Below are 288,358 nucleotides of genomic sequence, written 5' to 3' on the forward strand. Positions count from 1 at the left end.
CCAAAATCTCCTTAAGCTGATAAGCAACTTCAGCAAAGTCTCAGGATACAAAATCAATGTGCAAAAATCACAAGCATTCTTATACACCAGTAACAGACAAACAGAGAACCAAATCATGAGTGAACTCCCATTCACAATTGCTTCAAAGAGAATAAAATACCTAGGAATCCAACTTACAAGGGATGTGAAGGACCTCTTCAAGGAGAAGTATAAACCACTGCTCAACGAAATAAAAGAGGACACAAACAAATGGAAGAACATTCCATGCTCATGGATAGGAAGAATCAATATCTTGAAGATGGCCATACTGCCCAAGGCAATTTATAGATTCAATGCCATCGCCATCAAGCTACCAATGACTTTCTTCACAGAATTGGAGAAAACTACTTTAAAGTTCATATGGAACCAAAAGAGAGCCCGCATTGCCAAGACAATCCTAAGCAAAAAGAACAAAGTTGCAGGCATCACACTATCTGACTTCAAACTGTACTACGAGGCTACAGTAACCAAAACAGCATGGTATTCATACCAAAACAGCTATATAAACCAATGGAACAGAACAGAGCCCTCAGAAATAATGCCACATATCTACAACCATCTGATCTTTGACAAACCTGACAAAAACAAGAAATGGGGAAAGGATTCCCTATTTAATAAATGGTGCTGGGAAAACTGACTAGCCATGTGTAGAAAGCTGAAACTGCATCCCTTCCTTACACATTATACAAAAATTAATTCAAGATGGATTAAAGACTTAAATGTTAGACCTAAAACCATAAAAACCCTAGAAGAAAACCTAGGCAATACCATTCAGGACATAGGCATGGGGAAGGACTTCATGTCTAAAACACCAAAAGCAACAGCAACAAAAGCCAAAACTGACAAATGGGATCTAATTAAACTAAAGAGCTTCTGCACAGCAAAAGAAACTACCATCAGAGTGAACAGGCATCCTACAAAATGGGAGAAATTTTTTGCAATTTACTCATCTGACAAAGGGCTAATATCCAGAATCTACAAAGAACTCAAACAAATTTACAAGAAAAAAGAAAACAACCACATCAAAAAGTAGGTGAAGGATATGAACAGACACTGCTCAAAATAAGACATTCATGCAGCCAACAGACACATGAAAAAATGCTCATCATCACTGGCTATCAGAGAAATGCAAATCAAAACCACAATCTCACAAGAAATGGGGAAAGGATTACACGAGTTAGAATGTCGATCATTAAAATGTCAGGAAACAACAGGTGCTGGAGAGGACGTAGAGAAATAGGAACACTTTTACACTGTTGGTGGGACTGTAAACTAGTTCAACCATGGTGGAAGACAGTGTGGCGATTCCTCAAGGATCTAGAACTAGAAATACCATTTAACCCAGCCTTCCTGTTCCTGGGTATATACCCAAAGGATTATAAATAATGCTGCTATAAAGACAGATGCACACATATATTTATTGTGACACTATTCACAATAGCAAACACTTGGAACCAACCCAAATGTCCATCAATTATAGACTGGATTAAGAAAATTTGGCACATATACACCATGAAATACTATGCAGCCATAAAAACAGATGAGTTCATGTCCTTTGTAGAGACATGGATGAAGCTGGAAACCACAGTTTTTAATTTTCTTTTCCCTAACTCTTGAACTCCTTCTGACATTTTCCCATACCATTCTACTGAGATTGGTCTTCAGGGTCACCAATGGCCTCCACATTGCTAACTTCAATGGTTAATTTTCAACATTCATCTCACATCCCCCTCTTCAGTGTTTGACACTGTTCAAACTCTTTTCATCTGCCTTCCAAGATTTCACATTCTCTCAGTTATTCTCCACCTCAATATCCACTTCTCCTTTGGCTCCTTTGCAAATTTCTCCTTACCTCCTCAACCTTTACACAATGAAGTGACCCAAAGCTCAGTCCTCAGACAGAGGTCTTCTCTTTTCTCCATACACATACTACCTCTAGGATTCATCCAGTTTTTTTACTTTAAGTACCATCTCCATGATGATGATTCCCCAAGCTTACAATTCATTCCAGGAACTCTTCTGAACTCCAGACACATATACTTAGACTATTGCCTAATTTATATTTTCATTTTGATGTCTAACAGGTATCTCAAACTTATTTTATCCCCAAACCTACCAATTGTCAAAGCCTTCTCAGTCTCAGTTAATAGCAACTTGTTCCTTCTCAATCCTCAATTAAAACTTTGAAGTTATCCTTCACTCCTCTCTCTGTCAGTTGCCTCACATCTTGCCTGCTAGCAAATCCTATTGGTTCTACCTGCTAAATATATCTAGATTCTTACCCCATCTTCTTCCATCTATTGCTTCCACCCTTTACAAAGCCACTATTATCTCTTGACTGAATTATTGCAAGAATAATTAGGAAGAACTTTGTCTATACTTTTGTCTGTACTTTCACAAGTCCACATACCTTCCAGTCTAGTCCCAACACATCAACCAGATCATGTCAGTCCTTCTTGCAAAATTTTCCATTGACTTCCTGTCTCATCAGAGTCTAAGCCATCATCCTTAGAAAGGCCTACAAGACTTTCTATATCCTGGCACCATTTTCTCTCTCACCTCATTTCCCACTCTTCTGTCTCTCTGGCTAACTCTCTTACAGAAGGAGCACTGGCTTCCTTTGGTTTCATGAACATCCCAGACATACTTCTGCATCAGAGCTTTTGTACTGTTTCCATGCCTAGAAGGCTCTTTCCCTCAGAGAGGCTTACTCTCTGTCTCCCTTCAGGTCTTTGTTGCAATATTACATTCCCAATTAGGTCTTTACTAATCACATTTTTGAAAATTGCACCCACCCCCTCTCCACACTAGTGCTCTTCTTCCTCTTCCTTGTCTTACTTTCCTCCATAGCACTTGGCATTAGCTAACTTTTCTGTCTCACCCTACTCCGTGCAGGCACAGATATTACTGTGTAGTCCTATCAGGTTACAACTGCACACCACTGGTTCCTGCCACCATGACTAGAGTAAAAATGTGACTTAAGAATATGTGAGGTAGGCCACACCCTAGAACAGATTACAATGGACACAACAGAATTTTTCATACCAAAAGCCAGCCTACTGCACACCACTGGTTCCTGCCACCATGACTGGAGTAAAAATGTGACTTAAGAATATGTGAGGTAGGCCACACCCTAGAACAGATTACAATGGACACAACAGAATTTTTCATACCAAAAGCCAGCCTAGGTCTTACAAACTATTGAAAACACTAACTCTATGCACTTCTTAAAGTGATTGTGTGGAAACAGTTTTGAAACAGATTTCCCTTTGACCTAGCCCATTGGTTAAAAAATATATATATAAGTTCAATTTGCTATACTTTCAGTATACAAGTGAAAAAAGTATTTGACATTATTGATGTTTCTCTATATCCCAACCTGCCAGTTTGTTATGCCTCTGCAAAGGTGACCCTTCTTGTGAAGAAGCAAGAACATAAATAATTTTGGTAGCATGTTCAGTTATGCCGTGGTTGGGATGTCATAACAAATGAATGTTAAAACTCTATTTTAACAATTTGGTATAACCAACTAAATATTTTAAAAAATCTGTCTCAATATGTGCATTGTATATTTACATGTTTTCAAAAATAAAGAGAAAATACATAATATTTAGGAATATGATATGAAAATCATTTTTACAAGTTGCAGCTGCCTGATAACTCATAAGTAATGGAACTATAAAAGGTCATCTCTAATGAGTAAAAACATTTGTGATTTCACACTTCCCACATCGTTTATAAGAATTGCTTAAGATGTTTTAACATTTAAAAAATAATAATGGTACTTTATTTGACTATCAAAACTAAACAGATATTTCTGTACAGCTTGGCAATGCTAAGCTTATCTAACAAAAAGATCCTTTGGAATCTTTTAAATTTGTAGCTGAAAAAATTTTGTGTAACTCAGATCATGCGTCATAAATTCTGTGTTTTCTTTTCTAATCATCATGAATGAGTCTGCCATGAATCTTTCCATATAACAAAATATTTTTGTGGGTATAATGATATAATTGATCTCTGAATTTAGATATATATGTATTCATAAATATATTCAACTTTTAGGTCATTTTAGGGACAGAAATCAAAAGTAGAAGCATCATAAGTTCAAAAATATATTTTTCCAACTTAAAAATTCCAAAAATCACTGGGAAAGTTCAAATTTTAAGCTCACAGCATTCACATTAATTATGTGCACATTTAATCAGACAATTTCACTTTCCATGTCAATATATTTACCTTCCTTAAAACTTTTTCCTAATATAAGGAAAAGTGAGAACTTATATTCGTTCAACAATTTACTATGAAACTGTACTTACAGGTATTGTTATCTCACTTTATAGTTGTTGAACTAAGTTTCAGAAAAGTTAAGACACAATTACTCATTTTGGTAAGAATCGTACTACAAGAAAAAAGATACAGAAAAGTAAACTGCTGAAATGAGCAGGAAGCCAAGGCAGCATTTATGGCATTTATATGGGGGCAGAAGAGGACAAAAGGGATGGAGAGACCAGAGAAGAAGCCAGTTACTGGGACTGGGTGCAATCTGGGCGTGTGATTCTGACTTCATCAATCATGGCATCACATCCTATGGCCATAGTATATATATGTGTAATTTTTTATGCAAGGGCTTACAGGAACTCTTCCATTCTCATAGGGTCACTGAAATGGGATGACATTAACTCAAGGAGGCTGCTTATGACCATATCATTTGCAACATGAAGAAAGCTTATCTGGAGTGAAAGTAAATGAGACCATCAGAGATAAGAGACCCAGAGAAATCTTGGTTACACTGCTTGAATTCTGTCAGTCTTGTACTGGAGTCCTGTTAATACAAAATAATAGTAATAATCCCTTTATTTCTTATGTTTATGTCAACCTCAACAAAAAGAAACTTGACTAAGAGACAATATAAGCATTTAATGTATGATTAAGAAAGAACTCTCCACCATGGGGAATGTGAAAGGTATATGAGTCCCTTTTTACAATGCGATGCCATGTCTTTTAAGTAAGCCATACTGTATGTTCAATAAAAAGAGAATAAGCAGGATTCACAGGAGAACACAATCCCTTTTTAACTGCTGGGAAGATACTTTTAGTCATTAATGACTGAACAACAATTTGGGACACATATATGGACATTGGCCCGTTTGTGATAATGTGGTTAGGCCTCTAAGTGACAAATTGTTCCCTGTATAGAGTGAGTGGCAAGTTCATTTATAAAATTGGCCATCATGGCTGTTAAATTTGTGAGTCTAGAGGTGTGCCTCTCAAACAAGTATTTGAGGGGTTATTATGAATAAAAACAAAATTAAAATTATTCTGCTGAGCTCTCAAAGGCAGAACTATTGAATGAAAGTTATAGGAAGGAAGGCTCAAACTCAACAATAAGAATGCTTCTCTTGCATTCCTCATCACTAGAAGTTTCCAATAAGATTTTTAGCAAAATTTAGAGAGTATTCTTGAATTGAGCAGGAGGATAACACAGAGATAATTCAAATGTGGTTTGATGAACTTCTAAAATGGTTCCAACTATAAACTTCAATTATTCTAGCCTCCAAGACCTACACATAACTGTGCAATGTGCAAATTATTCAATAGTAACATAGAATTCTGAATAATTAGCATTTTCCCACTGTTTGATATTTGTATAAAGCAATCTTAGCAGTACGAATAAGTAGAATACTTCAAAGCAATATGTTTTATTGCTTTATATTTAAAGAAACCATATCAGACATTTAAAATGAATAGCTGCTATCAGGAAAATGGATCTTGAGACACAAGAAATAAATCACAATGACTTCCTTATTTGTGGAAAGTCTCCTTGTACTAGAAAGGAAAAGTAGGAGTATGGGAAAATGTCTTCCAGAAAATTACATTTTCCCAAGGGTTATTTTAAATTTTAATAATTTAATCAACTATCTGATTCTGATTTCAAGTCAAGTGTCACAGAGGTTCATTTTATTATAAACAACAAAAAAGCTTTGTAGTCATGTAAACACTGGTGACAGAGAGTAACACCACTAACTGTGCTGAGCAGAAAACAGGAGTCAAGTAAGGGAAAAAGATTCTTTATGTCACTCATCAATTTAAAAGTGTTTTTCACCCCAGGACCATCCTAAAGCCAAAACTGGGGAAACATTTACTACTTTTACAAACAAAAATATATATTCCATCCCTTGCATGACGTGTGTGTCTCTGACATTTGGTTTCTGTCTAAGTGTCTAAAGAAAGGCCTTATTTAGAGCAAAATACATTTTTGTGGGCATTGATATGAACTTCAGGTCTGGGTTATCAATGACCTAAATTGAGAAAATAGAGGTGCTGTGTGGACAAAGGAGAGAGAAGAGAGCATACAGCTGTCCTGTGCCGTTGCTCTGTTCACAGTGAGGACTGAGCCATTCTAATCCCTTTGGATTTTTTATCTACCAAAACAGCTTGGGCCCATCAGCAAATTGCAGTGGCATATGGTCCAGGTTTACGAGTAATCTGGCACATGATTAAGGCAAGGGGGATGTCATCTTTCAGCAAATCCTAAAAATATTGTGGAAGAATTTGGTAGGGTTTTTAAATTTAAACTGATAAAATTGTAATTATTAAATACTTCCCCAAATCAACAATTTGGATTTTGTCAAATTAAAACTTTCTTTATTTGTAAGAAGTTACCATGTGGAAAAATAATATCCAAGATATTAAGAAATACGAGTTCTGTTTCTCAACTTTAGAATCAATAGCTGATATGCTGCTGATTCAGGATCTGATGTAGCTACACACCATGCTTGTGTTTCAGGGTGGACCAAGTTTACATTTCTCTGCAGTCAGATTACCATTGTACCAACAACTATTCTACGGTCCCAGTGAAATAATTCGGACATTTCAAAAAGAGATAAGATGTGAAGACAAGTACAATAATAGCTGATGCCTAATATAACCTCATCTATGTTTCTCAAACTAAAGTAAGTATGCAGCTATAGCAATGGTTTTCATTCCCGGATGCACTCTAGAATCATCTGGGAAGATTATAAAAAGTATCAATGCCACCCACAGAGATTCAGATTAATTTGTCTTCAGTGAGGCCTGAGCATTAGCATTTTTAAAAGGTACCCTAGTATTTCCACTGTTCACCCAGAGTTACAACTCACTGAATTAGAGCAACACTCTAGTGTGCCAGGTGGTACACAAAACCACAGGATAAAAACTAAACACATCTTTCCGGAAAATCCATCTGTCTCAAAAATTTGGGGAAGAAAATATTTCGTTATTTTTTGTACCACTTAGATTATTATACATGTAAGACATAAGATATGCCTTATGTCTTATACATATAAGTCTAAGATGGATGTAATGAGTAGTAAAATATAAAATTCACAGGAAGTTCTCAGACAAAACCATGTCCCAGCACTCTAAGAAGAATAAGGACATTCATTCATCATTTCCTTCCTTCATTAGACATTTTTGAAAAGCTAATATATAGGATACCATGCTTTCACTGAGACTACTTTAGTGTTTTAAATTTCTCCCATATGTTTACTCATACACAGAAAGCTAGTAACTACCTACTGAAATATGTATCTACTCATCAATTTTGGCATATGTATGAGTGTTCATTTATTTGAGCTTATCTTTTAACCATTGGGAAAACATTTTTTTAAAGGATCTTTAATGCTAGGCTGCATTTATGCCTAAGTAAGTAGAGCAGTAACAGGTATGATCACACAGGCCTGGCATGGATTCTGACTTTTTCACAGATTATTTAATATTTATAACTATGAGGACCCTGAATAAACAATTCAAGTGGCAGAAAGAAAATAGGTAAAATTGTACCTCTCATTTTGCTTAATATCACAGTGGTCTTTAGAACAACAACATAGCACCAACAATTTTTCAAGTTTTCAGGGCATTATAGTCTTACTCTATCAAGCACTTTCTTATTTGATTAAAGCTGGTTAGTACCAAACAAAGCCATGACCATGTAATTCAATATGCATATGAGAGAATTAAATTTCCCTGAGCCGGTACTCTCAGCATCTATCATATGAGACAGGCCAAGTTTAACTTCGTTGTCTTCTAGTCTTTTGTCTTTGCAAGTGATGTAAGTACTCCCTTCAGAAGGATTCCAGCAATGACTTCTGCCAATAACCTTCCTCACTTTTCTCCCATTTTCTCTTCGGAGTTAATTAACCTAAAAGTACTTATTAATCCATCTAAATTACAGCTTGCAGAGGAGAAAAAAAATAGGAGTTTGATTTCACTCTCACCAAAAAAATTTTTGCAAAAACTCCTACTGGGTAAAATCAACCAGTGACTATTTGGCCAGCTGCAAATTCACCATAGCAACCTTGTCACCTCATCATATCAAGACCTGTGCACTGCCTGGACTTTTAGGAGGGCTACTGTATGCAGTGCTACAAAGTGACACAGAGGAACAGACATGAGAGGTTCATGGCTATGCTCAGTTAGGGAAAATGTCTCATGCCTTAATTTAAAATATTCATGTTGAATATTTATATTATTTGGAAATCCCCACAATCATAAATCCTATGCATTGGAGCAAAGCTTTGAGAAGGCTAAAAAGTTCACTGATGGATGGGGGGGAAATGAGAGAACTAGTGGCATCAAGGCAGTTTCCCACAGTGAAAGGATCCAAGTTTCTTCCTCCATTTGGCAAAATGAAAGTGAATTTTAATGACTTGCATGGAAAGTTATTTAGGTGAGCAAGAACGGTTTGTGGTCTGGATTTTTAAAGTGAGAAAGCAAAAAGATCACAGCAGGAGGAAATTGCAGGCCGGGCCAGAATTAGTGGTAAAAGGTTTGGAAGTGATTTTCCTAGCTTCCCCATGAGTCATGCACATTCTAAAGGTATTAGAGCAAGTCTTGGAGAAGTGAGCTACTTGTCTCCAACAAAGATGTTTCCAGGGCTAATAGAGAAAGAATTAGAGTCAAACCATAAAGTCAAGAAAGCCAAGAGGACAATAAGACACAGGATCCTGCAGCAAGCCCATGGAAGGAATAAAATATCAGATGGAGGTAAGATAAAGGGGTTTGCTGATAGAGATCACACCCAGAGCTATCAAAGTTCTGAAATCTTAAAGTCTTATCCACTGTTTTGAATACAGATTCCTGTACTTCTAGCTATCTCATTTCTACTGTTTATTTATTTATTTATTTATTTATTATTATTATATTTTTTTGAGACGGAGTCTCACTCCGTTGCCCAGGCTGGAGTACAGTGGCTGGATCTCAGCTCACTGCAAGCTCCGCCTCCCAGGTTCACGCCATTCTCCTGCCTCAGCCTCCTGAGTAGCTGGGACTACAGGCGCCCGCCACCTCGCCCGGCTAGATTTTTGGATTTTTTAGTAGAGACGGGGTTTCACCGTGTTAGCCAAGATGGTCTCGATCTCCTGACCTCGTGATCCGCCCGTCTTGGCCTCCCGAGTGCTGGGATTACAGGCTTGAGCCACCGCGCCCGGCCTCATTTCTACTGTTAACATCCTTCTTTCCTAACTTCAGTGAGACTTAGAATTTACTCACCTTTCTATTCTTATCCATTCATCAGTTTCCTCTTGTTCCCATTTCTCATGTGGACAATAACCCAGCATTGAATCGCCCCTTTAACTAGTCCTCAATTCTTTTGTCTCCTCCTGCTGCATCTGCCTACCATAACCTCAATCTGGCCAATACTACAATTACTACCATCTAAAATGACAGAGGTGGGAATAAAATGTAAAGCTGAGCAGATCTGTGTCACTGCAAGTTAATGATGTCAAACTAACCCTTAATACCAGCTAAAAAATCTTGTTGTGTGTTCCTACTCAGCTTGTCTCTTACTATCCAGACTAACCATTCCTATTTTTCCCACTTTTCTCAAATTTCCTATCCATTAATCTCATTCTTTACTCTCAGCAAAAGTTTTACTCTCATATTTTACAGAGAAAACAGAGACAATAAGTTGAAAACTTGCCCAATTTCACACCCACCCACCCACATATTTGCTATATTTGCTTTCTGCTTATTTTTTCTCCTGTCTCTTTAAAAAAATTGATTTTATTCCCCTTTCTGGAACTAGTCCTGCTATCCCCTCACCCTCCCATCCAGAAGTTGTTCGTTTATTCTTTCTTATTGTAAATTTCTGGACTTCGCCCTCTCCATTGACATCTCTCACCTACAAGACTGTTCAAGTCTCTGTCAGGCAAAACATTCTCTCTTAACCCTCTCCCCTCTATCCATCTTTAACTACCACTCAGTTTCTTCCCTTCAAAAATTACCTAATTCAAAAAATTGTCTATACCCAAGGACTTTAATTTCTTATCATTGACTTTCCTCCTTAACTATTGCTATCTACAGCCACTGCCTCTACCGCTTCACTGAAATAATTCTTCTAAATATAGAATGACCATCTATTCTGGTTTGCCTGGAGGACTCCTCGTTTTTACTTGTTGTCCTATCACAATTATTAATAACAATCATTTGCATTCTCAAATCTTTTCTATTTTAAATGATAATTTATATTATCACCCTTTCCACTTTCCAACGTTTAACTTGCTTTGCTGTGCTGTAGCGATTGCCTCTATAACTTAGGTTCTTTCTTTAAATTCCCTTGACTTCCGGAAACCAGACCCACACTTCACCAGCTATTTCTTCAGTGTCATTTATTATCCACTCTTTTTCTACCTGCTTCTTGAGAGATAATCGTGCTACAAGTTTATCCTTTGGCCAATCCTTCTGGATAATCTATTCATGCTAATGGTGTCAATTACTACCAAGTATGCAATAATTCCCAAATATACATATGTTGCCAAGGTCTCCCTCCCCATCTCTAGAGTTTTATACATAACTACCTTTATATAAAACTACCTGTGAGAATTTCCACTTGAATGCCTAAAAAGACACTGTAAATGGAATGCAACTCAAACTGAACCCATCAGTTTTCCTACCAATCTTTGTCTCTTCCCAGACTACTCTATTTAGGTGAATGGCAGCACCCATAGGCATCATTGAAAACATATACCTAAATGTCATCTTTGACGTCTCACCTTCCTTTACTCTCTCATCTCTTATCAAATTTGTCATCAATCTCAATTAATTCTATTGCTAAAATGTTTCTCACATTTGTGACACTTATCTATGTCAACTCTGACTACCTTTGGAAACTTATTAGTTCTTACTTTGTTTACTATAAAAACTTTTTAACTGGTCTTCCTATATGTACTTGTAATCACCTTTAACCTACCTGCCACACTGCTACCACTTTGATTTTCTAAACCCTACAATGGCTTCACTCACAGTGACTTCAGGTAAGGCTCTTCATAATAATTATCTTTTTTTTTTTTTTTTTTGAGACGGAGTCTCTCTCTGTCACCCAGACTGGAGTGCAGTGGCACGATCTCAGCTCACTGCAAGCTCCACCTCCCAGGTTCACACCATTCTCCTGCCTCAGGCTCCCAAGTAGCTGGAACTACAGGTGCCCGCCATCACGCGTGGCTATTTTTTTTTTTGTATTTTTTTCAGTAGAGACAGGGTTTCACCGTGTGAGACAGGATGGTCTCGATCTCCTGACCTCGTGATCCACCCACCTCAGCCTCCCAAAGTGCTAGGATTACAGGTGTGAGCCACCATGCCCGGCCCATAATATTATCTATCTGCCTAGTTCTTGCACTTGCTATGTACCAGTTATACTCAACTAAAAAGTACTGGTTGAGCCAAGCACTTTTGCATGTGCTTCTTCCTTTCCCTAGAAGGACTCTTCTACCCACTCCATTTTCCAAATTAGTCTCATGTGGCCTCAATATTAGCTCCCTCTGAAAGTCTTCCAGGTGGGTTTAGGTGGCCCTTCTTACAAAGCATCTCTTCTTCCTGCTAACACAGAGCTTCTCATCCTGTACAGTAATTGCAAAGTTACCGTCCATCTCTACTACTAGACTATGAACTGTGAGACATCTTTGCATACATGGTGCCTAGCATGGGGCTTTACACAGAGTAGGCACTCGGTGAAGGTTTGTTCAAAATAATTTAATGGGCCAGGTGCGGGGGGTCACGCCTGTAATCCCAGCACTTTGGGAGGCCGAGGTGGGCGGATCACGAGGTCAGGAGATCGAGACCTTCCTGGCTAACACGGTGAAACCCCGTCTCTACTAAAAATACAAAAAATTAGTCGAGTACGGTGGCGGGCGCCTGTATTCCCAGCTACTTGGGAGGCTGAGGCAGGAGAATGGCGTGAACCTGGGAGGCGGAGCTTGCAGTGAACAGAAATCGTGCCACTGCACTCCAGCCTGGGAGACAGCAAGACTCCATCTCAATAAATAAATAAATAAATAAATAAATAAATAAATAATAATTTAATGGATGATTATCAGCCAACTAGAAATAATTTCTAATATTACAGGTAAAATACATCTGAATAATGCAGTTTTTAAAAATAACATTTCTTTTTCATAGAAAGATTTGAATTCAACTGAGAGATTTAAAAATCCTGCAGAACTGCTAAAATTACTTGGCTGAACTCTGCTCCACGGTTCAGGGCTTCACCATGTAACACCTGTAGCTTCATTTTTTTTCTTTGTTATTTAATATTTGATCATTAAGTCATTCCCTGCTGTTTGATACGGCCATATTCAGGGTGTGTTTACGCAGTAATTCAAGTGTTCAGAAAAGCCATTAGAAAGCTTCTTTTCTTGTACAGCCACCTGCCTGCTTATTGGGACCTTTTTTCTCTCCTAACTTTCGTGTTTCTGAAATACTTTAAAACTAGATACTATTATGCAGACTCTCAGTATTATGTTATTTCCGTTCTTTCATACTGAAAGGATAGGCACTAGTTTCTCTCTTTCTTAGTCCATTTGTAAAATACAGTATTTTAAGTTTTGTTTAAAAGAAAAACAGTAAAAAAGAAATTCGATAGGAATCTATGATTGAGGCGAAGAAAATAAAAGCTTCCTGCTTTAGCCATGTCATCCCGATTGGAAAGGATAAAATGGCCTGTTGCTAAGAAAAAGTCTAAATAAGCATCAAAGAGAAGATCTGATATAACATTGAACAAATGTATGTCTCGTGATTATTCTCTTCCAATAACAAGAAAAAAACACTGAAATATGACACATTCATATTTAAAATGAGAGAAACTCTCATTTATTATTATGGACTGAACATATATGTCCCCTAAAATTCATGTGTCAAAGTCCTAAACCCAAATGTGACAGTATTTGGAGGGGGACATTTTGGGAGGTAATTAGATTTAGATGAGGCCATAAGGGTAGGGACTCATGATGGAATTAGTGTCCTTATAAGAAGAGAAAGCTAGACCAGAGCTCGCTCTCTCTCACCATGTGAGGATGCAACGAGAAGGTGGCCATCTAAAAGCCAGGAAGAGAGGTCTCACCAGAACCCAAGCATGCAAGTCACCTAATCTCAGATGTCCAGCCTCAAACTATGAGAAATAAATTTTTGTTGTTTAAGCCACCAAGTCTAGAATATTTTGTTATGCCAACCGAAGCTGACTAATACATTTATACAAAACTAACTCAATTTACCCCTATGAAAAGTTTAGGATGGGAGGAAAATGAAAGAATTATTTATCTTTTTACTCAGTTTCTGTTAATAAATTGCAGAAAGCTTTTTCTTGCTGCCAAGAGACTAAGAATCTCCAAAACTGTATTCACCAAGAATTCTGCTGATAATCCATACCTCAAAGCCTTACATAATGGTATAATTTGGGAGAAAACCTTATATACTATAAAGTCAAATTTAAGACAGTGTGAAATGAGATAAAATATTTTAAAGGTATATCCAAAGATGCCTTAAAAATCTCACAACAAAGATTGCTTAAAGAACATTTTTAAATAAATTATAATCATATGAGCAGCTTTTAAAAATCTCATTGAGAACAGGAAAAAACATCTTCCCAAGTGTGACCCCAAATGTAACTCAAACAATGAGTCTTATGCCCCAAATCCATTAAGTTATCCCATTAGTCTTTGCAGAGTCAATATCTTAGCCATACAGCACATAAGCCATACAGCATTTTCCTCTCTAATTACAAACATCAGCTATTTCATCATGGAGATGTGGTTTATGTCAGTCAACACAGGATCCACTTAAGAGGTGAAAGTCACCACTTATATTCTGACGTCTGGTACCATCTGGTGAATTCCCAGGAATTTGAGAGCATTTTGTCTCCACTAAAAGAGGCTAGCCTGCAGTAACCATTCATACAAGCTCAAAAAAGAAAGCATATCTATGCCTAAGCAAGGACAACGCCAGAATGCAAATAGCCTACTCCTCCCAAAGCAAGCTATTCTTGTGCCTAAGGAGAAGTTCCAAGCTCATTATCAATTTAAAAGATTCAAACAATTTAACTTGATATAAAAGTGAATTATTACCCAATTAACTGACACAGGGGGTTGCTTTCCTTGTCAAACAAGCCCTCAGCGCTGCTGATATAAATGACATTGTAACTAGATCATGGCTAAGAAAACACTTAGGCATGTTGAGAGATTGTTCGTCTGACCAATTAAAAAGTGGTTACAAGGGAGAAAGGATGAAGACAGGAAAATAACTAGAAAATCTCCCAACTTGATCTATAGCTTCAATGCAATCCCAATCAAAATTCTAGCAAGTTTTTACGGATATCAACAAATTGATTCCAAATTTTATATGGAGAGGCAAAAGATTCAGAATAGCTAATGCAACATTGAAGGAGAAAAACAAAGTTGGAGGACTGACACTACCAGACTTTAAGAATTACTGTAATAGTGTGATATTGGTGAAAAAATAGACAAATAGATCAAAGAAATGGAATACAGAGTCTAGAAATAGACTTACATAAATACAATTAACTGATCTTTGACAAAGGAACAAAGTTAATATAATAAAGCAAAGATAGTGTTTTGAACAAACGGTGCTGGAACAACTGGACATCCACAAAAAGTGAATATAAACACAGACCTTGTATCCTTCACAAAAATTAACTCAAAATGGACATAGACCTAAATGTAAAATGCAAAATTATGAAACTCCTAGAAGACAACATAGGAGAAAATACAGATCACCTTGAGCATGACAATGACTTTTTAGATAACACACCATGACAAGACCTATGAAAGAAATAATTGATAAGTTGAACTTCCTTAAAAATCTTTTTTAAAAAACTACTTTGTAAAAGACAATGTAAAAGAATGAGAATATAAGCCACAGACTGGAAGAACATATTTGTAAAAGACATATGTAACAAAAAACTGTTGTCCAAAATATACAAAGAACTTTTAAAACTCAACAATAGTAAGACAAATTGATTCAAAATGGGCCTAAGATCTTAACAGACACCTCATCAAAGAAGATGACAAATGACCATATGTAAAGATGATCCACATTATATGTTACCAGAGAAATGCAAAAGAGAACTGTCAACATTTCATCTGTAGGAGGTTGGATTTTAGGTAAAAATAGCAGATAGCAATCTTAACAATGAGATAGCACTACATACCTATCAGAATGGACAAAATCCAGAATGACAACACCAAATGCTGGTGAGGATGTGGAGCAACAAGAACTCTCATTCATTGCTGGTGGGAATGCAAAATAGTTCAGCCACTTTGGAAGATAGTTTAGCTGTTTCTTACAAAACTAAACATATTCTCACCAAATAATCCAGCTACTGTGCTCCTTTGTATTTACCCCCAGAAAGTTGAAAACTTATGTCCACACAGAAACCTGCAGAAGAATGTCTACACCAGCTTTATTCATAATGGCCAAAACTTAGAAGCAACCAAGATACCCTTCAGAAGGTGAATGGAAAAATAAACTTCGGTATATTCAGACAATAGGATATTATTGAGTGATAAGATAAAATGAGTTATCAAGTCATGAAAAGCCATGAAGAAAACTTAAATGCATATTACTAATGAAAAAAAGTCAATCTGAAGGCTACATATTCTATAATTCCAACTATATGACATTCTGAAAAAGGCAAAACTGTGGAAACACTAGCAATATCAGTTGTTACCAGGGTGTTGTGGGAGTAAATAGGCAGAGCATAGCAGATTTTCAGAGCAGGGCAAAAAACTCCATGATACTATAATGATGGATACTTATCATAATACATTTGTCAAAACCCACAGAATGTACAACAGCAAAAGTGAACCCTAGTGTAATTTATAGACCTTGTGTGGCAATGATGTGTTAATGTAGGTTCATCAGTTGTAACATACGTACGACTTTAGTGGGGTTGTTGACAAAGGGGAAGGCCATGCTTGCACTGGGACAGGGAATATATGAGAAATCTTTGTACTTTCCTCTTCATTTTGCTGTGAACTTAAAATGCTCTAAAAATATAAATTCTTTTAAAAATATTTTCGAAGAGTGAGAGTCCAAATCGATGATGTTTTTAAAGAGAGATTTTCATATGAATTCGTGACCAGACGAAAATTCCCTAACTGACTATTAACTTTCCATGATTCATGGCAAAATAAATTGGAAGCACCACTAGGTTGGAAGCTAAAATTTTTCCCATAATATTGCAAGAAAAACATGACTGATTACTTGATTTTTAATCACATTTTTGTATTGATTTATACTTTTTTGAGTAAAGAGATAGAAAGGTAAGTTGCTCAAAATAAGTGAATTATTCTTAGAAAAATATCCCAAAGATAATAATAAAACAATCCACATTTAATGTTTGAAGCCCCAACATAACAATGACAATAAGAAATATTAAGTCTCTAATGAATCTTAAGATTCATTAGAATGAATATTAAGTCTCTTACGATGATGCTGAGCTCACAAGCTTCTCTGGTGATTTCTAAACCCTTAACTTAGCATGTAGCACATGTTTACTGAATGAATGAATGAATAAATAAATCTATGGAGGTGTTTGCCTATACTTTAGTCATGAGTAACAACGTTAGGACTCTTACTGCTAACATTTCAACCTCAGGAGGTTGGATTTTAGGTAAAGATAGCAGAAAACAATCTTAATAATGCTAAACCAGAGGGCAATTCTGAGCACATTTTCACCTTATTCACCTCTGAAGAAAAGTGTACCCAAGGTCAAAGAGAACTCTGAGAGATGACCAGTTTTCAAAAACTAGTTAGAGATTCCTCATTCTCCTTTATACATTCACTGGCACCTATGACTAACAATTTGCTCCAAAGCGAAATTCAGCATAAGGCAGGTCCATCTTGAACTCTATCCAAAGGGGTTTAATTACTGAATCGCCAAAAAAAAAGAATCTTGTTATAAAATGGATTTACCCAAAAGGCAGCCAGATGGCTTAGTTCCAATGTATTAGTAAGGATAAAAAGAACAAGAAACATGTCGTCTACCCCCCTGCCCCCACCCCACCCAAGATGTTTGTTGTGTTGCTTACAGTCAAAATCCAGGTAATAGGGGAAGTTGATGCCTGGGAAAGGAGATAAAACTGGCTTTATGACATTCCCTCAGCAACGAAACAGAATCTCTGAGGTCTCAACAGGTGTTAGGGACAGAAAGGTTCCTCTAGACCAAGATCATTGTTTCCAAAAAATGTGGGTGCAACTTGCCTCCATAAGCAACTGTATCTTAGGAACAGAAATTTTAATTGACTGAAACCCACTGTGTGAAACTTAGAATGGAAATTGGGTTCTCCACCTCCGCAGCACCTTTATTTTGGGCTATGAAGCTTTGGAAGGACAGCAGGGAATACAAACTGGCTATGGGTTGTCTTCTATATTATTCTTTTATGTACCAAAAAAAAAAAAAAAAAAAAAAAAAAAGAAAAAAAAGGCAGAAGAAGAAAAAAAGAAAAACAAAAACCTTTCCAGTTCCAAGGGAGTCACACAAAAGGTAAGAGCACTGCTAGAGGAGACTTGTGTTTGTTGGCTTGCGAAGTAAAGAGACCTTTTGTATATTTTGTAATAAAAGCAAGAGCAATTGTGATCTGTCATCTCCAGGAAGTTTGTCACCTGTGAGATTTTTATTAGCCATCTTTACAGTGTTATTCAATTCTATGTATAGATCTCTCTGAGGGCAGGGACTTTGTCCTCTTCATTCCCCAAACCAGCACAGTGCCTGTCATTTAGTAGGTTCTCAATAAAGATTTGTGAAATGAATATCAGATGAATGAATGAAATGATGAAACCACAGTTCTATATATTTCAAAACCTCAAAATATGTAGGCACAGTATATTATAGTATAGAAAGGATAAAAATGTTTTGCAGGAAAAGAACTAAGACATCAACAGGCTCATTGTCTTGATTTTTAAAAATAAGAAAAATGAGGCCTCCAGAAAGTTAAAATGTTATATTGACTAGAAAAGGAGTAATGAAATCTCAAGATTTTGAAAAACATATACACAGTATGTGTTAATTCCACACTATTTCAATGATATCTGCACTACCTGGCTCTTTCTTGACTTCCAACTCACTTCTGGGTTCTCCTCATGTACATTTATTTTCTCAAAAAATGCAAACTATTTTAAAATTAGCTTCAGTCAAACCAAATTAGGTAAATCATATACCAGAATGGATTCCAAAGATACATTTAAAAACTCCTTTCATACAGCAGTTTCTGAAGACTGATAGTACTGTAGTCAATGAGCCACCTTGTTTGAACTGTCTAGGTCAGATTAAAGAAGAACCACATTTCGAGGATCTCCAAATGAATTTAGTGGTGATGTGATGTTATAAATTAGCCAGGCAATCAGATGTAAAATGCTAAGTTTAGATAACCATCACCATATGTCAAGCAGGCAGTGATTACCGGGCAATGTGCATAGGAGAAAGTAGAAGGAGTGGTAGGTCCAATTCTTCATTGCATAGACTCTGTGTGCACAGCAGTAGCCTCACAAGAAGAGGAATAGTGGCCACTTTGTAGTGTCACCTGAGGGGTCTTCAGCATAAACCATCTTCCCAAATAATTTCCTCAGATGCCTGAAATTTTATTTCAACACAAATAGCCCTGGAATACATTCTATGCTGATAGTCTTTTAGGTTGAAAGACTCACAGCCGTGGTGGTAGATAAGGGTTCTAATGTAGGCGTCATTACCACTTTCTAGCCGCAAAATCTAGGGCAAGTTAACAAACACTTTCAACCTTAGTGCTTTGGAAGTTTCTAAATCCATAAAATAGAGATTTGAAGTCCTACCTCTCAAAGTAATTGCAAGGCTTACACTAGACACCATATGCAAAGGGTTACAAAGTTGGTGCTTAAGGAAAAGAAAGGGGCATGAGTGGGGAGATGACAATTAGCTTAGCTTGATGGTTAAGCCTCCCATCATGAGCAGGGAGATGACAATTAGCTTAGTTTGATGGTCAAGCCTCCCATGATTAGATTATCAAATTCAAATCTTGTCTGTTGTGTAATTTTGAACAAGCAACCTACCTTCTCTGTGCCTTTGCTTCTTCATCTGTAAATAAGAAATAATAATGGTACATATACCGTAACTTATTATATAAGTTCAGTAATATTATAGCGGTAATGTGCTAATATTTGGGCTCAGTAAATTGAGCTCTTAACAGCAGAAATGCAGCAGGTATGAGTATTTCAGGAGACAAAGAGGAAGCATGCCCAAAGCACAGGGAGATATAAAGCGGCCTTAAAAAGAAATGTAAATGTATATCAAGAAGATAGTGCTTATTCTAATATTTATCCAGGTCTGTGTAGGCCTCATCTTTCTTTATTTTCCTGCACCTCTCTCAAAAAACTGTTAACTACTCAATCTGTTGTCTTGGACTTATTCATTGTAATTTGTTACATTTGATTTTGAATTTATAACTAGTATTGAACCACTGGCCTGTATTTACAATCAACAAGTAAAGCATAAAAGAATTGCATCTCCACCCTTCCCAGAGAGACTATAAAGCCGAACCGCCCTTCCCTTAATAATGAGGCTAAACAGATGAGGCTTGCCCTGTGGCCTAAAGTTTAGCATTCCCAGGCTGCAACAGAAAAACAACAGAAATGAGCTCCAGAATTGAAGATTCCCCACCCTTCTAGCAGATTTCAAACTTTAGGCCTAATGAAGGCAATGTGTTCTACCAATGGGGGGAATCATGCCTCATCACAGATTTCAGTCTTAAGGTCAGAATTTTCTGACAGTTATTGGGCAATTTTTTGGACTGAAAAAGTAAGAAGTATCCAGTCATTGAGCTAGGTCCATGCTCTTGGTAGAGTGAAATACTGTTGTCATTCGAGTCCAGTCCTCTGTGTCTGGGCCCAACATGGGCTCCCAAGTGAGTCAGATTAAATTACAGACTTCAATTCTGATCCCTTTAACATTTCAGTCAGACTATAAGGCATAATTACTCCTTATTTTTGCATTTCCCCCTTTATGCTCCTCATCACATTTTACTAGTAAATATATTTTTTATTTATATATCTTATGAATAGTAAAATGTACAGAGCTTACATATAAGAGTTGTAAGAATTCTAACAATAGAACATCTGTGTAACCTACACTAAATCAAGATAGAGATTTTCTTTACCAGTTGAAAGATCTTTTTCCAATCAATACTTCCTAACCCTTATCACTCCCTAAAACTTTTTTTAAGTTTTTATCCCTATAGATTAGTTTTTATTATACTTGAATGTCTTATAAATACAATGATACCATCTGTACTTTTATGCCTATTTTCATCGGTTCAGCATATTTTTGTTATTCATCTATGATGTTGAATATATCAGGAGTTTTATTACTGAGTATTTTTCCATCAAGTGAATATAATACAACTTGGTGTCTATGCTTCTGTTGATGGACATTTGATTGCTTCCCATTATTGGCCATTGTGAAAAAAACTACTGTGGGAATGTGTGCACAAATTTTTAGTGGACTCTTCTTTTCAATGTTGGGTAAATACCTAGGAGTGAAATTGATGGACTATAGAATAAGTATATGTTTAACTTTATTAGGATCTACTAAAATGCTTTTCAAAGCTATTTTAGATACCTCATATAGGCCAGTCATTTTTATTTTAACAGTTCTAGTGGGTATATGGTGGTACCTCTTTCTGGTTTTAAATAATATTTCCCTGATGACTAATGATGTTGAGCATCTTCTCATGTGCTTATTGACCATTCATATATCTTTTTTGTGAAGAATTCATTTATGTGCTTTTGTGGACCATATTGTATTGTTTTGTATCATAATTGTAATGCACATTATACTATATTGTATTAGGTTGATGCAAAATTAATTGCTGTTTTTGTCATTACTTTCAATGGCAAAACCCACAATTAATTTTGTACTAATCTAATGTATTGAATTGTATTGTATATTTAAATAACAAGTAATACATTATATTATACATGTTTGTCCTGTCTAAAAACTCTGTGCCCACCCCCAGGTCATGATGATATTCCCCTGTGGTTACTTCTATAAGCTTTGTAATTTTAGATTTTATAGTTAGGTCTATGATTATCTCTGATTCACTTTTTGTATATGCTGTGAGGCAGGAGTCAAAGTTGCTTCAACACCCTCCATCAAAAACATTGTCTTCCCTCATGAGTTTATTTTTCAATTCCATGCTTCCTCAGTTGTGAGCCCCTCTATGGTAAAATCTATGATGGATTTATCCTTATAATCTTAGAGTAGAGCATAGTGTCTGTCTTACATGGGAGCTTCATAAATGGACCCTGAATGAATACATTTTCTACGAGCTGAAAGAAAGCTAGGTTAACACTTGAGATTTTCCTATTTTTGTATGTTTTTTTCTTTTCTCTCTAAATAAAATCCAAATTCCTTACCAGGTGCTGCATGATACAGCCCACTCTTTTTTCTAACCTTATCTTTTCATATACCTCTGCTATAAATTCATATATTGAAATCTTCATCCTCGAGGTGGCTATATTTGGAGAGAGGGCTTTTAGGAGGTAATTAAGGCTAAATGAGGTTCATAAGGGTGGGACCCTAATCCCATAAAATTGGTGGCTTTATATAAAGCAGAAGAGAAGGAGATCTCTCCTTTTCTCTCTCCACAGACACATACCAACAAAAGGCCACGTGAGGACACAGTGAGAAGCTGGAAGTCTACAACCCAGAAGAGAGACCTCAACAGAACCTAACCATGCTGGTACCCTGATCTCAGACACCCAGCCTCCAGAAGAGTGAAAAAATACAATTCTTATTTCTAAGCAACCTGGTGTATGGTATTTCATTATGGCAGCCCAAGCTAATACAGCTCCCTATCCTATTCACCGTGCTGCAGCCACATGAGCCTCCCTTTTGTTCCTTAAGTTCATCAAATCCCTCCTAGCCTTAGAACTTGCTATTCCCTCTGCCCAGAATTCTCTTCCAGGTCTTTCCATCCTGTAAGTCTTGTCCTTTAGATCTAAATTCACATGTGACCTTCTCTGAGAACTGTCCTCTGAAAACCTATCTCAAAGAGTCTTCCCAGTTACTCTCTACCTTACCCCCAGTTTATTATCTTCACACCATTTTTCCACATTTGTAACCATTTACTTTTCTATATGTGTGATATGGTTAGGCTTAGTGTCCCTATCCAAATCTCATGTTAAATTGTAATCCCCAGGGAGATTACAATTTAGGGAGAGAACTGGTGGGAAGCGATTAGATTATCGGGGTGTGTTCCCCCATGCTGTTCTCGTGATAGTGAATGAATTCTCATACGATCTAATGGTTTTATAAATGGTAGTTTTTCCTGTGCTGACTCATTCTCTCTCCTGCTGCCTTGTGAAAAGGAGCCTTCTGCCATGATTATAAGTTTCCTGAGGCCTCCCCAACCATGGGGAACTGTGAGTCAATTAAACCTCTTTTCTCTATAAGTTACTCAGTCTCAGGTATTTCTTCATAGCAGTGTGAGAATGGACTAATACAACGAGTATTTATTTATTTAACATTTGTTACCACCCCCCAATCACATTCACATAATTAGCCCCTTCAGATCAGAGATTCATACATTTACCATTTTATTGCTAGCATCTAGCATGCTTGGCTCATTATTAGGGCTCAATAACTATTTGCTGAGTAAATAAATAAATTATTAATGAATGAAAATTATGTGATATAAATAAGTTTCTTACTTTAAGAATTCAGTTTATTGATAGACTGTATTGAGTGTCAAAATGACATTAAAAAGGAAAGGATAATAATGTAAGAATTAGGATAACAGAAGATGGAAAGAGGGGCAGATAAAAATCTGCCAGTGGTTTCCATATGATCTTAAATAAGTTACTACCATTCTGGTTACCATTTCAAAAATAGGTATAAAAATATTTGCCCAGCCTATATCAAAGCGATTTCAAAACTTGAGTGGGGCTGTGTATTCAATAATATTTCATATATTACTTATAAAATACCTTATGATTATAAGGCATTGTTTTCTGTTAGGTACTGGACACATTAAGGAAGAGAAGTAATTTAAAACATGCTGTCTCCAGGATTGAGAAATGCATTGTTCAATACAGTAATGACTGGCCACATGTAGCTATTTATATTTAACTTGATACAAATTCTTAAAATTGCGTTTTTTATTTCTCAGTTCCGCTAGCCACTTTTCCAGTGCTCAATAACTACATGTGTCTAGTCAGTATTCTGCTGGATAGCACAGATATAGATTATTTCTATCGTAGCCCAGAGTTCTATTAAACAGCAACTCTAGAGTTTACGAGACACTTTAAGAGATGAAGTAAATCTCCTTGAAATTACCCAAAAACAATCAAAATTACACACTGTCAATCACAAAGTAATATCAAAAAGAAATAAAATAAAATACTAAGGAAACATACAGGAAAAGAAGGATGGGAGAAGAATCAGAATCTGACAGATGAGTTTAAGAAGACTCCCTGGAAGATTTGAGGTTTGAAATGTCTCTTTCAGGAGGAAAATCTGGAAAACAATAGATGGATTTCAGAGCAAAGAGAGAGAAGACTTATGTTAGGAAGAGAGATACCAAGGCAAGGGTTAGTACATCTGGCATGTGAATTTCTAAGTCTGGAGACTAATGGATACTTATTTTCAGGTACTGGTGCTAACTAGTGGAATGTAAGGTAACAGAAATATACTATATGGTTTCTATCTGTGTACCATAAGGAAGAGAAGCAGACAGGCAAAAAGGCATTTAACATACAAGGCCAGTGTGTGCCACACAATTGTAACAGAGGCTCTGAGGAGCTCTGCACTTTGAAACCAGGGAAGTGTTCATGAATGTGGGACAAATGAACTGGACTTTGAAGAGCAAGTAAGATTTAGGTAAATGTGAGTGATTTCAAGGGAAAGTAATAGAGAGAGGAAAGACAGTAGGGCAAGTTTCATGAAACCGTGGACAGTCCAGCTGGATGGAGACAAAGTGCATAGATGGTAGAACTGGGAGAAATCTGGAAAATATAGGTGTGAGGCACAGTGGCTAGAAAGACACAATTCTGACCCTTACGCCAAACAAGCAGCCAGAAATCCCAATGCAAGTTCTCTGATGAAGCAGTTGTTTTGGAAGCACATAGAAAGGAGTGTCTGGCCAAGACTTGGGGTCCACTGAAGGCTATATTCAGGAGGAAATTTGAGGGATGATATTAAAAGATGAGTAGAAATTAGCCAGGCAAAAAGTGGAACATAATATTCAAGCAAGGGCAAACACATGTGCAGAGATGAAAAAAGAGAGAAGTGTGTTGCATTGAAGCATAGTATTGCAGTTAGTTTGGGGCTTTCAGTTTAAGGCTAAAAGTTTTGAGAGATGGTGCTGAGGAGGAAAGCAGGAACTAGTTCATGAGAGCGACTGCAATCCACTTTCAGTTATTTAGACTCAGAAAATGCTTAAAGATGTTTATCAAGGATGAGTCTAAATCCGTTTCATTTAGTTTCACTCCCTCCCTCTGCCTTACTGCAAAGTGGATTGGAGAGGAAGAAGAAAACCAGGGGGTCAGCCAGGAGACTACTATAGCATATTTGGGTGAGAGATGACAGTGGTTTGAAAGCAGGGAGCCACTATGGAAATGAGAGAAGCAAAATCAGTGAAGAGATGTTTAAATAGTACAGTGACACAATTTAGTTATTGATTGAATTTAGAGTTTGAAGAGAAATTTCCCTTGTTTTCTGGCTTGAGCAAAGTTTTCTAGGTTCAGTTTTGGATATGCTGAACAGAGGGTAACTGTGAGCCACCCAAATGATTGGTTCAGGGGCAAATGGATGCACTATCCTGGAGTGAGAAGAGAGACCACACTGGAGGTAAAGATTTAAAACTCTTTAGCACCTGGGTGATATTGTAAGAAGATTCAGGAAGAGTGTGGCTCAAGTACTTAAATAAACTTTTTCTTCACTTTCTAATTGGATTACCTTTTGAAGATGGATTAACTCAAGTGTTTGATATTATGGTAATTGCCATGCCATTACTTGAGGTAGTTGCTTTTATTTTTTGTTTTCCAAGTTCCACCTATAGAAGAGAGTCTAAAATCTTCTGCATGAAAATTTCAAAATGCCTATTGCAACTTCAATCCTTCCACTTAACTGTTTAATTTCTCTCTGAATGTTCCAGAGACCAGCTGATATTTCCATATTGAAGGACCTTGATCTTAGCCTTGTGAAATAACCAGGCTTACAATCGAGGAGGAGAAAAATTGTCAAAGACCTGCTCTCTGAAATAACCTTCTCAAATATTTTGCGTGATTTAAATTATTTTTATGTGTGCAAGAGGAGTTAGTTCATAATGCTTCAACATAGATTAGGATTCCACAAACAGCCATGTTGAAAACTTGTATTCATTACAAAGTAGTGTCTGAACAAGAAAAGATGGGAGTAAGCATTCCAAAATAATAACATTAAGTAAGGTCTTTAAGATTATGAGGGACTTTTTTCTTCTTCACATTTTCTGTACTTTTATGACTTGTGAGTATTCTTTTACAATATAAATAAAGACATATTATTGATACAGTGGTTTTACTATCATATTGCATTACATTTGTACAAAATAATATTAGCATTGGTATTGTTTTTAGTGCTTTGAATTGTATTATCCAACATTTCTTTAAATGTCTTTATTACTCAATAATTCGTTTTAATTTTATTGTAAGCAAAATGTAGTTCAGGTACAGATGCTTTAAAGATGACTTAATAAGCAGTGAACAAATCTTTCAGCAATCTGGTTCTATATCCATCATGAAACTGTAGCATTAAAAATGGCCTTTATCATACAGATAAAGCTAAGAGAATTCATGGCTTTACAAGCTTCCAGTTAGTGGCAGAAATAAGACTAAAGCTTTAGTCCTTTGTACAAAGGGCTGGAAAATCATTTAATATATTTTAATAAGTCAATTTAATTGACCATCCTATTTTCAGACTCAGTATAGCTGGCAAGTCAATATTATCAACAATAATCAAAACTGCCAGCTATATGAAAGAAATCAGTCTGATAAATTGTATACAATTAAACTCTTGTTTAAATGATTTTCTAAAATTATGAAAAATGATAGAAAAAAGGATGGGAACATTTACTGAAAGTGTAAGACATGCTCTTCACTGGTAAGACTAAATATAAATTCTGAGAACTCTTCTCTTTGTTCCTTCCCAATCAAATGCCATCATGTTTGCCCTTAATGAAGAATTAAAACTGGCTGGGCATGGTAGCTCACAAATGTAATCCGAGCAATCTCAGAGCCCCTACTTTGTACTTCATGGCAGTTTAAGAAAATGATCGAAAGAATAGAAAGAAATGTTCTGTGGGCTAGCCAACAGTGTTTGAGAGAACAGTGATCAACAAAATCTGTCTTATTTTTTAAAATAGTCAAGAACTTGTTTACAAATTTTTTTGTACATAAACCAAATTAAACATCCCCTAAGAGTTACCTAGTAACTGTTATAGGAGGGCAAATGAAAAATCAGATTTGAAAAGGGCATAAAATCATTTAAGTAATTTTTTAGTAAAAATTATTTATGCTTCTGTTTATCCTTCAAAACCGTGGGAAGAAATGGTATAACTGTAGTATGTGATACCTAAAACAATCTCATTTATTTCATTTCATTCTTACTAGCCTAATTTTTTGTTTTGTTTTAATCTATAATGTAATATAGTGTTAAATAACATAATTTCCTGTATTATTTCCTGCATTAGTCATAGTCCTCCAGTTTTCTACATCAAATGTTGGTGGTCAGATGCATAACCTACCCAACTCATTAATATCTTTGCCTTGGAACACTTCAGAGACAGATGTGTTGGCTGGTTTCCATTTAACTTTAGTACTTCCTTATGGAGAAAATTATTCATTTAAAAATGAGTTATAAATAGTCTATCACAATGAAAAACAAAAAAAGTCATTTTATCTCAATCACATCTGTAACTTTAAGTGAATCTATATATGGAAAAATAAATTTTTCATGTGCAAATGCATCTAACGTCCTTTTAATTTTATCTCCATCTTTAGAACTTGTGGCTTATATAGTATATTTCTCATGAAACATCCAATTATTTGCATTTTCATTATCCATTTTAACATTGTCTAATAAGGTGTAAACGATCGTTTAGAGTTTGAAAACCTATTGAGAAGGCTCAGTATAGAAACCTCTAATGGAAAAGGGAAACACTTAAGCACTCCATTTAAGATGTCCTTTCTGACAGGAGCATGAGATAGAACACTCTTGAACTGCTACTTCCTCTTGAGCAAGTGATTAATGTTGTTAGTAGAAAGACATCATCACAACATACAGCTCAGCAACTCAGTCTACTGTACCAGATTTATGAAGCCTAGGTCAATATAAATTGTTGTAGGAGACTCACAACCTTGTAATTCACTAGGGAACAATGATCGAAATGAAAACATGGCCTTGATGTTGTCTTTGCTCACTATTTTCATTGGCAGATGTATAATTGAGTAAAAAACTATCTTGGCATTTAATGAGCAGGTAAAGTATGAGAAATAGCCCTCCTTGAATGCTGTCTTTAATCTTCAGTGATGGCTCAGGCACTGGAAACAAAGGTGAGTTTTACAGGGGCAGAGTTGACTAGTTATTCCCTAAGAGGACTCCTCAGCCAGTTCTCCTGGATGAGTTAAGGTATTTATTTTCATGTTTTTACATTTTGAGTAAGAAAAAGTTGTAACATGTTAGAAAAACATTGTGCATATGAAAACAATGTCTTTCAAAAGTACATAATTCAACAATTCAACATAATAGAAAAAGTTCTTTGACTTTGAAGTTTATTTTAAAGTCAAATGGAAACAACCATCTACTCTATTATTCTCCTATAATTTATATCCACCCAGGTGATTTAAAGGACCTTCCAGGCCATTAGGCTAAAATAACAAAATAACTCATAAGCATGGCATCAAGTGCTTATTATCACCCCGTTGTCATCTAAAGGGCTCATTCCTTTTATTACATCTATTTCTTACATTATCCTATTTTTAAAAAGCTTTTATGCTTTAGCAAAATTGTTCTCATCAATAAAAGCATTGTCTGAATTACATGGATGTTCTTTTAATGTGGTGTTCACTCTTTTCAGTCGCTCTATGAAATCAACTCCAGAATTTCAGGCATTCAGTAGGTGTTTTGACAGGCACATACTAAATCCTGAATAAAATAAATAATATTTAGTTTCAGCTGCAAGTATGGAGAAGAAAGAAGAAGTAAGTTCAGAGTCTCAGATAAGACTTCCAAATGAAAAACAAACTGGAAATTTAGCAGATCATTGTGGTCATATCAACTTGGATTGATTTACAACATTTCATGTGATTTTTAATGTCCTCTGTTTACCATATTAACTTCTGAAAGTTAGTTTAATTTTCTTTCGTTTTTGTTTGTTTGGTGTTGGGTTTTTCATTTGTTTTTTGAGACAGAATCTTTCTCTGTTGTCCAGGCTGGAGTGCAGTGGCACAATCTTGGCTCACTATAACCCACCTCCCAGGTTTAAGCCATTCTCCTGCCACAGCCTCCTGAGTAGCTGTGATTATGGGTGCCTGCCACCACACCTGGCTAATTTTTGTATTTTTAGTGGATACAGGATTTCACCATGTTGGCCAGGCTAGTCTAGAACTCCTGACCTCAAGTGATCCACCCACCTGGGCCTCCCAAAGTGCTGGGATTACAGGCACGAGCCACCATGCCCAGCCTGAAAGTTGGTTTAATTTTCTAATAACTGTGTTTGTACAACCTAAAAGTAAACAGTGCAAAATAAATATATGCGTTGTCTTATCCATTAAAGGAAAAAGCTAGATATTTGGAAACAAATGACTGGATGAATTTATTTTTCACTTGCCATCTGAAATGAGTAGCAAGAGTATGTAAATATATTATAATTTGAGTAGCACCAAAAGGATCCCTGTTTAACTGTATTTCCAACACAGGTATTTCAAACTGCAAAGAACGTTTTCGGAGAAAGTATCAAAGATCCTGATTAAAGTAAGAAAGTAATTCATTGAGCTATTAACATCTCATTACAAATCAGCATATGAGATTAGCTAAATAGTAATCTGATAGTAATGATATTAGCTAACACATAGAGTATATACTTTATGTCAGTCATGTGCCTAAGAGCTGTATGTATGTAAATTTAAATGATCTTCCCAATACACCTCTGAGGTAGACACCCAGAGGGTAATCATTATTATTATCCCCAGTTTACAGATGAGGAAACTGAAAGATAGTATTAAACAATTTGTCCAAAGTGGTACAATTAGGAAATAGTAGAACTGGGATTTAAATCCAGGGAACATAAATCCAGAGTCTGTGTCTTAATCACTATGGCACAAACAAAGCACCACAGTGTGGATGGTGGTACAAAGTAGAGGGGATTCCTCCCTTGCCACACACACAAACGTGAATAGTAAACATAGTGTCTCACTGACTTGCCTAGGGTCAGTGATATATAGAGGTGGATGGAAAAATATGTTTATGCATATACAAATATGTGTATATATAGACATATATATGTATACACACATATATATACATATATACACACATATATACATCCATATACAGGTGTATAGCTATATATACATGTATGTACCCATATGTGTGTAATGAAATTTTATATAAATATATGTGAATATGACTGAGACACTGGTGAAAATATGAGCTAAAAGAATAAGTGTCCTAAAATGTAAGGCATTAAATACCATATCAAGTTCATAGAGCTCAAGTTCTAAGTATATCTTCCACAAAATTGCATTTAATTAGGTACAAACAGATATATCACATTTGTAACTTTTTTCAAGTTTTGCCACTCTTTTCAGAAATTTTATTATCATTAATTATTATTCATTGAGTAAATGGATGACTATTTATTAAGGGACTGGATTAATTATTATTTATTGAGTGCTCACAATGTGCCAGGGACGGCTGGCAGAGCATAAAGGGACACTGTCCTCGCCCTTGAAGAATTCACCAGATAAAGAGAAAAGACAGATGCACTCAGCCTTAGCCTTTAAAGGTGGTTATTGGTGTTTATGTTACACAGAGAGGATGCTTTTGTGTGTGCATACGTGTGTGCGTGTGGTCAGCCAAATAATATGTGACTTACTTGACTATTTCACTTGGTCGTCAATTCATAGGATTTGGTCTTAGAAAGCTGAAATTAAAGCCATGTATCAGGCCTCATTTTCCCCCACCATACAAAAAGAAATCGAAAGGTCCATGCCCCATGGCAGGGCATCAGGACATCTATCTGCTCTCTGCATCTTGTCCTGCCCCTCTGGGGGTCTTATTCTAGCACTGCATGCCTTCCCTCTCTACTAGATTTTCTCCCCCTGCATCTATAAATATTAATAATTTAAGTCACCTTGTTTTGAAAGGAAGTAATAACAAAAGCATAAGTTATTTTTATCCAACAAAGTCCCATTGCTGACCTTTTTAGCCAGCCTTCCATTTAACTTCTTAGCCTACTGCAATCCAGCTTCTATCAATCTAGCTTCAGTTCACTGAAACTATTTCTGTTAGGTCCCTAGAGACCACTTTATTACTAAATCACATGGACATTTTTCAGCATTTACCCTACTTGACCTTCTGCAGAATTTCGCAAAGTTGGTAAGTTCCTCTGAATTGTATTAATAAGTATTTCAAATAAATACAAATATACAAGTGCTTTAAAAGACACTCTTTACCTACTATTCAGGTAAAACAAATATTGACATTTTGCTATGTTTGCTTGAACTTTAGCTTATTTAAAAAATAATAAATACCTTAAAAAATCCCCATTATTTCCCCATTATTTTCCTCTCTAGAAGTAGCTTATAACCTGACATCAATATTACTGATGCCTTTTTCAAAATATTCTGATCCTTTGGCTTGTGTGCATCATTCTCTCTTGGTTCTTCTCACACATTTTTGACATATAATTTTTAAAATATTTCGCTAATATCCTGTTAACATAGATAGCTCTCTAGGTTCTGTTCTTGGTGCTCTTTGTCCACCCTCCAAATTTTCTTTGAGTGATTTCATTCATTCTTATGGCTTCAAGCAACATCTCTCCTGAGGTATAAAACTATGCCTATAACAGCCTACTGAAAATTGCCACTTATATATTTCACAGGCAAACTAGTGGGACCAGAACTAAGCACATTTTTTTTTTCTGTGTTAGAGCAAAGTTTACTGCTGTAGTAGACAGGCTCACATTTCTCCTATATTAAGATAGTAGTTCCAAAATATGTCCACAAATTCTTTGACACACTCTCCTTCAAAAGGTGGAGGCTAATTCCGTCTCCTTGAGTGTAAGCTAGAGTTAGTGACTCCCCTCTAACAAATATGGTGTGGTGAAAGTGATGACGCATAACTTCCAAGCTGAAGGTTATAAAAAGTGTTCTCTCTCCTTTCTCTCTCTCTCTCTCTCTCTCTCTCTCTCTCTCACTTGCTTTGGGGAAAGAAACCTCTTATGTCATGAAGACACTAAGAGAACTCTATCAAAAGATTCACGTGTCAAGAAACTGAGGCCTTCTGCCAATAGCCATGTGAGCGAATCATCTCAAAAGTGATTTCATAGGCCCCGTAAAGCCTTCACATGACGGCAACCTTATGAGATATCCTAAGCCAGTACCACCAAGCCAAGCCACTTCCAAATGTCTGACTCCATAGATGCTATGAGATAATAAGTGTTTATTGTATTAAGCCAATAACTTTTCAGGTAATTTGGTATTATATGGGGTAATTGTTACTATAAAAATAGAACATTAACAAGTAAGTTAGAACAAAATTAGCTGCTCTAATAGATAAGCCTGCAATTTTTAGTCACTTAACACAATAGAAGTTGAAGTGTAACACTTTCTGTTTCCTACCCACAACTTCATACTATGGAAGTGGGAACATGAATTTTCTAGAAGTTAGTTTTCTCAGACATACTTTCATTTTCCACATTAATGAATGGCATTCCCAGTCTTTTGCAAGCTAAATTTGCCAAAGTCAGAAATCTATGAAATGTCTTGATTTTCTGATTCTCTTCATCTTATACAGGTAATCCATCACCAAATATTGTTGATTCTAACTTTACAATATACATTTTTACAATCCATTTTACTTTCGATCTCTGCTGCCATTTTAGGATAAGATGATTGCAATAATTGACTTTCCTACAAATTTTGCACCCTTCAACGTATTCTCCACACTGCATGTTATAATCTTTCTTACCTTAATATCCAGTTACATCACTTTCACATAAAAAATAAACAAATACAAAACAATACAATCTTATTAGCCAATGATCTAATAAATATGTTCTGTATACCTTAGATTGGGGGAAAAATGTTAACCATGACATTAAGATCTTTGACTGACTTTCTAAGTTCATCTTATGACATTTTCCTTACTTCAAATTTCAGTTAATTTTTGTATAAGATTTCAGCTACTCTGTACCTCCATGATTTCCTCCTAAATGAACAATGCTCTCTTTTGCCTCATTAACCTTACATACGCCTCTTCATCTACTCTTTTCTTTCTTTATTCTTTACTCATGAAGCCTCATTTCAAGTACTATCTTTCTCAAGAAGTCTTTTCTCAGCACCTACTTGGTATTTGTTCATTCTCCTGTAACATCCTGTGCACACCTCTCACTTTCTTTTCTTTACCATCAGACTCTTTGGAAGTTTGAATCTCCAGAATCTATGCCTGGGAACACTACAGGTTTCCCCTAAGTTAGAGTTTATTTTTATTATACTTTAAGTTCTGGGGTACATGTGCAGAACGTGCAGGTTTGTTACATGGATATACATGTGCCATGGTGGTTTGCTGCACCCATCAACCTGTTATCTACATTAGGTATTTCTCCTAATGCTATCTCTCCCCTAGCCCTCAACCCCTCAACAGGCCCTGGTGGGTGATGTTCCCTTCCCTGTGTCCATGTGTTCTCATTGTTCAACTCCCACTTATGAGTGAGAACATGTGGTGCTTGGTTTTCTGTTCTTGTGATAGTTTGCTGAGAATGATGGTTTCCAGCTTCATCCATGTCCCTGCAAAGGACATGAACTCAGCCTTTTTCATGGCTGCATAGTATTCCATGGTGTATATGTGCCACATTTTCTTTATCCAATCTATCACTGATGGGCAATTGGGTTGGTTTCAAGTCTTTGCTATTACGAATAGTGCTGCAATAAACATACATGTGCATGTGTCTTTATAGCAGAATGATTTATAATCCTTTGGGTATATACCCAGTAATGGGATTGCTGGGTCAAATGGTATTTCTAATTCTAGATCCTTGAGGAATTGCCAAACTGTCTTCCATAATGGTTGCACTAACTTACACTCCTACCAACAGAGTAAAAGCGTTCCTATTTCTCCACATCCTCTCCACATCTGTTGCTTCCTGACTTTTTAATGATCACCATTCTAACTGGTGTGAGATGGTATCTCATTGTGGTTTTGATTTGCATTTCTCTAATGACCAATGATGTTGAGGGTTTTTTTTGCTATGTTTGTTGACTGTATAAATGTCCTCTTTTGAGAAGTGTCTGTTCATGTCCTTCACTCACTTTTTGACGGGGTTGTTTGTTTGTTTTTTCTTGTAAATTTGTTTAAGTTCTTTGTAGATTCTGGATATTAGCCCTTGGTCAGATGGATAGATTGCAAAAATTTTCTCCCATTCTGTAGGTTGCCTGTTCACTCTGATGGTAGTTCCTTTTGCTGTGCAGAAGCTCTTTAGTTTAATTAGATCTCATTTGTCAATTTTGACTTTTGTTGCCATTGCTTTTGGTGTTTTAGTCATGAAGTCTTTGCCCATGTCTATGTCCTGAATGGTATTTCCTACGTTTTCATCGAGGGTTTTTATGGTTTCAGGTATTACACTTAAGTCTTTAATCCATCTTCAGTTAATTTTTGTATAAGGTGTATGGAAGGGATCCAGTTTCAGCTTCCTACATATGACTAGCCAGTTTTTCCAATACCATTTATTAAATAGGGAATCCTTTCCCCATTTCTTGTTTTTATCAGGCTTTTCAAAGATCAGATGGTTGTATATATGTGGTGTTATTTCTGAGGCCTCTGTTCCATTGGTCTATATATGTGTTTTGGTATGAATACCATGTTGTTTTGGTTACTGTAGCCTTGTAGTGTGGTTTGAAATCAGATAGTGTGATGCCTCCAGTTTTGTTCTTTTTACTTAGGATTGTCTTGGCTATGTGGGCTCTTTTTTGGTTCCATATGAAATTTAAAGTAGTTTTTTTTCCAATACTTTGAAGAAAGTCAATGGTAGCTTGATGGGGATAGCATTGAATCTATAAATTACCTTGGGCACTATGGCCATTTTCACAATATTGATTCTTCCTATCCATGAGCATGGAATGTTTTTACATTTGTTTGTGTCCTCTCTTATTTCCTTGAGTGGTGGTTTGTAGTTCTCCTTGAAGGGGTCCTTCACATCCATTGTGAGTTGTATTCCTAGGTATTTTATTCTGTTTGAAGCAATTGTGAATGGGAGTTCACTCATGATTTGGCTCTCTGTTATTGGTGTATAGGAATGCTTGTGATCTTTGCACATTGATTTTGCACCCTGAGACTTTGCTGAAGTTGCTTATCAGCCTAAGGAGATTTTGGGCTGAGATGATGAGGTTTTCTAAATATCCAATCATATCATCTGCAAACAGAGACAATTTGACTTCCTCTTTTCCTAACTGAATACCCTTTATTTCTTTCTCTTTCCTGATTGCCCTGGCCAGAACTTCCAATAAAATGTTGAATAGGAGTGGTGAGAGAGGGCATCCTTGTCTTGTGCCGGTTATCAAAGGGAATGTTTCCAATGTTTGCCCATTCAGTATGATATTGGCTATGGGTTTGTCACAAATACAAATTATAGTTTTAGTGACTAAGCGTATGTATGAATGAAGTGACTTTATGGACCTTTATATCTGTGCTGTCCAATACAGTAGACACTAGTCACAGGATATGGCTATTTAAATTAAAATTAATTAAAATTAAATAAAATTGAAAATTTAGTTTATCAGCCCCTCTGGCTATATCTCAAGGGCTCAGTAGATATTAATAGAGGAATAGAATACACTGATTAAATTCAGCCTTCTAACTAGCTTACAAACGCAAACAAATCCCTGGGAAAGGAGTAATTTCTTATGTGATTAGCTAAATGTAACTTTGTATGAATGGGGAGGTTGGACCATTCCAGTGTAATGCTTGATCTCATTTTATTTGATTAGGCAAATTACAGAACAACGGCATGAAATGTATTACTATACCAGTGTAAACTCCAAAATGTGAATCTCATTATAGCTGTGTGGCCTTGAGGCCTTTTAATGTTGAATCAAACTAACAAGTTCAGGTAGTTCAAAATAATGTTCACACATACACATACTCACACTCACACATGCACACACACACAGGTGTTAATTAACTCTTTTGCAAAGGAAAGCTTAACCCCTTGTGCTATAATTCATGGAAAAAAAGAGAAACAGCGACATCAGTCAAGTTGTGAAAATAATAAAAGTAATCAAGCCACTTGAATGTTGCAGCAATTTCAAACATACTTAATTGTGTGATTTGGATGTAGATCATAAGTGACAAGGTTGACAGAGAGCTAGACTCTAGACTACAAAAAACATTATATGTTCCGGCAAATATTTCATCACAGTTTTGGTTGTATAACATTTGCGTTCCAATCATATAATTCAGGAATTGCATCTCCTTATAAATCTAGGTGGAAGTCACAGCCTATGTGTTTGCTTGTGGCAACAGCAGTGTCTGTATCAGACTGGTCTACTTAAAAATTTTTTGGTTAGAGATCTGACTTCAAATATTTCCTACATATGTTTGCTTCCTCAACCTGGTATTTTATTCCCCACCCTCTGATCTTTCCTCTGTATCTGTGCCCTTCATATCCTTTCATATGATTTCGCTAGGCTCAGTCACCCAGGTCAAAAAAGCAGGCTCAGGAAGTGCTGGCTTGTGGGCTATTTATATAATTCATTTGTACCGAATGCCACAAAGAACTTGACTGACACACCTGTCACGGTAAAGTCTTTGAATTTCTTAACCTATGGACAAACTGGAGTCACTGAAGGGCTACAAGTCAGAAACAAACAAAAATGTTTGAAATATAAAATGCTACAATCCCTTTGGGGGACAGTGTGGCAGTTGTTAAAAAGTTAAAATGCATCTATCATTGTCCCATTCCTATTTACTCAAGCAAGATGCATATGTTCACACAACTTAAACATACAAAGGCTTGTATACAAATGTTCATAGCAGCTCTATTCATAACTGCTAAAAACTGTAAACAACACATATGTACATTAACAGGTGAATAGATAAATTGTGGCATATCCCTACAGTGGAATACTATTCAGTAATAAATAACATCGACTATTTATATATGTTGCAACTTGGATGAGTGAAAGAAATCAGTCTCAAAAGTTTCCATACTATTAATACATAATTCCATTTATTTTTCATTCTCACAATGGCAAAGCTATAATAATGGAGAGCCTGTCAGGTTTGGAAAGGGGTTTGTGACTAAAAGGGGTCTTTTGTGGGGGTGGTACTATTCAGTATTCTGACTGTAGTAGTGTTTATACAAATCTATAAATATATTATGATTCATAGAACTTCACACATACATGCTCACCAAAAATGTCAAAATTACTCTATAATACATTTTAAAACAATATTTTAAAGTGAAAAATAGTATAAAATTGAAAATAAAAATAATTCTATGAAATTTAGTCTTCTATGCAATATACCATTAAAACTTATTAGTAGAATGTTTATTTAACATTAGAAATATCATTTTTTGAGTTTCTTTTACCTTTTCATTTTGAGATAATTATATATTCATATATAAATAATAGAGGGAGTCTGTATATCCTATATCAGGCATCTAATGGTAACATCTTCTAAAGCCACAGTTTTTGAATAGTACAATATTACAACTAGGATGTCAGCACTAGGACAGTCACAATAGAGAGAAAATATTATTGTTTCAAGGATCTCTCCTTTTGACATTTTATAGCCTCACCTGTCTTCCTCTCTTTACTTGGTCCCTTAACCTTGGCAACAACTTTTTCATTTCTATCATTTTGTTGTGCAGTATGTAACATTTTGGGATTGACATTTTTCACTCAATATAATTCACTGGAGAGTCATCCAAGTTACTGTGTGTACCAATAGTTCATTCCTTTATTGTTATTGCGATGTATTCCAAATGACTATACTACAGATTGTTTAAAAATTCACCAGCTGAAGGATATCTAAGTTGTTTTCAGATTTTGGCAACTACAAGTCAAGCTGCTATGAACATTTATTTTGATTTATCTGGGATAAATGCTCAATTGTGCAATTTTCAGGCCTTATAGTAATTACCTGCTTTGTTTTATAATACTGCCAAAATGTTTCCCAGAGGAGCCTTACCATTTTACATTAAACCACACAATGTATGAGTAATCTAGTTTTTCTACATCCTCATCAGCATTTGATGTTATTACTACTTTTTAGTTTAACCATTCTGATAGGTGTGTAATAACATCTCATTGTAGTTCTAATTTGCATTTCCATAATGAATAATGAGGTTGAATGTCTTTTCACATGCTTATTTGCCCTCTCTGTATCCTCTTTGCCAAAATGTCTGTGTTTTTTGTCCATTTTATAGTTGGATAGTTTCTTTGTTGTGGGGATTTTGTTGTTGTTTTACTGGTAACTTTTAAGAGTTACTTATATATTCTAGATAATAGTTCTTTGTCAGATGTGAATTTTGTAAATATTTTCTGCCAGTGTGTAGCTTGTTTTTTCATCTTCTTAAAAGGGTCTTTCACAAAGCAAAAAGGTCAGTTGTTCTATTACCACTTATTGAAAATAATCTCCTTCCTATATTTCATTGCTTTTGTACCTTTGTCAAAAATGAGCCAGGCATACTTGTAGGCCTATTTCTGAGTTCTGTATTCTGTTTCATTCATTTGTGTATCTATCTTTCTTCCAATACCACATTATCTTGATTACTGAAGCTAACAGGGCTTAATATTGGATAGAATAACTCCTCTCACTTTATCCTTCTTTTTCAGAATTGTTTTAGTTATTCTAGGGCCTGTGTTTTTGCATATAATTTTAGGTAAGGTTTTGTATGCACACAAAAAAGCCTTTCTAGAATTTTGATAGGAATAGTATTAAGCCCATAGATTAGTGTGGGGACAATTGACATCTTTACTATATTGAGTGACATCTTTACTATATTGAGTCTTCCAATTCAATAACATGTCTTTCCATTTTTTAGGACTTTAATTTCTTTCATTAGTATTATGTAAATTTTAATACACGAAGCCTGTGCATATTTTGTTAATTTTATACCTAAGTATATCATTTTATTGAAGTAATTGTAAATCACATAGTGTTTCAAATTCCTGTTTCCGTATTTTTATTGTTAATATATACAAATACAATTGATTTTTGTATAATCATCTTGTATGCTGTGAAGCTACTTATTCTGTGAATTTACTCATCAGCTTTAGGAGTATTTTTATAGGATCTTTAAGATTTTCTACATTGACAATTGTGTCTTCTTAAGTATGGACAGTTTTATTTCTGCCTTCCCAATGTGTATGTCTTTTGTTTATTTTTCTTGCTGAGACTATGCTGAATAAGAAGAATGTCTGACAGTAGACATTCTTATCTTGTCTCTGATTTTAAGTAGTCATTCAGTCTTTCACCATTAAGTATGATATTAGCTATAGTTTTTTTGTGATTCTCTTTTGTGAAGTTCAGAAAGTTACCCTTTGATCCTAATTTGCTGAGAGTTTTCATCAGTAATAAATATTGGATTTGGCTAAATGCTTTATTTGCATCAATTGACATGAGCATATAGTTTTTCTTCTTTTGCCCGTTGATATGGTGGATTACATTAATTTTTTAATGTTGATAGGCCCTTGCACATCTGAAACAACTACTACTTTGTATGGAATATAGTTTTTTTATACATAGATGGGTCCAACATGTATTATTTTGTTGACAATTTATTACCTAAGTTTATGAGCGATAATGGCATAGTTTACTTTTTGTGTGTCTTTTTTAAGTACATTTTTGGTCTGGTTCTGTAGCCTCATAAAATGAGTTGGAAAGTACTTCCTTTCTTTTCTAATGGAACAGATTGTGAAAATTGGTGTCAATTCCTTATTAAATATTTGATAGTATTCACCAGTGAAAGGGTGTAGAACTGGATTTTGGGGGTTGGTGTAATTAAAATTCAATTTATTTAATGGTTATTGATTATTCAGATTCTCTGTTTCATCTTAGTTGAGTTTTCGTAGTTTCTGGTTTTTGAAGAATTGGTCCATTGCTTGTCATTAAGAAATTTACAAGTAAAGCAGTTCATTATGTTCTCTGATTATCCTTTCAATGGCTGAAGAATCTCCAGTGACATCATCTATCTTGTTTCCAACATTGATGATTGTTGTCTTTTTAAAAAATCTTTGTCAGTCTTGCAAGAGGTTTATCAATTTTGTTGATTCTTTTGAAGAGTCAGCTGTTTGCTTCATTTATTTTTCTCTATTGTTTTTCTGTTTTCAATTCCATTGCTTTCTGTTATTATTTTTACCACTTTCTCTCTTCTACTTGTTTTTAGTTTATTTTACTCTTTTTGTCCTAGTTTCCAGAGGTAGGAATTTATTGATTTGAGACTATTCCTTTTATCTAATGTAAGAATTTAGTGCTACATATTTCCCTCCCTGCATATCAAACTATGTGGGATAATGCAGCCTCTTAGGAAAGGATCTGCTTCAATGAATGTTCTATGGGCATGTGAAAAAAATGTATATTCTGTTGCTATTTGGTAGTTAATGCTATATATATGTCAATTAAATACTGTTGGTTGATTGTGTTGTTCAATTTTATATTCTTATGATTTTTCTATCTAGCAGTTCTATCAATTGGTGGAATTTGTATATTTGAGTGTTGAGCTGTAATTGTGGATTTATTTATTTCTCCTCTATCCAGCTCTGTCAGTTTTTGCTTCATGTATTTTGAGGCTCTACTTTTTTTTTTGTTTTTGGCAAGTGTATGTTTAGGATGTTATGTCTTTTTGGAAGATTGACTCTTTTATCATTATATAATATCTCTTTTTATCTCTAGTAATATTCTTTGTCCTGAAGATGATTTTATCTGATTATTAGTATCATCACTTTTGTTTTTTTAAAAATTTATATTTGCATAGTATATCTTTTTTCATCTTTTATTTGAAATCTATGTTATTCTATTTGTAGTGAGTTTCTTGTGGATAGCATATTGTTAGGGAATCTTTTTTTAATCCACTCTGCCAAACTCTGTTGTTTAATTCATGTTTCAAGGTGGACAGCAGGTGACAAGATACACCTACTTAAGCTTTGTACCCATCAAGATAGGTTCTGTCTCGAGGGAAATGCTAGTATCTGTGCCTGTTGACATTCCCTGTTGGAGGTCTCTGCAGTACCCTGTCTGAAATATGTGGAACAATAAAGAAACTCAGGATTCACCTTCATATTGTTCCTCATGTCTGAGGACCTTAAGCAGTCTTGAAACATTTCAGAGGCTTCTTTTGTTGTTGTTGTTGGGTTATGTCCAACAACAACATTTTATCCTTGTAAGAGGGAGGACCTAGTAAGAATGGGACTACTTTCTCTTGCAGAAACCGTAAGTCTGAAAAATAATTTTCCAGCTCATCAATATATTTATTAAGAGCCTATTATTTGCCAGGCATTCTGCCAGGTGTGTTGCTAAGTAAGTAGGAAAGGAAGGAAAGAAGGAAGGAAGGAAGGAAGGAAGGAAGGAAGGAAGGAAGGAAGGAAGGAAGGGAGGGAGGGAGGGAGGGAGGGAGGGAGGGAGGGAGGGAGGAAAAGGAAGAAAGGAAGGAAGGAAAAGGAAGGAAGGAAAAGGAAGGAAGGAAGGAAAGAAAGAAAACATGTATTCATTTTCCCTTTTGCTGAAAACTTTCAGCAAACATTTCATTGCCTTCTCTAAAGACTCTAGCCAGGCTAGCCCCTTTCTATTACATGTTCTCATCACACTTCTAAATTTCCACTTTACAGAACTAATGACACTTGCATCTTATCAGTGTCTGTCTTCACTTGCAGACAAGATTGTTGAGAATAGTTATCTTTCTTAGTTTCCCATTGTCTACTGCAGAGACTGGCACAAGATAGGCATCTGCCAATATTCATTAATTAAGCTGATAAATTCTCAAATTCAAGGCAGTTTCCTTTCTCTCTGCTTTGTTCTTACTGTTGGTCTTTATCCCTGGTATAATTGCTGCATGACTGCTGACCTTCTTGGTCAGGTTTTGGCTCCTTTCTATCAGCAATAAAACCAGACTCCCTGACCTATCATCTTTTGCTTATTTGGAAGGGTTTTTCACTTCTGGTTATTGAGCACAGCTAACTTCCAGGACTCCACCCCAGACACATCATTCATGCTATTGTCCAGGGGCTACCAGAAAATTAGAGAGCTGTGGAGGGCTGTAAAGTTGAAGTGCCTGGTATCATCCAAAACAACATTTTTCTTTACCTGCTTTGTGTGGATCAATTGGTAAAATGAGGAGCACATGTTGATGTTAAAATGGAATAAATACCTGGGACAGTTGATTATCACAAGGTAAAACAGCAAAATATAAATCTATCTGTTCAATTTTCCATTGTGAAATAATCACTTCACCATATAATCCTTGGAAATTAAAACTAAGACTCTTAATTATCCTTTCACTGTCTTGGGTTTTCTTCCCTTTCTTGTCCAATGTTAACTGCTTCTACAGTTGTGATAAAGCAATGATCTCTATTAAAAGTTCCTTCAGCTAGCCCTGAAAATAATTTCCTGGGAACCCCCTCTTTTGGCTAGGAATCATGTAAACCTTCTTAACCTCATCATTTTTATGGTATTTTGTTTTGTTTTGTTTACCCTTAGGGGATATTAAATTTTTATGTGGCTTAACTTCTCTGTACATAGACCAAAGTAATGTTTTGCAACAAATAGAATGATTTAAAAGCACTTTGATTTCACGGGAAGGCTGTTAATGTACACTGAAAATTGTGTGGCAGCAAAATGAGAAACTCTCAGCCGCACAGAGTTTATCTAGGGGCGCCTGTGTAAAACAGGCCTCATTTAGCATTAAATCTCATTTTATGTGATCAGGGTTTGTTTTTAAATGGGCAACTCAGGATTCATGCTACAAGACTTTTTTACTGAGTATCAAGAGAAGGTCCTTTCACCCCCCCACCCATGCCCTTAAAATGCAATTTATCACAAAATTTGCCTAGAGTTTGGCCAAATTAGCACTGTATACATCATGTGCATCTGGTATATATTTGTTAAATAAAAACAACAAAAAATATGTAAAAACACTTTGGAAAATTATAAAATAATATGTTATTAATGTTATCAAGCGATTTGCCTGGTTTTCTCTAAACATGTTAGGAACTCATTATTTACAGGTGTCAAATTTCTTCACATGAATAATCAGGAATAGCCTTAGGATCACAAAGTGCATGAAAGTTTATATTATGGGTCATTCATAGCATTTTCAAAGGTAATTGTACTTAGAAAGGAGTGTCTGTGTGTGCGTGTGTAGCTATGTAACGTACCAAAATATGAGAGATGTGGAAACTATTCCTATTGCCTGTATACAATAATTTCTTTCTAAGAACTCAAGGTGCATGGCACATAATGTTATGTTTTAGGGAAAATCTACTGGGAGAATCTGATCCCTTTTACTTCTTTCATTTTAGAGTTTCTCAATTTTATTGATGTCTTCTTTGAGATTACTACTTGAAAAATATTTAAAATGGGTGCTTTTTTATTGAATTTATTTATTTTTTATTGTATTTGTTTTATGAGACAGAGTCTCACTCTTGTCGCCCAGGCTGGAATGCAGTGGCGTATCTCATCTCACTGCAGCCTCCCCCTCCCGGGTTCAAGTGATTCTCCTGCCTCCGTCTCCCAGGTAGCTGGGATAAGACATGTCCACCACCACGCCTGGGTAATTTTTGTATTTTTAGTAGAGATGGGGTTTCACCATGTTGGGCAGGCTGGTTTCGAACTCCTGACCTCAGGCAATCCACCAGCTTTAGCATCCCAAAGGGCTGGGATTACAGGCATGAGGCACCACACTCGGCCTAGTTTTAATGACTTTAAAATCATTCTCCTTTCTTTCACTTTTTTTTTTTTTTTTTTTTTTTTATTCTGGAAAAAACCATTAGCAGGTGGGGAAAGCTTTTTAAGACTCATATGTCTCTTACTGATGTTAACATTAGAATATCAACTTATTTTTGTTCTTTGTCGCTGGTGATGTTTCAATACCTTCTAAGTAGATTTTCAGTATGACAGAAGAAAATCCTACAGGGACTGACTCTAGGTTAACTTCTGGGCATGTGCAGATAGGCCAAGTAAATGCTCCAGAGGCAACAATAACCCGACATGTGTTTCTCAGTTTTGGACGAAGTTTTTCATCTGGCAAAAATCTTCCAAGTATTTATTCCCTGGCATTTTTCCTTTTCTGAGAAAAATCACAAGTAAAATATAAAGCAGTAGAAAGGAGACAAATGGAGTTACTAAAAAAAAAAAAAAAAAAAAAAAAATCAGTGTAACAAGAAATTTGGATAGGTAAGGTTCTAAAGTAGAAAGCTGAATTCATCTTGTATATCTTCTTATGGTATCAGATAGAAGGAAACATTCAATAAAATGAAAATTATTATAAGCTTTGTTGTGGGCTGAACAATGGACCCTCAAGATGTCCACATCCTAATCCCCAGAAGCTGTTGACTGTTACCTTCTACAGCAAAAAGGACTCTGCAGGCATGATTATGCTACAGGTTTTGACACGGAAAGATTATCTAGGATAATCCAATTTGGTCTAATGTGGTCACAGTAGTCCTTATAAGAGGAAGGCAGAAGAGCAGCCACAACAGGGGATGTAATGTCTGAAGCAGAGCTTGGAGTGCTAGACTTCGAGGATGAAGGAAGGGGCCACAGGCTAAGGAATACTGGCAGCCGCTAGAAGCTACTTCAGGCAAAGAAACAAGTTCTCTGTAAACCTCTAGAAAGAGCTAGTCCTCCTGAAACCTTAACTTTACCTAATTGAAACAGATTTTGGACTTCTGATCTCCAGAACTGTAAGAGAATACATTTGTGTTGTGTTAAGCAACTGTTTGTGGTAATTTGTTACAGCAGCAAGAGGAAACTAATACAAGCCCTCTCATCTCAATTTAATTGATGTTCAAAGTGTTCTTGAAAAGTTAGAAATCATAAACATATGCAGTAATGACCCTGGGTTGAGATTTATCAGACTGATTTTTGAAGTTAAGGAAAATATTTTAAGGCAAAGTGATACCTTCTGTTTTATTTACAATTTTAAAGGAATAATTTGAGGAGTATGCTATTTTTACTCTGCCGGCTCAATAAATGTTATAGTTTTTAAATAAATTGTAGATTGACTTTTCTCTATCGTTTTGAATTAGAATTTAAAAAAATCATTGATTTACCTATAAATTCACCACCTCAGAGCTTTTTCAATGTTGACAGTAATACAGAGATGCTGAGCAACCAATAATGTCATTGTAATTTTCTTTTTTATTTAGTATTGTGTTATTGTAATCATGTCACTACCTCTCAAAATGACAAAAAGTACACTGAATATTCCAGGTCATAATTTAGTCTTTGATATTCTTTGAAACAATTATTTAAAATCCTTTCAAACTTTCTGAGATACCTAGCTTATTATGAAGAATTCCAAGATGTTAAAACTACTACAATTTTTCCCCATTTTTTAAAACATTAAGAATTTGTTGAAGAATTTTTACACTTGAACATATTGTTTAAAATATAATCTTTCTTTCCATGTGACAGCCTCACACAAACAAAGTATTTACAGAAGCTGCAGGTCTGTCATTGCTGTTTAATTAAGGGAGACTTTCAGAACTAGAGGATATTAAAAAAAGAACTAAAAAGAACACTTTATTGTGATAATAATAATGGCTTCATTTCACATCAGAATTTCAACTAGTAAAAATTCTATTTACAGGTGTCATCTGCTAGAACTAGTCAATCTTGTTTTATATTGTGAGTTTTTCTTTCCCCAATTACTTATACAAATCAGATGGTGGAGTACATAAGCATGCTAAGAAGTTTAGATTTGCTTCTAATTTGGCACATGATGTAACAATTTCCTTTCTCTATCATTTATGACTTTGGAAGCTTTCAGTTTCTTTGTTTGGCATCTAAATTGTTTAAAATCACCTTGTCTTTTAGTTCATGGAGACAATGCATATCTTTTTCATAGTCTACACCCTAGAACAACCATACCCAATATTTTTGGTACCAGAGGCCAGTTTAATGGAAGATAATTTTTTCATGGACAGGGGTGGGGGGGGGGTGGGTATGGTTTCAGGATAATTCAAGTGGATTATATTTATTGTGCACTTTATTTGTATTATTATTACATCGTAATAGATAATGAAATAATTATACAACTCACTATAATGTAGAATCAGTGGGAGCCTGAGCTTGTTTTCCTCCAACTAGATGGTCCCATCTGGGGGTGGTGGGAGACAACAACAGATCATCAGGCATTAGATTCTCATAAGAAATGGGCAACCTAGATCCCTCACACACACAGTTCCAATAGGGTTTGTGCTCCTTGAGAATCTAATGTTGCTGCTGATCTCACAGGGAACACAGCTCAGGTGGTAATGTGAGCCATGGGGAGTGGCTGTAAATACACATGAAGTTTCACTTGCTTCCCACTCATCTCCTGCTGTGTGGCCTGGTTCCTAACAGGCCATGGACCAGTACCAGTCCATGACCTGGGGGATGGAACCACTGCTCTAGAAGATTAGTTCTTGCCTTCTTGCCAATTATTTCTAGTCAAACTGAAACCTACTTAAATGTACATTTTAATAACTTTAACAATTTATTTTGGACCACCCACTGACATTTACAATGTTGTAAATATAATTCATCTAAGATACAAATAACTTCATGGCAGTTGGGAAACCCTATTTAGGGTCCACTCTTTAAATTTTTGAATTCTTAGATCACAGTATCTTTCTACATTAAGACAACGCAAACTTTGTGAAAGGCGAGCAATTGTAACATACAATGGATTCTAAGCTGTGTTCAAATTACTCAGTATTTTCCACTGAATACTTGCTATGGGCAGCACAGGCATAGTAACTGTCAATTAAGACTTTTTTTTTTTTTTTCCAATTTTGACTAAAAAGAGAGGAGTTTAGTAATTTTTCTTTCTGCAGTATAGAAAGTAACCCAATTATTAAAACTGGTAGCATAAATATCTCATAACAATTTCTGTGCTTCTCTTGCTAAACTTATGAACCAGAGTGAAGTACATGGATACATTTCCCAATGTTTTACCCATCTTTTTAAAGATTTCATCAGATATAAGCTTTAAGTTGCTTCTTTGACAAATTTTAGTTGTAAGAAATTAACTAAGATATTATTATGACTAATTATCAACATATACTATAGTTCAAGTTTTTTTTTTTTCCAACTGACAGTTTACAGAGCTAATATTACCACACACTATGTATAAAGAAGTCAGTCATATTGATATAAATATGAGATACATAAATACTAAAACCTCCAACCTAACCTTATTAATAGAAATGTAGTCAGAGCCCTGGTGCAGTAGCTCATGCCTGTAATCACAGCACTTGGGAGGCTGAGGCAGGAGGACCACTTGAAGCCAGGGGTTTGAGACTAGCCTGAGCAACATAGTGAAACCGCATTTCTACTAAAAATGCAAAGTTAGCTGGGTGTGGTGTTGTGTGCCTATAATTCCAGCTACTCAGGAGGCTGAGGGATGAGAATCACTTGAACCCAGGAAGAGGAGGTTACAGTCAGCTCAGACCACACCACTGAACTCCAGCCTGCCTGGGCGACAGAGCGAGACTGTTTCAAAATAAAATAAAATAAAATAAAATAAAATAAAATAAAATAAAATAAAATAAAATAAAAAATCTAGTCAGTGCTGAAAGGAACTTTTGATATCTTCATTCCATCTTCAGTCTATGGTTGAGAGTTTATCTGTTCGACATCAGCAAGCTAGTTGATGGCTGGGTCTATGGTCTAGGACCTCTCTGTCACCTGATCCCTAAGCTAAGGCTCTTTTTGAAAACACGTTGAGTTTCAACTCTCCTTCTGTTTCTCTCTCTGTGTCACACACACACACACACACACACACACACACACACAAATTTACCTTAATATAGTTATTGTAGAGCAATCTAAACAAGCATATTTTTATATAAATTTACATGTTGTACTGTGTACTTATCAGCCTTTTCTTTTGGCAGGAGAGCACAAAAATAAAATACACTAAAAAACCAGCACAGGACCTCCTACATTATGGATTTTCAAAAAAATAAAATAAAATAAGTCTTTCTTTTATCCAATCAACTGAATTAGATTCTAGTAGGAGTGGAAATACACTAAAGTGTTCTCATAAATATGTCATAGAAATTCACTAAGCACAATATTAATTTAACTCTGAAACTAGAATGTGTGCCCGCACTGACTTTATTTCCTACAAATAGACAACGGTTCTCCAGCCTCACCTGCCTGTTTCTTTCCTTAACTATGTAACAGATGTATCAAGAGTTATTCTGTTTCTAGATTATGTATTTCCTTTCATATTGAAATGATGCATATATTTCTTTCCTGTGTACATATACCCACCAAACTTTTCTAGTAATAATGAAACTCTCAAAAACTTTCTAAAGTAATGTGATGCTATAGAAAATGCTAGTAAAAGCTAACCAACATACAATATATGCATGGAGTAGGAAGTTATAATTCCTTATACTTGTAAATGTGACCTGATTACATTCTGCCTTCTTAAATTTCAAAAATAACATACATAAGCTGGTCTATCAAAATGTTTTAAACACCTAATTATCCACAATATAGAATTTGTTTCAATTTAAAAATAAATAAATGTATCTGCCTCTAAGCAGTAAACAATGGTTAGTGATACTTAGATAATAAAGTTAAGTTCACAGAAACACCCAAATCTTACATCTAGTAAGGATTTATTATAACAAATATTGAATAATTTATTATTTAAATGGTTAGAATAAAGTTCAAGGGAAATATAAGCAACCCTCTTCTTTCTCTAACAATCTGAAATACATGGGGGTTTAAACCTTCTATATTTTTGTCAAAATAGTAATTAACCATAGATGACAGATGCTGCTCCCTAGTCAATGGAGGGTCTCAAATTTTACTCTGCATCTCATTGGGAAGGAAATATAAATTTTTAAAATAGAATTAACTTGGGGAAAGGCATCAGTGCTGCAACTCTTAGCACCAAATGTTTTTTCTTGGAGCACCAAATGCTCTAAGGAAAACATTCCAAGTATCAAAGTTTTCAGATAGATAAATATTTATGGATCAAATCCATAAAGAACAGACATTGTTATGAAATATATATAGATGTCTTCAAAACTTTCTTTCTAGGCAGAGTAGACACATAAGTTAGGAGTCATTTCCCACTTAATTGTTTTTGCAACCTTATGCAACACGAATGGTTTATGTGCAAGACTTACTCATTTTTACACAGAAAGTAGATCTTGACTGACATGATGTCCAGAAAATCAAACAGAAGCTATTTCTCTATATAAAATATAAAATGTCATTAAATTTATAGAAATGGCTTTATTTTAATCTTTTTCGGTTGAAAAGTATAGGGATTTTTGATCTGGTCTTTTGGTAAGAAAATAACACTCTTTAAAACAAATTGTTTTCAATTGCTAGTTAGTATAATTGGAGAAAAGTATAAAATAGATCTCGTTCATATCTTTAAGGGCAATGAAATTCCATCAGTCTTTGAACTTTATTAATGGTATTTTTTCAGTCTACATATAGACCATTGCCACTTCCTCTTCATTAAGAGCTCTTGATAGTAGCTATATAATAATCTACAGAAAGTTATTTTTCCATTTAAAGGCAGAGGTTAATTTACATTGTTCATGCAGCAACATGTAAGTATGCTACATAATTCTAGAGAAATTTAAAGTAGTTACCAAAGAAAGATAGCTTTAGCTTCTGTAGTATTCTCAATGATATTAAAATAGCAATTGGTGAGCACTCATCAGAAATGAAGCGCCCATTTAAGGAAGCTGCATTAGATCTTGTTCCAGATGCAAATGCAGAACAAAGGGATATAATAACTCATTGCAGAAAGGGTTGGGTATACTATATCAGGCTTCCAAGTTATACTTGCATATGCAGCTACTGCCAATAGTATCATCTGTGAACATGAGGGACATTTTGGAACTGAATAGAATTCCAACCCTGAAACTAAGCAGAACAACTGCATATTCAACCCAAGAAGGCATTAGCTTTATGTAGGCTTAAAGAAATGGTAGCACAGGCATAGGTAAAATTTTTATTTATGAATGTGTGGACACATGACTTTGGATCCAGCCAGCCAGTGACATAAATAAACTTGAGCAAAAGTTTCAAGCTAGAGGATATATATGTATAGAAAATTATATATTTGTGTGTGTGTGTAAGGCCTCTTGGAACAGTGCCACAAACCTGGACACCAACCAACAGAATACTCCCATCCTTTGAAATTTCCATTAAGAGCACAATGGGGGTAATTATACCAGGATGCTCCAATCGCTCTTTCCATCTTGTGCACTCGCATGCCCGCCAAACATGAAATGTTCGCCTTCTCCCTTCCAATGTGATGGTTGTTGAACTTATTTTTAGTGTCATTTGATAAGCCTTTGTGCTCGCAGAGAGACATCCCACTGACCCAGCCACTGGTCATTGTCTATACCAGTTCACATCAAAGCAGGCGCACTTTGTCAGGTTTCTAGTCGAATATCCATTTCGCATCTGAAGTACAGTATCGAAAGTGACTAGATCATTTGAGCTTTTTTCTTCAGCTGCTGCTTTCCTCCCCCACAGTGTTTCTGCTCACGCTAACATAATTTGGCATCGTCGACGTGACACAATGGTGGTTTTTCTAAAAAATTATAATACATACATCGTCAATGTTTTGTGATGGCGATCCTCCTGAAGATTTAATTTGTAAATTGAAGAAAGGAGGTCTTTTTCCTCTACTGAATCATAACCAAGGTAGAGTGCCCCTCAAAATCCAAGTAATGCGCATACAGTAATAGGTCATTCAATGTCAAAAGGCATAAAAAAGATGAGCAAAATCTTCACAGGCTGCTGCTTGCTGTTTCTTTTAATTATATTAATTAAACTTTGAAATTTTCATGCAAAGAGAGTTGCTGGCTTGTGACGCTGAAGAGCCCTTGGAGACTTGACGAAAGAAAAAACCCTGAGCGGAAGCTTTGTGGTGACTGCTTCCTTTAAATTAAAAGCAAAACGAACTTCTAGGTATGTTTATAGCTATTCATGCTTTATGCACTACTAAATCCTAAGCATAGGAAAAGAGGAATCTACCAGTTACAGGGACAAGTTTGCAAAGCACAAGGCCCTTGCACTTCACTCAAGATCTCTGGCTAGAGGCTGTCTTTCTGTGGAATAACGCTCTATTAATTTTCTTGTCCCGAGTGCATAATGAAAGAAAGGTGTCTTCGAAAACTAAAGGGCAAAATCTTGCTTGCTACCAATACCTTGAGGCATCTTGTCTACATTTTGTCATGCGTGTGCACTTTTCAGTGTTAGAATGACAAGATTTTCCAGTCAGAAACTTCCCGTAAGGCACACTGTGATAGGGGACTTGGAAGGATTCTGTGATCTGACATAGCTATAAGGCAATGGACTTCTTTATTTACTTAGCCTGGTGGGAAATTGTATACTCTGCCTATGGATAAAGATCTTGCCACATAAAAACACAAGTGCCATGTTTCCATGTAAAAAAACTCCTATCTTCCATCATGGCCAGTTGTTTTGGTATCATCTTCATGTTGTTGCTGTTGTTGCTTTTTCCTCTTCTACACATTCAAACAAACTTTCTTGTACAAACCATAGTCTGCAGGTCAGTGTTCCTCTTTATTTTCAATGTCATAAATCATGAGTTACCACTGAGTTTCATCACCTCCCATGTAGATGGCAGAACAAATGTTTGGAAATGTTTGGTGCAAGCAAAGCAGAAGGCAGAGAAAACATTTCCTGACTGAGAGGAATTAAGCTGCTCTTCCAAAAGCTTCTGAAATGCACTTGATTTTTTCCATTTGGTTGAAAATCAGCTATGTGAAAATGTGCCATCTTCGTACTGTCTTGGTCTTCCTGCTTCCGTTTTACTGAGATGGAACTCGGGAGAAGTTTATGCACCGGCCCTGAGGAAAGAAATAAGTCCATATTGAAATATTGAAGCCATTATTAAAAAAGCATGAGAACATCTAGTTTTCCTACCATGATATAATAAACGATTACCCAAGGAAAGTCATGTTAACATGAGACATGAAGTCATAATTTTTTTTTTCTTGGTTTAAAGCATGATGGTTCATTCAGATCTTTTCCACAGTAAGTTCACCTATGAGATGGTATGGTATAATTAATATGGAAAAACAATTAGGGAAATACGATTTTGTTACTATTATCTAAAATACAGCATTACTATCAAGGCCATAAAAATATCAAAGACACAACCCGATATACTTCTTTATGTAATGAATTAAAATGAAAATATTCTCTTATGCAAGCTGGTGCTCCTAAAATGCATACATGAAGATCACATTTAGTAAGCAGTAAGAGACTGAGGATGAGGAATCCCAAAAAAGGGATTGTCATCTCTTTGTAATTCCATTTCATGAAGGGTTTTTGCAAAATCATGTCTATTGTTACTGACCATTTCTCACCACTGCACACCACCATCATGTGTTCATTTCAAATGGTGACTATTTGCACTTACACATTTCCAAAGAAGATTTGCCATTCTAATTTCTTAACACTTCTATGAAAGTTGTGTGGACACACTGTTCCATGTGTATTGCAAATAATCCAGGAAATATTTGAAAACAAAGTTCCCAATGAGTGATAAAAGATACTTTCCTTTTATCTCTTTGGTATGATACTACTGATCCACTGTACCAACTAAATCATTCCCAGATTCCTCAACCAGCCAAAAGCTAGCATAGTGCTTTCTACATTAGGGTCAGGATTATCACCCTATTGAGATTATTTGTATTTCTTACAATAGCTGCTCTCAAAGCGTTTTAGATTTTAGAGTGTCTCTTTATTTCCCTCTAAATGTAAGTTTGTTTTTAATATCCAAAACATGCTAAAATTCAAAAGCAACAAAACCTTGTTGAAAAAGAATGGTTTGAATGTAAAAGCAGAATTTTTGTCCATTTTACTCTCAAAAATGACTGCTTAATAAATTTGAAAATTTCAGAAATTAATGAAGAAACAGAAAAGCACAAAAACAAAACAGAACTAGGAATTTCCATTCGTTTTTTCTAAAAGACAAACATTCATCACATTATCTGTCTTTTAAATACTTTTGGAGGCAACATTATTACTACAATTGCCAATTTTTATTACTTACTCTGCGTTAATGTCTACAAAACACATCAGTGCAAAAGGAAGTAGGAAAAAAGCAGATAGAGGATCAGATTAAAATGAGGTAAAAATTCCTTACTGATACAGGTCATAGGTCATGTACTCAGACTGTATTTTTGTGTTACCTAGAACTTTCAAACAACATTTTTAGAGTGCATATTAAGTGAAGAGGTGCTGTTCTCTAGATTAGCTAAGGGAGCTATGTATGTTGCCAAAACACAATAAAACAATAAAAGTGTTACTTTCACACACATCACGTTTCATGGTTAGAAATACTTTTTCAAGAGGAACAGGTAGGAAAATGACATCATACACAAATAACTGAGCCAAAAAAAAAAAAGCAGTGCTTCTAAAACACGGTAGTATATATATTCAATGAGAAATAGATTTGAACTATGCAATTCAACAGTGATGAACATTTAAAATATTATCTTCTGGCAATTTTCCAGAATTGAACAAATATATGAGGAATGATATTATGACAGCAAAGATAAAAATTAATGACATATTTTTCTTGTGTATTTGTAGATCAAAAAGTAATAGTTTTCTCTCTTCTGTACAATTTTGAAAATAATTGATTATCAATCTCTATTTTCACTTGTGTTTTATCACTTATTAAATTGATATAGATACAAGGATTCTTCTGTGACCACTTCTTTTCTATATGCCATATTAACTTTAGTGTGTAATGACTAGTAATGGTTAGTAGATTATTAATTTACTTGAAGCAATTGGATAGTTTAACAAGTGAGAATCACAATCTACTCAAATTCTCAAATTCACTTTAATACCTAAATTGTTCCAGAACTAAATTATTTCATTTGATGTGGTTTAATTAAAGATATGGAAACTTGAAGGAAGAAAACTCTGTTGATTTTGACTCTGAGGTCCTTATTACAACTCTTTCAAAGCTTGGTATTAAGTATCAATTATCAGCTGCCAAATGTCTCTAGATTTAAGCACCAAAAACATAAAGAAAAACCTATTAAATTCAATATACACCTATATGTTTTAACACACACCCGTTAACAAAAACAAGCAAATGCTCTTCCCCCCTTCTGATCATGGACTCAGTGCTTTTTACTTTTATCAACAGTTGATAATGTCTGGGTGTGATTTTATTTTTCAAAAATTTAAAAGGAGATGACTTCGGGAAATCTGTTCAAGAGTCACTGTTAAGCATTTCCCAGTTTTCCCAGTTATGGGGCTCCTTATCCCAAAGATCCCACTGCATCTCCACTGTAGCTGTACTACATCATGCCATAATAGTGTGCTCAAATATCTAAAAGGAGAGATAACAGTGGTTAAATCTCAGCAATCTAAAGATGGAGTATATCTTCCAGCCTCTGCCACTTCTTAACTGTGTGACCATGGGTGACTTATTTAACTACTGTGTACCTCAGTTCCTTTATCAGTAAAATGAAGATTAAAAAATGGGCCTATTCTTAAGGCTGTTGTAAAGACTAAATTTGTTAAGCTTTATGAAGCACTGAAAATAGTGCCTGACATACAGCAAACTCTCAGTAAAAACCCACATTGTCGGCTGGGTGTGGTGGCTCACGCCTGTAATCCCAACACTTTGGGAGGCCAAGGTGGGCGGATCACAAGGTCAAGAGATTGAGACCATCCTGGCCAACATGGTGAAACCCCATCTCTACTAAAAAACAAAAATTAGCTGGGCGTGGTAGTGCCCGCCTGTAGTCCCAGCTACTCCAGAGGCTGAGGCAGGAGAATCGCTTGAACTCGGGAGGTGGAGGTTGCAGTGAACCGAGATCGCACCACTGCACTCCAGCCTAGTGATGGAGTGAGACTCTGTCTCAAAAAAAAAAAAAAAAAAAAAAAAAAAAAAAAAAAGAAAAAAAGAAAAAAAGAAAAACAAACAAAAAACATATTGTTATTATCCATATTCCCTCTATGATGTCATTGCATAGGTCTAATATAGAGCAGACTCAATAATTTCGTACTTAGAAACAAGTGAATGGATGGATGAAGAATGAATGAGTTCACGATCACATAGACCTCCACTGGTGGTGGAGCCAGATCTCAAAAATGAGAAGATAGAGTAAGTATGAATCTGAGGGAGAGAAAGAGGATTACCAAGGAGAAAAATAGTGGAAAAGGAGAGAAGAAAATATGGAGAAAATACATGAGAGTAGCACAAAAGAGGAAAAGGTAAGAAAGAAGAATCAAGAAAAATGGAAACTTTTGGCTAGAGGGAAATATTTTATTCATTATTCCATCAGGAATCTTACTTCCAGGCAATTATTTCATATTGGCTGCTGCCATCTGCTTACCGGAAAATTCTAAAAACAAGGCAACGCATCCCGGTTGTAAGTGACCATGATTAGATAGCATTGTCCTTCAACTATCCCCAATACTAGCTTACAAAGCACACATTAGTGATAACGCTAATTATGTTTAAGGTCATGGATGTTGGGCTGCCATTTATATTACAGCAAGAAGTCAATGCCAGAACACTGCAGAGCAATTTTTATTTGCAGGAAATGGAATATGACAAGGCTTACAAGTCTGTCATATCCTCATGCTTATAATGTCTACACAATAAAGGTATGTTATCAAGGTAGCAAACAAAGCCATATAAAACAGCTTGAACATGCAACTCATCAAAGAACTGTACAGAATGGAAAGTCCCTAATGTTTCTTTTTTCTGAGACTATTTCACTTTTATAACAACTAATACAAGTGCTAAAAATAACAAGTTAACTAAATGGTGTAATAAGAAACTATTAAATTTAAGCTAAATATATAGAAGAATACATATAGACCTATATTTATTATAATTTTAATACTTTATTCTCTATATAGAGGCTAATACTAGTATCAGGTGACAGGATTACATACCCTCTAAAATAAACCATCCTAACGTTTTAATATGCCAAAATAGAGGAACATAAGATTTCCATGAGCAAGAGTTAAAGTGAATGAATGTATAATATTATGCCTGTATTTCTTTTTTTATTTTTTTGAGACGGAGTCTCGCTCTGTCGCCCAGGCTGGAGTGCAGTGGCCGGATCTCAGCTCACTGCAAGCTCCGCCCCCCGGGTTTAGCCATTCTCCTGCCTCAGCCTCCCGAGTAGCTGGGACTACAGGCGCCCGCCACCTCGCCCGGCTAGATTTTTGGATTTTTTAGTAGAGACGGGGTTTCACCGTGTTAGCCAAGATGGTCTCGATCTCCTGACCTCGTGATCCGCCCGTCTCGGCCTCCCAAAGTGCTGGGATTACAGGCTTGAGCCACGCGCCCCGCCTATGCCTGTATTTCACAAAGTAATTCGATAAACTGGAACTCAGGTGGCATAAGTGTTTAGAGAATAATATAACATGCAATATATGTTATTATTATGAAGAAAATATTAATTTTCTCTATTTTCTGAAGATTTAATTAAATATTCTTTCTAAACAATTTTCTTGATTTAAAATCATGCCCTAATCATGCATGTAAATCATGAGTAAAATCTAAATATACTATTATTGTAATGCTTTAGGTAGCACCCACACTACTTACTCAATTAGGGAATCAATACAACCAACTTGAATTTGATATCATGCCTTATAAATCACTGAATCATAAACTTTAACAATAACAACATTTAGTCAAAATAAAACTGAATTAAATTAGTATTTGCATTAGTTTAAAATGAACTATAAATATATTACCTTATTTTGGTTTGGGAATATAATACTCTGGATTCAATAAAATCATTGTTAAATTTATTAATTTTGCATGACATAAAAATTTAGAAGTAGAATTTATTAAATATTTATAAAAATTAAGGTTCGGCAGAATAAAGATAATTTTATCACTGACTTTATGCTATAGTGAAATACATTTAAAATACATTAATTTAGGAATCATAGTTATTCAGATATGTTGTAGTTGACCTTTATATATTACAGAATTAGGCAAATTAATCTAAATAAGATTACTCTGGGTATGTTTACCAACTTAAAATTTGTATAGCCTATAAGAAGTGCATTTATATATTAATATTTGAATCATTAAATTATGATCTTTTTATGGCAACATTTTATTTGCCTAATATAAATTATGACTTTAAAGAAACAAAACTGCTTCCCTTCTAAAGAATACTGTTTTATGCAAACTTATATTGAAAACATTACATAATTAGTGAGTTTCTGTGGCGAGAAAAGAACTCTTGAGCATTGCTAGTGGAAATTAAAATTGTCAAAAACTATATGATAAGCATAGTATAGAAAAAATGGTCTTTAAAAACTTACATTCTTTGACTCAGTAATTTCACTTTAGGAATCTAACCTAATAAAATAGGTAGACTGAGATTTCAAATATTCACTATAGGATTTTTATATAGTCAAAAATATACTCAATTTGTATTTATTTCTGCCCAACAATCAGAGACTAGTTGAATGAATTCAGATTCATCTATTTTACTCTATTATGTAGCCATTAAAATAAGGAAACTTTCTAAAGATGAAAAAAATGGTAACTAAAAATATGATATGATTGTAGTTATGCAGAGACTTTAATAGACAATACACCAGCATGCTACAGGTAATGGAACAGCATATGGCTTCTTGCATTCTATGTTTTATCTTTTCTGCATATTCAAATATTTGCTAACTTAAAACGTAACATTAGTTTTCAGAGTGAATTCATTCAGCAAACATGCAATCATTTTTCAACATCTATATTTATGTCTTTAAAAGTCAGCCCAAGAACTTACTAACTACTCACTCTCTGGAATCACCACCAACTTCCAGCTATGCCAAAGCTTTTCAGCACTGTATGTGCCCATAAGTTAATTCTTTTACTCATCTTTGAGTTGTATTTTACAATTACTATCCTGGTGTACCCACTGTAATGCAGTTCGACTTCAGAGCACATTTATATGGTAGAAGATTTATTAATAAATCTTATAATCTACCATCAGCATTTTCTTCTTATCATACAAAATTATAAGAGTTTCAATAAAATGCCTGTTAAAGCATTTGGCAAGGTCACAACTGGCTATCTAATTGTTAAAAATGTTTTTGTGTGTATGTGTATAAGTGCATGTCAGCACACAGGTACAACCTACCTTATGCCCTGCGCATGCTGGAGTTCATTACATTGAAATAAATATAAGAGAGGCTCTTTAATTTTCACACCACATCAAACTTTTAACCACATACCCAATATCTAGGGCATATAATTTCTCTATGCAATTAATATTATAGAATATTTATACCTCAGGTATTTATCTGTAATAATGTTAGAATCCTTTCTCTCCCTATCAGTTGGCAAAACTACTCTCAGTTGACTCTAAGTGGAATGCTAGCCATTTATTTCTCTAGGTCAATGGTTTTTTCATTGTGTAATCCATGAAGTCCTCTGGCTTTTCTGCAAGGTGCCTCAGAGGTCACTGTGGCTGGGGCAGTGCATGAGAAGGGAACAAGCAGGCACAACTGCAAGCCTCTCAAATCTAATGCTCCACTCTCATCTATCTTTTAAAATTGCAATTCAGTATAAGATTTTGTCTGTGCTAAAAATGTAGTTTGATAACTAATAGTCCAGATATTTTCACACCTGTGTCAAGTCAGATCACTAGTAAACTATCTGTATATATAGACTTGATTTCTTTTCTTTAGATCTTCTCATAGATCTACATAAACAATACAGCATTCTCTCTCTCTTTGGTTATATGAAGAGCCCTATGAATTCTGGTCATATGAAGAGAATTATTATTTTGGAAAATTGCTATTAAGGATACTGATATTAAGGGAATAATTCTCCTTGGTGTTTAGAGCCAGGAAAAAGTTTGTCAATTCTGGTAAGCTCATATGTTTCCCTTTTAATATATAATGGCAACTATACAACTTAACCTCTTTCTCTTTATGTCTTGGCTTTTAGGAAGCTCAGATTTATAAGATGTCCTAAAAGCAATTGCTAGCCTTAGTGTACATTTTCTGTTATAACCATATCTTGACTTTGGCTTATTATTATTTCCCTATTTTTATTCTTCTGAGGTTTGACTGTATTTTTTTTCTCAATACTTCTTTAGAAGTAGACTAGGTACAAGCAAATGCCAACTAATAAAGGTTTCTTTCTTGATTCTTAACCTTCTCAGTCCTGGAGAATATCTGAACCCCTCTTAACCTCTACAATCCTCCAATAAAGAACTGCCTAAACCTGTACCTAAAAAGACCATATGCTTTCTATGTTGCTTTTTCTTATTCTCTTAGGGTTTAATGAGGTACTCTGTGGATAGATGATGCCAAATTATCACTAATTTGAACTTAACCTGAACTAAGTTGAAAAATTAATATGAACTTGAAGTTTATACAAGCAAGCATGGTGAAACTGTACTATTCTTCACATAATCCCAAGGTTCTTCTATGATAATACATCTGTCTGAAGACTGAAAACTTCATTTTCTTTGCCTACTAGGCCAAAGTAAGCACAATATAATTCTTTACAAATTGGAATGTATTAACAGTTTCAATTCATCACAAAGACTACCGTTCTGTGTGGAAGCTTTATTCTATTACAAATGTTTCTTCTGTATAAGAAGAAACAGAATGTACCAAGGATATGACACAAACAAAAGTCTGATCATAATACAGGCTAAACTCACAATCAGAACCTTTAACTTCACTCAAATAATTTTCAGGCAATGATAAGTATATCTTAGAGTGAGAAGCTTATTGACATTTTCCCAGAAATCATTGCTGGCAAAACCTTCTCATGAGCCTCACAGTAAGAAAGAAAGGAAAGGAGATGCCCTGAAGAAAAATGTCTGATATTGCATTACTACTCTGCAGTTAAATAAACCAAGAGGTGAAAATATGACAAAAGTAGGAACTGACATATTTGCTGTTGCCTAGGTATAGAGACCCCAACTCCACTGCAATATTTAAAACTGACTTCACTGTCTCATTTTCACCGTAGCTGGTAATAGCAGCATTAACCAGAGCAAGTGCCATGTCTCCCATCTCTTGAGCATTAAAATTCCACTGGCATTAACACTTGTGAGCTCCTTTACTAGCTATCTGCACAGGATGTATTTCACTGCTATAACTGTTATAGTATTATGCTCACCTCATAAATATCCATTGACAAGCTGAAGCAAACAACTGCACTTTAGTTTAGACTTTTCAAACACAGATAGTTGATTTATTTATACATCACTTCTAAAAAAAGCTTACTAAACCTTCATGTTCCGTACGACAGTAAAGAGTGTTTCAAATTTAAAATTGTATACAAAGCACCCATACACATAGACACAGAGACAAATCAAGAGGTCCAGGAAATCACTGATATAAGGAGAGACTTGAGAACACAACAGGCATTTTGAGCAGAGATTTTCTGTAGCAAATGGAGATACAGGACTGAAGAAAAGGCATATAGTATCACATCCTTCTCTCTGTCTCTGTCTCTCTCTCTCTCTCTTTCTCTCTCTCTCTCTCTCTCTATATATATATATATATATAAAAGAATCTGTGCTATCCTTTGCTCTAAATAAAACTGCAAAATTTTGAGCTGAAATATAAATTCCACATACTCTTTTCTAATGGAAGCTCAACCTATAAATGTCCAATTTTACAGTAAAGACCACGCACCATATGGATATTCAGTAGATGTCATGAAGAGAAGTTCTGAGTTTGGCTGAAAAATTTACCTTTAAATGTTTTTTGTTCAGTCTCTTTAATCTGTCATGGCACCTGAAAAATTTTAGTGACTCTATACATATGGTCAATATTTATTTTGCAAATATCTATGTTTTTAAATATGTGTTGAAATTCAGGCATACAGTTTGCAGTTAATGATACACCTAAACCACACCTCATAAGATGAAATAGATGCTTCCAAATTATTAATTGCAAGTAAGATACATATCTAGATGTAGATATAGATATCTATAAAAATCTTTGTTGGAAATACCTTCTTTTCTTTTCTTTTCTTTTTTTTTTTTTGTGATGGAGTCTCTTCTGTCGCCCAGGCTGGAGTGCAGTGGAGCGATCTCAGCTCACTGCAAGCTCTCCCTCCAGGGTTCACGCCATTCTTTTGCCTCAGCCTCCCCAGGAGCTGGGACTATAGGCGCCCGCCACCACACCCGGCTAATTTTTTGTATTTTTAGTAGAGACAGGGTTTCACCATGGTCTTGATCTCCTGACCTTGTGATCCACCTGCCTTGGCCTCCCAAAGTGCTGGGATTACAGATGTGAGCCACCACGCCTGGCCAGAAATACCTTCTTCTGTGCTTCCTAATAAGTCAAAATGGGAGGTAGATGCCCCAAAAGTATTAATAAAGAGATATAGACATAATCAGGACAGAATTCTGTATACCTTTTTAGTTGCTTAACATTTATTTTGTGAGGCACATAATAGATATGTAGAAATTATTTTCTGCTTTCTAATCTCAATTAGAATACAGATCATTTCATAGATCTTAAATCAATAGTAAAAAAAATTTTTCATAATATAATCTTAAAGCAATAAAAAACAGAAAGCAATATATGAATATTGTAGCATTACTGGTGTCAACAAAAAATTGAAAATGATCCAAATGTCCATCAGTAAGAGACAAGTTGAATAAACTAAGATATAGATAGAAAACGGAATGCTATAAATAATATATATCTGTTAGAAAGAATGAGGAAAATTTCTATATACCATCATGGAGTGATGGACAGGATTTCTGAAGCGGATTAAAATGAAGGAGCATATAGTATACACACTATAGCATCTTTTATATGACAAAAAAAGAAAAATACACTGGCATTAATATATGCTTAATTTTTAAAGAGAAAGAAAAAATCATTTGAAAATAAAATTGGTTAGCAACAGGTGAGAGGTACAGAGTAGACTGAATAAGAATGTAAATGAGATAAATTTCAATATATCTTGTTATATGCTATTAAATACAAACATGTAAATGTTTGACTTTTGAAAAACAGTTAAACAATAAAAAGAAATTCCAACAAATTAAAATAACCTTCACTAAGTGCAAGGCAGAGGCCTGCCAAAAGCACAGAATATGGCAGGAAAGCTGGTGTGGAGAGGTCCTATCACAGTATCTGAGACTTTCCTTGAGAGCAAAAAAGTAGTCAACTGAAGGCTGGGAGAAAGACAAGAAGGTAGAGAAATATTTCCTTCTCCAAAGGCACATGGAGCCTTCCCTAAGGGAACAGAAGCAGCTCACTGAAGGTTTGGAACATGGCAAGAGGAAAGAAAAAATATATAGCCCTGAGGGACCCAGAGCCTTCCCCAACCACAAGGTAGCAGCCTGCTGAAACCTGGAAGCAAAACTGAGAAATATCCCACTGAAACTGATGGGGCCCTCTCAGATTGCAAGTCGTTGGCCAGTCCAAGTCTGCAGGCAGAAAAATCAGTTTGAAAATGGGTCTTCCAAGCTACAGAAAGTTTGGCCAGGTAAGGGAATTGTGGCAGTTAGAGAGAAAAGAGACCTCCGCTGCAACTTTAGAAGCTTGCAGATGAACTATAATGGAAAGAGAGAGAGAGAGAGAGAGAGAGAGAGAGAGAGAGAGAGAGAGCGATCACTCTCTACTGAAGGGAAATCCTTAATCCTATCCTCAAATTCATGAAAGCTACTAGTGAACTAAAAATAAGTAAGAGTAAAACTTAACTACAGATTAGCAACATGACAAAGGAGGTGGTATGTACTTTTCTAAGGGTAAATGTTACCTAGATGGGTCTCTTTTTTAATTCCCAATATCTAGCATAAAATTACAAATTGCGGTACACACAAAGAAGCATAAAAGTATGACCCATAATCAATGAAAACACAAATAATATAGGGAAATCTACAGATGGTTTAGATGTTGCAGTTAATAGACATGGACTTGAAATAGCTATGATAAAAATATTAAAACATCTGACAAAAAAGGTAAATAACATGCATAAAGATATTGGGAACATCAGAAGAAATGGAAACTATAAATAAGAAACTGTAATAATAGGATACCAAAACTAAAGAGAAAATATACTATATCAGAAATACAGAATGTATTTGGTGTTAAAGTAGAATGGACACAGCAGAGGAAACACTCACTGAATTTGAACGTAGGAGAATAGATAATGTTCAAATTAAAAAATAAAGAAAAAAATAACTAAGGAGAATCTGAGCCCTATGGGACAATATCCAATGGTTTGTCATATAAGTAATGTGTCCCATAAGGAGAGGACAAAAAATGGGGCTAAAAATCAACTTAAAAAATAAATGCTCAGAACTTCCTAGAATTGATGGAAGACACAAACTTACAGATCAAAGAAACTCAGTTAACCCTGAGAAGGATAAATACATAGAAACGCAGGCAATATAGAGTTAAACTTCTGAAAACCAAGAATATCATGAAAGCATAACTTTTTCCCCTTCCCCTTCCCCACAATAAGATATAGAGAATGGTGATAAGCATGACAGTTGACTTTTTATTAGAAACAATGGAGGACAAGAGGCTATGGAACTCTCTAAAATAGTAAATAGGGAAAAATGTCAATTAAGATGTCTACATTCAGATAAAATACTCTTTAAAAATGTGGGCAAAATAAAGACATTCTCAGACAAACAAAATCTGAGACCATTTATCCACAATAGCTTTTAACAAGTGCAAAAAGTTCTTGAGACTGAAGAAAAAAGACACTATGGGGATGGAAGCTCAGGTTTGCAGGAAGAAATAGAGAAACAGAACAGTAAATATGTGACTAAATACACAAGTAACATAAATAAAGAAAATAAATCTTTATGACACTATTACTTAAAGGAATAAATAATAACATAATGAATTCATAACATATGTATCAGTAGAGTACATGACAAGAGCATAAGGAACAGAAAGAAAAAAATGGAAATTATACCACTGCAATGTTTGCATATTGTTCTTTAACTACTTTAATATTATTTGATGTTATATTGAAAATTAAAGCATATTGTTATTTCCAGAGCAATCAATGAAAAACAAGACAGAGAAATGGCTATAAAGATAACAGGAGATAGAACATAGAAGAAAAAAAATTAATGTTAATCTAAAAGATGAAAAGGAGGAACAGAAGAAAAAAGAATGGATATGGCAAATAGAAATCAAATACAATAAACTTAAGAACTGGAACAAATAAACTGGACACAAGACCACATACAGAAAATAAATATTTCAAGTGACTTAATGCAGTATTTTACCTGTATAGCAACATTAGAATATGAACTAAGGATAAATAGAGAAGCAAATAAATGTTTCACTTAATTCACCAGTCTCAATTTTACTGATATTTATTATGAATTCATAGTTATATGGTGTGATGGTTAATATTGAGTGTCAACTTAATTGGATTGAAGGATGCAAAGTATTGTTCCTGGGTGTGTCTTCAAAGGTGTTGCCAAAGGAGATTAACATTTGAGTCAGTGGACTTGGAAAGGCAGACCTACCTTCAATCTGGGTTGGCACCATCTAATCAGCTGCCAGCATGGTCAGAGTAAAAGCAGGCAGAAGGACATGGAAAGACTAGACTGGCTTAGTCTTCTGGCCTACATCTTTCTCCCATGCTGGATGCTTCCTGCCCTTGAACATCAGACTCCAAGTTCTTCAGCTTTTGGACTCTTGAACCTTTGACCACAAACTAAAGGCTGCACTGTCAGCTTCTCGACTTTTGAGGTTTTGGGACTTGGGCTGGCTTCTTTGCTCCTCAGTTTGCAGATGGCCTACTGTGCTCATGTGAGTCAATACTACTTAATAAACTCCCTTTTATATATACATCTATCCTATTAGTTCTGTCCCTCTAGAGAATCCTAATACATATAATATATATATAAATGATAGGGCAGATAAGTAATTGCAATAATATTGTTAAGACTAAGATTTTTCATGTTGGAGAAAACAGATGCAAGTATAAATTCAAAAACATTCAGTAAAATCCTTTAATGCTAAGCTGCAATTGTAAATACACTATTAACTCACCATTTTTCCCCAAAACTACTGTATTTCCTAGTTCTGCCTGCTGAAAAGGCCTAAAAACAATGACAGTAAAAATGAGCACCCCTAGTACTCAAAATGTTTTCTCTAAACACCATTATCTACTAAAAACAAATCTAGGACTCCTTGGAGTTGAATCATTGATTCCAGTTTTGGAACAGAAAATGTAAAAGATGCATCTGGGACATATTATGCCAAAATGAAAGAAATTAATCAAAGACTAATGGCTTCATGTCAAAAATATATAGCAATCAATATGATGGATCAGGCTTTTTACTACCTGCCTCCTCTGATCAATCTTGGTATCATTAAACATGTAACATCTTATGTGATGCAATATAAAGTACATAGCACCACCTATGAATAATCTATGCCAAAATTAAAAGGCAAATCTGAATCAAAGGGTACAGAATATCAGTGTATACATGTGTTGGGGATGAGTGCTGGAGAAGTTGCAATTTTATAAAAAGTATATAGGTGGTAGAGAAACCATCAAGTGCAAAGGCTGTGGGGAAAAATGTCTTTGTCATATCTGTGAAAAAGGCAAACAGATAACGTGGCAGGAACACAGAGAGCAATGGAGAAAGTAGAAGATGAGGTCAAACAGAAGGCAGAAATCTTACTATACAAAGTCAGGTAGCAGTCACTTATAAATCTTCTTTATCTAAAGCACATTACTAATTATACAAAATTAACATCTAGATCCATTCTCATCTCTTTTACTGCAGATGGAGGTAAGATAAGTGACTTATGTTTCAAATTCTTAAGATTCACATGTACAAAGCACAAAACAAGCAAAAAACACCCATGAGACAATATCAGACTAAAGAATCCAAACTACAATCTTTATGTCAAATAATGGCTAATTGCAAACAAAATCTGTATTTGAATCACGCATTTAGAAAAAAATCCAAATGAAAGGCATATTACATCACTATCAGGTGGGAAATAGAATAAATTAGTTTGCTTAGAGTGGAAGAATGTTAGTATGAAAATAGTAATTTTTTGCTAGAGTATTTCTAGACTCAAAATTTTAAACCTCACTTGTTAACACCACACAGCAAAAAGTTTACGTGCAACTCATATTTCTTCTTAGAAAATTAGGCATTAAGATAATCCACTTGCATTACCAAGTTGCTCTTGGCACATTTAAAGAGAAATTCTGAATGTTTATATATCAACACTGAAAAACATTTATTGAGATTTTCCTAATGTATATGGCTCTAGTGATGCAATGATTTATTCCTACCTTACTTAGGTTTCTAAGAATTAAATCCTCACTTCTAGGGCTCTAAAACAATGTATATTGTCCTAGTAAAAATTTTGATAACTAAAAGCCTCTACTGGATTCATATAGATTTTCATTAGCTGTCTCTACTTAAAAATATCCATAGCTCTTTGGGTCATTTTGCCAAACAGCTAAATTCCTATACAATTTGAGACTAACTGATTTAGCACAAATATTTAAAAACTTCACTTTAAGTTTCTGAACTGATACTTTATGGATAAGACTTTGTAGAAATGTATAGTTTTTAAAGCTTTATTTTGAAGGGCAATTATGGATTACTTTCTGAAAGCTTACAAATAAAAATTTTTATTAAAAATCTGCCTAAATCTTTAACTGAAAACCTATTTACTGTGATGCTGTGTTTTGTTTTGTTTTTTTTTCACCACAGCAAGTGTTTAGTGAACACATTCCACATATTTATTTCTAATTGAAGAGGTGTGTATATATATTCAATTTTTGGACAATTGATTTATGCCTTAGGTATTTTTATTATATTTCAGAAAAACAATTTTAAACAACCACCTAGGTCATTTATTACATCTAATAATAAGATGTAATTTATTACAGATGTATGACATAAAATGATGTATATGTTTTAATAACATAAAAGTAATATGGATTAAAACTCTGCACACTATACTTCCACATTCTAAACTGCTAGAGCAGCAGACAAATGACATTTCTTGCTAAACTTATACCATGCAGAGCAAAACTTCTAGGAAACGTGAAATTGTATACACTAAAATTAGGCTGATAACAGAATGAAATCCCTGCTTTTATGTGCAGATGCAAGTCTAAACAAGCCTTTCATTCATAGCCATAGGGATTTATATTGTAAACATAGATGCCACTGTGACCCAGATGTCATTTCACTGATCAATGAATATACAATGGCATTTAATGGTGATTCCTTGCTCACAGTTTGTAAAGAAACTAAACACACATCAATTTTGTCCTTAATGAATACAGGCATTCCTAGTCTAAACAACTTATATCAACTAACATGAGTAAGTCTTAAAATAATTATGGAAATATTAAACCATCTCTAGAGATATAATTAATCCCATTGAAATGAAAAATGTAAGCTTCCAAAGTTTAAACATTTAGCACATACAAGCATACAGATACATTCAAATAAGTAGAGACATAATTATGATAGTGTTTCAAAATACTAATTGACTAAAAACTAGTATGTATTAAGTTACCTTTATGTGCAAAGAACAGTTTGCTTCTTGATCCAGTGAACTAAAGAATGCTGAAGACATATACAGGTAATAACTCAACATAAATCCAAGAACATGAAACTGAAATTTAGGTCTACCTACAAGTCAAATATTGGGTCTAGAGCTTGTGCAGATACATAGATAACACAGACATATAGAGACAGAGATACAAATATAAGGTTAGCTGCAAAAAATTATATTATAAGCCAAAATGGCTTTCTAAAACAAAAAGAATATAATTAACCTATTATCTTAGATAAATCAAATAATATAATTAGACTTTGGATAACAGCAAAGTTGATTCAGTGTTAATAACACTTCTCATTTTTTTTAACAAACAAATCTAATTTGTTTAACATCCAACTTCTTTTCCCAGATTGTAAGCTCCCTGTTTCTTTTTCACTATCATTTTACAAGTGCTTAAAACAGTGCTCATCCTATAGGATGAGTGCTTAAAAATATTAGCTGAATGATCACTACTGGGCTTGAAATATTAAATTTAATGTAGGTAGTCAATAGCTATCTAAAGCATATACTTGATATTGCATCTGTATGAATATTGAAAGTTTCAGTGCAATAATACAATGACTAGCAAGCCATAAAACAAAATACAATGGTCGACTTGTCTAGAAATACAAACATGAAACTATAAAATGATATTTCAGTTTTTGCTAACTGACGTGTAACGAAACGACAGTGGTAAACATTCCACAGGCAAAAGTCTTCCTGGCTTATGTAGTCACGTGAGCATTCAAGTAGGCCTAGATGTCCTGCTTCCTGTATGTGTGGCCCAGTAATTAATAGGGAAGTGGCTGAACTGCAGGATGCAAGTGTTCTAAACCAGGAAACAAGTAGGCATCAGAGAGGGGCTGACCTTGGCATCAGTTCCAAGGAGAAAGCAGATGGTAGGAAGTGGGGTCTGTTTCATGCTGAAGCTACCAAGAGACAGAAAAGATGGGGATGAAATATATATTCTAAGGCCATTGTGAGTCTTAGATCGAAATACAACACACACTTTGACAAGCAAAAGTGGTCATTACCACATGTACACGTATCATGAAGTAGTGAAAGTCTTTAAATCGGTGCACAGTTAACTGATTTCATAGGTATTTATTTTCCTTTATGCCTCTGTTATTCCCTGTCAAATAAATAAATATTTGAAGAAGCAGCATGGTTTTTCTTCACACAAGTGGCAGAGCACATGCGCTGTCTCTATCTGTGTTGATACAACTCCAGACACCAAGTCATGCATCAGGGAGGAATCCTCCTGCATTTATGGATTATTAACATTATTAAATTTGGAAAAGAAAACACAATTCATGAAGATTTCCAAAAACACACGCATATATTGTTTTAATTGTAGATTTGGGGAGTACACGTGCAGGTTTGTTATATGGGTGTTTTGCATAATGCTGGTGTTTGGGCTTCTAGTGAACCCATCACCAAAATAGTGAACATAGTACTCAACAGGTAGTTTTCCAACCTTTTCCCTCCTCTCTCCCTCTCTTCTTTTGGAGTCCTCAGTGTCTGTTACTTCCATTTCTATGTCCATGCCCAAATACATATTTTTTAAATGCTCTCAAAATTGATAGCATTTGCTGACGAGTGTAAAAGTTTAAGTACTGGGTACTTCATCAACAAGTAAAGATTTGGAATTTTTAAAGGGTTAAGAACATTCTTTAAAATAATGAAAAAGGCCAGGTGCAAAGTGACTCAAGCCTGTAATTCCAGAATTTGGGAGGCCTAGGCAGGAGGACTGCTTGAAACCAGAAGTCTGAGGCTGCAGTGAGCTATGATCACATTATTGTACTACAGCCTGGGTGATAGAGCAAAACCCTGCGTCTAAAATAAATAAATAAATAGAAATGAAACATAACTTGATAAATCAATTTCAATTACTATAGCACTTTTAAAGTTCATGAAAAAGTTCTTAATCTCTAATGCATTATCAGAGTTGTTCTTCTTTTGGCAAGAGATTATTAGAAAAATTATTAACTCCATGGCAGGACTAGAACACAGAGATTCTTTAGCATTAGGAACATGAAAGTGTAGAAAACTGCAACTACAAAAAATCTAGTGTTCACAAAGCTTACTTCCTTTAAATTTAGCCTCTGCTATAGTTTTTAAGTGAAACAACTCAAATTCTATTTCAAAATCTTTTCACTTGAAAATACATTTTTGGTGACTGAAACAAACAAAAAAGCTCCTAGTATTCATGTATCAGTACAATACCATAATAAAAATTGTGCTGAACTGTCATACTCTCACCTAACATCCTATCATTACAGAGAGAAAAGCTATATGAGATGACAATGTAACATTTTGTTTGAATGGCATCCCTGAGAAAAATCCAACCACAGCAGCACATTTTTTAGATGTAAACGTGAAAGATCGGTCATTCTAAATACATATCATTGCATTTTTTCATCAAAGTCAACACCAATCTTTTGAACTTAGAGAAGGCTGAATGAATAAAATATTCTTGTGCTGGCAAACCCCAAACCTGGACAACTGTATCAGCATTTTTATGTAGTTTCTTCCGACAACATCAATGCACCTTGCAAAAAGCAAGCCAGCTGTTCATTCTATTTGAGTTTCTTCCGACAACATCAATGCACCTTGCAAAAAGCAAGCCAGCTGCTCACTCTATTTGGTACTATTAGAAGTCTGTTTTACAGACTTAAATTAGAGTCACTCTTTCGTTTTTTTTTGTTTTTTTTTTGAATGATGATGGCATTAAAGCCTTTAATAATAAAAAAAAATTTATGTGGGTTTCTTGGGTACTTCTATTTTTAAATATACAATTTAACATATGTTTAAAACAGAGCATATGGAAATAAGAAAAAGCAAATTTGAATTCCAGGCACAAACCCTGGTTCAAATGCTAACACCATGTAAATGTATTATTTTATAGTAACCTTCAATCGGGCAGGTTATTGAGACTCAAAATTAACAAAAACAATCTCTTTGCTGTAATAATACTAATTTTCAGGACCTACATTTTCCACAGTTGGTTTGTCATTGTTCAGGTTCTACAAAATTTATTTCCAGTTTTTAAAAGGTTATATCAAGAGAGTCATTCTCTTTGTATGACTGGGGTCACATCTTATTGAGTGACATTAAAAATAACACCTTTACAAATCAGTCAGTGAATAAATTAATTAGCAGTAACCACTGAGTACTATCAGTGTAACAACGTTCATCTATCTACTTAATTGCATTACCACAGAGGTGGTGTCTATGAACAAGGTAAGTTTTAAGCAACTGAAGTCTGACAAATAAAATTTTAATGTCATTCAGCTGTTCTTCAGACATGAAGAATTTTTCACGCATTTTTCTTTGGTTGCTTTTCACATTTATGAGAAAAAGACAAACTATATCTAAGAAAGTGGACTGAGAAAATATCTACCATCAATCAGAGTATCCTTTAACAATGACTTCAATGTCCTATGCTCTTAACCTTGGGATAATTGTACATCAAAATTGATATTCAAAATAATGGCTATGGCAAACTTTCTAGATTATTAAATTTCTGCTGAATTAATTAAGTGATTAGTTTATGTTCAATAAATCATAAATACTTTTAAATAAGAATATGTATCCAATATCTTTAAGAATTAAAACCCTATTTTGGTTCATATGTTCTTGTGTATGTTTTTGAAGGAATTTAGTTAACGATGATATTCAATTTACCAAAACGTAGCAATCCCAACCATTTCTGTAAAAAAGTTTGTTATACCATGCTATCAATGAGACAAGAATGTGCCTAAGTTGATGTCAGAAGGCTCTAGCTCTAATCCTACCATTTCCCAAACCACAGGTCAAAGTTTCCATCTAGCAAGTTGTGTTAGCTTACATGGGTGGAATGAGGAGGAAGATGATTGCCATATCAAAGCAAGTAAAGAAATCTGATTTTAAGCTTAGAAAGAAAAATGAAAATTTATAAAGATTTGTAAAGACTTGCATATTAAAGTAACTATTATTTTAAAAAAACTATTTCATCAAATGTGGAAACAGTTGAACATATCACATCTGTAGGTATTTTTAAATACAATAAGAAGTCCAACTACATTTCTTATGTAGGAAATCTGCTGTGAAGTTACTATAACTTATTATCTAAGTCTTTTATCTTTGTATTCCTATGCCAAGCAAAAATGCCTGAGCTGGGTATGCACAGTAACTGTACAGGTATCAGCATTCTGATGTTGATTACAGTCTTATTCACAGTAGCCAACATATGGAAAAAACATAAGTATCCATCAGCAGATAAATGGATAAAGAAATTGTGGCATATAAATATATAGGAATATATATTTCTATATATTATTATTCCTGTGTGTGTGTGTGTATATATATATATTATTCAGCCTTAAAAAAAAAAAGGAGGTACTGCCATTTACGACAACAGATGAATCTGAAGGATACTGTGGTAAGCGAACAAAAACAGACATAGAAAAAAATACTGTACTATTTATTTCACATATCTAAACAACAAAAAAGAGTTAAAATACTGTATTATATACTGGAAATTAGCAAAGAGAGTAGATTTTAGGAGCTCCTACCACACACACACATGCACTCACATGTGCACAGTAACTATGGAAGGTGATGGATATGTTGATGTGTTTTGCTGTATTAATCATTTCATTATATACAGTTGTTCCTCAGTATCCACAAGGGATTGGTTCCAAGACCCACATGGCAGATATCAAAATCCGCAGATGCTCAAGTTCCTCATATAAAAATCGCATAGTATTTGCATATAACCTACTTATGTACTCCTGTACACATTAATCTCTAGATCACTTATAGTGTCTAATACAATGTAAATGCTATGCAAATACTTTATACTATATTTTAGAAAATTGTATTATTTTTATTATTATAGTATTATTTAGTTTTCCCAAATATTTTCAATCCATGGTTGACTGAATCTGAGAATGTGGAACCCACAGATAAGAAAGACTGTATGTGTATATTAAAACATTACGTTGTATACCTTAAATATATGCAATAAAATACAATTTTAAAAATGCATGTTACCTGTTTACAGATAGAAAAAAGTAGAAGCTGAAAAGAACTGCCATTATCATACTTCGCACCTGTTAGGATGGTTGCTATTCAAAAGAACAAGAAAAAAAGAAAATAATAACTGTTGGCAGGAATGTGGAAAGATTGAAATCCTCATGCATTGCTGGTGGAAATGTAAAACGGTGTAGCCATTGTGGAAAACAGAATGGTAGTTCCTCAAAAAATTAAACATAGAATTACTACATGATCCAGTAATCCCACTTCTGGGTATACACCTAAAACAGCTGAAAGCAGGGACTCAAACAGACATTTGTACACCCATATTCATAGAAGCATTACTCATAACTGCCAAAAAGTAGAAACAATTCAAGTGTCTCTCCATGGACTAATAGATAAGATGTGTCATATACATACAATGAAGTATGATTCAGTCTGAAAAAGGAATGAAATTTAGATACATATTACAACATGAATGAACCATAAGGCAGTATGGCAGGTGAAATAAGCCAGACACAAAAGGACAAATATTGTATGATCCCACTTATATGTGTTGCCTAAAACATTCAAATTCATAGAGACAGAATAAAATAGTGGTTACTAAGAATTAGGGGAAGAAAAGAATTGGGAATTATTGTTTAATGGGTAGGGAGTTTCAGTCTGGGATAATGAAAAAGAGAGATGGATAGTGGTGACAGATGCACAACAATGTGAATGTACTTAATGCTACTGAATCATATATTTAAAAATTATTCAAATGGTAAGTCTTACGTTATACATATTTTACCACAGTAAAAATATTGTCATTATTTATAGTATTTTAAAATCAGCTGAAAAATTATCATAATTCATAAAATGGAGTAATATGGTACATTCCAGATATATACAAATTTTAAAAAATCTATATGGCAGTAATAAGTTAAGAATAGTATGAAAGATTTGTGTTTAAATAAAAAACATTTACTACATTCTTTTAAAAGTTATGATAATCTTTTTTCATAAATTACTAATGCATGGTTATCTACAAATATAGTTATTATAGTTATTTATCATGCAGTCAATTCATTTTAATGTAACAAAACTAATTAGGGCATGTACAAAGAAATTAGTGCTTTGTATGTATGTATTTGCAAGGCAAAAGCCAAGAAAATACCTGACATTTCGAAACTCAAGTGTAACTCAAAATTATATTTTAGAAACATTATTATCCTAATCCCAAGAGAATGCTTAACAGAGTCCAACAAAATCTTAGCTCTATGTAATAATTAGAGAAGAAGTAATTCAGGGTATGATTATCCTAACAATTTAGAGTGCGGGACAAAAGAAGTGCTGTTTTCTCACCGGCCCTCCTCTCAGTCCTTTAAGTTGGCTCTAATACAAGTCTCCCTGTCTATTGCCTACAATTTCTGGTGGAAATAGATAACCACTACTGGGCTCACAGACTTGACCATCAAAAAAAAAAAAGGCGCGGGGGAGGTGGGGGAGGTGGGGGAGGTGGGGGAGGCGGGCGAGGGGCGGGCACAGTGGCTCACCCCTGTAATCCCAGCACTTTGGGAGGACAAGGCAGGTGAATCACTAGGTCAGGAGTTCAAGACCAGCCTGGCCAAGTGGCAAAACCCCATCTCTACTAAAAATACAAAAATTAGCCAGGCGTGGTGGTGGATACCTGTAATCCCAGCTACTCTGGAAGCTGAGGCAGAGAATTGCTTGAACCCAGGAGGCGGAGATTTCAGTGAGCTGAAATTGTGCCACTGCACTCCAGCCTGGGCAACAGAGCAAGACTCAGTCTAAAGAAAAAGAAGGAAAGATTCTGAGTGTTGTCAGCAAAAGAAGGGAAAGAATAAAGTTGTGGCTAGCTGTTCTTAATGTTGCTGCTAAGAACAAGATTCTCAGATGAGACAGGACCCTAGGCATTTTACATTATGGCATCTTTCCCCCTACAGCTAACAGAACAAATACCGTTGTGATTCTGAAGACCTTTCCAAACTGATATATATGTAAATATACAAAAAAAAAAAAAAAAAAAAAAAGTAAAGCAGGGAAACCAGTTACAAACATCTTTGAAAGTATAATTTGAACTATAACCTTCTAAGTTCCACAGGTATATAAAATAGTTTTCTGACAACAGCAGCAATAATACTAATGACTAACCATCATACAATGTAGTCCTTTTTATATCCCAAGTTCTTCTCTAAATGCTTTATAAGCTCTGGAACCATTTAATCATTACAACGGTCCTGTGACAAGTACTATTATACTGAATTTATAGATGAGGAAACTGATGCTCAGAGTGGGCAAGTCATTTACTCAAATCTTCCTAGCAAGTAAATGGCAGGTCCAGGATTTGCACACAGAAGAATCAACTCCAACACCTATAATCATAATCACCACAGCACTAATGAAATTCTGTCTTGGATATTTGTATAGATCTTTTAAAACTACATTAGAGATAATAAAATATTATCAAATGAAAACAGGAAGAAAAGCCTACCTTTATTAAACATACATCCAGGGGGAATACAGAAATTAAATACATTATAATTTAAATCTGAAATGTATTATGAAGATGAATATGAGATATATTAGGAAAACTTATATAAGAGAGACCTTACCTATTTTAGACCACAGAAAGTGAACTCTGATCTCTAAAACCTACAGTATAACACAAGCTAGTACACAAGGAAAGCTGCGGATTAGCTACATTAAGCTCTAAAAGTATATATTTTTCATTTTGGATAGAATTCTTTTCAAGAACGTACTCACATTTCCATCTTCCTAAAATGTGTTGTCTGCACATGCTTTCATACTGAAGATAAAGTTTTATAATTATGAACATTGATTATCAGGATGTGGTCCATCAGTGCCGTCAGGGCATACTGGGGAATAAGCAGCTGTCTCTTCTTACACTAAATGACCCTATATTGCAGTGCTTGTCTGAGTCGCGTGTCTGTCCTTTCATTCTCTCCTTTTCCTTGCAACTATTACGTCCCACTAACGTGTAGTACCCATCTTTAGCAGCCCCTCTGCCCCAATTCTATTTCCCTGCCTCTAATTTGGAAGCAGTATGGAAACCAGATAATCAAGCATACTAAAAGTAGGTATAAGATAAAAATAGATACAGTGTAAACGAGCTGAAACTTTTCAACATCTATTTTTACTGATCGGAGAATTATTTATCTATGTATTTCCACTTACAGCTCTAGAGTGTATTATAGATATGAGAGTTGTTGATCTATTTTACAATACAATTTAAAATAATATAATCCCAGAAAGATTCTACAGAATTCAGTATCCCGATTATATGTTGAATATAGCCATAATTTTCCTAAATAGAATTGTAATATTATTAAGTCTACATTTCAGCACATTTATCAAAGTTCAATTCAAGTGGTCTACCAAATCTAATCACCTAAACCAAACCTCATATTAAGTATATTTGTCATATAAATGCACACATATTCAAATTTTGTACATAATTTTGCTCAACTTGAAAATCTTGCAAATGTGCTTTGTTGTACTTCCTTATTTAAATGTTTAGTTTTAGCTTCTTTTGCATATCACTGCCTAAAAATAAATAGGTATTATATTTTATTTTTTAAGAAAGAGCAAATGAATAGAGTTAGCTTTATAAGGGTTTAAGTCAGGGACACCAGCTGCAAATATTTTTTGCTTACCAATGTGTCTTCTTTCCTAAATTCCACTTGTGCCAACAGTGAGTAAAATGTTCTAGGATTTCCTCGCTGCTTCTTCTCTATCTCTCTCTCTCTTTCTCCCCAACCACCACCCCCCAACTCCAACTTCCAGATAAATGCCAGTCATTTGGCCAGGGCTAACTCACAGAAGGTGCAGCAGGCACAGATGGCACTAATGCATAAATGTAATCTAGTAAAAGAATGCCAACGCCAACCCCGAAAAGATTCCAAATAACGCAGTGCACTTACAGGAAGTCTGTGATTGGCAAGGTTAAAGCTGCAACTGTGAGAGCTCACTGTCTGTTCCCAGATCAACAATAGAAATTCTCAAGCAAATGAGCATATTTAATTTATTTGCCACAAATGCATAAATTTAGATGGTATTCAGATAAATGATATATCCTTACAAATATGGATAATTTGATTTGTGCAACTGTCAGAACACACTCAAGTATTCATGTATATCTGAATAGCTACTGACTCTGCCCAACCATTCTTTATTTCCTTATTTTTTTCTCTATAGTACTTGCTACCTGATATCATTATTTGCTCATTAATGTACCGAAATACGCCTCCTACAGATACTCTCACTCATATCACTCTTCAAATTACTTCGAATTCCATGGGTATTCTGAATTTTTTTATCTGCCTCTTGAGCTAGAGGTAAACCCGACAAAAAGAGAGACTTGATATATCTTGTTCACTAATCTCTCACAGTGCCTGGTAATAAATTGTCAATTAAATGAATATTAAAGAAAATAAAGGGATGAATAAAGGCACTCATAAATAATATATGCTTACATGTTAAATAACACTAATATACATTTGAATTTATTGTATACTGTTGATATGTTATCCTGAGGATAATATTTTCTCTTTCTTTTTTTTGACCAAGTCATATTACCATACTCTAATTGAAATGCCCACCACAAACCAAGGCCTTAAACGTGCATGTTTTGTTAAATTTTAAATACAAGCAAAATATTAATAACATTAATTCTGGTTCATAATCTTGCCTGTATCTATCCCATGGTAAAGTTTGTTTCTTGAAGAGTGGCAGCAAGAAGAGAAAAGAGTTAAAAATTTAGAATGTGATGGCCGGGAGCAGTGGCTCACGCCTATAATCCCAACACTTTGGGAGCTGAGGCTGGTGGATCGCCTGAGGTCAGGAGTTCCAGACCAGCCTAGTCAACATGGTGAAACTCCGTCTCTACTAAAAATACAAAAATTAGCTGGGAATGGTGGCGGGCGCCTGTAATCCCAGCTACTTGGGAGGCTGAGGCAGGAGAATCGCTTGAACCTGGGAAGCAGAGGTTGCAGTGAGCCGAGATCATGCCATTGCACTCCAGCCTGGGCAACAAGAGCCAAACTCCGTCTCAAAAAAAAAAAGAAAGAAAGAAAAGAAAAGAAAAAAAAGCATGTGATTCAATCTACAGAGAACTAGAAGATTAGTGAAGGAGGCATTGCAGGAGGGTAGCAACCACACTGCAGAAAGGATTCTCTTGCATAATTATTTAAGTGGCTCATCACTCCTTAGTGGCATAAAAAGGAGTGATACATTTTTCTTGGAAAAAGATATTCCTTCCAAATTTTCCATCACAAACCTATTTATTTTCTCCTTAACAATACCCTCACTTAAAATAAAAGTAATCATTGCTGCATTCGTTATAATGGTGCCCTCCTACCGTGAAAAACTATTAAACATCCGAACACAGAGGACTGCTAAGTGGACTATAGTAAATCTGGTAAGATGTTAGGTGACTGCTATCATGAAAACCACATAATATAAAAACCAATAATGAAATAATTTAAAAGTAGGACAGAAATCAGTATTTATATTGTATGGGTTCAACTATGTTTTAAAAAACAGATTCTGTTCAAAAAACAGATTCACAGGAAAGATCAGGTGCCAATTATTTCTCCTCTGTCCTTCAGAAACTTTTGCAATTTGTCTTTTATATAGTATTTGTTTTGCATTTTAAAAAGGAAAAGATACCACCTTAGTTATCTGTATGTTTTACCCCATCTCATTCCACAGAAAAAAATCTGAAGTTACCTTTTATCCATTGTAATCTCACCAATGAATCATACTGTTGGAAGAAAGATATTGGTTTGGTTTTTGTTTTGTTTTGTTTTGTTTTTCTTTTGAGAGGGAGTCTCACTCTGTCACCCAGGCTGTAGTTCAGGGGGTGATCTCGGCTCACTGCAAGCTCTGCCTCCCGGGTTCACACCATTCTTCCGCCTCAGCCTCCCGAATAGCTGGGACTACAGGCGCCCGAAACTATGCCCAGGTAATTTTGCTTTTGCGTTTTTAGTAGAGACGGTGTTTCACCGTGTTAGCCAGGATGGTCTTGATCTCCTGATCTCATGATCCGTCCGCCTTGGCCTCCCAAAGTGCTGGGATTACGGGCATGAGCCACCGCGCCCAGCCAATTGTTTCTATTGTTACAAACTATGAATAGCCATTCATAATTCTGAGTTTTCTTCTGAGATATAAGCTGTAGCATATAAAACTGTGTATGTAAAATGCAATAAAATAGTTTCTGTGACAAGAGTATCAGTAAATGACCATCAGTGCTTTTGAATAGGATGACAGGAATTGTCAAGAATGCAGGTTTTCTTTTAAAACCAAATCTGGCCCTGTGCGGTGGCTTATGACTATAATCCCAGCACTTTGTGGGGGCAATGCAGGCAAATCACTTGAGGCCAGGAATTCAAGACCAGCCTGGCCAATATGGCGATACCCCGCATACTAAAATACATGCCTGCCATGGTGGCATATGCCTGTAATCCCTGCTACTTGAGAGGCTACTTGGGAGGCTGAGGCATGGGAATCATTGAACCTAGGAGGCAGAGGTTGCTATGAGCCAAGATCATGCCACTGTACTCCAGCCTGGGTGACTGAGCAAGATGCTGTCGAAAAAACAAAACAAAACAAAATAAAACCTATCATTTAAGACTCTCTTGATGTTTTTGCCTTATTTTCCTCATTTATAAAATGTAGAAAGTAATAGCAGTTTACCAGAGGGTTGCTAGGAGAATTATGAGAATATGCATGAAGCTTAATGCCTGATACGTGATAAACATTAAAGAAATGCCATGCATTGCTACTATTTCTAAGAGATCTGAACTGGAAAATAGTTTAATACATAGACTTGTTTTAAATAAAACATTAAAATATATGTTAGGACAAAAAACTCTTCCAAGTAGTCAAGTTTCAAAAAAAAAAAAAAAATCTGTCTACTCAGCAGTTCTTTCATGAAGGATACACACCAGTCACTGGAAAGAGATCTTGTCTGCTTTCAGGAACTGACTTTGGGCCTTCTGTTAAGAAAATAACTGAACAGTGCTGACCTTAGCTAAGAAATTTTAGATAGGTTTGTAACATGCCCTTAAAATTAAAGTACATGCCCTCTACAAAGGTGGAGAGTTTAAAAATTACGTCACTGCCCCCCCATTTTTTTTTTTTAAGGCACTACCATTGGCCAATTAGAAAAAGCACCTTTTCCTCCAGGCTGGATTTCAGCAGTCCCCCCACCCCCACCCTCTCCATTACTCCCTCAGTTTCCATCTTTATGCAGGTCATGATTTGCTCAACTATAAACAGCATTCTTGAAATTATATAAAGCCTGTGGGGTTATATCATGGATCACAAATATGAAAATAAATTAGTGACAAAAGACTTGGGGCCAGATTGTCTAGAGAAAAATACTGAAAATCAAAAGAGGAGCTCAAAGTCCAGCTGAACGGGAAAAAAAAGGGGCCATAAAACTGGAGAAAATGTCAGAAGGAGCAGGGTGAAGCCTGAGTCAAAACATTAATAAGAGGAAGCAAAGTGCAAGATAGTACACTGACATTTATTAATATAATTGCATGGCTAAGGTATGTGGGATAGTGAGAAGAAAGTCTTATTTATTTTGGATACAGATATGGTAATGTGAAGAAATTTTAAAACACTTCTATACTTAAATCAAAGGACTTGGAAATCTAAGATGAATTAGCAACAGTTAGCTGTGCCCATTTGTGTGTACACTGGCTACTTGTGTTTGGAAGGAACATTGATATTTCACATTCATTGCAGTAAAATATAGTACATTTCTATTGTTCAGCTGTCCAACTGTTGCATAGCAATATTAAAGAGTGACACTTGGGCTGATGTACTCTCAGGAGATGACTCTGCTCCCAGTGGAATCTCTCTTCTGAAACAATAAATGCCTGTTCCAAAAAAAAGAGCACCTTAAACTATGATTCCATTCCAAAGTTGTAAGGACATGGAATTAATTAGGATTTAGCAAGTGTGCAACCTCTAGCCAGGGCTCATATACTCTAATCTCGAGATATTATTCATAGTTCTCAATGCAGAAAGTAACTACACATTATTTTTACTATCACTACAATACCACTTTTTAAAAGGGTTCAGATGTTTTAATCACCACTATTACACAAGTACTACAAATGATATAATTAGTTACAGGGGCATTCTTATTTGCAGAATATTTTATCGATCTCTCTTCAGATAAATTTTTAAATGACATACTGCTGTTTAACTGTCTTATTTTCAGACCTTCTGTCATCAGAGCTTAGCTACTCTCTTTCAAAACCATTACTATTCTCCTTCACAACCTACCACTAAAACTGATTGCACTGCTTTAGAACTTTGCTTAGATACTTCCTACACAAGTTTTCTCCTTCATCTCACAACTAAAACCTAAATGAACAATCAAATTATTCTCACGTTTTTCTAATTCTACAAAAGTTTCCTTTTCTTTTAAAATAATTTATGTTCTCATAAAAGCTTAGGTATAATTGCTGATGGGAGAAATTAGTGAAATATTTTGACAGTATTCGAGTTGGTTTCAGGGACTGGGAAATAATGCAAAAGGAACAAAAATCCTTTATTAAACCTAAAAGGGAAGAAGGAAAGACTAACACATGAAATAATTAGAAAGCAATTAATTTAAAAATTATTGCACAATATTTAAACTAATTCACTTTGAGTTCTGATTATTCATTGCACTATGGGTTATAATCACCTTTTTGTACTTATAATCATTCCCACCTAGTACAATGGTACTACACTTGTAGTACCACACTAAAGGTACTACACTTTACCATTGTACTATACAATGGTAAACACTACACTTATATTTTCTATCACTTGCATAATGCTAGGCAGAAAGTCAGCCAGCAATCGATAATTATGTATTAATTCAATCATTTTAAAGCATTTTTTCATTTTAATCTTTGTTGCAAAGAAGAAAACATGTATTGATAATTTTTTACTTTTAATAAATACATTAGCTTTAACTTTATACAGTTTTAAAACACTCACAAACTTAATGAAGCTTTTAATTCAGTTATAAATAGGAATCAATCACTGTATTCTCAACAGTAGCATTAAAAAAAACCAGGTGGCTATTTCATATTCTTAATGAAGCAATTGCTAGTAATAGGATAGCCTCAAAAGATTCACATTTGGCTCAACTAAGTTCCTTGAAACTTAATTACATATAATCATCTAAAACAGCACAAAATTGGGCAGAAGAAAAAAATTTTTGGAAGAATCTTTGCAATATCCATAAATGTTTAGGCTAGTTTGGCTGATTTCTGATTAACTGCATTTGGACATTATCTTCATTGAAAGTTTCACTGTAACATACTCACAGAAAACTTTTTATCTGCAAGTGACTTTTTGTGCCACGTGCTTGGGCCACTTTTTCCCAACTCTAATTTGCAACCTTGTATCTACCCTGAGAGAGGTACTGCCTATCAGGGTATAGTGCCATACTCAAACAGATGTGTTCCATTATCTAAACTAGAAATAAATAAATCATAAGATGTTATGTGTCACTAACAAGGTAACAACTTGAAAGTTTAACTATATATTGAGCATCAGTTATGTACCCAGAACTGTGCTAGTGTTTTTAAAACCCCCTAAGAATACTAAATAATTGATTGCTTTTAAGCAAAAACAAGAAATGATATTTGATGTCTGGTTACTGCTTTATCTAGTTTTTAATTATAAATGACTGCCCTATCCAATCCTCATTTCTAGGAATTGGATATTTCAACTTTGCAAAAGTTATCATGAGTTTGATTATAAACATAATTATTGACCATTTAGATGAAGATGGTCAAAAGGAAAGGAGGACACTGAACAAAATGGCAAGTTCTCTTGCTAAGTCTGAAGGCAGAGTGTCATTCATTTCTGAGTTTGAATCAAGCTAATTAAAACCTGCCAGAGGCTTTGCAAAGCCTAATGTCATTGGTAGTGCTGCTCATACAAATTACGAAATATTTTCCTCTAGAGGATATCTTTGTGAAGCACAGAACAGTGACAGAAAGGCAGAAAAGAGGAGAGAGTTCTAGAATTCAAGCCCATTAAATGTACTCTAAATGCTTCTGCATTTTCATGCCAAGCTCTCTATAACTAATTCAGCCCCTACAGAAAAATTTAAATAATGCTGAAAAAGTAACACATTACCTTAAGTATTGCTACTTTGTTATCCATTGTGACTAATATATTGTATTATATATAGGAATAATTACTACTGTTATACTCATTAAAAATCATTAAATCATGAGACCATTTTAAACTGCTGTAGTAGGAGAAAAATGTTCAGATTTTTACAGTCTCATATTCTGGCATCACACCAAAAACATGATGTACTACACTGCTTGGGGGAAAAATGTGAACATGAGTTGTTATACGTAAGTGTATATTTCTAATTTGTGTGACAAACGGTATTTTTTTCAGCCTTCACAGTTAAAAAAAATTGCATATACTATGCCTGTCACAACGTAAAAGTAAGCCATTGGCCTAAGCTGTAACCCATATGGTTGGTGCACATACATTTCTGAGTTTGGTACAACATGCTTTGTGTTGGCAATTTTAATTTCAATAGCCCATTAATCTTTTAAATACATTAAGCATGTCCACCACTGCTGGCAGACTCTTCTGCCCTTCTGAATCTCCTTTCTAGCCCAATGTTTTCTCCCTAGAGTCTCAGCTTTCAGCATACAAAGTGACTCCTGCGAATAGGAAGATAAAGAAATTTAATTAAAATTACAGAGTTGTTTTGTAATTGCTTAATGACACCACAATTTTCTACTCTAAGTTTTCTAAAATCAAGCATAAATGCATTTGAAACAGAAAAATTTATGTTTTTAAAAATACTACCCAAATTATTTAACTCAAGATCTGGGGTTGATTTCAAACAGCTTTATTGGAGACAGACTCTTCTATACCAGAGTTATTTAACTAATGAGTATGATGTGCCTTTTCCTTTCTGCCACATTTCTTATATAAAAAATTGTTCACCAAAGGCAATGGTGAGAAAGCAAATATGGAGCAATTTATTGCCCAATAGAAGAACACTAAGTAGGTTAAGCAATATGTACAAAAGTCTAGTATGGAAATCTCTTTTTTAGGAACATGCCCCAAAATTTGATATTTAACAATAGTTAACCTAACCCTGGAATAATCTTATCCTTTAACATTCCCATTCCAATTTCAGCTTTCAGATTTTCATTTCAACCATCATTCATCTTACATCATTTTATTAGAAGAAATTCACTGACTGTTTATGTATTGTTATTAATGGCTAAAATAATTCTTATACATTTACTCTATGCCAGGCAATCTTTTAAGTGTTTCACAGGTATTAACATATCTAAACTTCACAAAAAATAAAGCAGGGAGTTTATACAACATAAAATAAAGCTGAGAAAGAAATTTTGTATTTTCTGACTTGAGAGCTCCAATACAAGTTGAAACCAAAATACGTAGTTTTTGTTAGATACCTTGGTATCACGGCCATTCAGAATTCTTTTATAGTATTCATTTGACATCTTTCTCTAGAAGATTTAGTCATCCCACCTCTGATATGATGAGAATGGATAAAGGAGTCCCATAGAGTCAGAAAAGTCTAAATTAAACCAACTAGAATCTAAATCAAATGTATTTTAGCCATTACAATAGGTCCTACTTTAATATATTTGTTCCTACAAATAAATATATGCCCTAGATCTGCTCACTGCATAATGATCCTAATTTTTTTTTAAAAAGTTGAAAGCAGAGAAAGTTTTTTTCAAAGTAGAAGATGTAAAATGGCAAAATGCAAGATGAAGGTAAAAGTGAGAAATAGAGATACAAATTTTGGAATTATAACTGTAAGCATGGTAAAACTAATAATAACAAATATTTATTAAAAACCTTCCAAGTTTTAGTCACTAAACTTTATGCTTTATTATCTCGTTTAATCTTCAAACAACCATGCGAAGTAAGTGTTGTTATATATAACAATCCCCATTTAAAATATTTAAAAGAAGAAAAGGAAGTTTAGAAAGACTGAAAATTTGCTTCAAGGCACAAGGTTAGTAAAAATTACAATCAGGAATTGGAATCTAGATACGGCAAGATAGTAACATGGGTTACTAAGTTATGTCATGGACCTCTGCAAACAAACTCTAAGAGGAAGATTTGTGTGTGAGAGGTTTCATGGGGTAAGTTTTCAGAAACAACCCCTGTTTCTGTGAAATGCAGCAGGATTGGGCAAAAGGAGAATTTGTATGGTGTCACATTTGTAACAGAGGTCTCAGTCAATCCCAGGTAAGCTCTGAAGCTGGAATGGCCTTTCATGCTATTCTTAATTAGGGCAGGAGGCCAACCATTGCAATCTCACATCAATCAATCATTGAATATGGGCAGCCCCAGGCAGGGGCTGTAATCTTGGGTGCAGGGGAATTTCCTGAAGAGGAGCTTAACTGCAAATTGTCAGTAGCCAACCCTTCCGGCAGCTGAGGGAATGAGTGTCTCCATCCTGCAGGGTTATCTGGTAGCACATCATAGTACCCACTACAGTTATGTTGCATCAAATCAAGAAAATCGAAACACTTTCAATAAAATACATTTATAAGAAAAAAACGAATAGGTGATGAATCAACAAATTCTCCCTGTTTTTGTTTTTAATTGGAGATATTTATTTGTTTAGAATGGTTGCTGTTGCCTAAAGTTAGAGAAAAATATATACCATATAGTTTATATCCTATGAGTTAAGGGTACTAATCCTAAAACCTTAGGCTCTAGATACCATACAAAACAAAAGGGAAACCATGCTTTAGCTTTCTTACTAAAGATTTAAATGCCCATGTAGGTAATAATACAAATTGCTCTTAATCTCTTCTGTGTTTAAGCTACCTGCTTCTTTTGGCCAGAAGCAAATAGGAACTCAGCTGTATTAAATGAATCAAAGGCCTCACTTCTCAGTCAGATGAAGCTGTTTTAAGAGCATTAAGAGAAGCTACTCCCAGTTCTTCAGTTCTTCCCATTAAAATAGTTTGTCCTTCGAATTTCAGGCTAAATGAACCATTTATCAGTTTTTAAGCTAGCTCATGTCAACAGGAAAGAAAGTTTTCATAAGCAAAATATGAAATTGAAAGAAAAAAGTAATTATCCTGCTTTGTATTGCTACCTCCTCTTATAATGGAATCTGTTCTTGCATGTTAGTTCAGTGAAATAAATCTGATTACTTGGGTAGCAAGGTCCTATTCACAACAAGGATTGGTTTGGCATGACCATCATTCACATTTTAAGTGCCACAAAGATGAAACAGCAAGACAAACTCATAATGTTAAAAAAAAAAAGTTTTTTATTTTGTCCCAGCAGAACATTTTCTGACCTATAGCTTCCAATCACCCTTTACTGTGGGTGATGTCAAAAACACTTACTGCATAAGCAGAGACCTGTGTTTCCTTTGCCACAGACAATAAATCTTTAGTGTCTTCTCCTGATACGCATCACTCCACTTGCTCTCAAGAGGCACTATACATCTCTCTTGCCTTCCCCCTCACCCAGCAAGGTCACTTTTGAGTGATAGCACAACTTATTGCAAAAATGTATAGACATGCACAATAATTAGTATCCACTTGTAAGTACTTGGTCAGTAAATATTATAAAACTCTGGAAAAGACTTCTTCCCAAACATAATGTATTCATAAACTTAATTTCGCAAATACAGATTTGAATAAGCCCATGTAAAAACAGATTTTGACCCTACCTTTTCATTACTATTATAAAATTATACTTTATCCAGAAGGTATGCATTTGAGAAATTAATTTTAACTTCATAGAAATCTCCTTTTCATCGAGTAATACAATAAATTGCTAGTTGACTGTACTCACTTCTAGCTTGCAAAACCAAAACTTTTTCTCAATTAATGATAGAAACAGTGGCAAAAAAATATGTAAGATGGAATTATTTTTTAAACTATTAGCCTTTCTTAACCAGGATTCCATGAGTACATTAGGACTGAGTGCTCAAAGCCGTCTGTTATATATCAAAAACTAACTTCTCATCAAAGCCTCATGCTAGTTATGTGGCACCCTTTGGAGAATTGGGAAAATACCCCTCAAATTACCTTCTCTGTTCTGTGGTTCAGATAAGAGGACTTGGTTGAAAATGCTGTTAAAAAGTGACTCAGGTTATAGAACTCAATCAAAACCAACAAGCAGGTAAATTAAAAAGCTGACATTTGAATCTGAACTTTTGAAAATAAAGCTGAAGTCGCATAATAAATACAACACATGTGTTACTCCAAATTTCAGGCATGACTTATTTTGTTTTCTTAAAGTGTCAAATTAAGATACACAGAAATTCAGAAGCACATTTTAGATTAACTCTTCTAAGTAAAATAAACCATAACAGATGCCTATGAATAGGGTTTTAAGGAAAACAAAGATTATACAAATCTAAAAATAAGTTTCAACCTTCAATCTCTGAGACAAAGAATTTCTAAACCCATTCAATAAATATACACCACTATGATGACTTAAATTCGTGATTCAAACCATGATGGAGGTTTCTTCCATTTCCGCTTTAGTAACTTAGTGAATTCCCTGCCTGTCTCTCCTGTCTCTCTTTCAAACTAAATGCAAAGAAGGAGAAGGAAGGGGAGGAGGAGGGAAAGGAGGAGGAGAAACAGAAACAGAGAAACAGAGAAAAGTCTCTGTAAGTAACCTAGATCTTTGAACTAAAGCAAAGTTTTCAATGTAGGCATTATAATACACTCTGTACATGATTTATACACTTTGAATTTCATCATCATCATTTCTTTGAGTCAGCACTATTATTCCTTTCTCTGATTTCTCCTTTAGTTCTCCAATATTTTTAATGGGATAAAGAGATTCTAAATCCAGTGGCCATACTTTATGTTCAGAAAATATTACCTCTTAATAAATGTCTGGCTATTATTACAAAACTAAGAAGAAAAATCCTTTTAATATGAGTGGCAGAATGAAAATTCATCAATTTAGGTATAAAATGTATTTGAACACTATAAAAAAGGAAAGACAGAGGACACAAGTACCCACAAACAGGATGAGAACACACAGATAACGGGTTTGGCACATTATGACATGACGCTTACATGTCTGGGATGACTAAGAGTTATCTGTTAAATAGAGGGTGACGGGTAGTAATTATTCCAATGCAAGACACTGTACACTAAACATCCTAGGATGGCTAGGATAAAGTGTCAAATGCAGGTCATTAATGATGACAAGGACTGGATTCAGCTGCAGCAGCTGTCACTGTCCCAGGTGGGTGACCATACTGTCATAATCCTTATCGCTATGGAGGTTTTCCTGGAAAAATACACATCAATATGGCAGGTTAAAAAAGTGTAAATGATAAGTATTGCTTACAGAAATGTATTCACAAAATCTCAGTGTCTTCAATGCCCCAGGAATTTATTTCTTGGTAGATTATCTTTTTAAGTTTCTAATTCCAATGTAAGTGAAGCTTTGATGTCAGGAAGCTCTGAGTTTAAATGTCACAACTTACCAGCTGTTTAACCTTTTTTAACCTCCAATGTACATAGTGGAAAGCCTACTTCATATGAGGATTAAATAAGAAAAGGAATGTAAAATAGGTGGCATATAGAAGGTATGGATAAATTTTAGTTTTCTCCTAAGCCAAGTTCTGCCCTGAACAAGTTGATCAAATCTTGCCTGAAATTACTTTCTGTTAGTAAATAAATTTCATTCTTGCAAACGTTTGCTGCAAATACATCAGTTTACAAATACTATATTATCATCCAATATTTTAAAAATAAAGTATATAACTGATTATTATATTTGAAATTTTATGATTAAGGGACAAGAACTGCTATCATATTAGTGTTATTGTCTTTGAATAATAAAATCTATAAAACTATTAGAAAACTTCCATTTCTAAAAATTTCTGACTCGATATTTATTATTTTGTTCAACATCTGTTCACTTCTTTTAAACTAGTCATCTTAAAACCACTGAATCATCAATCCTAAAAAAGTTGAAGAAATACAGCCCAAAAGTACTTTATCATCTCTATTCATATTCTTTCTGCCGTCTACTTAAGAATTTAATAGTTACTATTTGTGCTATTCCTCACAAATGTCATTATTTTATTTAACACCCATTTTTCAGATACCATGGCCCATAAGACCCTGTAGACCCTCATCTCTTAGTTATTACCCTCGTCGATTTACAAAACCCTCCACCATTTTTGGAAGAAAAAAGGCCACATCTCCAGTGGCTACAAAAGTATATCTCTTGAAAGAAAGAAGCTATGAAAATAGCTGCTGCAAGTTAATAGCTTCAAAACATTCCAAACCAAAGCTACTATTTATTCTCTGCCCTCTCCACTCCCATTGTGGATTATTCTGATACTTCAGTTTTTGTACATCCCATGTTATCAAAAATGGCAAAAAATTGGAAAATAACATTATGCCAAGAAGAGGTCAAGATGTTATTTCAAACTTAAAACAAACAAACAAACAAAACAGATGCCACTTTTGACCCATGAGAGAGAAAATATCCACTATTAAAGTAGACCAGACTGATCCTCAGTTCCTTAAACACTCTAAGTTTCACTGATCAAAAGAGCCTCTTCAGTTTGCATGTCCAAGCCTGACGTTCCTGCCAAATCCAGTATTCCTAACTTTCTACTGAGCATTTACAATATTTTCTTTCAAGCTCAACTCTGTGGCACCAGCCTCAGGTTCTCTATCCTCTCCCTCTCTTCTCTGCTACACACCTAGCACCACATAGTAATCAAGTCCTGTTAGCAGCCCCCTTTCAACTCAGATTGTCCCTTTCTGATGGAGTGCTACTGTCTCATGGGGGCCCTAACAGGGTGGTTCCTGCATTAGCCCAGTTGCCTTCTGCTCTTACCTTCAGTCCTTCCAAGAGTGTACTGTCTGTCACCAAGATAATACTTATAGGAAAACAAAACAAAACAAACAAAAAACCCAGCTTGTTTTCATGAAGTCTTAGTACAAAATAAGAAAACAAAATTCAATAAAATATTTTGGTCTGATGGGACAAAGATTTATTTAAAATTTTAAAGTTGAGAAACAGCAATAAATATTTGTTGGACATTCATAGCTAAGTGCTAGTCTAATATACTAGATTCTCCAGAACTGAACAGGACTCTGCTGGGTGTGGTGGCTGGCTCATGCCTATAATCCCAGCAGTTTGGGAGGCTGAGGGAAGGGGATTACTCATGGTCAGGAGTTTGAGACCAGCCTGGCCAACATGGTGAAACCCTGTCTCTACTAAAAATACAAAAATTAGCCAGGCATGGTGGCAGCTGTAATACCAGCTACTCAGGAGGCTGAGGCAGGAGAATTGTTTGGACCTGGGAGACGGAGGTTGCAGTAAGCCAAGATACCGCCACTGCATTCCAGCCTGGGGGACAGAGAGAGACTATCTAAAAAACAAACAAACAAATTTTAAAAAAACTAAACGGGACTTAGATTTATTCTCTATTATTTCCCCACCTATAGCTCTGAAGTTGCTGAAGAAAATAATTGAATCACTGTCCCAGAACAAATGTAAATGTTCCTACTTTATCTACCTCTACAAATTCTTCAAGATTAACTCAACTCTCTCTTCTACAAAATCTCACCTTACCTCTTGGTCTGAAGTATTCTTCCTTAATAACTCAAATAGCAATTAACGTCTAGACAATTCATTTAGAAATTAATTAGGCATCACTTTTGTGTAATCTCTTCTGTTACTGCCTTGAATTGATGTTTAAATATTTCATTATTTTACATTGTATATGTGGATTCTTGCCCTTTTGAGTAATTACAAACTTGTGGATAACTATGTGTTAAATATTTTGGGGTTTCAAAGACTGCCTGAAAATAGTGAGTACTCAGGAAAAAATGGCTAATTTTATTTTATTTTATTTTATGCCTATCACGTCGAATTCTAGCAAATTTTTTCAAACCAGCAAAATTATTTGATGTGGAATTATAATTGTGGAGTTTTCAAATATATATATAATAGGTATATATAAACTATTTGCTGTTTATATATAAATATATATCATATATTTATATATAACATATATTATATATTTGATATATATTTTATATATAATATACATCATATATAATATATAATATATAATATATTTTTATATAATATATAAAACATTTTATATATATGATATAAAATATTTTATATCATATATTATATATAATATATAATTCTAATTAGATTAGATTCTAATTAGATTCTATTTAGAAATTAGAATCCATCTCGACTATACAACTGGCTTTATCTTCTGCTTTTATTTGTTAATTGCATTTTGCTTGCTCTGCTTTGGGTTATAATTTTTGAGGTTTTACTTTATCCCCCACTCCATCTAGACCATGACAAATTCCTAGCAGGTAAGGATTATCTAGTACTCGCTAGATTTTTTAAAGAAAAAAATTTTTTCTCCTGAGAACCTGTTGATAACTTGTAGCTTATTTTCCTTTGTCTAATCTTACTAGAAAATATTTTCACCAAAAATTTAGAAAAGTCACAAATGTTTAAATGCTCATATGTTAAATGTTCCAACGTGCCAAAAACAAAAAATTATAGCACTTATAATTTCAGTTTTAATATTCATCTGTAATCTTATAGAGAATATATTGTATTTTCATTAACACTATTAATTAATCCAAAATTTCACTTGTTCATTATTTCTAAGATTTCAGAAACAAAGCAGTAAATGTTTATAAATGATTAGAAAAACTGTTTGCTATAAAGAGTATAAAAAGTCTTAAAATGTAGTTTATATGGATATTTTTCTTATGCCTTCAGTTAATAAAAACCGTCTTGTCATTACTATTAATAACGGTAATATTATTATTTTATACAACAGGGAATACAAAGAATGATGCCCTGGGAATAAAGGAGACCTACTATTTCTTATAATTTGATAAAACATTTTTTTCTCAGCAATATATTATATAATATTAGCATGCCACAACATGAAAGTCTTTCAAGATGACTCATCAAAATAACAAGTTCTATGACAGCTGTATCATGGGGAACCCTTGGCCCCTCTATGTGAAATAAGGAACGAAAGGACTGAGGTGTCTACCACAGGACCTAGTGTTGAAGGCAGGCACACTGAAGAGGAGGCCGACCTTCTGATGCTCAACCCTCAGTTCCCAGTACTCACACACTAAGGATTTCTCATTAAAAAAATGGCTGGCAGCCCGTTTGCCTCAGTTTTCACTAACGTACCTGAAAAGATATGAATACTTTAAAAACCATTTCAGGGTTGAATTTTTGTAAGATGACTTTGGGCACACTATTTTCAGACAGATCAAAGAATAAATTTGATAAGTGAAATCAGTTGTCCCATAGATCAAAATAAGAGCTCAAGCTCTCAGAATGATCTGGGAAATAAACAGTAAATTCAAAGTAAATTTAATGGAATTCTAAAATGATGAAAGATTCTGAAAACTAGATTTTAAGAGGGAATTATAAATAATAAATTATGACTGTGCCAACAGTATCCTAAACTAAAAGTGATGCCTTTTCCATAGTAAATCTGAGAGCTTTGATATTTGAAATATATAATTTGAGATTGTGTCATAATCTTAGCCTCCAGATAGAACTCCTTTTGCTTTGATTTTACAGGTTAGAAATGACAATCAATTTTAATATTTTAATATTAAGACTAACATGTTGATTTACTTTCTACCACTAATTATATTTCATTTTTGTAAGTAAAGTATACTACTTTACAATTATTCTTAAGTATTGGCCTCTGGACAATATCTATAGGTGCTTAAAAATCCACAAATAATTTTCTGGTCCCAAATTTACAATAATATGACTAAGATACTTAATATTTATGTATTGTATATATTATATTTAAATACTCACTAGTGATTCCTGTGTTATGAAAATACTTCACTAGTACTTCCCATTTATATGTTGGCCTTTTCAATTTAATTTTATTGTTAAATTTTTCTCAGTTCAACGGCTGGGGCTTATAACTTATTGACATAACTAAAACACTAAACTCTAAACTGCTGTGCATTTTCTGTAAAACTGACCAATAAACTTTGAAACATAAAGCAAAATCTACATGAACTAAAGTTTTCATTAACATATTTAACTTTAGAGTTAATACCACTTATTACCTACCGACCTGAATGAATCTGGCACCTTGAGATCTCTATATAGTTGTTGTTGTTTGTTTTGGAGACAAGGTCTTGATCCATTGCCCAGGCTGAAGTGCAGCATCACTGCAGCCTCAATCTCATGGGCTCAAGTAGTCCTCCCACCTTGGCCTCCTAAAGTGCTGAGATTACAGGTATGAGCCACCATGTCTGGACTTACTTGACATTTTAAAGTCTCAGTTTCCTTATCTTTAAAATGGCAATATAAATATTTTACTGTGAGCTGTTTTGAGAATTAGCGTAACATGATACGTATTTGAAATATTTGAAATATTAAGCACCTAAAAGTTTGTAATTAAAACTGGGCCCAGTGACAGGCATCTGTAGTTTCAGCTACTCAGGAGGCTAAGGCAGGAGGATCACTTGAGCCCAGGGGTTCAAGGCTGCAATGAGCCAAGATTTGAAATATTTGAAATATTAAGCGCCTAAAAGTTTGTAATTAAAACTGGGCCCAGTGACAGGCATCTGTAGTTTCAGCTACTCAGGAGGCTAAGGCAGGAGGATCACTTGAGCCCAGGGGTTCAACGCTGCAATGAGCCAAGATTGTGCCACTGGACTCCAGCCTGGATGAGAGCAAGACCCCAGATTTAAAAAAGAATGAATTTGTGATTGAAATAATATTAATTCAGGATTTTGCTCTATTTATAAAAAATATCTGAAATATACTTTCATCTAATTAATAAAGAATACGTCATATAAGAAAAAAATCACTATCTGTACTGAGAGGTTTTTTAAATGCATTCAGAAGCCAGACCGGAGGTCAAAGGCTGGAGGTCAGAGGCTAGACAAGTGTTATTTGTCATCTAGTTAGCTGTAGGTAAAAAGACCACTTAATAAAATGAGTGTTTTTAGCTCATTTAAGTAAAAGTAATCGATTTTCATTTAACATTTGTCCATTATTGTTAGGTCAAGTTGGAAAATCAATTTCAATGTGACCCAATGGGAGAACAGCTCCGTGTATCCATATATATTTAATGACAAGAACACATTAGTACTCATTTGCTTATAACAGTATTAAATAAAATGATAGCTTGTGTTTAAATTATTTTACAGTTGTGACACAGGCAGTAAAATACAGCATATCAAAATGACAATGGAGATCATCTAATATCACACATTGATCTCTTCTTATTTTGAAAGAAGAAAATCAGTGAGAAATAGGCAAATTTTATAAAGACAGGAAACTGGCATAAAATTTAAATACATATACAGATCTCTTAAAATCTTTATTTCCCTTACTCTCTTTCATATGCAGTTATTTTCAAATTATTTTAAAGCGTAACCAGTAGCAAGACATCCATTATGGATCTAGAATCATAATGTGTTTATAGTCACTTGAACATGTCTTCAAATACTATGCAGAATATATGTCATTTTTTAGTCTTAAAGTAACTTGTAAAATGTTTATGTATTTATTCATTATTGCTGGGCTCATGAAATGTCTATTTACTTTAAAAAGTGTGAATTAATTTAAACATATCCTAAACAATAAGCTAGAATTTCCACCTGCATGAATTATTCTGTTCAAATATTGTTAAAGCCTACTCTCTGAGGGCAATGTACAGGATTTTAGGGATACCCTTTTAAGCATAGGAAAAATCTCATTTTCATAGAGGTGGGTTGGTTGAAATTAAAAAACAAGACTGCTAGAATTCAAAGGGATCTTTCTGATCATTTATTTTTCTATACACAAATGAGAAAACAGAGGACCAGAAGGATTAGAAAGTTTGTGCCAGACTGAAGCTGATAAGTAATAGTATTGAGATACCAAGGTCCCTGACCCCCAATGCAGTGTTCTTTCCAATATGCCACCAAGGGCTCTAGGAATGGCTCTATTTTTTCCTTCTTCATATAACTCACTTTCCCAGCTCCTAATCTCTTGCATAACTCACTTTCTCAGCTCCCAGTCTCCTGCTACAGTTTGAAAAGCAATGTGCAATTCCTGGAATATATAAGCTAGTTCATCCCCCTTGTGCTTTTGAACACACTTGTCCCTCTTGGAGAGAACTGAAGTGGGGATGCCAGTTGCAGTATACGAAGGCGTTGAATTACACAACTTCTAAGCTTCCTTGTGATGTAAAAATTCCTTATTCTGTATAAACTTGCTGTAGAATTTATTGCCACTTCTAAATATTAAATATTATTTATAGATGCCTATATAATTAAATGTATATTATATATGTGTATTGTAGAGTAATATGCATGCATTCTGAATATACGCCAAAGTAACTTATCAGTAAAAACATAGACACAAAGTTGATAACTTAGGCACCAGAAGCATCGGGTTCAAAACTGACATTTTAAAAGTGCCTCCTACATGTATAATTGCCCTAAGTCATTCAGTTATTGCCTGAATAGGCAGAGGAATCAAGTGCTGCACTGTAAAATGACAGCATGGAATAACGAGCACTCACTGGATTTTAAAACCTGACTCTCAATCTAGATTCTGTTACGTTTGGCAATGTACCCTTGGGAAATTCACCAAACATCTCTAGATCTCAAACTCTTCATCTGTTAAATGAGGACAATATGACACCGAACTCAGCACACATAGGACAAAAATGTGATAACATAATTAAACATACATAAGACATAGTAGGTGCTCAGTGTTAGCTGACTTGGAGTTCTGAACCTTCTCTATAAAAATAAAGTGTACTCCCCTCTCCTGAAATTATGAGTTCCTCAACGACTACAATACCTTACCACCTCCCATTAGACACATAAACATCACCACGCACACAAGTATATGTATGTGTACCCGCGCGTGCGCGCGCACACACACACTCATAGAAACATTGGAAGTACTGGAAACCCAAGCTTCTATTCCCTAGAAGCAAGGAAGGAGACCCCTGCAAATCAAGAAAAACAGCTGAAGCCAATAACCCCTGTTTTTCAGTTAATGAACCTAAATTTGTGTTCTAAAAAACAGAGTGGATTTATATTTTCAGGAAAAAATAGTGTCCCCATTTCACCTAAGAATCCACTTGATCACTTGACAATCCACCAAATCCACCAATTTGACCTGTTATATCACATATAATATGACCTGCTATATCATAATTTTTATGTGATTCCTTTTGGACCTACAATGAAAGGCTATCTACACAGGCAGAAACATTAACATAGGGCTAAGTTACTCAGGAAAACACATATTATTTCCATTCCTTTTACAAATTTGAGAACTCTCCAAGAGTCTAATTCTAACTTCTTTTGCATCACATTATTATCCAATTCAAAGCTGTTATTATTCACAGACTACAAATTGAAATCTAAATCCTTAACACCCGCAGATTTTTGTATCTTTGATAATTAATTAATAGGTACAAAATAAATTGGTTGATAAATGAAAAAAATGAACACTATTTCATTTGTATGTTTTCCTACTTACATTTAAAGATAATCATTAAAGGAAGAAAACACTGCTGCAAAAAGTATATCTCAAAGCCAAATTTGTGATTTTAAATTTGTAGAAAACTTTAGAATATCTAAGCTACTGATTATATTTTACTACTGAAATTTACTTCACTGTCATTAGAGGTAAGATATATGTGTGAAAACTAAAATAATTCAGTGTGCTCTGTATTTTCATTACAGAGCTTTTCTTTTTATTTTGTTCAAATAAATGGAGAATATGAGATATAATCTGGAAATCATATTTTTGAACTTTTGAGCCTTATCTGTTTTTTAAAGATTTCCCCTTGAGGGGTTACAAGACATTTTTTTTGTAGTCAAAATTTTCATAAACAATATGGTTAGTTGCAATTTTACATTGAAAAATATCATAGAGTAATAATATAGACTTAATGATAAAAAGGTATTAACTAGACAAACATTAGTGGAACAGCAACAGGGAGAGGAAGGGAAGGAAAACAAAATTTTAAGAAAAGACTGTTTAGTCATTTCAAGTTTCAATCTGTTTACTTCCAAGTGCTCAGGGCAGCAATAGTGAAATATACAACCTTAAAAACATAATTTATAGTTTATTATTTAAATAACACTTCATTTTCCTACTGCCTGCAAATTATTAATTAAAATAATATCTCTTCCCTATTCATCTTTTTTTCTTTTTCTTTTCTTTCTCCTTTTCTAGCTCTTGATTCTCTCTCCTTCTATATCAACTCATAGTCTGATGTTTCCTCTTCAGCGAAGTATTTTGTATGCTGGTAAACATGAAAGTAGTATTATTCAGATTTACTGCTGGTGCTGTACCTAGGGATTTTATTTGAATTTATTGATACTTGTCTGTCATTCCTAACTACCCTACAGTAACTGTCAAAAGGTGAAGTTCTGAATATTAACCCAAGGAAATATTTGAAATATGTAAATGAAAATATTTTATCACACACACACACACACACACTTCTCTCCTACCTAAACTTCTTATCTCATAAAAGAGCATCTGATGCCAGAGCATGAAAAGTGTATTAAGAGCTTAACATCAGTATTAATAACTCAGATTTAAAACTCTTAGTAATTAATTAAGATTAATGACAACAGTCATCCCCTTTTCTCCAATGTAACACTTCCTCACATTTTTCCAATCTCCCGTTCATGAGCCCCTCCATGCTCATTTCAGGCTGTGAAAATCAAAGGTCCTGAAACTTTGATCCTGTTATCTGCTGCTTTTTGTATCTGAGATTAAGGAAGTAGACATCGGCAAATTTACAACGAACAGTTCAGACAGCTGTCCTACTTTAAGCAGTTAATGGAAAAGGAACTAATCTAGTTAAGAGCATAAGACTAGTTCATAAATCTGGATTCAGAGGACAGTTAAAACTGTCCCACCTCTTCTGGAGAGTAGTAACTGAATTAAATTCTCTTCTCACTGTTTGTTGAGAAGAGCCAGCATTTCTGTAAACTGGACTAATGAGGCACTCAGAGTTAACATAAGCCATATATAGGCCAGCACCATAAATGATTATGCAAAAGATTAATTAAGATTAAAATATATGATTTGGCTAGGACAAATACAGATCTCACAAGAATTCCGATCACTGAAAATTTTTCTTAAATAGAATATGAAATAAAGATCAAATCTGTTTTAAAAAAATGAAAAAAACGCAACCGCAAGCAAAAAAATAAATTCTGAAAAAGACAATAAAAATCAAACGCCTTCATTTGTTCAAAATTTAGCCTAAAGGAAAATAGTTGTGTTGTGTTTTTATAATTCAGAAAATGTTCAATAGATTTAATTATAATTTAAAAATTAATCATCCAAAATTACTAACTTCAGCCCCATATAAATGACATTTTTATGTATCAGCATTCTCAGCCATATTTTTGTAAATAATTCAAACTTGTTAAATTTCAGAATTGTTCTGTCTTTTCTCAGTAGCTTAATTTTATAAATAGTAAAATAATAAGTATAGGTAACAGAAATGTTTAAATTCTACAAATTCAAATGATATCCCTCTTATGAATCACTAGGATCTAATGCACATATTCATTAATGTATAATTTATACCCTTAATTATAATAAAACTAAGAGGAACTCTAATATACAAAATTCTGTTCCTCGAATCAATATCTCATGCATATTACAGGGTAATTATGTTATCTGATGGCATAGGACACTGTAACCAGAATTAGAAAGTTAAAATCTTGACCCTGCTCATGGAGCTGTGGGAACCACAGTGGTGTGCTTAAGTCTCGTGGGCCTCAGTTTAGATACATCTGGTGAAGGATAGAGCAAATGATTGAGAGAAAAGTTATATAACTACAATCTGAAAAACATACATGAGGAAAATGGCTAAGTCCCGTTAAACACAGACAATGTAGTGACAACAGGGCGTCGAAGCGGAAAATTCATATAAGCTCTCAGAGACACGCAAGTGGAATTCAGGAGGGAAGGTCGCATTGTCTAAGAATGATGTCTAACGATGTCTCTAATGATGAGGACAAAGCAGTGGAAGTCTCAATCAACGTTAGGAAGTCAGACAAGGGAGAGAAATGAAAGAATTAGAGAATGATAATGGGAGAGTAATTCCTCTACTCCAGAAATTTATCTGTATGCTATGTATGTAAACATGCTATTTGAATGTTTTATTGAAATGTTTTACAGACTTACTAACTCTTTCAGGCAACTAATATTTGAGATGGTCGTATGTGCGTGTATCTGTGTGTGTGTGTCTCACCAATCTGCACTAGGTTCGGCCTTAAAGCTATTTAAATAAAATACAGTGAATTCATAATTAACTATTAAGAAATCATTCATGTCAGGAAATGGCTCTAGGAAACAAAAGTGCTTGATTTAAAAAAAAATTACAAAACTCTAATATGATTCAAAACAAAAGTATGATTAGTACTGGATATGATTATGAAATTTAATATATATTGTGTATTATTTTCAGTATACTAACCTGCTTGCTAAGAAGCATTATGGGAACCTAAAGTATCTTTCTGCCACATTTTCCAAGTAAAAAGAGCTCTTCAAGGAGAAAGAGATGATGTATATTAGAGAATGAAATTATTGTGAAATGGCAATGAGTTTGTAGAAACTATCCCAACTTTATAAGTTTTTTAAAAGCATAAGGAGAAAAAAATCTTGTAATTATTTGAAATTAAGAAAGTGTTAACTCAAAGTCAGAAAAAATAAAATGGTAAACAAATGTCCACGGGTATTCTTTCATTTCTCCTTATTTTCTGTTTCCTTCTCTTTTTTTTGTTATTTGCAAAGTTTGAAAAATAAATTATTTATTTTATACCTCAAAATTATATCAGTTTCAAAATTCTTAAATGTGTGAGGTTGGAATTTGATTCAGAGTACAATTAGTGGAAAATATAAATAAAAATGATATGGAAAAATTTGTCAAGAAATTACTTAGAGAATATAATTATTACTATTGAATACTACTATATATTAGTTTCTATGTTATACAAATCCTAGTGTTTTATTTATAAATAAAAATGAAAGATATTTAGCAAAGTTAAAAAGGCATTTATAAGTACATTTTTAGGAATAAAGGGACAATAAAAGCTTCCTACTCAAGCCAATTTCCTTAACTGAGTTATAAAGCTTTCCTTAAACTAAACTTATAAATGAGGTTCTGGTAGACATAAAGGCACCATCATAATGCAACAAACTGTCTACAAAAAAATGCACTTTATTCCCCCTCGGACTGGGTCTTCTGAGCTCTAAATTTAAAAATGAGTATTTAACGCATGTAGAATCATGTAGATTTTTGTAAATTATTAGAAATTATAGTAATTTATTTAAATACATATTTAAGCCTTTGTAATAAAAAGTATATAAAAACTATACACAAAGTAACCAAAAAACAGGGGGAAAAAAGGTTAAAATTGTATCTGTGTTGACATTTCTGCTCCCCATTGGATGATTTAATTCATGTCTTCAAGGTATTCTACATCACAGGCATATGTTGAGCCTCAGAAAATAATGTGTTTAGTCCTGGGCCACCAAGACATTTCAAAAGTTTTTTTTTTTTTTTTCAGATAGGATCTTGCTTTGTCACCAGGCTGGAGTGCAATAGTGTGATCATGGCTTACTGTAGCCTTGACATCTCTGGCTCAAGCAATCCTCCCACCTCAGCCTCCCAAGTAGCTGGTACTATAGGCATGTTCCACTCTGTCAGGCTAATATTTTGTAATTTTTGTTTGTAATTTTTGGTCTCCCTATGTTGCCCAGGCTGGTCTCAAACTCCTGGACTCAAGGGATTCTCTCATCTCTGCCTCCCAAAGTGTTGGGATTGCAGGTGTAAGCCCCACACGCAGCGAACAGTATTCCTTCAGAGTGCCAAAGCTCACTGATGATGATGGAAAGAAGTTACATTTCTAAAATCAGTGCATTGAGAAGCGGTATTTACACTAATCACTTTTTGTTTCTTGTTTATCAAAAATTTGCTGATTTTTAATCAAGATAAATATTTATCTAAACTTGGAAATTAATACATAAAATGTATATGATTCCACTAAATAGCTAATAATGCCTATATGGGGAGGGAAGACAACCAAGTACCCAAGTTCTATTTATAGGTTCTTTGAAAAAAAATAAATTTTTTGGTAATTTAAATGATTAAATTTTGCATATTCTGCATTTCAGTTCAGGAAACCAGACTGAGTCAACACCTTTGCCAACTTATATGCCTAATTAAGAGATTATTTTATTGAAACTAAGAAATGTTATCAAAAAGCATTCTATTTCATGAATTTGTTTTCCACTGATACAGTTGATGATATACACAGTGAGCAAATATGTTCTATAAGAATATAGACATAGTTATAAACATGCTATATGCACACACTCCTAAAACAGTCAGTGGGACAGTAGTAATAATGGCATGTTCATGAGATGGATTTTTCTTGTAAACATTTATCTTTCAAATATGCAAAAACTTAAGTTAATTACTTCCATTAATTTAAACGGAATATGATGGTATTTTAAAGATGCCCTGAAAGGTAAAGGCCAAAGATAATAATAATTAAAGATAATATAAAGAACGGAAAAGTCTAGTGGTATTATTTTCCAGCTTTGTTGCATCAGAATTGCCCTTAAAAAAACTATAACAAATTTCAGATCCTACACAAATAAAAGGTTTAGAGTTTTTTAAACATTTTACGTTTTCTACTCTCACTTTAACATGTAGAAGGAAATGAATAAAAATACATGGGCATTTTATGTATGATAGGACTGACTCAATTAGGCTACAATAAAGGGTTTTTTTTTTTCTAAAGCCCCTAAAATCTGTTACAAAGTTCAGCTATATGGCACAAAATATTTGGAGGGAAACTAAAAACTAAATCTAAGAATGTAGTCCTTTTTAAAAACAATGATTTATGGGGTAATAATATTGACCAGCCCAGGCTATAAATGTAAATATATTTTAATGATTTTTTTAAAGAATGCAGTCATTAGCAGCATAATTCTAGGCACTGAAGACATTTGAAGCATCAAATCAATTGAGTGAAGGTTTCAATCTGCTCTGAAAGACCCACTAGTGGTTACACTTCGCAACTGTGTTGGGAACATAATGGCAGTATGATGCAGAATCCCTACTATCCAGATGTTTATTCTACTTGAAGATGACGTGGTTTAAGAGTGTTAAGCACTGGGTGATTTGTAAACATAATGGAGTACAGAGCCATCCTTGAGAAGGCTGGAATCACTTAAGAAGCTACCATTAAAAAGGGCAAGGCCAGTGTGAGCCTGAAAATTCAGAAGCAGGACTGAAAGGCACGAACATAAGTCTAACTAGAGATGTAAACAAGAGGTAGAACCCAAAGCCTTTGCCTTTGAGGTTATCAGGCTTCTCTGGTTCCTTTTAAGTGACCTGTGCAACCTACCTTCTCTGATATTTTTGTGGGTTTTGCTGTACACTTAAAAAATTGGAGGATTGAGACAGTGTTCTGTCAGACTGAATATTCTTGAGAAAGCAACCGCCATCAATCATTTCAAAAAAATGAAATTATCTGCATAACTGACAAAAGTCCTCTCAATATACTGAAAAATATTTATGTTGCTTATTTCAACAAGACATAAAAACTTTGCCACATACTACCATCTGCCCTTAGGCCATTGCTCCCTGGCTACTTCCCTCTCCAAAGGATACTTTTGAGTCAGCAGCAATCCTTTTTCTCAAGAAAGGGAGCCTGAATTATACAAATGATAATAGCTTACGTTACTATAGAATCTTTATTGTCTTACCATTCCCAGCATCTCTTTCGTATCAGGCTAATATTTTTAACTAATTCTATTATGCCATATTTACGTGTGCAAAATTAAGGAGTTTTTGTAGTATTTCCATTGAAAAGTCAACAAATTCTTGAATATTTTGTATCTGGCTGAATGTAGGTAGTAGAGGAGGAGAATCGCCCAAAAAGAAAATGTTTGCTTACTTCTGACTTAACATTTTATTTTTTTATATGCAACTATAGGAATGAAGTCTTTATGAATAGGAATCAAAGTCAATATAATTTTGTAAATTTTGTTTTACTAAAAAATTACATCCATCTGCAAAAAATCTAATTCAATTTCATCTCCGTGTAATAAGAAACCTTATAAGTTTAAAAACAAATGGTGGATGTACTTGACGAGTGTTACTAGGATTCTTCAACTGCTGTATACACACTTTTATGTCTGCTTGCTGGTGAAGGAGGGACTGCCTTCTGAAGGTTAACATAACCTCAATTACAGCCAAGAAGCTCCTTGGAGATTTAATTGGTTTGTGGAACTACTCCAAAACTAGTGCTGCGCTTTCTTCTTTCTTTGCCTTTCTGCTTCTCTAACTCTCTCTTTTCAAATCAAAAAGGAGAACGCATGGTAATGCATCATTTATAAATTACCTTGTTACTGCGAAAAACAAAACACTGCTTTGAAAACCAAACAAACTCCTGCTGCGGACTCCGGCATGTTTGATGGAGGCCCTTCAAAAGAGTCCACGGCTTAATGGAGGTTGTTTATGTGGAGACTTCGATCTGTACCTGCTGTCCCCTGTCACTCCCTGGAAACTTGGCGGCAGATGTTGCAGCGTTAAGTTGTCTCTGAAGTGGTTTTCTGTCCTCGTCTCCCCACCGCAACGAAGTCAAACTACATTAGATCTCTTATTTGTGCCTAAGGCAAGTTTGGGAGCGCAGCTGTGTCCACCCCCACTCCTACCTTTGGTGTTTCAGGCCTCCAGGCAGCGAGAGTGAGACCAAAACGGTTCTGCCGCTCTCAACTACCTCCGCTGACAATCCGGCCGCTCGCTGCGGGCTGGGGAGGCCGCTGCCGCCGCTGCAAACAGATGTCAGCGACAACCTGCTAGCTTACACCTGGACGCGCGGCCCTCACCTCGCGCGCCGCGCTGAAACATTCATGACTCGGAGGACTTCCCGCCGCAATCAAAGCCCGGGCCCGGCGTGCTGCCCACGGACCCCGCCACCTCAGCGGGAGCTGCCGCGCGGAAGAGAGCGCGAGAGAGGGCCCGAGCGGGAGACTGCTCGCCTGCTTTGATACTTTATGCCTGAACTTCAATTACTTGATCAAGGACTTCAATTCAGCAGTGAATTCTTCCGCAAACGAGCTCGGTGCGACCTCCGAGCCATAAAAGGGGCGCATTTGGCTAGAAATTCACCGTGACGGGACTTACATAGTAAATGTGCGTGATTCTGGGTTGAATTCTAGGAACGCTGATTTGTTTATACAACTAAACCTGAGTCTCCAGAGGCAGAATCTGCAGTAAACAATTATAAATAAATGACATGATTGTTTTCCTAGGTAGAAAACATGCTGTTGACTAGGCAGAGGTAGTGTTATTTAGAACCATTAGCCACAACCTGAAAACAACTGTTTTATTGTCTCTCAAGTGGCATGAAGTTTGCTTTGCCTTTTTTTAGTCACTATCACTTCCTTTAAAAATCAGATATGAGAAAGGATTCTCATTTACTTCTTGACAATACACATCAAGCTACATCCATTTCTATCTTAAAAAATTGTTTAGTCTTCCTGATTTCTAAAGTGTACAAATTCCTTTATAATCACATACATGGAACTTGTATACCTGTACAAATACTTCATAAGAAGCATAATCAAAAGTAAATATTATGCATTTATACACACACAAACCATTATGAGCACAGAAAACACAGGAAGATAAAATTATTTGCAAAATATATTCACCAATTTATATGTTGATAAGAAAGTTTATTTTTAAAAGAATTGACTTTAACAGACAATAACATTTGTTCCAGTGAACTTTTTGCAAATGCAGAGACAATTCTTTTAGAGGGAATCAGTGTATCTAATCTAAGCGGATACAATGTTATTTACAAATTTCCTAATATTCCCAATATCAGATAATTTGTTGAGAAGATAGATTTGTTGATATAAAAGTGATACACACTTTCAAAGGGCAATGGACATCTCTTAAAAATATAAAATCTTTCATGAATTGGTCTAAGCTCAATGTTTTTCATTTAATCAGATTGTGATTGACATTAGGGATGTAAGTTTGCAAATAATAGGATTTCACCCTTGTTTAGAGCCCAATCGTAGGTGTGTGTGATTATTTAAAGCTAACAAAAGAACTCTAGGACTAATTTTTCTCATTCAATGAATGACTATACTAGGACTTAGACAGACAGACAGACAGACACACACACACACACACACACACACACACACATACACTACTCTGAGGTCAATTCATTTTCTCCTTTCTTCAAGCAAATATAAATGTAGATGGATAGGCAGTTATTCAAAGAACAGCCAGAGAAGTAGAGGATACTACCACTTGGGCATTGTAGTTCCCTAATTTTTAATTTTCTTTAGTTCATGTAATTCCATGAGATAAACCACATCTATATAAACTAAATTGGTAAAAACCATAAGGTTTAGTAACTTTAATTTTTTACCAACTAACCACAGTAAGTAGAAGGTAATGGTGAGCTATGGATGTCTTCTCATGCATAAAGCATTACCAAAGCAGATCATCCTATTTTAATATCATGCATCAAAATTAGCTGTGCCAAATATACTCTGAATTCCTGATACTCTTCCTGCCTCTGGGTCATTATTTTCTGAATAGGTAAATTACTGTAAGTTCCCAAATGAAAGATAACTCTAAAGCAAAAAAGAACGGAAATTTAAGAAATATTATGTGCTCTTTCTACAAAATAGAAATAAAATTTGTAGGATATTAGAGTCTCAATACAGATTACATCACTGCCCCATGCAAAAATAATTTTACTGAAACAAATAATTAAATATTACCTTTTGGATAATATTTTTATGTTTGCATTATTTTAGAGACTTAAAATTCACTGAAATATTTATCATGATTAAGTGCCCTATGATTGCTGCAGATTATTTTTGGCATAAGTATCACAGAGTCAAACAGTTGCCTTTGTCAATAAAGATATTTACTGTGCTGGTGACTATAAGAATAGGACAACTAAAGGCTTCATTTGTTCACAAGAAGCCAGCTGAAAATTAACATGAAAATGTATAAACTAGTATAAGAAACTGTCAAAATAAAGTGAAAGCATAGTGGAAATAAATGTATTTAAGAAGAAACAGAGAAAAAAGAAGGAAGGAAGGAAGGAAGGAAAGGAGGGAGGGAAAAAGGGAGGTGGGAAGGAAGGGAGGTATGATAGCATTTTAGAGACAGTGAAATCAAAACAGTACGATTTCTTAACACATCCTGTAAACTTAAAAAACGTTGGGCCCTTCAATTTTCCTAATAATGTACAGAAAGCTATTTCACTAAAGTAGTGGAATAATTCTTGCTGTGTATTTTTATGATCTAATCTCTGGAAAGATGTAGGTTAAGGTTTATATGTGTGTGGGATAGGGAATTTAAATGGGAGTTAATTTTATGAAATAAAGAAGACCTGGTTGATGATGTAGAGTTGACATAAAATCAGATTTTTTTTTTTTTTTTTTTTTTTTTTTTTTTTGAGACAGGGTGTCCCTCTGTTGCCCAGGCTGGAGCGCAGTGGTGCAATATCAGCTCACTACTGCAACCTTCACCTCCTGGGTTCAAGTGATTCTTCTACCTCAGCCTCCTGAGTAGCTGGGACTACAGGTGTGCCCGACCACGCCTGGCTAATTTTTATATTTTTTGGTAGAGACAGGGTTTCACCATGTTGGCCAGGCTAGTCTCCAACTCCTGGCCTCAAGTGATCCACCTGCCTTGGCCTCCCAAAGTACTGGGATTACAGGTGTGAGCCACCACACCTGGACACATTCGGATATTCTTAATAATTTTTTGTGAAACGTTGAAAATGGAAAGCTGGGGAATAAAAATGTTGTGGGGGTGGGGGCAAAGATTTCTCAAGTTGTCTAAAAGGTAAAGGTCATATGCTGATAACTACAGACTTGACATAAAATCTCAGTCTAAAACAAAATAATAAATATTATAAAGAAAAACTAGCAAGAAACATAAAGGCAAAACAGCAAATCATGCCAAGCTTACCTGATTTTCTTGAGTGAAGAATGTGTGGTTGGGTTTGGTTGGATGGGTGAATAGATAGATACACTTATACCTTAAATTCAGCAAGGAATTTAACAAAATTTATTAAATATCCTTGTGAATCATGTAGTAAACTGAATTTGTACTGTTGGGTAGGTTCCTAGCTTTAACATAGTAATGTCACTTAACTGTGCAGCATCCATCTGTGAGGAAGGGCTCTCATGGGATGCCACACTGAGGTTTCAACATTGGCTTGAAATAAAAATTTGCAGGTAAGAAAACATCAGAAGCACTAAAGCTAAAATGAATAGGTATGACGATAAAAGATTAACTCAGACTGCATCAGGCACACATAGAATCATAATATGTATCTGATAAAAAACAAATCAATTAATTGAATCAACAACTGATGTTTACTAAGCCTGAAGTCCTGTACTTAAGTAAAAACAAATTTTTCAAAAGGCATAAATAGCATAGATGTAGAGTAGAAAAAGTGGGGTTTTAATTAACCTCACATAATAAACGTCAACTATATTTTATTGATACCTCTGAGGTTCAGAATCTTTCAAAGCTGAAAGTTTTATCCCACATTTGTCACCAAAATTCATTTGGAAGCAATGAATTTTATAATTCATATATATTAAAATATAATAGAAAAATGTCTGAATAATATGGTTAGGAAATGATGCTTTACATAATATTTGATACATAGACTATATCATATTCCTAAAATCAGAAAAATCCTGAATTTTGAAATAATATGACCTCAAGAGTTACAAAAAAGGCTTTGGACTTATCTTAGACAAAAGTGTGACCATATCGATTAAAAAAAGAAAAGAAAAGAAAAAGGAAGAAAATCTTGGTCAAAATAATGGAAAGGGAAGTATTATTCTTCAAACATGAAAAAATAAATAATTTCACCTGCTGGGGCAACATTTGAAATATTACAGCATTATAAATTAAGAAGAATGTTAAATCCATTTGGTATCTAACAGAGTACCTGATATATGTTAGGTACTACGTAAATATTTGTTGAATGAATGACTATAATGCATCATTTTAAAAACTAAACATACCAATTTATCGAAACTCACATTTCTTCTTTTCTATTCCCAGTGAATCTTTCTGGTTTTCACTTCCGAACCCCAGATTATCTAGCAAATCATGAATCACTGCCTCAGTGACTTTGCTCATGATGCCACATCTATGGAAATGCTCATTCTAGCTATTTCCTACCTATATTCAAAGGCAGAGCACCTATATTTTTGAAGAAGCTTTCCCTAATCTCTCCTTAGGGAGAGCTAGTTTTTATTTTTCTATTCACTCAAGAGTACCCAGAACACATTCCAGAATAAATCTTATTTTTGCACATGTCTTGTTTCCCAAACAAAGTTTAGGTTTCTTAAGGGCAGAGGCTGCTGCTTGTTTCTACCCTTCGATATCACCTGATGCCATTGCTTGTACATATTTATAATCCAAAAATTATTGAATTGAATCAAAATTAATAGGAATAACGAAAGACTATAAACTAAATTGCAATCATGACAGTTAAAAGAAAATATAAAGTATTAGCAAGAGAGCTGAGACCACTGTCTGTTTTTGTTGGCTAGTATATATTCAATGTTAGCTCAATGCCCAGCACTTAATAAAGTGAAAATTATTGAACAAATAAACTAGTGTCTAACCTGGGGAATAAAAACTAAGATGATGCATGAAAACAATTTTAAAACACATGAAGTTAACATGTAGCATGTAGAAGAGGAAGAAGAGTTAGTACATGTTGTTCCAGAACAGAACTCCGGATCACAGATGAATTTTAAAAGATACAAATGTCATTATGTGAAAACTTTTTATGAAGAACCACAGTGATTGGATAATGAAAGAGGCTGCTTTATACACCAACTAGTTCTCTCTACTTATGGTCTTAGCAAACAGTAAATGATGATCCGTTGGGAAAATTCCAAGAATAAATTTTCTCAAATTGGATTTTTTAAAAATCCCCTGAAGCTGAAGTTCATGAAGCTTATTCCCTTGTTAAAACAGAGGAATGTTCATGTTGACACACAATGAACCAATTCTACTGAGGTAGGAGGCAGTACTGGATTCTGGAGGTGAGGCTTGGACACCAGACCTAATTTCTGATTAACTAAAACAGGGACAGGGCAAAAACACTTTCCCATACGACACACTGATGAGGGTGCCATGTCAGTTTGCCATTGCCATGGCAACACCCAGAAGTTACCACCACTTTCCATGACAACGACCCAACGACCCAGAAGTTGTCACACCTTTTCTAGAAATGTCTGCATGATCCACCCCTTAATTATCATATAATTAAAAGTGGATATCAATGTGACTACAGAACTGCTTCTGAGCTGCTCCTCTGGGCACACTGCCTATAGGGTAGCCCTGCTCCGCAAGGAGTAGTACCTCCGCTGCTGCTATGCACTGTCGCTTCAACAAAAGTTGCTAACACCTCTGGCTCACCCTTGAATTCTTTTCTGGATGAAGCCAGGAAACTTCCGGGGCTAAGCTCCAATTTGGGAACCCTCCTGCCCTGCATCAGATTCCTTCTTAGGTGAAGTTAAGAACTCTCCCAGGCTGAGCTTCAATTTTGGGGCTCACCTGCCCTGCATCACTACTGTTATGAACTGTACTGTCTCTGAACCAAATCTAACCATTGTTACACATGAAAAGGTTTTAATCAATTTTTCTTACATCAATACAGTGGAAAATAGTACTAGTATATTACAGAAATTACAGAACTAGAGGAATTGTAGCCACATTTCCAAACAAAAATATAGCTTCAGACAGACTTCCCTGATGGGGAAAAATATATACATATACATATGTGTGTATGTGTGTGTATGTTTATCACCATCACAGATTTTTATAATGCTTTATAACTTTAAAGACACTTTTACATAATAGTCAAGAAATTTGATAACATCAACTGTTGAAGGCAGGGAACATACTTATACCTATAAAACAGATTCTGAGGCCTTTGCCCTAGGCCTTATTGCTACTAAATGCTACTAAATGCTAGAGAAGGACTTCAGCTACTAAATTCCAGTCTGTTGGAACATTGTGTCTTCAAAGTCAAGGGCTGATGCAATGATTGTGCTTATTAAAGTATGTGTACAAATGACCAGAATTGTAAAGAATTACTTGAAAAAGGAATGGTGTAAAAATGTAGTTTGAAGATGCATTCTAACAACAGGTACTTTATAGAAAACTCTATGTAATAGAAATCTACACTTGACAGTATTTCCTTCCTCAAGTTCAATAGGGCTCTAAAATCATTTTTTATTACTATTTCCCTGCCTTCATTATACTGACCCAAGCAGTTAGCTCTTTCTCAATACATTCCCATATACAAACCTCATCTCCTTCCTGAGGTCGCATCAAAGAAACCCGGTCATACTGCCGCCTCAACAAAGCCCAGAGAGCATCAAGACGACCCTAAGGGAAAATGAGACTTGTGAATTCCCAGAGAATGTACTCAATCTCTATCTACTGAATAAATGAAGACGTAAAACGAAGAAAATAAAATCTTCTTTACCTTCATTTCTTTCATAAGGTAAACTAGTAAGTAATAAAAACCTGGAGGTTCTTATTGCCAAGAAAGTATTCAGCTGCTAAGAGTGTACAATGAACGTCTGCAATTTGATCTACCCTCTTTAAAGTAGTTGGCGAGACGTGGTACTAAAAATGTTACAATGTCTCCAGAAGTTCTGAGTTAAATTACACAAAATTTGGACACGTACCTTAATTGGCGTGTACCATTTTGTCTGTGGAGGCTGGTGTGTGGGTTTGGGTCGCGGTGGTCTAGGCCTGATGGGTTCCTCTGTTTCTTCAGGAATCTTCACCACAGCATTTTTGGCTTTCTCTAGCCTTGCACCTTCCTCAGTAGATCCTTTATCACCCCAACGAACCTGTAAAACAAAGAGAGAGTACTGTTATAAGACATAAAGTGTCCTAGAGGAACAGGCTCTTATTGAGTCTATGGTCCTTTAGTTCACATCTCAGAGTAAAAAAAGAAGATGAGCAGGTATCCTAATTCCTAATTTCTCCTCTTCTGAGGCTGAATAGGTTTCTCACCACTCCTTACTGTATTTAATACTAAGATCCAAAAAAACAAAAAGACCCTTTGCAAAAATCTGAAGCCAACTAAATTTGAAGCAACCATTTTTCCATAGTTTTAAATAAAGAGTCCATTTGCGGTTTACATATGAAATGCATGACAGTGTGTAATCCTGTTCTCTAATTTGGTTTGCTCCCCTGCTAGCTAAACACATACCCATATGTAGTGATGACACTGGAAGAAATATATGAAAATGATGATAGTTAGCATTTACTGAGTGATTACTATGTGTCAGTCTGCATTTAATCCATACAAAAATGCAGTGAGATAGAGATTACATTTTATTCTTTCCAGATGAGGCACAAGGAGGTTAAGTGATGTGCCCAGAGCCAAACAGCTAGTAAGTGACGGGACATGGATTTGAACATGGATAGACATGGGTTAATGAGTTTCAAATGGGTTTGAATTTTACAAATGTATTTTATACAAAAGAGTTGCTTCTGCCAAACTTTTCATCACATTTGTTTAAGGCAAAAAGTATGATCTGAACATTTAGTTTTTGAAAGTAAAATAATTATATATGAGTTTTCTTTACTTTTTAGTTCTGCTTTGTAATGTAGTGTTCAGCCTTTAGTTCCCAAGTTCATCCGAGTATGCTCGTGTGGCGTATGATTTTTTCATTGAGGAGGACAAATCTGAAAAGACTGCTTTGAAACGAAAAGTTCAGGAACAGTAGAGAATTCCACAAATTACAGCAAATTTCCTCCTCTGAAAAATCTTGACATTGAAAAACCATATGATCAAATGATTGCTTTATTTTTCAATAGGCAGAAATTAAGAGCTAAATTTGAATCAAACGGGGCATGTAAATAGGATGCAGCCCCTGGAGAAGAGCTTGTCCAAACAGGAGTAGTGGAAAGTCCTACAAAAACCAAGGACATCACCAAAGATGGGCAAGGTCAGAGAAGTGAAGCTCTAAAAACCTGTACTAAGACGTATCCAGGGCACACTATGACACACCAGAGTTAAGTGATTTCTAAAAAGAAAAAAAAAATCCTAAGACTTCCTAAAGCATTTTAATGATCTGAATTAGTGGGTAGGGATAGAGAAGATTACTATCCATGGAAAGAACTATTCAGGCTTTTTGATAAGGCTTACTTAGGTGTTTTTACCTTTTTTTACTACAATTTTAGAATGGGCTTTCAATTTCAAGTGGGCCCTGTTGAGTCATTAAAATGTATCTATATCTTTCAGTGTGATCAATGATACTAGAATGTTTTTTATGAGGTTGTTAAAATTGTTTTAAACACCATTAAACCTTTAGAGCTAGATAGTTGGCTTTCTTTCCAGAGAAATGACCTTCTCTTTCCAATCACAGTGTCATCACCTAGATAAACTAACACTTATAAAATATTCAGATACAGCTAAATTGTACTAAAAACTCTAAAATCAGGACACATACCCTTGTAGTTGTACAGGCTCCATTTTAAGGAAAAAAAGATACACAATTAAGTAAAGACACAAATGTCCTAACTTAGAGAAGTCATTCAGGGTAGAAAAAGAAGTAGATACAATTTAGATCCATTCAGAAATGATAGGCTTTACCATAGACAGCTCCCTCGCCTATGTTTCACAGTTGATATTGCAAAGGTCATGATAATCATATTCTTCTTTCAAGTTTCACTAGCACTATTCTCAGATTAAAAAAAAAATATGAAGCTAGTTAAACTAGAGTTCTGACCGAACATGGCATTTCTAGGTACTAGACTATAAAATGACTGTACTTGAGAAATGTAGTTGCTGAGGTCTAAAGAAGATTCATTAAATAAATTCATTAGTTTTAGTTCATGAGGGAGCTATTTAATCATCATTAACATCATCACCACCACAAACACCACCACAAACAACTCTCACTTACTCGAAGTCTGAAACTAGAAATTATTTGAGTTTTCAAACTCTTAAAAGCAATTAAACATATATATGTGTATGTGTATGTATGCATAAATTTTAATATTTTAGTTTGACCACATTGAGACAGTGAAAAAGGACAAAAGAATAACAAGAATAGACTGCTAAAGCAAGCCTTGGCAGAATTAATATATCGGGCTTTATTATGGAAAAAAAAAATAAGTGTAAGCTTGATAGCTAAATTCTTCCAACTCCACTTGGCTTTCATTATAAGCAATAAAATTCCATAATTTCCAGAGCATATTTGGATGACTAGGAGGTTATATCATTGAGGAGCAATTTCAGAATCGAGAAAAGAAACAAAAACAGTTTCATACTGAATTGGCAGAAACACACATTTGAAGTCATTAGGTATTGTGGATCAGTTGTGCTAACAGCTGTTATTAACATCATCTCAGTTCCAGCTTTCTAAAATTCCCATTACCATAGTGTTTAAATATTTAATTTAAAGAAGAAGGAAGAAAAAATATTCTAGGTAAAAATCCCTATACTAGCTTAAAATAACCTTAGCTATAAAAATGTGTTCTGTAATTCACATGTGCTCATAATTTCTATAATTCCTTTACTTTTCCTAGTTTAAGAGCTTTTTTTTTAAAAAAAAAAAAAAAAAGAGAAATACCTTCCAGGTTTGAATAAGCATGCTTTTAAAACAAATTTTGTTTGCATGGCGGCACCTGCCTGTAGCCCCAGCTACATGAGAGAATCGAGAGAATCACTTGAGCTCAGGGGTTCAAGACCAGCCAGGGCAACATAATGCGAACTCCCCATCATCCACTCCACATTTCTTAACAGATAAGCAGATAAATGAAACATTGTGATTTTCTATTTTCCCTCTCCACATTTAAATAAATTCATGTTTGAAAATGTTTGATGATGCTTAATTCTCAGTTCAATTGTTATTGTGTATTTTTATATACAGGTTGCGTATAGTTCAAAAATCTAAAATTCAAAATGCTCTAAAACCTGAAACCCTCGGAGTGCCACTTAGCAGCATAAGAGGAAAACTCCACACCTGACCTCATCTGTTGGGGCACAGTCAACACTTTGTTTCATGCACAAAATTGTTTTAAAACATTGTTCTATTTTAAAATTCATTTATGTTTGTATATTTTGTTTACAAAATATATAAGCATAACATGCATTTATGCTTGTGCATTATGTTTGTGTATTTATTGCATATTTTAAATTCATTTATGTTTGACATACACCTTATACACATATTCTTCTTATGTGTATATAATGAGTATGTCAAACATATTCCTCTTATGTGTATAAGGTATATATCAAACAAAAATAACTTGCATGTTTAAACTTGGGTCCCCTCCCCAAAATATCACATTAAGTATGTGCAAATATCCTGAACTCTGAAAAACATCCAAAATCTAAAACACTTTTAGCTCCAATCATTTCAGGTAAGGGATACTCAACCTGTATTGTGTTTCCCCTTTGTAACATCCACACTTGCTTTTCCATTTTTTTTCTTCATTCTCATTCTTATTTCCATCTTATTGATGGAATACTTCATGCAAGGTAGTCAAAATTATCCAAAACTAAAATGGACCCAGATTTATTACAAGTAGGCTGAGGTTTTTGGTCTCAAATTTTGTTCAACTGAAAAGGATGGGTGGGCAACATAATTTCACATATTAAGAGTTAATAACTCTTGAAACTTGAACTATCGCTTAGTTAGGGATGTGTGTGTGCTCTTGGCTCTCATAAATACAAACCAATAATGTTCCTTTTAACTCAGGACCCATTCAGGATCTCACTCACACATTTCCTTTCCTTTAGAAAGAGACCTCAATCTTTGGAACACTGGAATATTGAACTAACAAAAATTTGACATATTCCTAGTTTTTTAAAGCAAGAATATTATTTATTATTATTTATTATTATAAATTATTATTTATTCAATTACGGCTCACATACTAATATCCTTACTTTATTTTCATGCAGTATTTTACATGAGTGAATTTCAAAATGGTATTAAGCTTATTATTCTGAATATGAACTACTACATGCTCAAATACATTTAAAAAATAAGTAAATATATAGCATAGATTGAAAATTTTCCATCCAGAGAAACCTACTCACATTTTTGGTATATCCTATCAAGTCTTTTTTTCCCTTGTTATACAGATCTTTTTACACACACATTTTGGAATGAGGTGAAATCAACTAAAAATAAGTTGTTACAGATCATATTTGGATATTTGATTGTAACAGCTTTATTTAAAAGTGTATGTTTTATACATATGGGAACATCCTATATACTTTCTTCCCACCCTTCCATGTCTAGAATGACACAACAAAGGTAAGAAAGGAAAATAACCTTCTGTGTCAAGCAACAAGAACTTGCCTAGCCATGTTCTCTTATATTGTTTGCGATTCTCAGTTTCTAGCACACAAAAACACATGCAATAACTTCTCCAAAGACCAACTTAACTGCATCTAGCAATTGCCTTTAACCACGAATAATTGGCAATGAGGTATCCGTCTCAGAGGATATTTCAACAATAAAGGGCAAGCTCTCAGGGAAAATGTCCATTGTTTCAAGATCTAATGTGGTCCAGAAAAGTAAGAATCACTGTCAGATGACCTATGTAAACACTTTGGGAATGACAACCATGTTCAGTATGTCTGGGCAAAATTTATTCTGAAAAGGGAAACTCTCCTCGGGAATCTGAATTTTATTTTAACGTATAAAAGAAGAAAACTGCAATAATTGTGGGGTTGTTCATTAGGTTATCAATTTTTGCTGGCACGAAGCAGATATGACAATAGGAAACATGTGCAACAATGGTAAAATGCATAAAACACATTCTAATTGGAAAGGAAAATTATAACTAATAAGGAAGGAATGCCAGGATTTAATAATAAAGTCAATGTGTTCATGAAAAAAATTCCTTGAATTGCTCCTTGGGATGGGATGTAGGCCTGTTTACACTGTTGTTAAGAGCTCAGTGCTGGTAATAATTGCTTATTACTAAATAATATATCACTTTGAAAAATTAGTTCACGGTGATAAGAAAACCTTATTTGATTTTTAAGATATAATATTAAAAGTTCAATGTTAATCAACACTTTGGGCTAGTCCGAAAGTTCAATGCATTCTATAAATGATATATAATATCAATTACAATAGTTCATAAGTGGCAACTAACAAAGTATTAAATGTGCTTTCTCTATATTTGTGATAAGGTCAGATCCATGCTATTGAATATTTTAACATTTTCTTCTCAAATAGTAGATTACTATCGGATCTTTACAAAGAAGAACATTGTTGCAACTTGAAGTGGCTGGCTTCTTCAAAGTTGACGTTCTATGCAGTAATTTTTTCCAAAATAAGAAAAACCCTAGTTTTGTTTTGTCCCTTAGAATTCAGAGGTCTTATCAATGCAATCCTTTGACTAAGGAAACCAGTTCTTCTAGGCCAGCTTTGCAGTGGCTAGGATGATTCCATAGAAAAAAAATGTATCCAGAAAAGACCCAGTGTTAAGCACACACGGATGATATTATAATATTGAATTGTGAAAAGGAGAGTTACCATGGCTTAATAGTCCTAGGAATACATACTCCAGATTAGCAGCTTCTATTTTTTTTAAGATACCAACCTCCATTCTTTTAATTCCTCCAACCCCTCGACCACCATAATAGGAGGCATCCACAGTTGGCCACTTCTTAGTAGGCAAAGGTTCTTCTTCCTCCTGTGGAAATATGTTTTATAAATAGTTTTTAATTAATTTCTTAAAATACTGTTTAGTCAGAACTGGCTCATATTTAAATATTTTTCTGAATTACTCCATTACTATGGGAAAAAAACTATATGTAGAACATGTGGATGTATTTACACTTACACGCATAAATTTCAAGTGGAGTTCCACAGGATACGAGAACTCCTTTCCCTCCTCAAATGTTAGGAATCTCTCTTACATCATCCCTAGGTAACTAGAAGTTGCTCTTTAACTATGGGAATCATTTGGTATTTCAAATCTTTCATCACTTCATATTTAGAAAGATAAAATATTAAAATTAGGACAGCATTTTAACAGTCATTAAAGCATCAATGTATGTGTAGGTTTGGACTCTATGAAATTTGAACTGAAAAGATAGGCAGTTGAGAAGCTTTGAAAATATTCAATACCTGCACATTCCTTATTTCATGTTCCTAACATGATTCTGGCTAACAGAATTATATAAAAGCACCAAGAATTTTGAAGAAAGTAATAGGATCTTTCAACTGTCAGCTTGGATCTTTTTTGTAAATAACCTAAGTGACATCAGAATTATTGATATAGCAGTATAAAAAGTATATTAAATCTTTATATACTATTGATTCCAATGGTCAGTTTATATCTAGCAATATATGAAGGTCCCATTCCTCTAGCATATGAAATAAATCATAAGAGGATGAAAAATAACCACTGATTTTTATAAATTAAAAAGTCAGTGCATAGGTATCACAGTTATCTAACAGACAAAATTAATCGAATTTGGATAAGGTATCTGCATATGGGGAAAAAAAAAACAGCCATATCAGTTTTTTAGGCACTCACCTCTTTTGGTGCAGGGGGCGGTGGTGGTGGAGGATCCTTGATAACCTGTCAAAAAATATCAAATATAAAAATTTCTATGGCATGGGGGGAAATAGTAAGGATGTGTAAAATAATCAGATTCATAAAATACTGTGGTAGGTGCAAAGAAGTCCCCCAATGAACCTTGCCACCCAATATTTATGCCCCTCTCTTTGAATCTTGGATTGCCTACAACTAGCTTTCGGCCAACAGAAAAAGGTAGAAAAGGTATTATGTGACTTCTGAGGCCAGGTCAAAACAACTTAAGTTTCCCTGACATCCATGGAACACTCACTGTTGAGGAACACTGCTGTCAGGTCAGAAATCTACCCCAAGACCATCAAGCTGTGAGAAAACCCAAACCAATCTGGGCTGGGTGGTGACAGGGAGACATCAGCTGATCCCCAGCTATTTCAGCCATTCGAGAGGAGATATGGGACATATAAGAGAAAAGTCCATCTTGGACACCCAGGCACACCGAGCTTCCAGATGACTCCAGCCAAACTGGCACCTGACCACAATGAGACGCCAACTGAGAGTCTCCTAACAGCCTGTAAGGATACAAACTGTTGCTTGAAGCTACTTGTAACAAATCAGCTTCTTAGCCAAGATTCCTTTCCTGTGATGCGTTACTCATGAAATCTTTTACAGTTAATTCTTTTTTTTTTTTTTTTTTTTGAGACGGAGTTTCACTCTTGTTGCCCAGGCTGGAGTGCAATGGTGTGACCTCACCTTACTGCAACCTCCACCTCCCGGGTTCAAGCGATTCTCCTGTCTCAGCATCTGGAGTAGGTGGGATTACAGGCACCCACCATCAAGTCTGGCTAATTTTTTTTGTATTTTTGGTAAAGAGGGGGTTTCACCATGTTGGCCAGGCTGGTCTCGAATTCCTGACCTCAGGTGATCCACCTGCCCCAATACAGTTAATTCTTCTCGTGAATAGAATGGAGCCTAAGGCTTAAGTTGAAATGACCTTTACTGGTATTGGCCTATCTGGATATTCACACCATCATGATGGAAAAATCTTTGACCAAGTGTCAATGGCTTCAGCCACTTCAGGTACACATCAAAGTCTCTATATTAAGAGGCAAAACTGAAAATGTTCCAGCTTGATGTCATCTGATGTCAAATGTTTCAACTATGCTGTTAAATTTTCAAAGGTTTAAAACAATAGTAACTTTGAAAATGTGGTTCCATTTTTTCCTCATCAAAGAATTATTTTTAATGTGTAGTATGTTACTATGATCATGGATATATATTTAAAGACTGCTTGTCTTTTAAAGGTATGCACAAATATTTCCAGGTGAAATGATATGATTTTGATATTTTCATCAAAATAATTTGGGCGTTGGGAATTGGATACAGATACAGATGAAGTAAGATTGACAATAATGTTCCACCGCTGCACACACACCAGTGGTTCCCCGCTGTCCTGTTGGTTCTCACTTGTGTGCATCTCACACCATCACCCCACTAGTGTGCACTCTCTGGTGACCTCTTCCTTCAAGGCATTCTCCTGTGGTACCCTGCCCCCACCACTGGAGCACTTTTGCCAACAGCCCCCATCAGAGTGTTTTGCCAGCAGTCTGGGAACATCTCAGCCCTTCCAGTGCAGAAAATGCTTGACCTCGAGAGGTCAAAGAACAAAGCCACATGCCCAGTCCCAGTCCCCCAGGCACTGGCATGAAGCTCAGGAGTGCTAAGCTGAGCCTTGGCCTCCTGAAAGCATCCAGAAATGAAGTCAATCAACTAAATACAACTTATACTGCCTTCAAACCCTCAAAACATCAAAGAATATAAAAGCAAATAGCTTCATCCAAAGGACAGCAATTTCAAAAAGTAAAGCAAAATCAGCGAACACAGATGAGAAAGAACCAGCACAAGAAATCTGGCAACTCTAAAAGCCAGAGTGTCCTCTTACCTCCACATACTACCTCAATAACTTCCCAGAAATGGTTCTTAACCAGATTGAAATGTCTGAAATGACAGATACAGAATCAGAATCTGGATGGCAAGGAAGCCCAGTGAGATACAGAAGACTGAAACCCAATCCAAGGAAACTAATAAAATGATCCAAGAGCTGGAAAATGACATAGTCATTTTATGAAAAAATAAAAAAAAATTGAACTTCTGAAAATTAAAAATTTGCTATAAGACTTTTATAACGCAATTGGAAGCATTAATAACAAAATAGACCAAGCTGGGAAAGAATCTGAAAACTCAAAGACTGCTCCTTTGAATCAATGCAGCCAGAAAAAAAATTAAGAATTTTTTAAAATGAAAAAACAAACCTCCAGGAAATATGGGATTATGTGATGAGATCAAACCTATGACTCACTGGCATTTCTGAAAGAGATAGAGAACAAGCAACTTGGAAAATATATCTGAGGTATTGTCCACACGAATTTCCCCAACCTCACTACACAGGTAGGCATGCATATTCAGGAATTTCAGAGACTCTTTAAAATATACTGGGAAAGATAAGATATCTAGTCATCAAATTCTCCAAGTTCAACACAAAGGAAAGAAATGTTAAAGGCAGTTACAGAGAAGGGCCAGGTTAAGTACAAAGGGAATCCCATCAGGCCAACAGTGAACCTCTCAGCAGAAAGTTTACAAATCAAAAGAGATTGGGGGCCTATATTCAGCAACTTGAAAGAAAAGAAATTTGGGAAAAAAAAAACAAGAATTTCAAATCCAACCAAACTAAGCTTCCTAAGTGAAGGGGAAATAAAATCCTTTTCAAACAAGAAAATTCTAAGGGAATCCATTACTATCAAATATGTTTATAAGAGGTCTTAAAGGGAACACTAAACATGGAAATGTAAGACCTGCCACCACAAAAACACACTTAAGTACATATCACATTGGCACTATAAACAATTATATAATCAAGTCTATACAAAAACTAGCTAACAACATGACAAGATCAAATCCTCACATATCAATATTGACCTTGAAGATAAATGGGTTAAGTGTCCAACGTAAAAGGTACAGAGTGGCAAGTTGGATAAAGAAGCAAAACCCAACTATATGCTATATTCAAGAAACTCATCTCACATAAATTACATATATATATGCTGAAAGGAAAGGAATAGAGAAAGATCTTTCAAGCAAACAGAAAACAACAACAACAAAAAAGTAAGAGGGGTTGCAATTCATATTTCAGACAATACAGACTTTAAATCAGCAATGATCAAAAAAGACAAAGAACGGCATTGTTTAATGATAAAAGTTTCCAGTCAACAAGAAGACTTAACTCTCCTAACATACACTCCCAAATTGGAGATCCCAGATTCATAAAACAAGTTCTTAGAGACCTATGAAGAAGCTTAGATAACCACACAATAATAATGGCAGACTTCAACACTCCACTGACAGTATTGGACAGATCACTGAAGCAGAAAACTAACAAAGATATTCGAGACCTAACCTCAACATTTAACCAAATGGACTTAACAGACATCAACAGAATACCCAACAACAAAATATACATTCTTCTCATCTGCGTATTCCACATATTCTAAGATCGACCACATGCTTGGCTGTGAAGCAATTCTCAACAAACTTAAAAACAACAAAATCATACCAATCACACTCTCAGAACACAGTACAATAGAAATAGAAATCAATACCAAGAAGAGTTCTCAAAACCATACAATTACAGGGAAATTAAACAAACTTGCTCCTAAATGACTTTCAGGCAAAGAGTGAAATTAAGGGAGAAATTTTAAAATTCTTTGAAATCAATAAAAACAAAGATTCAACATCCCAGAATCTCTGGGACACAGCTAAAGCAGTTTTCAGAGAAAAGTTTATGGTGTTAAATGCCTACATGAAGAAGTTAGAAAGATCTCAAATTAACAAGCTAACATCACACCTAGAGCAACTAGGAAACCATGAGTAAACCAACCCCAAAGCTAGCAGAAGAAAAGAAAACCAAAATCAGAGCTGAACTGAAGGAAACTGAGATATGAAATCTGTAAAAAAGATCAGCAAAATCAAAATTTGATTCTTTCAAAAAATAAGATTGATAAACCACTAACTATATCAATAAAGAAAAAAGAGAAGATCCAAATAAGCATAATCAGAAATGACAAAGGGGACATTACAGATCCCACAGAAATACAAGAACTCTCAAACACTATTATGAATACCTTTATGCACACAAACTAAAAAATCTAGAAAAAAATGGGTAAATTCCTAAAACCATACACTTCTGATTATTGAATAACAAAGAAATATTTATCCTGAACAGACCAATTACAAGTTCTGAAACTTGATCAGTAATTTTAAAAAATCCAGAAAATGCCCTAACAGGACAGATTCGTGGCTGAATTCTACCAGACACATAGAGAAGGCCTGGTACCAATCCTACCGAAACTATTCCAAAAAATTGAGGAGAAGGGACACCTCCATAACTCACTCTATAAGGCTAACAACATTCTGATACCAAAAACTGTCAGAGAGATAATGAAAAAAGAAAACTTCAGACCTATATGCCTGATGAACATAGACACAAAAGTCCTCAACAAAATACTAGCAAACCAAATCCAGCAGTGCATCAAAAGGTTAATCCACCATGATCCAACAGGCTTTATCCCTGGCATGCAAAGTTGGCTCAACACATGTAAATCAATAAATATGATTCATCACATGAACAGAACTAAAAACAAAAGCCACATGATCATCTCAATAGACTCAGAAAAGACTTTCAATAAAATTCCACATCCCTTCATGTTAAAATTCTCAACAAACTAGGCATCAAATAACATACCTCAAAATAGTAAGAACCATCTATGATAAACCCAAAGTCAACATTATTATTAAACAGACAAAAGATGGAAGCATTTCTCTTAAGAAATAGAATAAGACAAGGATGCCCACTCTCACCACTTCTATTCAGTGTAGTCCTGGAAGTCCTAGCCAGAGAAATCAGGTAACAGAAAGAAATAAAAGGCATCCAAATAGGAAAATAAGAAGTCAGAATTATCCCTCTTCACTGATAATATGATTCAATATTTAGAAAAACCTATAAATATTATTTCAAAAAGTTCCTGAACCTGATAAACAACTTCACTAACCTTTCAGAATACAAATCAAATGTACAAAAATCTGTAGTATAGCTGTACATCAATAATGTCCATGCTGAGAGCCAAATCAAGAATTCAATTACAACAGTCAAAAAAAGAAAAAGAAATTTTAAAAAAACCTTGGAATACAGCTAACCAGGGAGGCAAAAGATCTATCAATGAGAATTACAAAACTCTGCTGAAAGTAATCAGAGATAACAAAAACAAATGAAAAAGCATTCTATGCTCATGAATAGGAAGAATAAATATTGTTAAAATAGCCATATTGCCCAAAGCAATTTACAGATTCAATGCTATTTCTATCAAAATATCAACATCATTTTTCAGAGAATTAGAGAAAACTATTATAAAATTCATATGGAACCAGAAAAGAACCTGAATAGCCAAAGCTATTCTAAGCCAAAAGAAAAAAGCAGGAGGCATCACACTACCTGTCTTCAAACTATGCTACAAGGCTATAGTACACCAAAACAGCATGGTACTGGTACAAAAACAGACCTGCAGACCAATAGAAAAGGTTAGATAACCCAGAAATAAAACCACACACCTACAACCATCTGATCTTCAACAAAGTTGACAATAACAAGCAATGGGGAAAGAACTCCCTCTTCAGTAACTGATTCTGGCATAACTGGCTAGCTATATGTGGAAGATCGAAACTAAACCCCTTCTTTTCACTATACATAAAAACCAGCTCAAAATGAATTAAAGACTTAAATATAAAACCTAAAACTCTAAAAGAAAGCCTAGGAAATACCATTCTGGACACAGGCTTTGGCAAAGATTTCATGATGAAGTTTCCAAAAGCAATGGCAGCAAAAGCAAAATAAACAAGTAGGGCCTAATTAAACTGAAAAGCTTCTGCAGAGCAAAAGAAAGTGTCAACAGAGTAAACAGATAATCTACCGAATGGGAGAAAATATTTGAAACTATGCATCCAATAAAGGTCTAATATCCAGAATCTGTAAGGAAGTTAAATCAAAAAGCAAAAAACAAACAACCTCATTAAAAAAAATGGGCAAGGGACACGAACAGGCACTTCTGAAAAGAAGACATATACATGGCCAACAAGCTTATTTTAAAAATGCTCAATATTGCTAATCATTAGAGAAATGCAAATCAAAACCACAACAAGATACCACTTCACACCAGTCAGAATAGCTGTTACTAAAAAGGAAAAAAAAAAAAAAAAAAAAACAGGAGTTAGCAAGGCTGTAGAGAATGGGGAATGTTTATACACTGCTAGTGAGAATATAAATTAGTTCAGCCATTGTGGAAAGCAGTTTGAAGATTTCTCAGAGAACTTAAAGCAGAACTACATTTAATCCAGCAATCCCATTATTGGGTATATTCCCAAAGGAATATAAATCATTCTACCAAAGACACAGGCACTTGTATGTTCATCACAACACTATTCACAATAGCAAAGACATGGAATCAACCTAGATGCCCATCAACGATAGACTGGCTAAAAAAAAAAAAAAAAAAAGTGATACAGATACACCAGTGAATACTAAACAGCTATTTTTTTAAAAAATGAAATCATATCATTGGCAGCAACATGGATGCAGCTGGAGGCCATTATCCTCAGAGAATTAGCACAGAAACAGAAAACCAAATACCACATGTATTTCTTATAAGTGGAAGCTGCACATTGAGTACAAATGGACAGAAAGATGGGAGCAATAGACATCATGGCCTACTTGAAGTGAAGACTTAGTAAAAAGGTGAGGGTCGAAAAACTACCCATCAGGTACTATGCTCACTACCAGGGTGATGAAATCATTTGTACACAAAACACCAGCAACACATAATTCACCCCTGTAACAAACCTGTACATGTACCCTTGAATCTAAAATAAAAATTGAAACAAAAACTGACAATAAGTTGAGAATCATTGAAGCTGAGTGATGAGGACTCAGTGGGAAGTTCATTATCTTAGTTTTTTTAAATTTTGTTTAATTTTTAATTTTTGTGGGTATGTATATTAGTCTCCGTCTTCATAAATATTTGACATTTTCCATAGTGAAAGGGTTTTTACTGATGTTATTGATAATGTTTAGAGAACTGACCCATAATTTTCTGTGTGTATAATATTCTTCTCATCTAAATTTTAGTTTAGATTCAAACCTCAGGGAAAAAATACACAGACAATAATGACGAAAATACAGATACAACTAGACAGTAATTAAATTTGACTGAATCTCCCTTTGAATGTTACAAAAAAGCCATTATTTCTATTTAATTCTTTTATTTAATTCAATTTTATTTTTTCAATAATCACAAAATTCCAGTAGATTTTGGTAATCGTGAAAGATAAAACTTTATGACTTTTTATAATTAGCCCAGAAATAAATGCCAGTAGAGAATTAAGATTTAAAATAATACAATAATAAAACAAAATAAGTTCATCCAACTGCAGATATATTTCTTCTATAAAAAAAGAAAGCATGTCATATGACTATGAACTTGCATGTCCAAAACAATTAATGAAAACCAAATCTGCTAGCATTTTATAACAAAATCAAAGCTAACTTAACCATCTTCATTTAAAAGCTAACACTCCTTCCAATCTTCCCTGTTCCGTTCAAGTGAATAACTTTTTTCAGTTGCAGCTTCAAAAAGTTGGCATAATCCATAATCTCTTTTCTCCCTTCTAATGACTTTACCAAACCATTTCCATGCCCAATACATTCTTTGAAATATCCCCCACCTTCCTTTCTCCCTGATGAATTCTCCCTATTTTCCCAAAGCATATATGATTCTCTTGATATGTACAGATGCATTGTTCTCTCCTAGAATTTATCCAAGTTTATTATTTTATCTACCAAAAAAGGGGTAAGTTTATTAATTTTATCTACAAAGAAATAGTCAGTTTCACGGGAACAGGTGTTACATCTGCTTTGCTCCTCACTACCTTTCTAGTATTTAATAGAATGTCTAGCACAAATTAGACCTTCAAGGAAGTAAGGAAAGTTAAGAAGAGAGGAAAAGGAAAGAAGTGAGAAGGGGAGAGAAGAGGAGGGAGGAAGGGACAAAGAAAGAGAGGGAAGAATGAAGAAAGGGAAATTAGGAAGAGAGGGAAAAGGGCAGGAAGAAAGGGAGAGAAGAGAGGAAGAAACAAATTGAGAGAGTGAAAAAGGAGAAAGAGAAGGAAGGAGATGGACTGCAGAGGGAAGGACAAGGGAAGAAGGGATTCTTTTTTTTTTTTTTTTTTTTTTTTTTTTTTGTGAGACGGTCTCGCTCTGTCGCCCAGGCTGGAGTGCAGTGGCCGGATCTCAGCTCACTGCAAGCTCCGCCTCCCGGATTTGCGCCATTCTCCTGCCTCAGCCTCCCGAGTAGCTGGGACTACAGGTGCCCGCCACCTCGCCCGGCTAGTTTTTTGTATTTTTTAGTAGAGACGGGGTTTCACCGTGTTAGCCAGGATGTTCTCGATCTCCTGACCTCGTGATCGGCCCGTCTCGGCCTCCCAGAGTGCTGGGATTACAGGCTTGAGCCACCGCGCCCGGCAGAAGGGATTCTTTTCATCTTCCCCGGTCACTCCTAAAAGCATATTCTCAAGATTCTTTGTACCTTAAATGTATCTAGTACAACATTGTTTCAACTCCTCCAATGCATACACAATCAAAACTTCAATACTTTGAAAACTTCCACCAAGTTGTAGCCTAACTATGTTTGAATTACTGCAATAAAGAGAAATCCACTACCTTACAAAGCAATTCAGTCCATTGGCAAGGAACCCACATCATTTGAAAGTTTTTCCTCCAAATGAAGCCAAAGCACTTCCCACTCTGTAGTTTCCAGTCTTTAATCTTGATCCTAGAGTCTGGCAATACACCACACACACACACATACACACACACACACACACACACACACACACACGCACTCTTTCTTTCAGAGGAGACCAGTTCCTATTTTTGAATGCTGAGATAGTTACCATGTATCTATTGAGTCTACCAATTTGGAACCTAAATATATCAAACATTTCTCATGAGATAGTTCTGAGTTATCTGGTTATCTTGGTCAGTTTTTTGTTTTTTTTTTTTTTTTTTTTTTTTTTTTTTTTTTTTTTAGCACATATTGATTTGATCAATATTTCAAAGTGTGGTTTCTAGAACTGATAACATTTTAAGTATGGCTGAGCCATTAGAAATAAATGAATGGTGCTCAGACAAAGGAGATGCATCCCCATCTTTTCTCACCACCCCATTCTAAGAATTTTAATTATATTCACAAAATTTATTGATGGTTGTAATTACCATAGCCATTTTGCATCAATGACTAAATGCTCTACTTGTAGTTAAATTAGACATCTAACTTATTTCTCTATATCCAACTGATTCCCCATTTTAACCTATGTAGCCAGGTCAATATTCTTCTAACAGAAGCTTAATCCACCATTTCCTGGTAAAAAAAAATGAATAAATAGTCCCAGTGTTCACAATTTGAATCAATAAATTACTAAATTTTCGTGGAAAGGCCTTACAAGTAATGCTTCCACTCTTAGTTTTGTGAATTTCCATAAACTACCCTCTGGAGTTCTCTCACTAGAAAAAGATCAAGGTACATCCTTCCATTCCACTAAGTCTGAGAATAATATATCTGAACTCATTTTCATTTCATCGTGAGGACTTCAAATTTACTCTTCTTATTCCATGTACATCTTGCACTGTTATATAAATTTCTGAGGACATAAATAGTATCCCCAACCCTGTTCTGTATTACATTCTCCTGAGAATTACTCAACATCCCTCTCCATAACTCTTCCTTTTTTAAAATGTCATATTCATTATCCCATACAGCATCCAGTTTAACAACGATATGGGAAAACTGAATTTCAATTTAAAATCCCCATATGACCACTGTTGTCAAACTCACATAGTATCATGGGAGACATCTTTACATTCCTTCTCTTCACTGGAGATCGTTTATCTAATACAAACTGCAAGATAACGTATCAAAGCCCCTTTTGCAGCACATAAACATGAGCCAGTTTTTCTGTTCTCATTGTTAAAATGCCTCAGCATGGTGTCAGTCCCTCCACAGTTAAGGCCTAACATGTACCTACAAACATCCCCCTGCATGCACCTCCTCTCTAGCCAGCCTGATGATCCTGGTGCTTCCCCCAAATACAATGATCATTTTCCTGTTACATCCCAACCAGCCTTCACAGAGTAGCCCACTAACTTCCTGTTGTTGCATCTAGAAGACAAAACTTTTTAAAGTATATGTTGCTGCACAGTTGAACCATTTATGCCTCATTAATTTGGGTTTATATGTTGATTTTGCCATTTTTAAATTATCACTGAAAATTACAAATTTCTTAATGACAATAATCATTTCTCCACATTTACCACATGCCATCATGCCTAATAAAGTGCTCTGCACACAGCAGATACTGAAGGTACTAAAAATATACTGAAAATGAAATTGATGGAACTGAGAATGTTCACAAAAAATTATAGCTGGTTTCCAAATGTGTAAGTAAAATATTGAGGAAATATATACAAAAATAATAAACAGATTTACATGAAACGAAGTATTACTAGTCCCTAAGAAAATGAAGCACTAAATTTTTTCCTCAATCAATAAAGTCAGATAACTCAACTGTAGAAGGGGAGATAGAAATATACTAAGTTTCTTCATCTGGGAAATAAATTGGATTAACTGTAAGTCCTTGTCAAAATGACAATCTTATAAAATGATAAAAAATACATATTACAATGTTTCCACCAGGTTTTTGTCTCTATGCCTTTCCATGGTTAAATATGGCCATATGTCTATATGCAATTGTATTCACCTTATTCCAGAAAAGAACATTAGAGTTCTTTTCAGTAGCATGCCATTATTCTTTTGTGTGAATAATTCATGATTTATTATAAATTTAAAGTGAAATAAACTCCTGACAAGTATATTTTCTACATTGTTAATAATGAAAACAAAGCCCTCAAAGCTCTACCTAAATCAAATTTTGATCTGGTAAACTAAGAGACACAACCACCATCCCAACAAATAACAGCACCTTCAGAAACTGAACCAGAGCTAAGGCTCATCTGTGTGTTGTTAACACTATTAACAAGAACCACCCTTTATTGGTGCTGCCAGATGCCACATACGCTGTCTCTATAGTTCTCTTATTTTCATAATAACTCTGTGTAATCACTATATTTATCCTCATTTTAAATATAAGGAGAGGAAAGGTCTAACTTCAATAACTCGCCCAAATACATACAAAGAGAAAACACAGAAATAGGATTCAAACCGAGGACCAAGTCCACCTATCTCCAAACTCTGAATTCAACTTCTGCCATATGACATCTTTTTAAAATAAGGTTTAGTTTGCAAAGGGAAAGGGTGCAGAAGAAAAAGCCTATGATCTGTTGAGTAGTTCTTACTTACTTGCATGGATGGATGGGTGGATGGATGGATGGATATACGGATGGATGAATGGATGGGTGGATGGATGGATGAATGAATGGATAGACGATAGATAATTACACAGGTAGTTACATTTAAAACTTTTAATAACTATGTAAGATAGAGTTTATCACCATTTTATATAGATACAACATTTAGCTAATATGCCCAATGTCACCCACATAAAAATTTGGGGACGAAAAACAAAATGGTTTTCTTGTGATGTTTCAAAACGCTCCCTCTCTCCACTCTGCCACACAACCTCATGAGTAACAAAGAAGGGTGAAAATAATCTGAAGCCATTTGGCTCAAAAGCCAAAAATGGCAAAAATCTGTGTTCAACTGACATTCCTACATTTCAGTAAAACTAGTTCAGGAGAAAAGATTTACTGTTAGTAAAAATACATTAAAAACTAGAGTCATGAGAATTCCATTCTTATATCAAATAGTGCAAGAATACACATTCATTTCAGAAAAGAATGTATTCATATGCACCATATTTTATGAGAATTTGCAGATTTTAAAAGGCATAATATTGCCTAGTTGCCAGAATTTTTTCCACTTAGCATCCTTCAGCTCTGTATTGAAGATTCTGGAAAACACTTTCACCACTTTATGAACCATATGCAGAGTTTGATTCTTCTCCAATTTTTTTTTCATTTGTTATTATCATCATCAGGGAGGATTACATCTCATCTACTTAGCTGCTAGAATGAAGATTTCAGTTTGGAAGACAGCCGATTTCTTTAAAAAAAAAAAAAGTTAGCTGCTTCAGGCAACAGTCCTTTTGATCTGCTCATTAACACTTTTCAAATGTTCGAGTGATATGGGCATTCTTTGCGCTAAAAAATGTCAGCACTGGAGCCTGCAGCCAGCTTGATGCAATCATATGTTCCAATATTCAGAAAAGAGTGAAAAGAACTGTCAACATTGAATTGCCTTGGATTAAAAAAAAGATATTGTACAATGACTGTAGACCAAGTAGTATTTCGGAACTGATTTTTGCCAGTGACAAAAAAAGATGCCCAATTTATCAGCAATGTCATCTAGGTGCCTAGGGACCTAGACAATAGAGAAACATTCTTAGTATTTACAAGAATTTGTTTAAAATATATGGGGGTCTTCCTTTCATTCTCCCTTTTCTTTTTGATAAGATGAGAGAGGAAGTAAAATGCCTTTCTTTTGACACACGTAAACACATAGTTCTTATGTTATTGCTTGCGAGGTCCTGCTTTTCTGAATCCCACAACGTATCTAACTTCAACATCTAGCCTTCAACATCCTGACCAAAATATGATTCAAGTTATCTCTTCCTCTGCTTTTTCTTCCTCCTTGACAAACTCATCAATGATCAAATAGTTCTACTTTGAACAAGTAAATAAGTAGCCTGAAATCTGGACAATAAATGTAATTTAGAATGCTAAATGAGGACTGAGAAGAACAGTGTGTATTCTGCCAGGAGTTAAGTAAAGGTGCTTCTGTCAAAGCAAATAAACTGAGACCAGGATGAGTTTGATACTATTTCGTAAAAGATGCTCTGTTGGAAAACATCACCATGAAAGCAGTAAGACCTAACATCACACTCTATTTCAAGAAGGCAACCAAACATAAATCATTTTAATTAATGGTATAAGGAAGGCATATTAAAATTTAAATTACTTCTATTTTATTGTGCATTCCAAAAAAGAAATCTCAAAGTACCTCAACAAAGGTACCAGGAGCCCTCCTCAACAATAAAAAACAAGTGCAATGTACAGCATTATTACTATTTAGAAAAGAACAGCACAGCTGTTGCTGGCTAAGAAAATGATTCTATAGAGTTCCAGCTAGACATATCCTCGTAGCGTGAGATCAACTTACTTATAGGCAAATTGGGCTTTAAAAATATAAAAAAGACCATTTGTAAATGGTCTTTTAAATTAAAATTTATGAGATCTTTATGTAATGTCTTAAATGCACTAAAGAAAAATGAATTTGCAATTTTCCCTTGAGGCTCAGAACATTGGCCAAGGACACTAAAGCAAGTGAATATTTGTCACTTTCAGCATATTCAGGTATTTATTTGCAGCTGTATAACACAATCTAATTGACAACACTCCAGAAAGCCTTTGTTTGCCACCTCATCTGTAATTCATCTGAACTGTCTGGTTACCCCAAACTATGCAACTATAGGACTGTCATTTCTCCTGTCCTGATTAGTAAAACAAATTTGCTCTTACCTCAAAATATCCTCTAATCTAAACAATGATGAAAACACCCATAATTTCTGATGTAACTAACAATTCACAACAGGATAAGTTTTGTTTTAATGCCTCCTGCCTTTTTAACCTAGGGAAAAAGACAGGATGCTGATGACGGCTTTGTTAAAGAAAGGCAGTTATAGAGGATGGATATAAGGAAGGATAGTCAATGAACAGGATACAGACTCTTAAACAGATGTTAAGACATAATTTTTAAAAAAATGAGAACTTTTCCCTTCATGGAACAGTTTGAAAACTGAACACAATCTATCATTCATTAATGCTAGTGCCTAAATATTCAAATGTACATAAGGCTCCTTTTTTATAAGGCTTACTAGATAAAGGTCTCCAAATATCATTGGTTTAGATTTATACTTTTGTATGGAAAGCCCAGACACACAGAGGACACTATCTGCAACATTTAAATGACAACACATCTCTGTCATTCTTGAAAACAGTCTTTAGTATGAACCGAAAGATTTAAAATTTAAAAATATTCTCATATTTTCATTTTAAAAGCATCTTGTCTGACCAGATCTTCTATGGCAGGAGTTTTTCCTTAATCTTTTTTATTATATGCCCCTTGATAAGGTTTGGCTCTGTGTCCCTACCCACATCTCATCTCGAATTGTAATCCCTATAATCCCCACATGTTGAGGGAGGGACCAGGGTGAGAGCTGATTGAATCATGGGGGTGGTTTCCCCCATGCTGTTCTCATGATAGTGAGCGAGCTCTCACGAGATCTGATTGTTTAATGAGGCAGTTTTCCCTGCTCTTACTAGGCCTCTCTTTCCTTCTTCCTGAAGAAGGTCTTTGATTCCTCTTCACCTTCTGCCATGATTGTAGGTTTCCTGAGGCCTCTCCAGCTACGCAGAACTGTAAGTCAATTAAAGCTTTCTTTATAAATTACCCAGTTTCAGGCAGTTCTTTATAGGAGTGTAAAAATGGACTACTACATTGTCCTTAGCAGTCTGGTGAATCTATGGACCAGTTCCCATAATAATTATTCTAAGTTAAAAGGCATTTTAACTTAGAATTTAAAAGGGTCCTAAGTTAAAGGACCCCAATCATATTGAAATGTAATTTTCAAATTTATTTTTTAAAATATGAGATATGGAAATATGTATGTTTCTTTATTAACTCATTAAATAATAAGCTCTTGTAATAGGTCTAGAAACTATCATAATTTTAAAGTAGCAATGCCTGTAAAACACATTTCAAAGATATCTGAACAGTAGCCACAAGTTATGGTGCATGCCTATATTCCCTGATGCTTGGGAGGCTGAGGCTGAGATAGGAGGATCTCTTAAGCCCAGGAGTTCTAGGCTGCAGTGAGCTATGATCATGCCACTGCACTCCAGCCTGAGTGACAGAGAACCTGACTCTTAAAAAAAACATCTGAGCAACTATAAATGTGATATGGGATACATGTGATTGCTGCTGGTGACAGTTTTCATAACTGTTAATATTTTTGTGGGCAGGGTAAAAAATTAATCAATGAAAAAATGATGAATTTCAGTTAGAAGGAAAAAGAAAGATGTATTTTTTTTCCATATAAGTTCACAATTCTCAGGTGAGACATCCCTGTGGAGTATATGTAGCAGCAACTAGACAAAAGTTAAACCGCTTCTACTTCAGAGTTTCATTACAATTAAGAAATTCTTATGTAGTTGTATCTTAGTTCCTACTAAAAATGATTACAAAGGCCACATTTCCCATTGTACATATATTATACAGAACAAAGTTTATATGAAGTCAATGAAAAATATGTCGAGAGTGATTGTATCATAAATTTTCTCAAGCACAATACTTCTCCATAATTGACAGAATTGTTTACTATAACCAGCAAAAAGGTACTCTATTTTGAATTTGATTTCCAAGTAAAGCAGTATCAATTTTCTCAATTTTAAGAATTGGGATAGGTCAAGAAGATGCATTCAATAATAAGTATTCACCATGCAACATGCCTGGTTTACAATGATGGGTAGAATACACACAGTACCTGCCTTCATGAAATTATTAGTCTATAACGGGAGAGAGATTTTAAACAAATAATACATAAATCATTATCTAATTATAATTTTTACTTAAGTATCACCAAAAAGGTAACATTTGCTCACCTGACAGGGTGATGTTATAAAAATTTGGGCTAAAAATTTAATATAAAACATCACAGAAGGGATGTTTCTGACTTTGATATGTTTCTTTTTCCTGATATAAAACTTGTACAGCTAACCAGGTATATATTATAGTTTCACAGACACAGTAATTAGTCAAATGTTCAAATTTTTGGCTTTCCTTCATAGAGTGATGGTCAATTTCTAGCTTTTAAGGGGTTCAATAGTTCAATATCTGAATATGAATAAAATTGCACTGGCTCCTCTAGCAAATCATTTCACCCCTGAGAAAGCTGTCCATGGATCTCTGTCGTCAAATGATTCTAATAACATATATGCGTGAGACACTTCTGAAAATTGTAAACCTGTTGCTTCCAAAAATCCCTTGTTGCTCTAAGATAGTACGTAAATTCTATTCAGTATAGGAAGCATTATACATACTATCTTCAAAGTTACAAAACAGAGGGGTTATTCTAATTTTAAAGGATGCATATTGGTTTTAATAGCCTTGGTACCATTGCAAATATTTTGAAGAATATTTCATTGCCTCTCATTTTGCAATTGCTTGTACCCTATAAAAAGTTCAGGGTTTTTGTTTTCTTTTCTTTTTTGTAATGAGTTTGTCTGAAAACAAAAATTCCCCAACTCTGGGGAATATCAGAAATGGTCAAGAAATATATAGGTTTCTTCTTGCTGCTATAACAAATTATCATACACTTAGTGTCTTAAAACCACAGAAACTTTTTTTAATACTTCTGAAAGTCTGGAGTCTGAAGTGAGTCTTACAGGGTTAAAAATCAGGTGTTGGCAAAGCTGGTTCCTCCTGCAGTCTCTAGGGATGGATTTGTTTCTTGCCTCTTCCAGCTTCAAGTGACTGCCAGCATTCCTTGGCTCGTGGCTGCATTGCTCCAATCTCTGCCTCTATGGTTACATTGCCTTCTTTCCATCAATAGTCTAATCTCCCTCTGTCTCCCTTTTATAAGTCTTGGATTTCATTTATGACCCATCTAGATCACCCTGAATAATGTCAAAATTTTTAATTTAATCCCATCTTCAAAGTCCCTTTTGCTGTATCAGGTAACATTACAAGGTTCCAGGAATTAAGACCTGGATGTCTTTAGGGATCTTTATCCACTTTGTTGAAGGAGGCTCTTCCAAACTGCATGACCTCTGGAGGTGCCTCAGTCTAACCAAACCCCCTTCCTCTCTGGGAGAATTGCCACCATTGGAAACCTGGCAGCCACTGTTCGGAAAGACTTGCTGTTATTTGAGGCAGAAAAAAAGAAAAAAAGACCTGAGAATCACTGTCTAAAATACAAGTAACATTGTCATCACTGACTCATTGATTAGAGGTCTATGAGATTTTAAACTGTGGATGTTGAATGATTCAGTCATGTTATAAAATATGACTTAGTATTTCATATTTTGTCATTTTATAAAATATGAAATGACTAGATGAAGAATATGTGACAGATATTGAGACTTCTGTTCAGGGAGTTTTCTTTACATGTTCTCTGTATCGATAAGAGCTCCTGAGCATATGACGCTCACAGAGGTGGACAGCTGACACACCATAAATGTGCCTAAGAAGAGACATTTTAAGTTCTTTAGTCATGTTTCAGTTGAAAGATTAGATTTAAATATTTGCCACTAGTTCTTAAAACCCATTCAAGCAAAAAGACATTTGCCCAACACCATGTTGAAACAGATGAATTTCATTTTCTACTAAAAAGTTCATTGCTAGGAATGATAGTCAAAGTCAAATTGATCCCCAATAATTTAACACTACTAAGAATTACTTAAATGGTCACATCCTAATTTCAGCGTTGCACAAATATATAATCTAAAAGGAACAAAATAAGATAAACATCCTGCAATTGTACTATAATACCCTCTGAAAACTCAAGATCTTTTTCCACAAGGTTATCATCACACTATCTCCTTTTTACATCATGTCTTCATTTTTCTCTAGTTCACTTAATTTCAGCTTAAGATTCCAGCTATCTATACTTTGTTAGAAGTCCTTTGTTCTGGCCATACTTAAGGTGCAATATCTGTCACTGCCTTTCCATTTCCATTGTTAATGGAACTCAGTTGGATACAGTCTTAAATAGTTTTTGTCAGGACTAGACTTTAGCACTACTCTGAAGCCAGCAAAGTTTCTTTCAGGTAATTAGATTGGTCGAATCTCTCCAGTGGCTTCTCATCATCCCTGGGAAGAGATCAGACTTTCTATTACAAGACATAGGAGGTCCTCCCCAATGGGTTCATGCCAAAACCCAAACCATCATTCACCTAGCACAGTAGGTCTCAGCCTAGCACTTCTAAAAGCAATCAGAATAACTCACGATTCCACATGCACTTCATCTGAAATGTCGTTCAAGAACTGCCAACATCTTATTCATGACTCAGAACTGAATTGGGGGTCATCAGGTCAACCAGGTTTCTCTGAAATGCTCCCTGTAGTCTTGGCAAACCCTTCCTCCTTTATGTTTCTACGGTTCTTTACACACATCGCTATTGGGACTTCAATTACCTTCCATTTACACTTATTTGCACACATTTTTATGTTTCCATATTAAAATGTGAATTTCCATATCATAGTATAAGCATTTTTGTATCCCCAGTTCCTAGCACAGTACTGACATCTACTACATAATCAACATTAACCAAGGGCTGAATTCACAAGTTCACCTCTCCTTTCTTCCTGCTTTAAAATCTACTTTAGGAAACATTTGCTACCATTCACTTATACCTAGGTATAAATGTAAGTTCATACTTATACGAACTTATAAGAGCTAATTGCTTTTTAATCTATATTTCTAAGGGTAAAATAAAGGTGGTCTCCTCTATTAAATAAGGTCAGGAAATTAATAAACATCCAGGATGTTTCTGAGGATAGGAAGCCTTTCTGACATCCTGATACTCCACCATTAAAGGGCCCCCTTTATGCCTTGTAGAAAGTAACTCCATGATTTGAGACCTGCAGAGTCCAAGGCTTTAGAGTCCCATGTGCCTAGTCTCTGATCTAGTCACCTGATGATTGGTTCCTCTCCTTAATATCCAAAATGATGGTCAAAACCCATATTTGAGCACATTTCATTTTGCATATGTCTTTTTTTAAAAATTGACAAACGGGATCTAATTAAATTAAAGAGCTTCTGCACAGTAAAAGAAACTACCATCAGAGTGAACAGGCAACCTACAGAATGGGAGAAAATTTTTGCAATCTACTCATCTGACAAAGGGCTAATTTCCAGAACCTACAAAGAACTCAAACAAATTTACAAGAAAAATACAAACAACCCCATCAAAAAGTGGGCAAAGGATATGAACAGACACTTCTCAAAAGAAGATATTTATGCAACAGACACATGAAAAAATGCTCATCATCACTCACCGTCAGAGGAATGCAAATCAAAACCACAATGAGATATCATCTCACACCCGTTAGAATGGCAATCATTAAAAAGGCAGGAAACAACAGGTGCTGGCGAGGATGTGGAGAAATAGAAACACTTTTACACTGTTGGTGGGACTGTAAACTAGTTAAACCATTGTGGAAAACAGTGTGGCGATTCCTCAAGGATCTAGAACTAGAAATACCATTTGACCCAGCCATCCCATTACTGGGTATATACCCAAAGGATTATAAATCATGCTGCTATAAAGACACATGCACACATATCTTTATTGCAGCACTATTCACAATAGCAAAGACTTGGAATCAACCCAAATGTCTATCAATGACAGAGTGGATTAAGAAAATGTGGCACATATACACCATGAAATACTATGCAGCCATAAAAATGGATGAGTTCGTGTCCTTTGTAGGGACATGGATGCAGCTGGTAACCATCATTCTCAGCAAACCATTGCAAGAACTGAAAACCAAATACCGCATGTTCTCACTCATAGCTGGGAACTGAAAAATGACATCACTTGGACACAGGAAGGGAAACATCACACACTGGGGCCTATTGTGGGGAGGAGGTAGGGGGGAGGGATAGCATTAGGAGTTATACCTAATGTAAATGACAAGTTAATGGGTGCAGCACACCAACATGGCACATGTATACATATGTAACAAACCTGCACGTTGTGCACATGTACCCTAGAACATAAAGCATAATTAAAAAAATTAAAAAATTAAAAAATAATCATACACTTTGATACTTCTGAGCCCTCTGGTCAATGCTAAATGAAATTGCAAAGTGATAAAAAAAAAAAAAAAAAGGTGGGGGAATGCACCACTGCAAACTTTAAATTAAAAAACCAAGGAAGACAAATTACATTAGGGCATCTTTTTGCTTTTTAATGTGATACTCAAGAATGCTAGTCACCCTAAATTAGCCATAACTAGATAATCAAGATCACAACAGGAAACTGAGCATAAATTGCTATGGCAGGAAACTGATTAGTTCAGCAAAGAGACAGGATGCTTCTTGTCTCTACTGTTATCTGAGTTAACTGTATGCCTCCTCCATGGGCCAACTGCTCTGAGATAAAGAATTGTAAAGTTGCCTCATGAAAGCAAACTGAAGTACAACTAATAATAAATGAAGGGCTAAAACAAAGCCCATCTGAAATTGCAAGGATGATGAAATCAGTCAGCAAACACGAGAGCAGGGAGGAAAAGGCAGTCTTGCAGTATTATGTAAAACATTACCATGAGCTACAGAATATTAAGTTCTACATAATGTGCTTGTAATAAAAGGAATATTCTCAAAATAAGTAGTAGGCATGATTTGGAAGAGGGCTTCCTTAAGATAATTTTTTTTCTATGAAACCTGAACAATCTAAATTGGATTGCTTGAAATGTGTAGAATGATGCCCCCCCACTAACATGTCCATAACTTAATTACCTGGTACTGTGAATATGTTATCTTGATGGCAAAAGGGATTTTGCAGAAGTGATTAAGGTTCAGGATCTTGAGATGAGAGATGATCCTGGATTATCTAGGTGTGTCCAAACTAATCCCATGGTTCCTTAAAACTGGAGGACCTTCCCCAGCTGGGTTCGGAGTTACAGGGAGATGTGACCACAGAAAAATGGTCGAAAAGATGCAACACCTCTGGCTTTGCACATGGGGAAAGGGGGGTATGAGGCAAAGAATGTGAGTAGCCTATAGAAGCTGGAAAAGGCAAAGGAATGGCTTCTTCCCTAGAGCATTCAGAAAGAAACATATCCCTGCCAACACCTTTTAGTCCAGGTAAACGCAGTGAGACTCATGTGAAAGCTGTGATTAGACAGCTGTTAGATAATAAATTTGTGTTGCTTTTAATCAACATATGTGTGGCAATTTGTTACAGCAGCAATAGATAACTGATATACACCCATATTCTTTCACAGGCTTTATACAAACACACAAAAATGACACAAACTGAAACTCCTCGTCATTACTCCAAAAGTAGCAGTTTAGCTGACAATTGTGCATGACTAATTTCTGAACAAGTATTTTTCAGTAGTAAACAGAGAAGGTCCTGAAATGGCAGACTGTTCAAAGAGGAAATGAATAATTTAATGAGCACTTAAAAAAACTGACAAATTATCAGCTCCTCTCAATGAACCCAAAATAAAACATCAATTTACTTGAATTTCTCTTGCACTTGAAGGAAAATACCCTTTATCCCAACTACCTCCCCTATTTTTTTCTCCCCCTCTTCCCACAAACCTGATTTTAAAGTGCTTTTTAGATGAATTTTTTAAATAAATATTTACTGACCTGCATGTTTTCTATAATTTATTATAGTAGTGAAGACAAAATTCATTTTGCAAACTGAAACTTTGCTGTTATTGAGTAACATGGCATTTATTCACATTTCAGACCTTACTTTACATTTTTCTAATTTTTTTTAAGTGGAGTTGCAAATCCTTCTTACTCACCACTTTGCAGCAAAGGGGCCAAAACCACCACATCAAACCGATCCCCAGGAGTAGCAGTAACACCAAAATAACAATGATGGCTGTGATCCCATTAGACTAAAGTAGGCAAAAAGCAAAAACAAAGCAGTCAGCACAGCTTATGGTCAAATTCCAAATGTATATATATTTTAAGGAAACACCAGAAAATAATGCAGAAAGTATAATGTCAAACTATATTTTAACTGTTATTTTAATTTCTTGAAATTCTACAAATTTATCTTCTATTTAATATATATTATGTTTTATGTTATGTTGTTGTGACAGGCAATAATAAACACAAACTTTCTCAAAATGCTGCAGACTCTTTACAAATATATCTGAACGGAACGTAGGAAAAAATCACTAATCAAGATTAGACTGGTCCCTATCTTTCATGTAAGAATTATTTTGGTTCAAAGCATAATTATCCATAGGCAGAATTTAGGCAGAATCCTCCAGACTTTTTGATGGTGAAACACAATCAATTGCATGTAGTTAAATAATAAGATGAATATTTAAAAAATTATCAAGTAGATGACAAACCAACAATGGTTCTTGTTAGGAAATGGTATATACACATCAATGCAAGAATGTAATCTCCTGCATTCATATATCAGATGTTCTCTCACTGCAGCTGAAATATGACCTACACAGAAACCACAGTGGTGTTCTTTCCCTTCCTAACTACTGAGCTCCTCCAGCCTTAGGGCACCTACTCTGGGATCTGTTCTTAAACCCTTTCATATAAAACCAACGTACTCATTTTACAGGATTCATATTAAGTCACTTCATGGAAGTCTTCCTTGGACCCTTTGACTATAAATGCCCCTTTGATTAAACAACTCACATTTCTCTATACTTTAATCTTTAGTGCTTATTACAATGCAATGCAATGAATTAATTATGAATTTTGTGATTATTTGTTTAATTTATATTTTCTACCATGATTTATTGTAAGCTCTAGGAAGTCAGGGGCTACATCTAGCCCACTTAGCACTGTATACTCCATGTCTGGCATTTAAAAACTACTTACTGAGGCCAGGCAGGATGGCTCACGCCTGTAATCCCAGCACTTTGGGAGGCTAAGGAAGGCAAATCATGAGGTCAGGACTTCGAGAACAGCCTGGCCAACATGGTGAAACCCCATCTCTACTAAAAATATAAAAATTAGCTGGGCGTGGTGGCGGGCACCTGTAATCCCAGCTACTAAGGAGACTGAGGCAGGAGAATCGCTTGAACCTGAGAGGTGGAGGTTGCCATGAGCCGAGACTGCACCACTGCACTCCAGCCTGAGAGACAGAGTGAAAGAAAGAAAAGAAAAGAAAAGAAAAGAAAAGAAAAGAAAAGAAAAGAAAAGAAAAGAAAACAAAACAAAACAAAACAAAACAAAACAACTCACTGAGAGAATGAACTCTAAAGAAAAAAGACAGCAAAAGACATGGATACGAAGAAGAATGTTTACTGAACTTTTACTATAGAGATAGTTTCCAAGGGAATAAGAGATATCTCCCAAATGCCTAATCTCTAGGATCCTCAATAATAATGTTTTGTGTGTGTGTGTGTGTGTGTGTTTTAAGAGAAAAAATTCAGGGAAGAAAAGAAAAAGAGCAAAAGAGAAAGATTAATACTAATACTTTATAGAAATTTTCAGGCAAATACCTAAGTAGCCTGTTCTTAGAAAGAACATTCCAAAGTGCATCTTTCTTTACAAAATTCTAAATATTCATGAATAAGTCATGCTACCATCCACAGGCATAAACACATTAAGCTCTAAAATCTAGGCAAACAAGAATATAACAGAAAAAGGATGTCACAGAAACGCATGGAAAACTGTGGTACCCTATGGGAGAAATATTGTCAAATGCATAAATCTTGATCTCACCTTCAAAAATATGGTCTTATGTAAGACAGCCTCTAACTTGACTGTCCATGTACAGAAGGAATACATTTCTCACCAGGCCTTTCCCACATGAGGATCCAGTCACAGCACTCATAGAAATGGCACACCATTTGGCTGTGCTATGCAACTTTCAAAAGGGCTCTATGAACATTTGGTTTCCCCTTTTCTTAGAATTCACACCCGTGTTCAGAAATAAGGACATGCAACTAGAGGCCATGAAACTGCTAAAAATTTAGTGGTTAGTTTGTTTCTTCTATGCATGTGCCAAGAACAGGAAAATCAGAAAATAGCACTGACAGAACATAAAGTAGATGGGCTAGCCCTGATAGATCCTTAAAATTTTTGATTTTTCCCTTAAAAAAATGCCTTCATTAGTAGCATTGACAAAATATTATGCACCTCCAGATACAAATATACATTTATTATTACAATATTATCATATCAACTGATTCCAAAGATTTGTCTTTAAAAAATTTAAAATGGCCGGGTGCGGTGGCTCACTCCTGTAATCCCAGAGCTTTGGAAGGCTGAGGTGGGCGGATCACAAGGTCAGGAGATCGAGACCATCTTGGCTAACACGATGAAACCCCGTATCTACTAAAAATACAAAAAATTAGCCAGGCATGCTGGTAGGTGCCTGTAGTTCCAGCTAGCAAGCTAAGAACATTTCTACCTTGTTCAAGAAAAGTGACATTTGAGTAGTAAATATTTATTAGAACTTTTTGAGTTCTAAAGAGAGGCATGCCTATGTAAAACTGAGAAGCTTCCAGGTTCGCTCATGATACAGATCTATGTGTAGTCAAATCTAGTTTCATACTTTTCTTCATCTGACTCTTAAGTCCATAGTTTGCAACACGGTATCTGATGACAAGACTGAATTCTGTGTGTTCCACCTTTCCCCAATATGTTTATAAAGTTTTGTGCAAAATGAAACTGTTTTTCTTTCATGACTAACATCTTTCTTGCTCTGATAGTGGCTCTGGCTATCAAAACAAACACAATGGGAAAGCCGGAATTTGTACCCAGTTAACTGAGCTGATGTCTGGGACGGGTGTATTTAGGGCCCGTGTCATCTGCATCTAATTTCCTTTTCTTCACTAAAAGCCAGTTATAGAATAAAAAACTTTATTCTGCCAAATATAACTAAAATTCTAGCGAAGAGAATCATAGAGGTATTAAAAACAAATCAGAGTGACTCCTGCCCTTGCAACATAACTATGGGAAAGAGGAATCACTGGAAAGTTTCAAAAGAGCATTAGTTGTTATTGCTGCAATCTATCTAGAAAACAGTGAATTCCCAGCAGCCACATTACAATGAAACAGACACAGAACAGGGAAAATGGGCCTTCACAATTTTGTTTCATGAATTTAGAGTTAGGGAAAGAAAATAGAGTCATGAAACAGATGATTACTTCATTTACTGGATTCTTTTTGGAATATTTGGTATCAGGAATTAGGAAACTATGGCACAAGGGTCAAATCCAGCCAATCTATTTGGTAAGACCCCAGCAAGCTAATAACTTTTTTTTTTTTTTACAATATTACATAAAGCTGAAAAAAATCAAAAGAAGAATATGTTACAAGAAATTCCAATATCAGTGTACATAGTTTCATTGAACACAGCTGTTTACATAATGTCTATAGCTGCTTTTGCACTACAATGGTAGAGTTAAGTAGTTGTGACAGAGACCATATGGACCCCAAAGCCTTAAGTATGTGTTTACTATCTGGCCTTCTACAGGAAAAATTTGCCAACCTTTGTCCTATATAAATCAATGTAGAATCTGGTTTAAAAAGGCAGACTGTGGAAGTGTTCAGTGAGGGGGTAGGGGAGACAGATGTGGGTTCAATTCTCAATTCTAGCATTTATCAGACTGCAAAACTGGGCAAGTAACAACCTTTCAGAGCCTCCAGGCTTCAAGTATCCCTTTTGCAAGGACAGTAAGGACTGAAATCACCTGATGTTACACTTATCAAGCCATATACCTCTTTGAGGGTTGGGTCCACATAAGAAGAAGTACCTTCTAATGTATTTGGATAAACGTGCACTGAATATTGGAGGTATCCTCCTGTTTTCTCATCTGTAAAATTAACATAATCTGAACAGCCTCCTCTTGGATTGTGAGTGTTAAATGAAGCCATAAAGGATTTAGCACATATACAGCAGTGCTGAGCACAGCGTCTGGCACTTAATACCTGCTCAGCAAACAGGTTCTTGGTATCGTTATTGCAAAAGAGTCAGAAGATCAGTGATTTCAAGAGAAAAAAAAGGACATCTTTCCATTATTATTATCATCTTTTTTTTTTTTTTTTTTTGAGACGGAGTCTCGCTCTGTCGCCCAGGCTGGAGTGCAGTGGCGTGATCTAGGCTGACTGCAAGCTCCGCCTCCTGGGTTCACGCCATTCTCCTGCCTCAGCTTCCGGAGTAGCCGGGACTACAGGCGCCCGCCACCCCACCCGGCTAGTTTTTTCTTTTTTGGTTTTTTTTTTTAGTAGAGACGGGGTTTCACCACGTTAGCCAGGACGGTCTTGATCTCCTGACCTCGTGATCCTCCCGTCTCGGCCTCCCAAAGTGCTGGGATTACAGGCTTGAGCCACCGCGCCCGGCCTCCATTGTGTTTTTAAAAGCAGAGATCCATTTTAAAGATCTTTTTGTCCGGAGCTGCACGCCCCGGCCATAGTGAATAATAATTGAGGATTAAACGCCTGAGCTATATTCATTTCCACCCCACACCTTCTCCCTATCTTTGCCTTTTTTCCCCTGTACTAATACCTCATTAAAGATGGCGCTCTTCCTGCTTCTTCTTCACTCACTTTTCCCGCGCCCCGGAAAATTGTTACTTAATAGCGCAAGCGCAACATGACGTCCGACCGGAGAAACCGAAACTAACCTGGCCACGCCCTCGGCAATGAGATCATTTCCGCCTTAGCCCAACCCCTTCCCTTCCAAGTGTATATAAGGCAGTGCATTACCGCCATTAAACGAGACTTGATCAGAGCACTGTCTTGTCTCCATTTCTCGTGTCTCTTGTTCCCCAAATTCCCACCCCCTCCTCCAGGGCCTGCTCTGACTATCCCGCGGGCCGGGATACTTTTGAGGAGAGATGAAGATAAAGGATTGTCTAAATACAAACCCCCCTCAGACTCTAATCTTAAATCTCTTACATCTAAAACTTAGTTTCCCCATTTTAAACTACATATATGGTTACTTTCAATCATTCATTTACAGAATAATTTTGGAGCACTTGCTCTGTCTAAGGACCAGTGGTGGGAGACGGGCAATGAGCACAGCACAAGCCCTGCCATCAACATCTCAAGGCTGGTAAGAAAGGCCCAGAAGCAAACAGGAACTCATAGCTCAGTTCCTAAGGGCCTTAACAGGACTGAGCCCTGGATGTTCCTGAAGCAGACAGAAGAGCTTCTTTATTTGTGGGATTTTAACAAGGACTAATCAATGACTAGAATAATAGTGTTTTACTTTGTTTGGCTTTCAAATGCCTGAGCAAGTAAAAAGCATTATCCTCACAATGAGCAATATCACTAACGGCATTCCACCTGTTCGTGATATGCAAATACGACCGAAAGACTAAATATCATTTAAATCCAAGGTCCAGGTATTTATCATAATATTACCCACTATACTCTTCTATTTTCAATAGATATTCCATGCACAAATCAGCAGGTGCATCTCATCAGTGCAAGTCTCATTTTTCATATCTATGAAATGGTAATATTACTCCCACAGGCAACAGGTATTTGAGGTTAAATACAAAGCAATGGTTAAATCTAAGGAGAAAAAATAATTATCCTATAATTACTGTCAACATGAAAAAGTGAACTACAGTATTTATTATCCTGTAATAACTAGAGGAATAATAAAAGTCACAGGGAAGAGAAGGCTTCAAGTCATCAGCCTTGGCGGACACAGGGAGATCACCGGTGACCCCTCGGACTTTTTCTCAGCCCTGGCTCACCTTGGCCTCTCCCAGGCACCTACTGGTGCCCTCTCTTCACCTTGGAATTCTAACTTCCTTTGTCTTCTTCATTCGGTGTCTGGTCTTCCCAAGTCTTGAGCAGTTCTTTCTCTTATTTCTTCACTTACTCTATTCACCAAGACAGCCTTACCTATTTATTCAGTTTGATTAAACTTTAACCTTCAATCAAATCAGGTTTCTTCTGACTGTGGGTCTTGGATCTCCCTTTTCTTTAAGAATCTACTTTTAAAAATTTGTGACCGGGTGCAGTGGCTCACGCCTGTGATCCCAGCACTTTGGGAGGCCGAGGCAGGCAAATCACGAGCTCAGGAGACTGAGACCATCCTGGCCAACATGGTTAAACCCCGTCTCTACTAAAAATACAAAAATTAACTGGGCGTGGTGGCACACACCTGTAATTCCAGCTATTCGGGAGGCTGAGGCAGGAGAATTGCTTGAACTCAGGAGGTGGAGATTGCAGGGAGCCGAGCTCACGCCACTGCACTCCAGCCTAGCAACAGAGCAAGACTCAGTTTCAATAAATAAATAAATAAATAAGTAAATAAATAAAAACTTCTAATCACAAAATATTTCTCTACCTTTTGAAAGGCATTTATTTTTTTTTTTAATTTTTTTTTTTTTTTTTTTTTTTTTTGAGACGGAGTCTCGCTCTGTCGCCCAGGCTGGAGTGCAGTGGCCGGATCTCAGCTCGCTGCAAACTCCGCCTCCTGAGTTTACGCCATTCTCCTGCCTCAGTCTCCCGAGTAGCTGGGACTACAGGCGCCCGCCACCTCGCCCGGCTAGTTTTTTGTATTTTTTAGTAGAGACGGGGTTTCACCGTATTAGCCAGGATGGTCTCGATCTCCTGACCTCGTGATCCGCCCGTCTCGGCCTCCCAAAGTGAAAGGTATTTAAATCTCCTTTAACTCTGAGCAGTTTTACAGACCCTGGAAGACTATCTTTCTCAAGGCCCTGGGAGCTATTCCTTTGAGATCATCAAGGGAGATACTGCCCCTATCACACGGTCTCTGTAGAAGGGGAGAAACCTAATATCAGTGGCACCTTGCTCCAAGTTTTGCCACTACCTCCTATTAGGAAGGTAGGAGAAAGTTTACTTTTCCTTTAGGTAAGGTCAATTAGCAGATACTGGTGGCCTATAATTCCCACCATCCCAGCTTTGAAAATTCTCCAGATTTTTGTTTGATCACAGTTAAATTCAATCACTCTTCCCTCTTGCAACAGTCTTGAATAAGGTCTTCCTTGCCTGTTTAATTTTGTCCAGTGCATTTTTTTTCTTTGACTCTATGTATGCCTCCCCACTTCAAAATGACATTAACTCTAAATTCTCCCATTTTCCCTTCCCTTCCTACAACCTCAGCAAAAGTAAAACTTAAATTTTTACTTCCAGCACTGATCACTCACTGAGATGTGAAACTATAGCTACAAGTACCCGCTTGACACTGCTAGCCTCACTTACAGAACATGTCTACAGTGAAAATTCTTCCCATCTCCAGATTCACCTCTCGCTTTGGATGTTTCCAATGGCAGCATCATTCTTCCAGCCCATGAGATTCAATATTTTGGAATCAAACATTCCCCCATAACCACTAGTAAGTCACTTTATAATATGTCTTTCTTCATTAATACAATTTACATGGCTATTTCTAGGACTATTTCTACCACCATCAGTCAATTTAGAAACTAAAGTTTTATGCCTATATTCTAGCATTTGCTTCCTAGAAGCTTTTTCTGTGCCTTGTTTTTCTTTTCCTGTCCTTTCTCTTACATGTCACTACTGATTTAATCTTCCTAAAATAGTATGTTTCACCATCACATGTGTGTCCAAAGCCCTTTAAAACCATATTATTATTTATTGGAGTCAGACCTTGTGATTTCTCAAGCCAATAAAACCTGAAAAAAAAGCTTCTCACATAGGCTTGCCAGCTAATAATTCTGCCAAATAACAGCATACAAGGAAAAAGAGAAAAGAAGAGAAGAAGCAGGAGGAGGGAGAGGAATGTGAGGAAGGAAGAAGAAAGGACTGAAGGAATAGGGAGAAGGAAGGTGGGAGAAAAGAAAGAAGGAAGTATGGAATGAGGGAGGGAAGAAGGGAGGGAGGGAAGAAGGGAGGGAGGGAGGGATGGGGGGAGGGAAGGAAGGAAAGGATAAAGGAAGGAAGGAAAGGAGGGAGAGGTCGGTCCTGACAAATTAAGTATATTTCCTCAATCAAAGGATATTTTAAAATTAAAATGGGACAAAGAACAATTTCAAAATAAAAGAATTATTTCAAGTTAAATAAATCTAATAATATGAAAAATATAATCCATTTTCTTTCCTTTTTTTCGTTTCAGCACCGTAGAATTTGGGAATCACAGCCTGTCGGATGAAACTCTAAATTCAATTCAGTTTTTTAGGTTGTTGATAATCTGGTCTAAATTTTCTATTTCCAATCATTTCTTCCGCTTATTTCTACTCCAGTCAAATGCATCTCCTGTCAATTTCATCAACACATTCCCACCCCATTTGCTCTTTCTCTATAATATGCTCCCTGTCCTCTTTCTTTGCTGACATCCTAGTCTCCCTTCAAGGCCCTGTCTGAATTAGTTCCCCCACAACCATAAAACCTTTCTCTGGTACTCTTTCCCTTCTTGCTCTAAGCTCCTGGAAGCCATTATTTCCCAGTAAATATTATGTGGAATTTTGTTGCCTAATTTATTCCATCCATTTATCAACAACTAACAGCTCCAAAGTTTGTACATACAATCCAGACCTCTCTCAGAACTCCAGACTTGCATATCCAGGGGCCTGACATTTCCACTGCGATGTCCAATAGACATCTCTCGTTCAGCCCCACCACAACTGAACTCCTCGTTGTTCAGAAACTGCTGTGCCTGATGACAATTCATCCTTCTGTTTGGCAAAACCACGGTTGCTTTTACATAAACCTAATAGCTGCTCAAGCAAAAACACTTGGAACTATTCTTAATTTCTTTCTTTCTGTCACATCCTACATCTAATCTGTCTAGGGATCCCATGGACTTCCCCTGTAAAATATATTCTAATTCAACCCTTTCTCACCATCTCCACTTTGATCACCCCAGTAGGGCCATCCTCCCCTGGGTGGGGAAGGATTCTTGCATTGCTGAAATAGCCACAGAATTGGGCTTGATGTTTCCACGTTTGCTGCCATTCGCAAAGTCTGTTTTCATAAAGCAGCCAGAGTGATCCTTTCAAAACAGTGAATCAAATCATGTCACCTTCCAAGGTCTTCCTGTTTCACTCAGAAGAAAAGCTCAGGTCCTGACAATGACTACATACCCTACAAGATCTGCCCTGCTCCTGCCACTCTCTCCTCCTTATCCGGAGGCTCCCACTCTCCCTGACTACTTTCACTCCAGCACACTGGCTGGTTGCTCTTCTTGAAACTTGCCAGAGACTTGTCACCTCAGGCTTTGCTCTAGCTGCTCCCTCTGTGTGCAGGACTCTTCCCTTAGATGGTCTGCAGAGCTCACTCCTTTACCTTCAAGTCTTTGCTCAAAGCCTTCCTTCTTAGTGAGAATCACTTTGACCCCTTCTTGACTTTTACAGCTTGCTCCTTTCCCCTCACTTCAACACTGACACACCAATGATCCTTTTTCTGAAATCTCCCCACTCTTAAACCATCTTGAGTCATATTACCCTCACTCAGGAACAAGACCTAGAAAGTGTTCCTTAAAGCACACAACCTATACATCCCAGACGAGTCATTTAGCTTCAGCATCCTTGCATGTGAAAATCATGCATTGTTATAGGATAGGAACAAAGACCTGTTTTCCTGCTTGCATGGAAGAAAGGAAGAAAAAGACGGTTTGGAGGTGTAGAATAGGAAGACGGATGAGGAAGGAATGCCATTTCAGTGAGCTAAACACTGAGAAACTACAAACCACAAATATTTGTAATTTCAACCACATCCTGAGGGACCAGAAAACCAGCAAACTGCAACATCCACAAAACCTACAAAATGCAACAGGCGCTAGAAATGGGAGAAAAAAAAACCCTCCTCAAAAAGCACAAACACAAAAACAAAAAACCTAGCTATTTTCAAAATAGAAGTAGGTGTTGGCAAAGACTTATCCAAGGAGTTAAAAAGTGACCCAAGGGTCCATAAGATATTCCTTTTACCTGAAGCATTGTCTTACAATGAGAAATACAACTACCTCAATACAGATAACATTGAATTGTTTTTGTTTTGTTTTGTTTTGTTTTCTGTTGGAAGGGTGTCTCCTGAATTAGTAGATCAAAATACAAAACCATGAAACCGTGAGATGTGAGAAAATGTTTAGATTTAGGATTTTGGTCTTTTGGAGGGCAGGAATTTTTCTTTTTTTGCTTTGATTTATATATATTTTACAAAATATACTCAGAAATAATAACCACATGGTTAGTCCTGTTTAAGGCTTCCTGTTTCTATGTTCAATAATATAATATTAAAACTTTCTATAAATCCACAAAATTAAATAAAAGGAAGAAAATGTGTACTGAATGGAGTTTATATTTCAAAATACTGCATTTAGGCAATGCAAATCAGTAATCTCAAAATATACATTTCATGTGGTTACAAACTAAGATAGTATCAAGCTGTCAAAATCAACCTTCTTATTCAGAAAGCACCAATATTTTAAATGAACAAAATAATAAAGTCACATATTAAGATACAATAATTTGATTTCAAACCATGATAAATGTCTTAGATACTGGAATCTAACCTGGAATCTACAGAAAACATAATTTCTATATTTAATGTTTTAAGAAAGAAAGTGCTTCATTCTCAGATTATTCTCTTACCTTATCTTGATTTTAAATATGGCTTTTGAATTCTATAAATATCAAAATCAAATGCATACTACCTTAAAGTTCCTATGAAAGGGAGCTCAACATAAAAAAAAGCAATGTCACCCAAAACAAATTCTATACAAAATTTTTCCTTATAGTGGTCTCCAATGTTATTGTTTGCATCTCCTTTACTGTAGTCTGCAACAGCACCAAAGATCCATAGATTATTTCTGGATGGAATTAATTTTAAAAGATAATCTTTATGCAAACTTTTACTTACACATTCTGTGGCTGTGACAATTAATGAGCCTGAGATGACAGATTTTCCTCCATTAAAGCTCACTGAAACATCAAGAGTTCTGAAAAAGAAATGAAGAAACAATAATTTTATATACAATTAAAACCAGAGGAGTAGGAGATTTTTATTTCCTTACATAATTCAAAACCAGCCAGAAAACATACTTAAAGAATAAGGGTCTTGAACTCCTGACCTCAGGTGATCCACCCACCTCGTCCTTCCAAAGTCCTGGGATTACAGGCATGAGCCATCACGCCTGGCATGGCCAACATGGTGAAACCCTGTCTCTAGTGAAAATACAAAAATTAGCCGGTTGTGGTGGCAGGCGCCTGTAATCTCAGCTACTCAGGAGCCTGAGGCAGAAGAATTGCTGGAACTTGGGAGGCAGAGGTTGCAGTAAACCGAGATCATGCCATTGCATTCCAGCCTGGGCCAACAACAGTGAGACTCGGTTTCCAGAAAAAAAAAAAAAGAGTAAGAGTCACAGCTTTTGGTAAATTATGCCAGCTTTTTTCTTCCTTAGTTCTAGTCTGTACTTATTAGTAAGGCAAACTTATTAAGTGGTTTAATTGTTTCTTTACAAAGTAGTAACAGAAATACAGACATTAAGAAATTTCTCAATCCAGAAAAATGCCGAGGTTGTTTCAGATTCACAAAAACCTACAAAGAAAGAAAAGCTTTAGATCCCATTTAGCCTATTTTCCTGTCTCTAGGTATTACTACTAAGAATATGAAACTGGAAGCAATAAACCAGTCAAAAATAAAATATAAAGAAAGTGAATATGAAAGACAGCGACAAAGAAAAGAAAGAAGAGAGAAGGATTTATTTGCAGGTATTTGTTGTAGATGGTCCCAAGATATTAAACTATCCCAATGAAGGTACAAAGAAGAGATAATAATTTTTGTTCCTAGCTAATAAATATTATAGTTAAAATATAGTTCTTATTTTGAAAATATGATTTCAAATTCTAAAACAAGTAATAATCATTAAAATTTCATTAATTTAGATTGATTATTTGGGATTAGTTAGCCTAGAGTTAGTAACTTTTTATTAAAACAATAACTAAAACAAGATATCAAAGGAGAAAAACATGACAAGAGGCTTTGTACGGAAAGAGCTCTTTTCCAAAATAGTTTACAAAGGATATTATCATATGATTGGTTTGCAAACAAATCAAAGCCATCCATCCATAGGCCAAGCATGGTGGCTCACGCCCATAGTCCCAGCACTTTGGAAGGCTGAGGTGGGAGGATTGCATGAACCCAGGAGTTTGTTGTAAAAAAAACAAAACAAGGCAGTCATTTCTTCAGAATGAGCAATTAGGTTTAAGTTTTCTTTCTTAATACGCCACTTGGCCTTCTGTGTTGGAATAGTTCAAAAGTACAGTTAATTAGATGTAAACATCCAGAATTCTCATTCTTTTCTGGATTTAGCTAAACCTTTTTTTTTTTTTTTTTTTTTTTTTTTTTGAGATAGAGTCTCGCTCTGTCGCCCAGGCTGGAGTGCAGTGGCGTGATTTCGGCTCACTGCAACCTCTGCCTCCCGGGTTCAAGTGATTCTCCTGCCTCAGCCTCCCGAGTAGCTGGGATTACAGGCACGTGCCACCACTCCTGGCTGATTTTTGTATTTTTAGTAGAGACGGGTTTTCACCGTGTTAGCCAGGATGGTCTCGATCTCCTGACCTCGTGATCCACCCGCCTCGGCCTCTCAAAGTGCTGGGATGACCCTATCTCAAAAAAAAAATGGTTTAGCTAAATCCAGAAAATAATGAGAATTCTGGATGTTTACATCTAATTAACTGTACTTTTGAACTATTCCAACACAGAAGGCCAAGTGGCGTATTAAGAAAGAAAACTTAAACCTAATTGCTCATTCTGAAGAAATGACTGCCTTGTTTTGTTTTTTTAATGACTAAGCATAATCAAATCAAATTGTCTTCCCTAGTTCTTAATTCCTCTACTTTAAAGCATGTGGCCGGAATCATCTGACATGTTGGCATGGTTTTATTTTTTTGGAAAGATAATTTTGATTCATGATAATATGTGATTCTTGCAGGTAATCTTACTGACTCAACTTTAAGGGATCAGTAGACATTGACTGAAGTTGTTTATAATGGGACAGTTAAAATTCACCAGAAACAAACAAGTTCTCTAATGAAGGAAACATTCAAACTTTTAATGCTTAACAAATGAAATGAGAACAGAAGATATAATTTTAAAACAAAGTTTACTCTTTCCTATAGTAGAAATGCATGCTGATATGATCTTGTAACTGACCAAAATAACTGCATTCTCTGAAAATCTCAGTCTAGTATAATGTGGCTGGTGTAAAAAATAAATAAATAAATAAATGAAACTGAGTTAAGTCTCCACAGATATAGAAATCCACTTGATGATATATGATGTATGGAACTGAAACAAGAATATCTTCCTCTTTTTGAGAGTAGTAGTAGCAGCGTGATCAAAATGTAACCATAAACACCACTCACAATTACAGGCAATTGTTGATTTCTTACTAAGAACCAGGCACATTAATTCATCTTCTCATTTAATTCTCACAGCAACCTACTGAGGTCAGCACTAGCATCATCTCCATTTTGTAAATGAAGAAACAAGCTTAAAAAGGTAACTTGCCCAAATATTGGACTTCACTGACTCTGTACTCAAAATGCTTTCACTTCTACAACATACTACTTTAATCCTCCACATGTATTTTAGGGTCTTATATTTACATTTCTCTCATTAAAATGAATTTCAGTTGAATCTTCCAGCCTTTTACTACATTCACATATTTCTCATGGTTAACTAGAATGGCATTTACTATATGCTAAAGCAATATATTTATTTGTGACTATATATATTTATGAATATGTGTGTATAGATATATGTATGTTTTCTGTGAAAATTTTTCAGAAGCGTTGCAAATATGAAAAACACAGTTACATCAGCCTTTAAACTTTGCTGCTTCTTTTAGAAAAACATTTTTGAAATTATTGGGATGGTATTGGTACCATCATTAAGCTAGTGCCTTTGCCCAAAGCTATGCTACTCCTTTTCTGGCACAGGTTGAGAAAACCACCCCCTGTAATCCAAACCAAATTCTGTGAGCTTTCTTTGCCTCAAGACTCAATGATACATATTTAATGTTTTCTGTCATATTTTATGTCATTTATGTTACCATCTATGGATTGTTATTCCTACTATTACATAACTTCTACTTCTGGTTAGTATGTTTCTGACAGTGGAAACCATACTGTCAGTTACAGAGGCTTTCTTATGGGCCAAGTATTAAAACAACATTGTGTTTACTTAGTTGCAAACATATATGGGAGGCAAGAGAGCAGTTCATTTTTATGTGCCCCAAGGATCTAATAATATTGAAAAAAGGGATTTCGGCAAATCTGGAGTCCTGAGTTTGAACCCTCATCACTCCATTTTTAATCTTCCATTTCTCAATGTGTAAAATGGGGAGAACTGTACCTATTTCAAAGTTGTTTTGAGGAAAAGAGCTTGGTAAAATAATATACATAAAATATACAACACAACACCTGGGACACAACAAGCACTCCATAAATTACTGTTAACACCTGGATATTTGTCTAATGGATTATTTAGAATATCAAGGTACTTTTTAATAAACCTTTTAGATTCGAGCTAAGAAGCAATGTATACAGAAGGAATAAAATCATTATGTGATACCTTTTGTTTAATTTAATAAATTTCTATTCTGCTTACTGCCATATAAAAATATTGTAAGCTAAATTATTTTTAAAATGTCTACCATATAATGTCGGGAAATTTCATGTAAAATTTTTTTTCAACGCTATATTCTTCCTGTTATAAAACATGACCTTGATTAAATCCAACATTATAGCTATGTTGAGCTCTGTGCTTAAACCTCAGGCCTAAAATCACACTCCAAATTGGTTTAGGAATATTTGCCAGTAAAATCACTCAATCAGTCACTTATTTTATTACTAGCTAATTGAACAAGTACTTATTAATTGATTGTAGTAGCGATGATAATTGGGCTGTATTGGTAAAAGGGCTGCTGTAACAAATAATACAAATTACAATGTAAATAAAAGGAAGCCCCATAAACAATTACAAAAGAATGTGATATTAATAAAATAGGTCTAAGTACAGGGGTTCTAGAGGGTCATGTGGGAGATACAACAGACTTGGCCTTGGCATGAGAGCATTAGCAAAGTTTTCCTGCAGGAAGTCAATGACAGGATGAAGCTTAAAGAATGATCAGAAGTTAGGAAAAGAGATTAGAAAGGAGTCCATGCAGATGGAGCACTCCGACAGGGTGGAAGGCAAGAAAGGGACAGGGACAGAACAGTCAAAGAAGTAAAAGTGATTCAGTACTCCAGTAAAAAAGAGGGTGAGAGTAAGAATGAAATAGCTCCAGGTTGAAAAGGGGAGCAGAGGAAAGATCATTGAGTCCCTGGATGCCATCTTTAGACATCTGGAATTCGTCTTAAGAGTTTTAAGTTTGGTAGAAATATAGTTAGAATTGTGTTTTACAAATGTCATTCTTGTTACAGTGTAAGGCAGGTGTCTGAAGAATAAATTTCAAAAGTAGAAAGACCAGTTAAGAAAGTCTCAGTGTACTTGAAATAAGTACCAAAGTAGAATTGAACTAAAATAGTGGCAATGAGGCTAGTGTGAAAACAAAAACTGAGACATATTAGGAGTCAGAATAAAAAGGACATGGACATTTATTGGATGTAGGAGGTGAGGAAGAAGAAAAAAGGATGACCTCAAAGTTTCTGTCTTACACAAGTAGGTGGGCAGTCTTGCATAGGGAACACAGAAGGAGCAAGTTTGAACAGAAGGATGTGAGTTTAATTTGGGACCTCCAAGTTTAAGGTGCCTACAGAAAATCCAAGTGACTTTGTAGACATTTGGATAGTAGACATTTGGACAGCAGACTTAAAGCTAATAAAAAGACCTTGCCAGGAAATTTGGAGCTCATCAGGAAGAAAAAGGGAGACATAGAAAGGGTGAGTTTATAAGTCAAGTATCCTCAACCACAATAAAAACTGAGGGGACACTGGGCACTGTGACTCACACCTGTAATCCCAACACTTTGGGAGGCCAAGGTGGGTGGCTGGCTTGAGCCCAGGAGTTTGAGACTAGCCTGGGAAACATGGTGAAACCCTGTCCATACAAAAAGTACAGAAAATTAGCAGGGCATGGTGGTACATGCCTGTGGCCCCATCTACTCGGGAGGCTGAGGTAGGAGGATCACCTGAGCCAGAGAGGCCCAAAGTGCAGTGAGTCAGATCATGCCACTGCACTCCAGCCTGGGTGACAGTGAGGCTCCATCTCAAAAAAGAAAAAAAAAAAAAAAAAAAAAAAAAAAAACACTGACAGTTAAGAGACTGTAAAAAGAAAAGTAGTCTAAAGAGATATCTGAGGAGAAAGAGGAGAAACAGCTAGGGTGAGAATATGAAGTCACAAAAGACAAGGGAAAACCTTCTGAGACAAGAGTGGTACCTGGTGCAGATAATACAGGGAGGTAAGGGAAGATAATGCTGGGAAATGGCAACTCTTTCAACTTAATTTTCTATAAATTGTTTCTACATTGTTTAATATTTCTTACAAATATCTTAATTCATGCTTTGCTCCATCAGTAAAATATGTTTTTTCAAAGTAGGATAGAAGAAAGCTTAACAACTTAACGTAACAAAAAGATTGACTGAAGTACACTTTCATGTCAACTGACAATTAATTGTAATAAAATTAAATTCAAATGTACTAAAGTCATTTCACATGAGAAATTATTAAATAGTACTATGATATATAATTAAGTAAATAAAACTCATTGAGTCCTAATAGTCACATACTTGTATTTAATGTCTAAAGACGCATGACTGTTCCAAAACAGGAGAATGGCTCAGTGCCATATGTCAAAGCTACTCTGATCTGAGAAATGTTATACTCCATGAATTATGATTGACATTTCAATCCACAGTAACCTATTTGCAAAGTATTCATTTGCTTCTGACTTTATGCATATCCAATAAAAGATTGTCATTTTATGATCCATTAAAAAGGATGAAAAAATTAAATAAAATTGTGAAAGACATTTGCTGGAAGTAATAAATGATTTACCTCCAATTTGCACATACTGAAAATTAAACTGGCAACTACTCAAAAAGTTATTACAATTATGGTGACTTAAGATATTTTGAAATCAAGTGCTACTATTTAATGCTCTGCAGTGCTTTTTAAACGATAGTTTTATGTATGATAAAGATTTTAAGTTGGAAGATAAGATTCCATATTCATCAATAGTTTAAAGGCACCCCTTCTAGTAATGAGTTTATATGTAAATTAATGTTTTGACTAAGGATACTTTTTTTAAAGTGGCTAAAAGATTTTTGAATTAAACAACTTATTTTAGTATATCTCAATATGTGTATATAGGTAAAACAAAAATTGCAGTTAGCAAGATTTCTAGATTTCAGAAGGAAAAAGAGCTATATTCAGAGATTTACTGGACATCACAGGAAAGCTGTATTATAATTGTGTGGAGTATTGCACTAAATATAAGCACTTACTATTTGTTGTGTGTTTTTTTAATAATATTCTTAAAAGACACTTAAAAAACCATCCAGTCAATTTAGTGCCTAAATCAATCAAATTTAGCGCATTTTATCCAAAAATTTCAAGTGCCTTAGTGATATGGTTTGGCTGTGTGTTCTGACCCAAATCTCATCCTTGAACTGTAATTCCCATGTGGAGGAACCTGATAGGAGGTGATTGGGTTATGAGGGTGGTTCCCCCTATCCCGTTCTCATGATGGTGAGCAAGTCTCACCACATCTGATGGTTTTAAAGTGGCAGTTTTTCCTGTGCTTGCACTTCTCTCTCCTGCCACCATTTGAAAAAGGTCCTTGCTTCCCCTTAGCCTTCTGCCATAACTAAGTTTCCTGAGGCTTCCCTAGTCATGTAAAACTGTGAGTCAATTAAACTTCTTTCCATTATACATTACTGAGTCTCAGCAGTTCTTTATAGCAGTGGAAGAATGGACTAATACATTTAGTAATAATGAAAAGCTTTGATAATATAAAATTTAGAAGCAGATATGTAAGAAGATTTAAGTACCTATTTCAGGAATATCCTCTACATCCTCATATAGGTGTCCATCTTTAAATACTTTTCATGATCCAAACATCTACCAAATAATTCTAAATTTTAGAAAGTTCTTCCTTATTTTGATCTGAAATTTGCTTCCCCTTAACTCCCACCCTTTTTCCTCCTGTACCGATAAAGAGTAAGTCAAATCTGTCTGTTATGTGACAGATCTTCCAATGTCTTGAGAGTTAATGCATCACATCTGAATAGTATTTTTTTCAATATTTTAAATTGTATCCATTTAACATTTCCATATGTGGTGACATCTTATTAGCCACCCCTCCATGTGTTCATGTGTTAAAAGACATTTCCAGAACTGTATATAATACTTAGGATGAAGAGGCAATGCAATTAGGTGAACTTATCACATTGATAGATATAATCTGAAAACTGCACCATGTGAAGGAAAAGAGAAATGTTCCACCAAGGAAGTGTGGGGTAGAGAAACAGAGAAAGCCTTTTGCTTTAACCCATATCATCATGATTCTAGTGTTTATATTCAAATAAAGACATAACTAATGTCTTACTATCCATGATTTTTCAAAAAAATAAAATCTCATTCCTTACAAGAAGCAAAAGGAATAATGTGTGGTTGTATCACCTGCTACTAACATAAGAGAATTAGGGATTGTATAGACACACACACACTTACAGATGTAAGTATGCTTTTGGAAAGAACAGAAACTACAGTAAAGGTAGAATTTATCTAACCAAGAAAGAGAAATAGAATTAATCAATTTTATTCCAGGAAAAATAGATTGGGCTTAACACAGAAAAAGAAAGTTGAAGAAAATAAAAAGATTCTATTACGAAGCCAGGCTCTAACCTCAACTCTGCTACACTGTTCATCTCAATGATCCATCAGTTTTCCTTAAAATTTTCCACATACAGTGATGTCCCACCACTTCTTACTCAAAACACTCTGTCAAGTGTCTTCCCACACTGCCTTTTAAGAGAACTAATACTATCAGTTTCATTTGATTTAGATATTTATTTCATATTTGCCAGAAGATTCTGGCCAATGTTTTTGAAAGCACATTTAACTATACCATATGCCTCCTTAAATCATCTCCATCAAACAAACTGTAGGATAAGACTCCGGTTCATTCTGTTCTGTTTTTCTTTCTTCACAATGTGTTTATGTATATTTACCCAATTTGTTCTGTTCTTCTTGCCAAATTACAGGTTTGAGATCTCAAGTATTGCAGAACAGCTGTGCTATTGTTGATGTCTCACAGAACAAGGGTCAGAGAATAAATCCATGTTGCAAATACTTGTAATACTTGCACATTAAACTGTGAGGCTAGTGCCCTGGATTAGGGAACATCCAAAGAATGTCAGAGAATGCATCCTATTCAAATTTAAGGAAGACAATTTGGCACAAAGGAACCACTTTTAGAAATAAGTTCCTAAATAATCTGCAGATTTTTCTTGGTAAAACAGTATGTTTAATCATAAACCATTTTAAAAGTAAACTATGTTCAACAAAAGAAATAGAAAACAATAACCTCACTACTATGACCATTCTTTCTGTTTAAATACTAAGAGTTTGTTCATCTTAGCCTAAATATCTATATCAAATAAAGAAATTTAATAAATACAGATCTCTGTATTTATCAGACAGGTCTATCAAAAAAAAAGTTATTGAAAGATCCATCTGAACAATGCTTAAAATGATATACCTGGATAGGATTTGCTCAGATAACTTTAACTTTCCTTTACTCCATAACATTAAATTCCAAATGACGACCTGTGTCCTAGCTACTCGGCTACAGTCTTAGTCCTCGATCTCCCACACGCTCTTTTAAACCAAAATCCACAAGCCTTAAGTTTTTACAAGAATAATCCTCAAGTAAAGTGCAATTCATGAAATAACATAAAGATAGGAAAAGAACAGATAGAGCAGGCTAATGAGATGAGGCACATGCCCATGGATGCAGCTCTGAGACTGTGCATCTGGCTTTGAGGCTCTCTGTCTAGGGTTACTTCACCAGCATGTTGTTAATTATTTAAGTGAGAGAATGAGGGGAAGTATCACCACATCTGTCACCCTCACATAGGAAAAACCTTCATTCATTGTTGGGCCAGATGTGTTTATTTGAAACATAGACTAACTAGCTACTTAATGGGTCTGAATCCTTAGCCAAAAGCTAATTAGGCAAACATATTAAGCATCAGTCACCTTACAAGGCTAAACTGTTTCAATTGCGTTGATTTCGATCCAATCTCATAAGAGAACTCATCACCTACAAAAGTGTCTGAAGAAAATTCAAGGCACAGGAAAGGCCCAAATTACTTGCAACATACTAAGTAAAATAAATAATGATGTCCCCAAATACCCAGTACATTAACAAATAAAATCTAAAGCTTTGCTTCAGTAGTATCATGTACCTGGTCCAGGAAAGAAAGGCAAAAGTAATTCTTTTAGACACATCTCTGTCCCAGAACATTCTCAGTTTGCTTGTAGGTGAAATATTAATGTCAAAATCTAAATGAATGATGATTTTTCATGTCTGATATTTATTATGCTATGTGTGATTTTAAAATGTATCTCCTGGGTATTTAACCTATCTACAAATAATTAAAGTATATCACTAGCCTCGATGGTATTCTCTTCAAAAGAAGACTGTGCCCAAAGGCAAATTCTAGAGAAAACAAAATCAGTGCCTGGGATAAAAAAGGCATAATGCATTTTATAACTACTTCAGAGAAGAAAGTAAGTTACTTTCCTTAACTAGTCACTATTATTTAAAATAGTGGGGTTTTTTTGTTTTTGTTTTTTTGGTTTTTTTGTTTTGTTTTGGTTTTGGTTTTTTTGCTGCTTTAAATAGTATGGCCCCCAAAATAAAATTCTGACCATTTTCCTCCATCCTGGTACAGGTACCTGATCCCAGCAATCAAATGACCTCTCAGATTTTTATGTTAACTGGTAAACAAGAATATTTGAGAAAAATTCATTCATCCTTTTATCCACCAAACATTTAGTAAATCTACTATGAATCAGACATTGTGTTAAGTGCTAGCAATACAACAAGAAACAAGATAAAACATGTTCTAGCAGGAAGTAGAAACATAATAACAGACAAACAACTGGCTTTGGAGAAAAAATAAAACATGAAAAAGGTATACAGGTTATAGACTCAAAAGAGAAAGATTGCATGATTAAATAGAGTGATCAGAAAAGGGTTTACTGAGAAGGTGACATTTAAACTAGACTTAAAGAAAGAGTTTATGTGCTCCATTGACATACAGTGTTGGTAAATCATAAGTTAGGATTTTTTTGTTTTACTTAGACTAGGTTCACATATACAGTTCTAGATCAGGGAAAGAGCAATCCAAGCAGAGGCAACAAGAAGTATAAAAGTGCAGGAGCAGGAGTGCGCAGATGTGGTCAAGAACAGCAAAGAGGCCAGTGTGACCATAACTGAGTAGAAACAGCAAATAGAAGATGAAGTCTGAGAGGGAGTGAGAGACGAGACCCTGTAGAACCTGGTATAGTATTACGCTAATTAGACTTTTACTCCGAGTGGGGTAAAGAACTCATCACCGAGAATCTTAAGTGAAGAGATGACATAAACTGATCTGTTTTAACAAGATCACTCTTGTGAAGGATGGAAACAGAAAGACCAACTGAGAGACTAACACTCCAAGCAAGAGATGACAGTAATTTTATTTAGAATGGTAGCAGTAGAGGTAGAAAGCAGAGATTGGATTTTGGATAAATTTTGAAATTAGAGTTGAGAAGATTTGTTGACAGACTGGGTCTAAGATAGAGAAAGAAATCAATAGTGACTCCAAAGATTTTTACCTGAACAACAAAAATGATGAAGCTGCCAATGGCTAAAATGGAAAATACAGTTTGGGAGATAGATTGGGGGAGTAATCAGGAGGACCAAACCTGGAATTACAGATTCAATAAAACAAGACTAAGAGTCAATAGATGCATCATGGCTAATATAGACACGATTACTCAGAAAGCCATCGAGTCCTGTGGTGTGCTTGGGGTTAAGATGACTCCACAAGAAACTGACTTGCCTCAAATTCCAATGTCAATTTAATTTACCTATGGTTAAATTAGTACATGATACAGAAAATGAATAATACTCTTAGTTTTGTAAGCTATCTTATGCAGCTTCTTTGAATCTATTTAAAATAGAAAGCTGACTCTGTTCCAATTTACTTGCATGACCAAAAGTGATGTACGATAGATATCTTGAATACTTAAGTATCCACAAAAGATAAATGTTCAAGTCAGCTTAAAAATGCTAGAATGATTTTCTTAGTTTCCATAGAGGAAAATATAATCTTCAGTCTCTAAATACTAATCCAGATTTTGGATTGTGGCCTTGTATATGTAATTTTTCCCTGCTTTCAGTATCAGATCTATATAAAGAGATCCTAGAAGACTGTATGCTATTAACTATCTTAAACATGCTCTACTGTTGGGCCAGAGAATATTTGAACTATTTGTAATCGTTTGCTTCATCATAGAACTGAAAAAAATCACAAATGGGAACACTAAATTACCAGTAGAATTATTTGTGTATAAACAGTTCAAATAAGACTCCTTCATCCAAACTAAATATATTTTTCTTTTTAGCAGATATCGTGGTTTTTTGGCCACACAAAAGAAGATGAGAAAATAGACCTTAACAGAAATGGAACACAAAGCACAAGTTAATACAAATGTACAAGCATTTCCTAGTGCAAGGTGTGCCTCTTTTTAGCCATGTTCTTGATGCTCTTTAATAGCAATATTTATTAAATACTATAGTAATTATTGAAAATCTCACTTTTGAACTGTGTGTGTGTGCATGTGTGTGTGTTTAAAATAGCGTTTATGGCTCTGATTATTTATAGGTTCTAATAAGAGTTCTCAAACCCATCCAGATAAATATTCATAGAGCCTTTTTAATCAGTATTGAAGAAACTAGATAAAACACATTTTAGCATTTTCAACCTACTAAGAGTATAGCTGAAGTACTAACTTGCTTGCCTAGTACTAAGTGGCTTGCCCAAGGCTTACTTTTTAATGCTCTGTATATCGAAAAAAAGATAGAATAAAGTGACCAGTGTATATGTCACCATTTTTAAATAATTTTTTACTAAAAATGTTATAAAATGGTTTTAAATTAAGTACTTACTCTCCAGCTTTATTCAGGATAGGTGCAGGACAAAGCATAGAATTCAACTGTACACTTACTGGTTTTACACCTAGAAAATAAAATGCCACTGAATTAAAAAAGGGTTTTATGCATCTCACACAGTTTCATTAATAATATGAACAGCATGCTTCAATCAGAGTTCAAATGTGGAATACTAGATATATTAACATAAAACAACTAAAGAAAGAGAAGTAAAAGGGAATGAAAAATGGAAAGAAAGATTATATGCTCTGTTGACATATAGTTCTGGTAAATCATAAGTTAGGATTATTTTGACTTAGACTAAGTTCACATACCATTCTAGATACTATAAAATATATTTTATCTTAAATTTTTTAAATATCTCAGATTTTTTTAAATAAATGCTCTGTATTATTTTAAAGGCACACTTTGTAAAAGATGAAGGAAGATGAAAGTTAGATGTCCAAAGGAAAATGAACTTATTTCACAAGTTTAATAAAATATTTGTGTCTACAGTAAATAAATACATTTTATGAAGTCGTATACTTAAATTGCCCTTGTAACTTTAATAAAATACAAGAAAAATGATTTAGACTAGAAATATGCAGAAAAGTTACTTAGTCAAATTGATCCTTCTAGAATCTAAAAGAGGAAAATACCAATTTCATTTATTTGAGGATTTACTTTAACAAACTTAATCTTATGTAGCTAAACACGAAATATGTTTATTTTATAATGATCTCAAATATGTAATCAAAAGAAGCTAGGCTAAGCTAATGCTTAGATACAAATGACTACTGAATAAAAATAAAATTATTTGTCCTACTCAATTGTGGAACCTACTATGAAGAGAGTTTGTAAATTTTTGCCTTACTAAAATTGTGATCTTAATAGAAAAGAAAGGAATTAATTATAATATTTACTATGCTGAGATCCTCACCATTTTAATTCAATAAACACATATTGAATAGGTACTGTGTGTATGGCCAAAGCTGTGTTAATTGGAGTGTTTACACTCAGATAAACAGCAAAATGGCAGATGAATGTAAAAAAATAACTCTACCAGAATTTACAGAGTTATAAAGTCTGCCTTACAATATAAATTTTGAAGGGCAATATAATAATTAATAAGAAAAAACATTTATATAGATACCCAAGATGCTCATAAAATTAAGATCTATTTAAGAGGGAGGGTTTTTTCAGAATGAAAATAAAAACTTACTCTTGACTTTTTTAAAAGTCAAGGACAGGGAAAATTAAAACTCAATTCAATAAATATGAAAATTATCAACCAACACTATGCTGGGTGAGAATCTGAGATGCAAAAATCTATAAGGCAAAAAGACTATCTTCAATAAACTAACAAATTATTGGGAAATCAGATAAAGAATACAAGTGACCAAAAAAAAAAGAAAAAAAGGAAGAAGTAGGAGAGAAGCCAAAGATAATTAGATTTTAAGGCAAGTGTGACAAGAAAGAAGCCTGAGGAAAGAAGCAATTAAATCATGTGGTTGACGCAGTAGGTACTGAGTACGGTCAGGAAAAGTGGGTTCAAATATCAGCTCTGTCCATTATTAGCTGTGTCACCACATACAAGTAATTTCATTCTTTTAGCCACAAACCATCATCTCTTCAATGAGGGTAGTTAGGACAGGGTCCAGCATTTATTAAGTTATAAACAAACGTTGCCTTTATTAAATAACTATTAAGTAATTATCACTACTATTTGCATTATCATTCAGACTTCATTTCTTTCTTCTTTGATTAAAAAATATGTCACAGCTTTAGTTGGAGAAAAAAGAAAATATTTCATGCTGATGTGCTTTGCAGAGATTAAGACAACACTGAGGTTACTGGGGACCTACTTTTTGTATATGTTTCATTTACAGTGTAGGTGCAGAGAACACTGCCATTCCGACTGCCCAGCATGAATCCTCTTCCACTTAAGACAATCTGAAATTCCTCTAGAAGTAAAAGGAAAAATAAACATTTTAATCACTGCTTTATCAAAAAAAAAAAGACAAGCTGAAATGAAAGCATTAAGGCACATAGAATAATTTTTTTCATGAATGTTAATAGCAAAGAAGACATAGTTCTATATTTCCAACTATGCTGGCTTTCTTAGACCCGCTAGGTAAATGTAGTGAAGATACCATTCACTGCCACATGGGGATGCATTATTTTATTTTCTAAACAAAGTGATTCCCAGTAGTGACTGTGAATGAAAGCATTAACAGTCATTCCCAGACAGATACTATACAAACCTCTTCAATTTCCATCCTTAGGAAAATACCAGGGAAAAAAAAAAAAAACGTTATTTGTCCCTACTCTCAGGTATTAAGATTTGGGAATGTAAATAAAATTAATTAATTATGTATGTTCTTTGTTCTTAGAAAAGTCATATGTAATACTTTCTTTAATCTATGCCTGTTCCATACAGAATTCTTCTTTAACCACTTCTTCACCTTACTAATCCTGATTCATTTTCTATTTCAAACTTATAAATAATCAAAAGATCATGTATTTTGGATTGCTAATAATTGATGGCCAGTCGCAAAAGTTGATGTAACTTACTGTACCATTATTTATAATAGAAGCAAGCACCAAAAAATGTTAGAGAGTGGAGAGTGAGAGAATAGGCTGGAATGAAAGTTAACTGATCAAATATCTTGACAATGAATGCTTACTGCTAAGCTGCAAGATAGTATATCAACTATTTTAATAGCAATTAACACTTGTTTAGAAGGTTAGTTGAAGCACAAATAAAATTTTAAATAGTTTATTTGAGCAGACAATTCTTGAATTAGACAGATCCAAATCAGAAGTGGTTTGACCGCTCTACCAAGGGAATACAAGGGGGAGGCTTTTATAGAACCAGCGTGGAAGTAAACCAAAGAAAATATTTGATGGGTTACAGTTACACAGTTGCCTTATTTGGTCTATCCCAGTGGAAAGTCCCTAGTTATATAAGTTTGTTAGTTGTTTTTGATTGGTTGCACTTAAATTCTATTTTTCTTAATATAGGCATTTGCAATAAATAGTTCAAATTAAGTTCCAATTATATTTGCAAATCAAGTAAGGTTAAGGCTACTTATGAGGCCTAAGTGTTTTTGCCAGCTTGGGGCTTCTTCAGGCCTGTTCTCCATTTTAATTTAACATTACCAATCCTCTAAAACTTCTCATATCTAACATAATACAAGTATAATATAGTCATTAACTATGCAAGAAACTACTGCCAACCCACTTTTCATTTACTGTGTTATGAAAGGAATTTTACTTGCAAGTTAAAATAAAGTTCAGATAAAACTTAAAATGTGATTCGGTAAGAGTATGGCCATCAACGTCAGACAGGCAAGGGTCAAACAGGGTAATTACCAGGAGCAAGTACTGAACCTGTCTGCCTCAGCTTCCCCATCTGTAAACCAGGGATGTATAAAACTTTCAAATGGTGTTGTTATAAGGATTAGGTAAAATTATAAATGCAAACAACCCAGTATACACTCAGCACAAAATAGGAGTTTAATACACAATAGTTACTACTTTAATGTTATTTTTCCATTTATTTTTCTTTGTTATGTCTAGAAATGTATTAACCTTCACTTTTAGGAAAGATAACCCTTCCCTGGGATGTTCAGATGCACTACTTCCCTTAAACATCTCCATATTCATTCATTAGGGAATCTAGAAGATGCACAGTGTGAGATCATGCACAACAGGCTGGGAGGCTCTGTGGTAAATTACACAACATATTTTCTCCCCCACCAGACCCAATATTTTTCCTTTTTAAAGTAAAGTCAGGTTAAAATGAACTGTAGGTCAGGCTTGAAAAAGAAATAAAATAGGCCAGAAAGAATCACACTCTGTCTGGGCAAGGATGGCTGGGAGGTGTGAAAACCTGAGTATGTGCTTAGCACCAGCTGATGAAGCCACCTGCTTCCTTCCTGCCATCCGTCCATAAGTCACTTCCTTATGTGCCCTGAGCTGGCAGATTCTGTACTTTGGCCAGGTCATCAAAGCATGGAGCTCAAAGTCTACATATATCTGACTGTTTGTATAATCAGACAAAAGAAACGATTTCATATTTTATTTTATTTGCAATAAGAAAGGTCTCAAACGTGAACTAAATATACAGAAGATTCTAAAAGCCTGTCACACAATATGCTCATTATTTAAAATAACATTCCAATCTTAAAAATTTGAATTTAAAATAGAAATATTTCAAGGAATTATTTAAAAATTCTTACACAAAAAAGATGCCAAAAAAGTTAATTTTGCTATTCTTTTTCCAACATGAGTTTCATATCATATATTTTAGCTAGGAAAAAAAATACAATTTCTTACATGGTATTTTTAAATTCTAAACACTTACCCCCCACACAGACACTTGAGGGCTGCAATTCTAGGATTTCAGTACATGACTGAGCTAGTATCTAAAAAAGAAAAAAAAAAAAAAAAGATTACCAAGCTATAGATCTAAATTACAATGTTAAGTAAATTATAAGATTAGTAATAACCTTGAGGTCTTCTCCATACTTCAACAGATCGCAGAGAAAATCTATTAACTATAGCATATATAGCTACCAAGTTCTTAGGAAACTTCTGCAGTGTATTTCAGGGTATATCTTAAGATTATGTACTGTAGGATCCTTATTTGATTAAAGTAAATTCAGATAAGCACAGGAAAAGTAAGCATTGTCTCAAAGTCTGATGACCTTTGAGTATGAATAGATAACTAAAATTTCCTGCTGCCACAAAATCTATGTTGACCTTCCCAATCAAGCAAAAACAAGGTAACAAATCAGACCCCCTGTTTAGTAATGCTGTTACGTTTTCTGTTAAGAAGACCAATACGGTATCAATAAAAAAGCACTGCTGACTGGGTGTGGTGGCTCAATATAATATCAATAAAAAAGCACTTCTGACTGGGCATAGTGGCTCATGCCTATAATCTCAGCCCTTTGCGAGGCCGAGGCAGAGGGATCACTTGAGGTCAGGGGTTCGAGACCAGCCTGGCCAACATAGTGAAACCCATCTCTACTAAAAACACAAAAAATGAGCCAGGCATGTTGTCTCACGCCTATAATCCCAGCTATTCTGGTGCGGGGGTGAGGCAGGAGAATTGCTTTTACACAGGAAGCGGAGGTTGCAGTGAGCCAAGGTCATGCCACTTCACTCCAGTGTGGGCAACAGAGCAAGCCTCCGTTTCAAACAAATAAATAAATAAATAAAAATAAAGATAAAATGTAAAAAGCACTTCTCTTCATTGGACAGTGGCATTTCTATTCCATTTCTCAGGCTTAATTCTTATGGGTGCTATTCCCTCTTACATGCATAAAAAATTACAATTGCAGAGCACAGACTCCTTGTATGAGCCAATATTCTTTTCAAAAACACAGACTCTGTACTCAAGCACTCCCAGAACACAGGAACAGAACTGCTCTTCTTAGCTTGTTCTGAGAAACAGAAACCACCACACAAGGGACAAGGCTACAGCTGAAAAACAATGATGAAATAAGCTGCTCCTCATGGACAACAATCCTGTCTTTATTTTTAGACCTGCTTTGCACGATATTGTCAGTCAGACAAATTCCAGATGATCTCCAGAATGCCTTTCTTGACATTCCTTTCTTGGCAGAGGTTGAAGACAGATGATGTACAGCAGTTTCTAGCATCTCCTGTTCATAACTAGAATAGGAAGTAAGGACTGTAGCAGGAAATAGACATGCTTTCCATGCTTTCTTTAATAACAGCAAAACTCTAAGTTCTCAGCCCCTAAAATCAACTGTGTCAAATCATGGAACATTGTTGCTGAATATACATCTCTGAAAACAGGGAATCATTTGTACTTTTTAAGATGACTTTCCAATAAACTCAACTTTTCACATAGTGATTAAGGATTTTGTGATTAGAAAATAAACCTTGTAAAATTTTATATCTGAGAAACTGCAGATGAGGCCTATTTTAAATCCAGAAATGACCAAAGAGATTCCATAGGCACTCAAAGACCTTTCTGCACCCAAATACCTCCTCTTGGTCTGCTACTTTATCTACAATAACCAACATTCACTTTTATGGATTCAAGAATTAAGAATCCTTGTTAAAGGTTAATGTGCCCTCTTGGAAGGGTAGTATCTCAAATCACTAACATCTTTAAAAATTTGGACATAATTCAGATAATAAGACTCTGAACAAAATAGAATAGAAAAGATCTGCAAAGGAATATGAAGCTGAAAATGTTCCAAATAACAAAAATGGGCATTATCGTTATAGCTTTGGCCAATCTGAAATAACAGTGACAACAGTGAACCATCAAAATGAAAGGTCAAAGGAAAACACAAAACCCCCAAATCTATTTTGTCTGTTATCAGTCCTGAAGGAATTTGTCGTAAAACAGATCTATTAAGGAGACTAATTGCATCTTTCAGTTTACAATCTCTTTATTAGTTATTTAGCCATAGCTTTATCAGCATTACTGAAAAAATATTTCAAGTACCCAGGAAAATTATGAGACATTTAAAGATTACATCTATTGGCAACAGAAACCATTTTTCTACAATTCCTTAGAATAAAGTAAATTAAAAAATTACAAAAGGATTTCCTAAAGATCATGTCAAAAAATACGCATCCAGAATGACCTCAGTGAATTTGTAACATTATATTTGTTTTCTCTCTTCTACCAGTACTGACCATAAGTCAATCAGATTTCACAATATTTAAGATAATTGTGCATATGTTGACTTGGTCTTTTAATTTGATCCAATCCATCAAAACATTTCTAAATAAATGAGAGTTCCGAAAGCAAGGTCAAATGAGCAATTCACCTAAGGAGATCTCCTTAAGACTGAAGAACAAACACCTTCAAGGACTATTGATGATCTGAATCTTTGGAGCTAGGCCCTGTATATCCCCTATAAGGTATTTTAATTTTAAAGAAGAGGTTCAGGATGATTCAGCAATTTATGTTCCATTAAAGTATGAGTTTAAAGAAATCAAGTTAAATTAAGCAGAGATTAAGGATAGCTAATGTTAGATATATCCTGCAGTAAACTGTATAGCATATATTTGTTAATAACAATACATTTACATTAATTTAATATTCATAATTAATTCTTTTAATCAAATATGTTTTTCTAAAAATAATATAATTGAATGGAAAAGTGACCCAGGTAACACATTCATTGAAAAGCAAGTAGTCTGATCACAAGTATAACATTGGTGTCACAGTGTAATGTTATCTAATTGAATTTCCATGGTATGTGCTCCTCTCTAAAGTTTGTTTTATTTTTTAAAAATCTCTTTGGACCTTAAATTATATTATTTGAGCGCATAACTCACCTCTTCTACTAGAAAACAAACTTTTTGAGGAAAGTAATGAGATTGCAACATACTATACAGCACATTCAGGGCCTTACACGATGTTTTGTGCCTTCAGTACAACCAATAAGTGCTTACGGAATAAACATTGAATACAAAAATTAATGAGGATATTAAAAATGTCTTATTAAAAAACCAACAATCATATTAGGACACAGATGAGCCAGGATAAAGTTAATTTATGTGATAAAGCATCTAGTTCTTGCATAAATTATGAACGCCTGAAATCCAGAAATCTATAATTTGAAACAAACTTCACCAAAACCATTTCCAAATGAAAAATAGAGAGGAGGGAGAAGAGTAAGAAGAGAATTTATGCCTTTTTAGAAAGTAAAATTTGTTCTAAATTTGTCTTTTTCCATCTAGAGTTTACCATGTTCCAATATTAAGACAGCAATAACTAGAAATCAAAATAATTTGATGTCTGAATGCAAACAGTTTACACCATGAATTTTTTGAACAGTTTTACAAAAACAAAAGTTAATAGTCTATTCCCACCAAGTAATTATACAAGTTGAAGTGTTCAAGATACGAAAATGGGTGAACAGACACTTCTCAAAAGAAGACATACAAGTGGCCAACAAACATACAAAAAAATGCACAACGTTGCTAATCATTAGAGAAGTGCAAATTAAAACCACAATGAGATACCATCTCACACCAATCAGACTGGCTACTATTAAAAAGTCAAAAAAACAACAAATGCTGGTGAGGTTGTGGAAAAAAGGGAATGTTTACACACTACTAGTGGGGATATTAGTTTAGCCACTGTGGAAAGCAGTTTGGAGAGTTCTCAAAGAACTTAGAACTGTCATTTGACCCAGCAATCCCATTACAGGATACACATCCAAAAGAAAAGAAATTCTTCCACCAAAAAGCACTCGCATGTTCATCACAGCACTGTTCACGGTACCAAAGCCATGGAATCAACCTAGGTGCCCTTCAACAGTGGACTGGATGAAGAAAATGTGGCACAGAGATACCATGGAATAAAACACAGCCATAAAAAAGGATGAAATCATGTCCTTTGAGGCAACATGAACGCAGTTGGAGACCATTATCCTAAGTGAATTAATGCAATAAAATAAAACCAAAGACTGCATGTTCTCACTTATAAGTAGGAGCTAAACATTGGGTACTCATGGACATAAAGATGGGAACAGTAGACACTGGGGAAAACTAGATGGAGGAGGAAGGAAGGGAGATGAGGGTTGAAAAACTAGCTATTGGGTACTATATTCAGTACCTGGGTGATGGGATCAACTGTAACCAAAACCTCAGTATCATGCAATACACCTAGGTAACAAACCTGCACAACCTGCACATGTACCTCCTGAATCTAAAATAAAAATTAAAAGGAAACAAAAAATAGCATAAACAAAAATAAGTATATTATATTAAAACTGCCATCTCTATACAACTGACAAAGAGGGGAAATGTTCTAAACACTCTAGTTAATTTTTGCCAAATTAAATAATATTACTGACTAACTGAACATTGGATCAGGTGTCCCATCCACAATAAATGACAAATTATCTTTAATACTTTGCAACTCCATCACTTGTACAACAGAGAAAATTGTAAGGACTTTTCCTCTAATATATGCTGTCATCTGTCTTTATTATGTTTCAATGGTAAAAGAAAATAGTTTCTACTAAATATAGCCTTAGTTGACATTAGAGAGAGCTAACAGCACGATAGACCAATAGGTCAAATTTAAAGATAAACCAAGTGCTTAATAAAACTAGGGTAGTTTATGTCATGCACACACTAAATGCTAAATTTCATCATTTGATATTTTGTGGGATATATGCCCATGCATAGACACATACACACACATATTGGCAAAGAACTTGGTATCACCATGAAAAAGTATACTATCAAAGCATCTGTTCACCCAAAAAGTAATATTAGTATTAAGGAGTATTTACAAATAAAAAAAATACCTTATTACCTAATCCCTAGTTTTAAGTCCTCAAACACTAACATAGATGACAAAAAGTCAAATTTTCTTAATTAAATACAAATATCAGTAGTCTAAAATTCAAAAGAATTTTGAACATGATAATAGGTAACCATTCGTTGGACACTTATGTTCCAGCATCGATGCTAAGTGCTTTTTATGAATTTTTTCAGTTAATCCTCATAAGTCTAATAAATAAATATTTTATCTATGTTTTATAGATGAGGAAACTGGGGCTTAGAAAGATTTTTTTAACTGCCCTAGAACAATTAGCTCTTAACTATGTTGTTCCCAGGTTTGATTGAGTCCAAACCCCATTCTTCTAGCCAGCGCTTTCCACCACCCTCCAGGTTTGTGATGGATAATCTAACCATTACAAAATCTAACTCTTAACAAACTAGTGAAATGTATCTGCCTGTTTGTCTGGACTCCTGTAATGCTACCAAAAATAATCTAAAATCTGGCTTATTGCTTATCCTCAAAAGTATATCACTAAGCTTTCACTTTTATTTGTTGGGATTTTTTTTCCTTTTTTCTCAAATTTTTTTAAATTCGTTTTTAAGTTCTGGGGTACATGTGCAGGTCAACACGTTACATAGGTCAACATGTGCCATGGTGGTTTGCTGCACCCATCAATCTGTCACCTAGGTATTAAGCCCAGCATGCATTAGCTACTTTTCCTAATACTCTCCCTCTCCCCACCCCACTCCCAACAGGCCCCAGTGTGTCTTGTTCCCCATCCTGTGTCCATGTGTTCTCATTGTTCTGCTCCCACTTATAAGTGAGAAGGTGCAGTGTTTGGTTTTATGTACCTGTATTAGTTTGCTGAGGATAATGGCTTCCAGCTCCATCCATGTCCTTGTAAAGGACATGATCTCTTTCCTTTTTATGGCTGCAGCGTATTCCACAGTATAAATGTACCACATTCTCTTAATCCAGTCTATCATTGATGGGCAATTGGGTTGATTCCATGCCTTTGCTATTGTGAATAGTGCCGCAATAAACATAAGCATGCATGTATCTTTGTAATAGAAAGTATGTTTGTTTTTAAATTCCTAATGCCATTGACTTTGGATAAATTAAAATGTTTAATCATTCTATGAATTTGTAACTTATAGGATAGCCAAATACTTAAGGCTCCCTCTCTTATTATTATGTTTCTTTCTTGTCTTACTCTATTAATGTTTTCTACCTCAAATTTGTTTTGCACAGATAAAAACACGTAGTTTTTACTTCTTAGCTTCATTCAGAACCTAAAAGACAATAGAAGTCATACTAGAATAACAAGCTACCACAAGCCCTAACTCTGGTTTGGGAAGACAACAAGCACTTAGAAAACTGCAAAACTCTGCTTATAAAAATTAAATTTGTTATTTGATATTAGAACACATTTCCTTCACTAACTATGTGAATGACATCTAGGTTTCATAGTTCTAAAATTTTAGAATTCACCTGAATTGGGAACAGAAAAGACATTCAGAAATGTGAGGCCAAAGTTTGGGGGTGTTTTTCTTTCTTTCTCTATACTTTTTCTGGACATGGAGCAGACATTGGGTAAATTTTTCGTATGGAATGTTAGCCTTTGGTCCTTTCCCCCTCACTGTCTCACCTAGGTTGTTAGACACACACAGTAACTTCTTTTCTAAATATGCTCTCTATATAGGTTTCCTTTATCTCCCAAAATACTCCATTTCAACGTACCTATTCTTATCTCATGAACTCATTCATACTTTATATTGAATGTGAATATGTGAATTAATATTGTAAACTCAAAATGATGTTTTTTAAGCTATGAAAAATAACTGTGCATGGAAATTCAGGCAGTCTAACAATTTTAAAGCGAGAAATATGAGCAGCATGAAGGAAAATCTTCTAAAACGGGATCCCAATATTGGAAAAACAGGTCGACCTATAAGACCAATTTCTCTGTTGTTCCTTTCTTAGTTTCTTTCCCTCTTATATTTGTGAATCAGGGGGTATCTGAAACCTTTTTAACCTATGGTTGTTCTCATAGGGCACAGGTTAGGCAGAAGATAAAGGTATGAACTTCCAGGAGGAATCCGTCTAGGCAAAATAGCTATTGGTATACACAATACTATTTGTAAGACTTGTGCTTTTAGTCTGCTGAAAATATACAATAGAAAAGAGTTAACAAGCATGGGGGAGAGAGGGGAGTGAAGGGTGAAAAATTACTTAGTGGATACAATGTATCTTATTCCATACTAAAAGCTCTGACTTCATCCTGAAGCAAAATATCCATGTAACAAAATTGTACTTGTACCCCAAAAATCTATACAAATACAAAATTTTAAAAAACATATTGAGTTCTAAATTCTGATATTTGGTATAAAAAGTCTGCATTCCAACCTATTGTGCCCATGAATTAAATGCCTAAAGATAGTTTTAAATATTTGATCTCTGCAATAATAGTCACTATCCTTTCTCATTGAAACCTTCTCTCCTATTTAAGATGTATGTGTCTTGAATGCCTCCTTTAAAATGTATGGTAAAAAGTCTGTCATGTATTAACATGAGAAACTCAAAACCCAAGTATTTTCCCTTTGCAGAGTTTTTGGGATAAAACTGCTGATGGAAGAATAACACTAACCCCTTATAAATTATAATGACATTTTCTGTTGCTTCAAACTGATCATATAAAATTTTGATGCATTATTTTTACAATTCAGATAAGCAAAATACTCTCAATAGTTCAGTGAACACTGCTAATTAATTTCATGGCATTTTTCTACTTGGCAAGGGAGAGGTGTAGGATAAGATAAAGTTGCTTATGTATCCCTCTGGGTTTGTTTTCAGTTAGCAGCAAGTCCAGATCCAGCCTTAAGAGTCAGCTATGACTGCCCTGCCTGCTGGCCTCGAGATTATAGATGTTTGGCAGCAGATGAAAGTAGATTCCACTGTTGTCTCTTCTCTGAAGTCCAACTTGAATGAAGCATCAGAACAGTGTTTAAGCCTAGACACTCTAGGAATGTCCCAAATTAATTTGCATCAAGTCTATATCTAGTGTAATACGGTCAGGTTGCATGGTTTCACCGTAGGCCAAATCTCCTTTCTACGTGACAAGAAGCAGAAATTCACTCTAGAATTAGAATTGGCAAGGTTTGCTGGGGGATGAGAACCAATGCTGAGTCAGAGGGACAAATACGCCAAGAATCCAACTGGTTACAAAGAAGTTTCTTATCTTGCTTGTCTATATGGTTACCATCAAGTTTTTATAACTACTGAATAATAACTGATGGTAAAGACAAACTGCTGGTATTATCAAGGAAACATCCATAGCAAAATTAACCAGAAATCATCAGAAGGCATGAGTTTTGCGAGAACCTTGACTTAATTACTTCTTTCCTAGAGGATTCATGTGGAATCATACTTTGATTGAGATCTTGTAAGTTCCTGAATATGTTTACATAATAGACACATGCTATAATAACAAACGTAGGACATATAAGAAATAATAAAAGCAATATCATGGCCTGAAAAACATATACAATGGATATAGCTATGGCCTTTTCTTCTGGTATTTAAAATAATACGGGATTTGTGGAGAGTTGTTATTGGTGTCGATCCAAGATAATAATGTATCATGCAATAAATTAAGATGGGGAGATAAAATCAAAATATTATTTAGGACCTATGTTGTCTTTGAAGTTTATGTTGAATTTGAGAGAAAAATCTAGGAGCTAGACCTTAGGACTTGAAGATCAACCATCCAGCTTGACCAAAACAAAAACACTTCCAACAATTAACATAAGCCTAGACATATTTTAAAATCCATATGTTTTTTTCTAATTCCTAAGCGGCAACAGGAAGGATCCTATATCTGGAAAATAGAATGCAGCCCATTCCAGAAGAATGAAATAAAAACTTTTAAAATGAGTAATACTACATGTTGAAAATTCAATCTAATATAAAAAGTACATAGCACAATATCTTATGAATAGCAGCTGCTCAATGAATGTTTATTCTATTTAATTAAAAAGCAAATGCAAAACTTTTTAATAAGAAGCATGGCCATTATACTATAAGATAAAAAACAGAGCATATAACACTAAGAATTATGCATGTAAAAAGATACAGAGCTTACTGAGAAGCTATTTGAATTAATCAAATCACATTTTCAGTCATGCAAAATGAAAAAATATTATTTGGATAAATTCAAATTTTGGCAATTAATAGTACTTATAAGGCATATCGGACCAGATGCAAAAATAATGAAAACACAAACAACATGATAAGAAACAAACTTAAGATATGTGTTATCTTTTTTTTAAGTCTTATTTTAGGTAGAATATATAAAATGAGAAAAAGGGTATTAAATCCCATTAACTAATTTCCTCTGTAATAACTTTTTTTAAGATCAACTCTAAATAGTAAGGCTTTTTCCTCCCCAAAATAGATTATTTCTTTACATATACATTCACATATGCTACCTAAACTTCTCCAAAATTTTTACAAATCTATTAAAACTTCTAAATATTCATCTCAGCAATGATTTTTTTGACACTGATTTTGGATCTGTAACATCATTGGCAACCGATCTTCACAGATAATTTACAAGTGTTCTAGGTGTGGCCTTAACAGATAGAAACTGCCAATTTCCATGACCCACAGCATGTCAGAAAATATTGCTAAGGGTAATAAAGTCTAAAAAAGCAAGATTTTATTTTTCTGACTCATTGAGCAGCTTTAAACACTACAGGATTCATCCCCAATACAAAAGATTTAAAAAAAAAAAAAAAGATTTCAAGTTTAAATCAGGGAAAAATACATGAAAAGTATTAGTTTTAAAGTACCAACAAAATGAAACTTTTGTTATTAGACATCCAACTGCATAAAATAAGTAGCAAAAACAACTGGAAAGGTGTTTCTCATCCTTTTGTCTTGTTTCCTTTTTATCTTTTAATATTCAGATGTGTGATTTTTATTTTTTTCTATGGCTTTCAAACATCCCAGGCAAATATATTTTTCTCTAAGACGTAATGCTTCAACTAAGAACAATTGCTATTTTATAATCACATGTTTTGGTTGAGTTCATTCCTTAAAAATGCTTAGAGCTTCAAAATATCAGTTGTTCAATACAGCACACACCACTCTGACCAGTTTCTAAATATGGATTCTCTTCTGCCTTGCAAGTAAGCAAGTAATAAAAGCACACATGACAAATTTCTAAGCAAACTTTTACCCTAAGAGATCTGTGGAAGAAGGTAAATCATAATCATCGTCTTTTACTCTTCTGAGCTCCAAACAAAACAGATGGATAGTTCTGATTACACTGTCAATGAACATACTCCCACATGATAAATCTTTTTTAAAAATTTACTTTCTTCCACATCTCACAATTCTAATATTAAAATAACTCATATTAGCAGTCTTGTTCTTTCATTACAATATAGAAAAGAGTGCCAAAAATGGATAGGTTGTGATTGGAAACAAGTTTATCTGCCTCTACTTTTTGGTTTTGTTGTTGTTGCTGTTGTCTTTGGTCACCACAAACTCAAAATAATCCATTAATGCTATAGCTTAGGAACATAAATAAGTTTCCTATAAAAAATGTCTTGAGTTTATGAGATAAAATAACAATAAATGGAGTATTTCAGAATTTAAAGAAATTGGTTCGTGGCATAATTTTCACTCTGATGCAAACATTATTTTATATTAGCCCTATTTGTCCACTTTCTTGTTTTACTAAGACAAGAAGTATATCTGCCAAGCAGTCTAAGTCTATACTTATTCCATTTGATTTTTCAGAAATCCAGGATGGCAAATGAAACGTTCCCCTATGCAACAATAATAGAAAAAAAAATGTTTTATTAATTCTTCTATTAATTTTCCAAACACGCATCCTAAAAATTGTAAGCTCTGAAGAGTCTGGGGGCCATATCCATTTTGGTAACACAAAACACAGAAAAGTGTCTTGAACACAGCCCAATACCCAACAAACGCTTCTGAATAAACTGAGAATTATTATATTTGGGGAAAATGAAGTATAATTGAGAAATTATACATTTTCCCTCATTATAATGTACACCAAATGGTACATTTGGTCACAAATATTAACCATTTTCTCCACTTTTTCAATTTCCTTCCACTCAACTGAATCTGCTTCTAAGAGCAGGTAAGCCTCTATAGGACATCTCCTTTTATAGTCCAACAGGTTAATGTTAAGAAATTAACATTTGGAATTTAATTTTATCTGTGTAGCCAAATGTCATCAGTTTAGTTTAGTTTTCTCACAAACTATCACAAAGCTGTACTTATTTATTCAAAGTGGATTTGATTTTCTTAAACTACAATCCCAACCACATTTTTTAAAAAAAGGAAAGAATGATATGATTAGGGAACATTTTCATGCAAATACAAATACAGCTTTGGACAGTAGAGGCCAAAATAAGATCAGTTAATAAAATGAATAATTTAAAAGAAACTTTCTATGTTTATTTTCAAGTGGGATTTAGAAGGAATGAGGTGTCTTCTTAGAATACATGTCAAAATATTTTAAATGTATTTGAATATAGTGAGCTGTCATTGCTACTGATTTTTTTGTTCCCACCCTGGACACTTTTGCACCCCTACACTTCTATGAATAGTTCCCCTTTCTATTTGGGAAACTGTTTTCCACTCCATGTGGTCCTAGTGAGGCTGTGAATCATAGTACCTTCTTCTTCCTCTCTCCTTTGCCTCCAACAGAACTGGTACAGGAATGAGCTCATGACTCAACTGAATCTATTAGAGTTCTTATCTGGGACCCTATATGCTGATGCAGAGACAACACCCCTCACTTTCCAATGTACTTGCTGAGGACCAGGTAAGCCTCCTTTTGCAATTACAGTTCACCAACATTCATCTAAACAAGGAATGAGGCAAACAGAAACATAGGCAAAACTTACTAAGAGAGAAGACCCTAACAACATGATTGATTCCCTGGATCCAGCTGTACCTGAGGTAATTTCCCTCTCTGGACCACCTAGTTAAAGGCCTGTAACATTCTTTTTTTCTTTTCCTTAAACTAGTATTAACTGAGTTCTTGTCATGGGAAATCAAAAGGGTCTCAATACAGTGAAACACAAATATGAGGATGAAATCAAATTTATATGAAATCAGAGGTTAGTTATCTAATGTTCAAATGTACCATAGCTATATTAGAAAAATATAAAAACATTTTTAAGAACTTGCATAGATTTTTATTCATTCATTTTATTTACTTATCTAATGCATATGGAATCAGAGGTTAATTTTTAATGCTCCAATATACCATAACTATATTATAAAAATATAAGAATATTTTTTAAAACTTGCATAGATTGTATTTACTTATAATTCAGAAATATGAATTAAGCTAAGAATTAAGCAATGACTACTTACCCAACACTATATTAAGCATTAGGTGAAAAAAAAACAAAAAACAAAAAAAAGAAAAAACAGGAGTTGGGGCAATATAGTTTCAACCTTCATACAATTAATGTGAAAGTTATTATAATGAAACATCTCATCTACATTCAGCACTAATGATCCTTAGACAAGAAGAAGCCTAGAATAATCTGATATACAGTTATTCTTACATTATGGACAGTCCTTTTTAACAGGAGTCCTGAAAATTGTTTTCCAGTTTTGAGTAAGGCCTACCAGTTTTGTTTTTCCTATGAATGTATCTTTATAGTTGCTCAGACTTTGAGTTTTTCATCAAACCATGATTTTACAAATAGAAGTTTTCACAACTAAGTGGTCAACATTCATAGCAGGGTGTGCTAAAATCACTTAAGCTAAGGTATTATCAGCATGTTTATTAGGTACTCTCTTCTATGAAAATGATTTGCCTTAAGAGAAAATGTGTTTGCAATGTCTTCTCATTCCATTAAAATATAATGTTAGACACTTTTCTTTTTAGATATTTTTCTAAGAACAAACAACAACAGAAATTACTGAGAAAAAAATTTCACTCTAAAAGTGAAATGAAGCTTATATCTCCAGCACTATAAATGAAGCTACTTTTTGAAATTTCACTTTTCCCTTTAGAAACTATCTAATTGAGTTTTATTTAAATGTTCTAAATGTGTGGATGATCGTTCCCTTCCTATTTATGCTTGTATACTTTCCCATTAAAAACTTAGAAACTCTGGCATTAACTACCATCACCCAAGATGTAGTGTTCTCAATTCTTCTGGACCAGGGTTATTTATAAAACATGCTTCACAACTGGTTTATCTCTTTCTGCTTAATACTTTCTGAGGTATTCTTACAGAAAAAAAAAAAAAAAATGTGGGAATAATTCCAAATAGTCAAACATCCCACGGTCCTGTTTTTACAAAAGGGGAAGAAAGGCACAGAAAATTTTGATTTTTATTCTTTCCATATTATTCACCAATCTGTGGTTTTCTTTTACTTTTAATGTTTTCTTCCACATTCTGCATTATGAAACATTGAACTAGAACCCACAGGGTACTCACGTCTCAGTCTGACCTTTACTAGCTCAAAAAAAATTTCATTTTCAAATATAAGCCATACAATCACCTTTCCAAGAACACAAAAATAATTTAATATTCTAAGTTTTTAAAGATAATCTGGAGTGAAAAATGGAAAATAGAATATATATGTGCTTGTGTCTGTGGACAATGGGAGGGGAGAAGGAAAAAGAGGAAGCAAAATGACTCAGTCCTAAGGTTTTCTAACCTTTCTATTCCACCTGGCCTCTAACTCCCTAAAGGATATCCCCCACTGGGCTTTTGTTTTCAAGCTCAAATCAACTTCTCCCTCTGCCCTATGCCTTCTTCCATTTTGTACAATAACCTGATTGCCCCTCTGTAAAAACAGTTTTCCCTCTAACTATTCTTAGTCATTCACCTTAGTCAGGGACAGAATGCCCAAGTTACTTTTGCCTCCTCTCTCGCTGTCGAACCCTATAGCAAGGGAGCTCTCAAGTCCTACTAATATTTTAATGCTTCCCAGATTTAACGTTTTACTTCCAGTTTCACTGCCCGTACTAATAGTAACAACTAACATTTGACAGCTAATATTTGTCATGTCCCTCGGAGCCCAGCTCAACAACAGTCAAAGATTTTATACCTGGAGGTTTAGCCCCACCCTGTTCCTGACATGATTCTTGCCAGAATAAAGAGGTTATTAGGTGCTTCCCTCATGATCCTTGACCTAGTTTCATTGCGAAAGACAGGATCCCAGTGCCAAGAATAATCTCTAAGGAACTATGATGATCCATTGTTTCTCTCAAGACTACTGAGTTTCTTCTCTGAATTTCTAATTAGTACTATAAGTCCCACCATAGGAATTGTGTCTCTCCTCTGAATGTGGGGTCCAGAAATTCTACATAGCTTTTGTTGTGGGAATACTGAATTTTGTTTCCAAGTTGTTGCCTAGGTCCTGATCCTACGGCTTGAGGATTTAGTACCAGAGCACATCCACATGCTTGACTTTGTGTGCTACACTATCTAAAAATCCTTGCTGTCATGACTCACATGCTAAATTTGATCCTCTTACATGTCAGTGCCATGTCCTTTTGTACCTAAGACTTTGTTCAAGTAGACTGGGGGTCAGCTCTCTCAGTGGACTGCCCTAAAGAAGGATCAGGAGTCCCATCACTAGCCCCGGGTTAGTTTCCTGCCATGCCTAGCTTTCTACCAAATGTTTTAAAGCCAAGCCCTTCTGACTTAGGTCATTCTCAATTGTTACCTCATTTAATTTAAAAAACAAAACAATGAAATGGAAATCACTATTCCCATTTGACTGAGGGTTTTAAAACTCAGAGAAATTACATTACAGGACATACCCCAGGTTACTTGGCGAGACAGAGTTGGAATTCACACCCAGGTTTTCCTATTCCCAACTTCATTTTGTCTCCACTATGTTGGGCTTCCTTTCACTGTGTCTCACAAGGATAACGGCAAAAGACTTACAACACATCATCATCTTCCAAATCATCTTGTACATTATTATAAGAGTACTCTTCCTAAACCTGCATGGCCATTATATAAATCCCATGCTCTAAATAAATCTTCCATAATTTCCTACTTATTTATGAAATAAGAGCCAATTCTCGAAACAAGTATGTGAAAGTCTCCATAATCTGGATTCAGGAGACCTGTCAATGTTTGTCCCCCATACCCTCTATGATCCTAGTCAAACCACACTCCAGCCTACACCTCAGCTACTCAGCCCAGATAGTTCTTGAAGTTCTGTGCTCTTTGTTTCTGATTAAGTCTATCCCAATTGTCAGAGTCAAGTTCAAATTTCACAATGAAAGGCCTCCCATAACTTCATATAACTAAACCTATCCTGTCTTTACGTCACCTTACACTACAGTCACATTGGCATTCAACACCAATTGCGTTATAAGATTATTTTTTATCCCCTAGGGTGACTCACTGAAATTTTCCTCCTCTAAATGTCCACAACACTTTGTAAATCTTTCAGGGGACTGCCACACTCCAAACCTCAAATAATCATTAATTTCAAGCCCCTTTAGAGAGAATATGTCTTATTTAAGTTTACATCCCTTCTTCTAACCTTACCACAATGCCTTAAGAATAGTAAGGGCTCAGTAAATAAACTAATGAAAGAATGAGCTCATTGAAGAAAAAAAGGAGAAAAAGAAGATATATTTTCTTCCAGCATATACTTGAGATATTGAATTATAAACCTTCATATGCAACTAGCTAAGATTGGAAATTACATCAATATTCCCCCAAAATGTTACATACCATGTTTGCCTGAATAGAAATCTAACAATACTAAAACAATGCATTTTCCCCAAAATTAAAATAGAATGTTTAAAATGATTTTCTGAATCAAATACATGTTAAAGGAGGCATTAAAATTTTAACACGCAGGATATTCGTAATAAAGGCCTTTTTCAGCCCCTTGATTTTTGAGTTGTAAAAGACAGAACTACTACAGTGTTTCTTCTTTATTTTTAACCACAATGAAGAAAGGCTCCAAAATAAAACTTTGCTATTAAGAAATTAATTCTAGACAAATGATGTCTTAACAATATATGATATCTTACACATTAAGGGGACCAGACCATCTTGGTCATTGGATTTTAGAGGGGAGAGAGAACAAACAAAACAATAAAAACCATGTTGTAGATTTTTTTCAGGGATTAACTTCAAACAAATTAATGCACTGACAATGAGACTGGATGTATTTTAAAAACCACTAGCTGGAAAAAAATTATTTTTTATTTCTTCTATTGACTTAGCTTTACATAAATAACGTTCCACAGTATAATTTCACCCATTAGCTTGATAAATCATAAAGAACAGAGTATAGTCTCTTCTATCTCTACTAACCCTGTGATACAAACACTGTATTGGTTTTAAAGATCAAATATGTATATTTTAAAATCAGATGGTACTGTGCAATTATAAAGCACAATTCAAATTTAAGGCAAAATTATAGTCTTTGTATACTATGAGGGATGGAGCAATCTTTGCCCTTGAAGATACATGAAAGCTTACATTGCCTTTAATTTCTACAAAGTGGGCAAAAATCTCAAACTATCATCACATTGATAAAAATCTCAACCATTAATGAAACCAGGTTTGGCTGTAATGGCTCCTTCTTTCTACCTGCCAACTCTGCCAGATACTACAGGGTTTCCCCAAAAGGTGACTTTTCTAAGAATAATTTACTCTTCCCTCTGTGAGCACATAGCTGAAATTTAACTGTATCGACATGAAAACTATACCCATGTTTTCCCTCCAAACAACACTCAAGAGATTTTCTTGGCAAATTGTGGCTAAAATAATGCAAATTTTCCTAATTTCGTGCAAAATCTTTCAACATAACTGAAGCTAAAGTCCATCAAGAACTTTAGGCAAAATGGCCATACTTAGAACTGACATTCTAAAGGTTTCCTAATAAATACAGAAGAATTAAGTGTATCAAACAAACATAATAAAACAATGATAATGATGTCTTCTGGAACTCAGCTACTAATTCCTTAAAGGGGAAATCTATAGCTATTATCCATAAAGATAGAGTTTTGGAAACCTAATCCATCATCTGGGAAATTCTGAGCTAAACCTTTTACATATAAAAAAAAAATTCCAAAGGAATAGCCCAGAGAGGTCCTTTCTCCTTCCCAGTATAATTATAAAAATCATTACAAATCCCAGAGCAAAATAAAATTCTATTTAAAATACAATCCACTGATTTGTTTATTTAGAGGGTGAAATTATCCTCCTTTTTACTTTGTCAGTACTGTATCCTGTATTTTAAAACTTAAATCACAGTTGTATCAGTTTTACTTATCCTGAATTCAGCTATAAAATTATTTACTATTTTTTACACTGCAATTTTTCCCTAAAACCTAAACACAACAATATATGTAAACTACAAAAACAATTGAATCTCTGTTCCATTCTGCACTTACATTTGGTTTGTCCACTAGACGTACGGATATGTGATGGAACCAAATTATGTTTTCTCTGAAAAGCTCCATTAATTTTTTTAAAAGCCTACATGCTACTAAAAACAAATTCAATAAATCTTACTTTGTGTTTCTCAAAAACATGATCTCTAAAGAGAAATTTAAATTCCCAGAACCAAATGTTAGAAGAAACTGATATTTTTCCCCTAAAGATTTTTTTTTAATGCTTTGGCTTGGAGAATATATATTATTCACTTCCATTTTAGGATGGTGTTTACCAAAATATCATAAATACTTAATAGCAACTGTTCCTAGTGCTTGTAGCAAAAGGCAGTAAAATGAAACATAAACCTCCGCTCTGAAAGCCCAGGAGTTTTGCTTTGCATTTCATCACTCTCCTTCCCCAAACCCTGTTTAGGATAGCCCAGATTCTAATGATCACCAGAGACAGCACAACTGAATTCCAAACAGAAATATTATGGGCTCTAGTGAAACTATTAATCATTTAAATGGAAAGAACAACAAATGCAGTCAAATAGCCACTAGTTCAAGTTGCCTGACTGATATAGTTAACAGATACTATATTTGGAGAAGGGAGTTATCACACATTTCATTCCAAATTTTTATTTTAAATTTCTCCTGTAAAACCTATAAAACTTTCAGGATATTAAGGCAGTTAACTCCATAATCAAAGTGTGAAAGTGTCTGAAACTTAAAATCTTAAACTTGAAACCACAAACCCAGTCTCACAGAGCCCAAGATGCAAGAATTAATACCAAATGTCAGTTACAAACAAAATTCAGATCTTTAGAATTACACTGTTTGCAATACTAAACAAATCTCTTTCTTAACCTCTTTCCTCTAGATAATGACCACCTGCACTGGATATTAAGATTACTTCTTATAGGTTAAAAAAATATACAAAATTTTGAGCCCTTCCTGCTCCCAGAGAAATACTCACAGAATTAATTATTCCTTTAAGAGCCTGAAATCCACCTTTGACAGGGAAAACTTGCTCCTTGGAATCCGCAATTCTCTCAAGCTTTAGAAAGAAGAGGAAGACTTGATTAAGGAATGGCTGATACATACAACAGTTTATAAGCTTCATTACATTTCAGTTATGTTCATCTGAAAAATTACTCCACAGGATTAATTTACCAGTGTGATCTGTGTTCAAGGCCAGGAATTGAAGGTGATGATACTAGTGTTACTCTAAATGTATTACCACAAAATAAATTGAGATCAGTCAGAGTACCTTTAAGGTGACCCCAAGTGCAATTTCACAACAGTGCAGAACTCTAATAGCTGTCAACAGCATAAGACTCAGGAGTCTAAACCATGCTCATGCAAAAATTTAAGTGTAAAATAACTTCGTGAGTGAAATATTTTCAAATATATAAACCCTCAAGTCTCATGAAAAAAATGGTTTTGTAAGAAAAATGATCAGACTTCCATTAGATGGACTTCTGAAATTCCTGCATACCTGAGAGTCAAATTTTAAATAAAATAGAAATTCTAACATTAGAATGACTATATATTATATATATAATAACATTTCATTAGTTTAGTTAAAAAGAAATATATGTATCATTTCAAGCCAAATGTTTATCTTATATTAGTTTACCAAACCAAACAATTGAGAGATTTAAAGTTTCATTTTCAGTAGCAAAACCTATTAAAATTCTTACATTATTAAGGTAGAACTCAAAACCTACAGCCACTTCTAAAAAAAATCTTTAACAATCGACCAGTGTCACAATGTCATCAGTGAAAAGAATTTGTTAAACTATCCTTAAGACAATTATGTGGTTCAGATTAAAGTTTGCAGATCTCTTGTAACTCACCTGAGCTTGTTCAAAATCAAGGACACCAACACAATAAACACTAGCCCCAAGTGACCTGGATATCTTTGCCTATGGAGAACGAGGAAGGAAAGAGAGAGAAAAAAAGAGAGAGAGGGGAGAGGGAGAAAGTGAATTATTCAAATATCAAGCTATACATTCTGAGACACACAGCAATGTACAGCGGGGTGTAGAGAACAGTCTCAGTTCAATACTCACCTCTTTCTCTGCATATGATGGCACCAGACCGTCCAACTTGCCATCTGTCAGAGCAATTATGATACTGGAGGTTTTCAAGCCTCCTGCTTTCTGAATTTGTTCATTCGCCTGAAAATGAAGAATAATCATCCAACTCACAATTTAATTTTAACTTTTAACCAGCATGTTCCATCAAGCTGAATTTGTAAGTCTGACAAAATCAAAATATTACTGGCTAGCTTTTAAAACAGGGTAATTTGTGTTAACTATTTTATTTGAAATATGCATATATTCACATTACAGAGTAGTTCCTATTGGTTTTAAATTATATAGATTTTTAACTGTGACTGCTTAATCTTAATATAACCACAAGGGCCCAAGGGAAATGGAAACTTCCTTAAAAGGCAAAATGCCATCTTAATTTTTCTCATCACCAGAGTAAATAATTTTTTCTACTTGTCTCATCTCTAGAACAACTAAAAGCACTTAAAAAACTTTAAGATAAATATGTAATGAGGTTATTGAGCTTTGCTAGAGGGTTATATTTCACCACAGAAAGCATTCTCTCCCATGCTTACAAATGTAAAAGAACTTACTAGCTTTAGTCCTTCATGGATATATGTCTCTCCTACTGGACTAACACGTTTTAAATCCTCCAAGCCTTTACTGATTTTGCCTCTGAAAGTAATATTAAACAAAAGAAAAAATGAGCAAAGAGCAAAGATAACAATAAACACTTCTTGGAAAACATGGCAGTATTGTTAACTAAGCTTTCTTCAGTAGGAAGCAGAGGAAAGAACATGGGCTTTGAAAGCAGATAACTTCCTATACTTTTTGTCATTTTGGTAAGTATTTAATAACTTTTGTATATTATCTACCAAAAATAGGCATTGATGTGCTAACAATGTCTTGAAAAAGCTTAGCATATTCTAGGCCTTCTGAGCTGAGATCAGATATCTTCAATCACTCTTGTTTTCCTAAAAGGAGTAAAACATACCTTCCCTCATCCACAAAAATACAAGAATCGAGTAGATCAGCTTCAATGACAAAGCATTTCTGAAACATTCACTCCATCTCCCTAAAAGTGGGAAATTTTCCTTGTTATCTGCGAATTGCTAAAGCACATTATTTAGCCCTTACTTACAGAAATTAACATTTTTTCTTACTGTCTCCCAGAGTCACAGGTCTCATGATTTTTCTGCTTTTGTGGTACCTTCTCACCCATCCAGACACCTGCACATTACCTTGAACACAGTAGGTACTTAATACATATTTCATGAATGAATGAAGAAATAAGTTGATGGACAGATAGATGGATGAATGCATGGATAGATGGATGAAATAGAAGGTAATGAATTCTTGGAAGAGACACTATGAATGAAAAAAATTCAAAACTATAGAATAATTTCTTTCATGAACGAAATTATTGGAATAGACACTATGAATGAAAACAACTAAAAACTATAGAATAATTTCTTTCATCATGACTAATTCACTATCCCAACTGAGTTTGTCCAAATGGGGTATGACTACAATATTATTAAGAGCTATTTTATGTGTATGAGTTAAGGGAAGACCCTATTTTTAGAGTTTTTAAAATACAGATTTGAAACCTCCTCGAAAATAAATAAAACCACTTATCTTAAGAGATAAGTAAAATAATGTGGCAAAATTATCCAAACTAAATTCAAAACTTGTTTTATAATAAATTTAAAAGATCAGAAAAGATCTTAAGATATTATTTTAAGACCTTTTCAATATAAGCAAAAAAAAAATGCCTTTTTAACTGGTGAGAATGGATACTACACTTGATCTTAGCCAAAAGGCTGAGAAGTGATAAGAAGTGCATTTTAAAATTCTTGAAATGATAAACTGAATTATAAAATTTTAAATAACACATGAAGAGTACTCACTCTTACTGAGGATGACAGATGAAGGAGATTAAGTATAAGAAGTATCATCTTAACATCAAGGAACTTACTAGGGCCATATACAACATTTTATATGTATAGGTATATGTGTGTATACATTTATATTACATGCTGTTATAAAACGTCGAAAAAAATTTCAAAACATTTTGTCATGTGGCAATATTGTGTTTCAAATAATTGAAATAAATAATCCATTATCAGAGCCTTATACATGTTTTAAAAGTAACTTCTTGATTGTATTTTTATATCGCAATAAAAAATATCACCAGGCAAGTTTTCCATATCATAAAGTTTCCAGGAAACAGAAGACAATGTTCAAGGTACGACCCTAATCCTTCTCTTTCCTGGTTCACTCATCTCTATTAACTCTTGTTAATTGTCTTTTTAAATACTTGGTTTAAAGTCCTATTCTGAACCTTTCTTTAAGTTCATGACACTCTTTTTTTCTGAGTCACCCCAAGCTTTCTAGCCATACTCATATTCATATTTTACCACGATAAAAAAGTTCTCTCCTAAAAACATTCAACTTTCTAATAATTTAACTAATTAAATTTAATTTAAATATTCCCTTTTCAACTATGCTGAAAGTTTACCTTAGGCTATTACCGTGTCTTTTATTTATGATGTATTCCCCTGCTCTGTACTTATTTTAATGTCATTTGCAAAGTGAGTGTTCAATAAATTTTTCAATATACCATAAAAAAATTATAATATGATAGCATAAGTTATGTAATTCATAAGCTTGTTTTATCTAAAATATTTATGTTTGGTAGCTACAGAAACAACTTGAAATTGATTCTGTCTGAATGCAGATAAAAGTCAAATATTTGGTGCTTCTCAGAAATGAGTGGCAGTGTGTCCTCAAGCATTAATGTTTGCTGCCAACAAGTGAAATGCAAGTTTACACAAACAGATTTTGCATAAGACAGACTTCTCCATTCAGTTCAAATCAGCTCACAATTGCTGCTGAGGCCCAGACAACACCAGCACAAGACTTTAAGCTAAAGGAACTTGCCAAACATGGATTCAAGGTTTTTTTTGGTACAGGCAGATATGTGCTAGCTTATTACACTGGAAGAGAGAGAGCACTTTGTGGTTTTTCTATCCATACCTATACCTGCACCATAAGATTCCAAGCTCCACTTAATCCCATCATTACTTTTGCAGCCAGCTGCATGACCCTAAGAGGAAAGTGACCCTTTTCCATAGCCAAGAAAAACACATGTGAGTCCTGGCCTTGTACTCCCTTCAGGGTAACTACCTGAAGTCTGTCAGCCTCTTATCAATCAACAAGGTGTCACTTTAGGGGAAACAAAGGTCAAAACAAGACAGGCAAGACAGATCTCAGACCCTCAAAGAATCCCAAGCAACTGAAAATAAATATTAAGTTTTTCAACTGGTAAACAGTTAACGGGCAAAAAGCAAAATAATGTGGTAGGTTAAAAACAGAAATCAGTCATCCACACTGTAATGTTAAAAAAAAAAAAGCCTCTAAATGAAAGCAAGGGAGAAAATGACTAAAATTTTAAGAAGAAGAAGAAAGAAAGGTTATGTTATAAAGATAAGTTCAACTCCTGGGATTCAACATCTTAGAAGATCAGCTTCACTGAGTTCGTCTTTAAAGTTATGTCTTCAACTACACGGAAAAGCAATATTGAAACTACTTTGTATTTGTTGTGAAGCAGTTGTCAAGGATGTTGCTGTCATGACACGCATCATTCCCTATAACGTCTCAAAGCAGAAATTTCTTTGTCACCCCTAAGTAGTTGCTATGTACTTCCTCTTTTCAGCACTTGACAACCATGCAAACTTATTTCTTGCACTGACTACTGGGGAAGCCCACAGTAAATTTCCTACTCATTCACACAATTCTGTTAAGTTCCTGTGGTTATCATAGTGTTTCACCCCCTTTTCCAAAATCTTAGCACTCTTCTTTTTATATTTTATTAATTTTCTGCAACACTATTAATTTCTATGCAGCCTCAAATATTTTTTTGAAAGAGACAGGAATTGAACAAACAAAATGTTATATTAAAGCCCTGGGTTTTTTTTAATTGAGAATCGGGGCACCAAATTCCATTATCAACTGAAGGGGAAAAGAGGAAGAGAAAGAGGAGACACACAAACGCCATATATATATATGGTGTTTTCCTTGTTTTCATTTAGAGGCTTTATATATATTGGAAACAGGGTTTCACTCTGTCACCCAGGCTGGAGTGCACTGACACAGTCATAGCTCACTGCAACTTCAAACCCCTGGACTCAAGCAACCCTCCCACCTCAGTCTCCCAAGTAGTGGAGACTACAGGCATATACCATTACACCAGGCTACTTTTAAATTTTCTGTAGAGATGCGGTCTCACTATATTGTTCAGGCTGGTCTTGAACTCCTGGTCTCAGGCAATCCTCTCATCTTGACCTTCCAAAGTGCTGGAATTACACACTTCAGCCACGACGTCCAGCCTTGGCTAATTTTTTAATGTATGAAATTTTCACTTTCAGCTCTGTTTGTATCTGCCTAATTTCTTTGCTGAGAAGAGCAGGGAAGAGAAGGAGAGGGGAGGAGAGGAGTGAGGAAGGGAAGGGAAAATAGCCACCACAACTGCCATGCACTGTACTATATCAGTGACTTTTCTCTGAAACACTTGTATGTGGAAGGTATGCATGGCATTATAACTAAAATAAAGATAGGCTGAAATTATGGTGTCATAAAATAGTTTGCAGAGAATCCTGAATTGACCAACTAACAATGAAGCCATAATTTTATTTTCAGTATCTCCTAGTTTTTCTTTCTATGATGTGTCTGTACAGTACTTGAACTTTCCAATGCACATCATCTTAACTTTCCAGATTTCAAAGCTCTTTCAGGGTTTCAGTCAATGAGTCTATACTTATCTTTTGAGCATCTGTTACATGTGAACACTGTGATCCTACACAGTGATGTGAGAATTCCTCGCACTCAGTCCAGGAGTCACTCACATAAAGCTCTATAGATGCACTGTGGTTCTCCACCCTGGCTGGACACTGGAATCATTTGAGGGGATTTTTGAAAACTCTTCTGGACTCTATTTGAAGAGATTCTACTTCACAGGTTTGTGATGGGTCAGGGTTATCACTGGCCTTTGAAAACTCCCCAGAGTATTCTAATGTGCTGCCAGGATTAAGAACCTCGGATCTAACCTAATTTTAAAACATTCTTGTGTTATGGGAATGCGTTCTGCATTACCTATTTTGCCAGTCATTGCTTCTGTGTAAGAGTTTTGGGTAAATAGGATAATCTCTTAAACCATGAATAGTTTCTGGGATGGTATGGATGAAGATTTACATGAGCTTATAGATAGAATAGAGATTAGTTCCAAGCTCAACCTTGTTTCTTCATTTATAAAATAGGAATATAAATCTCTCCCCCATGGGGCCACTGTAAGGATTCATTACAGTATATTGTTATAAATGTCCTATTTGGTTATTAGTTATGGTTGTTAATCTCTTACTGTGCCTAATTTATAACTTAAGTTTTATCATAAATATGTATAGAAAAATACACCACATATATAGGGTTTGGCACTACCTGTTGTTTCAGGCATCAACTGGGGTTCTTGGAACAGACCTCCTTCAGATAAGGGGAGTCTAGTGTACCCCAAAATTAGTGGTATCAGCAAAATTGGTTGTTTCTTATGGCACTGTGCATTGAATGAGCAGTTCTCAGGCTTCACATGCCACCAGTTGAGCCACTGGAATGGCTAGAAGCAGAATGCCTTCGCATGGTTAGCAAGTTGGTGCCAGTGCTGATACTGGCTATTGCCTAGGAGCTCAGCTAGGACTGTTGACCAGTCTTGATTCTCCTCCACATGGTTTCTCCACATGGCTAGGTTGGGCTTCTCCCTAGCATGGTGGTTTCAGAGTAGTCAAAGTTTTCATATGGCAGATGGTTTCCAAGAAAATGATAGAGGAAACTACCATGCCTTAATAAATCTTAAGCCTGGAACTGAAACTGGCAGTTTCATGTTCATGTCTGCTGCATTCTACTGATTGAAGTAAATAAATCACAGGCCTAGCCCCAGATTTTAAAAAGTAAAAAGTGTGTGTGCACGCACGCGTGCGTGTGTATTCTATGCTTTATTGGAAGCCACCAAAGACATAATCTACCACTAAAACAAAAAGACTCACACACTCATGTTGTCAAATGCCAATTTATATAATTGCAGGAATGCTATAGGTATTTATATCCTAAGTAAATTATTTTCATTACTCTCAATAGATTATTAGCCAGAGACTTAATGTGCTTGAAATAAACAGTAATTCCAAAACAAAATGTAGTAATACATAAGCATTTTATGATAATTAGTCAGTTAATAGCATCCAATTGAAATGTTTCTTTTAGGGTAAAATTTAATAGATTGAGTAGAATATGAAACAAAAATGTTCTCAAGATGTTATTTATGACTATACAAAATTACTAATCATTTATAATTCACTTAGAATTCACTTACAATTGTACTTTACCTGAGATACTGCATATGAAGAATTTAGTATAATATATAGTACCTGCTCAATAAACTTTGATACTTCTATTGTCTCCTTCCATTAATAAACCACAAAATTAACCCGAGTGAGAAAAACAGAGAAAAACTGTATTAAGAGAAATATGTTCATTCACATATATCTGCTCTATTTAACTGTGTTACTATATACTACTGCACTACATACTGCTTAACGGATGAACCTCTAACAAGTAATTTGTTCTCACCAAGTTCCTCAACTTAAAAATTGTTTAAAGGTTTCACAGAGTGAGATTTTTTCTAAAGATACACATTACTAATACACTCTATAATCCTGGGAAATAATGGGTTTTAGCCATATCTTATCATAGTTTATGTAAAAATATGCTTTTGTTTATTTAACACGTCATTCTAATGCCAACATATGCCAAGGTTTCTGTGGTCCAGAGTCCAGACCAGCGAATCCAAGGTAGCAGTCATAGATCCAGAAATATCTGCTCACAAAATACCCTGTAGAATCCGAATTTTGTCAGAAGTGTTCTCCAGTTTGGCCTGCACCTACCAAAGTGTGGTACTCAGTTCACACCTGAAGTTCAGGCCTGCTGCATTTTGCATATTTTTACTCCAATTTCCCACTTACTGCCTTACTAAATCATGAAAAAATCGACCCCTGCATTTTACCACTTCCATATGCCAGGTCTGTCTCCCAGGCATGAGTAACAGTGTACTTAATTTTCTAGAACATACTCATAAAACAATGTGGGACTTCAGTGAAAGTGACCGCTAACATGTCCATCACTGGAATCTGAGTTGCTCCCCTGCCTGGACCCGTCAGGGTTAGCACAAGGCGTGGCCAAAACAGACTTTTAAAAACAGGAGTAAATACTTCCCTAATGGAATTTTTTTTTTTTTTTTTTTTAAGCTAACCCAACTATTGTCTCATCTTTTCACCCCCTCGCTAGTTTTTAAGAATAGAATAAATTTAGGGAATGACGATGTTTTTGAGTTGTGACAAATTCTGACAAATGTGAAACCTGGAGAAGGGGAACCTAGAGAGTGTGAGTACAGTGTGGTGGTGAAGTGCTCACGCTCAGAACAGGCCTGGGTGTGAACCTCGGCTCTAGCTGCTTAGCAGTGTCACTTTGAGCATAGTCCTTTGATTTCTTTAAACATCTGTTCGAATCCTGGCACATCATGATGAAAATAAGGATGGTGTCCACTGATAACTACCAAACCCCATGTTAGCCTTGGCCTCCTTCCTATCCAATCATCAAAACAACAAGAAGAAAAGGAAAATGAAAAACTATAAATGAGAAAAAATTAAAAGGTAGTTGCAGATAGGTGATAGAAGCAAAGAAATAAAAGTGAATTGATAAAGTTATAAATACCCATTGTGTTCTTCTTACGTGTCAGAACCACAGTTAGTCCTTCTCATGCATTATACACATTTCCTTATCTCAAGATTGCTGTATGGTAGCAATAATTCACTCTTATTAACTGGCCCAGGAACTGGGCAGCAAGAGGTTAAGTAATTTGTCAGAAGTCACACAGCTAGTATGTAGCTCCTATGCCTGTTCCGCCCAAGGTCCAATCCCCGTCTTTTCATTAACAGAAAACCTCAGGACTCTCCATAGTAATGGTTGAATATGCGCTATTCCTGAATGCTTCTTCTTGTTTCCAACCTGTGAATTCCATTTTGATTCCAAGATAGTAACATTAATTTCAGCATTCTTTTTTTATAAATAATACATTCTTGTTGAAATAAAATCAAACCACATATATATATAAATTAAAATTGTGAAGGATTTTCCCACCTTCAATATCATGCCTAAGACAGTGTCATTGTTAACAATTTGCTGTATGTTCTCTAGACTTCTTTTCATGCATCTTCAATCACATACACCCCCCAACATATGAACAGTTAAGGATTTTGTTTTCTTTTTATTTTATAATAATAAAATCATACTGAGTACCTGCAACTTGCTTTTACACTTAATATATCTCCTATAGATTTTCTTGAAAATATGTATTGATTTCTTAATAACTGCATAGTATTCCATCCTATGTATATGTTCTAATTTAACTATAGTATCATCAGTTGATAAGCATTTAGATTGAATACAGTTTTTCACTATTATGTACAATGCTGCAGTATCCAATTTTGTATATAGCCCTACCTTTCCATGCTAATGCTAGTATTTCAGTAGGACCTAGTCCCAAAAAGTAGACTTACTGATAGGAACCTTCTAGACTTTTATAGAAACTACCAAGTTTCCTCTAAAAAGAATGTAGCAATTAATAAGTTACTTACTATATATAAAGAACAATTTTTCCACAAGTAAAATTTTAATTCAGCTTTTAAGAAATTAGAAAAAAAAAATTCTAATTAAGAAATTAGAGAAAATTAGAAAAAAAATTCAAATAATAGAAATGTGTATATTGTTCAAAATTAATTAAGTGACTTTTCTATAATTTCCTACAAGTTTGCCTATGGAACATTTTTTTCCCCCAGTAATTCATTATTGTGCTCAGGTCAAACAAGTACAGGACATTTTCAATTTGGGGGCAAGTGTAATGAAAGGGAGTTGTAAATATTTATAACTGATTTGTAAGAGTAGGAATAAGAAAAATAGCAAATATAAAATTATTTATTATGTGGTATACTCACAAAAAAGACAATCTATGATGGCAGCCAATAACTAAGGTTCTGAAGTCATATCAGCTCAATCACTCATTCAGCAAATATTTATTGAGCATCTCCTGAGCATCAGGCTCTGTTCTAGGTATTGGGATACATGAGGGAACAAGACAAATGACGACTCCTGCTTTCATGTTTACATTAGAGTCATTAAGATAAAAATAAATTAACTAACAGGACAACTTGAAAATGTGATAACCAAATACAGTATTGTAAGAGATTACTGGGGAGGAGAGGTGGGGTTCCTTTAGACCTGGTGGCCAGGCAAGGCTTCTCAGAAAAGGTGACATGTGAGATGAAACCTAAATGACGAGAATGAGCCAGCTAGGGGCAGATCTACAGCAGAGAAAGGTCCTAATGTGGAAACTAGCTCGGTCTGTTCAGGGAATGGAAAGAAGACCACTTGAGCTAGACTGTGCCACACGATGTTGCAGGAGAGGACTGGCTGGGGCACTAGGATGGGGCGTTTAGGCCTTTGGGAAACACTGGCTTTCCAGTCTAAGTGATTAGATTGTTTTAAGCATGAGAGTGGAATATCTGCTTTAACTTTAAAAGATTATTGTAGCCAATATACTGCTTGCAACTTGTTAACTGTGTGTGCTTGGACAAGCAGCTTTTTCATTGTCAGTTTTGATTTCTTCATTTGTGAAGTTGAAGTAATAACAGTATCTATTACATGAAGTTCATATAAGGATTAAGTGAAGCAATGCATGGAAAGTATTTAGCACACTGCCTGATGCATAATAATTGTTCAATAAATGTTTTCAACTAAATCTCTGTTACAGTATTAGCATAATATAGAACTGAGTTTAATTCACTATCCCCAATTATGCAAAATAATAACTAAAAATACTTTTTTATTAGTCTTGATTCCAAATTCTCTACTATTGAAAGGCTGGGTATTTTCATACTGAATCAACACTTGGCATTTTTCTCTTACCTAACCCTATAATACATCCCTGGGCTATTTATGTGTATGTGTATCCCTCTACTCACACTCACACTAGATTACTTATCTTTGTGGTACCCCAGGTTCCACAGTACTCAATGCATTGAATATAAGATAAGCAAGTCTTTAGGTAGGTGGGTGGGTAGGTGGATGAATGGCCTAACAGATATATGGAGGGTAAAAATCATGAGAGCAAGAGAAAAGAAGGGAGTGTTTCAAATTAAAGTATTGAAAAGAATAAGGTTTTTAAGTTATGAGTATATAAAATGCATAACATCATCTTGGCATGTTTATTACTTTATTCATACATTTACATAGTACCGGATACCATGCTGAAAGCGTAACAGAAGACACAGCCGTGTGGTATGTATTTACTACCTTCTAATCTTGCTTCATCTCTACTGAGAATCTTTAGCAACACTCTGAGAAACATGAAAGAGCTACCTATTTACCAAGATTGTGAAGAATTATGAGTGCTAGAAACAAAATTGTGAAACCTGCAGTGCTTAACCTTTGGTTTTCTTTGCTTAACCTTTGCTTTCCTCACACACCCTGATCTATTCGTGAGGGTAATACATGACATCAAGATATTAATAGTTTGTATGTAGAATTCCAATTTCTAGGCTTTGAAACAAAGATTCACAATAGTTGTGGAAACATCTGTTTACTGATCTGCATATAACATGCAAATTGTTTCTTCACACTTAGAAGTGTGTAATGGAAGAAAAGTGACCCTATATCCAAATATAGAGGACCATAGAATCTTAAGAAGTTACTGATTTAATTAAATAAAATTAGTAAAACAGCAATATAGAAGAAGAAAATAATGTCCTTTATTGGAGGTTGTTCTATGCTATAGAAAGTAACTTTATATGCATTATCTTATTTTGATCTTCACAATAACTCTAAGAAAACATGGCAGATTTTATGTCCTGCACTTCATGGACATAAAAACTGATACACTGATATACAATTTGCCCCAAGTTTACAAATCAGTCAGTGGCAAACTGGAACACCAGCCTAGGCATTCTCAGTGTTATTTTCTGCCACCCTAAACTAGTTAAAAATGCCACAAATAGCGAAATTTATTAAAACTTCAAGTTTTTATATTTAGGAAGAGACGGAGGAACCAACTATGTATAAAACAATTTGCAAATAGTGTTATTAAAATTCCTCTTGGAATATTATAAATCCTTTTAAGCAGGGCAATATTTTCTTTATGTAAGCATGATTCTTGTCGGATCATTAAAATACTGTATACTGCCTAGCTCCAGATGATAATAATAGTGATAAAGCCCTTATCTCTTGAAAACTTATATACGAGACTCTGTTCTAAATACTTCACATTCATCAACCTTCATACATGTAACAATTTTATGGGGTAGGTATTACTAGCATCATCTTCATCATTGCCGTCATTACATAGATGGAAAAACAAGAGGCATACAGAGGTTAAGCAACTTGTCCTTAACCATTTGGCTAGTAAATTGGAAAGCCAGGATTTACACACAGGTAGATTCGGTCTAGTGACTCTTAGCTGCAACATTATGCTGCCTCTTGAAAGAAAGGCCTCTTCTGTAACCTATTTCAGTGTCTCCCCTATTAGATTCAACCATTGATGAAAGAAGAATCACTAACGCAGGTTAAAGATTTAAACCCCTTCCATGCATGTCTAAGCAACACCAATCTGGTCACCCAGTGACCTACACTTCATTTTCAAAGTGCTGAGGAACTGTATGCAAAGTGTCTAGCAAAGAACCTGGCACAATGTTTGCAGCTATCAATGACTGAGAGTTTCTACAAGTCTGGCATGGTGCTAAGTGTTTTTCTATATATAGGAATGCCATAAATGTTAAAATGGTTCTTTTTTTTTTTTTTTTTCTTTGGATAGGCTGGATCCAAAGCTGTTTCTTTGGAAATTAAGCTAGGCAATGGAGAAAATTTATTTTCCTAAAGGCAAGAACTGTTAAATCACTGGGTGTAGAAAGCTGCCACACATGGGTTGTGGACTACCATGGCTCAGGCTCCTGATGAGATTCACATCCACGCAAGAAAGTAAGGAGGGCCATTATCCTCAGCAAACCAACACATGAACAGAAAACCAAACACAGCATGTTCTTGTAAGTGGGAGCTGAACAATGAGAACACACGCACACAGGGAGGGGAGCAATGCACACTGGGGCCTGTGGGGGCTGCAGGGGAGAAAGAGCATCAGGATAAATAGCTAATGCATGGGATGGGTTGATAGATGCAGCAAACCAGCATGGCACACATTTACCTATGTAACAAACCTGCATGCCCTGCACATTTTTCCCAGAACTTAAAATTAAAATAAAATTAAATTAAAAAAAAAAGAAAGAAAGGAGAAGTATCAATGGGAAGACAAGATCCTAGGCTACACTCAGCATCTGCAGAGAGATTTCCTCTCTAGGAAAAGGAAAACTAAAAGCGCAAAGATTAAAATCTTATATGGATAATTTTCTAAATCAATTAAGTGAATTATAAACAAGCTCTCTCCCCCAGTTTCTTTAGATATCATAATATCTTTCTTGACCTTTTCAAGGGAAAATTTAATTTACAAAAAAACTGTTTTTACAGTTAGCTTTTCAGAAATTCACATATCATGCAAAACAAAGTATACCAGCTTCGCTTGCTAAAACTACAGTTCGGAGAAATTTTATTTCAAAATAACAGGAAACCACTCATTCATTCATTCAACAAGAATTTATTGGCCAAAAACTAGCTTACATACTCTGTGTTAAATAAAGTAGACATAAAAATGAAGAATGAAAGCTCCCTCCCACTATGGATCCCATTCTTTAAAATATGTCAGTGAGGTGGGGTGTGGTGGCTTACACCTATAATCCCAGCACTTTGGGAGATCAAGGCAGGCAGATCTCTTGAGGTCGGGAGTTCAAGATCAGCTTGGCCAATATGGTAAAACCCCTATCTCAACTAAAAAAATATAAAAATTGGCCAGGTGTGGTGGCATGTGTCTATAATCCCGGCTACTCGGGAGGCTGAAGGATGAGAATTGCTTGAACCTGGGAGGTGGGGGCTGCAGCGAGCCAAGATAGCATCACTGCACTCCAGCCTGGGCAACAGAATGAGACTCTGTCTCAAACAATAAAAAGAACATAAAATATGTCAATGACTATTTCTAACTTGTCATTGACACTGTTTGAATGACATAGAAATGGTCTTATGAAACACTGTGACATTGGTTTGGAAAAAGACATCTTTTAAAAAGCACTAAGGAGATCAGATAGATAGATAGATAATAGAGTTATATTGATATACATATTGATATATACTGAGTTCCTTTATAAAGGTGAATATATTCAGCATCAGTGGACCTCAGAAAAAGACCAGAAATCCAGGATGTCTACTGAATCTAGGAAATTATCCAAAAGGATCCATATCTTTCTCCCCCTCAATGTTCTTCAAATTCCTGGTTGATTAATATATTATGTCTAAACAAGAAAAATGCAGAACTACTTACAGTAACAGAGAGGCCGGGGAAGGTAGGAAGTAGTGAATATACAACTAAGACAGGGATCTAGATTTCACTGCACATTCCACAGCCACTATAAATGATATTGACTTTCAGATTAACTGCTCTTTTATAGTACTCATACCTCCTTTCCCTTCTATTAGAGAACTGAATTGTCTGTGCATCTGCTCGATTCCACTGAGAGGCCTGAATCACCACTTGGAAATATCAATCACGCCTTTAAAATTCATCTCTACTAAAAGCCTGCAGTGAAACGATAATGCACTAACCTGTCTCCAGTTAATGGCAAAATAATGGTTGCTTGAGAAGAAAACACAATGAAAGATAATCTCATTTCAGGGCTGCAAAATAAGAAAAGAGGCAGTTAAAACATTTTTAAAAAGAAATACTGATACAATACAGATGTATAGTTACGGAGTTTCATTTAAAATTGGTCTCCCTGAATGGTCCAGTCTTCTTTTAAATGGCATTTCCTAAGTAAATAGATGAACTCTGCTTAACATTGTTGCATAAGTCATGTTGGATTTAGTCAATGCTTCCCAGCACTCACATACTCCTCCATGACCCATAAGGACTTGCATTTAGAAAGAGACTAACTGGAAAGATAAATTCTATGCTGATGTAAAATTCTTTCATAGAAAATTCCTCTTCCCTTGGTGTTCTACAACATTTCCTTTAAAGGAGGCCAGGCCCTTCAAAATGATTATGGTTATCAATACTTAGGGCTGGAGAGTACCCAGTTTGACTTAATGACCATAACTGCGATATGAGTCTATACAAAAGTCATCCTGAAGTAAGACTACTTAAAGAGTCATGGAGAATGTGAAAGAAACTGATAAATCACTTTCTGCTTAGGCATTTTTTATTTTCTAAGTCTCAAGCATCCTATTTTCCATTGGCAACAAGTGCCCCAGTCAGCTATTTCTTTCAAGTTTTAGGCATTTCTCTCACAGAATGGCTCTTGCTTCTCAGACACTCTCTGCAACTATTACTAAGGTCCAAAACTGAAGATATGAAACTAGAATCTATAAACTGAAAACCAGAATGCTCTCAAAGGCTTCTACATGTTATAAAAGTCAGTCTCTTCATTAGTCACCCCTTATTCATTCCTACAATATATTGTTAGTAACTGAGCAACTAGGCTTGAGCCAGACAACTGTGTATTATAGAATTCCAACTTAAAAACCAGATCAATGAGTAAGATAAGAGCTTGCTTCTTTAAAATGTTGTAGTGATGTGATTCATTGCTTTTGATCAGAATCTACATGACACCCTTTGCACATTGAAGGATTAAATTAGAAAATTTATAAACAACTGTTTGTTCTGCCTTTGACATTTAAGGATATAGGATCTTGTTTGTTTTTCTTTCCTAGACAGCTTTACCTCAGACCCTGTCCAGAAATGAGTGTTAAACTTGGCTTCTTAAGCAAGGGACTGATGATTGAACATGGACAGGCATACATTTTTATAGGGATAACTTTACTGCTGCCAATAACTGAAAGCAAGGATTGCCTAGGCCTCTACAGATTGTTTGAAGTTACTTGCAACATGACTTTCAAAATGTTTTGATCATCCAAGCCTGTTTTACAGAAAACATTTGGGCTAACAAGACTGAAAGAAGCAATATTTAATGATACAGTTCCTATTCATGTCCTTTCCATTATCTTGATAAACTTGTGTTTGCTCATTGCATTTTTTCTTTAAAAAAAAAAAAAGAAGAAGGAAAACAACGCCTCAAAAGCCTAGTGTCCTGAGGTCCTGAGGTTATTTTTAAATCGGAGATGCCACTAATTCCTAGTTACCTCTAAATAAGAGAGTAAGCTGGATTTCATACCAGTAATGCTTTTTATAGGAGAGGAAACCAGTCTTTCCTGGTGATGCTTATTGCATATATAGAACAGTTAAATTTTAAACCAACCACACACCCACACATTGTGTAAACACAAGTCGTTGCTTTAAACACACACACAAGTGCCTTTTCTGGTAGTGGGTTATTAACACATGTTCATTTGAAGTTTTCCAACACTTTTTGTTTGTTTTAATGAGGACTTCTATAATGCTAAGAAATGTGTGGAAAGGAAAATATATTATGGATACTATTCGCATAAAATTTATTTTTTAATGTGATAAATTATGAGAAAGCATAACTGAAATTCAAAACAGATGAAAATTCGGAAAGAAAAAGACATTTGGAAGAGTATTTGAAGATGCTTCCTCGGAGTCTGAGCCAAGTTTCTGGGATCCAGATGAAATAATCCCTCAAGGATTGAAGGGCTGTCCTAATAACACCATGTGTGCAATAACGACCTTGAGGCACTTAAAAGTAACATTTCAGGAAAAGTTTTTCCCATAAAAGGTTTCAGAAAAGGGAAATTCTACACTTTGCTCTACTTCTCCACTGCCTAGAAAAGTAAAATAAGAAAGATACCTCACAAATCTCTCCGCAAGTTGCTGGACGAAATTGTAAATTTCAATCCAGTTATTTGCCACACTCCCAGACCTGAAAGATGAAATTGAACTGATCAGAGAAACAAAACACGGAACTGAAAAGTAAACATGTTAAATGGTTCCTTCTTCAATGTCACGAACATGGGGGCACCTGGCCTCTTTGTCAAGCTAAGTAAGGGTATCTGTAGCTGAAACTTTGGTGCTACCAAGAGTTAAAGAAGTCAGCCCCAGAGCAAGACTCCATCTAAAAAAAAGAAGAAGGAGAAGGAGAAGGAGAAGGAGAAGGAGAAGGAGAAGGAGAAGGAGAAGGAGAAGGAGAAGGAGAAGGAGAAGGAGGGAGAAGGAGAAGAAGAAGAAGAAGAAGAAGAAGAAGAAGAAGAAGAAGAAGAAGAAGAAGAAGAAGAAGAAGAAGTAGTCCGCTCATTTTCTGGGGGCAATACCTGCCTGCTAATTGTTTATAGTGGAACCCAGCTCTTCAGAGTAAACACAGAAACCTTACTTCGCAGGAAATGCAAACCACATTGGGCATGTTAACCCTAGGCTTTTCCTGGCTCCAATGAAAGCGCTATGATTAGGATAAAACCAGGCAAACTTTAGCCTGCATACGAGCGGGGGTCGAGGAGGTGGGTAAGGACTAAGTGGCCGATGGAGCTGGCCCGCAACAGGCCACATTCCCATTTCCCAAGAGGCCCAAAGACGGGCAAACAGTGAATACCCTAACTCCCCAAAGAGCCAAGTAGCCCACGGCTCCAATCACTACCTCCCACCCCACTGATCTCCGCCTACACAGATCCGAACCGCTTGCCCTTTGGAAGAAGACAGCAACAGGGCACCCCTCCGCGGGTTTCCAACACCACTCCCCGGGGCGCGCACACGCATCTCAGCCTCAGCCCCAGCTGATCCAGTGCAGCCGTCACCAGGAGACCCTGGACGTCCCTCGCACACTCACTTGTCCAGGACGAAGTAGAGATCAAAGGCTCTTCTGCAGGAGGGCTGCTCCTGGGCGCGCAGCAGCCCCCCGGGACCGCTGAGCGCCAACAGCCACAGCCCGGGGAACAGCCAGCTCCCGAGGCTGCGGGCCCGGGACCGCTCCGCCACCATCCTGCGGCCGGGGGCCTGAGAATCCCTCCCGCTCGCAGTCTCTTCAGCTCGGGAGGGTCGCAAAGGTGCCGGGAGTCACCCGGGACGCACTCTGGGGTGGGGGGCGGCGAGCAGCTGAGGCGCCGGCGCCTGCGGCAACGGGACCCACCAGCTGACAGAGGGAGGGAGAGAGGGAGGTCCTGAGAGGACAAAGGCAGTCTCCGCCACCGCCGCAGCTGCCGCCGGAACTCTTGACGAATCCCAGTGGAAGCGCGATCCAGTCCTCCCCCTCCCGATTCCGGAGAGTTCCTGCAGACAATGCGGGCCCACGGCGACAGCTCGCGAGATGAGTTCCTCTCCGGCCTCGGGCCGAGCCTCCAGCGCCCGCCTCGGACCCGGACCTGGAGCCCACCCCGCCCGGAGGGCTGAAGTTCCCCCGCTGCCGTGCGCTTCGGGACAAGGGGTCCCTGGGACGCGGCAACGGCAGAACAAACTAGGAGTGGAGATCCTTCTCCTCCCGCTCCCTTCCTCCGGCAACCCCAACTCCCTCCGCACTCCGAAACTTTCCTCCCGGTGCTGGACTCTGGCACTGCGCTGACGGGCCGTCCCCTTTAGGGGAGGAGGCTAGCTGGCCCTGGGACTCCCGGCTGGAGAGAAGCCACGCCGAGGCCAGGAGAGCGCTCGGGCCAGGTCTAGGCTGCTTGTGTCAGTGTGCGCCCGGGGACGAGGGCGGGGCCCCAGCTGAAGCCTCCAAGCTACACACGCACACTTGTGGGTTTCTGCCGAGTTGAAGATGACTAACGCTTGCCAGATTTGGGAAAAGGAAGAAAGAGTTTAGAAAAACAAAAGTTCTGTAGAAACTAGACATACCCGTATATCCTGCAGGCCTGGCCTATTTTAGCAGCTGTGCTAAAACAGCCCCTTTGCGTGGTTTACAAATCCAAGACTAAGGATTCCATGGGAGGTGACGGCCTCCTCACTCCTCACTCCACCCCACCCCCTACTACCACAAACACTCTTTGTGAACTTCCTCTTTTTTTTTCTAAAGAAACCTGCTAAGTTTTTGGGTTTTTTTTTTTTTTTTTTTTTTCTAAAAAAAAAGCCAAGCCAAGGAAAGGCCAGAGTGGGGAGTGGGAGGGTATAGCAAGCCTCTTTGGGAGTGGAAAGCTGTACCTCAAAATATTTCAGCCCACTATCATTCCCTGCAAGCTCCAGTTTTGGAGAATTTCCGCTTTGGGCAAGCTAGGTCTCCTTTGCAAAACTTGTGCAAGCACTCAAGTTGGTGCACAAATCCTCTGTCTACTAGTTCTGCTCTCCCTCCCTCCTCTGTCTTCCCCTCACCTCCGTGACTTCCGCCCTCCTTTAGTCAAAACTGGCTTTTAGAACCTACTACCTTTTCATTTTTAACAAAATCAATGCTTTATGTAGTACTTACATATACATCTCTTCTGTTTGTTGCCGTATGTATTTAACTTTTCATTTATTATATTTGATATACAACCAGATATGTCAGCTCTTTGAAGATAAAAATCAATAACTTTAACAAAGATTCACTGAGTGCCTATTATTTGCTAGGCACTATTCCAGAAATGGAGGTTAGTGCACAGAACAAGATAACAAGCCCTTGCCTTCATGAAGCTGACAGTCTGGCTGAAGAGTGAAAGCAGACAATAAGAAATAAATACATAAGCAAGGAAAACATGTCCATATTAGAAAGGTGGCTTGCAGAAACTTAAAATATTGTGATGATAAAGAATGACTGACTCGGTGACTAACAAAAAAGACCCAGTCATTCCAAGAGCTCTAAGAGGAAACACTTGAAGTTACTGCAAAGGTCCATAGACATTAGCTTAGCATATTCAAAAAAGAAAGAAAAAACTGTGTGGCTGGAGCTTTACAGGTAAGATGATGTAAGAGAAATAGGCAAGGGCCAGATTATGTGATGCTTTGTTTACTGAGATAAGGAATTCAGATATTTTATATTGAGTGTGATAGGAGACAAACAATCCTGAGGTTCATAAATTTGGAAAGGAGAACTTCATTTCTTATAAAGGGTTACAGCTGCAGGCTGGACTTCTTGACAGGCTGGGAAGTGTAGCCTCTGACAGAGATAAAAAGCAGGCACTCTGAGGGAGGTAAGGGTGGAACAGGAATTTATGCTGAATGAGTTGGCCAAATATACATATTCAACAAGTTATAGGAGGAACTACGAATATTCCTGAAGCAAGGGGTACATGAGCTATGCATATTTCTGAAGCAGGTGGGTTAAGTTTTCACATCAAAGTGAACATGGGACATATACAACATGCATGTTTAGTAAGCAAACATGCTTTTAAACATATAAACATGCATGTTGCCTATGTCTCATGTTCACTTTGAGGTGGAGACTTAACAATTAAATGTATTATATTTAGGCCTTGTATGTCAAAAGGTGAAACAGAAGACATGAAGGCGCTCAGTGCCACAGCCTCTGTAAACCGGCCAGAACCAGTCTGTGGTCAGTGGTCTCTTATCAGGAGAAAGTTATTAAAATCAGTCTCTTGTCCAGTCAAAGCTGTAATTATGGCTCATAGAACAGGGGTAGGTGTGGAGGATTATTTAATTAGTGTCTTGCAGCCAGTAAGATGCAATTGTTTCAATATTGGTTATCTTGAGGCCAGTGTTTGTTTAGATGCTAGAGAAAAAGAAAACCCTTGTGGCAGTTAGAATAGAGTTTATTTTTTTAAGTGTAGTGGTAGTTTGCCTGGCATGGTCTTAGGTCTTCTTTATAATTTGATGTCTTATGGACACAGAGTACATTCTGTCAGTCTTATCATCTCTATTTTAACAAAGGCAAAATGAAATGGTACCTTGGACCATCATCACTATAACAGCTAACCTGAGAGTTACGAATTGATGAAAACTTCAATATATACAGGCAGACTTCCATTTTGAAAATATGCTCACTACAAATGTCAAAGATTGAATGGAGGGTGGCTAACATCCCTTCTCACTCTTTGCCGACTGGTCACTTGGGGATGGAAATTCCACCACTATCAACTGCATCAATCTGCCACTTTTTACCTGATGGAGTGAGGAAGATACTGAGGGGCAAGGGGTTAACTAGATGGAAGATAACTTTCACTTTTGTAAGAAGGAAACATACATTCCTTCTTTTCACTTTTGTAAGAAGGAAACTTCCGTTCATATGTTTGAAATATAATTTTCAAACAATTAAGCCCTAGAAGAAAGTCCTTAATTAGTCCTAAGACTAATTAAGAAAGTCCTAAGAAAGTCCTTAAAGCACCTTAATTCTGTCCTCCTTGGTTTCATCTTTTCTTGAGGTTCTGACATTCTGATTACTTCTGTAGCCCTCCAGTCTCCAAGTATGTGTTGCCACCTCTCATTTCACATTTGGGTCCAACCCGAATGCATAAATCTCCTTGACCTCCCATAACAGAACTGAAACAGGCTGACATTTTCAGGAAATTTCTATCAACAGCTTATTCAAGTTTGGAAGATTTTTACTCACTGCTGGTTGAAATTGGTTTCCATTTTCAACTTTAATCTTAAGACAGAATCAAAGACATTATATGCCACATCAGCATGTTATTGAATAAAATCTGGGGAAAAAAAAGTATGCTAAAAAAAAGTGACAATTAGTTTCATGTTAGAAGGAGACAGAAGGCAAAGAAATATGAGACATGATCCTAACTATTTACTCTAACCTCCTGAGGAAGTATTTTGAAACTCACATTTGTTGGTTTCCTTTATCCCTAGCTTCTTGACTAATTTCCTGCTCATCTTCTGGGAATTCCCAAGCTGTTCTAAGAATCCACCTTGTCCTAGGCTCAAACTAAAGCAAAACACCTCGAATTTAAAACTCATTCTTCCTCAAGATTCTCAGGCCTTCTGAGTACCCCCACTCAGTTCTTCTTTCTTGAGTACAAGGCTAGCAGAGATTATTGACATACCAAAAAATAGTACCACTCTTTTGTTTATCTGTTTGCTTGGGTAAAGAATTCATCCCAGTCCTGAAGCATTTTTCATCTCACTGGCTTGCTCGCGTAAGATCTACAGCAAAGCAAAAAATGGCCTCATCTGGCCCAGACCAATAACTAATCAAATCACTTTCATTTAATAAAAATTAATCAGAAGATCATTAATTACTGGGGCGACCAACTGTCCTAATTTGTCACAGACTGAGGGGTGTCTTCCGTCCCATGGACATAGGATTTTCCACACTACAACTAGGGCAGTCCCTGGGATAGTTCCTGGCAAGCAAAACTGTTGGTCATTCTTTTCCTAAGCAATAATGAGGGAAGGTGAAAGCAAAAGCAGACATGAAAATCTCTCCAAGCCGTGAAAAAGAACTGGTAGCAACAGCAGTACTTTCCCTTCTCCTCCATCAGTGAGAGTACTCCAGGAATTATATCAGCTGGAGAATAGCCAGATAAGGTTTCAAACTGACTTTTGTACCATGACAGCATGCTGGGACCCTGTTTAACTTTCAATTTGACGTCAAGAATGGGAGGGATAATGCAAATTTTTTAAGAGAGAGAAAGAAAGAGAGACTCTATATTGCATTATGTAGGTAAATAAATCTAAAATGTTTCTCTTTTGTCGAATTATTTGTATGTCCACTGAATTATTTGGCTTTACAATCCATGAATGCCCCCACTCTTTGAAAATTATTATTTGTATTAAATCAAACTGCTAACTCAGTGTTAGAATGTATCACCTTATTAATAAAAATGCTAATGAACCTCAAAACATTTTAAATACAGTTTAATGCAGTTAGAATAGCTTGAGATTGACACCTGATGATTTAAAGTCTTCACTAGACCCCCATCATTGTCCTTTTTTTTCCTACCTGCAGAGCTCCGATGGACTACATGTTAAATTACATTTAATTACTTATTTACTGGTCTTTTATTACATTTAACAAATGTTTACTGATACCTACTGTGTATCTGGTAATGTTTTAAACACAAACTCTTTCTCAAGCAGTTTGTATTTTCAATCTCCTATCGCTAATTTATTTCTGTCACCCCATACCCCAACAAATAAACAAACAAAAAGGCAAATAAGCAACAACAATAAAAGTATTCTTTATGTGTAAAAAATTATATAATCTATATTATTTACAAGTAGACATCTTTTATGGCATGCACGACTGTAGACGTGACTCTCCTGGAAGTTGAGTACCACACTGAAAATGATTCATATTCATGTCACATGGGAAGTGATTCATTATATAATGTCTACAGTGATTCAGAGGAAGAAAATAAATTTTCACTACCTGTAAGTGATAAAGCTTATTTCAACTTTTATCAGGTATAGTCATTAAAGAACTAGATTTCCTCAATGTCTGAACTAGCTCCTAAGAGTGAATAAAATGCTTTTGGAAGGTGCGATTGCGTCTAAATTAATATCTGCATGTATGACAATAGGGGTGCTAACTAATGTTAGAGAATGATTACTAACATCGGCATTTGGGACCAAATGTGTCTCAAATTGAGTTTCTCAGAAACAGACTTGAGATTCGGAGATTTGCATGCAGGAGGTATATTGAGGCATGTAGCAAAGCCTCAACGAAGGGATGAGGGAAGCAGGAATTGTCAGAAGGAAACTTGAACTATGATGGAATTCCAAAGGAGGCTTCAGCCAACCACCAAAGGTAACTCTGGAGCTGTGATAGCCTTTCATAGTTGCCCTGAATTGAGTGAGACAAGCAAGCCAGGGTTTTATTTCCCCTCATGGATCACTCACTAAATGTGGGCTTCCCCTCCACAAGGGGAAGGCATAACCTTAAACAATGGCAGCTTCTTTTAGCTTGGGGCAGTTATGAGGAGAGTTGTGAGCAGTTAACAGAAAAATCCTGGCTGTGGGGAAATTAGTGTTTCAGCCCTGAAGGAGGAATCTAGGTGAGGCAACTACAGCACTTACAACTACAGCATCCAGAATATCCAAAAAAACAAAAAGCCAAGACACCTGGCAGCTAGTTTGATGAAAGTCCTATCTCATGTGCAATGTCAGGCCTTCACAACGCAGCTCAGGCTTGGATTGGCATCCTCGAATGCTAAAGTCATGTAACTGCTCGCTTCTCTCATGACCTCTACCTTAGCCTTGGTGCAGGTCAATTTCTCAATTCTCAAAGGAATTACTCTAATAGTATTCTATTCTTCCTATACCTTCTCCATACTTCAATGTAATTAATCACCTGAAGTATAAAACCAATCGTATTAATCACCTACCTAGTTACTGCAATGGAATATGGTTTCCTAACAATGGAAGGCCCTCCACGATAGCATTACAACTTAGCTTTGTATCCTTACCTCGATCAAGTCTAGTCCCTTCATATACTTGATGCTCCAGAGAAACCATGAGAGTCACTGCTCCCCTTCTATGCACAAGTATACCTTTTGGATTTACCTCATATTGTACTCCCATTTCCCTGATACTGTGTTCTAGGTATCAAATGCTATCTCTTTCTCTTGCCTTCCATTCTCTTACTGAACAATTCAGGTCAAAAGCCATTAGGTGGGCCAAGCACTGGATGCTAGGGTGGAGCAGAGCTACAGTAAAGTAGTCCAAGCAATGTGCCCAAAGCCAAGCAGGGAAAGGAGAGTGTCCCCATGGTGCAGGGAAGGACAGCCTGGCGTGAAGCATTGGAGGCTGAGAAGGGTGAAGAAAGTGTCTGCCTGGGAAGGTGGCCCAGCATGAGGAGTAGAGAAATAAGCCAGCGAGCCGATTACCTGGAGGTGGGAAGGAGGTGAGGTTTCTGACCATAATTAAGATCAGGAAAACAACACTGTCTTTGAGCTGAGTCGAAGTGGACGCTTTGAGCGCAGCTGCCCCACAGCCGCCGATCCCTGCATCGTTTCCTGTGGAACTCTGGGCCTGCTTTGCAGCTTTCCTTCTTTTGTCTCATAACCATATCTACCAATGAGAATGCTAATATACCAGCTGCCTGACTTAACAGATTCAAGAACAAGTGAAAAGACAGCACAGAAATGAGGTGTCACAGAATAGAAATCAATGTGAAGCTGAGGAAAGCTAAGAAGGATGACCAAATGCTGAAGAGGAGAAATGCAAGCTCATTTCCTGATGCTGCTGCTTCTCTACTGGAGGAAAACCTCAAAAACCAGGGCACAGTAAATTGGTCTGTTGATGACATTGTCAACAGCACAAAAAGCAATAATGTGGAAAGTCAGCTCCAAGCTACTCAAGCTGCCGTGAAACTGCTTTCTAGAGAAAAACAGTCCCCCACAGACAACATAATCTGGGCTGGTTTGATTCCAAAATCTGTGTCCTTCTTGGGCAGAACTGATTGTAGTCCTATTCAGTTTGAATCTGCTTGGGCACTCACAAACATTGCTTCTAGGACATCAGAATAAACTAAGGCTGTGGTAGATGGAGGTGCCATCCCAGCATTCATTTCTATGTTGGCATCTCCCCAGGCTCACATCAGTGAACAAGCAGTATGGACTCTAGGAAACACTGCAGGTGATGGTTTAGTTTTCCGAGACTTGGTTATTAAGTATGGTGCAGTTGACCCACTCTTGGTTCTTCTTGCAGTTCCCGATATGTCATCTTTAGTGTGTGGTTACTTATGTCATCTTACCTGGACACTTTCAATCGTCTGCTGCTACAATAATCCTGCACCCCTGTTAGATGCTGTTTGATCAAATTTTTCCTACCTTAGCTCGACTCCTGCATCATGATGATCCAGAAGTATTAACAGATACCTGTTCCTGTTAGATGCTGTTGAGCAAATTTTTCCTACCTTAGTTCGGCTCCTGCATCATGATGATCCAGAAGCATTAGCAGATACGTGTTGGACTACTTCCTACCTTACTGATGGTCCAAATAAATGAATTGACATGTTCTTGAAAACAGGAGTTGTGCCCCAACTTGTGAAGCTTCTAGGAGCTTCTGAATTGCCAACTGTGACTCCTGTACTAAGACCCATAAGGAATATTGTCACTGGTACAGATGAAGAGACTCGGGTTGTGATCAATGCAGGAGCACTTGCCGTCTTCCCCAGCCTGCTCATCAACCCCAAAACTAACATTCTGAAGGAAGTTACATGGACAATGTCAAACATCACAGCTGTCCATCAGGACCAGATACAGCAATTTGTGAATCATGGATTAGTCCCATTCCTCACAACATTCTCTCCAGGGCAGATTTTAAGACACAGAAGGAGGCTGTATGTGCCGTGACCAGCTATACCAGTGGTGGAACAGTTGGACAGGTTATATACCTCATTCATTGTGGCATAATAGCACCACTGATGAACCTCTTAACTTCCAAAGATACCAAGATTATTCTGGTTATCCTGAATGCCATTTCAAACATCTTTCAGGCTGCTGAGAAACTATGTGAAACAGAAACTTAGTATGATTGAAGAATGTGGAGGCTTAGACACATTGAAGCTCTACAAAACCATGAAAATGAGTCTGTGTATAAGGCTTTGTTAAGCTTAATTGAGGAGAATTTCTCAGTAAAGGAAGAGGAAGATCAAAATGTGTGACAGAGACTACCTCTGAAGGCTATAGCTTCCAAGTTCAGTGTGGAACTCCTGTAACCTTTAACTTTTAGATCATGTAGCTGAGGTATGTATTTGTTGTGCACTATATTTGGTATTTTGTCTTACTGTCTCTCTGCTAAGAACTCTTTTTAAATGTGGTTTCTTATTGTAGCACTTTTTACACTGAAACTATATTTGAGCAGTTCCAACTGTACATACTGTATGAAGCTTGTCCTCTGAATGGGTTTCTTATTTCTATGTGGAATTTCATATCTTGCAGTGTCCTGTAAATAAACATTAAAGTCCGTACTTCAAAAAAAAAAAAATTAGGAGGACTTCTGCATGGGGGAAAGTTCACTGTGGAGTATTTGGAGCCCAAACATGGACCTCCATGCAGGCGGTCATTCCCACGCAGGGTGTCAGAGAATAAACAGAGAGAGAGAGAGTCAACACTGGAAGGCAGAAGCTGTCTTAGGATGCCAGAGCATGAGAGGAGTGAGTAAGGCTGTTGCAGCAGAGCACAGGGTATAAGAACCAAAGCACTTGAAGAGGAATTCTGGTCAGGGAGAGAGCCTAGCTGAAGTATGTAAACACAAGCAGAGTAAGGAGAGCTTCAGAACAGGGAGAAGCTTGTCAAAGGAATGACTGACTGACTGACTGACACCCAGCGTCGTGTGTCATAGCCCAGGTGGGTTGCCTAGGTGGCAACCAAGTGCAGCATGTCAGAGCTTGAGAGAGAAGAGGAAAGGCTTCAACATGGAGGGAAAAGGTACGTAAAGCCTGAAGTTACAGGTAGAGATTCAAGCAAGATGAGGAGAATGTCCACCCAGGGTAGGAAGAGGCAGCTCATGACTGGGGCCAGAGCCTGAGTGAAAGTGCAAGGTGGTGCTCATGTTAGAACTGAAACAAAATGAGGGAATTTGTGTTGGAGAGGGCAACAGCGGTGATGAGAAATTGGTTCACTCAGGAAGTGCCTTCGTCCATTCAGGTTGCTCTAACAAAATACCATAAACTATATGTCTCGCAAACAACAGAAATTTATTTATCACAGTTCTGGAAGCTGGGAAGTCCAAGATCAAGATGCGAGCAGATTTGACATCTGATGAGGATCTTCTTCCTGGTTCATGGGCAGCCATCTTGTCCTCAGATGGCAAAAAGGACAAGGTAACTCTCTGGGACCTCTTTTAAAAAGACACTAATCCCATTCATGAGGGCTTCACCTGCATATCCTCCCAAAGGCTCCAGCCCAGATACTATGACATTGGAAATTAGGTTTCAACATGTGAATTTGGGGGAGATGTAAACTTTCAGACAATAGCAAGGGATTAAGTCAAAATAGTATAGATAATGGGAGTTACCATCAGAGAAGAAAGCTGTAAATAATGAAATAGAAAAATCTAGAATAAATCCTGTGGTGCTAGCTTGCAATTGGAGATATAAGTGTGAATTCATATATATAATTACAGATATAGATGTGAGTGTATGTGCAAGTGCAGTAGTCCTTCCCCCTTATCTGCAGGAAATATGTTTCAAGTCCCCCAGTGGTTGTCTGAAACCATGGATAGTACCAAACCCTGTATATACTTGTTTTGCCTGTACATACATACCTATGATAAAGTTTAATTCATAAATCAAGCATAGTAAGAGATTAACAGCTAATGATGAAATAGAATAATTACAGCAATTTACTGTAATAAAAATAAAACAAGGGTTCCCTGAACACAAGCACTGTGATCCCTATACCAGGACAGTTGATCTGGTAATCGAGACAGCTACTGAGTGACCATCAGGTGGGTAGTATATACAGGGTGGATATGCTAGACAAAGGGATGAGTCACCTCCTGAGAGGGATAGTGCAGGGCAGTGTGCAACTTCATCAGGTTACTCAAAACAGTGTGCAATTTAAAACATATGAATTGTTATTTCTGGAATTTTCTATTTAATATTTTCAGACTGAAGTTGACTGTGGGTAACTGAAACCTCAAAAAGCAAAACCAAAGAGACTGTTATGTATATATATGTAAAACAGTATACACAGTATATATATTTATATCTATATATGTGTGTGTGTGTATATATATATGTGTGTGTGTGTGTGTGTACATGTATATGCAAATATATAGCTCTGTCTACTTAGATAGCCTGAGAACCACAGCAGCAATGGGCATACCTGATGCTTATTTCTTGGTTTTAAATGTCACTCTCCACTGAAGTGAACTAGGAATTCTTAAAGATATGTTTAAATTCAAAGTGAGTCAGGAATCGATGAACTTAGAATATCTTGTCCCAGAAAGTAAGAGGTATTCGAAGAATGATGGGGCATGACCAAAAGATGCAGAAGTCAGGTTGAAGAAGCTCCAATCCAAAAAATCTAGGATAATATGAGCACCAAAATGAAACAATTCAATTAGAAAATGAACAATATATTTAAACATATATTTCACCAAAGAGGATATACAGATGACAAATAAATACATAAAAGTCATTCAACATTTTTAGCCATTAAGAAAATGCAAATTAAAACCACAGTGAGATACTGCTACATGCCTGTGAGAATGGCCAAAATAAAAAACAGTGGTAACAGTAAATGCTGATGAGAATGTAGAGAAACTGAATATCTCATACATTGCCAGTGGGGATGCAAAATAGTACAGTTGTTCTGGAAAATAATTTGGCAGTTCCTTTAAAAACTAAAAATGGACTCACCATATGGCCCAGCAATTGCATTAGTGGACATTATAGAGAAATCAAAACTTAGGTTCACACAAAAACCTGTATATAAATGGTCATAACAGCTTTATTTATAATATGCTCAAACCAAAAATAACCCAATGTCCTTCAGCGAGTGTCTTAATTTGTGCTGCTATAACAAAATACTGACTGGATAATTGATTAAATATATATATTCCTCACAGCTCCGAAGACTGGGAAGTCCAAGATCAAGGTACCAACAGATTTGGCATCTGGCGAGGGCTCTCTGCTTCAAAGACAACCCCTGTTGCTGCATCCTCACATGACAGAAAGCAGGGCAAAAAGGCCTGAACCTGCCCCCTCAAACCTTGTTATAAGGAAACTGATCCCTTCCCTGAGGAAAGAGCCCTCATGACCTAATCACCTCCCAAAGACCCTACCGCTTAATACCATCACCTTAAAGTTTAATTTGCAACATACGAATTTTGGAGAGACACGTGCATTCAAACCCTAGCAGTGGGTAAGTGATTAAAGTGTGCTACATCCATGCCATAAACTATTCCTCAACAATGAAAATGAACAAATTATTGACATATGCAACAACTTGGGATCCATCTCAAGGGAAGTATGCTGCATAAAAAGCTAATCTCACAAAGTTATATACATTATTATTCCATTCATATAGTGTTCTGGAAATAATATTATAGAAATTGAAGTTAGATTAATGGTTGTCAGGGGTTTTGGATTTCAGGGGAGAGGATGTAGGGGTGGTTATAAAGGGGTAATTCTAGGGAACCCAGTTTAATGGAACAGTTCTGTGCCTTGATTGCTTTCATGGTTATATGAAGTTACACAAGTAATAGCATTGCAGATAACTATACACACATGTAAAACTGGTGAAATCTGAATAAGTTTTGTGAATTGTACTAATGTCACTTTCCCAGTTTTGATCTACCACAGCGGGGAACTGGATGAAGGACACACAGGGCCTTCCTGTGGGTTTTTTTTTTCGTAATTGCCTTTGAATCTCTAATTAATTCTGAATTAAAAGTTTTTAAAAATTAATGGTAATAGAAACAGATTATAATATATTGGGTAAAATAGAAAACCATGATTTCATACTGATGTAAATAAATACATGAATAAATTCAAAGTTTTATATAGAACAGAACACTACATAATTTATCTCCCCAAAATACTTTTGCATGACAAAGAGAAAAAAAGTAACTTCACATAGGATAAGCCTCTCAGATATTATCTTAATCATGTTATCAAAATTGACATCACCAATATTGGTACAAAACTAAGTTATGTTCTGTTTGATTGGTTGTAATGAGAAGAATACAAGATCACTTTGGTAATATTCCCACTATAGTTGGATGAAAAAGCATCATGTATACCCAAACCGAAAGCCATTCTACAAAATAACTGACCTGTATTCTTCAATGTATCAAGGAAAAACTGAAAAACTGTTTCATATTAAAGACCAAGGCAATATGGCAATTACATGTAATATGTGATTTTGGACTGGATAATTTTGCTCTAAAGGACTTTATTGCAACAACTGGAAAAATATGGTGGTTACATGAAAGAATTCCTTTTTTGATGAAATAACACTGAAGTACTTGGACATGATGGGCCATTATGTCAACAACTCAGTCTCAAAAATGATTCAGGAAACACATTTCTTTGTTCTTGCAATTTTTCTGTAAATTTAGGATCATTTCAAAATTTATATAGGAAGAGGAGATAAGGAGTCATGACAACAAAATGTGTGGTTTCCTGAATTTGATTGTGGAACAGAAACTATTTTAGGGGAAGTTTGGTGAAATTATAATAAAGTGATTTTGGTAATAGTATTAACTAGTGCCAATACTATTAGAGTAGCATTGTACCTGTGTTAATTTCTTTTATTTTATTTTTTTATATTTATTTTATTATTTTATTTTACTTTATTTTATTTTATTTTTTAATTATACTTTAAGTTCTAGGGTACATGTGCACAACGTGCAGGTTTGTTACATATGTATACATGTGCCATGTTGGTGTGCTGCACCCATTAACTCATCATTTACATTAGGTATATCTCCTAATGCTATCCCTCCCCGCTATCTCCTCCCCACAATAGGCCCCGGTGTGTGATGTTCCCCTTCCTGTGTCCAAGTGATCTCATTTTTCAATTCCCACCTATGAGTGAGAACATGTGGTATTTGGTTTTCTGTTCTTGCATAGTTTGCTGAGAATGATGGTTTCCAGCTGCATCCGTGTCCCTACAAAGGACACGAATTCAACCTTTTTTATGGCTGCGTAGTGTTCCATGGTGTATATGTGCCACATTTTCTTAATCCAGTCTGTTACTGATGGACAGAGTCTCGTTCTGTTGCCCAGGCTGGAGTGCAGTGGCGACATCTCGGCTCACTGCAAGTTCCGCCTCTGGGGTTCAAGCCATTCTCCTGCCGCAGCCTCCCAAGTAGCTGGGACTACAGGCACCCTCCACTGCTCCCGGCTGATTTTATGTATTTTTAGTAGAAACGGGGTTTGACCATGGCCTCGATCTCCTGACCTCATCATCCACCTGCCTCGGCCTCCCAAAGTGCTGGGATTACAGGCGTGAGCCACCGCACCAAGCCCAGCGTTAATTTCTTAGTTATAACAAATGTACTATGGTTATGTCAGATGTTAATGGCAAAAAGAACTCTCTAGTGTATTTACAACCCTTTTACAACCCATGCAAGAACTCTGTAGTATATTTACAACCCTTTAAATCTAAAATTATCCCAAATTAAACATTTATTTTAAAAAATTTAATGCTTTTCAGGCTTCAAGTTCCATTTCATGTAGCCAGAATACAATTCACCTTCTAGGCCTATTTCATATACCCTCTCTTCCATATAACTTTTTCAATTCATCATTACTGCTGGTATTATCCCCAGTCCATACCCCCAATTTCAGCCATAAAAGTTTTTGTTTCATTTACATTATAGTACTTTCAGATAGTCATTACCAATCTGTTACTAATTTCTTAAGGAGAAGAATTGTGATTTACTAGAAACATATAATAGAGGTTTTACTAAACATTTGCTGAGCTGTGTTATTGCAGAAGGCTGGAATACTTTTTTGAGTATTTAAATTCTGTCTAAAGATTCTGGAAAGGTGAAAATTCTTTATGAAACCTTACCTAATTGTTTCAGCTCACATTGGTCTTTCCTTTATATCTCAATGTATCTTGTAGCTATTCTTCTCATAGGTCCTTGAGATATCTTGACACCACTTGGTTCATAACCCAGTTTTTAAATTCTAGTCATTTTGCCGCCTATCAGTATCCCAGCAGGGGGTGGGGCAGGTAACAAAGAAAGTAGAAAAAAACTGGACTTAAATGGTGGTCACTGTGGATGAATTCATTAATACTGATACAACTCTCCTCTAGGATGACTTTCTGCATGTCAGAGAAAGCTTTAAAATGGACATTTCCTAGACTGCCCTAGAGGTAGATTTCATCATCGTTTAGAATCCACCCAAATATACTCATGCCAGATTTTGAATCAGAACCCAATTACATGAGGGTAGAGGCAGGGTACGGAGGGTCTTTTTTGCTGTTTCAGAGGCAGTGCATGGCAGAGCGAGCACCTCCCTTGCCAAGGACTGGAGTGTGGTTTGGGGAGTTGTTCCTGAAATTCAGTCCTCACTCTTCTTCAGCAATCCAAATGACTCTGAGTTATTTATCCTTCTTAATACATTCCTTTCATTTAAGTTAGCTAGAAGAGATTCTGTTTTGAAAGACGTTGACACGTCTTAAGGTTCTATAATCTCTAGGAACTTTAAATTAGTCATTTTACCAGCAGTTATAATTACAATAAAAAGTTATAAATCGAAGGGAAGAGATAAGTAACTGTATTTTTAAATTATCCATAGCATTCGCTTGATATTATTCCTCTCCTTTGTAAACTTGGATACTCTGGGGTGGAGGCAGGGAAGCAAAATTAGATTTAAAAGGAAAAAGAAGGAGGAGGAGGAGGAGGAGGAGGCAGAGATTCAATAAACTTCTTTGAGAATTTTGCAAGACGAGAAAAAATCTTTTCAGCTACCTAAACACAGAACACAGACGTAGGGATTTTAAATTAAAAAAAAAAAAAAAAAAAGAATGAGATTGTTTATAGATAGCAAGAGACAATTCAGAAGGGAAACAAAACAAGTTACAGCTAAGAATGATTAAAATTGCAAAGGATATAAGTAATCTTTCAGTATCCCACTCCAGATTAAACAAATAAATTGCATATTTGTATCTACTTCTAATAGGTTACAATATAGAATAAATTAGAGGAATTTACAATATAGAATAAATTAGAGGAATTTAAATTATAATAGACATGTTTATTTTATATGTTGTGATCATATAAAACTTGGAAAATAAAAGTAGAAAGAAATTCAAATGACGATTTGTAGTTTTTTTAAGGTGCTTCTATATACATTGTCTTTTTAATAAACACATTTTTGGTTTATAACCCGCTATATTTTGATGCTGAGTGAACTGAAAATTTATGGTATTCAAAAGAAGTGGTAAATCTTTGAGGGGATGGATAGCTCAATTACCTTGGTTTGATGATTATATAGTGTATGCATGAACCAAAATGTTACCCATACCCCATAAATATATACAAGTATTTTATATCAATTTTAAAAATTAACAGTCTTCAATCCTAATTCCTCATATCCATCATCTTCCTCAAAAGAAAGAAACAAATAAAAAGACTGAGTTATCCTGGGAATGGTACCTAAATGATGATGGTCCTAGCCAATGCATTCAGGTAAGGGAATTCAAGGTTGGCTATCCTTTTTCCTTTGCCTGAAATCTACCATGGGAGAAGGGCAGCTATCTTAGTCTATTTGAAGTTATTATAAAGGAATACCTGAGGCTGGGTAATTTATAAAGAAAATAGGTTTATTTGGTTCATGGGTATGCAGGCTGCCCAAGAAACATGGCACCAGCATCTACCTAGCTCCTGGTGAGGGCTTTTGTGCTGCGTCAAAACACAGAAAAGAAGAAGAGAAGGTCAAAGAAGACATAAACACAGGCAAAGAGTGTCCAAACCCAGGGGGCGGTCCTGGCTTTGCAAAAACCCACTCTTGCAGAAACAGATCTATTCCCTTGAGAACCAATTCAGTCTTGCAAGAGTAAGAACTCAGTACCTGTAACACTAAGACATTCATGAGGGAATCTACCCCCAAGACCCAAACACCTTCCACTAAGCCCCACCTCCCAACACCACTGGAAATCAAATTTCCACATGAGATTCGGTGAGGAAAAACAATCCATATCCAAACCATAGCAACACCCTGTAACCCTGTAACTATGTCTTCATCACTTTCAAAAAGAAAAAAAAAAAAAAAATCTCCTTTAGTCTAGGCACTAATTTAAAGACTTTGTAGGCAGCATAAAAGAGATAAAACTTTTTTTTGCTTATTTCTAACTTGTTTATATAACATTTTTAACAGTCACAGTTTGTCTGCTCCAAGATATTTAAGCTTTAGATATTTAACTCCCTTTTTAAGATAAAAAAGTTTGAAATGTAATTTTGCTCTTTGGAGTGACTACCATAAGTACTACAATTAAAAAGATTTTTTATATTTTGGAGGCCTTGTGTTTCTCATGGAAACCACTTGATTAGTGCATATCCAACTTTATTTTAACAGCACATATGGCACATAGATTATCTATCCCAGTTTTCTTGGGAAGTTCTTCGCAAGGAGCAGTAGGAAAGTTGTCAATCCCCAAATGGCCAATGGGTTTCATATGTAGCAAATTTGGCTAGCAAAAATACCAACGTAAGTTCAACAATACTGGACCACAAGTGCCTGAGGATATTTTTTAAAGATTAGTTAATCAGGGGTTTGCTTTTGACCTTGATCTTTATACAGAGTTAACACTTCCTCATCAAACAAAAGTATCTTTAATTTGAAGAAAATCATTTTTTACAAATTTTAAAAATTTATTAATCATTTAATGCCTGCTCTCTGCAAAGCACTGATCTGTGCTTTTGAGAATATACAAAGTCTAGCAAGTGAGATATCATAGTTGGATCTTCTAGTTATTGAGCTAAGCAACATTTTAAAATAACCATAATACCAAGATTGAAATGATGTGATGGAATGCAGTAGGAATTCTCAAGAGGGAGAAATCACTTATAGTTGGAGAAATAAGGGTTTATAAAGGACAGGGAATTTAATCTGCATCTTGAAGGATGGGTCATGGTTTTAAGATTATCACAGGTGAAGGAAAGAAAACACCCTAGAAAGAAAAAGCATAACAACTTCCATCTGAGGATGGGAGTTGAAAGGAGGGCATCGTTATTTGGGATAGGTAAAAGAGCACGAGTATTTTTTTAAAAAGGTGCACCCCTTTGATTACCTTCTCGCCTCTCTACAGTTAATAATAGTATTACCTGTTTCATAGTCTTACTATTGTTTTAATCATGTATTTTATTATGCTTTTTCCTGTATATTGCGATCATACCCTTAACAAGCAGCATGACAACATATTGCCTTAAAGTTAACCTAAAGTCACCTCTTATGTAAACTATACTTCGAGAAACACCAGTCTTCCTACATCCTCCTCCAGCCCCATCCCAGGGAACAGAAGCATAAAGCAGTGAATGTATAGAGTACCTAATGAGCACAAACAGAACCTGAATTTCAGTGGAGCCCTGAGTATGTGAAGGGTGAAATAGAAAATAAAACTGACAGACCTGGATAAGGCCCAATCTGTAGGAGCCTGTAGGTCAATCCTGCCTACCACCTGTTTTTGAAAGAAAAAAAAACCAGATTTATTATTGGACATAACCGTGCCCATTTGTTCATATATGGTCTGTGGCCACTTTTGTGCTACAGTAGCAGAGCTGGATAGTTGAGGCAGAGACCATGTGGCCCACAAGCCTGAAATATTTACTAGGTAGCCTTTAATTTAAAAGTTTACCAAAGTCTACCTTAGCTAAAAACCCTTTAGTGTGCAAACATTTTTGTGTAGACAAAATAGATAGAATAATAAATTTAAGTGGCAGAGGGGTTTGAGCACAGCTGTTCTTTAAGAAGAATCATCAGGTTGCTGTGGCAAGACAAATTAAAGATGAAAGACGAGGAGGAGCTGAGAGCACTGAAAATTGTATTTTAAACATGTAAAATTTACTATTATTGTATTGCTTTTTATTTTGTGCTCAGTGAAATATGAAAACCTAGAAGGATCCAAAATTGTACATTTAAAAGCAGAATCAGAAGAATGACACTGAGGGTGGGAAGGCAAGGGGATTTCCATGCCTCAGAGGAGTGTGCGTAGTCTGAAGGTCGGCTGTGCCTGGAAAAGCAGTGGAGACTGGGCGGTGATTGTACATGAGACTGTGGATGGGAAGGTTGAGACAGAAGAGCACTGGGGGAATCTCATTGTTGGAACAGTGTCCCACAAGGTCATGACAGTAAATAATAAGCCTGCCACTTCTAAACCAAAGTTTTCAATTCAATTCATAGGTTTCACCCGCAAGAAAGAAATTTGATTTTAGTAACAGATACCAGTGTAAACTAGATAAATACAAAAGGAAACATCTTACTAAGCTAAAAGGGTCCCATGGAAGCCACAGAAGGGGTCATAAAGGACTTGTGGATGAGACTGGAGTCTAATGCAAGACCCCACACCTGACACCGAGAGGACATTTCCTAAAGATGATATGCTGGGAAAATTCCTCAAAAGGTGTCTTTCACAAAAAGAGGGGCCCTTTGTTTATGAAGAGTATGACTGGGAGAACAAGATTTACTTTCCAAAAATTCTACTTACAAGCTAGTTTTTTGGGACATCTCAGTTCCACACAGTACAATATTTGTACTGTTTATGCTGATCATATTCCTATCTCCTCTCTGTCTAAAAGATTTTGCTCTCACATTTACCACAATTAGACTAAGAAAAGGCTGAAAATGACTGTAATTATTTTAAAATTATAGTAAACTTTTTGATAGATAATCTAATGAAATAATAAAGAGAAATAAAATGCAGTGCATGGTCCAACCAACCAGCTGCTCTTTGTGAAATTCTGACCTTGACGAATTTGCATTTTAAAGGTGTTCATTAATGATTTCTCTTTTGTGGTACAAATGTTAAATATAAACCCAAGGAGCCAAGTAGATCCAAGCATCAATATGTAGAGTCTATTGCAGATAAATTCAATGTACCTTGAAGTGATTAGTTTAAAACTCATTGAATTTCTGATCTTTGAATTAATGCCTTTTTTGCTCATACATGATATAGTACAAGAAGAATCATGTGGCAATCAAAACAATTAGCTAACCAACTTGATATCTTCACCATTCGTCATTTCCATGACACTTCTATCAAAATGGTTTTCCACCCTGAATTGACAGTCAAACCAGAAGGACTTCACATAGAATTTTAAACTGCATTCATATTAGATGGTATCACAACACAATACCAAACTCATGAGATCAAACAAATAATTTATCTTTTCCCTGATGCAGACTTAAGACATGCATTGTCCCTTTTAACTGATAATTTTTTTACATGAGTAACTTGTAGGAGATAAAGTACATTGACATTCTTTGTACATAACTTTATGCTGGGATTTAAACTGAAACCTTGTTCCATTGGGAAACAAGGCAAAAAATGTTTTTAAGTCTTGTGGCTTAGTAAGAAATTCAACAGTGTAGACAAAAAAATTATGTGTCTAAAATAAGTTTCTGAAGAAATAAAATAAAATATTTGCAAACAGCCCCTTGCTAAAAGCTGGGAGCTATTCCATTCACAGTTTATGAGGAGGATGGACCCTGTAATTGTGTCTAATATTTAATATTTAATATTCTTGATCCTAATGATTTGGGCAAAAGCTTTGGAGTTATTTCTTGGTATTTTTTCTCTCCCTTTCTGTCACCCTGTCTTTCTAATTTTGCTGACTTGACACCAGATTTATACACATGTATCTCTAAAACATCTGTCTGTGATCACATACATGAAGATTAATCACCTTCCATGGAACAATAGACACTGATGTCTACTTGATGGGGAGAGTGGGGATTGAAAAACTACCTATTGGGTACTGTGCTCCCTACCTGGGCGATCAAATCATTTGTACACCAAATCCCAGTCTCACACGATCTACCCATGAAACAAACCTGCACACGTACCCACTGAACCTAAAATAAAATATGAAAGAAGAAAACAAAAATCACGTCCCATGCATTAGCCATAGGATGTGGCTTCAGAAAAAAAAAATTTTTTTGCATCCTCTTCAGATTAAACATTTCTTTAGACATCCTTCAACCTGAAGCTCTGTGCTTGGAGCTTCTATAGAAATGAGGTCATCTGATTCTCAAAATTACTTTCTGAAAAGGTATAATATCTTCTGGCTGAGAGAACTGAGTCCCAGAGAATCAAATGACTTGTACAAGAGTTAGCAAGAACACTGCAAAGCAGGATTTCAGTGCAAATCTATTGATGGGACGCAGCATGTAGTTTGTTTTTGTTTTGTTTGTTTTTAGGTCTTCCTTGGCCCTTGCTTTACAGGGTCTTCCCAGGCGGGCTGTCACATCACACTGTCAAAGGCACAGCTTCTATCAGGAAGCCCTCTTTACACAGCTCTCTGCTTCTACGATCTACTCGTTTCTGACCTGTTCCCACCCAATTCTTTAAATCACCTTTCCACTAAATTATCCAATTTAAATATTTTCCAACTGTTTCCTGTTGGGAACATGATCGGAATAGCCCACTCCTGAACAACAATATTCAACACTCTGCTAATTCCCAATCCTACATCACATTTCTACCATGCTCCTTCTTACCTCCTCTCTCCCCTGCTTCCACGAAAGTACCCATTCCTTTGTTTCTTGCTCATAAAGAGAAAACAATCTGATGAAAAATACATTCACACTAATATATGCATGATGTAAATATTTAAGGTATTACCTTTCCTTCTATGCCATCTCTAAAATGACCAACAGTATCTGAATGTATGCTGTCATCACAAATGATACCTAATGGCAGAATACCAGACACCTGTTGTAGGTGCCTTAGAGTCAGATAGTTTTGACATGTAGGTTCAAAGGTCTGTAGTTAAGGTGAGGGATTGTTGGCTATGGCTGAATTTCAAAGCTACTTTTATAGCACCTAACTCAGTCTCTCCCTACTTTGAGTCTAGTTGGTGATATAAAAACTTCTACTAGACACAAACTGAGAAGTAATATGTCAATATTAAACAAGAATTAAAAGGGCAAGTTTTGGATGGAAAGCTTCAGGAGCACAGAACTTTCTGTGTAGAATTTTTATATGTGATCTCCAAATCTAAGCACATGGGAAATTTACTAAATTAAAAAATGTGATAAGATAATATAGTCAAATATTTTTTCAATAAACATATTATTTATCATTTTATGTAATTATGATCTTCCTATGTAAAATAAATGATGTCATATGTACATTAATAGAATCTTAAAACTATAATCTCATAAAAATTTCCTGTGGACTTTTTTTTACTAGGCACATTGGAGGATTGAAGACTGAATTGTCTGTACATTATCAAATAATAACCCAAATAAAAATATGCTTCCAGACATGTACAGATGGCTGTTTTATAATCACTGAAACTTAAGAAATGATGAAATATGGTTGGCCTTTAGGTTTCCTGGATGAAGTCTATTACAGGATGATTTAGCATCTGAGGATCCAGAGGATGTATAACAAGTGTTATCACCAAAATAATGTTGGATAAAGTCTTCAGAGCAGAAGTAAGAAAGCAGCCTGGGGCCTTGGGAACCTTCTGTCTGGCCTGTGGCACCGTTATCTGCCACAGTATCTAGTCTGTACAGAAACCTTATTTTAATTTCACTTGGGATCCATATGTTTCTGCCGACCTTTCCTTGCAAAGATGACTTTTTTCCCACATTTTGCTATTTTCTGCTTTCTAAGCATGTGGGTAATTTTTTTTAATTCTTTGGGTTTTGTTGAAGTGACATTTCACTAGCTAAGACAAACAAAGCTTCTACCATAAGGGTAGTGATTAAAAGAGTTTGGTAGTATCTTAAATGTATACACAATATCATAAAGAATGTCACAGACTGTGTATTCTATATTCTGACACTAGCACCTATGCTCCTGATGCCATATTTGTTTAATCCAATAGATCAATCGTCTTTAGCTTCATTCTTATCAAAATGAAGTCAAGTTCATTTTAGTCAATTATTGGGTGTTTTTTAATGTACTTATGAAAATATTAGAAAACCATATGGACACATTACTCATTTTTAATCCTTGCAGAAACTGAGTTTTCAGAATTTCATTTAAAATGTGTAATGTTTATCAAGAAGGCATGCTTGGAATGTGATTTGATATAAGAGAAGGCTTTAACCTCACCAACTGTGTTGAAATATAGTTGGAGAATAAGTGTCAGCAGATGGTCTGCATGAAGTCAAAGGGCACACTTCTGTCAGTGCAGTTTCAGCACCACACAGGGATAAAGGTGCCTTAACCAGCTGACATGGGTATTCTGGTTGGTTGGCAAATACAGCCTCAGAGCTTGCTCGGGGACATCATGCACCATAATTTAATGACAATGGCCATTAAGGTCATCCCATAACTGTGCTCTGATTGCATTTCTACTAACCAATTTTAATTTCCCTGGAAGCTTTTGTTAACAAGGGAGAGAATGTAAAAACCAGGTGACATCAGTATTGCAGTTTATCTGGCAGTTACACTTCTCACTGAAAATTAATAAAAATTTCTCACACTGAGTTATAAAAATAGTTACTCATAACTAAATTATTGTCTCTGTCTTGCTTCCTTAGCTATGCTAATGTTTAGGCAATTTCTATAGTTTTCTTTCTTTTTTACCACTCCTCTCCATTTCTTTCTTCTATTTTTTCTCCTTTACTTAGTCCAGGGTAAAACTGAGTCTTCCTCATTTCTTACCTTCTAACAAAGGCAACTGTAAAGAATTATCTGACCTATTCTACAGGGCAATTATGAAAATCAAGTGAAAGAATATAAGTGAATATTTGTATAAAATGTAATAGCCATACAATTCTACAATTACAACTAGCACCTAATCAGGAACATTGTAGATAATTAATCCTTTGAATTTATTTATATGACTCCTTGTTCCACAGAGGAGTTAAGGCAAGTCAACAAAAGATTATTTCCCAAATGTATCTCTCTTCTTTCTTGCTAGAATTGGCATTGCTTCTCTTAGTTTGTTTAAGACAAATAGAGAATATAAAGGACAAATGTAACTGCCCTTAGAAGCTTTACTGTTCTTACCCCTCCCCTTCCGTGTATATAGTGTGTGTGTGTGTGCATGCGCACGCATGTGTGTGTGTGTGAACTCAGAGTCAAATACTCATTCCTCCCCTTACTCTGAGTTAATTTTTCTTCTCATCTTTCACAAAGCATTCTCATAATAGTATTAATTAAACTTACTTTAGTACTCTCTGTACTTAAATACATTATTTCACTTAATATAACCCTAAAGGCCTCATTTTTTTTAGTACTTTTTGTGTGCTTGATCTTATTTTTCCATTTACCAAGGTGAGAAAACCTAAGCAACATGACCAAAGTTACAAAACTCATAGGTCAAGAAGCTGAACATTGAACCTAAATATGTTTGACTCGATGGTACTATCCTGATTTCTTTTATTGTCAAATTTTTATAATGTAACACATGTTTATCATTTTTCTATTCCACCCCTAATCTTTGATAAGAGGAAGAAAATGGATAAAGCTATTTTCAAGTATTTTAGGAGCATCTTATATCATCTCTTTATTTCAAATAATATGTAACGCCAAATAACATGTTTATTGTGACATTTCCTGATTTTTCACTAAAGACTACACGCTATGAAAGACGGAAATTTAACTCCTTAATAACATTTTTCCTCCCCCATCTTCCCAGAAGATCTCTATTACTAGCAACAGCTGTAAGTCTTTTTCATAGACTTTTATTTGCCCAGAGAACAATTCTACAATCTCCTGCCTTAGGAATATAAATTTGCCCCCAGTGCTGTGGACGTTAAATACACCAAAGGGTTCTGAGGGTCTCATACTTCAGAATGTAAACTGTCATATTTTCCCCATTTGTATTATTGAAATCGGAACCCCTCCTTATAACACTATCCACCTATCCTCCTGCTTTCAGCCACACCCTGCTTTCTCACCTTCAGAAACACCTCGTACTTTCCATTCACGAGCATTTCCAGAGCTCAGCAATTTTAATTAGCTTATCGGTAGGTTGTGTTTCAGCTTTCCTAGATCTGTGAAGTCAGTTACCATTCATCCATCTTCTTGGCAGCTTCCAAAATTATCAGTTATTCCCAAAATGTACTGGAATGTTAAGTGAGTAATTGAGAAGTGAGGTCATATACTTTGAATTAGCAAGCCAGATCAACCAATGAAAACACACTTGCCCACAGTGTTCTGGGTGTGTTGGCCCCATCCAAAGCTATTTAGGGAATGAGAACGTTGGTTGAGAGAGGAAATTACAGATTATCCCATTTCCATTTGTCTATAATTAAATAACCTTATGCAAAAAATCATTTGTAAGAACTATACTCCCGTCACTCTTATTTCACATAGAATCTTAGCTTGTCTTCTTGCAAGCAATTTCTCTCCCTAAATCACATATTCTTCTTCTCAGCATATTCCCAGTACCTGGCATGCTGCCTGACCTATAATTGGTGTTCAGTAAATGTTTGTGAAATGAATGAGTACTAAGACCTATCCCTCAGTTAGAGGTTTAGTTCAGTTTAGCAAGAAAGATCTGGGGGTTATTGTCATTGTTGTTTTCAAACGGAGCTTTGTTGCACGGCATCGATATTAGCAGTACGATTATAGAGAACAGGAATGAAAACCTCATGAGAAAATTCCCTGTACTTCCTTGTTTACAAGTATCACAAAATATGCATCTTTCTTAAGATATTTTACATGATTTTTACTTTAGATGGCGTCTCAGTCCATTTGGGCTGTGATAACAGAATACTATAGACTAAGTAGCTTATAAACAGCATAAATGTGTTTCTTATCATTATAAAGGCTGAGAAGGCCAAGATCAAGACACCAGCAGATTCAGGGTCTGGCGAGGGCTCACTTCCAGGTTCATAGATGGCTACTCTCTCACTGTGTCCTCATATAGTAAGAGGAGTGAGGGAGCTCTCTGGGGTTTTTTTTGTAATGGTACTAATCCAATCTAATCACCCCCCGCCAAAAGCCCCACCTTTCAAATGCCATCACCTTGGGGTTTGGGATTTCCACACTGAATTTTAAGTAGACACAACATTCAGTCTATAGGAGACAGAATCTGGAAATTCAAGACAAGAGGAAAAATACATGTAATGTGTAAGTGTTTCATATTTGAACCTTATCCTCAAACTCAGATATTCAAGAATTTCATATTATTTATTTTGTTCTAACTAGTGAATTTCTACTGCAGCAGAAAGTCCCTGGAGTGATAAAACCATTTCAGTTAATCCTGTGACTCCCCCATCCCCTTTTCTAATATTTATCTACAATTATAGGGGTTTCCTCAGTGACCAGGCATATATATGTATATCTGGAACCAGTGGAGGGAGAACAAGCAGAATCTGGTCTTCAGTGTCATCTGTTCATATGCCACATGCCAACCAGCATTATTCTGAAAGAAGGGAGGGAGTGGAAGATTAATTTAGGAGAAAGGATGGTGGGAAGGAAAAAAGAATACAAAGAAAAACTTGATTAATATCTCGGAAATATTATCTCACTCTTTTTAATTAGAATGCCGTATTCCAGTTTTTATTTTATCACATCTCTACCCAAACTTCTTCCTTGTTCTTATTCATCTTTCCACAAGCTCTCTGCACCCCATTTCCATTTTCCCCAGGGGCTGATTTCGCCCAGCTCAGGCTGTCTGTTTCTGTCTCACAGTTGTCCTGCTGCCAATAGGGTGGGATGACCAGGCTGGGCCAAGCTATCCGGATAATATCATTCCTGGCAGGAAGAGAGATTTGCAACAGTAACACACATTGAGCCTTCCTCACATTCCGGACACTCCCAGGAATCATGCAGGGCCCACTTATACAAATTTGGCTCTCCAGTTCATTCATCTGGCAGCCAAGACCCATAAACTAAATCTGGTTTCCAGCAACAGCAGTGGTAACATCAATATCAAAACTGGTTTGGTGCATTCTACAAATATAAAAATTTGCTTTTTTGGGCTTTGACAAGTACTCCTGCAAGCAGTGTTTCTGGAAACCACCCCCAACCATTATTTTTACTGAGAATTTAACTTCTTATGAATCATAACAATAATAACAACTGACATACAGTAAGCACTTTTCTAGGCTTAGGCTAAATATTTTACATACCCTCTCTCTCTAAATTCTCATTACAATCTCATCTCCATTTTACCAATAAAGAAATAGGATTTGGATGGGCGCGGTGGCTCATGCCTGTAATCCCATCACTTTGGGAGGCCGAGGTGGGTGGATCACCTGAAGTTGGGAGTTCGAGACCAGCCTGACCAACATGGAGAAACATCATCTCTACTAAAAATACAAAATTACCTGGGTGTGGTGGCGCATGCCTGTAATCCCAGCTACTCGGGAGGCTGAGGCAGGAGAATCACTTGAACCCGGGAGGCAGAGGTTGCAGTGAACGGAAATCACACACTTCACTCCAGCCTGGGCAACAAGAGCAAAACTCCATCTCGAAGGAAGGAAGGAAGAAAGGAAGGAAAGAAGGAAGAAGGGAGAGAGGGAGGGAGGAAGGAAAAAGGAAGGAAGAAAGGAAGGAAAGAAGGAAGGAGGGAGAGAGGGAGGGAGGGAAGAAAAAGGAAGGAAGGAAGGAAGGAAGGAAGGAAGGAAGGAAGGAAGGAAGGAAGGAAGGAAGGAAGGAAGGAAGGAAGGAAAGAAAGAAGGAAGGAAGGAAGGAAGGAGAAAGGATTATACAGAATAGTTTAGCTACTTGCTTAAGGTCACACGACCTGCAAATATTGAGTCGAGAATTAACCCAGAATTATGCCAGACCCTGAACTCATATATAGATGAAGTACAGGTGTACAGGTGTCTTTTTGATATAATGACTTCTTTTCCTTTGGGTAACTACCCAGTAGTGGGATTGCTGGGTGGAATGGGAGATCTATTTTTAATTCTTGAGAACTCTCCGTACTGTTTTTCACATAGGTCATACAAATTTATATTCCCACCAGCAGTGTACAAGCATTTCCTTTTCACTACATTCGTGCCAAAATCGTTTTTTTTTTTTTTTTCAGCTTCTTAATAATGACTATTAGGGACCGGGAGCAATGCTATCATCCTAGCAATTTGGGAGGTCGAGGTGGGTGGACTGCTTGAGTCCAGGAGTTCAAGACCAGCCTGGACAACATGGTGAAAACCCAGCTCTACTGTGGTTCCAGCTACTCGGGGGGCTGATGCAGGAGGACCTCTTGAGCTCGGGAGGTGGAGGTTGCAGTGAGTCAGGATCACACCACTGCACTCCAGCCTGGGTGATGGAGCAGGACCCTGTCAAAAAAAAAAAAAAAAAAAAAAAAAAAGGGCCATTGCAGTTGGGGTAAGGTGGCATCTTATTGTGGTTTTAATTTGCATTTACCTGATGATTAGTGATGTTGAACTTTTTTTTATGTTTGTTGGCCATTTGTATATCTTCTTTTGAGAAGTGTCTATTCATGTAATTTGTCCACTTTTTGAGGGGATTACTTGGTTTTTTTTTTTTTTTTTCTGGTTGGCTTGAGTTCCTCATAGATTCTGGATATTAGTCCTCTTTTGTATGCATAGTTTGCAAAGTTTTCTCTCATTCTGTGCGTTGTTTACTCTAATGATTATTTCTTTCACTGTGCAGAAGCTTTTTAGTTTAAGTAGATTTCATTTGTTTATTTTTGTTTTTGTTGCATTTGCTTTGGGGTCTTAGTTATAAATTCTTTGACTAGGCCAATGTTCAAAAGTGTTTTCTTTGGTTTTCTTCTAAAGTTTTTACGGTTTCAGGTCTTAGATTTAAGTCTTTAATCCCTCTTTAGTTGATTGTGTATATACAGACCCTGAACTCTTAACCACATCATATTGGCCAACTAAATTGATACAGAATTTGTGAAATAATCTGTAACCTAAAAGACGATATCAGCAAAATCAATGTACTAAGAAAAAGAGAAAATTAGATTTGTATCAATTGCTCCGGTTTAAAAAAAACATTTATTTCTCAATGAAAATACCAGCATAGATTTATAAATAACACTGAAACATATCCTAAAGATTTATAACTGTCACAATGATGAAACTAGTAACCGGAAAACCAAAAACAAAACAAAATAAACAAAAAACCTATTTCATTATATTTCCACCTTTACTCCTTTTTATAATTTTCTCCTCTTGGTACTTAGGGAAAAATACTATGGATATGTTCGTACTGTCAGTTAAATTTTAAAAATAATAAAATAACTGTGGAATGTGCATTTTTTTATCCTCACGCTATGAAAAGAAACCCTGAGGTAGCTGAACCACCACTAAGCCAGGAATTAGAAACTACATTTAGTGAAAACTCAACCACTAACTGACTATGAAAACTTAGTAGACACATTGCTTAATCTCTCATAACTAAAAAAACATTCTGCAAAATCAGAGGGCTGGACTGAACAAGTGTGCCAGTTCCTTCAAGCTTGAAAATTCTATTACTTCAATTATGTGGCTCAAATTACCAACATCCCTTTTCTGAACTAACAGGCCCAGAGGGAGTTCTTAAAGAAGAAAAACATACCAGGAAATTAAAAATAATTAAGAATATCATTAGAGATTAAGCCCAAAGTTCTACATTTCTAAAAGATCAGTAATTCTACTCTCTCAACTGTTGATGTCCTATAAATTCAGTTGAAATGACCCAATAATAGAATTTTTATGTAATCAGGGGACATTTATCTTAAATATCCCTCCACCTCCTTTATAGTACTGTCTTATTTGTCCTCATATTGAACATAATTTACTCCAAAAGTAAATGGTGTAAATTTTCTCTGACATCCTCTGGAAAAAAGATAAATGTATCCCTTATGCGCCCTAGTACTCTGTGTATTCCCTGATACAGATTTTTAATGATTTATTGTGATATGAATTGACTCTTCTTCCAATAATATCATAAACTCCATCTGAGAATCTTTCTGTTTTTCTCACCAACACTTACAACAGTTCCTGCCACATCGTAATTGTTCAATAAATGTTGACTAAAATTTTCTGTAGTGTAATTTCCTCATTTTACAGATGAGAAAATGGGGCTCCTGGACATGAATGCTAAATGCCAGTAAAGAGCTCTTTTCAACACACACCACTGCCTCTCAAACTTTGAAGTATATATTATATATTTTCAGAGTAACTTTAAGTAGAAATAGGCATGATAATAATCATAAGATGCAAATATGATAAGATATATGTGGAGTTTAAAAATCTTGCTCTAAATAAATACGAGCAGAAAAGTTTCTGAATTGCTAGCTGTGATATATAGATATAATCAAATAAGTTGGTGACAATTACTCAGCTTTTAAATTATATCATAACCATAACCACTTAACATAACATAGATGTTTACCTCCAGGTCATGGCAACAAGATGAGAAAAAACTCAGAATTATTGGACTTAGAAGGAAAGAGAAAGTTGGAAACTTTTAACATCTAGTTAATAGATGGAAAGCAATAATTTGTAAGCACGCGCACACACACACACACACACACCACACCACACCACACATACACACATATACAACTCTTTTAAAAATATTCACAGGTATACATGTGCATTATACAAAAATATTCTGCCTAGATAAACTCTATAAAGTTATAAAAGATTAAATGAGTCATCAATATAGGTCTACTGTGACTCAAACACTATACACATGATTTTATTCCTAAATCTGACTCTGACTCATTGAATCATTTTGAGTACTTAAGTTCCCAGAGTCCTCCACAGGCAAAGTGTAAGAAGCCAGTGCCCATTTACTGATATAGAGCCATCAGCCCACCTCCAAAACTGAAGGGAGAAGAAGCCTGCAGTGGAGGATAAGGAAGATAAGATAGATATTAGGTTGGTGCAAAAGTAATCACGGTTTTTGCCCTTAAAAGTAATGGCAAAACCCAGGATTTGTTTTGCACCAACCTAATGTCAAGAGAAAGAAGACTAAAAGAAAGCAGAAATGGGTCCTCAAACAGAGCCCAATTCCACAGCAGCCACCTGGGGCCCATAAGAAAGTGCTATGGGAACAAAAGCCAATGTTTTAAGGATGGCAGAGTAAAAGAGGAAAAAAGGGTTTTGACTATCACTTGAAAATGTTCTTATGATTCAGTATAGTTTACTACAACAGAAGAATTCATTGAAGAGAAGTGATTTATATTCTAAAATCAAACTATGTAAATCTCACTAAAAAGTTTTAAATAAGCACCTCACACAGATAGTTCATTTACAATCTAGCATTCATATATACTTATAACTAACAACATCTAACTGGTAATTACCAATGTTAGTAATTTGTATAGTAATTAAAGTATATTAATTTTTGTTTTTGTTGCATTTGCTTTGGGGTCTTAGTCATAAAGGGAAACTTCTTTCCTATTTCTTTTGAGAATCCTTCCTTTCTTCTTATTTGCAAATCATTGAAAAGTTGTCTCTTTCAAAAGCTTTTGGAAGGAGAACAAACATACCTCTCCCCGTGTAAACAATCCAATAATTTGGTTATAAAAATGTATCCCATGCTACCCTGAAATTCACAAGTGCCAAGGTCACTAGGATATGTAACCAAGTGTGTGTATCAAAGGCAAAGGGTTTATATTAAGACAGAAAAATATGCCTTCCACACTGGAGATTTCTTACAAATATTTAGAATATTATGAAATAGTGTATCTGCTTTGATTTAGATGGTATAAATCAACTTACAATAATAAAAATAGGACAACTGTGTATTTGTATGCAAAACAATGCTTGAAAAATAAAGACTAATTTTTTTTTAAGAGGCAGAGCCTCGCTATATTGTCCAAGCTGGTTTCCAAGTCCTGGCCTCAAGCAATCATCTCTGCTCAGCCTCCTGAGTAGCTGAGATTACAGGCATGTGCCACCATGCCCAGCTATAGATGCTAGATTCTTTAAATTGTATTCTTTAAAGTATAAAATATGTATCACTTTAAAATATGCTTCAGTTTCAGCAAGGTAAAATAAACCATCAAAACTTGAGAGATCCTTTAGATCACTTTATAAAAAGAAAACTAGCAAATTATGTGACTAAAAGTGAAAGAACTCCTCAATTAATGCTTATGTAGAAGATTTTTTAACTTTAATCACTAAAGCAAATGGCATGGCCTAAGTTCGGGTTATCGCTTCTTTAAGGCCATGCTATCCACCTCACCTAATTTGACTTTCTGTGCTTATTAGTCTCAAACCTTGAGGGGATTCTTACTCAAACTCTGTCTCTGCTTCTCTGCTCTGTCTTCCCCACAGCTGGGCTGGGCGTATTTTTTGTTGTTGTTTTTGCATTTTTAGAAAAATGTACCAAATGAAAAGCACTGCTTCCTTCTCATTGCCGTTTTATGGAATTTTCAGGTTATAAGATTTTCCTCTAAACTTCTGTTGAAGAAAGAGGAATCCTTAAAAAAAGAAGTGATCACTCCTTCACCAGGAGTAGATATGGCAAGAAATAATAACCCAAGGGAGAAAAAGTGATAAAAAACAACTGCTTATAGTGGTGTTTGGAGAAAATTATGTAAATATTTATGCAAAGACAGCTTTGCAGAACACATCGAGCTGCATTAGAACTGCTCGTGCCAGTGTGCACAGGCAGCCTCACAGTTGGATCAACAGCCTGAAAAGCAGATGTGCCAATTTCCTGTATTTGATTATGATGATTCCTAATTATGCCAAAGCTGTGGCAATGTCCTTCCCTAGAATGACTCTTAATTTTGTTTTGCTAAACCACACACACAACCGTTTTGGATGTGTAATTCATTGTCACGTTAAGTCTATGAAATACTCATTTGTTTGCTTAATAGTTCTGAAGACAATAATTCACAGGGATGCTTTTTGTTAATTTTTGTATTCTCAAGCACACAGAGGAAAAAAGAAAGAAAATATGCATAGTGATATAGCCATGCTGTTTAAAATCAGTGAGGCACAGACTTTCCCACCACTGTCTACAAATTAAGGGAATACTGTTTTATGGTTGTTCTTCAAAGGCCAGTTTTCTCATTTCACTTGTTTACATTTACAATCTCATTACCAACAACAAAAAGAAAACCTCAGCATTGGCCAGGCGCAGTGGTTCACGCCTTGTAATCCCAGCACTTTGGGAGGCCGAGGAGGGTGGATCACCTGAGGTCAGGAGTTCGAGACCAGCCTCAACATGGAGAAACCCCGTCTCTACTAAAAATGCAAAGTTAGCTGGGTGTGATGGTGCATGCCTGTAATCCCAGCTACTCGGGAGACTGAGGCAGGAGAATTGCTTGAACCCGGGAGGTGGAGGTTGCGGTCAGCTGAGATTGTACCATTGCACTCTAGCCTGGGCAACAAGAGGGAAACTCAGTCTAAAAAAAAAAGAAAAAGAAAAAGGAAACCTCAGCTTTGTTTCTGATTAGGCATGAACCGTAAGTTGTAGAAAACTGGTAAGAACCATATCAGATGTCAAAATTAACAAATAGATTGATCATTTAGGTACATAGAACTTAATAGTATGATAGCTGAAGGGGTAAAAAGCAAAATGTGATTAATTAATAGAGCCATAAAACCTTCCATAAGAGCCGTGTATGCTTATAGGAACATTTGCTAACCAAGACTTTAACAGATACATTATTTTGCAGCTCTGATCCCCCAATATTCATATTTGCAAATATTCATATTTGCTTTATAATTTAAAATGTGCTTTTCACTTATAATTCCTTTTTACTCTGTACAACAATCCTATAAATTCAATACTGTTGATATTTTTATTTATAGATGTAGAAATGATTTCAAAGAGGTTATATTACACGTTCAAAGTAAACAGTAGAACAAGGACTTAAGCTTTGACCTGTATGTAGATCATCAATCATTTATTAAGTACCTATTTGTTAACTAGGCTTGATCTATATGAAAGTTAGTGACGGGACAAAGCTTAAGTTTGGCACCCTCCCATTTCAGACTTTTAATGAACTGAAATGGCATGTCTCTCTCTTCCAGGGCTCTAGTGCCTTCCTGCTGCTCCATGTATAAGGAAGAAACTTAGGCCCTTCTAAATCGGGGAGTGACCCATGCTTTAGATATTTCTCTCCAATTTTCTCTAAATTCCATCTACTTTTCCTATTCATAAGCCTAATCCAGATTTCTTCATTGTGGAGAAACTTAGAGAACTTGATTGTGATTTGCACTCAAATGTAAGTTTGATGAAGAAAAATTCTTCCTTTTCTTTTATCTTACATTTCCAACAGAACCTCTAATGTGGACCTGGAGATACTGTAGGCTTAGTACATTTTTGTTAAATAAATGTAGTTGTAGTCCACCCTTAAACTCACAAAGCTAGCTACCTGCCTGTCTTAATTTTTATTTTTAAACAAAGTACATTTAGAAGAAAGAATGCAATATACAAAATTAAGAACTTAATGTAGGAGTTGAGAATATATAAAAAACCAAAAGAGGCTGAGATAAGGGCCTAGATAGATGTAGTTTATACAAAAAATATTCTCTAGAAGCAGGGATGAGGAAGTGTGTGGAGCAAAAAAAACACCCAATGTAGAGTTTTATAAGCAAGATTGCCATTGTAGGTGATAGGACCTTGACTCCCTCAAAATATCTTAACAATGTACAGAACACATTCCAGACTGTCCAGTGACAAACGAAAGGTTGAAGGATTCATCTGTGAGCTCCAATGATGGAGGGCCACCATCACAGTGTTAATATCCCTACACTTCCAATAGCACAAGCAGGTTCCCAAAGCTTTGTAGAAGGCCCTGACAAGGAAAGTAGAAAGACAGGATAGTGGATACTATTAACATGAAATGAGTCTGAACTTACATGGAACTAAACGTGGCAGCCGCAGCTAAAATTTAAGGTTGGTGGAGAGGATGTGACACAAAGAACCAAAGGCATCTGCTCCACCAATACAAAAGAAAATCAAAAGATATTAGTGGTATAATTCTTCTACTTACTGAAACTAGAAGAAATTTCCAGAATTCTTGGAATTCACGAAGAAGACTATCTTCTGATCACTGAATTAACCAAATATCTCAAGCATTGTTACTTCTCTTTTCAGCTATTCACCAAAGTTGAATGGCTCCAAAAAATCAGTTCAAACTTAGAGAAATGCTGCAAGCTTACCAACAGGATTCTTAAACCATATGTTCAAGCAGAAAAGAGAAATCCAGGGTATATTGTCAAATTAACTTCCACCTGAAGACTGAAACATACATTTCGGAATAAATAAGATGCGAAATCTAAAATAGTACTTTTCGGGCATGCAATCAGCTATAGCATTTTATGAAGGATTGAGAGTGTGTAACATTTGGATACTAAACTAGAATTTATTTTAAACATATACATATAGAAGAAAAACTACAACATATAAAATTAAGAACTTAATGTAGGACTTGAGAGCACATTATATAAAAAAGGAAAATAATCTTTTTCATTTAGAAGGAATCCCCACATTACTTAAATCTGAGAAAGGTTAACTTAGGCTGTAATATGTACCCTGGACCAATTTCCCTACCAGCTTTTAAGAAGACCATGAAGGCTTAGGGTAGATTTACATGGTTCAGGTAACTATTACATACAAAACCATTACATGCAAAATTTCTGGATGCTGCAGAAATGATAAGGTGAATAAGTCAAAGTATCTGACATAAGGAAACCTACACTTAGTTTGGAAAATACATCTCTTGCTTTTGTACTAGTAGTACGGTCAATGCTTTATACTTGCTAAGTAAAAGATGAGGGAATAATCCGTAGGAAGCAGATAATGCTATGAACTTGGTTGTAAAACATAGCTTCATAAACAAAATTAAATTTGGACTAGGTATAGAAGAATGAAAAGAATGAAGATTTGGAAGACAGAGGAGAGCTTTTCAGGCAGGAGAAACCTAAATCTTACTGTTGAACAAAAATCTTAAAAATAAAATAAAAGTTTAAAATAAATAAGTGAGTAGAAGTGCATCCCTGGAGCATTAGATAAATTTTTCTCACAAAATGAAAATATATTTTGAGGAAAAAGGGAACATAAGATTGGAAAGCTAGATAGGAGTCATATTTAAGAGAATTGTGAATGCTAGCACTGAAATTTAAAGTTTAGTCTCTGGACAATAGTCATTGAAGATTTGGGGTGAGTGGTGGAGCGAGAGGAAAAATATTGTTTTCAAAATATTGGAACAATGTCAGTGATGGCTAAAGGGAAAAAGATCTTTTGTAGACAAACTTCAAATTATCCCAAAATCTCCAACTGGATTAAAGGCATAGCAAAATGTCTTTAATTTGAAAAACAAATGTAAATCCTCTCTGGAGAAAGATACTCTTTCTCAGACCTCAAATTATGTCTACAATGTTTCATATACAATGACAGACATGCAATTTAAATTAATAAGAAAAAAGCTACAACCTAATCAAAACAAGACAAAACAAAAACATGAAAAAAATAAAAAGAGAGCTATGGGATGCCAACAGAAGCTTTAAAAAACTATGTTTGATAAGTTAAAGAGAATAAAAGTATTTTGACAGGGAACTAGAATTTATTCTAAACAAAGTAACATTTTAAAAAGAAAAAATGCAGTAAACAAAATTGAGAACTCAATGTAGAGTTTAGAGCAGATTATATAAGTTGAAGAGAAAACTAATGAGCTAGAAGGTAGATCAGAAGAAGAGATTCAGAGAGAGTATAAAGAGACAAAAGTGTTTAAAAAAGAGAAAGAAAAACATATTAAAATCATAGAAGAGTAACAAATAAATATCTAACATATGTATAATTGGAGAACTAAGAAGGAAAGAAGAGAGATAATCAGGAAGATGAACAGAAATGTTGGAAGCCAGAAGAACATAAGATGACTTCAAGCTACTGAAAGAGTTTGACACTAAGGAAAAGTATCTTCCAGAAACTGAGGAGAAATAAAATTATTTTAAGACAAATATAAACAGAGGATGTGTTGATTTCAAACCCATATCGAATTTTAGGAAATTCTGAGGAGTTTTCTTTACACTGGGGAAATATCATCCCAGATAGAAATTCAAAAATGCAATATGAAAATAACACAAATTGGCAAATGTATGAGTAACTCTAAATAAATATTAACTGTTCAAACAACAATAATAATAATGTCTTCTGAAGTTTAAAATTTACCAAGAATGTAAATAGATGGCAATATAGCATAAAAATTGTGAGGGAGATAAATGGAATTAAAGTGTTCTAAGATCCTTCTATTATTGAGAAAAAGAAAGTACTAATTTATATTTATTTGATAATTTAAGGATGCACACTAATTTCTAGGATAATCACCAAAAGATAATAAAACAATGCATGACTTTTAAGATAAGGCAGGGGGAAAAATAGAAAAATTGGAAAATCTTGAATGAATCCGAAGAAGAAAAGAAAAAAAAAAAAAGACAAAAAGGAAAACTAGACCAGTTGGGATGAATAGAAAACACACAACAATATGGTAGATGTAAACAAAAATATATCAAAATTGAATTAAATGTGGCTAGCTTAAATGTTCCAATTAAAAGATAAGGATTATTAGAATAGAATTTATAAAACAAAACTCAACTACCCACCTACTACAATAGATAATGCAAATATAAGGACAGATAAAAATGGGGGAAGGGAGAGCATCAGGATAAATAGCTAATGCATGCAGGGCTTAAGGCCTACGTGATGGGTTGATGGGTGCAGCAAACCACCACGGCACAAGTTTATCTATGTAACAAATCTGCATGCCCTGCATATGTGTCTTGGAACTTAAAATTAAATTAAATTAAATTTTTAAAACAGAAAAAATTGAATATATAAGAATAAAGTAAAATGAGGTATATATTGCAAATACTAATCAAAAGAAAGCTGATATCCCCATATTAATATCAAACCAAGTAGGTTTTAGGGCAAAAAGCAATATTAGGACTCAAGAAAACATAATAATAGAAAAAGCTTAATTCACCAAGAAGATCTAGTTCTAAACATGATAAGCAAAAATTGAGAGAACTAAAAGAAGAGGTAAGTAAATCTACACTCAGAGTGCGATATTACAGCATACTTCTCTCCAAAAGTAATAGAATATGCAAATAGAACATTAGTAAAGATATGAAAGACTTATCAACATGAATGACAAAATAATCTAATTTTGTCATGTAGTAGATGCTGCATGCAGCAATAGCAAACTACATATTCTTTTCAGATACCCAGAGAACACTGACAAAAAAGGACCATATGCTGGGACATAAATTGACATTGTGTACAAAATATGTTCTTAGGCCACAATGAAAATAAACTAAAAACCTATAATATTAATTAAAAATGATTACTGGAAAAATGTTTATGTGTTTGAAAATTAATAAATAAACTTCTAAATAGTCAAAGGGTTAAAGAAGAAATTAAATTTTGAAATTAGAAAATATTTTAAATGCACAATAGTGAAAGTACTGCTTGTCAAAATTGTGGGATACCGCTAAAGCTAAGTTTATGATCTTAAATGGATATTTTTTAAAACCATAGTTGAAATTCAATGAGATACACATTCATTTCAAGAGAAGAAAAAGATCAGCCCAAAGAAAATGAAGCAAAAAATTGATGAAATAGCGAACAAACACACCATAATGAGGATCAGCCAAACCAAAAGTTGATTCTTTAAAAACAAGGCACAGCATATTGAAAGGGCATGTGAGGAAAGGGAAAAAAATAACAGTAGTCACAGATTTGGCTAGCAGGAAAATGAAAAAATTGATATCAATGTTTCATCTTTAAATGACCCATAACACTGACAAAATAAAGATTTTAATCATTACATGTTTAATCTTAAAACTTGGTACTCTTGCTTCTGGTCTAAGCTCCTCCAGTCTCTCTCTCTCTCTCCATCTCATTACTGTCAGTGGGATAATCTGAAATTCCTCAGTGATGCACTTTGCCTTAGCATGGTTTATGAAGCCCTTAATGGTATGGTAGTCCTTATCTATCCAGTATCATTTTCCACTACCCTCTATCCTGCACTTCATATCTCAGAAATAACTACTTGTCGTTTCTGAAACACATTCATGCTTAACTCTACTTGCAATTTCTTGTGACATTAATGGGAAATAAATGATATTCCCATTTAACCAACTTGTATTAGTAGCTACCCTTCAAGAAGGTATTAAGTATTCTCATTGTGGTCTTTCCTGATGTCCCACCTACACCTAAGTAAATACACTTTGCTTTGTGTTCCCATATACTCCTTGTTCACACGTCAACCATAACATGTATCCTACCATTTTATAATTATTTAAACTTTGACTTTCTCAAGTATTTGTGAGAAGCCTCAAATTTTAAAACTCCATCTCTAGGACTTTAATAATTGTGAACACAAATAATTGAAAAAATATGCACATCTACTGAAAACCTTCTTACAAAAGACAGACCACTATCCTCTATGTGATCCCTCATAGAATGCCTAACTTTTTTTAACTACTACCATGCAAGCTTCAGAAGGTAGGATGTTTTTAAATTAGAGGCCATTACATTATAATCCATCTGCCAGCACCATTTTTAAAAATTAATTTAGCCCTTGCTTTCATTATGTGATCTTATGTCTAACATCCACTGCTGATCAAGGCACTTAAATAAACTTTAAAGTAGCAACCAGGTTGTCCTGCTAAGTTCTGAAGCTATAACTCCACAGGCACACAGGTAATTACCCTCAAATTACTTAAAGTCTAGCTTGAAGGCATGCCATGATGAGAACCACACTAATTAATAGACCATGTATCTGCAAGACCTATGCACCTTGGTTTTGGGGGGAATAGTCTTGGTTTCAGTTAGTCTCTTCTATTACCCCATAAGTACATAACAATCTGTTAGAATATATGTTTCTTTATGTGTGTTTGTGTCTGTATACACATATATAATATATGTATACACACACACACATAAATATAGTCATCCATCTCCTACCTGTTATCTGTCTATCCTTCCCTAAATGTTTCAAAAAAAAGATGTTAAGATGAATTGTGAGAATAAATATAAAATATTTTCAACAAAAAGTGCTGGAACAACTGAATATTCACATGCAAAAAAAATGAATCTCGACACAGATGTTATACCCCTTACAAAAATTCACCCAAAATAGATTATAGAACTAATTGTAAAACACAAAACTATAAAATTTATTGAAGATAACATAGGAGAAAATCTAGATGATCTTTGGTTTGGTGATGACATTTTAGATTCAACACCAAAGGCATAATCCATAAAAGAAAGAATCGAAAAGCTGGACTTCATTAGAATAAAATAATTTCTGCTCTGTAAAAGACACTGTCAAGAGTATAAAAAGAAAAGCCAGAAACTGGAATTTGCAGAAGGCAAATCTGATAAAAGACCATTATCCAACATATATAAAGAACTCTTAAAACTCAGCAATAAGAGATCACTCAATTACAAAATGAACCAAAGGCTTTAACAGACACCTCATCAAACAAGACATATAGATGGCAAATAAACATATGCAGGAACATCAACTCCACATCATGTCATCAGAAAAATCCAAATAAAAACAACAGTGAGATACCATTACACATCTATTAGAATGACCAAAATCCAGAACACTGACACTACCAAACGCTGGCCAGAATGTGGAGAAACAGGAACTCTACTTCATTGCTGGGGGCCATGCAAAATGTTGTCACCACTGTGGAGGACAGTTAGGCAGTTTTTTAGAAAACTAACATACTCTTACCATACAACCCAGCAATCACACTTCTTGGTATTTTCTCAAAGCAGTCGAAAACTTATGCTTACACCGAAACCTGTAAGAGATGGTTACAGCAGCTTTATATATAATTGTCAAAACTTGGAAGCAACCAAGATGTCCTTCAGTAGGAAAACTGCCAAATAAATTGTGGTACACCAAGCAAATGGAATTCTACCGAGCACTCAAAAAGAATTGAACTATCAAGCCATGAAAAGATATGGAGGAAAGTTAAATGCATATTACTTTTTTTTTTTAATTTATTTATTATTATTATACTTTAAGTTGTAGGGTACATGTGCATAACGTGCAGGTTTGTTACATATGTATACTTGTGCCATGTTGGTGTGCTGCACCCCTCAACTCGTCATTTACATCAGGTATAACTCCCAATGCAATCCCTCCCCCCTCCCCCCTCCCCATGATAGGCCCCGGTGTGTGATGCTCCCCTTCCTGAGTCCAAGTGATCTCATTGTTCAGTTCCCACCTATGAGTGAGAACATGCGGTGTTTGGTTTTCTGTTCTTGTGATAGTTTGCTAAGAATGATGGTTTCCAGCTGCATCCATGTCCCTACAAAGGACACAAACTCATCATTTTATGGCTGCATAGTATTCCATGGTGTATATGTGCCACATTTTCTTAATCCAATCTGTCACTGATGGACATTTGGGTTGATTCCAAGTCTTTGCTATTGTGAATAGTGCTGCAATAAACATACGTGTGCATGTGTCTTTATAGCAGCATAATTTATAATCCTTTGGGTATATACCCAGTAATGGAATGGCTGGGTCATATGGTACATCTAGTTCTAGATCCTTGAGGAATCGCCATACTGTTTTCCATAATGGTTGAACTAGTTTACAATCCCACCAACAGTGTAAAAGCGTTCCTATTTCTCCACATCCTCTCCAGCACCTGTTGTTTCCTGACTTTTTAATGATCGCCATTCTAACTGGTGTGAGATGGTATCTCATTGTGGTTTTGATTTGCATTTCTCTGATGGCCAGTGATGATGAGCATTTTTTCATGTGTCTGTTGGCTGTATGAATGTCTTCTTTTGAGAAATGTCTGTTCATATCCTTTGCCCACTTTTTGATGGGGTTGTTTGTTTTTTTCTTGTGAATTTGTTTGAGTTCTTTGTAGGTTCTGGATATTAGCCCTTTGTCAGATGAGTAGATTGCAAAAATTTTCTCCCATTCTGTAGGTTGCCTGTTCACTCTGATGGTAGTTTCTTTTGCTGTGCAGAAGCTCTTTAGTTTAATGAGATCCCATTTGTCAATTTTGGCTTTTGCTGCTGTTGCTTTTGGTGTTTTAGACATGAAGTCTTTGCCCATGCCTATGTCCTGAATGGTACTACCTAGGTTTTCCTCTAGGATTTTTATGGTATTAGGTCTAACATTTAAGTCTCTAATCCATCTTGAATTAATTTTCGTATAAGGAGTAAGGAAAGGATCCAGTTTCATCTTTCTACTTATGGCTAGCCAATTTTCCCAGCACCATTTATTAAATAGGGAATCCTTTCCCCATTTCTTGTTTCTCTCAGGTTTGTCAAAGATCAGATGGCTGTAGATGTGTGGTATTATTTCTGAGGACTCTGTTCTGTTCCATTGGTCTATATCTCTGTTTTGGTACCAGTACCATGCTGTTTTGGTTACTGTAGCCTTGTAGTATAGTTTGAAGTCAGGTAGCGTGATGCCTCCAGCTTTGTTCTTTTGGCTTAGGATTGTCTTGGAGATGTGGGCTCTTTTTTGGTTCCATATGAACTTTAAAGCAGTTTTTTCCAATTCTGTGAAGAAACTCATTGGTAGCTTGATGGGGATGGCATTGAATCTATAAATTACCTTGGGCAGTATGGCCATTTTCACAATATTGATTCTTCCTATCCATGAGCATGGTATGTTCTTCCATTTGTTTGTGTCCTCTTTTATTTCACTGAGCAGTGGTTTGTAGTTCTCCTTGAAGAGGTCCTTTACATCCCTTGTAAGTTGGATTCCTAGGTATTTGATTCTCTTTGAAGCAATTGTGAATGGAAGTTCATTCCTGATTTGGCTCTCTGTTTGTCTGTTACTGGTGTATAAGAATGCTTGTGATTTTTGCACATTAATTTTGTATCCTGAGACTTTGCTGAAGTTGCTTATCAGCTTAAGGAGATTTTGGGCTGAGACAATGGGGTTTTCTAAATATACAATCATGTCATCTGCAAACAGGGACAATTTGACTTCTTCTTTTCCTAACTGAATACCCTTGATTTCTTTCTCTTGCCTAATTGCCCTAGCCAGAACTTCCAACACTATGTTGAATAGGAGTGGTGAGAGAGGGCATCCCTGTCTTGTGCCAGTTTTCAAAGGGAATTTTTCCAGTTTTTGCCCATTCAGTATGATATTGGCTGTGGGTTTGTCATAAATAGCTCTTATTATTTTGAGGTACATTCCATCAATACCGAATTTATTGAGCGTTTTTAGCATGAAGGGCTGTTGAATTTTGTCAAAAGCCTTTTCTGCATCTATTGAGATAATCATGTGGTTCTTGTCTTTGGTTCTGTTTATATGCTGGATTATGTTTATTGATTTGCGAATGTTGAACCAGCCTTGCATCCCAGGGATGAAGCCCACTTGATCATGGTGGATAAGCTTTTTGATGTGTTGCTGAATCCGGTTTGCCAGTATTTTATTGAGGATTTTTGCATCGATGTTCATCAGGGATATTGGTCTAAAATTCTCTTTTTTAGTTGTGTCTCTGCCAGGCTTTGGTATCAGGATGATGTTGGCCTCATAAAATGAGTTAGGGAGGATTCCCTCTTTTTCTATTGATTGGAATAGTTTCAGAAGGAATGGTACCAACTCCTCCTTGTACCTCTGGTAGAATTCAGCTGTGAATCCATCTGGTCCTGGACTTTTTTTGGTTGGTAGGCTATTAATTATTGCCTCAATTTCAGAGCCTGCTATTGGTCTATTCAGGGATTCAACTTCTTCCTGGTTTAGTCTTGGAAGAGTGTAAGTGTCCAGGAAATTATCCATTTCTTCTAGATTTTCCAGTTTATTTGCGTAGAGGTGTTTATAGTATTCTCTGATGGTAGTTTGTATTTCTGTGGGGTCGGTGGTGATATCCCCTTTATCATTTTTAAGTGCGTCGATTTGATTCTTCTCTCTTTTCTTCTTTATTAGTCTTGCTAGTGGTCTGTCAATTTTGTTGATCTTTTCAAAAAACCAACTCCTGGATTCATTGATTTTTTGGAGGGTTTTTTGTGTCTCTATCTCCTTCAGTTCTGCTCTGATCTTAGTTATTTCTTGCCTTCTGCTAGCTTTCGAATGTGTTTGCTCTTGCTTCTCTAGTTCTTTTAATTGTGATGTTAGAGTGTCAATTTTAGATCTTTCCTGCTTTCTCTTGTGGGCATTTAGTGCTATAAATTTCCCTCTACACACTGCTTTAAATGTGTCCCAGAGATTCTGGTATGTTGTATCTTTGTTCTCATTGGTTTCAAAGAACATCTTTATTTCTGCCTTCATTTCGTTATGTACCCAGTAGTCATTCAGGAGCAGGTTGTTCAGTTTCCATGTAGTTGAGCGGTTTTGATTGAGTTTCTTAGTCCTGAGTTCTAGTTTGATTGCACTGTGGTCTGAGAGACAGTTTGTTATAATTTCTGTTCTTGTACATTTGCTGAGGTGTGATTTACTTCCAATTACGTGGTCGATTTTGGAGTAAGTACCATGTGGTGCTGAGAAGAATGTATATTCTGTTGATTTGGGGTGGAGAGTTCTATAGATGTCTATTAGGTCTGCTTGCTGCAGAGATGAGTTCAATTCCTGGATATCCTTGTTAACTTTCTGTCTCGTTGATCTGTCTAATGTTGACAGTGGAGTGTTGAAGTCTCCCATTATTATTGTATGGGAGTCTAAGTCTCTTTGCAAGTCTCTAAGGACTTGCTTGATGAATCTGGGTGCTCCTGTATTGGGTGCATATATATTTAGGATAGTTAGCTCTTCCTGTTGCATTGATCCCTTTACCATTATGTAATGGCCTTCTTTGTCTCTTTTGATCTTTGATGGTTTAAAGTCTGTTTTATCAGAGACTAGTATTGCAACCCCCACTTTTTTTTCATCTCCATTTGCTTGGTAAATCTTCCTCCATCCCTTTATTTTGAGCCTATGTATGTCTCTGCGTGTGAGATGGGTCTCCTGAATACAGCAAACTGATGGGTCTTGACTCTTTATCCAGTTTGCCAGTCTGTGTCTTTTAATTGGAGCATTTAGTCCATTTACATTTAAGGTTAAGATTGTTATGTGTGAACTTGATCCTGCCATTATGATATTAACTGGTTATTTTGCTCGTTAGTTGATGCAGTTTCTTCCTAGCCTCAATGGTCTTTACATTTTGGCATGTTTTTGCAATGGCTGGTACCGGTTGTTCCTTTCCATGTTTAGTGCTTCCTTCAGGGTCTCTTGTAAGGCAGGCCTAGTGGTGACAAAATCTCTAAGCATTTGCTTATCTGTAAAGGATTTTATTTCTCCTTCACTTATGAAACTTAGTTTGGCTGGATATGAAATTCTGGGTTTAAAATTCTTTTCTTTAAGAATGTTGAATATTGGCCCCCACTCTCTTCTGGCTTGTAGAGTTTCTGCCAAGAGATCTGCTGTTAGTCTGATGGGCTTCCCTTTGTGGGTAACCCGACCTTTCTCTCTGGCTGCCCTTAAGATTTTTTCCTTCATTTCAACTTTGGTGAATCTGGCAATTATGTGTCTTGGAGTTGCTCTTCTCGAGGAGTATCTTTGTGGCGTTCTCTGTATTTCCTGGATTTGAATGTTGGCCTGCCCTACTAGGTTGGGGAAGTTCTCCTGGATGATATCCTGAAGAGTGTTTTCCAACTTGGTTCCATTTTCCCCCTCACTTTCAGGCACCCCAATCAGACGTAGATTTGGTCTTTTTACATAATCCCATACTTCTTGCAGGCTTTGTTCATTTCTTTTTCTTCTTTTTTCTTTTGGTTTGTCTTCTCGCTTCATTTCATTCATTTGATCCTCAATCGCTGATACTCTTTCTTCCAGTTGATCGAGTCGGTTACTGAAGCTTGTGCATTTGTCACGTATTTCTCGTGTCATGGTTTTCATCTCTTTCATTTCGTTTAGGACCTTCTCTGCATTAATTACTCTAGCCATCAATTCTTCCACTTTTTTTTCAAGATTTTTAGTTTCTTTACACTGGGTACGTAATTCCTCCTTTAGCTCTGAGAAATTTGATGGACTGAAGCCTTCTTCTCTCATCTCGTCAAAGTCATTCTCCGTCCAGCTTTGATCCGTTGCTGGCGATGAGCTGCACTCCTTTGCCGGGGGAGATGCACTCTTATTTTTTGAATTTCCAGCTTTTCTGCCCTGCTTTTTCCCCATCTTTGTGGTTTTATCTGCCTCTGGTCTTTGATGATGGTGATGTACTGATGGGGTTTTGGTGTAGGTGTCCTTCCTGTTTGATAGTTTTCCTTCTAACAGTCAGGACCCTCAGCTGTAGGTCTGTTGGAGATTGCTTGAGGTCCACTCCAGACCCTGTTTGCCTGGGTATCAGCAGCAGAGGCTACAGAAGATAGAATATTTCTGAACAGCGAGTGTACCTGTCTGATTCTTGCTTTGGAAGCTTCCTCTCAGGGGTGTACTCCACCCTGTGAGGTGTGGGGTGTCAGACTGCCCCTAGTGGGGGATGTCTCCCAGTTAGGCTACTCAGGGGTCAGGGACCCACTTGAGCAGGGAGTCTGTCCCTTCTCAGATCTCAACCTCCGTGTTGGGAGATCCACTGCTCTCTTCAAAGCTGTCAGACAGAGTCGTTTGCATCTGCAGAGGCTTCTGCGTGTTTGTTATTGTTTACTGTGCCCTGTCCCCAGAGGTGGAGTCTATAGAGACAGGCAGGTTTCCTTGAGCTGCTGTGAGCTCCACCCAGTTCGAGCTTCCCAGCAGCTTTGTTTACCTACTTAAGCCTCAGCAATGGTGGGCGCCCCTCCCCCAGCCTCGCTGCTGCCTTGCCGCTAGATCACAGACTGCTGTGCTAGCAATGAGGGAGGCTCTGTGGGCGTGGGACCCTCCCGGCCAGGTGTGGGATATGATCTCCTGGTGTGCCTGTTTGCTTAAAGCGCAGTATTGGGGTGGGAGTTACCCGATTTTCCAGGTGTTGTGTGTCTCAGTTCCCCTGGCTAGGAAAAGGGATTCCCTTCCCCCTTGCGCTTCCCAGGTGTGGCAATGCCTCGCCCTGCTTCAGCTCTCGCTGGTCGGGCTGCAGCAGCTGACCAGCAGCGATCGTCCGGCACTCCCCAGTGAGATGAACCCAGTACCTCAGTTGAAAATGCAGAAATCACCGGTCTTCTGTGTCGTTCGCGCTGGGAGTTGGAGACTGGAGCTGTTCCTATTCGGCCATCTTGCTCCGCCCCCTAAATGCATATTACTAAGTGAAAGAAGCCAATCTAAAAAGGCTGCTTACTGTATGATTCCAAGTATATGACATTTTGGAAAAGGAAAAACTGTGAAGACAGTGAAAAGATCAGTGGTTTCCAGGGGTTAGGAGGGATGAATAGGCAGAGCACAGAGGACCTGTAAGGCTGTGAGAATATTCTGCATGATACCATAATGGTAGATACATGTCATTACACATTTGTCCAAACCCATGCAACTTACTACAACAAGTATGAACCCAAATGTAAACTATAGGGAATAATGATGTGCCAATGTGGGTTCATGAAATGTAACACATATACCACTCTGGTGGGGGATGTTGACAGCGGGGAAGGCTATGGACGTATGGAGGCAGGGTGTACATGAAAACTCTCTGTACCTTTCAATTTTGCTATGAATTTAAAACTGCTCTAAAAACAGTCTTTAAATTAATTAATAAATTTAATGTAATACAAAAAGGTAAAATTTTAAACTGCATCTAACTTCACATGCCTGTAATCCCAGCATTTTGGAAGGTGAAGGCTGGAATATTGCTTAAGGCCAGGAGTTTGAGATCACTCTGGGCAATATGATAAAAATTCATCTCTACCAAAAAGAAAAAAAAATTAGGCGTGGTCGCACGCCTGTAGTCCTAGTTACTCTCAGGAGGCTAAGGCGGGAGGATCCCTTGAGCCCAGAAGTTTAAAGTTATTGTGAGCCGTGATTGGGCCACCACACTCCAGCCTGGACCACAGACAGAGGCTCTGTCTCTAAAAAAATTTAAATGAAAGTAAATAAATAAACGTAAGTATAGCCAGCTGTATTAGATTCTCTGGAAACAAAGAATCCAAAAAAATGTTTAAAACTCTACAACAATCATAATACATTTTTAATGAATTATAAATAAAATGAGGTATTTTAGAATTACTTCATTTGGGAAAATGTCTTCCCAAGTCTTTTAGACTTAGATAAAATAAAGACAAATAACCTGTTACAAGTCCAAGGATGGTGAAGTACTCAAAAAAGCCTATCTCCAAAGTGCGTATTGAATAGGTTCACTTTTCTCCATCCTCGCAGCCACTCCATTCTGGTCCAAGCCACTATTATCTCTCCCTTGGAAAATTAAATTATTTTCTATCTGGTTTCTCCTTTTCCACTCTTGGCAGACTTTAATACACATTTTACATAGCAGCTAAATTGATATTATAAAACCACAAACCTGATAATGATACTTTCCTGTCTACAGGGAAGCGCTTCAGTGGCTTCCTACTGCACTTAGGATGAAATCCAGATTCTTAGCCTCATGGCCCCTGCCCACATCCCCAGCCATCTTAGGTTATTCTCCCCTCATGTTTTATGCTCCAGGCATATCAGCGTTCTTCCCACTCTTTCCTTCCTTGAGGTCTTTAAACATACTACCAACTCTTCCTGGAGTGTTCTTTCCCCCACCCATAACCTGGCTAATTCTTAAACATCAGTTCTTCGAGTTGACTTCCATTTCCTCTTTCCCCACAAATCTAGGTGAAGTCTGTTGTTGGTTTGGGTTCTCTGGGAACCAGACTCTGAGATGAAATTAGGAGTGTGAATGGTTTTTGAAGGACCACGCCTGAATAGGAAGGCCAAGAAAGCAAGATTGAGCAAGAGAGAGCTTCAGACAATGATGCTGAAGACACAGTCTCTGCCAAACCGGCCAACACACCTGGAGCAAAGATTGTCCATTGCAAGGGTCTCACATTGGATAGCAATGGCTAATCCCTTACATCACTGCTTTTTTCAGCCACTGACTAGAGCCACCTCTTCAAAGCAGAAGCTAATCCTTATGAAGCTAAAAGCTGAAGATTACCAGCTAGCCACCCACCTTGAGTCTTGGCAGGAAGTTATTTCTTTTTTATTTTATAATTTTTTAGAAAATAGAGATGGGTTTTTGCTACATTGACCAGGCTGGTCTTAAACTCCCGATCTCAAGTGATTCTCTCATCTCGGCATCCCACAGTGTTGGGATTACAGGTGTGAGTCACCACAACTGGCCAGCAAATTATTTCTTTATTTTAAAATTTTTTGAGGTAAAGCATCCATATAAAATACACCATGTTTGCTACTTTTAAGTCTACAGTTCAGTGGTGCTCTAAAAACAGTCTTTAAATGTAAGAATACACTTATATTCTTTCCTTTTCCCTTCATCCCCCTTCCTGCTACCCTTCCCACGCTCTGGTAACCAGAAGTCTACTTTCTATCTTAAAGAGATCCACTTTTTAAGCTCCCACATATAAGTGACAACATGTGATATTTGTCTTTCTGTACCTGGCTTATTTCATTTAACAAAATGACATCCAGTTCGATCTATGTAGCTGCAAGTAATAGAATTTTACTTTTTATGGCTAAATAATATTCCATTGTGTATATATACCATATTTTCTTTATCCATTCATTCACTAATGAGCACTTAGGTTGATTCCATATCTGGGTTACTATGAATAGTGTTGCAGTAAACATAAAGGTGCAGATATCTCTTCAATATATTGATTTCCTCTCCTTTGGATATATATCAAGTGGTAGAATTGCAGGATCATATGGTGGCTCTATATTTAGTTTTTTGGAGGAACCACCACACTGTTCTCCATAGTGGTTGTGCTAATTTACATTCCCACCAACAGTATATATGAGGGTTCAACTTTCTCTACATCCTCTCCAGCATCTGTTATCACCTGTCTTTGATACAAGCCATTTTAATTCTAAGGAGATGATATCATTGTGGCTTTGATTTGCACTTTTCTGATGATTAGTGATGTTGAGCATTTTTCATATGTCTATTGGCCAATTTTATGTGTTCTTTTGAAAAATGTCCATTCAGATCTTTTGCCCTTTGTTTAATTGGATTATTTGGTTTTTTGCTATTGAACTGTTTGAACTCCTTATAAATTCTGCTTATTGAATTTCCTTTATTGAAATGACTCTCCTTTACCCATTGCATGTTCTTGGCACCTTTGTTGCAAATGAGTTGGCTGCGATGCATGAATTCATATCTGGTTTCTCTATTATGTTCTATTGGTCTATGTATCTGTTTATATAATATTACCATGCTATTTTGGTTACTACAGATTTGAAGTAAATTTGGATGTCAGGTAGTGTCATATTTTCATACTTCCAGCTCAATTCTCTTTCTGCAAAGTTGCCTTGGCTATTCAGTCTTGTGGTTCCATATAAATTTTAGGATTTTGAGGGGCCAAGATGAGATCTCCAACAAACGTGTCTACAACTTAGGCAAGGCAGAAGGTCTGCACATACCTTCTGGAAGGGGGGCAGAATCCAGGGAGCCAAGCAGCATTGTTCTGCAGGTCCCACTTCCACAGCACTTCAAAAGATAAGACACACTGGCTTGGAATTCCAACCAGCCACCAGCAATAGGGTGGAGCCTGCCTGAGACCTAACAGAGTCACGGTGGGGAGGGGCAGGCACCATCTCTGCTGTTTGGTCAACTCAGCTGTTCCAGCCTGTGGGCTTTGGAAAGTCCAAACATTCCAGACGAGGAAGGGTGCCCCTAGCAGTGCAGTGCAGCACAGCAGCTTTGCCAGATTTTGGCCAGACTGCGTCTTTAAGCAGGCCCAATCCATTCTTCCTCACTGGACAGGGCCTCCCAGCCAGGCCCTCCAGCCACCACCACCCACACATATTACAGATAGAGCTCTGATCTCTCCCTGGGATGCAGTGCCCAGGAGAGGGGGAAGGGCCACTACCTGGGTTGGTTGTACGATTACAACTCAGCCATTCCAACCTACAGGCTTTGGAGAGTCCAAGCCAACAGAGGCAGAGGCGGATCTCCAGCGCGACACAGTTGTTGTGTCAAGGTGTGGTCAGAATGCTTCTTTAAGGAGGACCCTAATCTGCTACTCCTTGTGGCAGGTCCTCCCAGCTGGGTCTTCCCAGCCAGGGCCTCTGGCCACCACCGCCTGTGTTCTAGGGGACCAAAAAAGCTCTAATTTCTCCCTGGGACAGAGTACCTGAGAAGCAAGGCAGGCCACCAACTTGGCTGTTCAGGCTTCTCAGCCCATTCAGCCTGCGGGCCCTGGAAAGCCCAAACCAATTGAGGGCTGAAAGTTATCCTCAACACAGCGCAGCTGCTTTACCGAAAAGCAGTCAGATTGCTTCTTTAAATGAATCCCTGATCTCGTTCTTCCTGAATGGATGAGACCTCCCAACTGAGGTCTCCAGCCACCTCCTATGGGAGCATTGAGGCAGGAAATAAGTCAGTAACCCCTGGCACAGAGCATTTATAGGAAGGAGCAGGCTGCCATCTTTGCTGTTTCACAGCCTTCACTGGTGATACCTCCAGGTACAGGAAAAACTGAGGCAGCTATGGTCTAGAGCAGATTCCCAGCAAACTACAGCAGCCCTATGGGAGAGTGGCCTGACTATAAAAAGAAAAACAAACAAACAGAAAACAACAACAACAACAAAATCCAACAAAAACCCCATCCAAAGGTCAGCAACTTCAAAGATCAAAGGTAGATAAACCCACAAAGATGACAGAGAATTAATGCAAAAGTGCTGGAATACAAAAAGCCAGAGTGCCCCCTTTCCTCCAAATGACCACAACACCTCTCCAACATGTGCTCAGAACAGGGGTAAGGCTGAGGTGACCAAACTGAGAGAAGTAGGCTTCAGAAGGCAGGTAATAACAAACTTCACTGAGTTAAAGAAGCATGTTATAACCCAATGCAAGAAAGCTAAAAATCATGATAAAACAATACAGGAGCTGACAGCCAAAATGGTCAGTTTACAGAGGAATATAACCAACCCGTTAGAGCTGAAAAACACACTACAAGAACTTCACAATAAAATCACAGGTATTAATAGCATAAGAAAACAAGCAGAAGAAAGAATTTCAGGTCTTGAAGACTAGCTATCTGAAATAAGACAGGCAGACAAGAATAGAGAAAAGAGAATGAAAAGGAATGAACAAAACTTCTGAGAAATATGGGATTATGTAAAGAGACCAAATCTAAGACTGATTGGGGTACCTGAAAGAAATGGGGAGAATGGAACCAAGTTGGAAAACATACTTGAGGATATCATCCAGCAGAACTTCTCCAACCTCGCAAGAGGGCCAACATTCAAATTCAGGAAATCCAGAGAACCCCAGTAAGATAATCCATGAGAAGATCAACCCCAAGACACATAATCGTCAGATTCTCCAAGGTCAAAATGAAAGAAACAATGTTAAGAGCAGCCAGAGAGAAAGGCTAGGTCACCTACAAAGGGAAGTCCATCAGATTAACAGTGGAAACCCTACAAGCTAGAAGAGATTGGAGGCCAATATTCAACATTCTTAAAGAAAAGAATTTTCAAAACCAAATTTTATATCCAACCAAAGTAAGCTTCACAATCAAAGGAGAAATAACATTCTTTTCAGACAAGCAAATACTGTGGGAATTTGTTACCACCAGACCTGACTTGCAAGAGGTCCTAAAGGAAGCGCTAAATATGGAAAGGAAAAACCATTAACAACCATTACAAAAACATGCCGAAATACACAAACCATTGACACTATAAAGCAACAACATAAAGAAGTCTGCAAAATAACCAGTTAGTCTCATGATGACAGAATCAAATTCACACATAACAATACTAACCTTAAATACAAGTGGGTTAAATGACCCAATTAAAAGACATAGAATGGCAAGTTGAATAAAGAGCCAAGACCCATTGATATGATGTCTTCAAGAGACCCATCTCACATGCAAAGACACACATAGGGTCAAAATAAAGAGATGGAGGAAAATTTGCCAGGCAAATGAAAAACAGAAAAAAAGCAGGGCTGTCATCCTAGTTTCTGACAAAACAAATTTTAGACCAACAAAGATCAAAAAATTCAAAGAAAGGCATTACATAATAGTAAAGGGTTCCATTCAACAAGAAGAGCTAACTAACCTAAATATATATGCACCCAATACAGAAGTACCCAGATTCACATTGCAAGTCCTTAGAGACCCTCAAAGAAACTTAGACTCCCACACAATAATAGTGTGAGACTTTAACACCCTACTGACAGCATTAGACAGATTATCAAGAGAGAAAATTAACAAAGATATTCAGGACCTGAACTCAGCTTTGGATCAAGTGGACCTGTCAGATATTTACAGAACTCTGTACCCCAAAACAACAGAATATACACTCTTCTTATCACTACACAGCACTTGCTCTAAAATTGATCACATAGTTGAAAGTCAAACACCCCTCAGCAATGCAAAAGGACTGAAATCATAACAAACAGCCTCTCAGACCACAGCACAATTAAATTAGAACTCAATATTAAGAAATTCACTCAAAATTACACAACGAAATGGAAATTGAGCAATCTACTCCTGAGTAACTCTTGAGTAAATAATGAAATTAAGGCAGAAATCAATAATTTATTTGAAACTAATGAGAACAGAGACAATGTACCAAAATCTCTGAGATGCAGTTAAAGCAGTGTTAAGAGGGAAATTTATAGTACTAAATGCCTGTATCCAAAGGCTAGAATGATCTCAAGTTAAAAATCTAACATCACAAGTAAAAGAACTAGGGAAACAAGAGCAACAAACTCCAAAGCTAGCAGAAGACAAGAAATAACAAAGATCAGAGCTAAACTGAGGGAAACAGAGACAGAAAAAAGCCTTCAAAAAACCAACAAATCCAGGAATTGGCTGTTTAAAAATATTAATAAAATAGACCGCTAGCTAAACTAATAAAGAAGAAAGTAGAGAATGTTCAAATAAACACAATCAGAAATGATTAGGGGGATATCACCACTGATCTCATAGGAATACAAACAATTATCAGAGAATATTACAAACACTCTATGAACATAAAGTGGAAAATCTAGAAGAAATAGATAAATTCCTGGACACATACACCCTCCCAAGAGTGAACCAGGAAGAAATTGACTCCTTGAATAGACCAATAATGAGTTCTGAAATTGAGACAGTAATAAATACCCTACCAAACAAAAAAGCCCAGGACCAGACAGATCCACAGATGAATTCTACCAGAAGTAAAAAAGAAAAGCTGGTACCATTTCTACTGAAACTATTCCAAAACACTGAAAAGGAGGGACTCCTCCCCAACTCATTCTATGTGGCCAGCATCATCCTGATACCAAAACCTGGCAGAGATACAACAAAAAAAAGAAAACTTGAGGCAAATATCCCCGATGGACATTGATGCAAAAATCCTCAATAAAATACTAGCAAGTCAAATCAAGCAGCACATCAAAAACATGACGGGTCGAGATGAAGTCAGTTTCATCCCTGGGATGCAAGGTTGGTTCACCATATGCAAATCAATAAATGTAACTCACCACATAAACAGAGCCAAAGACAAAAACTACATGATTATCTCATTAGATACAGAAAAGACCTTTGATAAAAGTAAATATTCCTTTGTGTTAAAAACTCTCAATCAATTAGGTATTAAAGGAACATACCTCAAAATAATAAGAACCATGTATGACAAACCCACAGCCAATATCATACTGAATGGCAAAAGATGGAAGAATTCCCCTTGAAAAGTGATACAAGACAAAGATGCCATCTCTAGCCACTCTTACTCAACATAGTATTGCAAGTTCTGGCCAGGGTTATCAGGCAAGAGAAAGAAATAAAGGTATTCAAATAGGAAGAGAGGAAGGCAAAACGTCTTTGTTTGCAGATGACATGATCCTGTATCAAAAAAAAAAAAAACACGTTGTCTCAGCCCAAAAGCTTCTTGAACTGATAAGTAACTTCAGCAAAGTCTCAGGATACAAAATCAATGTGCAAAAATCGCTAACATTCCTATATAACAACGCCAGCCAAGCCAAGAGTCAAATCATGAATGAACTCCCACTCATAATTGCTACAAAGAGAATAAAACACCTAGGAATACAGCTAACAAGGGAGGTGAAGGACCTCTTCAAGAAGAACTACAAACTACTGCTCAAGGAAATCAGAGAGGACACAAGCAAATGGAAAATCATTTCATCCTCATGGATAGGAAGAATCAATATCATAAAAATGACCATACTGCCCAAAGCAATTTACAGATTCAATGCTATTCCCATTAAACTATCACTGACATTTTTCACAGAATTAGAAGAAACTTTTAAAATACATATGAAACCAAAAAAGAGCTCATATAGTCAGGATAATCCTAAGTAAAAAGAACAAAGCTGGCGGCATCACAGGAACAAAGCTGGAGGCATCACAGTACCTCACTTCACACTATAAGGCTATAGTAACCAAAACAGCATGGTACTGGTATAAAAACCAACACATAGACCAATGAAATGAATAGACAACTCAGAAATAAAATCACACATCTACAACCATCGTATCTTTGACAAACCTGACAAAAGCAAGCAATGGGGAAATGATTCCCTATTTAATAAATGGTGCTGAGAGAACTGGCTAGCCATGTGCAGAAAATTGAAACTTGACCCTTTCCTTACACCATATATAAAAATTAACTCAAGATGGATTAAAGACTTAAATGTAAAACCCAAAGCTATAAAATCTCTTGAAAAATATCTACACAATACCATTCAGGACATAGGCACGGGTAAATATTTCATGACAAAGATGCCAAAAGCAATTGCCACAAAAGCAAAACTTGACAAATGGAATCTAATTAAACTAAAGAGCTTCCACACAGCAAAAGAAAATATCATCAGAGTGAAAAAACAATCTACAGAATGGGAGAAAATGTTTGCAGTTTATCCATTTGACAAAGGACTAATATTCAGAGTCTACAAGGAACTTGTATTCAGAGTCTACAAGGAACAAATTTACAAGAAAATAACAAACAACCCCATTAAAAAGTGGGTAAAGTCTGGGTGTGGTGGCTCATGCCTATAATCCCAGCATTTTGGGAGGCAGGGGCGGGTGGATCATAAGGTCAAGAGATCGAGGCCATCCTGGCCAACATGGTGAAATCCCAACTGTATGAAAAATACAAAAAAACTAGCTGGGCATAGTGGCACACACCTGTAGTCCCAGCTGCTACTCAGGAGGCTGAGGCAGGAGAATCACTTGAACCTGGGAGGCAGAGGTTGCAGTGAGCGAAGATCACGTCACTGCACTCCAACCTGGCGACAAAGCGAGACACCGTCTAAAAAAAAAAAGGGTGAGTGGATCACTTGAAGTCAGGAGTTCAAGATAAGCCTGGCAAATATGCTGAAACCCCATCTCTACTAAAAATGCAAAATTAGCCAGGCATGGTGGCAGGTACCTGTAACCCCAGCTACTCATGAGGCTGAGACAGGAGAATCACTTGAACCTGGGAGACGGAGGTTTCAGTGAGCAGAGATCATGCCACTGCACTCCAGCCTGGGCAACAGAGTGAGATGCCATCTCAAAACAAAACAAACAACAGCAACAACAAAAAAACATATTTTAAAAGCTCAACATCACTGATCATTAGAGAAATGCAAATCAAAACCACAATGAAATACCATCTCATGGCAGTCAGAATGGCTATTACTGAAAAATCAAAAACAACAGATACTGATGAGGTTGTGGAGAAAAAGGAATGCTTTTACACTGTTGGTGGGAGTGTAAATTAGTTCAGTCATTGTGGAAGACAGTGTGGTGATTCCTCAAAGACCTAGAGGAAGAAAAACCACTTGACCCAGCAATCCCATTACTGGGTATATACCTAAAGGAATATAAATCATTCTGTTACAAAGATATATGCATGTGTATGTTCCTTGCAGCATTATCTGCAATAGCAAAGACGTAGAATCAACCTGAATGCCCATCAGTGATAGACCGGATAAAGTAAATGTGGTACATATATACCATGGAATACTATGCAGCCATTAAAAGGAACTTGCAGGACATGGAGCCGTAAGCTATTACCCTCAGCAAGCTAACACAGAAACAGAAAACCAAATACCACATGTTATCACTTATAAGTGGGAGCTGAATGATAAGAACACATGGACACATGCAGAAGAACAACACACACTGGGGCCTGTCAGAGGGTAGGGTGTGGGAGGAAGGAGGACATCAAGAATAGCTAATGGATGCTGGGCTTGATACCTAGGAGACGGGATGATCTGTGCAGCAAACCACCATGTTGCACGTTTACCTATGTAACAAACCAGCACATCTAGCACATGTACCCCTGTACTTAAAAGTTGGAAATCAAATAAATCAATCAATAAATTATAGGATTTTTTTCTATTTCTGTGAAGAATGTCATTGGTATTTTGATAGGGATTGCTTTGTGTTGTCTTGCCATCTTAACAATATTAATTCTTCCAACCCATGCACATGGAACATTTTTTCATTTTTTTTTTTTTTTTCTTTTTTGAGATGGAGTCTCGCTCTGTTGCCCAGGCTGGGGTACAGTGGCCGGATCTCAGCTCACTGCAAGCTCCGCCTCCCAGGTTTGCGCCATTCTCCTGCCTCAGCCTCCCGAGTAGCTGGGACTACAGGCGCCCGCCACCTCGCCCGGCTAGTTTTTTGTATTTTTTAGTAGAGACGGGGTTTCACCATGCTAGCCAGGATGGTCTCAATCTCCTGACCTCGTGATTCGCCCGTCTCGGCCTCCCAAAGCATCTTCAATGTCTTTCATTAGTGTTTTATAGTGTTCCTTGTTTAGCTCTTTTAATTCTTTGGTTAGATTGAGTTAGATTGAGTATGTTACATTATTTGTAGCTATTGTAAGTGGAATTGCTTCCTTGATTAATTTTTCAGATTGTTTTGAAGTAATGGAAATAGATACTTGAAATATAAATTATATCAAGTATCTTAGTTGGTGTATATAAATGCTATTGATTTTTGTATGCTGGTTTTGTACCCAGAAACTACTGAATTTGTTAACAAGTTATGACAGTTTTTTGATAAAGTCTTCAGTTTTTTTCCAGATATAAGATCATATTAAAGAAACAAGGCTAATTTTACTTACTATTTTGCAATTTGGATGCCCTTTATTTCTTTCTTTTGCCTAACTGCTCTTGCCGGAACTTTCAGTACTGTGTTGAGTAAAACTGGTATAAGTAGGCATCCTTAGCTTGTTCCAGATTTCAGTAGAACGTCTTCAACTCTTTTCCACTTAGTACAATGTTAGCTGTGGGTTTGTCATATATGGCCTGTATTATTTTGAGGTATGTTCCTTTTATTCCCATTCTGATGAGGTTTTTTGCCATGAAGATACATTTAATTTTATCAAATGCTTTTTTGGCATTTATTGAAATAATCATATGGTTTTTGTCATTGATTCTCTTAATGTGATATATCATGTTTATTGATTTGCATATGTTGACCTATTTTTGCATCCCAAGAATGAATCCAACTCGATCATGGCAAATAACCTTTTTAATACACTGTTTTGTTTTGTTATGTTTTGTTTTGTTTGTTTTTTTGAGATGGAGTCTCACTGTGTTGCCCAGGCTGGAGTGCAGTGGCATGATCTCAACTCACTGCAAGCTCCTCCTCCTGGGTTCACACCATTCTCCTGCCTCAGCCTCGAGAGTAGCTGGGACTACAGGCGCCCACCACCAGGCCTGGCTAATTTTTTGTATTTTTAGTAGAGACAGGATTTCACCATGTTAGCTAGGATGGTATCAATCTCCTGACCTCATGATTCACCTGCCTCAGCCTCTCAAAGGGCCGGGATTACAGGCGTGAGTCACTGCCCCCAGCCTTTAATACGTTGTTGAATTCAGTTTGCTAGTATTTGTGTGTGTGTGTGTGCTTTTGTTTGTTTCTATTACTTTATTTGTGATCCAAATATCTCTTTAAAATAACTTGCTGTATCTTTAAGATGTTTTTCATAAGCCTCATGATAGCCACAGTGCAAAAACCTGTAACAGATACATTAAAAATAAAAAGTAACAAATTAAAACATCTTACCAGATAAGCTACTTCAACACAAAGGAATATAGTAAGAAAGAAAAAGTCTGAAAACAACCAGAAAATAGGCAATAAAGTAGTTGTAATAAGTCCTTACTCATCAACAATAACATAGAATGTAAATGGTCTGAAATCTCCATGTAAAATGCAGAGATTGACTGAATATAAAAAAATCAAGACCTAACTATATGCTGCCTTCAAGAAACCCACTTTACCTACAAAAACACACATAGTTTGAAAGTGAGGGAGTAGGAAAATATATTCCATGCAACTGAAAACCAAAAAAGATCACGAGTAGCTATGTTTCTATCAGATAAAACAGACTACAAATCTAAGAATGTAAAAAAAGACAAGAAAGGTCACTATATAATGATAAAGGGGTCAATTCAGCAAGAGAATATAACAATTATAAGTATATATTCACCCAACACCAGAGCTTCCAGGTATATAAAGCAAGCATTAAAAGATCTAAAGTGAAAGATAGAATTCAATACAATAATAGTAAGGGACTTTTACACCACACTCTCAGTAATGGGGAGATCATCCAGACAGAAAATCAACAAAGAACCAGTGGAGCTATACTGCACAATACGTCTAATAGACCCAACTGATATTTACATAACATTTTATTCAACTGCTGAAAAAAAATACATCCTTTTCACTAGTGCCTGGAACATTCTTCACAATAGACTATATCTTAAACCACAAGACAAGTCCGAACAAATTCAAAATAATAGAAATCGTATCAAGTATCTTTACTACCACAATAGAATAAAACTAGAAATTAATAACAAGAGAAACCTTGGAAAATGCACAAACATGTACAAATTAAATAACATGCTCCCCAATGATCAATGGATCAATGAAGAAATTAAGAATGAAACAAATGAAAATGAAAATACAACATACCAAAATCTGTGGGGTACATCAAAAGCAGTACTAAGAGAGAAGTTTAGAGCAATAAACACGTGTATCATAAAAGAAGAAATAAACAACCTAAAAACACATCTCAAGGAACTAGAAAAAAGCAAGAACAAACCAAACCCAAAATTAGTAGAAAGAAAGAGATAATGAGGGTTAGAGTAGAAATAAGTAAAACTGACACAAAAAAATATAGAATATCAACAAAACAAAATGTTGTTTTTTTGTAAAGATTAACAAAATCAACAAATTTTTGGTTACACTGAGAAAAAGAGAGATTCAAATAAATATATAAAAACAAAAACAAAAAAGGAGAGATAACAACTGAGACCTCAGACATACAAAGAATAATTCAAGACTAGTGTGAGCAACTAACTATATGCCAACAAACTGGAAAACCTAGAAGAAATGGATAAATTCCCAAACACATAAAACCTACAAAGATTGAAATATGAAGCAACAGAAAACCTCAACAAACCAGCAATGAGTAATATAATAAAAACCATAAGTCTCCCATCCAAGAAAAGCTGAGGACCTGATGATTTACTGCTGAATTCTACCAAACATTTGAATAATCAATCTTAATCAAACTCTCGAAAAAATTAAAGAGGAGGGAATACTTTCATAAATTCATTCTATGTAGCTAGCATTACCCTGATAACAAAACCAGACAATGACTCAACAGAAAAAGAAACTTACAGGCCAGTATCACTAATAAACATAGATGCAAAAATTCTCAGTGAGTCTTTTCTTGAAGGAAGATCTGAATAGCTCATCTCTCTGTTCAGTACAGTGTCCCTGCCTTTCTTCTCAAAGCACTTTTTACTTTTCCTTCATTTCTCTATAATTTGAAACTTGTTTTTGTGTATTTATCTGTTCAGTTGCTGGCTTCTCCACCAGATGGCAAACTTCATGAGAGCAGAGGTTACATTTGTTTCATTTTCTACTATATACCCAGCACCTAGCACCATGGCTGGCATGTTGCAAGAACATGAATGTTTGATCAACAAAATTAATAAATATTCCTGACACCTGAGGATAATTTGCCTTGAAAGTATTTGTAACTGGGATCCTCAGTGGTCATCAGATGCAAACCACTGCACATGACCCAAGCCTCTACAAGATTCAGATAATTCTGCTTTTCCCTGCTGGGGGTATTGCTTTTTCAACTAACAGGCCTTAGTCTAGCCTGTGAAGTTTGGTCTCAGACCCTTGTGGTCTGATCTATCTTGTTTCCATATCCAGCTTAGAATAAAATAGTGCCTTTGGCTTCTAATCCTGAGTCTGATAATCTAATTTCCTTTCATCTATGGCACTAGGTAAAGTCATGAAGAGTTAATTTCAGTGAAGTCCTGGTGACGTGATAACCACATCTACTATCAGCTACTGTTTCCTGCCCCCCGAAAAATCTACATTTTCTTCTCTCTAAGCTTTGAAGCTTGTATGTTTCCAACATCTCTATTCCCCCAAAATTATTTTCGTGCTGTGTTACACTGGGTCTTATTGCCCACTCTCCAACTGAGCAGTCCTCCTGACTCTTAGCTTGCAGTTCTCATTCAGGAATTTCTGCTACCCATTCATGGGGCAGAAGGAAGGGGAGAACAGCCATTAAGGCTATCAAATATTACAAAATTGAAGACCCCACTGCTGAAATTTTAACAGCTGCTCTCCATACTGTCTCCTAATCTAAGCTTGATCATGTGGTTCTCAATGACAGTTTAGGGAGGAGGGGTTCAGATCATCTAGACTATAATTATGAAATGGGGAGAAAAAATTGGAGACCCCAACAGTGATCAATTTGGTGCCTTTACAGAGGACTAGCCTCACCCCAGTCACCATTAGGATTTTATTTTCAATCTGCTCAGTAATGTGGTTGAGGAAAAGGATCCCTGGGCCTGAGTTCAAAGCCCAGCTCTGTCATATATTAGCTGTATAATGTTGGGCAAGTTACTTAATTTTCCATGCCAACATCTTCATAAATATAAGGAGGTAAAATAAAAGCATCCACATAAAAGTGTTTGTAGTGATTAATAAAGTAATGTATACAGTTGCCTAACAAAGTTTCTGGCAGAAACAAAAGAAACACATTAAAATGTTATTGATTGTTGTTATTTTCTGTATCATCACTCTTTTCCTTTGTTCAACTGTCACTCTCTCTTACCTTCCTCCCTCCTCCTTTCTAGTTGTTCTCTCTCATTCTTTCTCTGAGCTTTTCTATAAATGACGGGATAAAAGAGTCTTATCTACTCATGCCTTCACTAAGAAATTAGTCATTTATTAATAACGGGAGGCAATCTTGCAAAGTGGTTGGTCTGGTAGACTCTGGAGCCTGATGTCTTTTTTAATATTGCGTCTGCCACATCCTAGCTGTGTATTCTTGGCCAAGAAATTTAACTTCTCAGTTTTTCTATCTGGAAAATACAGATAATATTTGTGTCTGCTTCACAGAGTTATTTTTAAGATAAAATGATTTGTATCAAGTACCTAGTGCATAGGACTTCTGGATAAATATTAACTTTATTTCTTATAGCTTATTTTTATTTTAAAATAAAAGAATTACTAAAAATAACAAATCAATAAATACTAAAAAAAAAAAAAACAACCCTCTGGCATAAACAAGGGAGCTATCGGGGCAGATAGCCTCTCCCTGTTATGCATCAAACCTCCAAGGTACTGTGTCTACTGAAGACCTTACTTTAATAATTATCCCAAAAGTCAACTCTCTTTCAACTAACTTTTCTCTTCGCTCTTGGGAAGTTTCCCCTGGGTTGCCTGTTAGTGAGTCACTTCCTACTGCCAGTCTTGTTCACACTTTAAACTTCCTGACAGTTAGTGAATCACCTCTATATCCTGCCTTGTTATTTATTTATTTTTGCTTCTCCTTACCTGCCCCTACCCCCACCCCACACCAGCCACCTAATTCTCCTGGAGAAATCAAACAGGGAAGAGAAAAGACATTAGCAGCCACAACATTGGATATCCATGGAAACTCAATGCCTTAAATACCTCTGGATGAAGCTTCAACTCAAATGTTGGTAAAATGTCTCCTCCCTCATTTCTCTTAATGTTAGAACCTACGGTCTCGCAATTCTAACCTGTTCTTTTCTTCAAAGCCTTCGTTTAAAACCTCAAGTACAAACACTTGTATTTGTTTAGTGAAATATTTTTTACATGAAGAAGACTTTGGAAGATGAAATTCTAGACAGAAGAGGTAGTGTGATGAGAAAGAAAGAAAGAGAGGATGAGAAGGGGAGGATGAACAGCAAGGGATACCCTTAAAAAGAATGGGGATGGTGATAATATAGGTAAAGAGAGAGGATAAGCAAGAAAGAGAATTTGGAGAGGCTAATGAAAAAAAGCAGGAAATAAAAAATAAAAACTGAAGAAAGTAGACTATAATTAGCCTGGTGATTAAGAGTACTGGTTGTAGAGTCAGAGTAACTGTTCACATTACAGCTTTAATACTCACTAGCCATGTAACCCAGAGCAAGATAGTAAACGTTTCAGTACCTCAGTTTTCTTATCTTTAAAATGGGAATAATAGTAATGCCTACCTCTTAAGGTTGTTGTGATTAATGAGGTAGTGCATGGAAAGCGTTGTGAACAATGCCTAGAACATAATAAGTGCTCAATAAATGTAGCAGTGGTTATTATTAGTAGGAATATTTATTCTTATAACTAAGGTCATCAGAGCAATGATTGCTTTTTTAAATTATCAGTATCTATAGCTATGACAACTTCTGAATGTCTACAAATCCAAATAATTAGAAAAACTTACTAGAGATGCCCAATATATTTGTCAGTGATATTAAATATTACTCTCTCACTAAGAATGTGCTAAAGAAAATTCAGCAAAACAATTTTTTTTACAACTTGCACAAACGTGCTACAAACACCCAGAAGAAAAGTTTAACAGCATTTTTGTACTCTATTTAATGTATCTATTTTAGAATATCGAGGCACTTTCCTAGAGCCAGGACATCCCGTTTTAAAATACTAGGGTCGGTGGGGAGGGAAGACTCAAAAGCCTATGTGTTAAATGTGTTTCCATAATTTCACAGGGAGCTGACCCCAAATCCCAGCATGTGTATATAACTGCCTCAGATACCTGAAAGTAAACAAAGCGGATAACTAGTCCTGCCTATTGAACCAACATAAAAGCTCTGATCAAAAAGATCTTTTCATCAGATGTTCATATATTCAAAAGTTTACCACATCCCATAATGTGTTGACATATTTACTGTGATTTGCTAAGAAGTAGGAGAGACTTTTTTCCACTTAACAGGAGGCTTCTTCAATCAGGCTCCTGAAGAGTTTTAGCAGTTCAAGCAGGTGAATGACAAATGTGATTACAATCAACAGGAAATAGAAGCTAGATCTTCTGCATATTCTCCTACCCACTTCTCCCCTATAAAATATCTCACATTCAACTGCCAACATGACGAACTTCAGAAAATATTCACAGCCCAGTGACACTCACATATTCAAGCTGCTTTTAACAACTACTCAGACACCTAATACTGCCTTGTTTTGTGTGACTTAAAGACTGATGAACCTGAATTCTTTCCTTTTCACTGTTATCTGATACTATCATTTTATAATAGTTGGGGCAGAAAAGGAAAATTTGTCTCGAGGAAATGGAAGACAATGTTTATGATATTATAGAAAAAGAAATGAAATACAGTTTACAGATCCTGTTTTTGCCACTAATCATGCCTTTGCCAATTAAAAAATGAAAACAATGGTGTTTTACAGGTAGTACTTTCCACTAACTTTTCATACATATAACCTCTTACAATCTTCTCAATGATCTTGAGAAGACTTAACCTCTAAGATTAATCTCTTGGAATATCCTCGGACGAAATTTCCTGACCTATGAACAAAAAGTCTAAAATCTTAAGGAAAGAATGTTTATAGCAAAATAGTCTTTTTCAAGCCTAGTAACTGCGTTACTTTTTTTATTGAGTTTTTTTTTTTTTTCCTTCTCTCCCTGGAAGAAGTGTGAAGCTCTCAGGCAACAAAAGTAAGATTTTCTAAAATGCATTTTTTATTGTTTTTTCTGTAAATGATTTATTTATTTCTCAAGTTTGTTCTAATTGAAAAATTAACCTTGCTAATTCAAGGTGACTCAGTTGCTTTCAGATATATCTCAGTCTCTTTCGGTTTAAAACTGTTTCATGTTTTTCCTCTTTCCCTTCCCCTTAAGGATAATCTGAATTCTAGGAGACTCACTCTTTGTCTCCAGGATCAGAACTGGAATGTCTATAAAGTATGCCATCATCCGAGTGTTTTGTTCATTCAGGCTTTGGGTACCATTTTGTCCCTTCATGCTTGTCCTGGCTTGGACAGTGTATCCTGTCATATACCAGCCCACATTTAGCCCTTGCTTCTAGGGCACACAGGGCTCTGAGAGGCTGTCTTCAGACCTATGATCAGACACCTCCTTCAGTCATGGTCAATTGTCACTCAGGCATGATGTTGGACTTGGGACGCCTTTTACTTTGCGGTTTGGGAGCTGCACCTTCTGAAGCTTCACCTGCTATGGATCCATACCCTTAGCCAGACTTTCTTTTGCCCTCCCTATGAGGTTTAGACTACACAGAATGGAAGTAAGCAGGACCTTTTCTGGCACCCATTAAAGCCCTAATAGGGTCTTCTCAGATTTTTCTTTCCCCATCAGCTGATCAGAATTTCATTTCCTTTGAGTGACCCAAAAAGACCTTGATCCTGCATTTTTGTCAACTCTATAATGTACAGGATAAATTACATATCCTGCATCCTCTTTATGTTCAAAACTTACCTCTTGAAATTTTAAGGAAAAATATATTGTCTCTCAAGAAGGCTTATGTATATCAAAAGCACTGGCTTTTGGATTGCTGACAGTTTCTGATGTAGACTAGTAATAGTCTATTTAGTTTACTCTTAGAGTCAGTAATATGCCATGATTAGGCACTTGGTTTCAAGGGCCAGAATGCCCAGGTTCAAATCTCTGTATAAATGTTTACTAGCTATCTGACATTACATAAATCAACCCCTGTCTAGTTTTTTCATCTGGAAAAATGAGCATAATAAAGGTGCCTGTCTCAAAGGATTGTTGTGATTAAATAAGCTAAGCACTTAGTACAGTGTTTAGGACTGTATGTGGCATATGGTAAGCAGTTTTTTTTACTATTAAAATTATCAAAATTATTATTACTTTGGAGCTGAATAGTCAAGAATTTGACTTAGGTCTTGCTGAGTTCTCTTGTGTTTCTCATCTTATGGCAATTGTCTACGATCTAAATAGGGAAATATTTACAGATATCATTCAGCTATAAATAATTAAATCTAGTAGCTTTCTAACTACTGTGTACCAACCACTTAGACTGTATTGAACACAAACAAGTTGTTATGATGGCTAAAATGGACCCAGTAAAAGATAACAGTTTATACCTTTTTCAAGTGTATCTAGATTTATCTAAATTCAGATTCAATGAATCTAAAAAAATTATCTCATAATTGTACGTACTCTGTGAGGCTTTTCTTGATGAGTACCCTCTGCCTTCCCATAGATTCCCAATACTCCTCCTCCACCATCCCCATATAAAACTAAATGTGATTTCTCTACTTTGAAGTCTCAGAACTCTGTTTCTGTCTGTGTACTTTTACTAAATATTGCATTATTGTAATTTTTATACTTTATACTTGTTAATTCTCCCAATTTGCTTACATCAATTCCTTTTTCTTTACTAACAGTATCTGCCGTAATTCTTCATACTAAGAGGGTTACAAATAAATGCTATTGATAAAAGTCTTTAAAAACATGTCTATGAGATGAAGCTAAGTCGTAAAGGAAAAAGATTGTAAGAAACACAGAATGAGATAAATGGAATGAATCATAGTAGTTAACAGTGTAGACCTTATGTAAAGCTGTAACCGGTTTCAATCCTAGCTCTGTTATGCTGTGACCTTTTACAAAAGTCTGCACAGTATTTTCATCTTAAGCTGGGAACATTTAAAACCATATGAGAGAATAGTTGTGTGAATTAAGATTATGTGCAAAGTACTCAGCACAGCATTTGGCATGTGGTAACCATCAATTAATAGTAGCTATTAAGCCTGAGGAGGTGATACCAAAAACTTTGTATGTACCTCAGAGTTTTGACTAAATGGGTATTCTGATTAAAACTATTTAATTAGAAAGTCAGAGCCTGTGGTAGGCTGAAAAATGACCCACTAATACATCCACATCCTATTCCGCAGAACCTGTGACTATTACCTTATATGCCAAAAGGGACTTTGTAGATGTGATTAAGTTAAGAATCTTGAGATAAGGGAATATCCTGGATTATCTTGTCAGGCTTAAGGTAATCACAGAGATTCCTCCACAGAAGAAGGAGTTCGGAGATGAAAGAGACAGCAGGAAATTCGAAAACAGAAGCAACATGCTGTAGTGATCGTGAGCCAAGACATGCAGGTAGCCATTAGAAATTAAAAAAGACAAGAAAATGGATTCTATCCTCAGAGCCTCCATAAGGAACAAGCCCTAAGATTAATGTTGTACTTCTGACTTTCAGGACTGTAAGATAATTAATACAGGTTGTTTAAAAGCACTAAATTTATGATAATTTGTTATAATGGCAACAAGAAAAGGAATCCAGAGATTATGGAATAAAAATCAAGGTATCACTCCTTTGAAAAATAATTTGATAATTTATTATAAAGTTAAACATACATTTACTCTATGACCAAGCAATTCCACTTCTAAGTACATTCCCAAGAGAAATGGACACAAAGTCTTACACACAGTTATTCATGGCAGCTTTATTCATAATAACCCCATACTGGTAAGAACCTATATGTCCATCTGAAGGTGAATGGATAAGCAAATAACAATACATTCACTCAATGGAATGCTACAGCATTGCAATAAAAAGGAACTACTGATACAATAACATGGATAAATCTAAAATACTTTGCTGGTCGAAAGCAGAAACAAAAGCATACATACTATATCATCTCACTTTTATATGTTCTAGACAAGGTGAAATTAATCCATAGGGATAGAAATCAGATCAGTGGTTGCCTCTGGGTATGGAGGCATTGGCTGCAAAGGAACAGAAGGTAGGGGGAAGAAAACATTTTACATTTTGATTGTGATGGTGGATACATGGATGCGTAAATGTAATAAAACTCATTAAATTGTCCTGGCAAACCAATGGCTGTATTCAAGACCTTAAAAACGTTGAGGACGTTAGTTTAAACTAGAGCCTTAAATCCATATGGATTCCAAATATTTCATTCTAATTTGCACAAAGCAGCCTGGGAAATTGCCTGGACAAATACATATCTAATAAATTACAAGTAGTAGAATTTAAAACCTTATGCTATTCAAAATAGGTAAAGCATAAAAGGGTTGCTCTTTTTTTTTTTTTTTTTTGAGACAGCATCTTGTTCTGTTACCCAGGCTGCAGTGCAGTGGCATGATCACTGCTCACCATAACCTCCACTGGTTATGGAGAACCTTCCTGGGGTTCAACCTCCACTGGCTACTTGAACCTTCCTGGGATTCAAGTGATTCTCATGTTTCAGCCTACCAAGTAACTAGGATTACAGGCGCATGCCACCATACCTGACTAAGTTTTGTATTTTCAGTAGAGACAAGGTTTCACCATGTTGGCCAGGCTGGTCTTGAACTTCTGGCCTCAAGCCATCAGGCCACCTCAGCCTCCCAAAATGCTGAGATTACAGATGTGAGTCACCGCACCTGGCAAGAGTTGTGATTTTTTTAAAGTATTCTTTCTGGGGGGGGAACATGTCTCTTTGAAGAAGACATGTTTTAGATTGAACTACATGAAATTATCCTCTATGTGATTTAAAAAATCAAATATCAATGATTTTGTATTATTTGATTTAAAGAGAAGTCAATTTTTCAACTAGCTTCATTTCTTAGTCAAATACTAAAACATAACTAAAATATTGACATTTTTCTTACAAGGCAAAAAAATTATATCCTTGAGTGAATATCCCCTTATAATATACACTTTAGAAATTAGAATAGAATTACTGTTATTGTTTTATTCTGTCAATTGCATTTCAAAGATAGTATACATGTTTTAAAGTATTTTTTTCATACAAAATGCTGTCGGTTTAAAACACCCTGCATATATTTACATTCCAAATCAGTGTCACTTTCATCATATGTTACCATAGAAGAATGTTTCTTCTGTAGTGAATTTTAAAAAAGAGCAAAAACAGGGTATTCTTAAGCAGCAGACTTTGACAAGCTGCTCTGCAAAGCTTAAGCGCATGTTTTTGATTAATTCAGGTATCTATAATTATCTAAAAAGCAATCTAGAGAAAACCAATTTCAATCCAATTCAGGTCATTCCATGCTTTTAGTCTCAGGTTAAAATAGTGATCTTGGTATGTTTGGAAACTGCTGTCTTATGAGTGACGTGGGGCAGTAGAGATAAGATGAAAACCTATTGTAATCATAAAATAAAAAGGTCAAGGTGTATACCTGTGCTATCTACTTCTATTTGGTGGTAGCAACCATAACTGACCCGGAGTGAGGAGAGTTCTGGGGAAACCTGTAACACGCGTCTCTCTCCTTTCTTGCTTTTTCTTTCTATTGGGTTAAAAATAGAGGACATTAGATAGACTATTTAAGTCCTTTGGAAGTGTACCTACTCAAAGCATAGTTCTAGGAATCTTTTTTTCTTTGACCAGAAGGTGCTTAAGTGAGTTTTCGATTCAGAAACAAAAAATAGAAGTTCTGTAAAAGAAGAATACAAAGTAATTTACCTCATTAAAATAGGAGATTTGGGTCCTGGGAGCAGTATCTAATAAATTCCACTTTTCATTATAGAATAATACCTAAACGGCTGAAAATAAAGCAAAGAGAGGTGGTACTACCACCAGAATGTATATTTTTCCCCTAGATATTTAGGAAGTATCCAAAACACATTACTTTCCATTCTTAAACTTAGAAAATAATATATATATAAGTATTAATATTTTGCTTTTAATTTTTTTCTGAAAAGTCCTCCCTTTGGATGCTATAGAAAGTGTTTCATAAAATTTTTAGTGTTTCTTTCCCAGGCGATCAATTCCTTTCTCTTGTCAAACCACTCCTGATCTGCTTTTTCCCCAGATCTAACTGTCCTTCCTTTCTCAGTTAAGTCCAAACTTCCATATCCACTAAAATTGCAAATTAACAAAAGATATAATTTTTTTTTTTTTTTTTTTGAGACAGAGTCTCGCTCTGTCGCCCAGGCTGGAGTGCAGTGGTGCGATCTCGGCTCACTGCGAGCTCCGCCTCCCGGGTTCACACCATTCTCCCGCCTCAGCCTCCTGAGTAGCTGGGACTACAGGCGCCCGCCACCACGCCCGGCTAATTTTTTTGTATTTTTAATAGAGACGGGGTTTCACTGTGGTCTCGATCTCCTGACCTTGTGATCCACCCACCTCGGCCTCCCAAAGTGCTGGGATTACAAGCGTGAGCCACCGTGCCCAGCCAAAAGATATAATTCTTAAGTGTGTTTTTATATTTTTGCTGGTATAGCCAAGTCCACATATAATTCAGTGACTGAAAATAACCATGTTTGGGGGTAAGGAGACATATTTTAAATACCTCCTTTTGAGATGAAAATAAAACCCTCTTGTTTGTTTCTCCTTAAGCAATCATACTTTTAACCTTCTGTTTGTCAGATGGTGGAACTGAATATCCACTTAACATGAGCGTGGTACCTAGGTAGGATAGCATGAGTCACAACAGGAAGAAAAATAGGAATGTTTATTTCTCTATGATTTTTTAAAGTATGCTTTTTATTTTCTCCTCATTTGCCTGACTCTGAGGCACTGAATACTGATTATAAAAGACACATTGGTGCACCCAACTTCAGTCCGTTTTATCCATCTGGGTAGAGAAAGTTTGACAGGCGTGCGTGGGAGTGGATGTGTGTTGTGAGAATGTATAAGCAGGAATACAGGCTTGAGAGAGCGAGAAAGTGAGAGTGAGAAAATGGACTGTGAAAATTTAAGTCTACCCCAAATCCTGATTAACAAGTCTGTTATTTAATCTTCATTTATCTTCACTCATTTTGTAGTCAGGGCACACGGGCATGATTTTTGTCAAGGAAGTTTTCTCTGATTAGAAATGCAGAGCCAATAGACCCGAGGGCTCTTATCTGAAATGCTTCCCTGGACCTTATCTTTGGATATCTGTCAGTAAATACACAGACAAATGGGAAGGTCTCAAGTGTAATAACTAAAGCAAAATGTAGGAGAAAAGATCGTCCCCCGGTAATGGGAACAGACACATTCAGGCCTGCAAGCTTCCTATTCAGTTCATTGCCTGTAGGCTCTGATACCTACCTTCAACTAGACCTACTTTCATTAACTTTGCCTTATTATTTTTCTCCTATACTCCCGTTATTGGCTCTATTTTGGTTTTGCCTCTTATCTTTCATCTTCCACTTCTTTCATTTTCTCTAATTTCTCATCCTTTTCCTCTTAAATTCCTATTATCATTTATGTCATCTACTACAACTTCAATTTTCTCTTTTTACGTATTTTAGAATTTTTTTCCTGTATAAACATGCATTTCATAAAATCTTAAAATTATCAGATAATTTAAATTTTTTTTAGTAAAGTGGATTCTATCAGATCCTCCTTGGACTTACTTCTCACTTAGGGGAAGTACACGGAGTTAATAAGCAAATAGGGTTGTTCACAAAGGGGAAAATGGCACGTGTTAACCAATGACCCAGAGTAGCCGATAGCAGTGACTAGTATTTGTAGAATATTTCTACAAAATCCTTCTCAATAATATTATTTAATTCTCACAATTAATCATGTTAGAACGAAAAAATCAAGACTTAGAAAAGTTAAGCCTTTTCCTCAAAGTCATAAGGTTAGCAAATAGAACAGTCACGAACACAGGCCCTCTGACTGTATATATTATTATCTTTTAAACACATAATCCTCAGCAGAGAATCAGTCTTAAACGTAAAACCTACTGTATACACAGGTTGAGCCGAAGGTGCTTCCTGTGAAATATAAGCTTTAACTTAATGTATTTACTATTGGTTGGCCTGTGCCTGCTTTTGTAAATAAAGTTCTATTAGAACAAACAGCCACACCTAATTGTTAATGTATTGCCTCTGGCTGCTTCCACATTATAATGGCATAACTGAAGAGTTACAACAGAGACCACATGGTAGAGTCTCGCTTTGTAGCCCAGGCTGGAGTGCAGTGGCCGGATCTCAGCTCACTGCAAGCTCCGCCTCCCGGGTTTACGCCATTCTCCTGCCTCAGCCTCCTGAGTAGCTGGGACTACAGGCGCCCACCACCTCGCCCGGCTAGTTTTTTGTATTTTTAGTAGAGACGGGGTTTCACCATATTAGCCAGGATGGTCTCGATCTCCTGACCTCGTGATCCGCCCGTCTCGGCCTCCCAAAGTGCTGGGATTACAGGCTTGAGCCACCGCGCCCGGCCCTAAAGTTTTTATTGTTCGGACCTTTTCAAAAGTATTTGCTGACTCCCCACATTAGATACATTTTTACTATGGTTCATTCATAAAAATCAAGTAAAGGAGTAAGAATAGATTGTAACCAGCAAAGTATTATTTCCTTAGAAGTGGACTGTGTCTATACATAGCTGCCAAATTAACTATTTTAAGATTGTTTTTGAATAACATCAAGTACCATTACACTATAGTTGACTAATTCTACCCTGGGGTACTATTAATAAGTTATTGAAAATCAGTAGTACTGAAACAATTAAGTAGTATTCCAGTTACTTTAAACACATGAACTCAAATCATAAAGAAATTCCTGAGTTTCCAAGGGGTTTTAAGCAGAGATTTTTCTGATGTTAGCTAATCTCCCTGAGATGAGAATTAACTGATTTGCTTAAGAGAGAAAAATATTGAGAAATGTTTCTGTGTTTTGCAGAGATTAAATCTGTTGGATGTTCACTGCCTTGTCTCAATAATAACTAAACAATATGATGTGACAGATGTTTCAGAAACTCATGTAATAATTACACATCTCCATTTTTAACTTCTCAATTCATGAAGCTATTGGCCCTGAGGAGATGCTTTTTACCTCTGTTTCTGGTGAACACCAAAAGATAGTAAATGAGAATTTATTAATATCCAGCTTACAAAGCTAGAGATAAATCCAATAAACATTATTTTTTCTTGAATAACAACTTAATTGCATACTATAAGAGTTTATTAAATTCTTTCTGGAAATTCTACTTTTATCAGGTACTATCTCTCTAAGAAATGAGTTTCATACACCTACTCTATGCTGAATCTTTTAAATAAAAATTCTTTCAATTTATTCTTTCTTTTGCCTCTTTTACAATAATTACCTGGTTTTTACATACAAAACAAAATCTTTAACAATTTTGAAGATTTGGGCTTTATTTTCTCTCAAACTTCGCCATTCCATTTTGGAGCTTAAATCTTTTTAGTCTACACTTAATGTGGCAGCATGGCCCTTCTTCCTGGTTCTTTCAGATGTCTTACCCCTATTGCTTTCCTTTTCGTCATATTCTTGAATATAGTGATCAGAACTGTAAAAATAGACACATGTGCACCTTGATTTTCTGTAAGAGGACATTGTGTTCTATTTGGTTTCCTTTCCCTTTCTTGTGATCGTCAGAATTCCATCAACCTTTAATGGACTCCTCCCTGTCCTCAGAGAAGAGTTCACAGTGATCCCCGTATTGTAATAGATAGCTCCAAGCCCATTACTCTGCAAGTATAGTTTGGATTTTTTTTTTCCAAGTGCGTTGGCTCATTATTTTATCTTTGTCCCTTCTGTGGCTCATATATCAATTTTTGAAGTCTTTCTGCAGTTTGTTTCCATCAGCTTGGCATTTTCATCAACCAGAAGAGCTTAGGGTCACTGGCCAACTTGGGAATTTCAATGTGAACATTTTCTTTTCCACCGTTTATGAAGATGTTAATAAGGCCAGTTTCTGAACCCATCCCTGATACTAAATTATTAAATAGATCACTAAAATAAAACTATTTATGGGGAAGAATTAAACCTTACATGTATTATTTCAGGATATAACACAGTTTTGAATTAACGTGATTTAGAAAATGGATGAACTAAATCAACTCTTGTAGAAGGTGAAACAATATTTAAAGACCTTTAACTATTCATGGTGAGACCCTGTAGAAAACTGCTACCTTTCTCAACAAGAGACAAAAAAGGGACCATCTCCACGGTAGTGAATCTGAGATTCCTCTTGCAGATTCCCTTACTCTTAAACTACTACCAGGACACACCATGTAAGTGCTATGGTCCCTTAAAATTACGAACCAATTGTGAACATCAAATCTATTACTTAATATCCGTGAGCACAATAGAGAACAAACTAGAACATTTCAGTAAGATTTTATTTAATGCCAGAGGATAACAGAAGAAAAATATGCACAGAAAAACTTGGACTTAGAGAATCTGGCCTACAAATAATGACTTTTTTCTCTAGAGCTTTAGTTGCTCATCCCATCCAAATTCCGACTGGCCTCCAAGAAAGGGGTTCTTGTTAGCATCCACCCCTAAATAACCTAAGTTTTCACATTCAGTTTCCTCCCTGGGGAATGCCCTCAAAGTCAGCGCAATATAAAGAAAGTTTTGACTGGGTCAGTAGAGAGGTAGATACATAGATAGACACATGCATACATATATAGATACATAGATAAATAGATTAAAATAAATTAGATATCTAAAAATAGATATAGACTAAAATAAAAATACAAACGTACAGATATATCTGACAGTTCTGGAATTTGAAAGCATTGCAAATGATTGTTTAGTTATACCAGGCCAACAGTTAAGCCACATATTGATGGGATGAACGTGGCAAATGTTTTTCTTCTTTTTAATATTTTCTGAATCATACTTGGAGCAGATGCTTTGTAAGCCTTGTACCACATCCTGTCAGTTCACCTGTGGGTTTCAGCTGCAGCTGTGGTGGAAAGACAGATCCTGTGCAAGCTGCAAGCATCTTTACCTGTCTCAAGCTTCTGCTCTTGCCACCCACCTTTCTCCATTATGCTGCCACAGGAGGCAGCCCAGAAGTTGGGGGAAGTTAACCCTCCACCATTTGAGGACAGTCAATAGAAAAAGGACCCTGTCCCCTGTCCTCACAGTCTCCTGGTCCTTTGGAGTGATAATTGCGAGTGCATTTTACATGGCTCCTCAGAAGATCCCCAGTAGGATCAAGCTCCAGCTATATGTACCAACACAATAATACACCACTTATCAACTTTCCATCATTTCTTGCCTCATTCGCCTCATTTTTAGCCATGATTCCCCCCCACCGCTACCAAATAAACTGATATAATTCAAAGTTATGTCTCAGACTCTTCTTAAGGAAACTCAAACTAATACAGTATCTGTATATCAGATTTAACAACACACTTCTCATTCAACGGTATATTTTTCCACCTGAAAAAAAAATGACAAATCATCATAATAGCATTTAGCAATGATAACCATGGGTATCATGAACGCCATTAACAAATAAAAGAAAAACAGCATTCATCCATTAAGAACGATATTGTAAGGAGCTGAAATCATAGAATGATGAAAAGTATAACACAGTTATGCCAAAATTGTGAAAATATGTGCTTGTTGTGGTGAAAAAAAACATGCAAATCTAACTCTAGATGTGAAACTGTGGAAGAGGAACTACATCCATGACAAGAACTTACATAACATCACAATAGTCGTCATTTGTGAGTAACTGCATTCAAATCAGAAAAACCTTGTAAATTTTAAGCTATGTTCTTATGGTTTAAACATACAACAATGTTAGGATGGGAGTAACAAATAGCACCTTCTTTCATAGCCTCATTTTGGACTAATTAAGAAGAATCAAGCAGACAGAAATTTAAATATCCCCTTTATTGCTTTGAATGCCCCACAGGTCAAGGCCTTTTCTCACATTTACTCATTCAGTCACAGAAAAAAACTGGCCACCATAAGCCTCCCGAAATGGAAGGTTTGCCCTGTAAAACTTATGCCAGAAGGAGCCAAACTGCTATGTGCAGCTAGATCACAAAATAAATAAGAGATGAGAGGGCTAAAATACACTTTCCTAGTTCCTCCTTCCAAACTTAGCTTTCAAATAAGTCACTCTTTCTTCTGTAGCAGAGGAGTAAGGAAGAGGATCATGAATGTCACCATGGGAAGAGGCCATGAATGTCATACTAGTTAGTACTCTCCATGTAGAATGAGACTCAGGCCTGGGGAAAGAGCAAGCTATCAGCCCCCAGCAGACTGGACAGTGGTTGCTATGGATCTGTCACCAGATGAATTATCCCACAATCGCCTACAACTCTCAGCATTTTTCTACTTCTAGTTTCTCTACAGAAAAGAAAGTATTTGTTGCTTAAAGTGGGTTTGGTCGGGCACAGTGGCGTTCACCTGTGGCCCCAGCTACTCTGAAGGCTAAGGCTGAAGGATTATTTGAGCCCAGGAGTTAAAGGTTATAGTACACTATGATTGTGCCTGTAAATAGCTACTGAACTCCAGCCTGGGCAACATAGCAAGATTTTGTCTTTAAAAGTAAACAAACAAACAAATAAAATCTATATTTTAAAAGTGGGTTGAGCCTGTACAACATAGGGATGTCCAAGGAGCTTTAATGTATCAATAAGAGTATCCTTAATGTCCAGTTTACTTGTCTAATGAAAACATTGAACATGTAATAGTCTTTCAAGCATTAAAAATTATCATTCCTGTAAATATCTACACTGTATTTGCATAATTAATAAATAAACATTTATCCAAATATTTGAACATTGACTACAAACTTATTTGCTTGTATTACTGCAAAATTCAATTTAAGACAAATCTACTATATTATAATCTCCTGATGCTCTAATGCTTAAACTCCTTAAGAAATAGACAAAGCAGGAGCTCCAGTGGCGCAATCGGTTAGCGTGCGGTACTTATACAGAAATAGACAAAGCACATGATCAAAATAACAATAATTTGAATTTATTATTGCACTTATACAAAAACCAAAAAAATTAAAGCATTTTAAATTTTTTCTGGAATTTAAAATCCACATATTTACATTTTATTTCTTTATTAGCTCTCTTCTTACTCTATTGCTTGTTCTTATTCTTATCTATGGGTTACAGTGAGGTTAGCAGACAAAACGTCCTAGCACAAATCTTAACAGACACAAATGAAAAAGAGTTCTATTTCTAGCCTAAGCAGCAAATTCTGTATTATCTGTCAACAGATTCCTGATTGGGATGTGGGACAAAGATACACCTAAACTTCATTTCCCTAACATTATCATTCTTGGTGTACTAATTACTGTTGCTGCATAACAAATTATTCTTGAAACTTAGTGGCTTAAAACAAAACTACTATCTCACAGTTTCTGTGGGTCAGAAATCTGCGGACAGCTTAGCTGGGTCCAAGATATCACTAAATTTCCAATTATATCTCACTATAATTAGTAGAGTCATCAGGAAGTCTTATGTCCTAGGAGATAAAGGGTAAATCATGTGAAGATGAAGTTCCTCTGTAAGACACTTACCTCAGCATATGCAATTAAACCCGCTTTCTATGTGGTTATTGAGAATTTGACTAGTGGTGTTGATTGTGGGTAGCCACCAGTACTGATCAGTACTTTTTGTTTATTCCTATTTTTCTGGGACCATTGTTTTACACATTGTTCTCTGTATTACTCATATTTACCCAAAAAAAAAATCACTATAATTTGTAAAATTCATACGTTTAATGGAAGGAGCAAAACTGTTCTCTACTTATTAAAATTATTTTTGAAACATAATCCTATTCTGCTATATTCTCTTGCTTTGTTGTTTTCCAATTTTTCACACTTACAACTTTTTTTGACTTGTTATTATGAATTCGTAGGCTTTCACACAATGTATGTCAATTACTAATTATTGTTGTGATTTGATGCTCAATTTTTAATAACTTAAACAGTAGATTTTTCATTAGATAGCTCCTTTATCCTTTCAGGCTTCACCCCCTGACATTTGTAAAAACATCTTTTCTCCCTGGCAAAAACTATGTTTCAGACATATTGCTTCAAATCCTAACTTCTTCCTGCTTCAAGTCATTGAAACAGCTACCCTCTAAGGAGTCATGATTCTCTTCTGTGAAAAACAGCATCAGAAAAAAAAATTCTGGACATTAGTGGTACACACATTTATGCTGTTGTAAGAGAGAGGGCTAATAATTGTTAAATTTTAGAAAAAGATACAGAAAGAGTTTACCTTTTTAAAGCCAAGTTTCAAGTTGATTTTTCTAATCTGTTTAATATTATGTTGTTTTATTTCACTTTTTTTAAAATGAGTTTTTGCAGACTACTAACAATTTCTAGTACATGAAAGGCAATCAGGTGAGTAAAGGTCACCATTCATAGTTTCTGTCATGCATGTCCGTGTGATGAGACCACCAAACAGGCTTTGTGTGAGCAACATGGCTGTTTATTTCACCAGCAGGCGGGCTGAGTCTGAAAAGAGAGTCAGCGAAGGGAGATAAGGGTGGGGCCGTTTTATAGGATTTGGGTAGGTAAAGGAAAATTACAGTCAAAGGGGGGTTGTTCTCTGGCGGGCAGGAGTTGGGGTCACAAGGTGCTCAGTGGGGGAGATTTTTGAGCCAGGATGAGCCAGGAAAAAGAATTTCACAAGATAATATCATCGCTTAAGGCAGGGACTGGCCATTTTCACTTATTTTGTGGTGGAATGTCATCGGTTAAGGCGAGGCAGGACATTTGCACTTCTTTTGTGATTCTTCAGTTACTTCAGGCCATCTGGACGTATATACGTGCAAGTCATACCTATGGGATGCGATGGCTTGGCTTGGGCTCAGAGGCCTGACAGTTTCCTAATGAGGAAATGAAGAACTTCCTGATTTAGTCCAAGCAACTCACGTCAACAGAATTGTAAAACTCATTTCAGTTCAGTAAACATTATTGAGCAATCTTTGTGTGCACCCTCACTATTTCTCAAAATGTGCATTCCTGTGATTTTTTTTCTCTATAATTTAGCAGCTTTTCACTGATGCCTGTTTAAAACTGCTTTTAGGTAAAGAAAGAAAAATCTATATGGAACGTCTCCAAAGTCATCAACCATTGTTAGAATATGGGAAGCACATCCACCATCTCTAACACTTCTCCTAAATACAGACATATATCTCTTTATTTTTATAATTTCTGCCGTCTCTTCTACCAACCACTATCCCCCTACTCCCTCTACATTTTAAGGGGTAAACATTGTTATATACACAGAAGAGAGAATAAATCACATATGCAGTGACATGCATGTGTGAGTGTGTGTGTTTATATGTATAGTTGGGTAATGTTTTTTACATACCTTCTGTGGCAAACATTGCTATTTGGCTGAACCAATATTCACTCCTATCCTCATTCTCTCTTGCTGCTTCACATGGTAGCAGGTAAGAAAACTAAATTCTCACTTGAATGATCACCAGCACAATTAGGCCATGTGACACCATCTGGACAATGAGATAAGGGTTGCTAAATCTACTTGCAATTGAATCTTTATTTTAGAATATTTTTCTAGAGGAAACCAAAGTAAGGCAACAACAGAAAGGTGACAGTTTTTATAGTACTCCAGCAACACAAAAAGCCTTACTTATGGTGAATTGGGATAGACTACAGGTGAAAGAGGATATGTGGTATGTGCAATAACTCAAGGGTTTGAGAGAGATAAGGAAACAGTAAGATCTGTGGAGGTGTTTGTGTGTTCTTGGGCCATAAAAGTGGCAAAGGAAGATAAGAGTAAATCACACAGTCACATCACTCAACTGTCAACTCAGAACACAGTGTGGAAGCCATTGGTCTGGTGTGACAGTACTTAAAGAGACCCTTATCTCCAGCAGCCAGAGGACGGACTCTGCTAAATTAGGCTATGGATTTTACTGGGAAAGTAAAAGTTACAAATAAGGCTAACTGTACAATCCATTAGCATTCCCTATGTTATAGTTTCCCTGGCCCTGATAGGAAAAATAGAAAACTAAAGTTTAAAATAAGAATATCTGAATATATGAATATACTGAACCACTAAATCTCCCGAAACTTTTTACTTAGGAGAAGCAACTTTCTGCTCTTGGGCAGAGGACAGCCTTTCCTTACCTGGAGACCATGAAAAGGTCTCATCTGAGGCAGGTGCCCCATAAGATGATATCTGACCTTCTGAAGATCTGCTCCCATTTCTGGTCTTGGCTCCTAGTTAAGTGTTTCTCAAACTTTAACATGTATCTGTAGCACCTGAAGGGCTTGTTAAATCATGGATTACTGAGTCCCCATCTCTAGATTTTCTGATTCAGTAGGCTTGGGATGGGACTTGGAATTTGCATTTCTAAAAATTCCCAGGCATTACTGCTGGTCCAAAGACTATGCTTTGAGAATCACAGACTTAGATCAACAATCAGGAATAACTTTCAACCTAACTCTGACTAGGGAGGTACTATATCTGGTATAAAAGAAAAAGATTATTTACCCCCAAAACCACAGAAGCTGAAGGTGGGTATGGTGGCTCACACCTGTAATCCTAGCACTTTGGGAGGCTGAGGTGGGTGGATCACGAGGTCAGGAGTTCAAGACCTGTCTGGCCAACATGGTGAAACCCCGTCTCTACTAAAAATACAAAAAATTAGCCGGGTGTGATGGCGTACACCTCTAATCCCAGCTACTTGGGAGGCTGAGGCAGGAGAATTGCATGAACCCGTGAGGTGAAGGTTGCAGTGAGCCAAGATTGTGCCACTGCTCTCCAGCCCAGGCGACAGTATGAGACTCCGTCTCAAAAAAACAAAACAAAACAATAGCAGCTGATGAACTTGTATTCAGATCATGACCAAATATAGATCTGTGGGCATAGAGTAGCGAGGGGCAGATATAAAGCTGTTTAAGAGAGCGTGTTGATCTGTAGACACTCTTCCATGATCAGGACCCTGGGAGCAAAGCTGTTTTGAGTCAATCTTATCTTGCTGCTGGGATAGTCCTTGAAGCATGAAGATGATAATGGCCTATAATAAATGAGATAAAATTGTTAGAATTGCCTTGGTAGAGTATTGATGACGGGGCCAAAGTCTCACATTATTACATATGACCAGAGAACCCACCAGTCATATTCCACAGTAGGGCTAAGAGGATACTTCCTTTATTAAAGCACATCATAATTTGTTTAGTAATGCACTCTCTGTTGGCTTTCTTTCCTTCCTCCTCTCACTTCTCCACTCCCTTACCAGTGTTTCCACAGATTATCTCCCAGATAAGCTAATTGCACTCAAGTGTTTGTTTCAAGGGAGGAATGCATACTAAGATATACAAGTAAGCAGAGAGGAAAATAAAAAGTTTCTTTCCTTTCTCATTTAGGATTCTGGCATGATCATCAGCTACATTGCCTGTCATTAACAAAGGATGTCCAGGAGATTAGAATCTGTCATGTGCCCACTAGGCACAAAGAAAAGACCAGGAATAGCACCCGCTGAATCTTTCTCTTGTGAGGTTTGTAAGAGATTTAGAAATTCTCATGTGAAGTAAGTGAGTTGAGAGCCAGAAGGCCAGCTAAGGGGGATGAGAAATGTGGTGGCATCATTGTTGAAACTGCTGAGGATTGGTAATGCTGCCAAGAGTTAAGGGGGAGGCAGTTCTGTAAGTAGAGGATCCCTGTTCACTGGCCATGCAAAGAGACCCCACCACAAGTTTCATCAGATGCAGACTTTGGTGGGTGATTCCAGAAGGATGCCTAGTTGACTATGAGGGACAAAGAACATTTCCCAGAAGCCAGGGAGAAACTAAAGCCCATTTGAAATCAACCCCACTGCTCCTATGACCATGAAGACCTATACGTTCTCTTGAATTCAGATGTCATCTTTCAAGCAGAATAGAAGAACGAATTCTCAAAGAAAGCTGAACTGTGAGATGTCTGAGTAGTTATATTTGATAGGACTGTTTTAAGGCAGAAAAGAGTGAGATAATTTTAACTAGAAGTTTAAATTCTGCCACTGCACAATCCATACCATCCAGCACAGGGGGCTCCAGAGGAAGTTTTCACGTGAATATCGCCTCCACTATATATAGATTTAATGTGTTCAAAGAAATAACTGTATCCATGCTTTTCTTTGCTTGTTATGGGAAAAATGCTTTTGATAAGTAATTTATTTTAAAATGTAGCCCGTGAGTACACCAAGAAGTGCATGTGTACACAGAGACTTTCTGGAGATGTAGAGAGAGAAAAAGGCAAGGGCATCAGCACAGCAGGCTGCATAGACAAAAAGGTCCTTGGGATGCAGCCAGCTGCACTGACCTGAGACCAGGAAAGGAGTGGGGCCATGAGCTAGAGGATTCCAAGCCTCAGGAAACCTGAAAGCAGGCCAAAAACGGATAACAACCTTCTCTGTCCCTTTTCCTCTTTCTGGGAACTCCTGTCCTTCCACTCACTTCTCCTGTATCTATCCTATGCCTTCTCTTACCAATTCAGCCACTCGGAACCAAAATATTATTAAGAAAGATAATCCCACATAAAAGGGAACTCTAGATAATTTAGGCCTAAAGAAATTTGTTTCAGGGAAAAAAAACATATATTGAAATCATTAAAATATATTGAATTAAATGTTACAAAATGGATCCTGATACAGAAACCAGAAAAAGCAATGTGAGGATCTCAGAGGTTAACTTGCTCACACAACTGTGAAACTGAGCTTCAAATCCATGTCAGTGTTACAATGCCTTGAATCACGACTCTATATAGGACTTTACAAAGCTTATATAAAAAATGGTATTGTTATCGGAAATCTAAAACAGAAAAGATAATACCATATATACAATTTCCTTTACAGGCGCAATCTGATAATTAGCATGGGGAAAGGAAGAATGAGGATTAGGCCATCCATATGAATGGGAAGTAGAGGAAATGTTGGTAATGAGGGAATCAAGGGGTATCACTAAATCCTCTGTCAAGGAAAGCAGCAAAGTAAAGTAATTAAAGCCTGACTTTGATACCAGATAGGTTGGATTTTAATCTTTGCTCTGTCACCTGCTACCTGTGCAAACTTGAGCAATTTATTTAACCTTTCTGAGAATTAACTGAATGTTGTACAGATTCACTGAGATCATATAAAGTTTCAGGAACATCATAGATACCCAATAATTACTAATCTTTTCACCCCATTCAAACCAGTCCTCTCATCTAAGAGAGGGAGAAGTGGAACATAAGGTAAATTAGACTAAATATACAGGGGAAAACCTAGAAATCCAGCAAAAAGCACAGAGGAAGATAGAAAGTCAAAACACTTTGCAGAAAGTGCCTTGATTTTCTAGCACATACATTCTGATAAATCAGAATATTTTTATATTTGTATATTTTTATTTCTAATCTAAGCATCCACGTATTTACATCATTATGACACCTATCAGGTCATTCCCAGCCTCCTCTAAATCCTCTGGAGTGGCCAGGCATGGTGGCTCATGCTTGTAATCCCAGCACTTCAGGAGGCTGAGGCAGGCAGATCACCTGAGGTCAGGAGTTCGAGACCAGCCTAGACAACATAGTGAAACCCTGTCTCTACTAAAAATACAAAAAATTTGCTGGATGTGGTGGTGGGTGCTTATAGTCCCAGCTACTTGTGAGGCTGGGGCAGGAGAAACGCTTTAACCCGGGAGACGGAAGTTTCAGTGAGCCGAAATCGCACCACTGCACTCCAGCCTGGGTGACAAGAGCAAGGCTCCGTCAAAAAAAAAAACAAAAAACCAATCCTGTAGGGTCCATCTGAGATCAGGGCCAAACTGAAAACTTTGCTAAAATGATTATCCCAGACCCCATGCCCAGAGGTTCTCATGTTTGCAAAAGAGGCTAATATTTTGAGATAACAGGTTTCTCTCCTCATTTCTCACACCTATTACCTAGTTTTCCTGTTGCTCTTCCCCTATTTGGTCAGAAGCAGCATTACTTTGAGGTACAAAAAGAACAAGAACCTAATTATTACTTTTTAATATACCTTTAAATTCCACAAAGTCTACAGCTTTGAAAGAAGGAAAAATGTTTATTTTGAACAACAAAACCAAGGATTATTCATAAACAATAGGTTCAGGGATAGGCTAGATAATCCCCCATTCTCCACCTACCCTTAGCCCTGACAAGGAAAAGGAGGCTAACAGAGAGAGAATAGAATTCCATGTGATTATAGAATTCCTGACAAGTAAAGATGAAAAAAAAAACAAAAAACAAAAACCTCCAGAGCTTAGATACAACCTCAGGAAACAAGGGTGGAGTAGAAGTTTGAATCTGAATTGAGAATAATCGTTAATTTCTAGGTTTAACTTAATGGGAGTAGATTAAGTTTTCTGTCATCAATTGGGAACAGTGGCTCTAGGCAGAAATTAAATTCAATTACATGACAACTTAATAAAAGTTATACTTTTCCACATATTTAAGAAATGGTCCTATCTACTATAATTTAAAGGTTTCCTAAGTACTTTTGATAAAGTGGTAAGACACACTGAGAAGTACTGTGAACTTTACTGAGTAGTTCCAGATTCCCTCAGTACAGACCTTAAGGCTTTCTATAAAATAAGGATAATGGTATCTACTTCATAGGGTTAAGGTAAAGATTTAATGAAATTATGTGCATTGTTTGGTACATAGTAAGTTATCAATAACTATTATTATTAGCAGGAAAACATTTCTTATCCCTTCCTGATATTTTCTTTCATATTGAGAGACCTTAATTAGCACAACTGCTGGCATCTTTTACACAACTACCATCTGTCCCAGGAAGTGGAATGACTTATCTGATTGGTAGATTTTGGAAAAATAAACAAGAGTTTTGTCAGCTCAGTTTCTTCCTCCTTCCTACTGGGAAACTATTGCTAGTGGCCTTTTATTGGGAGTTTCAGACAGTAAACTCTGTCTCTGGAGGAGTAATTAATATGATGAAGCTTCTCCTGGTCCAGGATTATCTGTCCTTGGGCAACTCTACTTACCCTGTGTTCAGTTGGCAGGCTTCTTTAGCCCTCACACCACCTAACTTACCTTCTCTACGCAACAAAGGTGCCATTTTGGCTTACAGCTGGCATTCCTTTTTATTATGTATCAGTTTGTTTTAAAATTATGTAGTCAGGAAGACTGTTATTTAGTTAGTTCCTAAGGAATCCCAGCACTTATTTTAGATGGGTAAGTAATATCTATATAATTTATAAAAAAAAAAATCCTTGGTTATTGTGTACTCTTAGACTGGAAATTTTGTGTAAAGAAATATTTGAAAGCATATAGAAATATATCTGCATAATATTTTCATAATATTTATGCAAAACAAGTTTCTTTATTGAAAAATATAAATATCCAATAATAGGTCACTAGTTTAAATATGGCATATCTATAAAACAAAATACTATGCAGAAATTAAAAATGGTATTGTAGATTTCCAATGTTGACCAGATGAAATAATGCAAATCAGATTTACCCTCCCACTTTAAACATGAAGAACATGAATAAATAGATGAAATATATGAAAAAAATACTTTTCAGACAGGAGTCAGCAGGCCAAACAGGACTGTGATCTCTGAAACTTCGGGAAAAAACCAAACCAAACCCTACATTTGTACTAGATTACAGCTTGCAGAAAGTTTACAGTCCACAGTCAGGGAAGAGCCAGAGACCAGTAGCATTGCTGAGCTGAGGAAACAGAGATTGGAATTCATACGAAATCATGTATTTAAAAGGCACAGATTTTAGGAGTACTACAAATAGCAAGTATGACTATGAAATCATAGATGATGTTCTATGCATCTAACCTGTCAAAAATAAAAAGTAACTTTAATTAGCTATGATAAATAAATATTCTATTCTCTTTATTAAAAACAATCCTACAACTTTTTTGTCACAAGAGAGGCAATCAAAATGTATGCAACTAGGCTGAGGCAGGAGAACCTCTTGAACCTGGG

General features: G+C 35.9%; 1 protein-coding gene and 3 pseudogenes across 2 annotated transcripts; 2 read left to right on the forward strand and 2 right to left on the reverse strand.

Moving 5' to 3' along the window:
- Window positions 1–49,770: 49,770 nt before the first annotated feature.
- On the reverse strand, window positions 49,771–204,024 carry ANTXR2 (ANTXR cell adhesion molecule 2). 2 transcript variants are annotated; one of them, XM_050792065.1, is made up of 17 exons: window positions 203,922–204,024; window positions 201,952–202,023; window positions 199,793–199,864; window positions 186,529–186,610; window positions 185,954–186,061; window positions 185,738–185,806; window positions 184,855–184,935; window positions 166,526–166,586; window positions 164,022–164,120; window positions 162,175–162,244; window positions 149,865–149,943; window positions 138,881–138,976; window positions 117,105–117,149; window positions 116,163–116,255; window positions 110,264–110,431; window positions 109,878–109,958; window positions 49,771–51,657 (listed from the first exon to the last, which is right to left on the reverse strand). In XM_050792065.1, the coding sequence occupies exons 3-17, from the start codon at window positions 199,855–199,857 to the stop codon at window positions 51,619–51,621; spliced, it is 1,236 nt and encodes a 411-aa protein (XP_050648022.1). In that variant the 5' UTR covers window positions 199,858–199,864; window positions 201,952–202,023; window positions 203,922–204,024; the 3' UTR covers window positions 49,771–51,618. The 2 variants fall into 2 exon arrangements, with proteins under 2 accessions (XP_050648022.1, XP_050648021.1); XM_050792064.1 differs by lacking the exon at window positions 203,922–204,024 and adding an exon at window positions 202,921–203,845.
- LOC126955909 (uncharacterized) lies at window positions 187,655–187,770 on the reverse strand (annotated as a pseudogene).
- Window positions 204,025–205,496: 1,472 nt separating the features above from the next.
- Window positions 205,497–211,637, forward strand: LOC126954445 (importin subunit alpha-1-like; annotated as a pseudogene).
- A 69,137-nt stretch (window positions 211,638–280,774) lies between these two features.
- Window positions 280,775–288,358, forward strand: part of LOC126954446 (40S ribosomal protein SA-like) — a 20,327-nt pseudogene continuing 12,743 nt past the window's right edge.

Source organism: Macaca thibetana, chromosome 5, assembly GCF_024542745.1.
Source record: "Macaca thibetana thibetana isolate TM-01 chromosome 5, ASM2454274v1, whole genome shotgun sequence".
Classification (NCBI taxonomy): Eukaryota; Metazoa; Chordata; class Mammalia; order Primates; family Cercopithecidae; genus Macaca; species Macaca thibetana.

Bases quoted from the DNA above. Each gene is read 5' to 3' on its own strand.
- ANTXR2 (XM_050792064.1), bottom strand. From the start codon at position 203,072: ATGGTGGCGGAGCGGTCCCGGGCCCGCAGCCTCGGGAGCTGGCTGTTC. The intron at 184,936-185,737 runs GTGAGTTACAAG...TTCTTTCTAAAG, and splicing joins TTGATTTTGAACAAGCTCAG to CTTGAGAGAATTGCGGATTC. The intron at 149,944-162,174 runs GTAAGTACTTAA...TTTCTTTTTCAG, and splicing joins ATCCTGAATAAAGCTGGAGA to AACTCTTGATGTTTCAGTGA.